Source organism: Prinia subflava, chromosome 3 (genome assembly GCF_021018805.1).
Source record: "Prinia subflava isolate CZ2003 ecotype Zambia chromosome 3, Cam_Psub_1.2, whole genome shotgun sequence".
Classification (NCBI taxonomy): Eukaryota; Metazoa; Chordata; class Aves; order Passeriformes; family Cisticolidae; genus Prinia; species Prinia subflava.
In genome coordinates, this window is record NC_086249.1 from 41,793,896 (window position 1) to 42,078,727 (window position 284,832).

The 284,832-nt window shown below is 38.1% G+C and overlaps 2 protein-coding genes across 18 annotated transcripts; both read right to left on the bottom strand.

Moving 5' to 3' along the window:
• Positions 1-8,476: 8,476 nt before the first annotated feature.
• POSTN (periostin) lies at positions 8,477-40,291 on the bottom strand. 13 transcript variants are annotated; one of them, XM_063391959.1, is made up of 24 exons: positions 39,939-40,291; positions 38,374-38,472; positions 34,335-34,399; positions 32,914-33,071; positions 32,109-32,273; positions 31,141-31,287; positions 30,134-30,275; positions 29,283-29,495; positions 28,990-29,124; positions 27,255-27,403; positions 26,646-26,782; positions 25,745-25,875; positions 23,929-24,059; positions 23,659-23,761; positions 23,215-23,282; positions 22,609-22,654; positions 20,463-20,510; positions 17,354-17,449; positions 16,682-16,771; positions 15,059-15,136; positions 14,590-14,670; positions 12,308-12,394; positions 10,236-10,277; positions 8,477-9,716 (listed from the first exon to the last, which is right to left on the bottom strand). In XM_063391959.1, the coding sequence occupies exons 1-24, from the start codon at positions 40,058-40,060 to the stop codon at positions 9,676-9,678; spliced, it is 2,574 nt and encodes an 857-aa protein (XP_063248029.1). In that variant the 5' UTR covers positions 40,061-40,291; the 3' UTR covers positions 8,477-9,675. The 13 variants fall into 13 exon arrangements, with proteins under 13 accessions (XP_063248029.1, XP_063248030.1, XP_063248034.1 ...); XM_063391960.1 differs by lacking the exon at positions 20,463-20,510; XM_063391964.1 differs by lacking the exon at positions 17,354-17,449.
• Positions 40,292-61,529: 21,238 nt separating this feature from the next.
• TRPC4 (transient receptor potential cation channel subfamily C member 4) lies at positions 61,530-193,055 on the bottom strand. Of its 5 annotated transcripts, XM_063391975.1 has the most exons (12): positions 191,057-193,050; positions 190,300-190,587; positions 140,744-141,148; positions 120,212-120,730; positions 96,928-97,264; positions 84,600-84,739; positions 76,520-76,833; positions 74,653-74,848; positions 72,807-73,001; positions 64,767-64,808; positions 62,911-63,000; positions 61,530-62,616 (listed from the first exon to the last, which is right to left on the bottom strand). In XM_063391975.1, the coding sequence occupies exons 3-12, from the start codon at positions 141,119-141,121 to the stop codon at positions 61,900-61,902; spliced, it is 2,928 nt and encodes a 975-aa protein (XP_063248045.1). In that variant the 5' UTR covers positions 141,122-141,148; positions 190,300-190,587; positions 191,057-193,050; the 3' UTR covers positions 61,530-61,899. The 5 variants fall into 5 exon arrangements, with proteins under 5 accessions (XP_063248045.1, XP_063248047.1, XP_063248044.1 ...); XM_063391977.1 differs by lacking the exon at positions 190,300-190,587 and having other exon boundaries at positions 191,057-193,055; XM_063391974.1 differs by lacking the exon at positions 191,057-193,050 and having other exon boundaries at positions 190,300-190,848.
• Positions 193,056-284,832: the final 91,777 nt, after the last annotated feature.

Below are 284,832 nucleotides of genomic sequence, written 5' to 3' on the forward strand. Positions count from 1 at the left end.
AAGGTCTAGTATAAGTGAAAAATGCTAAAAAAGCCTGGACAAACATCTATTGTGTTGAAAGCTGTAATAGAGAGAAATGTTTAACCAGGCAGATCTCCACAGGGAGGTTTTATTGCCTTGTGTAGTTGCTAGAAAAGCCTTGTGGCTGCTCTTTTTTCAAGGGTGAACACTGGTGTTTTCTGAGCCTGTAGGTTTCTGACTCTGCTGATAGCTGGTAGCTATGCATAAGTGAATGGATCTGCTTCAGGGACACCATGCTGTCTGAAGACAGTGATTGTATCCATGCTTCCTTTACAGTGGATTGGCTCATCCACACAGGTGCATGGATCCAAGCCTTCTCTCACCCCTGCAATTCTTTGGCTGTGCCTATCCAGAGTGTCAGAAGAAATGTGAAATCTGTGTTGCAGCCTGGCAGAACAATGCACCATGATCTTCCATAGAGAGATTGCATCAAGTATTTACAAACAGGTAAACTCTCACCTGTGTCCTGTGATGTAAATATCTGTGTTCACTTTAACTTGCTAAAAATATGTTTTAAAACTTGTAAGTGATGTACGGCCAAACTGCTGTGGATATCTGATGTGAAGAAAAGAATGATGGGTTAGGTGGAAAAATAATTCTCTGAGTGAATTAGTTGGGCTTGCTTCAGGGAGCTCCAGAATGCCATTATCCAAAACATCTTAGATGCAACATCAGTAAACCAGATTCCCCGGTTACACTTCTGTTTCAGTCATTCCCTTGAAAAAACGCCTGAATATCAATACTTTACATCAAGATATGTTTTAACTAAGAGCATCTTAGACCATAACCCAGGTGTCCCATTTTGCACACTGGTATTTGAAGGCCAGTGACATCTGCAGCTTCATCTAGGCGGTAGTCATAACTACACACTTTCCTTTCCCTGCATACTGAGACACCAAGAGACGTAATCTGTCTATTTACTGTGGAGAAGATGACAGGCTTAGGTACCTACCTTAGTTTCAAGGTCCAAGAGGAGAGTGATGTCGACCCAAACCCCCCACCCTTCAGGACCTCCCACTCACAACTCCCTTTGTTGTACTTAGCAAGCTCTGGAGGCAAAACCATCTCCTATACCAAGCCACCATGTGTTTAAAAGTTTTATTCAGATTCAGAGACATGAATACTTCTTGTTAGGTAATTTAATAAATTATGAGTGGAAAGACAGTACCAAAAGAAAGGAAAAAGATTATGATGTAATCCTGCCTCCACTAAGACTGACAAAACTCCCACTAGTGTCTGCAGGATGTAGGATGTCTCCTCCCGGATTATATCCACCTATTGTCTCTGATGAAACAGATTTTAAAATCTGTGTCCCAGTGATATATTTTGCATACCTCAAATTATTCTTGCAAAGTGACCTTTACATCTGGTACTGGATCAACTAATGAATCCTTCCATTTCATACTCATTGAAAAGCTTGTGTAGCTGAAAGATTATTGCAGGTATAGCCATTGCCCCCCAAAACCTCTTATTTTCCTGTAGATTGTTGAAGTGGCAAGGAGAATAAAAAGAAATAGTGCTATCATAGAAGGAAAATAAAACAATTAAATTGTAGAAGTAAAAGTTTACCACATTAAATACTGAAGAGAAATGAACATAGGCATATATCTAACCAGGGAAGAGCTTTATTAACTTGATGATGATGTTTTTTGTGACTTGAGAGTACTTCTAAAGTGCAGGGCTTGTGCATGACCTGCTGTCACCCTCATGTTCAGGTGAGCCTGGGTCATACAAGGATTTCCTCTCCACACTGTGGTTTCCCTGAGGGGAAGACATGGTGACCAGAGCCGAGAGTGAAGCCAGACTGGCTTCTAATAGTGCCTCATCATCCATGAAAGAATAAAAGAGAGTCCAGGAATGGACATACAAAAAGTCTGGTTTTTATCTTGAACATTCATTACTACTTATGTGGTAATTTTTCACTGCAAAAATATTTTTAATAGCATTCACACAGAAACCACAAAGAGTTAGATCATAACCTCACAATTTGATCATACGGCAGTGTGGAATTTTGGACAAGGAGAAAGCAACTTATCCATAAGAGCTAAGATCTAGGATCTTAGAGCTGAAAGTCTCAGTGTAGGATATTTTAACGATTAAAATGATTTAATGATTTAATTTAATGATTAAAACAGAATTTACCATTGAACTACCCTTTGAGGAGTAGGAAAGTCCATGATTGATGGCATGGTTAGCACTGCTAAGCCACAGGCTCATAGGTAGCATCTGACTCTGCTTACTATTATAAAATTTAGAGGAGCAGCTTCTTTTTTTTTTCACATGGCAGTTCAAGAGTGGCTGGTTGCTGTACTAAGCTAACTTAAATCATACTATATAACTGGGCTGCAAGTTTTGACATTTCCAGTTGAGTACCCAATCAAAAAATGTGCAAAACTATAGACATGGTAATATCACAGTGACTGTGTACATGGCTTATATGGACAGACAAGACAGGCACATTCTGCAGATGCCCACTGAACAAACTGAAGATGCACACATAGATTATTTTCTGTCTATGATCAGCTAATACAGCCTGATTTCCTCTTGTTATGTCAGTTATCTGTGCTCCTGCTCACAGGTCATTCTGGCTGTGGAGCCATGAGCCTAGGGGCTTTCTGAACTCAGGATCAATATGCCAAGAGCCAAATGAATTGAAATGGTTTCCTGATTCATGGGTACAGCCCTGGTATCATGGCTGCCAGTAGATTCAGACTTTCAGACCAGTAAGATTTTCAGTGATGAAACTGAAAAGAGTGCTGAATTTTATCATCATCTGCTGACATTACTTGATTCATGAGGAGCGTCAACAACTACACAAAACAGTTTTTCACTGCATGGTGTTGAAAAAATAATTGATTTTCAGACAAGAAGTGAAATGCATAGAGGCATTTCCAGATCATAAGAAATCATTCACAAATACAACTGAGTCTCTAAAAATTTTTAGAGCTCTAGTTGGCCTTACTGGAGTAGTGGGTTTGGACCAGATGACCTCCAGAAGTCCCTTCCAGTCTTAAACATGTAGTTCTGTGGTTTCATGAACTACACATCCTGAACTTATATGGCATCATATGATGGCAATAAAAGAAGAAAGTTGCAGACCTATGAGACCATCCACAAACTAAGTCAAAGTCAGTAGTTTCTTCAAAACCAAAATAGTTTTTCAATTGTACAGATGTTTCAGGAAAATATGAGTGAGTGGATAACTAAAACAGTTGTCATTTCTGCTGAAGGACTACTTGGTGGAATACATTTGCCTTATTTGATGTCAGGTAAGCCAGAAAGGGGAACAAAATATAGGAAAGTGTCTCTGAAGACAGTATGAGAGAATGACTGTGGGAAGGTACCACTCATCTGGGTAAAGCATTATGGACTGTAATAGTGGGAAACAATCCAGGCTTGGCAAGTAAACTGATAACATGATCTATTGAGACTTTTCCATCTGCAATGTCTCTGATCTCTAGCTGGAGAAATAACAAATACACACTTGATATGCAACTGTTTTGTTCCAGACTTGCTTCTGTTTGGACTGTGGCATGACATATCCTTGGCTCATGTTTTTAGAGTCCTTTCTGAGGACTGGAGGTGAAGGAGAGTACACATTCAGGTATTGTTCCAAAAAAGTTGGATTTTTTACACACAAGATGATCCATTATCTTGGCAATGCTCCTGGGCTTCTTCAGGCTTCTACAGGAGGCAAGGGTATTGCAGTAGTCACATGCAATATTCCTGGGTTCTTGGCACTATGGGATAAGCTTTTCCAAAGTCAACCTCATCCATATGCAATTTCATATGAAAAGTCAAAATAAAAACTCAAAACAAGAGCAATATATTTCTTGTTTTAAAAAGTTCTCTGCCAGCACTCCTCTTTAAAAATTGTACTTACTGTATTTCCTGTCTCTGTCCAGCTGGGATCCAGAAATGAGTTTTCCTTCTGCCCTCCCTGTAAAGAACAGACTTTCCCTGTTATATCTCAACTGCTTTTTTTCTAGAGATGGAACAAGAGGGTTCAGCAGTTTCCTCAGCACTCCATCTATATCTTCAACCTGCATACAGGCACTCTGTAATCATGGTCTTCATAGAAGACAGAAATAAATCCTACTAAGTCCTCCAGACAAATGGACCTAGGTGTCTGTACACATGAATGTGGATCTGGATTTACTGTGGACCATGATGACAGAGTGACAGGCAGGCACCTGAGCTTTGGAGGACTGCAGGTACCCTAACAATATTAGTAGGTCATTTTCTCTAAAGTCAGCAAGCTGAAGAGGGTAAACTTCTGCAAATCACCCCCCAAATCACTCCTGCCTATGCCCCTGAAAACATCCCTGTCTTGTGCAAGTACTTTTTGCAATGATGGGTTGTTCTCAATTAATAAACATTTAATTCCGTTCAGCATTACAATCATATCACATGGCTTCAATGTGCTCCTGACTCAGGCCACATGTTCCACTGGTGAGAAATACAGCTGTTGGAAAAACTAAGTATTTCACTAAGAAAAACATTAAAATACAATTGGACCAGCAATTAGAAGTATAAATGCCTGTGATTCAACCCAGACATGATTTAAACAGCCCTAAAATGGATCAGCAGGAGTTATCCTGAAATGAATTAATATAAAACAGGCATGCAGAAAGCAGTGCTCCTTCTATCTTAAACATCTGACACACCATGACCAGGGGCACCTTCTGTTTCTTAGTGGTACATCCCTCAGCAAGTTTTCAGATGACACAAAGCTGCACAGTGCAGGTGACACAACAGAAGGATGGGATGCTATCCAGGGCAACCTGGACAAACCTGAGAACTGGTCCCGTGAGAACCTCATGAGGTTCAACAAATTTGAGCTCAAGGGCAGCACCTGCATTGGGCACTAGATGGTAAAAGAAGCTGAAGACAAAGTGATGGTATTGTGGATGAAGGTTGCATGTGCCACTGGATCTAAGTACACAAGCAAAACCTCTAGTTATGCTTTTACTTAGATGAAAGTATGTCGCGGTGCCAAAACTGAAGCCCCTCGGCTTCACCCCGAGCCAGCCCAGGCACCGGAGCAAGCGTGAGTCTGAGCTGCCCCTCAGCACTCAGTGAGGAGTCAGCCCTTGTGGATCCTTTTCCCTGGGAGAAGGCTAACGGCGATAAGATGTAACAGGCGACAACGCAGAGAGGAAGAAAGGAGGGCCCAGTCAGCCAGACAGTTAAACAGTAACTTTAATCTTCACCAACACTGTCGGGGCCAGGTCGGACTGGACCCAGAACAAAGGAATACAAGGGCTTATAAACTCTCGGGGAAGGGGAGGAGAAATGGGAGTTCCTCTTTGTGGCCACCAATCAGAACTTATCACTAGGGAGACAAGGGGAGGGGTTGCAATCCTTGGGCCAATTGGGGAGCAGGGGAGGGATAACACAGTGGCGGGGGGGGGGGGGGGGGGGGGAAGGGGAAGAGTAACATGTAACTGAAGTGGGCTAAAAATAGGGGCTTGTAGGGAGGATGTATCAACTTATGAATTTCAGTTGGGGGGGGTACTTAGAACATACAATGGTATACAGAACATACAGTATTGGACCCACCAACCTTTTAACTTTTTCCAATCATTTCATGCCTAAATCCATTCTACTTGGTAATCCACCCACATGTCCTTCAACTCTTCCCTATCTCCACAACCCTTTCTTTATTATCCTTCTTTCAGCTCCCTCTCTCTCTTCCTTAAGTCTCTCTTCAAATCTTCTCCCTCATCTGTCCTTCTTTTCCTTGTCACAGTCCTTCAAAGCACCTGCTTTTGCCTGCTTACACTGTCCAGCTTTCTCTGGAGGGTCCAACCAGGGTTCAACATAATAAATGGGGAAAATTCAACCATCCACACCACCACAAAAGTAGATGAAACAAAAAATCATAAGTCAAGAAATCACAGCAGACAGGAGCACATCAGATCAGAGAGTGAAGCAAGAATGCAACCTGACACATGAGGATTGATGAACATTATGATCCAAAGTTTAAGTGCTGATGTCATTCCTCTGACTTGCCTCCTCTTTATGACATTCTGTCATAAAGGGTACTTTTGTTTAGTAAGGAAGAAATCCAATAAAGAAAGCTTAATGTCTGTGGTATTTAAAAGATACTAGTTAAAACAGCAGGGAAGGAAGAATTTTAATCTTGTACAACATTAGAAATAAATTAGTATGGCTGTAAAGGAGACTGAAAATTTCCTGAATAGAAACTGCTTCTATTTTTGAGTCAATACCATACTGGGCTCCTAATGAGATATTGTAATTTTGATTCTAATTACTTGTACCACACAAAATTACTCTCCCCATATAGAATCTGTAGCTAATTTTCTTCTTTTGTGTCAGCTGTTAAACACACATCTCGTCTACCACTGAATATTTTAATTAGTCTTGGTTAAAAAAAAATACTGAAGCTATTTCTTTCCATATATTAAAATATATTGTATAAAAATGTCAATGCTATACTGAAAAACAACTGTTGACAATATTGAGAGGCTTGCAATTTTCTTGAGATGCTATAAAAAACATACTCTTGGAGGAAGGGGCACAAAGGAGAAGGTAAACCTTTGAAATCTTCACACTGGGGTTTGTGCAGAAGAGAAGTGGAGGTAAATCTTCCTTTAATAATAGAATATGAAGCCCTGTGCCACTATAAATATTAGAAAATCCTGAATGCTCCAATTGCACATCGTATGCTAGCACTGGGCACTCTGGAGCTCAATACTCAAAAGAATCAGCTCTTCTTTCACTTGAGTTGTGCTTAGGCTTTGGTATTCCTACTTAGACCTTCCATCTGGGATTGGTGTTTATCAGTTCTGAGCTTTGGACAGCAAAAGAATTAATTACAATACAACCAATCTATAAGAACTACTGCCTCCACCCACTATTTTATTGGAATACTTTGTGGACAAACAGTGGAATTCTTTAATTTAGTTTAGCTATTCCAGGTCTTTTGAGAGATGAATGACATGAAAGGGCATACTAGATTTACACTGGAGATGGTCACTTGTGCAATTTCTGCTGGCAAAACTGAAAGATTTGGGAACACTGACAGTTCAAAATTCTTCTACATCAGTCTTCATGCAAGATATCAAATGAAGCGGAAGAAATACCAACTCAACTAGACATTCCTGTTTATAAATACCTGAGAGACTTTAGGGAAACACAAAATAAAGTAAGTGCTCTATTGCTAATGAGAATTCTAACTTGGTAGTATGCTAACCCCCTGTTTAATCACCTTACATTAATTTACATTGCTCTGAGGTGAGGGGAAATAAATAGGAGGGCAGGAGAAGTTGTAAGTTCTCCAAATTTGCTCTTTGGTAAAAGACTGTCTGTGTTGACACAGAAATGGCTAAGCATATGAAAAACAAATAAAAGAACATGTTGATTTTCTTTCTACATTGGATTGTGTAAAGATTCTTGCTCAGATAGCTAGAAAAGCCAAACCACCAAAAGAAATTTCACTGTTCAATGTAGCTGGGCATACATCTACTGTGGTCTAAGAAGGACTGAGAGGGACAATGTATCAGAGAAACAAATTTTCATGGAGGAGTGCCCTTTATATACTGTTGTATTTACTTGTATTGTATTATATATTACTATTATATTATATATTGCATATTATTAATTGATTATATTGAAGCGTGAAGTACAAAATTTATTTTAATGATTACTTAATGCTTTAAAATGTTATCAAAGCAGAAAACATACCAAAGTTATGGTATGTCACGAATTCACAGATCTATTCCTAACTGAAAAAGTAAAATTATCCTACCACACAATAGGTTTTAATAATTTTTATTGCTAGCTTTTACCTTCTTCTCATTTTCTGTCCATTCTTTATCTGTCATTACTGTTCTATTTTCTTCCTTATCTCCTAATCTTTTTTGAGGCGAGAACACAGACCCAATCTTCCTCTAAAATAATTCCTATCATCTAAAATCTTACTTGACTGATAGCTCAAGGTAGCACAGCAGTGAAGGAAGAAGTTTAAACCCAATGATTTAATGACAATCAAATGTCCCAGGGAAAGGTAACAGCTTCAGTTCACCTTTTTGATAGTCCTAAGAATTCTGATGTTGACCTAAAACCCACCTAGCCCTTGCCAGGGTTAAAAGCTGTCCTTCCATTAAAGCACTACCATAGTAGATACTGAGGTTACCTTAGTGACTTGTCATATAGACCAATAAGGCTGCACAATTTATCAATCCCATTCTCAGATAGCTGTACTGTTCTAGGAGCAGTGTTTAGAGTACTTCATGGTGGAATTAGGGAAGGTTTTGAATTGTTTAAGGAGAGTGATACAGTTTAATTCACCCCATCAGCATGTGCTAGAGTAAGGGAAGCATCAGTTTGCTTCTGTGAAATCATATTTCGCAATTACAAGTTAGATTAAAAATTTTAAGAATATTTAGAATTTACTTTGCTATTAAAAATATTTACAAGTGAAATCAAGCACAGTTCAGCCAAATTCTTTATTGAGTATTTGTTTCAAAACAGAAGTAGAAAAGCATGTTAGACAGTGCCTCTGATACTTTGGTCTGCAAAATTAAGGAACTTTGGACAGGTTTTTTCTACTCCACGTATAATTGTCTCTCACGTATTGTTGATAAAGGCAGACAACTTCTATGAGTACAAAATTAGAGTATAAAATTGACAAAATTTACAGAAAACTCCACATTAGTACCAGACATTAGCAAAGCATGTTTTGATAAAAAAGCTTTCAGACCTGGCCTCATTTTTGTAAGACCTTTTCCATGCTGAGTTAACTGTTTGCATGCATTTTATTTATCACTTTTATAATCCACTTTAATAATCAAAAGACACATTTAGAGAAAAATGGGAAAACACTTAAGAATCTCAGTATATGTATTGTTGTAGGATTCCTTTAATGGGAATGTGATTTCTTATAAATAAAGAAGTCAACATGATCTCTAATACATTGCAAGAAGCTCATAATGTTCGCATTTTTTTCTTTTCAGGAGCTTCCATTAGCCAAGTTACTATAAGGTACTTGGATATGCAATGTAGGACAAAAAAAAAAAAGATACATTTAATATAAGGCATATTTGTTTGCTTAGAAAAGGAAATGTTACTGGTATTATGAATTTAAACACATGACAAATTTTGACTTATAATAAGCATACAATTCTACTGAACCAAAAGTGCTATGTTAACATCTCATATTTCCTTAGATTACTATTAAAGTCACCTGAGGTGATTTTTTTTCTAGAAATTATCTAATTTCACTTATATTTCTTATTTAGTGGAAATAATAATAATAAAAAAATACACTCTGTATTGTTCCCTGCTCATTTTTAATGCAATCCTGCAAACACTTACTAACCAGTGGAAGAAGGAATCCTGGTTCCACAGAAGTTTTTGGGCTTCCAGGATCCCACCCTGCACAGTGCTTACTATCAAGAGCAGTAAAAGCACCTCCAATGGACTACTCCTAGTGAGCACTGTGCTGGCAGTGAATATCTGCAGCTTCACATCTTTTTTTGGATTCATGGTTCAGTTTACATTATGTCATCAAAGCAATGTCATTTTCTAATGTTCTCCTTTAAAAACAAACAAACAAACAACCCCAACAATTTCTCTCAAAGATCACGTGGTTATTTTTAATTCTGTGAATTCTGTTTTGGCAAGCTTTTAGGAACGATCTAGTCTTGTCCTCCTTCTTGCTGCTCCTCCTGCAAAATATGGAAAAAGAATTTTAATTGCTACCTATAACTATATATGGCACAGGAACACTGTATACTATATTTACTTGTGAAACAGACATGAAAAAGAAAGATGAAGCCTGGTGCTAAACATTTCTCTCTTGTTCTGGCAGCTGTGATCTTTCAGCTTTTTCATTAATCAAAATAACAGAGAACATGAGAGTTATAAATCCTGCGGTGGAGGATCCCAGAGTGCCATTTCCCCATTGTTAATATGCCAAAGTCAGACTTCACTTTGATGGCTTTATTCTCATCTGAAACACTCTTTAACTAAAGCACATAATCTAGGTTGTTTTCAGATATCAGAAAAAAATAATTAGCAACTCCAGATTTTGGGTTTTTCTTTAAACAGAAATACAACTTTTTGTTTTGAAATCTGTATCTTTAAGAGTTTTTTTTCCTCCCCCTCCTGACTCTTAAGATAACTGAGAACAATATTTGGTATGCGTTATAATGTTTAATGTATGGATTTTTTTTTTTTTTTTTTACCTTGTGCCCTCCTGGTTGGTTGTGCTCTCCGTGCAGGTGCTTCTAGAAAACAGAAATGTTGCAGTCAGAATTTGTTTGCTGAAGCCTTTGAATTAAAGCTCATTAGAAATATTGGAAACTCATTGCTGACTTTTGAAGTTTGTTCTTTAAATTTTTCAGTAAACTAAGAATTTTGTTCCAGAAGCATGTTGGCTTGATCACCTGAAATGTGAATTCTTGTAACACAATTCCCACATTTCTTTCACGTGCAGTCATCCATTAAATCTTAGTAACATCTAAAAACTATTTTTGCATTTTAAATATTTGAATTAATCCATTATCCGCATTGATCTTCTACAGAGGGTTACATGACGTAGGCAGGTGTCAGGGCATTTTGTCTATGCTCTTCATTCACCAAGCACCATCTGACGCTGCCAGTGAAGGACAAGCTCAGGTTGAGGCACAGGACTCGGTCTCAGCCTTCAGCAGAGGACATCCAGGTCTGTTGCACGGAGATTACTTCAGGAGTTACTCAAAAGTAAAATGCTCGAAACCATTACAAGATGTTGGCCACATTTCCAGCTGTGTTTGAGGCTTGATTTATAACTGCATTGTGAGCCCACAGTACGATTCCACATTTAGGGTTCAGTTAATTTTCTCAGGCTTCTTCTTTAAAAGGTGGAGCAGAGCAAGGGTTATTGTATAGGTACCACCCCTATTAGCTATATCCTTTTTGTTTCACTTTATCAGTGAAACTATAGATGTGTTTTCCATTTTTTTTTATCAAACCTTCAGATTTTTTTTAAACCAGTGCCTCCTCACTGGGAGGAAAAACACTTCACAAGCTTAAGAAATGGTTCTTCTGTTACCATCACATAAATGCCACTGCAGTAATTTTTCCTTCTTTACAATCATGAAGTACTTGTGCAATCACTTAACAAGCTGCAGCCAGTTCTCTTTTCATCCTGATGTACAGGGCATATGAATGCATAGCCCTGAGATACAGGCTTGACCTCATTCCAGACTAAACACTGGGTATCTGTACCACCATGGCAGAAAATTCCAAGCTCTACACTGCCTTGGCAAAGACAGAATATGGTCCATGCAAAGTATGCTTTCCATACCTAGTTGCTGTCTGTACAGTTTTGCTTTCAGATAAGCCTTTTGTTTGAAGGTCACACCCATCTGTCGTTTTCAGGCAACTGGAGACTCCCCAGCACACCTTGTACTACTCTGTACTGAAGCTGTACAAACCCTGTGTATAAACCTTCACTAGTTGGCAGAGACTTGAAAATTAAAAAGACCAAAATACATTTATTTAGTTTCATTCTCCAGAAGCCATATTTTTTTCTGATATATTTTGTTCAAAGGATGACAGAATAACCTTTTCTGCATTATTAGAATTAGAAAAAGACATAAATACAAAAGAAACCCTAAGCAAATTACTTCTTAATTTTAATGAAGATTATTAAACCATGGTTGTTAAACTCAAAGAACAAATTGCTGCTATAAAGGCAGAGTGAATTCTATTTGGCACTTTTTGGACCTTTATTCCATTCTGGTTTTTCAAATCAAGAGCTTCCCTCATTTAACAACAGGAGAAAGGTAGAGAAATTCCAAGATCCTGTGAGATATTTACTCAGCCCCAGAGGTTATATTCCCTGCACCCCGCCCACTCCTTCACAACCCTGAGAAACCCTGGCAGCAACAGATTGATTTACACTGACAAGAAATAACTCAAGTTAAAAGCAACTCACGTGGTCCTCTTCTGTGTGTGCTGCTTAAAGAAAAGTAAATTCTTTATGGTACACGTTCCTTCAAATGTATTACCTAAGCTTTGTGGTAAGGCATTTCCTCTTGTCTACTATGCTTGCCAAATCTTTTAGTTACTTTTAGCCATAAGATAAGAATCAACATTTTTCTTTGCAACATCAGTGAAAGAATTCTTTTCCAAGACAATTATAAAACTGTTCTTGCTAAAATGCTGTCTTCAGACCTAATAATTTTTATGAATAGATACTATAAAACCTCACCTGGAATGATCACTTTGGGCAAAGCAGGTCTTAGTGATACTGAAATTTTGACAAACTAACCTTCCAGATGAACTTTCTTGATTTCTCTCTCGATAATCTGTGGCTCTCCCTCAATTATTTTAGTAACCTTGGTGTACTCAGTTCCGGCTATGGTAGGCATCAAAAACAAATGAGTTAAAGCTGGCACAGCATTTTTCCATATGCAAGGAGCCCTCCGTGGAAACAATGTCATTTTTGGGTGTAGGTGTTGCAGGCTACTATGATATTCATGCCGTAAGGTATGTTATCTCTAGGGATGAGTCATTCATTGCAATCTTGGTTTAAAGCTTTGCATCAGCAAAGACTAAAAATTGTTTTTAAGCAGTTCTGGATACTTTATGAGCAGAATTAAAGCCCATATGAACTTGTTCCTTTATTTAGACTGTGATAATACATTTGTTTTGACTGTACTCAAATTTAAATAATTAGGAAATTTTCAGTAAAACATTTTATGTAGACAAGAGGGTCATAAAGCATTATCATCGTGATCACCAACAACCCTAAAGCAGCATGTGTATATGCTTTTACTGGCTATATGTATAGCAAGGTATTATCATGGCAGCCAAGGGTAGTTGACTGGATAAACCAAGGAAAAGATAGAGAAAAATCAAATTAAAGCAAAAGAAAAATCTACCTATTTGGTCCATTCTATAAAGCAGGATGCTTATACAAACTAACATATAATAGCAAGGAAAACAGAAAGAATTCAAGAGATGATATTGTCTTCATCAAATTTCCTAGAGAGAAACTATCTCTTTTCCATACACCTATTGTAAATGTAAAATGTAAAATTTAAAATGTAATCTCTACAGATTATACCTATTTAATTGTATATCTCTGTATCTGAAGGTGATTACAAGTGCAGATATAATTGTTAGATTCTGGCATCAGACCTATCAGTTTTCAACAGTTCTACAGATAAAGTTTGTTCCTGCTCCTTGTTGACTGGTTTAAACCAGTAAAACATAATGTAGTATGTAGAGGAATTTTCTTGCTGCAATTTTTAAATTTCCAGCTTTTCTTTTAAATTGTCAATCCAGAATTAGGCATCTCCAGAGAGCAATTTTTTTCACATAGCTGGGATACTTAGGATAAAGTGAAAAACCCTCTAGAAGTTTCTGTTTCTGTCCAATATTATAGGTGAATTCTGGCTTAGATCTGTAAAACTAAGATTCAGATGTTAGAAACAGAACAAAGAATTATGGTCAGAGTTCAGGAGTCAGAGCCATATCTTGGCTTTTCTCTAAGACTAGCTGTGTTATCAACTAACATATTTAAGTTTAGTGGTCAGCTGTTCAGCCATCAGGAAATCTTTTACTTGACAGTTGAAGTTGACAAACTTGAAGTTCAAGTCACATCCATATAATAGTGCTTTTGAGAAACCTTGAGATTTAATTCCGTGAACTAAATGTGGCTTTAAGTTACTTTACTGGTATACAACTTGATAACTTACTGAAAAGTAAACATAAAAGTAAGTGCATGCATTTTATTTAGTTTAATATTTAATTTAATATTTCATTTAATTTAATATACGTAGAGAAGCATCTATCCATATTTTTGATATTCTGACTCAGGTTTAAACTAACATTTACAAAATCCATATCACTTAAATTCTTTTTTTATTCTCCATTGCTATTATAGATAGTTCTTCTAATCTACATTAAGCAGAGGACATTCCAAATTCATAGATAAAGATTAATCTCATAAGCAAAAGTTCTTTTACTAGTTTTCTACAGCTACTAGTTATATACTGCCAAAACTGTTAGAATTAAGAGAGCAAGAAGGAAAGAAAACCATTCCTTGGAATGCTGTATTTGAGGAGAATTAAAGTTAATGTCTGGATATCCATCACCTGTAAGCATTTAAAGATGTTATACATGCCTTTAATTATTAACTTGAGGGCAATGAACATTCATTTCTGAAGAACTGATAAGTAAGATGAATTTGGCCTGTTACAGTATGTTCCATTTCATGAATGTTTTTTACAGATTTAAATTTGATTAAAAATATTCAAATAAATCTTCATTGCTCCCCTGAGTTTTAATAAGTTAACCTTTTAAAGACTGAAAAACCCAAATAAATATTTTGTCTGTGATCAATGGCATTAAGAAATTGATTACTCAAATTTTGGTGCTTACTTCCATTTCACAGATATCTGGCACTGGAATACAGTGTTCTTTTTTTTCCATTAAAATCCCACTTTTACTATGTCAGTCTTTAAAATGTTGAGTTCAACATATCTGAGAGGGGTTTCAGTTATCATAACTTGTTGCAAAAATGTTAGTTATAATACACTGAATTACCTCCCTGCAGAAGTCTTTTGATTTCTTCATCTTCCAGTAAATGACCATCACCTTCAATAAATTTGGTCACTTTGGTAACCTCTGATAGGATACAGGTAATGGCAAAAAAATTGATTTACAGAAAACATTTGGCAATCCCACAAGAGCATATATAATCCTGTCATAGCATTGTTCTGAATTTAAAATTCATGTTATGTTATCAAATTCCACATAAACACTGGAAACACCATATCTTATGACAAACATAGCATGCTGTATATTAGACCCACGTAGCCTCAGCTCTAGAGCTGACAGAAATATGAAGATCAAAAACTCAAACTGGAATGTTACATTTGGAGGGTTATGAGGTTTAATCTTTAGCTAAGATTTTGCAGTATGAACATCATTTTTTAAAACCTGAAAAATCCATTCAGTAATTACTTGAGTTATATAGAGAGTTATATATGTATTAAAGAAATTAAATACTAACCTTCCTCAAGGATTTTCTTTAACTTCTCTTCATTGTCTGAACCCCCTGCAGTAATTCTGGTGTATTTTATTTCAGGACCTGGAAAAAAATTGTAAGGTAGTGGCTTTTATCAGATATAACAGGTTTTTCCTTTAGATTATTTTTTCCTATTTAATACATATGGTGGTTCCACGGTTAACATGCTGCAATGTGTTTATAGGATAACTTTATTTTTTTACCATTTCCAAAATTAAACTGAAAGAGCATTAAAAACATTGGTTAGAACTAGTCGAGAAAGTAATTAGGCAAATTTATCATAATTAGAGTAATTACCTGCTTACATCCTTAGATTGAGACACAATTTTAAACCCTGTTGTATTAGGTTGTTGATCAGATATTTCTGAAGTCTATGATTAGTCTGAATTTGCTGTTGCAAATAGACATTTTTTGCTTTTATTATTGCTATGACTCATTTGAAGACAACATTTGAGATTCTTTATCAGTTTCTACAGGTTGAAAATGAGGAGACAAAGGTCTGAAATGCTGGCATTTTACATTATAGTTATCATTTCATGTGGGATATTAGGGAAACTTGAATCTGAGAACTGAGAAAATTGTATTTTATTTGTCTCCCCTAAAGTTTTTGCCAGAAAATAGTCCCAGGTTTATTCAGAAACAACTAGTGCCTTTCATTCAGTTATTTTCATTGTAGTAAAAAGTTGTATGATAATGACTGAAGCACGATGTTTTACTTCTGTTTTTTGAATTCAACTTAGGTTGAATTTCAATCTTTTCTAAATAAACTGAATATTAGGACTTACAGCTAAGTCAATATGTTGTTATAACAGTGTCTTTTTCTTATAAGCTGCCTAGCAGATAAAATTTTAATGGCAGCATTCAAACAGATATTTAAGCAAGGTGATCAAAAAGTGTCAACAGAGAACTCCACATACTATGATCAAATATGCCTCACTCCACTTATCAAATTCTAGGATGCTTAAAGAAAGTAATAGGTCAAATACAATTGAAATTGGTCAAGGAATTTAGGAGATTTTGTGTGAGAAAATCAAGGGATGCAGATGTATACTGATTCTATCTTAATTAGCTGTCTCCAAGTGTCTAATTTATGACTGTCACATCAAGTCCCCACCTTACAGAGAAATCAAGATCTTTTCCTGAAATGGTTGTCAAGAGAGCCTGGGGTGATGTGCAAAAGTAGGCATCTATACATTAAACATCTATGTTTGGTAAAATGAAACCTTTCTGGAGATATATAATCCAGAAGTTCAGGAAAAAAAGGTTTCCTTCTAAAGTAAGACAGAGTATGAAAATGCAAACAAAGTAGTATCATTGTGAAATGATAGCAAGAAGGTTACAAAAGTAGACACTTGGCAAATATATGAAAATAAAAACTAAAAAAAGAAGACAATTTTTCACAGTTTTGCATGCTGTTAAAATATTGTTGCCATTTTTGTGTATGTGTGTGTAGGACACATGGTCAGCCTTACAGAGACAGTGGGAAGTATTAGGGAAAATTAATCTGTCAAGGAAATGCAGTTTAGGCACTAGGACAGAACTTAAGATATGCTACTTTTGTATGCAGAGGTGGACTTTACTAAGAATGAATATCTCAACTTAATTTACCTTGAATAATTCTTTCTTCTGTCACTTTTTTCTCTGTCACTTCCACAGGTCGTCCATCAATGATTTTAGTGTATGTTTTAATAACTGGTTCTACAAGGATTTTTAAATTCAAGGCATTAATCAAGTAATGACCATTCAAGTGTTCTTTTGAGATGTGGAAACTGACTGAAGCACATAAGGATAAACCATCAAATATTTTATGAAAACTAAAAATGTTCAGAGACCGGGAAATAGATCTACTCAAAATTTAGGATGATCACATGATTTTTCCTTTAAAACCATCCTAGATGTGAACATCTCAATGCCCTTAGCAAAGATAAGGCAAGGTTTACCTCTCTTTCTGACAAAATTTCCTTTTAATCACAGAATCACATACTACACACTGGATTGCAGGACAGCAATGAACAAATAATTCTTGACTGACACATATGTCAGCATGCAGAGTATTTCTAAACTGTCCTGGCTGCAGCTATGGAACACAACTAGTGAAAAAACCCCAATTTTTTTAAATGCATGAGAATTAAAAGATATATAATGCAATAGAATTGCAGCACTCCACAAAGGTCTTGTTAAAAACAGAACAGCTGTCTAACATGAATCATCTTGATAAAGTATAAACTCCTGGTGAATAGCGACTGGTGACAGAAATTGAGTTTCTGAAAGCATACCAACCTCCATGAATCACTTTAGTTATTGTCTCCCCTTCCCTGACTATTTTGAAATCAGGTTCCCCTTCAATTAATTTAGTGAGCTGTGTGATAGATGGGTCTGTGACACAGGAAAAAAAAACACAACATGTTACAAATAGTCATAAAATACTTATAGTATTTCATGGGGATGAGCTGAAGCTTGCATTTCCTCCCCCTACTCTAGATAAACCAGATGATTGTAATAGAGGGTTGTTGAAGTCTGAGAGGTTATTTGTGGCAACATTGTACAGTCTTGTGTTTCCTCACAAAAGGTCTTCAATATAGATCCCATCATACACTTATTCTCTATAATTTATTCATTTATGTATTTTGTGTATATGATATTTTTAATATTTGTTGATGAGTTCCAGGCAATAAACCAGATCCTCAGTAGTGGAAAGGAAGCATTTTTCCATATATATTGGTAAGAAGGTTACTCTGCATCTTTGCATATCTTATAGATATTGCTTCACCAGTGATCAGTGTGCAATATTCATAGTGAGAGCTTTTCTTTTTTTAATTATTTTTATTTTTTGTTGCTTTCGATGTTCTTTCATTGTTGTTTTGGAGTTTATTTTTTGCTCTGAGGTTTTTTTATGTGGCTTTTTTTTTCTCCTTTTGTATTTAAGACTTGGCCAGTGGTTACACAGCTTAGAAAGAAAAACCAAAAAGCAAACTTCTGCGATCAGCTGGAATGGCTGTAAGGATATTTATCATCATTTCTGGCTATCATTATCATGGGTGAGGTCATCTTGATTATGCTGATCCAAATGTATCTCTGCCTGACATGCTAAAGCAGGAGATACTGGATAAATTAGGAACATACCATCAATTGGCAGTAATAATATGGTTTTTCTCTAATGAGTGCTGTGGGACTCCTTTCACTTAAGAAGCTGATGTAAAACAAACTTTCTTTATTTCTTATTCAGATACAGAAACTTAGCATAATCCCTCTTTTTTACTTTCCTTAAAAATTCCTTAAATATCTTTAAATTATTTTTTGTAGAAGTTGATTGTGCATTGATTTTTTTCCATAATTACTGATCAGAATTTAACAACAGCTTTTAAATATGTGTGCCTCCTGTTAATTATTGAAAACAGTCAGTTTAGGCTACCTTCAAGAATGAAAAACAAAAACAATTTGGGTTTTTTTTTTCAGTAGCAAAAGATTGCATAAATTAGAATTTAGTGGTAAATAATTAATTTATTTACTTCAGATGAGATGATATGATAGAATCATAAAGATTCCCTGTTATTATAGACTTCCAGTAATCTATTCTGAGTTCTAACCAGCTGAACAAGCCATCATTTCTTTTACTTTCTAACAGGTCTGAATGAAAAACTTTTATAAATATTTTAAAGAAACTGTCTTAGAAGACTTATTCCCTTGCTTTTTTAAAAAAACTTAGAGGAAGTTTTTTGCATGTTGATAATCCATTAAATACCAATTTACATTGAAACAAGAGATGATTATAAATGAAATCAGGTAAAAGTTATATCTATGAATGCTTATAAATGCTTTTTTTTACAGTTCTCAAAAACTGTACCTTTTCATGTGATTGATACAGTAGATGTGTGCAAACCAAAAGTGAGGGCATAGCCAGCTATATAGCCTAGCCTAGGATCAATCCTTTGAATATTTTATCTGTTAAGACTTGAGTTTCAGTCAGATTTAACTCTTTAGCACTGTTCAATCTTTTAGATCCCATACATGCCCAGGGACAAGAAATGGAAGCACAATACAAGAAGAAAACATTGAGACAGGAAAAGGCACATATCCCCCTCTAAACCTGGTGGGGAGAGATGTCATTTTTTAAAGTGGAAATCACCTTTGCATCATGATCTAGTAGAACTTCCTGACAAAAATTAACATTTAAATTTGCCAGCTTTTATCTACAGACTTTTGTGGATTTAGGTGGTTCTGACAGCACCTGCTGCTTCCTACTTTTAATGAGAAAGCTCAGAAGTGACAGAATTGGTTTTATTTGGTCAATATCTGAATCAGTTATCAGCAGAAAGGCTGCACTGGCCAGAGATCATTCCCTGGAGTGTGTCCCAAAGTAGAAATACTGTACTGGAAATGGGAAAGAGTAGCCCTTCAATACTCACTGACTTTTTTTTCCTCTATTTGGTGAATAAAATTTAGTTCTACATTTGACTATACAAGTGCTTAGACATTTCATTTTTTCTTTAAAAGACAATTTTATTTCAGTTAATTTTCAACTTCTAAACATCCTGTAAATCACCTAAACTATGTACTCTGTCTCTGGGTTTAACAGAGCAGAAGAGGTAGTTTCAGAGAATGATTCACCCTCAGCATAGGAAGATTTCTAAAATAGCTTGGATGAATTACCATATGAAATAAACTATCCATAAATATTGCACTGTGGATCTGATTTAATGATGGAGACTAGGCAACGAAGATCAAGCATACTTCCTTTAACTTCCTTTCTCGGTTGAGATTAAAAAAATCCCTTTCAGCATTTTTATTTCAATGGAAACCTGGATCTCATCAGCTTTACCTAAGTTATAAATCACAAGTGATTTTAGCAGTCCCATCCCTCATTTTTTTCTCTTCAGTCCCACCACTAATCTTAGAGTCATGCTTCTGCATGGAGAAATAAACAAAGCCAAAGATTGGGTAGATATCATTTTCAGGCATCCAACAGATATTGGTAGTTAGAACTGATTGAAAATTATAAAAAAATGAACCATTTTTTTCCTCAAAGTATAAGAAACACATCTACTTTAAAATATCTGTTTTAATTTAAAAAAAGGGGAAAGTTCTTAATTGAAAAACAAAGATGATAAAATAAATGACTTGAAAAAAGATTATTTAAGATATTTTTAAATGCCCATAGAATAAGGAGAAAAGTCATTCAGGAAGAAAAAATGTGGGCAACCTTTTCATGCAAAATATTTCAGTCAGTTCTAATTGCAATATTTGTATCTTTGCTTTTCCAGCAAAGTGTTCAGCACCCTGGAGTTGCTAGGTATAAAATGCATCCTGTTAAATAAATATATTCAATATATATATTCTGAATATGTATATGAACATAGGCAGAAATATATATACTACAGGCCTCATTTACCTTCCTTTGTGATGATAGGCTGGACGTTGCTTTCAATTATGTTAATTTCTGAAAATATAGAAAATGGAATATACAGTGCATTCCATTCTTACGATTGCGTCGAGGCAACGATCAGTTAGATTTGATCTGCTCATAAGGATGTGGATAAAATCACAGACATTAATGGCTGGAATAATGACTCAGAAGGATCTAGAGTATGAGTCTTGGTTTTAGTTACGAAATGGTGATCCACTCAGGTCACCTGCAGACAGAATCTAGAGATATGGTGTTTCCTTCGAGCCTCATGAAACCCATGGGTCATGGTACCAGTGATGATGTATGTATAATAGAGAGGGCTTGTACTATTACCCACACACAGTTTTGCACAATTCCCTGACATGCCTTATGCCTGAGTATTGCCCTTTTCACTAGGGAGCTGATCAGGCATACACAGGAACCCTTCTGGCATTCAGAACTACAGATACAACACCACAGAAAATACATCCTTGGGAGATCAAGTTGTCCCTCTACACCCAGGACAGACTCAAGTATTCATTGAACATCTCTGACAGTGATTTGCCTCATACTCATTCAGTAGAGAAGCTCACCCTGAGACAAGTTCCAGCCTTCCTGGTCTTTCATTCAACTAAATCTACAGCTACAGCTTTCTAGATGTCCACATTGACCTCTCTAGCTTAATTTTTACAGGCATTGCTTCCTGTGCTGCTCTCACTGGCAGTGGGGAGTAGAATTATAGAATAGCTCAAGTTGGAAGACATGCATAGGGATCATCAAGTCCCACTTCCTTCTTCTTAAAGGACTACCTAAGACTACGCCATATGACCAAAGGTGTTGTCCAGAAGCTCCTTGAACTCTGTCACTCTTGGTGCTGTGACCACTTTTCTGAGGAGCTTAAAACTATCTGTGAAGCACCCTTTTGTGCTGTGGTGAAGCACCCTTTTGTAAGGTCCTGTCGGAACTTTTCCCAAAGCAGCTTCATTCCATTTCCTTGTGTCCTGTCACTGGTCACCATGAAGCAGACCAGCCCACCCTCCACTGCCCTTCTTGGGGAAGGCATGGGATGCAATGGGGTCACTGCTCAGCAATGAGGTCACCCCTCAGCCTTGCCTTATCCAAAATGAACAATCCAAGTGACCTCAATAGCTCCTGGTAAGTCTTGACCTCAAGACCTTTCCCCATCCTGGTCATCCTTCTCTGGACACTGGGAACAAAACAGCAGCCAGCACTGGAGGTGAGGCCACCCCAGTGCAGAGCAGAGAGGGACAATCCCCTCCCTTGCCCAGCTGGCTGAGCTCTGCCTGGTGCACCCCAGGACCCAACCCCCAGGTTGGCTATTTTGTCTGCTGCGGCTCTGTTGACTCGTATTCAACTTGTCACCAAGGTGAATGACTCAGTCTTTCGTTCCAAGGGCTTTTTAACTTTAGTATGTCCATTGCCAGTTTTCAAAGTCTGATGTGATGGTTTCACTTTCTACTGTGAAATATGGGTAGAATTCCACTGAAATTTAATAATTTGTCTAAATTCATATTGCCTCATGAAGTTACAGCAGGCTCTTTGTCTTTTAATAACTTGTTTCAACATATACCCTATATTCAGAAATTAAGTGCAAGGCCTGAGAAAGGCTGCAAGAGAGCTAAAAGAGTTATTTTTTTACATTTTCTCCCTAAAGAGAAGATATTCTGAACGACTGTCTCCCATTCAAGCCTCATATTTGCTTATTTGGGAAACAGGGATAAAAGAGACACTGTCCCTCTGAAAATATTTATGAAAAAAGAAAGTTTCTCAGTGCACAGTCAATACTGCATCTTGGAGAGAGATACAACTCTGTTATGCACCATGCATTGAACTTTGGCTATAAACTGAAAAACAATCTTTTCCATATGTATCTTGTCTACCCCAAGAGTTTGAACAGCTTACTTCAGGGTTACTTTCCAGTCATACATCTGGAAAGGGAAAAATACAGTAGCGCAGAAGCCAGTAACATTCTACTTTGAATCCTACTCTTCCTTTTCTTCATTGGCACATCTTACTTTCCCAGAAATTGCTTTCTTCTTTATTGAAAAAGAGATATACAATTCCAAATTGGAATTGGCACCACTTAAAAAGCAACATTCAACCCATCTGGAAATATTTAAAATGAACTTACTGTAAAATGTCAGTGGAATCTCTTTGAAGGTACTGTCACGAACAAACTATAAAAACAGAAAAACAATTTATTTAAAATTTAAAAAAAACAGCACTTGCCTTATAGTTTCCTTGTGAGTGTGGGTAGGATTCACTGCTTCATTGACCTAAAATTTAGGTGATGCTATTTGTCTAGGTTGTCTCATTCATTGTTGAGGGAGAATGTAGTCTCAAGAGGATAACTGACCTAGATAAGGATGCTTACTTTTCTTCACAGGTTATCGATGCTGCTGGCTTTAATGGAATAAGAATTTAGTCTAATGGTATTTTTTTCAAACAAGTGATTTGTTTTCCAAGAGTGATAAAATGAACTAAAGAGCAGATTTGGGCCAATTCACACTGAAGTTATCTAAATGCAAACATACTACAATTATTTGGCATTAAAAACATAAATTATAACTGGTTTTGAGTACAGGGTATCATTCATGATTATATTTTGGTAACTGGGAGACATTGAATGTGTTGTCTGCTGAAGAAAGAATGGACCAGAGAATCACTTATGATTTATAATGTGCTTGGTTTCACAGATCCTGCCAGATAGACAAAGGGATAATTACTGAAAGAATACCTTTATTTGAATGTATTTAATCAATTTCTTCAGTATTGTGAGCAGCTGATCATTTCCAACAGGCAGTTCTGACAAAAGAAAGAGGCATGTAAGAGGAATATACAACTGTGCTCATTTTACTTTGATTTACAGTGGTCAGGAGATGCAATCATTCTCAAACACTCACAGAAGAGTGTACACCATATATATTATTCTATATCAGCAGAAAAGATAGTCTTTGGCTAGTCTTTTCTTTCATATACTTTATTTTAATAAAATATCAAAATCTTGCCAAGGTTTCAAGCAAGGTTCTTCCATGAAATGAGCATTGAGGTAAATTTTCTGTTTCAAATTCCACATAGAAATCGTGCCTTTAAATTAATTAACTTTTTAAAGTTATTGCAGTTATACAGCATGTAAATAGATTTAAAAGAGTGGGTAAAAATTAAATGAAATAATACTCACCTGCTGGATATAGGAGTTTGTCAATGACATGAATGACACCATTTGTTGCCATAAGATCAGATTCTCTTGATTTCAGTTCATTAACCAGAAGAGTATCATTCACCTGGTAAAGGATCAAAAGAGAACCCAAATTATCAGGGACATTAGAAAACAACCCCAAACCATATTATAACATTGGGAGAAATGCATGGCATGCTATAATGTGGATAGGCATGGAATATCAAATCTCTGTTACAAGGCTGTAGCAGGGAGATATTTTCTATACTTAACTGTTTTCAAGTACAGTTTTCCTCCTTGGATGGTTTTAAGAATATTTGTTACACCAGGCTCAAAGCCACTGCCAATGAAAACTCCTTGTGTCAAGTGGTAAAGAAGAATATTCCTGAGAGCATTTTTGTCTCCTATGTACAAATAAAAAAGTAAGAACAAAAATTAAATGGTAGTAGTAATGTAGTTCTTTGTGGGAATTCTAAGGTTTCACATAGACTTGCACTAGGATGAAACACAATATGTGTGAAAATACCATGAAAACACCTTGAAAATATACAATTTGAATTTGTTAAAATGATAACAAAGGGAAAAAGTCCAACTATATGACAAAAAAGGTACAGAACATAATCACAAAATCCTATGAGAAATCTACAAAAGAACATAAAAGGGGTCAACGGAGCCATTATAGGTGCTGGGTTTATCTGTTCTTACAAAGGGCAGATGCAGCTTGGAGAAGCTGGGAATGAGGGAAACTTCTTTATTTTAGGGATGATTTCCATATGCCAAAATTGACATTCCTCTGTAGGATGAAAAGAAAAACAAATGCAATATTTTCATGTCTTAAAAAGAAATGTATCCTCTAGCCAAAATTAATATCCTGATGCGACTCTCTGGGTCTGTAGAGCTTGAGAGTCAGGATGGGCTGCAGGAAAACTATAACATCCCCAGCAGACAGAGTACCAAGCAGAAAAGCTTTAAAACACATCTGTTTGCCATTACATGGAATATTGACCATTCTTAGTTTAATACTAGAATTACATGCTGATGCTAGTTGTTTTTAGGAGTTCCAGCCTTGATGAAACTGCATAGGAATCTTGTCTGCTCATATTCTTTTCCTGATGTTTCTTTAAGCAAATATTTTCCTTTTTTTTCCCCTGTGTTTTGCTCTTATAATTGATAGCAATGCTTAGTTACTTCCCTATTGAAATCCAATAAAATGATCTTTTTCTTCCTAGTAAAATTAGTGCTGATATTTTGTGACTGGACCATTCAAAAGTTACATTAAGTTACATAAAAAGCCCAAGCCTGTCCACTCCAAAGATTTTGCATGAACTATCAGATTACCTTTGAGCCTGTCCACTCCAAAGATTTTGCATGAACTATCAGATTACCTTTGTAATTATACCACTATAGTTACTGGCTAAAATAATCCTTGGTTTGTATCTTTCTTACAGATAAACAAAGTATTTCTTTAGATTTGTTAAAAGTTATACACTGTAAGATATAGTATTAATGGAGAAAGCAACATAGTAACTTAGAAAAAAACCAAGACAGAATTCTAGAATGTAAACTGGCACAAAACAAAACAAAAAAAACCCAACCAAACAAAAACAAAAAAACCCCAAACTCAACAAAAACAAATACAAAAAGAAACCCCCCAAAAAAAAAAAAAAAAAAAAAAAAAAAAAAGAGGGCTAAGGAAAGCACTAAGTAACTGAGCTACAATGATAATAAAAATGGTGCATAAAGCATCTTGAAAGAAGTGCAAATAAAATTGTCTTGTTAACTACAGAATTAGTCCAATATGGCATTGACATTGGACAGCTTCAAGTCCTGAATTGAAGACAAAAATAACAGAAGGAAGCAACACTACAGAATAAGATATTGAGGAATGAAATTTAAATTTAAAAATCAGGTTGGAGTTTTTTTCCAAACAGGTATTTTCTCTATGCCTAAGAAGGAAACAATTTAGGGGATTCCTATATTCCTGCTCTATGTGAAAGGTAAACAGACAGCTTTTATGTGAGAGGTGCATTAGTCTCCTTGCCAATCAATTTTACTTTCCTTATAATTCAGGGATTTTTATGTTACTTACTTATCAGTATGTCCTTGTCATCATCAGTCAAATCTTTAAAGGCATCATTAGTTGGGACAAAGAGAGTCCACTGTCCAGGCCGTGACAGAACATCATCCAAATCTGCAGCTTTCACCAGACTGAGGAAAATGCTGTTTACAGCAAACAGACAAACCACAAATACATTTTGTTGAAATGTGGTGACTGTAATTGGATCCAGGTACTTAGTTCCCCCATTTTTATTTCTGATAGTGTTTCAATTTTCAAACACTTTCATTGTTTCCCAGAAATAAAAATAGTGGAAGAGGAAAATGGGAAAAGGCAGTCTTAAAAGCAGCAGACAGAGGAAAAACTATTCCAAAAAAATACACTGGCAGCCTGGATCAGAGCGGGAGCTGTCAAATAAAACCCCCTGCAGATCAAACAGATAAAAAGAGGATGAAAAGGATAGTTCTTGCTCTAGGAGAATTGAGATACTTGCAGGAAAGGGACAGAAATAAGTACTGGAAAGGTTTGCAATCCTTCTGCACCCATATGGAATTGTACTGCTCATTAATTAAAATTACAGAGACCATTGCATTTATAGCTCTGGATGTATCATTCAATTCCTTCTGTCCTCTCACTCCTCTTATTCTAGTAAGTCTGGTCTAGTAAGTCTTACAAGCCTTTGTGCCATGAAAAACCATTCTAGCATACAGCGTGGAAGCCTTTTCAGCATACAGCTGGAGAATACTTTTTCTTATCCCTTTTTTTTTTTTTTCCTTTTGTTATTTGTGTAGGTAATAAACCTTTCTCTGCCATCTCTGCTTTCAAAAACCCAACAACTCACATGCTCACAGGCCAGAATTTTTCTCAGATCAGCTGTGCTGTATATGGTTACCCTCTGCAGGAAAATATCAGTTCTGTCAATATGGCTACTCACCTAAAACGCTTATCATTTCTCAGCATTTCATGCAATGTCTTTTCTGCTGGATTGATGATCTGTCTGAAGACGTGGATAAAACCATTTCTTCCTTCTTTGCTTCCTCTGACCATGCATGAATTTTCAATGCATACAGCCTTATTGAAAGAGAAACAAGTGTAGCTGTTTTACACAATGTTAAAAATAACAACCGTATGTGTTTCCTACAGTTACATTGTGTGTTTTTGCCAGGAAATTTGGCATTGGTTGAGAAAGCCGAAATAGTAAAATCTAGAACAAAATAACATGGTGAAAATATTTTAAAACTTTATTTTTTCTGTGTGTTTTTCTCTTGAGAATGCTCCTAATTAGTTATAAAAAGGAGCTTTAAAAATTTGCAATCAACTGAGCACTCAATTTGAACTTCTGTTGCATTTACCCAAAGAGTTCTGCATGCAAAGCTCAGTTTGAGAAAGATCGAATTTTCGTATCTTGCTATCTTAAAAGCTTAAGGATTTTTGGCTAGATACTCATCATGGTAAATGTTGGGGAGTTCATTCAGCTTTGCCTTTTTTTGACTCCCCGTTTTCACAGTTGGATGCATATTTTTAGAAAGACTCATTCACTTACTGTGCGGTACACAAAGACTCTAAGTAGTTTTCCTCCAATTGTTTCCAGCTCTTGTCCATTGTACAGTTCATTGAGCCCAATTTTCACTTTTATAATGTGATTCTGCAGGATTGTTTTAAGAAGACGTTGATCCAGCCTTAAGGTGTCATCTACAAAGCCATTTAGATAATAATGATAATAGTAATTTATATAGTGAATTTTTATTCAAATAAAGTTAAACGACTCTGGAAATACTGAATCTTTCCTTGAAACATTTGAGTTAAAGCATGGACAGGTCTGTGTATACCGAAGGCAAATTGTTTTGACCATTCCTCAAATTCCGCCAAGAGCTTTTGACACAGCCATGATTAATTTCTGTAACTAATATGTCTGATGATTGATATGTGGACCTGCTCCATCTTTTGAATTACTGCTATAGTTTGTATTAAAACTAGTCCTTTCTACATGTGCACCTAAATCTATCCAAATTTGCTTCCATGGTAGCGAGACAACACTCTAGTTCCTTGAGAAAAGGCAAGATGTCCGTGAGGTCACCTCTGCAAGTATACTAACATCTGTTTTACAGTATATTTATATCAGTTTCTCTCTGCTTTAATGTACTGGGAAATGCTAACTTCCTTGAATTTCCTGGATTTAACTGGGATAGAGTCAATTTTCCCCCTAGCAGGTCCTACAGTGCTGAGTTTGGGGTTTAGTATGAGTGTAATGTTGGTAACACGCTGATGCTTTGGTTGTTGCTGAGCAGTGCTCACCCTCAGCCAAGGATATCTTGTGTCTCGTGCTCTGCCAGCGGGCAGGTGCACGAGGGGCTGGGAGGGAGCATGGCCAGGACAGGTGACCCAAACTGGCCAAAGGAGTGTTCCATACCCTAGAATGCCATACCATGTATATAAACCAGGGGAAGTTGGCTGGGAGGTGCCAGTCACTGGCTGGGCATAGGTCAGTTGGTAGTGGGTAATTGTATCGTGCATCACCTGTTTATTTAAGGTTTTAATTATCTTATATTTATATCATTTATATCTATATTTGTATTTATATCTATATTTGTATTTATATCTATATTTGTATTTATATCTATATCTATATATCTATATCTATATCCATATCTATATCCATATCTATATCCATATCTATATTCATGCTCCAATAATATTCATATTTGTTTATATTTATTTTATTGCTATTCTTATTATTAATATTAGTACTATTAATATTATTGTTTTACTTTGTTACACTTAGCAAATTGTTCTTATCTAAACCTATGAGTTTTTTAAACTTTTTTTTTCCCCAATTCTCCTCCCCAACCCAGAGTGGGGGAAAGAGGGGAGTGATCAAGTAGATGTGTGGTACTTAGCTGCTGGCTGGAATGAAACAACTGCATACATTTTTTGAGAATAAATAAGTTTTGAATTTAATGGAAGTAATGTAAAGATTAAGGAAATTGGCTCTTCATTAATATCTTTCCATTACTACAATCTTTCTGTGCATATTTTGTGTCTTATTTTAGCACTACTATTTCCATTAGCAAGTGATATGACTGAAAACAAGCTGTGCAGTCTGGTAGTTAGGCTTGTTTTGTCTTTCTACAAGGAATGTAATTTGAAAGGATGAAGTCATTCTATTTGTCTATGATGCTCTTCCAGAAAGACTTAGAACAAATACTGGGGGTTACCTGGAAGACTGTCAGGGTAGCATACATTCTTGTTTATTTTGGTAGTCTTTTAAGGCTACTAACCTGAGAAAGCACCATTCAGAGGCGCCAGGAGAGTGTATTGTCCTTCTGGCCTTAGAGAAGATGCCAGGCCTAGCTGTGCCACCAGGTCCGTAAATGTAGTCTGCTGAGCACCCCCAAGCTCAATGACTTGTTTGGCTGCAAATAAAGAATTGAGAAAAGGTATTAACACACAATAGCTTCCTATTCCTGATTTGGATTCTCCATGCTTATCCAGAACTGTATATCTGAGGCAATCTGGGTGAGGTTATTGAAAATGTCTTCATTGCAACAAGTTTTTCATACACATCACTGACCAGAATCAGGAATTAGCACTTGATCAATGAGGTGGATAACGCCATTGCTTGTCACAATATCTTTGCGTTTGACCATTTTCACTCCATTCACAGTCAGACTTTCACCATCACAACCAACTTCAACAGTGTTTCCTTCCAAGGTTTCAAAGACAGCTCCACCTGTGATGGCTTCTGAGCACTGGAGAGTATTCAATATATGGAACTTCACAAGAGCTGCAGAGAGAAGAGCAGGAATTTAATAGATGTAGGTGTTTGGATATATATTCATATATGCATAATTCACATATTGGTGTGGAATAAATTATTCCATCTACACTATTTTCAATTAATTTCACTCACAGATACTTTATTTAAATTTAATGATACCGTAGGCCTCTAAAAAACATTTATGGTCAAAACTATTTGGCATCCTTTGTATTATTAAAACTATATTGGTTATCTGCTGGTAACTACATATGATATTCTCCAAAAGGACCTATGAGTACAAAACTGTACTCATAGCTTTATATGAGAGAACATAATATATTCTGTCATATAAATATATGAGATAATTTCATATTCAGATAGCCGTGAATTTCTAGGGACAGGAATGTCTATCAGAGCTACACAGCTGAACTATTAGAAAGTCAATGGGCCTATATTTTCACAGTTCCCTTTAAACTGTTTCGGGGACTAAGTTTTCAGTTACTTTCTATCCACTTTAGGCAAATGGAAAAATTAGAGACAGAAGAGGTAACTCCTCCTACACACATGGAAGTAGAGGTGCTTAATTCCAAAGCTATAAGGATAATGTATTTTCTGCCTGCTGATCCACTCATACATATTTCTCATTAGCAAAAAAGTTTAAATACCTTCAGAAGCCACCTTGTCACCCATGATTCTTTCTAAAACTCCCCTTGGAAGTCTCTCAAAAGCTTCATTAGTAGGAGCAAAGAGTGTGTAATGACCAGGTCTTCCAAGAATATCCATGACACCTGATGTAATGGCAGGAGCCTAAAACATAATTTTTTGTTTTAATGCTGATTATTTGAAATATTACCAAAACACATTATCTGTCTAGTTTCACCTCATGCCTATACTTGAATACTAGACTGAGATCATAATTTTTTAAAAATATAGATCATGAATGTTATAGAAAGATGAAAAAAATTAATTGACAGAGGATTTTTTTTAACTGAAAACTAGAAAGCATTGTTTTTTATATTAAGTTTTTTTAAAGAGATTAAATGTTGTGGTTGCCTGTAACTGTCATAAACTGGATTTGAGTGATTCAGAGATCTTCTCCACTTTTATGTCTCTGCATTAAAAATACCTTTTTGAATTTATTAAGGAGGTGGAAAATGAAAAAGATCAACAGTTATTTGCAAACCAAAGGTATATTTTTTAAATATGCAGCATGAAATCCCATGATACTGTGCAGACACATTTTTCAGAAGATGGAAAAATTAGAAACTTGGAAAATTTCTAATCATACTTCCTCTGTGCAAGAAAAATCATTCTTATGTACATCTGCTGGTGCTCTAAAACTTGCTATGAGTCAGATTCTGAAATTTATTTGGTGTCTTTACCAATTTTTATTATCTATTTTGAAATTGTTATTATTTATCTAATGCCAGACACTGCAATTTCATGCTCACATTTCATTTTCTCAGTGCTTGAAGAGAAGACACATTTTATGTACAAGGACACATTCTGTCCTGTTGATGTTACCTTTTTTGTATAGCTAATTTGCAATATTACCTGGAGCTCTTAGTTTATTTCTCTCTCTTACTGAGCTAACCCTTCTTATTTCCAGGTATCAAACAAATAAAGGAGGAATAAAAAACCAGTTAAGAGTGGGGTTTTTTTGTCCACTTACTCTAAATGATGAAAGATCATCCTCAACTTCAATGAAATCCTGAATGGTGTTTCCAACAGCAGTCAGGACCCGATCAACGACATGGACAACGCCATTGGTAGCGATCTGGTTGCCATGGATGATCCTGGCACAGTTAACAGTAACAACCTATATTTGAAGAATCAAGTAGTAGAAGATTAGGCATTAATCTGATCACAAGCTTGGAACCTGACTCTCAAGGACTGGCAATGTAGGTACTATACATTGTGCATTCACTGTTATTTCAGGTTTGTTTTCAAAATTTGAAGTAAAGCCTTGTATGATTTGGAAGTTTGACTAAGCTTCTAGAAGGATAGCAGCAGATTTATTCAGGTTATGTTGATTTCATATTCATATTTAATTTCTTACTGTAATTATTCTGATTTAATTTTCTTATCTGGCTAATATGGTGATTGCATTGTTTTTTAGTGATGCAACTTGTAGACAAACAGACATTTTGATGCATTTAAGACAACAAAGATGAGTGACTTAACTGGGAGGTTTCTAGAATTTATAAAAAATATTTTTTTCTAGACAAATAATGGATGTATGTTTCCTACAATCTCCAGTGTTTCTACCATGCACTCAAATTCAAATAAAATATCTGATTTATATTATTTAGCAAAACTATGAAAATTAATAGAAGGTTTGGCATAAATTTATTATGATCATATATTTTGACCACAAAAGGCTTTGTCTTTTATGAAGAAGGTGCATTTCATTTGAATTTTGATTTCTAACAGCCCTATGTTTATTTATTCTTTCTTAGTGATTATTCTACACAGGAGTCAAAAGTTCTTCAAGAGAATATTCATTTTTTTTCAGTGGTAACTGACTTGGTAGATGGTAACCTTTTGATAATATATTCTCTTAGTTATATAATGAAATGAAGGAAATAAAGGCTACAATTAAACACATATCTTAGGGGGGAAAAAAGAGAATAGACTTACCCCATTAGGATAATGGTTAATAAGCAATTTCTGGCCATCATACATAGACACCAGGGTCATGCCATCCTTAAGATCTTTTGTCAACATTCGCTTGTTTAACATGTGGTGGTGGAGAGCATTATACAGTTCGATATTTACATTGTCAACCAAATTCCTGTGAATTTCCTGAAGAAAAAAAAAAAAAAAAAAGAAATTTAATTAATTGGAAGCTTCAAAACATTCTATTCTTCCACTCAGAAAAAGGTATGTATTGTTTTATCTCAGTATATGCTTTCAACATATTCAGCATCTGTGAGGGAAGACAACTGTGATGCCTATAAATCTGGCTCTACTTAAATGATCATTAAGTCTGATTTGGTCACAAATGGAAGATGAGGCTGCATCACAGACAAGTCCACACTGGAGGAGCTTTAGCTCAATATTTATTGAATTACTAAAAAATTTAGTAAAATCATTACTAAAAGAAGGACACCTGAGTTACAGCCATACACCATGCAGCTTCTGGAATTCCTGGGCGTTTACCCAAAACCATGTCAATAAAATTAACAATACTAATATGTGTCTAGCAAGTGCTTAAATAAGAAGCAATTACAGTTTCTTAGTACTCCTGAAAGTAAACCCAGCCTCTCTAGCTCCAGAAATGTGTGTTAAACATGTAGATTATTTCATTATTACTTTTATTATGTCCTTCTATGTCTAAAATCTTGACATTGTTTCCAGCCTAATTTATCCCACACTAGGTGCTTCAGCTAAAAGGTTTAACTCATTCACATGCACACAGAAACACATGTACACACACACTTACTGAATCTAATTGGTCCCAGGCTTCATTGCTTGGTGCAAAGAAAGTGAACGATCCTCGTCCCTCAATCTCTTCTCTCAGCTTTGATATGTCAGAGTATCGCTGTGTGGAGGTGGCTCCCACAATACCAAGTGTGCCGTACACATGATCGATAGGGGCAACTAAAATAAACATGAGGTAAGAACACTGTAAACTCCTCAGTCCCCCAGTTTATCACAATCAAATTTTCTTTGTGTCTTTTGGATGCATAATGGTTCTGAAACTCTTTAAGTCAGTATTAAACAACATGTTTAGACGAAAAAATTTCATTGTCAATATACTCAAAAATCATCTAAGCACATCTGCTTACTATTGCTTTTTTGTGTTTTTCCAAACGAAAAATTAAATCAAACAATACTGAGTATTTACTAAACTGTAAAGTTTCCTTTAGAAGAGCTGTTGTATTTTGTGTCTACCCAACATGAAATGGGACACTATCAATTTATAATCACAAAAATTTCAATGGAGTGCATCTCATTTGGTCACAATGGACCAGAATTCTTTCTATGAGGCCTCTTATTCTTCTTCCAGTGTCTGGTTTATGAATATACTGATTCATCCAAAGAGTAAGAATGGCCATAGTCTCACAGTTAAAATATGGCTACATGAGAACAGCATTCATCTCTCCTAATTTTAGGCATCTACAAGTGAGACATTTGCATGCAATCTAATGGTTCTTGGCTCTTTTTATGGCTATGGAGAAGAAGAGGCAATTCTAATGTATGACTGATCTCATCCTCATGTCAGTGTCTGAAGGGAGATTAATTTATCTACACAAACTTAACTCTGCATTATTGAACATAAAAGGATAATTTCAGATATAGGGATCAAAAACTATGGAATGTACTCCTTCTCATACTACGCTTTCCTGCTGCAATTAGTTTTATTTTTACAAAGCAGAGCACCATAAATAGGAGAGATGAAGAATTTCTGTCTTTATTTGCACTCTTTCTTTGATAAAGGCCATAAGACTCTTTAGGCAAATTAGATTCAAGTTTTTTCAGCAAAAGGAAAATACAAAACTTAGATATGCTCCATCTTGTGTCCTGGCTTTCTGACCACACCAGTGTGCTGTAGACTAGTCTCGGATTTGATGGGAATAGGAATTAGGGTTCTTCGTTGGCAGCTTTGGGAACCGAAGACGCTATCAATTCTCACCAGTTCAGAATCTGGAAGGAGCTGGAAAATTCAACCTAAACTCTATGATCAAATTGAGTGCTAGCTGATTTTTGACTGTGTTTGCTGTATCCAAATGAAGCTGTGAGTTCTTAGGCAGCACTTCTTAAAAAGAGGCAATCATTTGTCGTGATGACCACCTTTGAAACTCTGCTCTAATTGTAATACTTTCCATATGCTGACTTATCAATAAGAAAATAACCTTGTACCTGCAGGACATCCTCTTGTACCATCCATCTTCATATAGCCAGGACAGCACTCATATAAGACAGTTCTGTGGGATGTAGACAAAAGCACAATTAAATAATATACAGGATAAATAAACTAATATCAGCTAAGTCTAATTTACTTTTTATTATCAAATTTTAATTGCTAGCGCATACTCTCCAAACATTCAGCCTTTTTTTTTTTTTTTTGTCATTCAGCCTTTTTTGTATTGATTAAAAATTGGTCATATTTTACTAAATATAAAGTTTTTGAACTTAAAAAATTAACGCCATCATTAAATTTAAGCATTGGGAGAGAACATGGGTGGGCTTATGGTACTCATAAAGAGTTACCAAAAGATGATGTGACTAGAACAGCAGCTGAAGAACATTTATCTATTGTGTGTTGAACAGATTATGACATTGAATAAAGAGGAAAAGAAGATGAGGATATTAAAATAATATCCTGGCTGCGTTGTAAAGGGTTGTAAAGGAAAACAACAAATTTAAATGAGCAGAATAGAAATTAAAGTGACAGAACTACATGAGGTCACCTACATACTGGTTTTGGGAATTAAAAAAATATTTCAGAGAAGGTCCTGTGCATTGTACAGAGTTAAAAAGTGGGATAAGAGAGCCTCTGTTTTTCAAGGAGGAATTTGAAGAAGGTCAGGAATGAGGGACAGAACTGAAACTGAAATTAGGAACAGACATGAAACTGGTTATAAAGAAGGAAGTCACTAAAAACTGGATGGATGGACACAAGGGAAAGTTCACAGGTAAATGTAATGATGATGAAAGCCAGAATACAAGAAATCAAATCAGAGTTTAAAAAGCATGTCATCACAGCATACAAGGACTTCAGCATTGCCAGGGGCCAGGAAATGTTATATAATTATAAATAGTCTCATATAAGATAGTCTATAACATACTCATTCTCAAACACATGTAAGCTACATATAACAGCAAACCAGGGCTGAATGATGATTCTATAATGTAATGTTTATGTAATGTTTTAACATTGTGTTTCTTATAAGATCTGATGTCTTCTTAATTAATAAACAGAAATAAGAGTTCTACCATTGCTCTGTTTGAAAAATTCTCCTCTTTTACAGGGAAGTGCAAATTCACTGATGTTACCACAGAGGTAACTTTGGCTCCTTGGAAGAAATTTCATACACTGAACTCTAGATATTATTTTTCAAAATATGGTACAGTGTACAGTGTATGGTATACCACAATGACATCACTTTTTACATAATAGATATACATTTTTATAGGTGTGGCTGATGTTGGCAGTTCAAAAGTTCTGAACACTAATTCCTTTAAGGTTTTTGCTGGGTCTTTAACCACTGCAGTCCAGATTTTGGTTTACAGAATCTTTGGTGGCAGCTGAGTACATTTCTCTCGTGTTATATAGTTTAAAGCTGACAAAAAGTTAACCACAACCACATTAAAATGAACAGCTTATTCAAATGAAAAGTTGGACTTAATATCTTCAATATCCAAACTGCTTCAAGAGATTTCAAAATAAAGTAGACTGGAAGAAAAATAAACTAATAAACAGCATGATTGAAAAAGCGAGGATTATTATTCCATAAAAGAGAGCAATCTGATAGAGGTGGTGATGATGATTATTTTTTTAAACACAGTCTTTTATTTCTCCATACTACAAAAATATTTTTTCTCCATTCCCTGACATGCATATACATACATGACATATTCACCCTTTTGCCATGTGCATGTCTTCAACTGAAAAGCCTTATATTGAAAGTATTTGTATAGTTCTTTTAGTACATCTCTTTCTTTAAAGCAATTCACTCAAGACTTGTTCTTGGGAATGCATGGATAGCGTACACTTTAGATTTTTATACTAATGATAAACCTTTTACTCTTAGTCGTTACTGCATCCTTGCCAGAAGCTAATAATAAAAACATAATAATCTGATTATCTGATTAAAAAATTGTGTTGCAGACTAGGAATCAAAATGCTCTCCTAACTGTGTGAACTGCTTTGTCATGAGAAAATATTTTTTCCTCCCCTGAAATAGAAAATCTTTCCCCCTCATCCCATGGGAAGCTATGAAAAATTGCAGTTTAATTAGCTTTTGGAAAAAGGAAAGAGGCAGCTGAGTTATAAGCATAGAGTAAGATATGGCAAGTTTAATCCTCATACCACATCCAACAGTGATACAATTAATGAAAGACAGAAAATTGGCTGAAGAACATAGTTAAGAAGAAAATGCTTCTTCAGCCAAGCATTACAAGGTCAGTGCCTTTCTTACCACGTATCTTGTTATGCACAGCCCAGGCCTCTTTTCAGTTATCAAGTTCCTACTTATATTATTCATGTTCCCATACAGTTTTCTGCAGTTAGAAAGTTCTTTAGCTGTGCCCAAAAGGTAAGAAAGATGGGATGGGAGAAAAGAGATTTGTATGGAGTATCATCCCACAATAAGTCAAGAACCAGATAAAACTCGGTGCAAGGTGCAGTTCCTCAGTACCACCTGTGTGTAGGCACAGCATACAGGGGAAGTACCACCTCAGACCAGACCAGAAATTATCCTCATATGCATCCCTACTAGTTCAGTATAAGCCTGTGGCCAAAAGAAGAAAGAAAGAATGCAATTATACAGATAAGAAACCAATGTTGCATTCTTGAGGTTTTGGCGGGCTTTGCATCCTTGTTCATCTTGGTGTTATTTAGGTTTTGGTTTTGGTTTTGGTTTTTTTAGTACAACACTGTCCTGACCTCATCCAAAGAAGTATATTCCAAAGGAAAAAGACAGAACAGCACTACCTTAATCCTTGTTATTCTTGGCTAATAGAGCCAGTTTTCAGTTTATTCAAATCAGCTCTGTGACTCATCTGTTTCTACTTCTTGCTGGCATGGAGATAAAATACTGCTGAGGAACAGTGGAAAGACTTTTGGTCCAACAAATGCTGATTTTAAGAAATTTGTATGTTACACTCCCATTGTAAATGGGAATTGCATGTAATAAAAACTTTCAGCGTTTTGTAGAAATAAGTTAGGGAGGACTTGTTAATGTGGAGATATTGACATGAGAATAGCTGTTGTCATTTACATTAGCATTCTTATTGGAGTAACCTCTTAAGTCTTGTCTGTATTTCTGGTTTTAGTATGCAGAGTATAAAACTCAGTGATGGCTAAGACTAATTCATAACAGATTCTTTATTATAACCACAAAAACCCCTCAAACAACCCTCAGGAGTTCTATGACTCAAGTTATTCTCACACACATCCTTTTCCTCATCTAACCTTGCTCTGTGAGTCCTTGTACAATGGTAAAGAGTTTAAAATGCAAGGGGAAGGGCAGGTCATAATTTTGTGCAGACTGTCATGACCAAATCCACCCAGTCCCACTGCTCAATGTCATCCTCTGTTTGGCTGTCTTAGACTTCTTGGGGCCTTGCACAGGATTTGTAAAATGTTTTACAACTAACATTCCTCTGAATTCTAGTCATGAGGAGAACTAAGTCTCCATGTGACTTCAGTTTGATGAGTCTAAACTGCCTATTACTTCAAACTATTTTTCCTAACACATGAATTTATCTATCACTGCTCAACACATTTTGCTTCTGGAGCTTGGCAAAATAATGAACTCCCTCAGATTCATTCTGAGAGCAGACTTTCTTCCATGGGAAGACATGACATCTATCTAGGAATAAAACCACAGAAGTAGTTTGCTTTCCAAAACTGCCTGTGAGAATATTCAAGTTCCACTCTAAGCATTTTCAGGAAATACCCCTCTTCCTAATGTGTCTGCGATGGAATAAAATTTAGTGCCAAAGTTGTCAGTAGTATGGCAGACTTTACTGAGAAGGTGATATATTTTGGATGAGTTGCAGTGTGCCCAGAGAAGGAAAGGGGAAGTCAGTATTGCAATGCCACCTGGAGGAGAAGTAAAGATTCTAATATAAATTTTAAGCAATTAGTTTGTCTGTGAGAAAAGGAGTTTTCTAATGGTACATTTTATTATCTCAGTCAATGGAGAATAGTTTGGAAGCAGAGCATACTTACGCTTTCTTTCCACAGATGGCTTGCTGGTACCAGTTTCTGCAAGTGCTGAAGTATTTCTTTTTTGTTCCCATAACTTGCTGAAGAGCACAGACATTTGGGCTGTGGGTACAGAGAGAAACATTTTAAAAAGAGATTTTTGTACGAGAAAAATTCTACACGAAATAAAAGCAAATACTCTTCCTGTCGAGTAAGGAAATAACATCTGGGTTCAGTTTCCAGGACAGGTGTGTTTTGAAGTAGCCACAGTGCAAGCTCTTGGGACTACCCAGCTGGATTCCTTGGCGAGTCCACCCTCCCCGCAGCGACAGAAGCTTCCCCTTCATTCTGTTTGACCCTGTGCCTCTGGTGGGCACTGATCACCAGCTGTGCCTAGGCAAGCCTTGATGTGCATTTCTCCCTTCCCTCTGTGAAGCGAATTACCAGCCACCAGGGACCAGTGGATACCATGAGGCTCTTTTCATTAAAGTTTTTGTCTTTTACACATCTGTGCAGCTGAAGGTCGTGGGGAGATGGGGTAGAAAAGTGCCTTGTTCTTTATAGAGAAAGAAGCCCTGTCTTCTGTAAATCAATCAGCTATTTTGATTACCAACCATTTTGAGTACCGCAGGCACCTAAATAAACATTCTGGGAATTACTGGAGACCAAAGGGTAAATTCGCATGTAAATAAAAGGAGTCACAGACTTTAGAGGAGGAATTCCTTAGCATGGTGGTGTAAAAAGATGAATTTTTTATGGTCAAATTCCATGGAGCAAGGGCATTTCATCCCTAATTTGTAAGCTTCTTCATTAAAAAGAAGCATAAATTTAAAAAAATGCATCTGTTCAGAAGTTAGAATGTATACTTTACATCACTGGGAAGCCAGGGAGCTTTTTTACTTGAAAAGTGTTTATGTGTAGCAGGCAGTGAGAAAATAGGATGGTAAACAACTCTTATTCACAGAATGTTTTTTGCTTAAGAAGACTAGAGGAAAATATCTTTAGGCACATGTGTTTCCCTGACACCAGCTGTTCAAATTATTTCCATGTCTCCAAGCAGCCTGGCTTGTAAGCATTGCCTTTTGGAAGCCCTGCTGAGCAGCTTGTTGCATTGCTCTATTGGGAACAGAAGTTTCACAAAAGATTCCCAGTATATATTCCCCTATTAGAAAATATTTAAAGAGTTCATGATTTTCATCAGGATGGAATAAAGAGAGAAAATACTGTGGATAGCTATCAGCTCTGCAAAAGTTTGAAAACAAACATTAAACATTTCTGATATTCCATTACAATACCTATGAACTAAAATTAATTTTGGTGATTCTGAATCACATTTTACCCATTGACAAGTGTTGATTTCAGATTTCTTTCCATCTTTTGAAGTTTAACAGTATTTGGTCTCCTTTTAAAACTCTGTGAAAAGCCTTTTATTCAGCAACAATTCTTGAAAAATGAATTTAAAAGAAAATTCTACTTGAATGACAGTAAAAATTCAGTGAAACATTACATATAATGTAATGCTAGAAGAAAAGGAAGAATAAAGATTAACAAGCTTCCTTTTAAATTAGAAATAAAAGACAGTTACTTACCCCTGGTCCCGTGCCCTTATTCTACTATGAGTTAAAATCTTGTCATAGTGAGCATAAGCAGCTGCTTGTTCAAAAACAGACAACAAAAAAGCTGAAAAGGTGAATAAGAAAAAAATCTTCATCTTTAGTCCTCTGCTGCTTCTGTCAAGTCTAGAAGAGAGAACTGGCAAACGGTCTGGAGAGCTGACAATTTATATACATGTTAGAAGGTGGTGGGAGGGAACCACAGGATCAACCTGAAACTTTGTACCACCCCCCTTAGCACAGCAGCTTTTGCTGCCAGCTTCGGTAACCTAAATCAGCACCATACATTAACCATGTAAATGGTTTCTTTTAATCCCCAATTGATTAATTTCTTCCTTATTACAGAAGGCTTAACATTTTATTCTGCTGACACAACAACAGAGAGAGTTTGAGAAGTTTCGACTTTGAGTTATGGTTTAGTATTTATAGCGCTGAGGCATCCAGAGGTCATGATCATTGCGTGTGGTTTTATTCAAACCCAGAGGAAGCTGTTGTCTGTTCCCATAAGAACTGCATTGCTCTCCTTTGTTTTCCATGTGCTCACAGTTAGCAACTATGAGCTGTGTAACTAGTGAAGTTGATGAAAGTTTCAAATACAGTTGCCTATGACCTGGAATAGAATTTTTGTCTTAAGAAAAAAAAAAAGCTCTATTAATACACATTCTGATTATGAAGTAGTCACTCAATCAAATGCAGTATTAGTTTAAATATTCATTTTAATTCTAATGATAACAAATACTGTTACATAACACTTTATGTAACATACGATTACATATCATATCAAGATCACAGAGTATCTGAAAATTTGAATGTGTACCTTTCTGTACTTATTAGTCAGTCCTCAAAGCCTCTTTGAAGTAAATGGAAAATGTAATTCTGAGCTGTAACTGAGGAAACTGAGGCAGAAGTGACAGGATCAAGCCTCCTATAAAGGGATAGTCTTAAGGCTCCAGGGACAGTTGGTGTTTGGACTGCAGTCCAGGAGTTTGAAATTTTCATGTCAAGGAAAAAAATCTGCCATTTATATAGATGCGTTTGCATAACACTTCATAGTTTCTAAGATTGAGAGTAGTGACATTCAGTTAAATGGTGTGTGGGCTTCTGCTCTGTTGTGACCTCTATATACCCAACTTGCAAAAACCTCAAGATAACTCATGGAAGTGTCAGTACCTCTTGATGGATGAACTCCATGCCTTAAACTTCACTGACAGATCCACTGATGGAGGTGATGGGTCAATTCTGTGATTTCATATAACAAGCTTTAGGAGAATATCAGTGCTGTGCTCTTATTCTCAGAGCTTTTTATTTCTTTCTGGTCTTTGCAGCAAGAACTACTCTGAGAAATATCACCTCTTAAGTGCCTAGCTGTGATATTTCAAGCTGCTAATTGGCCTTAGTTGAATAGTCTTTGCAGTTCTCAATTTAAAGGTGAAAAAATCAGAAGATACACTCTAAAATTAACTTGGAAAACTTCAGAGAGTCCCAGGACTGTCCCAGTAACCTGTCTTCTCACGAGTCCCTCCCTCATCTCTGAGATCTCAGCATAGCTCAGGTTGTTCTTTTCCACACTTACCATGTAGCACCAAAAGGAAAAGTAGCAATTAATGCTGCTGCATGCATTGAGTTTTGTTTACAGAGCTATCCACCACAGTTAATGGTGGAGCAATCTGAGCAGGGCAACCATTTTTCTTTCCATAGTTTTCCTTTTCTGATTAGTGACCCTACCTCAAATCTCAGAGAATGGTGTTTGTTCTCTGCATTGAGTACGATGGGCTATAATCCAACTTAATAATAATAATAATAATCCAATTAAATAATAAGCCTGGTGACATCATTATACTATATTTAATGAGGCAAGTGTTAGCAAAAAATAGTAAATGCAGAGGTTAAATTCATCAAAATAAAGTAGCATAAGGAAATAAAATAATGAACAAAGGCTTCATTTTCTGGAAAATTATTTATATTCCTGAATGAGTTATTCTGGTGAGTGCTGTATAAATGCACAGATCCTAAAATGGATAAAGCTCATCTTTTAGTGGAGATTACTTTCTTGAAAATACCAACCCAAGAAAAATGGCACACTTTCAATGTAAAAACTTTTAGTAATTACAAAGCGAAACAAAAAGCGTAAAGAAGAAAAACAAACTACATGAATTTTATTCCTCATTTATGTTTGTATTTAACTAGATATAAAAACCAATATTGGAATCAAGTTATATTTTGCTTGTGATATAATGGCATGCTGAACTGCATGCCAGAGTAATCATGTTATAATTTGTCAACGCAAGTACTGCTCTAGTTAGCCAATGCTTTTTTCACCTGTGCCTGTTGATACTTTATTTATTTTGATTTGTTGTTTATTTAGCAGGTGGACTACCCACCAAGCTGCCAAGTTAGTTTTTTTTCTTCCTTCAGCTAAATGCTTTGTGCTATTATATTTCCTAAGTGATGTGATGTTTAAGTTTTAATTATGAATGCTAAATATCTATTTATAAAATAGATTTAAACACCTCATTAATTTGAATTATTATTGTAGCAATAGGAATCTATTATCCACAACAGAAGGAGTATATCCAAAGAAATACCTGGAATAAGAATAGAACACATGTTGATTTTCATCTTTCCGGACATGCAAATAATGTCAAGAAGCAAAGTCTAAGCTATCTGTTATTCTAAACAGTTTATTATATTTCTCTAGAGACCTCTAGTGGAGAGAAATCTGTAAAGTCTTTTTCTGAAATTTGTGTTAAGTGTGTACACTAAGAATTTATTATATGATAAGCAATTCCTTTTATTGTTTCTAAAGAGGATTAGTTTAACTACATAATACAAATTCTTTTAATTCCAATATTTAGAGTTGTGAATAATTTCTTTTACCTCAAATCGAAGCAACAGAAACATTTGTTTATTAGTAATTTGTAGCCAATCCATAAAAATCTCAACATGAGAGCAATATGATTCGGAAGAAGCCAGTACTAATTCTGGACTTAATTCTCTCAGGTCATTTACTTCAGGACTTAATAAAAGGGATTATGTTCCTGAAAAGAAATTATTTTTGTATTAAAGTTAAAATTTCATTTGTCACACATTGTCAAACATTTTTTCTCCACATATTTCTACCTTTTTTCAGTAACTAAACTTATTCTATTCATTACATTCTCTTTCCAAGTTTTAGCAACACTAGGGGTTATATCAAAAAAGCTGCATATTATTTTCCTCATGACATCACCCAGTGAGTGTGTGACATAGCATGTATATATAAACATGCATGGGAATTAAATCACAGAAAGCATTGCTAGATGTAGAAACATAAAGATAGCACATAGCCATCTGAATTTAGAAGAGAAGAAATGGAAAAAGAAAGAAATGAGCACTCAAAGTTCTGGTGATTCAGAGCTGTAGATACTAATCAATATTTTGGTTCCTTTTACACTGTAAGGAAACATTCATCTTTGGATATCCTCAGAAGCTGTAGGTGTCTGGTTTTAAGCAAGTCAACAGGAGCTGTCAAATCTACCCAATCTCTTAGAAAGTGCTATTTTATAGCTAAATTTTGATGAAAGAAGAAATATTTCTGAATTTTAAAATATCATGTACATACTCCATGTTTTTGTATATTATGAATTTATTCTATCATTTTAATGCATAATGATTAAATTTAAATTGTAAGGTTCCTAGATGTTATTCTAAAAGAAGACCTTATTTATATTTATAATATTTAATGTTGATTTTAAAACCCAGGGAAAGATGGTTTCTAATAAATCTCTCCGAAGTTTTTCATTGTATGGACTGATTCTTCTTATGTGCTTTGGGAAAAGCCTATGTCCTAAAACATCAAAATATTCTGCTTTCTCTGCATCAAAGTGACACTAGAAATCCCAACATATGAATTGTAATGTGCACACGGTAAAATTTTAAAAAATAGAGCAGTAAACATGAATTATTTGGCCTGATTCCTCATCTGCATATTCAGTTCAGTTACCTTTGAAAAATTAAGTAATTGCTCAGGAAAAAGGAATGTTGATTTCTCATCCAACAGCAGGTGATGCTGTTGCCATTGGCAAACAGTTGTTTTCCTCCTTAGAGGATGAGCACATCCTCTGACAAGGCAGCCTGCGATAAAATTCGACACACTCTGGACTTCTTGTGCTTGTAAAGCACTTGGCAAGTGTCAGTGCAACAGCGAGATGAGAGCTGAGGGAGCCAATCAACAGGATTGATATCTAATAAACAGCATTGATATCTAATAAACTAATATAAAGAGGTCATTCAGGCAGCAGGAGAATGTAGTAGAGGGTCCCAAAGACATGGTTGAAGCTTCAAGGGTATTTGTGTTGGGCACCACTAATTTTTTAAGGCTGCCCTGGAATTAGATGGTAAGATAATGAACTACACTGTGTGTCTACACTCTCCATTTTTCAGTGCTTAAAGGAAAAATCACAGACAAGCAAATAAAGAAAAATCCTATGAGTTTGCCAGTGCCATCCAGTTTATTTAGTTAGTGAACATGCCTCACAAACAACATATTTTTGGTTGACATTGAAATGACAGCAAATTGTCAGTAATATGCACCCTAAATGGCCCAATTAAATGCTTATTTACTCTGCTGGAAAGCTTTTAGAGATTTCAAAGCTCATTTAAACTATTCTAGTACAGGTAATATTTACCACACTTCTAGTTAATCAAAAGGTCATTTATTGCAGTGTCTGTATTTTCATGAACATTAAGGAGTGGTAGGATATGTATACTACACAAATGGTAGCTGTTTAATCTGGTTTGAATTTTGGGATGGCTGCTGTCAAGTTAAGGCAAAATTCTAAGCTTCTTGCTATTTACAGTCTCTATAATCCTGAATCCACGAGTCTTTCCTGTAGCTGCCAGACTTCAAAACCTAGAACATACAAGGGCATGAATCAAAATTGCAAGAAAGATGCTGGAATTTATGGATGTGGTGGTATGGTGGGTGTGTGGTGTGAAAAACATGGGAATAATCATTATTTATGATGAAAGAGATCTTTTAAGTTAGGCCTTGGATCAATAGCACTATAAGAATAAAACAGCTACTTTTGCTTTACACTAAGTGTAATATAAAAACACTTAGGAGTGGCTCAAAGATAAGCAAATACTTTCAGGTTTTATAAGCTTAAACACAAGAAAGACAGCATTCTGGAAGATCTGAAAATAAGAATTACCAAAATTGAGGTATAGTGAAACTTTAAAGCTTAACTTGCTCAGTTTGATCTTGTGTATGTCTGCATGGAATGGAAATGGATTTGACATTAAAATTATTTTTAAATATTGATTTTTTTTCCCTCTAGTTTCAAGTGCACATGACATACCAAGATAGAGCTTTTGTTAAGTAAATAATGTAGTAGTGTCAGCTGAATGTGGGAAAAGAGAAGCAGTCTAGGCAACTACGTGAAGTTTTTTGAGAATTATCTGTCAGATTCTCAGAGATTTCAGGAAACAGAATCATTAGTATTGTTAGCAAAATCTAAAATTACTTCTTGTTCAGATTTTTTTTAATAGAAACAATGTGAAACTGAATGCAAATTGATAAAATAATGATAAATATTAAAATCAATAAAAGCATTAATAATTGAAAAATATATCTCAACAATTAATATAACTCTATTTACAGGGTTGACTATAGAACACAGCTTAAAATCTTGGTTTTCAACATCTACTGGAAAGCCACAGCTTCCCCTCAAACTGAGCAGGGAGGGATTTGACCCTGGCTTCCCACATGGTGTAAAATATCAGGCTCTCTGTGTGTCTGACATTCAAATTTTTGTTTATTGCCCAGAGCTGAAATGAAAGTCAAGGAACCAATTTTAGACATGACAAGACATATTGCCTTCCTTCTTGAATCTACATTCCTATATATCCTGTCTGGAGACAGGGCAATTATCTGGTGTCTCTTTCCTACAAACAGCTATAGTACATGGCACAAATTTTAAGAACTTCTTAGTATGTGATTAGGCTACAGTATGGTAAATATGGGGAAAAAAACCCAGTATGGAGTCTAAATCAAGGATACTCCATAGAAATATTCACCACAAAAAGTTGTTCCTTTGAGTTGGACAAGCTTAAAATATGTTAACTTTTCTAGGAAACAAAACACCTCTTCCAGGAATTAAGTATTTAAGGTTTTAACGTTTAAATAATTATGAGTTCATTTAATAAGATCAATAAATAGCTCTACTAATAAGAACTTGATGTTGAGGTATTGTTTTATACCAGGGAGACCCTGCAGTGTGCATAAAACAAAGAACAATGAATAAGACCTCAAAAGTGACTGGATTTTAGTTTTCACATACAATGTGATAAAGTCAAAACTTAAATGTTTTTATGACAAAAAATATTTGACTGTCTTCACCATGAATATTTCAAAATACAGAGGTTGTCTTCTGAAGGGCTAAGACGGCATAATAATATGAGTAATGTCACCTTTCTAAAGCAGATCATACAAACCAGCTTGAAGAAAATCAAACCTGTTTTTAACTGGATTTCATATAGATTTACAATTACAGAAAAAAGAGTGTTGTCCTAGTAGATGGATATGACTTTCAAGTTCAGATTTCAATTCATCAAGTCATGTGTGCACATTCATTGCATTTTAGAATTTTCAAAGCATGCACAGTCAGATTTGGTCTGTACTATGTGTATCTGGATACAGCTTTTTGCACATTTGCACATCAGCTTTATTTTCAGTCCTTTCTAGAATAAGTGACTTTTCATAAGAAGTGACACCTATGTATCTTTTGTTATTAAATTGAAACTTTGTTGAGTTTAAAATCATGACTTGCAAGACAAAATTACTCAAACAAAATCATGCAGAATATAATCTCCCTTGATGAATCAGTAGATCTAATGCTGCAAGGTTAGAGAAAATCGATTTTCTCCTTGACATGGGTAGAGATTTGAGAAAAAGATTAAGGATATCAGTATTGTATTTTGGAGAGAAAATTAAACATTTATGTTTAATGTCAGGCACACAATAATTATTTCACTGCTTCAGTGAGTTACCATAGCAATACAATCCACTGCCTTTTGAAACACCTTATTTATCTTCGTCACTGAGGGGAGGAGTTACTGTATTCAGAATCAAGCCGTATCAAAATGAGAGAATAATTATTTTTTACCAGAATTACAAAGAACAGCCCCTACCTTCACAAAACCAGCTTATAGATTCCAGATCCGTCCTTTGAAATCAGCCTCACTTCTACAGTTAAAGCACGAATGTATTGTGAGGAACCAAGAGTAAATCACTTGAGCGATCACTTTCTATGTTGTAAGGACCATGACTTTGGGCGAGTCTTACTTATTTTGTGGTGTTTGTGGGACACTAGAAATTATAGTTAAATGATACAGCTCATTGGTATGGGCTGGCATCCACACTTGTGTCAAAGTAGTGAGAAAAAGTGCAATAGGTAAATTCAGACCTTGCCTGATACACCTTTCAGTAACACAGCTTACTTGTTTAGCAGGCAGCATTTATTACAAGCAAGCATTTCACTATCAGATGAGCTCTTGCAGCATTAAAGATCAATTAATAGAAACTGGACTGTAATATTGGCTTTTAGAAGTAAAAAACGTGGAATAAAGCAAGCATCCATGTCCTCAGAAGATCAGAGATTTAGAAAAATAAAAATAGGGTTAATAAAAGCTCATGGAAAGATTTGTGTATAAAATGACTGAATTTGTTATGCTGATGAACGGAATTACTGTTTGATTATTCTGTATCTAGAAAAAGAGAAGTTTTATGATTTCTCATATCACCTAAAATAGAGAAGTGTAAGCCCAAATACTGTATTATAAATCTTGAATGCCATATCTTCCCTGAAGATAATTATTACAAAAGGAGATCTATTTTTTGAGGCATTGATTTTTCTTTTCAGTCATACATAAAAATTTACACCAGATTGTTTGAGTGATTTGTTGAATCTATACATTTTGCTGTACAGACTCTACTGATAAATTACATGCTACAGATACCAATCTGTCAGATCATTAAATAAATTTTATCTTCACTGAATATGCTGATTTTTAGTGAAATGATATCTAATAAACTATTAGACACATGGCAGCCAGCTCCTTGAACACTTATACTGCAATTTTTTTCACTTCATAGCTGTAGGAGAAGGGATTACAGGCGACCTCATGCCTGATGAGTCACGCCTGTGTTAATTACCCCAAACAACCTCACCCGTGATGAGTCACAGCTCCATCCAATAAGGAGTGTGGTAAAAGGGTGGGTTGGCCCATCAGGGAGGATCCTGAGGAAAGAGAAAATGGAAGAGAGAGTTAGGAGGACTGTGGGACTAGCCAAGCGAGAGGTAATTGCTGCTGTGAAAGATCTGCTGAGAGGTTATTCTGGGTCTGCTGTTGGAGCCTGCAGTCAGTCTAGCAGGAAAAGTCTGCAGCTGCAGTCTGCAAGGGAAGCCTACACTGGGAGCTTGCTGTAGTCAGAATCAATGAGTAGCTGGAGTCAGGTGAAGAAGAATAAATCGGGACTCTTTTCATGTTGATGAACTAGAGTGTGTGTCTCAGCTCATTTCTATCCCTGATGTGAGGTCTGCTGGCTGTGCTATCTGCTGCAACACATAGCTAATAATTACTGTAGAGTGTCAATATCAGGAAATTAAAATATGATGTGTCTGAATGATCCCGAGGCAATCCAAGCAAATAACCAGTGCCTACAGTTCTTATAAAACTCAGACTGCTAACATTGCTTAGTGTTTATGATGTGAAGAGATTAGATTCTTAGACTCTACTAATACAAAGAGATATCAGTTTAAGGATCTAGTTGTAACTCATAAGGGACAAAATAAAAATTTACATATTCCACTAACTTTCAATGGACACCCCATTTATAAATCACTGAGAGACAAATTTGATAAAATTCTTTAACAAATTAGAGGATGCATTCTCACTCATGGGGAGAATTCCACCTACAATTCTGTGCATCTTTAAATTATTTTGAGAGCCTGTTCCCAGAATTCCTCTGAAAAAGTGATCTATTTCAAAGTAAGGACTAGGGCACCTGACAATATGTATGGCCAAAGTTTCACTTTGAGAGAGAGAAAGAGAACTTACGGAGTATAGGCTGCCCCAATACGGGGTTAAATGTTTGTCCCAGTGGTATAATGGTAGCCAAGTATACTATGCAGAGAAAATGTCTGATTTAGGGAGAGGTTATCTCCGACTGAATATCTGGTAGGGGGGGAGGGGGTTGCCTTTTTTTTTTTTTCCCATTTTTGAGGAAAATTCTCTTCTGAGCTATATGATCTTCATAAAGCCTGAGAAATGTAAGAATTACTTTAATGGAAGAGAACATGTGATATGTATTACATGCCCCTCTGCCCCTGGGAATGAGTTTTGTTGCTTTTTTTCAGACATATATTTGACACAATCATTCCTTGATGTGAACATGTCATCAAAGATGTATGGAGCAATACTTGGTCAATATTATGTCTTATGTTATATCAAAGTGAATAATAATCCCCAGTTCTAGTTTGAGTAACACTAGCTAATTCTAGCATGAGTAATCATCAGTACCAAGGTTTCTTTTTTCGTACAAGATTGTGTCTAAACTAATTTAGAGTTTCTTCCTGTGTTCTGCTAACACATGCCTTAATTTGGATATGATAATTCTCCTATCTGTAATTAAACCCTGGAGTTAAAGAGCGTAACAAGCAAAAATGGGAGAACAGCCCTGGGGATATTGAGATTGATCTTTCTTTATAACAGATGGTGTAGGCATGGAGCTTAATACTGAAAAACATAATGCTTTACTCTGCCATTTTTAGCAGTGCTTCCAAATGCTTTGACCTTTGTCACACCACTGCTTAAAGGCACTTAGGTCCTCCTTCTGTTTCATAGCTCCCACTGGTAGAATAAGGATGGCTGAAGTGGCAAGGAAATAAACCTACATGCCCTTCAGGGAAGACTGTAAGACTTCCAGAGTAAAGTAAAAAGAGAGACACACAATTGAGAATAAAACTATCAGAATAAATTATAACCAGTCCATGCTGTATTTAAAGTTGATAGACTTTTAAATATACCGCTAACATTTAATGAGAACTGTGACTACATGTGGGGTTTTTTGCTATTGCGGAGCAACTGTTCCTTCACTGTGATGCCTTACCCAGAATTGCCTTTAAGTTCTGGCTGATAATATCAAGGCTGGAGAAAAAAGAACCCTTGAAGTCTTGAAGTGGATATGGACATAAGATAGTGACAGAGGGCACAACCCAGCATCTGAAACCCTGTGTATACTGTGTTTCAGAAACTGCTCATTGCTGAAGGTGCCACCAGAAATAGCTTCTGACTTTGGTCTGGTCCTTGGAAATACACCCTGAATGGTCCTTCCAATGTCTAATATCTGTCTGCAGAACCCCCTCCACAGCTAATAGTTCAGACAGAGGTTTAAAAGAACTAGGTGCTGGATAACTAAGCTCGTATACAACCCATTGCTGCCCTTCATCTCCAGAAGGAACATGCTTGAGCAGAAGTGCCTAAATAACAGCGGACATCTGACGATGGGCCTGCAGGCTGGGCAATGCCATAGTAGCCAGGGGCTGTCCTCTGCCAATCCCAGCTAGTATCAGCTGGCTCCAAACAGTTTGGCAGCAGACAAACTCCAGGCCTTAAATACCTGCTCAGCAAGGTAAAGGTTGGGCTATGTTGCAGATCCCTTTTTCTTCTTGAACGTTCATGGTGGAGTGTCAAAATTTGTATAGTATTACTTGTCTAAAAAATTAGACGAGTTTTGTCTAAAAAATTAGACGAGTTTTGTCTAAAAAATTAGACGAGTTTTGTCTAACACCATAAGAAAAATCTGGTTATTCTGATAGAAGTTTTAGTCTTTCTTTTAATGATTTTTATTTGACGGCAAGAGTGGTTTTGTTTGGATGAGTGGCAACATGTCTTAAGGGTTTTTCTTCTCCATAAGATTTTGATTAATTTTACTTTCTCAGTACAGAGCTTCTCAAGAGGTATCTTTTATGCAGCTGCCCTTGAGCTGTGTGGTTTATGAAATGAAATATAAACAGGTCCATGTATTTCAGTAAATATATCAAATAATATGAAATAAGTAAATATTCAGTAAATATATCAAATATATGAAGATATGATGCATATTTAGTTCCGAAATACTGCTTCATTTATTTTCCTATTGAAAGATTTCCTTTCCTTTCATGAAATGAAGAATTTCCTTTCATGAAAGGAAATGTAATCATGAAAACTGAGAAGAAAGTGTCACAGACACTCTGGAAGGAAGAGATGAAAAAAAAAAAATTGGAAAGGGAGTGACTACAAGCAATGGATGAAATGAGGTGCATTGAAAAATAACCGAAACTTACCAAAATTAACTTCACTGAAATTCCCAAATGAGGGAATGAAGTCAGATGAAAAGACAGGAGAAGAAATTGGTGAAATGAAATGCTTCAAGAAAAAAGATTCTGCACCAAAGGGAACACAATGAAATGACATGGGATTACAAGAAGTGCAAGGAAATGGATCAAATGTTGCCAAATTGATCCTCATTGAAATCACAAGATTTCACTTCCTTTCATGAAATGAAGAATTCTGTTTAAAAATAAAATCTCAAAGTCAGAGACCAAAGTGAAATAAACAGACTGGGGTGGACATATGAAACGAAAAAAGGAAAACTCTGAAACGTAGTCAGAGGTAATGAGATAACAGGAAGCATTCCTCTTTGCATGCATTTTGTAGTTTTAGTGTGCTGGAGCTGTAGCCTTTGTGGTTTTCTGAACCTTGACTTTAACCCTAGGTGGAGCTCTCAAAACACCATTCGGCTGAGGCTGGTGCCAAACAGGAAGACAAGGACATAGCAAGGTTGGGGCAGTGCCATGCACCTCTAGAAGCTGCAGTGTCCCTGGAGAACTGGGCTTTGTAGTTTCCTGAACCCTAACCCTAGGTGGAACAACAGGAACAGCATTCAGTGGAAGCTGGTGCCAAGCAGAAAGGTGTACATGAAGAAACCTTGGGGCACTGCAATGGCCCTCATGGTATGGCCTTTGAAGTTGCAGTGTCCCTGGAGCTCTGGGATTTGTAATATTTTTCAGCTGTAATCTTAGTGTAACCATAACCTAGGTGAAGTAGTAAAAGCAGCGTTGGGCTCAGGAAGATGCCAAGCAGAAAAGTGTGGAGGGAGAAATGTTAGGGCAGGGCCATGCTCCACATGGCATTCATTTTGCTGCTGCAGCCTGTGTGGAGATCTGGGCTTTGTGGTTTGCTTAACCCTAAATCCAAACCTAACACAAGCTCTAAGGGTATAGTAAAAGAAACTACCAGATGCTGGAGCATAGCAAAAAGAAGGCAGTAAAATAGACTGAAACTTGCCAAAATTGATCCCAGTGAAATCCCTAAATCAAAGAAAACAAAGTTAAGAAAAAGGCAGGAGAAGAAATAGAAGAAATGAGAACCTAAAAAAGAAAAGAAATGAAAACAAAGAATGTGAATGGAAGAAAAAAAGTCTTGAAATTGGAGAACAAAATGCAGAAAAAAGTCTAGAAAGACATCATGAAATAAAACCCAATTGCAAAAAAACCCAGTAATGTGGAAAAGGAGTGACTGATCTCAAATGAACTGAGATGAAATGAGGTACAGTGAAAATAAACAAAGCTTGCCACAATTAAGTCCACTAGAAGAAAAGGAAGAGAAGAAATGAAATTTATTTTTACCAAAATGAACCTGATATGAAATGAAAACAAGAAAAGTGAATATGATGAAAAGGAATTCAGGAACATGAATGAAACTGCAAAATTGATCCTCATTGAAATCGCAAGATTTTATGTCATTGTAAGAGAAAGAATACGCATTCAGGAAAGGGAATGAAATCCTGAAATCAGAGAACAAAATCTAAAAAACGCTCTGGAGAGGAGATATGATCCAAAAGAGTGCAAGCAAAAAAACTGAGAAAATTTGGCAATGGAGTGATGACAAGCAAATGGACTGAGATGAAATGAGGGGCAGTGAAAAAGACCAAAACTTGCTAAATTCCACGAATTCCAATCCTGAAATCAGGAGAGAAATGTAAATGAAGACACAGAAAAGAATCTGAATAAATGAAATGTAAAAAAAAATGTAAGGAAAAATTCCAAAACCCAGAGAAAACAATATAAGTGAAGGGGATGACCAAAAGTGCAGGGAAAGACAATGAAGCTGGAGTTGTCATTTAGCAAGTTTTGGTCCTTTTCACTGCCGCTCATTTCATCTCAGTCCATTTGCTTGTCATCAATCCATTGCCAAATTTTGTCAGTTTTTTTGCTTGCACTCTTTTGGATCATATCTCCTCTCCAGAGCATTTGTTCCACTTGGTTCTCTGATTTCAAGATTTCATTGCCTTTCCTGAAAGAAAGACTTCCTTTCAGGAATGGCAATGAAATCTTGTGATTTCAATGAGCATTAGTTGGGCAAGCTTTGGTGCCTTTCCCTGCACTTTTGGTCATCCCCTTTTATAGTTTTCTCTGGGTTTTAAACTTTTTACTTACTTTTATGTTTACATTGCAATTCTTCAGATTTTTTTCTGTCTCTTGATTTACGTTTCTTTCCTGATAGCAGAATTGGAATTGGTGGAATTCAGAAAGTTTTGGTCTTTTTCACTGCCCCTCTTCTGAAAGGAAAACTTTAAAACCTAGAAAAAACAGTGAAAGTGAAGGGGATGAAATGAGAGGCAGTGAAAAGGACCAAAACTTGCTAAATTACACCAAATCTAAAACTTATCAGGGAAAAAATGTCAATCAAGCAACAGGAAAAAAGTCTGTAGAAATGAAATTAAAAAATATAAAAATAAGGAAATGTTCTGAAACCCAGTGAAAAGAGTAAAAGTGAAGTGGATGACAAGAAGTGCAGGGAATGGGACCAAAGCTTGCCCAATTAATGCTCATTGAAATCATAAGATTTCATTTCCAGAATGAGAGGATGCAGTCTTAAGCTGTGCCATAGGAAGTTTTGTTTAGACCTCAGAAAATAATTCTTCAAAGATTGTTTGGGCAATGGAATCATCTGCCCATATTGGTGGTGGAGTCTCTGTCCCTTGACATGCTTAAAAAATACTTGATGTAGCCCTTAGAGCCATGTTTTTGTTGATGAGTAGGTCTTAAGTCCTGGGCTGAACTTGATGATCTCAAACCTAGTTGATTCTGTGATTTTTACAGAATCAGCAGGCAATAAAGTGTTATGCTCCTTTGGCCATTGTGATAATGTCACAGAATGTCAATAAGAAAATCCCAGGTGAGATCGCAGAAGCTGACTAATGAAAATACTTTAAGTTGTATTTTAATACTGTCTTAATGTGGGAAATAGATTTCCCATGGAAATTGTTGCTTTTCTAGTTTATTGCAAAGACTTCTGTCTTTTGCAGTACTAGCAGCTCGTTTCAGGTTTGTATTTGCTTTTATTTGGTCTTGCATCTCTTACTTCTCTTGAACATGCTGGGTAAGTCTTGGCTCAGTATCATACATCTGGTTCTCTCTTCATCAGCTCCAGTGTGTGTGTGGGAATATTTAAGTTTTCAGAAGCTGTTCATGTTCCACAGAAATAGAAAACAAACAAACAAGCAAATGAAGTGCTCTTTATCCACCATACATGGTCCTTAATGAATAAACTTTCTCAGTATTCATTTCTCTGGGGAAGTATGAGCTAGATCTGGGTTGGAGTTTGACTTCCTGAAACTCTGTGTGTTTGGCCTAATGATTTGGGTTGCATGTTTTAGACAGGCTTAAACACTGGAATATTTCCTCATATATATTGTGCTTTTATATTTTTTCTGTTATTGTTATTGTTTAGACATGGCTGTCCAAGGCTCTAAATTGTTCCCTATGATGCTGTAAACAAATAGTTTTTACAGATTCTTAAAATCAGCAGAGCACATTTGTCTGTGCCTGGAATCCTGATGCTTCCTCCATGTGAATCTGATTTCAGATCAGAGCTGCACAATTCAAGAACAATAAACTCACTCGGGAAATGGTCAGAGAGTTTTAGATCTTGGGAAGTTACAATCCTGTAAAAATAAAATCAGTAGAATCTCTCCTTAGATGCGATCTCATAATCTCTCTTGATTTACAGTATCTCAGTTAACAAACTTCTTAATAATTGACAGATTTCTATTTGTCTTGCAAAGCAACCCACAGAAGCAACTGTATAATTCTAAAAAAAATGCTGACAAAAGGTCCCTCTAATTTTACTTAATAAAAGTGAAGGGAACTAAGAATGTTGATAGTCAGTACTCTAACTCTATTTTCATAAAAATAGATCACTTTCAATTTTCTTTTCTCTGCTTCTTTTTCTTGATGGAGAACTGGATTCTGTTAAATTAGTCAGAGAGAAAGATTATGTCCATATTTTCTAGTTGCATTTATGCTTCTGATATGGCTGATCAATATGTCTGAGTACCCCATGTAATTAATCCAAATAAAACTATTTCTAGTATTCCTTAGTAAACTACCTTTTAATCTTATGGACCCAAGGGTCAAAGGCAACATAAAATCTTGCATTAATTGGTCTTATTGTCTACTCTTAGAAACAGGTAGCAGAAAATGTGAGCTATTTATTTTTATTAGTAGAGTTACACATTCTCTGTAAAAACAAAGCATTAAATAGGGAAGATAAGCAGAGGAAAAAGCAATAAAAAATATTGCACAAATGAACATCTGTATAGGATGTTCTCTGAATGTGTTTGAATGCTTATTGTATTTGAGACAAGTTGACACTTTCAGAAAATGATGAGATATGCATCATATATCTTGTAAGCTCCATTTATGCTAAAAGCATAAATTACTAACCAGAATAGGTTATTTTCCAGGTAACATTTTCACTTGGACACATTTATGGAGCAGTCTATTCTGGACATTGAAATTATGAAAGGTTAGCTCAATCCTTTCAGATGTTCTTAGGGTACTGATTATACTACAAAGCCTCAGGAATCTCTAAAAACTGAAAAATCTCTGGGCTTTTTTGTTTGGGGTTGTCGATTTTGTTTTGTTCTTTTTTTAATGGAGGCAGGAGTTCAGAAATCCATTATTTCAGTCTGCATAGATTTGTTATTACAGGAGAAAAAAAGTCTTTTTACTGACCTGTTAAACTGAAACACAGAGATTCCTAGGCCATTATTTTATCTTGCTCACGAACCATGGACTTTTATTGCCTGTTTAAACATTTATGGAATAATTTAATTGTGAATTTAAAAGCTGAGCATACAAAGAAAATATAGATGGGGCTATTCCTGCTTTTTCAGTTCCATTGAATCAAATATGCCAGCTCTTATGAATTAACTCTTGATTCCATGCAGTGGAAGAGTTTACCGTGAGTTCTGCCTGTGTGAAGTTCTCTTAGTAATCTCAAGACTAGAACTAGGCTTTCTGGACACAGCTGTTTTTGTATCTTGAACATTTCCTCTGTCTACACTGCAAACACGGCTCTCATGCTCACTGTATGTGCAACACTGATTATGTTGCCATAAAGAGGCTTCTTTTTTAACAAGGACATCCTCAATTGCATTGTCAAAGAGGAAAAGTGAGAGAAAAGATACTTGAAGCAGCATCATGCTGAACTGGTATTCATTTCAACTATCAGCTACTGGAAACCAATTTCAAGTCATAGATAATTATATTAACTCCCTCTTAAATATATAAAAGGGGCAAGGATCTCTATCAAGGACAACTATTTTGATGCTGAGTTTCTGAATTTGGAAGTTGCACTGGACCTTGAGTGTACTGATGTGGTACCATGGTAGAAAGGCACTAGGTTACAAAGAACTGAAGGCCAGAATGAAAAGGCCACAGCAGCAGTGAGCAGTGCAACACCTACTGCTGCACGGCACTTGACTGTGATAGTCAGCTAAAGAGAGCAGAAAGTTTATTTGAAATGAAAATAGCATAACTGGTTTATACTACACCCAAAGAAACCCAAGGCTGAAGGGGGATGAGTACAGTCAGAACAAGCAGTAGTCAGAAAAAAATTATACAGTTTAAAGATAGTGGCTTCCCAAAAGTACAAATATAAACAGTTGAAATGATTCATGTGTATAAACATTTCATAGCTATATTTAGCAACAGCAGAGGATTTGATTAATTTAGGAAGAGAGTTACATACTAGAGGGATCTGTGATAAAATTGTATGACTAAGTTCCCTTACAGTTCTAAATTCATGATGCTTGAAGGTTGCAAGCTTTTTTGTTGTTTTGATGCTAATGAGAAACAACCTCTGCCTCATTCCTTATGCTTATACCAATAAGGCAACTTCTCAAGTACTAAAGCAGTGGTTACTGAACTTGATGTGGTATAGTTCAATGAGTTCAACTCCTTTTCATATCTGGAGGATTGAAATTCATCCTTAACTGCAGCAATTTATTTTGGAGTATATCCAGCTACTTAGGCATAAACTGTCTCAAAGGATCTCTAATCTGCTCATGCTGCAGTGAATGTAGGGTCCATAATTAAAACTTCAGCTAGGGAAAGAGTTTAAACACAGAGAAGTAAGATCTTCCCAACACAGAGTGCCTGTGTTGAAAGTCAGATGTGCCCAAGCTTACAGGTGTTAACAAATGGTTGCTTGACATGGAAAATAGGCAAACTTTGAGCAGGGTTTAGAGCTGGGGAATTCCCCTTTCCCAGGGTAAATACAAAGTATTGCTATGCACATTTACTAGTACTAGTAAGTATTCACAAAATATTACAAGCACATTTACTAGTACTACTGCATTCACCACTATCATTACCAGCACTATTATTTACTATTTCTATTTACCAGTACTATTGTTTTTGTGAAGTTACTCCACTCACTAAAGCTTTTGATATCTCTTAAGAAACTTTAAAATGAAGACGGATTATGTTGTCCAACGTGTACCTCTGTATTCCCAGAAGAATACTTGATACCAAATATTTTGAACTGTATTCAGAAGTTCATTGCCTCCTCACAATATTTAAGCATAATTTGCTTTTCTCTTTCATGCTGCTTCTCAGAATGTGATGAAATATTCATCTGAAGTTTTGAGAGTAAACTGAGTGTTATAGCTTGCAATATACATATAAGATTTAAGAAGAACATACAATAATTTTTGTGTCTTTTTCCTATGCTTTATTCCTGTAAGGAAGCTAAGCAAAATCTTTCCTCCTCAAAGATCAGTCAAAGGATGCCATTAAGGAAGACATTCTTGTATCAAATATACTTTTGAAGAATTTTGAGTGGCCAGATACCAGAAATTTCATCTTTTACAGCACCCAACAGCTATAACTATGTTGCATTCCCCTGGAACTAGGTACTACTTATTTACAAAAAAAAAAAAACTCCAATAGGGAAAGTCATAGGATTCTTATTAAATCCTGATCCATCAAAAAGAAAGTGCTCTGTGATGTGTTTAATTCACACTAGTCAATGTAATGGTCTCTAACTATGAACCAAGAAAATGAGATTAAAACCAGCTGTAGAGCTGTGGTTACCCCCAGAAGAGGCGTTCTACCTGGCTTGGTCTCTGGTAATATTGTACCATATACAAATATAGCTGTGGCCTGCAGCTGGCTCATGGGATCTGAGCCTCTGGTGTTCTCACCTCTACAGTGCCCTTGAGGGCCACTGAAGCATGCAGAGTCAGAAGGAACTTTTGCCAATTTTGTCTTGAAGGTAAACATGCAGTACTTGCATCCCTGACCTCTGACTGTGAATCAGTGTGAAGCACTGTCTTGCATGAATTCAAGATGCCTCCTGCCCAGCTATGCCAAGGTAGCAAAGTCCTGCTGGGCTGTCTGCACTCTATTGCTCCAGGAGCTGGAGAAAATACAAAGGGCAGTCAGGTCTTGTCCTTACAAAAATTAAAAGATAAAAACTGTTTTCTCAAAAAACAAAAAGATAAAAAAAGTTTTCTCAACATTCTAAACAACCTAATATTGGTATTAAGCCCCTTTGCACTTAGTTTTCTAGCTCCATGAAACATTTTACAATTTTAAGCTCCGCTTCAAAAGACTGTCTTTTGTAGGGGTTCATATCCTGGCTGGTTTGTATTCCTATTATATTGATGCTAATGGAAGCTGCAGGAAGGGATGAGTAGGTTTGAACTTTTTAATTTCTTTTGAGGAGAAAGTATGCTCAGCTTTGCAAAACTTAATAATGCCCCTGCTGTGGCATTACAAACTGCTATGTGTATATCTTGATCTTTCTTGGCACAGGTGTCCTTTCAGAGGCAATGAGAAAGGGTTTTTTTGGCTCCCTGCAAAGCAATAAAAGTCCATCACCGTTTCAATTCTGGATATATTTTGGGCTCATCTCCTGTAACAGAATGAGGTGCTTATTTGGCATCACTTTTAAATGGCACGACATCAGGTCCTTATTAGTGTCAAGTTTTGATGCCTAAGAATAACAAATATAGAGCAAATATTGATTTAAAGTATGCTTTATTTAATAGACCTATGTTTCAGTATTTGGATTTAAGAAAAAAAAAAAAAGGCACCAAAAGACTGACCACCTGTGTCCCTATGGTTAAGTATCCTGCCCACCTGCACCGTCTTTGCTTTTCTGTCCTGTATCCACTCCATGACTCAGACTGATGCCCAGCACGGTGGGGTCATGGTGTGATGGTGTGGCTGATATTTCACATTAACTCAGCTGTGTTGGGAGCTTTATGCACAAGAGAAACAGGCTCTTATGCTGACAGAATGCTATGCAGAACTATTAGACCTGGTGCAGTTGTTCTGATAATGGTGATGTTTGCAATACAAATGTCCTGCTCAGGCACTTTCTGTCTGGAGTGAACCATGTGACTGGAATGTGTTGAAAACTCTTTTGAGCTAGCACTGTCTGTTTTGAATTTGGGTAGTGTAAAGGGAGTAAGCTTAGAACCCGAAGGCATTACAAACCATGGTGAAGAATGAGAAACTGAAGCAGAAGTGGAGAAGGACTGTTAACTGGGGTATAGAAAATTTTGTGACAACAAGACACATTTGCTTTATGGCATTTTTAGCAAAAATGTTACAGTACAGAAAATAACTCTCTAAAAGAGTTGACCTAATACAAATGATATGAGGTTATTCCACCATTATTATTATTTTTTTTTTTTTTTTACTTGTGATTATTCAGGTGCTTTCCAGACAGAAAAGCTGCAGGTCCTGCCCCAAGGAGCTTACAATCTAAAGGTGGACAAGGAGAGAGATGTGAAGGAGGGAGGGTCTACAGAGCAGTCAAGAGGCCAAGATGGAAACTAACCAATCCAATATGATTTGAACACATTGTTGCAAAGCTATACAAACTATTTTCGAATTAGGACTTGTGTTTTCTATTTTGATTTTACTGTATCTGCCATGACACAAACAGATGTCAAGGGAGAAAGGCAGCTTTCAATATGTGTGATCAGAGAGAGCAGCAAATGTGTAAAGTAGAGCTGAAAAACTCACCTTAAAGTATAGAGATGATAGGGGTTTGCCTGGATTTCCAAGACACAGTTCAGTACCAGGACAATTTAAATCCATGACATGGATTTAATCCGTGAATGACATGGCTTTAGGTTAGGTCCTAAAGGTTTACATGAGATAGATTCCATCAGAAATGTAAATGTACTCTATGCATCTGGAAGTTCCTGAATACGTCCTAATACGAACTACAAAAACTATCATGGCAGGAAGTTATAGAAGTTATGTGGAAGTTATGAATGAAATAACAGCACTTTGGTGGTATATTCAGGGCGGGAAAGAATGGTGTTGAAAACTGGGGGTGGTTATTCTTATGCCTGTGGTAAAATTACATTTTTAGTAATGTAGGACACCAGCCAATGATTAAAAAAACCCACAATGTTTAATTTTAAAAATACTGTTCTTTAACTAAGACAGTAAGTCACTCATCAGCTATGAAAAATACTATTAGGTTTTCTTTATACATTTAGGTATCTATTATAAAACATCCCATCAGGTTCCTCCAAACTGTAAAATTGTCAAAGAAACTCACTTAAGGCGTGCCCTTTTAAAACTTCTCAACAACTTGCCGTATTTATTCAAGTACTCAGGGGAATCATTGTATGCTTGTTTATTCCTGAAGCATCTTTCCCTTAGCAAATGCAGGTGTATTGTGAAGGCAGAAGCTAGTAAGCAGCTGAATACTAAAGTGCATAGGTTGTCCACATGAGGAAAAATGATTGGTTGAAGAAGCAGTATCTGTGGTGATAAAGGATTCTTGGGGAGTAATCCATCATCAATTTTTAGTAAGCCACAGATATTTCTTTTCCAAGAAGAAGCATTTCTACAGTCTTCAGAACTTGCAAATGCATTTCTAACTATGGTATCAGGATAGCCATACCCCTCTTGCTGTAACGGAAAAGTTGTAATTAAATAATCAAATAGACCTATTTTTCATAATTTACAGGTATTCATATTCCTTCAATAAATAAAAGAATACAATTTATCTTCTGATTCTGTATAGATTTTGACACAAGTTTCTAGCAATTTAAATAAATGATTCTAATAACGTGACATGAATTATGCTGGCAGAAGCCACATATGATTATTATGGTGCACAGAATCTTCTAAGAACCTACAAAGTTAAATAAAAGCTTACAAGTCTCTTAAGCTACTTTTTATTTGCATAGAAAAATATTTATCATAGGAGTCAACTATCATATGAGAGAAATTCCATTTGTTGTAATTGAAAAAGATAGCTAAAAAGTTTCTGTGGGTTATTGCAACAGTACAAGAATACAAGATGCTTCCATTTATTAAAAAATGTAAAACAAATCGTGAAAGCTAAAGCAGGCTACAAAACAGAAGGTCCTCATATTTTCTTTCTCTTGACTACTATGTTACAAGATCATGTGCCACAGTTGAGTATTCTAAAGAGTAATTCTGAATTAGCTAGTATAATTCTTAAAACATTCCCCCCCAAAAGCGCTATGCAAAATATATATATTTGTAAATGCTTCCTCCTGTAAGCGTCACAACCTTGTTATCACATAGTCACCCTGAACAATTGTTTCCTGTTTCCCATAAGAGTCAATGTTGATGTCCAAAGCCTTGTCCAGTGGATCCTGTGGAGCGGCAGGTTCTGAGTTCTGCAACTCCATTTTCTCTGTTTCTGAAGCACAAATACCTCCCTCTTCCTGTGAATCCAAAGACTCACTGGTATTTTGTGACTCGGCTAACATGCATTTTTTGCCAGGAGTTTGGAAGTTTAATTCACAGTTCATGATCAATTCTCCCTCTTCCAGTTCATCAGTTTTCTCACATTTTTCTTCTGCCTGTTGACGGGAAACTTCTTCAGAAACGGTGTATATTTTATTTGTGCTCTGCTCCACAGGGTTTGTTTTTGACTGTCTGTGAAACAACCCAAAATTTTTTATGTCTGTTACAAAATTCACACGCTTTTGTTTCTCCTGAGTGGACTCTGACACCATCATTGCTGAGCCATTGCTCACATTATGTCCTTCAGAGGCAATATTGGCCGATCGTGGGTGAATCATCGTTGTTATATCAAAAAGGCTGAAGGGTTTCTTCTTTCCTTTCTTGTTTCCTTCACTCTCACTATTTTCTTCGTTTTCTGACAGAGAGGCAGTGTCTTTGCTCATCTTTGCAGTCTGCAAATTAGACAGCTTGCTTCCTTTTAACAAACCCAGAACTTCAAAGCGAAAGCTGGAAATATCTTGTTTTAACTCCTTAAAATTAGGAAGGAAGATGAAACATCAGAACATCAAAGCCAATTTGACTTTCCTTTTGAAATAAAAAAGAAAATATAAAGAAAAGGGAAAAAAAAAGGGCTTATGCTGGTGTCAGTAATAAACTTTACTGTCTGGATGTTGGCATACCTGGCACCTTCAAGGTTGAAGACCTTGCTCTAGGAAGCAATTTATGTGCTACCTGAATAACTGAGTGTAAGAAATACGCTTCACGGTCTTAAAATATCTTACTAAATTACTAAAACACCTATAAACATAAAAATAAACACATACCTTAAAATTTTCTTCTGTCAATCCTTCCTCAGTTTTGGCATCTCTTATCATTGCTGCAACATACCTTTTAACCAGATTTCTCATAACTTCCTAAAAATATAAAGTATTGTGTTAGCTTTCTTGGTATTAGTTAGTAAACCTACACTCCACAGGCTCTGCTTGGGCTTTTTCATGCTTTAGGAGCATGACAAAAACTATACAAAGCTTAGGTCTGTTTGAAAATTTGTCTTGCCTTTTAATGGAAACTACTAATACATCTCTTATCCTGAGAAGGGATATGTTGGGTTAGACCCCAGGGTATGTCTCCTGCCAGTAATATCCAGCCTGGCAGCGAGCAGTTGCTGATGTCTCATGAGGAGACCAAGTCTGGTGTGGTGGTACAACTTTATTTCCAGCTATTCCCTCTCAAGCCTCCTGTGCTGTGAGATGCAGTGACTCTCTGAACAAAAATGACAGTTCGAGGTTTAATTGGCTGTGACAGGTTTTCTTATGCATTTGGAACTAATGTAAACTTTCAGCATTCAGAAATCCTCTGCCAATGAATTCTACAGTATGGTTGGGGTTTTATTTTTAACCTTCAGTCTGGTAGTTTCCATTGTTGTCTTCTAAGAATCCTAGAAATTATTTAGATAGAAAGAGATACCTGGAGGCTGTCTGAGTCATCTCAGGGCAATGCCTAGTCAAGTGCTAAATATCTCCAAGGGTGAAGATACTGCAGCCTCCCTGAGCAACATTTTCCAATTCTTTATTACCCTTATTGTGAAGATAATTCTCCTTACCTTACAGAATTTCCCTTCCTTCAGCTTGTGTCCATTTTGTCTTTTGTGCTGTACCTCGAAGAAAAATCTGGCTCCTTCTCTCTAGCCATCCACTATGTGATTTAGGGCAGCAGTTATATTTCCCCCACCCTACTCCAGGCTGAAATCTGAGCTTCTTGTATGACAGTTCTCTAACCATCTTGGTGGGCCCTTGCTGGATCCCTTCCAGTTTGTTAACATCTCTCCTGTAGTGGGGCCCAGACATGACACACTGCCCCAGATACGGTCTCACAGGTGAGGGCTGGAGGAGAATAATCACTTCCCCCATAGGCTGCCTGAACAGCCTCACTAAAGCAGTACATGTGTGGTATTCAGTTTGCAGATAAATGGCAAACTACTGCTCTGTGTTCACCTTCCTCACGATTTTATAGATCCCGGTTGTCCTTCCCACAGCTGCCTCTTCTTCAGGTTGGAAAAGTCCCAGCTTACCTAGTTATTTCCCATATGGGATTCATTAACTACCAAGCCTACAGCTCACACCTTGTTTAACTTGCAGCCCTTTTAATATGACAAAAATTCAAAATAAAGCTGAGAATCATTCATTGTGAAATAATAATCTAAAAAAAAGTAGAAGCTGAAGAAGGAAGGATGAAAAAGAATTGCTTACAGGGGTTCTAGCCAGAGGGGTTATTAAGAAAGTTGTCTATGAGGGCTAAAGCTGGAGAGATAAAGACCAGGTTCTGATGGAGCATGTCAGTTTGCTGCACATATGGTCCTGATGATTCCTGGCAGATGGGAATTTGCTTTTTCAAAAGGCAATCTATGTTACAATGGGAAAAATACTGGATATTGTGTTATTGCTCTATAAAATGTCCTTTTGCTCCAAAAAGAAGACAAAGATAGTCTCAAATTCTTTTGTTTGAGCACCAAAAATACTAAGCTTGTTTGCTGAAGAGGAAATAAGTACAGATTTTATGGTTTTTCACTTTTATTTTCCTTTTCCATTTTCTCAGGAAATTCTTTCATTTCATTTTTCTTTTAAAGACATTCCAAAGGCATAGAAAAACAATTGCCCAAAGAATAAACATAGACCTGTACCTGGTACTGATGATGTCTCCTCAAATTGTCAGCTGCACGTCTCTGAAAAATAGAAAGAAATTAAAAAAAAATTAATCCCTGTCTGGAAGTAAAATACTTAACCATAGAAAACAGCAGGCCTGTGCATTTTATGGTACCTAGCAAGCTGAGAGAAAAGGTTCAGAATCTGTTGAAAAATGACAGTGTTTGAAAAAAGCCTATCATTTACTTTACAGAAAGGAGAAGGCTGCTGTGGGGAAGGCAAAGTGGATTTGCGACATTCTGGTCAAAATGCTTTTGTTCCTGCATCAGGATGGACGTGGTGGGGCAGCCAGGTCACAGGTTGCAGAGCCCCACGGTCAGTGAACTGAGATAGGAGTGGAACAATGGATCGTGTCACTCACTTGCACAGACTGAAGCGTGTTTTACTGAATTGACAAAAGCTGGACCCATGCCAAGTTAGATTTCTCTTGAAGGTACACAGAGAAAGAAAAGGAGTCAATGGACATGAGTTACAGGAAGGGAAATTCTGTATGGAAAATCATCAGCACAGTGGGGTTCATAAAGCCACTTGCTATGGCTCCTAATGTCTCATTTAAGATAAAGCTAACCAAAACCTGCACTATAAAACTGTATTAATCAGAAAGAACCCCCTCAGTTCTCTGTAAAAACACTTAGTCATAGAGAAGTATATGGAAGAAAGAAACAGCTTTCAACACAGTTTGGTGCTGATAGGGAGGGAGGGTAAAAGGGACAGTAACTCTGAAGAGAAGCAGCAAAAGAAAGTGTAGTAGGATAAAAGAATAGCCCGGGTTTCAAGCAGGTGCTGTTTTAGACTATACTGCCATATCTAAGGGCTGCCCAGAAAAAGATGGGAAAAGAAGGCCTAAATTATTTTTTCCCTTGAATTTATTTTGTCCTCAATTGCTTAATGAGAAAACATATCCCCATCCTCTAGCTTAATTACCCCTAACTGGTGAAAGAAACATAGATTTTACTTGGTTCTCATATCTGCTGCTGACAAGAAAATAATGTGTCTGACCACTGATTGTATTTCTACAAAACAGAAAACTTAATAGCAGCTTAAAACAAAGTGAAAGAACATCCAAGGGACTTGTTAAAATTGACCTCAGTTGTATAGTAAGGCAGGAACATCAAGTTGGTGTTTTTTGGTGGTTTTTTTTGGTTTTTTTTTTTTTTTCTTTTTTAATGTGAAAAAAGGGATGAACCTTTTCCTTGTACTTGGAATCAGATTACACTTCTGGGTTGATTTCTTGTTTGCAACTAATTTGACTCATGCAATTTATCAGGTTGGGCTAGCAAAAAATAATAGAAAGGGGGAAAAATTTATTTCCTATTCTGTCTGAACAGACACTGTGGGGTTGGGATTTGTACATGAGAATGCTTTCTTCAGTATTTTTCCAGACTGTGTTTCTCCATCTATGCCTTGTCACAGAGAAAATGGATATTTCTTGTGTTTAAGGATGGAGGGATGGGCAAGCTTGCTCATCACCAAGGCTGGAGGGGACAATGCAGCTGTGGGAAGGCTCATACCCGCACAACACCCGAACTTTTAGCTGCTTTTTAGAAAAAAATCTCAGCTTTCTTGCAGCTGACCACACGGTGGAGATGTTTCATTCTGCTGAGAGAGCATCAAGGGAGTCCGTGGCTAAGAGAGCTCTCAACAATAGATCTGACTCACAGGTGAAGGGTGAGTATTTAGGGTATAATTGAAACACACTTCAGGTAAAGTGAAAAACTCCTAAGCAAAAAAAGCTGATTCTTGCCTTGCACAATACTCCCTGCAGCTGCTGTCTGCTCTGCTTTCTTTTACAGTGAAATGTGAAATAAATGCATAGGTTTAATACTGTACCTGTAACAAGAACCACCTAGATAACACTTATCAGAGGCTGTGGCTTTTCCACTTAATGTAATGCCAACAGGTACAGTTTGGGATAACTATGAAAAGATTTGTGTAATAATGTGTCAGAGCAGTTCTACTGCACTGAATTGTTTTCAATCCATACCACCAAGAAACTGAAAGGAGATTATTTAATTATATCTTTTCATGCACAGTTACATACTTACTCCACTGGAAATTACACATACATGTAACCTTTCAAATTTATTATCACCAAACATTTCTCTATCTCCCATTTAAATGTTCCGGTTGCATCTCCAGTTCCTAATCATCTTTTGCTTCCTTTTGAAAGCAGAATGAATCTTTGCCCAAACACATCTGAAAACCAGGCTATTCACTAGAAATAAAATGTCATTAACATTCATATTGTCCTTATTTAGTTCTCAGCTGGCCTGCTTTTCTCTACTCAGTTATAGTCTAATTTATGGTTCAAAATTTGTTTCAAGTAACCATTGTTCTATGTGCCTGAAGAAGGCAAAGGGATGAGAGTTTAATATGACTAAAAATAGCAACAGGGTGGGAAACAGGGTTATGCATGTTGAATACAATAATGAAGTTGAGGGGGATGTTGTTGTCACTTTCCAAAAGAGGGCACTAATATCCTTTAGGAAGCTTTAACAGTAGCTCCACTAGTAGTGATAACTATTTTAATCTTCCTGTTTATGTCATTCCTAGTAATTTTCACTGTTTGGAAAAAAGATCTCTTTAGCTGTCAAAAATGTAATAAAATTTTATTACTTATTTTGATATGTTTTATTAAAAAATATATCTTTTATAATGGAGGAATACAAATTCAATGCCTGCATTTGACCTTAAACTGCTTAGTGATAAAGGTCCAGAAAATGGAACTATTGTCTGGAGTTGTGATTTATAGTCCTCATCTTGAATAGAAGCATCACCTTTAAAGGTTTAAAACTCAGCTGTGTTGGCAGAGAGGCTTCTCCATGAAATGATTCTTGGCTATACAAGGAACACTCCAGAATATTGATTTCCATGCCAGATGGAAAGTGTTATTTCTTTACTCAACTTTCAATAACATATATTACAGAGAAAATACAAAATGCTTATACTGACTTAAAAATTGCATCATTTTCCACTGAGTGAAAAAAGAATAGGAGTAGGGAAGAGGAGATTTTCTGTGACAAATGATAATAAAATCATGTAGGTTGCTTGGAAAATGGCATAAAAATCTGGATAGTTAGAAAAGAGGTAACTGTTTATCTAAACATCAGATACAAAAATAAAAAACAAATCTGAAGTTATCTTTTCCATTTTCACTTCTGAAATACTTAGAATTATAGGTAAAACACTTTTTGTTGACTGATCAGGCATAAAATAGAATGTAATTTGATGAAAACAGTACCATTTGTTCTGTTGGGACTAGGATTTCTTTCCCCATATATCTTCTTTTTTTTCTGAAATAGCAATGGATTTCAGATGGTCAGTAGGATTAGCCTTGACACACTCATAAGCTTTATGCAGTCAGAAAAACCTCAGCCTAATTAATAGAATTATATTACTAATCTGGCTTTTGCAAACGTGAGCTAACAAAATTAATAGAGCTGATAGATATAGATTTAGATATAGGTATATATGATGTAGATATATGTAAAGAGCAGCACACAAGCGTGCATTTATTTCAGAACTTTAAGTGCAGGAGACAGCTGATAATAGCTGAAGAAAATGCTGCATACCTGGGATGTGTCAAAATGACAGAATATAAAAATGTGTTGAATTCTGAATGGTAGGAGAGCTCTGTCTGATTCATAGCAGAGCTGAAATATTGGTAAATCACATGTACCATCCAGGCCTTCCTTCAGCTGAAGCTGTGGCTAGAGAAGCTGCCATCAGCAAAGCTGGGCACTGTGTTGATTTGGAGAAAAAGCCTCTCCCTTGAAAAACCTCCCCTTAACTTCACCACGCACTGCTTCAGCTCTCCCACTACAACAAAGGACAGAAGAAGCACAGAACTGACATCCAAAGAGAAGCAAATTAACTGGCTTTTTTTCAGAGGCACCTCACACCGCTACAGACTGTGTTCTTGCCATGATAGTTTTGTTGTAAACAGCAGTGTAGATGATTCTCCCAAGCAACCGTGTCACACTTATTTTTACTGGCATTTCTCTTCTTCCCATGGGCCAGATAAATTGTTTCACTAGAATGTGTGCTGTAAACTATCCTGACCCTGAACTCATTTTTTACGCATTCTGACTGCATATACTGAACTCTCAAGTGCACACATACATAAATTTTACAGTGGATTATTGACACACTCGATTTGATCCTTGACTCAGTCCTAGCTCATGATTTCTGGCTTTTTTGTTACTGAGAACTTTTTGCAGAGATCATGCATAATCCTTGCCAGCTCCTTTCTGTCTGTCATCTATTTTGTATCCTCTAGCACTGACTCACTCTTTGGATGCACACGATTGCTTTTTCTACTGGAAAACACCATGGAACGTCACTACTGATTAGTGCTTCCTAATAGGAAAGTTAACATTTAGAGATTTCAGAACAGAATGTTTTGAAATCTGAGTTCTGCCTTACAGACAAGGATGGCATCCATCCATCCATGCATATAGCCAATATAAGAAAATCCTGTTATAGTATTTTTTTCTCCCCCAGTCCTGGCTGTAGGGAAGGAGACAGAGTTTATAACACAGGCTTCAGTGAGAAGAAGTAGATCCCAACAAAGCTCAGAGGCCAAAGTTATTACAGGGGATATACAAGTGTGCTGAAGTAATCTGAGATCCTTGAACAAAAGGCAGAGAAAACTCTTCATTAACTTTTGGTTGAAAGGGCATAGAGGTTCTAAATTTAATTTTGTGATGTAGCTTGTTGGGACAATTGAAAAAGTGCTGGGAAATCAAGGCTGAGCTGTGGGTGATGGGAAGTTTATCAAAACCAGAAAGAAGTGCACTCCCTCAGAACAAACTGTGAGATCACCGTGGTGTGCCATTTGTTGACTGATGATTTAACCTCTTGGAGGATGTCCAGTTAACAGCACCTATCTGGTGGTTTACATCTATCCAATGTGGAAATCAGAGCACAGAGTACATATGCACATCTTACTCCATTTAGAGCTTGGTTGAATAACTGGGTCTGGAATCTGCAAAATGTTCCAAATTCACATAACTAATGGGACTTATGTTATGCTGAGGAATTAGCTGAAGAACTTTGTAGTTTATAAGATACCTATGTGGTGGGCTGAATCTGCCTGGTCAGCCACAGCCTTTCACTTTTTGCAAGCAGCTGGTACTGTGGTTGCTGTGATGGCTCTGCTGATAAGCTCTCTGCTTCAGAGGGGTTTTGGCTCTAATTCCAACTAAGAATCTATTCTGCAGGGGAAACCAGTGATGGATATGGCCCTACTGTCCCACAGGCTTTAGGGATTCCACTTTCAAATAATAATAAAAAAATTACAGAAATCAATTAAAAATGTTCCACATCTCTCCCTCACTGATGTCCTCCACTCCCAAACAGTTCAGTAACTAGTGGTTCACACTCAAATCATAAGGAAGGTTCAGCTCCTTCTCTTCTGTTCTCCCAAGAAAGCACTTTAGACCCTGCTGTATCTTAAAGATCTTGTGAAGGACATTTCTGTTGTCATAGCTTTTATGCTTGGGGTAAATAATTACATATCCACTGGAGAACAGAAGTAAATCTGGGTCTTCTCAGCCCAAGATGTTTGCTTTAAATGGCACCTGCTCCTTTCTTGAAAGAGAAATTTCATCCTGAAGCTGAAAAGTCTTTCCCAACAAAAGCTTATTTGAAACTGAAATATAACAATTAAAAAGTTTGGTGCTTAGAGATTTTTGGGGATTTTAACTTAAAAAGAAAAAGGAAATTCTATTGAGAAAAATTCTCAAGCAGCTTGGTGCATAGACTCCCTACCCTTTGACCCTTTGCTGCACCAGTTTTCCCATACTTAAGATGTGGGTTTCTTGGAGGTGGTATTTATGTACCCTAGCAGAAGGCAGGTGAAGGAAGTAGAGATGATCTTTCTGAATCCCCTTCCTCATCATGCCCTTCAGCATAGGACTGGGAGCACTCCGTATCTTTCTTTATTATTTCACTCGTCCACGAAGGAGTTTATTGCAAATCTGCAGTTTGAGAGGGTAAGAAAAAGGAAAAAATGTTTCCTTATGCCAGATGGAAGGTCTGACAAGAAATTTTGTCCTGAAGTTTTAGCTGGGATGTATAAGGGTATTCTGTATCTGTCTTAGTCAAAAAGGAATATTGTGTTAATCAACACTCTGCTATACACTGGCATCATACCATTAATTTTAATATCATTCTCTCAGTTTACACTAGCTAATCATCCCTACCAAATGTTTAACAAATGCCTAGAAGCATTGCCCACTCTCCCACACACAAGTACATCACTCTCTCTCTTGACTGTTTCTTTCTAACATCTCATACTTTCTCCTTCTGTTGGTCTTTGCATTTACTTTTTTCACTTCCTATATTACAGAGATGTTTGACTCTTATTCACTATTCATGCTAGTTCATGTTCTTTTTAAAATTTCTATATGAATCAATGTTAGTCTTTCTTAAATTTTTTTCAGTGTATGTTTCTTGTAGTCCATTACTGGTTTGTTCCAATGTCACTGCCACATTTGTTATCTTCTTTTCCTGGCTGTTTCTTTCCTATATGTACAAATATGACAGCTAAGTGAAACAATTTTGCTTTCACAATTTAGATACTGGACAACAATATCAGTATATTACAATAAGCCTGATCTGAAGCTTTCTACAAAGAGGACAAAATCCATTTATCAACATAGTCATTGTGAATTAGTTTCATATGTCACTTTTCCTCTTTACCATATATCTGTACATGCCTGTGAACTTGTTCCTCCAAGTACATCTAGAGATAAAGCTGCATTCCAGGATATGACAGCAGAATATGTAGGAAAGACTTATTTCTCACTTCTCAAGAAATGGGGAAGAAATACAAAGAAAAGGTTGCTATAGTAATGGTCATCAAAGAATTGTATCATACCCCCTGACTTCTTTGAAATGGATGGAAGGGTTTTTTATAAGAATCAATGGCACAAGAGCTATACCTCTGTCTTTTCCCCCTTACCCACATTTGACTCTCATACTTTCACTTTATGCTTGGCTATCTGAGTTCCTAACAGACTTGAAACATTTATTTTCATCAAATCCCTATGGTATAGAGAAAATGTCATTGTCCACATCTTATCCCAAATAGCTCTGCATGCTAGTGCTGGCTAAATTAAGTTTAGTTATTGAGATACTGACTTGCTCATGGGAAATGAAGAAAATATAATGAGAGAGTTAGTTGTTGGTGGGTTAGGATGTTGCCTGATTATTTACACTGACAGGATAGAAAAATTGTGTTGCTGACTGAGGTATCTCAAGCAGATGAAGTAGGAGGGAAAAATTCAAATCTGCTTAACCCACTGCAGCTACCAGAGAAAGTAAGTGGCTGAGATATTACACAGGCTGAATCCAGATGCAGGACTATTCTTGCTTGCCTTTTGTGTCTTTTCCCTTCATTTTTTTCCTAGAAATGTCACTGCTAATCAACAGTATCAAAATATGGTATAATTTCAGAATCTGATTCTTAAATAACTCTACCTTTAAATTCAAGAAAACAAGTCCAAGTAAATGCTGTTAGCTTTCAAAATATTTTTTTAATGGGAACAGCTTTTGGTAAGGATGCTTTTATGGTAAACTCATTTCATTACATGTAGAGAGACAAAGACAAAGAGAATATCCCATGATGAATCCTTCATACATGAGTCTCTGGTTCATGGTGTTCAATTAAACCTGAACTGTGACACTTGAGCTAGGGATTAGCAACCAGCAATTCTGACACTGGCAGACAAGTATACACATTTGATCTCTTGTATTTTTTATTGCTCTTAATCTTTCTTGTACTATCTGTAGATGAAGCACAGTCATGGTTCATACCATCATTGTACAGGGATATGATGATGCTTTCTCTTCAAGTACATTGACATGAACGTAAAAAGTAAACATTCTTTGCTGGAATTATTCTCTAACTAATATGCCTATTATTTGACAGTTCAGACACTCCATAAGGCTGAGAAAAAGTTATCCATGTAGCAAAGAGGAGGACTACAGGCAGAGTAAACCACATAACTTACCCCTATTGTTCCAAAACTTTCAGGCTTTCTTCTAATTTTTTTCTTGCAAAGGTGTCTCCATAACCATCTGATCAGATACCACAAAGACTTTGGGCTTGGTATGACATTAAAAGGAGTGGGTAGAGTTCCTCCTTCTTCAAAGTAACTCATCCAGAGCTTTGTTCGAGCAAACTTCCACTCAATGTCTGCATGATCCTGCACACAAGAAGCACATCATCAGCATGGATGTTGCTGTAATTAAGGAGGCAAAATAAACCTCTGAAAAAATCTGAAAAAACTAAAACTAGAACAACCTTGAAATACTAATGAATTGTCTTGTTAAAATACTGCCATCTTTTGACAGAAAGTCTTTAACAGAAAGGAAAGCTAAGCTGCTTTACCTCAGTAAGGAGATGTAAAGTATATCTCTACTTACAAGCACTCTTTTCACTGTTACAAGCTGTTAGATTATGGAAAATCTCTCAAAAAAACCAGAAAAGGTAATTACAAGCAAAGCAGTAGTACATTTCTGGAAGAAACATTTTATTATAATAGCAGCTCACCATTATTCTGCTAGATATGTTGCTCTGCAGCAGCTTCAACTAGTCAGTAAGGCTCATGCATTTTCTTAGGAATTACCAGTCCCCAAAATTCACAAATAGTTTATCCAACAAATCATGAGGCTACTAAAACTATTTAGTCAAGTATATGTTTTCCTCTGCTACTTCAGAATTCTATATTTGTGATAGCTTGTGGGGTGGATTTTTTTATTTTTATTAGCAATTTTATTTCTTTTGGAACCTATATAGTATTGCATAATTCTTAAAATTTTGGGAAAATTAAAGCTAAAGGCCATGGAAAGATATCTAAATCCTAGCAGCTGAACAAGAGGTTTAAATCACTAATGTTAGATTTGGATAGACAAGAACTTCAGCTACAGGTCTAGCCCTGGCCATACAGTAACAAAAGCAACAATTTAGAAGTTGTAGCAGTACAAGTATACTATCTACAGCCCAAGTTTTGGTGAGTGGTACTATGTTGTGATATGATTCACTAGACTCTGACAATTAGACTTATACAAACACAGGTGTTTGTATAACTTTTTGTACAACTTTTGTTTCTACAAAAGTTTTTCTTTTATAGAAACTCTTGTAATTTCCAAAATGGAAAAAAACGCCACATTTTAAAATCTTAAGACTGTGAAGCTTTCTTTTGTTTGCTTTCTGCATGATCATATTTGAATTATCATATGATCAATAAATTTTCTTAGTCTCAATAGACAGTTTAGAAATAAAACTATGCCAATAGCTCTGGTAAGGGTAAAGACAGTTTTTATTAAAGGAGGAAACAGGAAACTGTTGAATGAGAAGACATGACCTTTTGTTGGAACAGCTACTGTCCTTGTAACATGGGTCCCCAATTCTGTTAACTGTATATCCATGTCAGATTAAAAAAATAAATAGCAGCCTTTCAAATGCTAATAAAGATAATGTGTTAAAAATGAAGCAGTGACAGAACAATCCTGGGCAGTCTTTTTCTAAGAATAGGTCCTGCACAGTGCAGCTTGGGCAGGGCTGCAGCCCACATCACTTGCCAGAAGCATCAGGACACCCTTCTCAACCCACGAGCTGGCTTCTTCATCAGGGTCACCTCTTCCTCATTTGGTGCTGTGGGGCAATTTCTCTCTACCCAGTCCAGCTTGGGTCTGGTTTCTTTGTCCTTCCAGAGCAGCGCAAAAGAATTAGAGTAAATTGCTATATTTGACCCAATGTCCTGTTGGTGAAATGTTTTACTGACAGAAAAATTGAATGTAGGAACAGAGAGAGGGTATATATTATAAATGATCTAAAAATAAGGAAAAACTTACAGCAATGAGTTGGTAAGAATTATTCATCATGGCTATTAACATGTTGAGTAGAACAACCAGAGATATTACATTATAGGTACCAAACATGGTGGCCCCAACAAATTCAGTGAATTCATGCCTTGCTTTCACATTGGTCACATAAAGATTGATGAGTCCAAATATAGACCAGAATAATGACTGCAGCGTTTCAAATAACCTGAAAAACAAAACCCACAAGGAATAGCTGTATAACAACACAGTTTTAGATTGTTCAGTTTCTCCCCACACACACAAAAGTTCTTCACCTGACTGAGACGAATGACACTTATCACAGTACAGCCAACACAGAAATATCTTTCTAGTGATAAAATGGCCTAGTGTTTCAAATCTGGGCCTCTAGATATACAATACAGAATCTATAAAAATGCCTGCAAGCAAAAGGCAGATTTTGCTTGAAAGTTTTGTTCAAACTTCAGAGGGATAAATATAGTTTCAGAGATCTTATGTTGGACACCTTCTTTTGAACTGTTTTGACCCTTTGCTTTAACCATAAGGGGTAGACTGTGTTTTGCCAGGATGTTGAAAGAAGTATGGTATCCTCATATTATGCAATTCTGGTTTGTTGAGAGCCACTGAGCTAAAAGGAGTTGAATAATTAGAAAGACATTATTATCATTAGCATAGTTTTTATAAAGAAGGGAGACACAAAAAAGACAAACATGCTGCTCTCAAAAGAAATTTGTGTTTTTATACCTAAAGCATATGATATTCCCTTAGATAAGTTTTTACAACAGCTAGAAAGCTAGTAACAATGGTGAACTTTAAAAAACAATCCTCTACAGCTTGATAGATTGAAAAATTTTCCCTTTTGTTCTGTGTTCAGCTACACTGTGATGGCATAAGAATGGTCCTGGTCAGGCTTTTTTCCTTGAAAGTATGGAGCACATAAAGCATCACAGTTTGCCATGACACCTTCTGACACTAGTTCCAGTACTCCCCACTGTTTCCCAGATGAAGATTCCTTCCCTCAGTGCTGAGCTCTGAAAAATTTCTGTGTGCTTTTCTGTTCAGATCACACAAAGTTTAGACCTGCATAGGTGTTATTAATATACAACATAAATATGCTGTGCCTGAGAAAAGTTGCTTGATTAAGATGATATAAAGGCTGCTATTTTTATAAAATCATTTCCTCTAAGAAGGAAGCCATTGATAATAAATATATTTTTAAAAACTGCCTAGATACACAGAAGTTAACAGGGAATGGACATTTATAGCAGTAGCTTGATTCAGGTTGGAAGGTAAAAGACAAGAGAACTAGTGTTCATTTGGTAGTGTTTTGGTACTATAGATGAACTAAAAACTATAAAGAAGCAAAAATGATTTTAAATTGAAAGAAAAAGAAACAGTTTACAACAGAAATTAGAAATTTGATTGTATGCAGTAGAATCAGTAGAATCTTGGACTGCATGTTTGTTTACAGCCTATCACATTTGCAAGGAATCCTCATGTTTTAGAACATCAGACTTATTTAATGCCAACAGGTAGACCTGGAAGAAATGCAGAGTGACAGCTGCCTGGATGAGCAAGGTCTGAACTGGTGACCTTATGCAACTTCTAATTCCATTTATCTTCCTCTTATGTCTATTTTACCTTTTATCTTTTGAGATATCTTGAGTTTTACAAACTTCACTGTGGTATGAGGTGAACATTATTAGAGTGACGAAAATTTAGGGGTTTTTTTTATTATTATCATTATTAGAGTAATATTAGATGTATTTGTCAGGACACCACTGTAATACTAACAGAAAACAGAGGTTTTCTGTAAACAGCATCTAAGTGGTTAAAATATTTAGGGATAGGGGGAGGATAGAAATAAATTGCTACTTACGTTGAAAATGCATTATTCTGCTTTTCACATCGTATTCCTTTGCAGTTGCCAGGTTCATTTGTCTCATAGTAGAAGTACAGCTGGTTCAACCCATTTGCAAAAGCGAGCAGCACAAGGCAGTATATGAAGAGAAACTTCAAAATGTCCAGCAACATTCTTCCTAGAGATATCTGCAGAGGTCCCAGGTGAGAATTTGCAGTGAATAATGAGATCAAGCGCAGGGAGCTAAAGATGTTTGCGATTGCAAACAGGGCCTCGGCCACCAGGGTTGGATGCCACATGTCCCAGCTCTCCCGTGGAACTAACCCACTATACTGAAAACAAGCAGAAGGGAAGAAATTACTCCTCTGTTTCATAGTGCATAAATAAGCATGTCAGTTTCTTTAGACACTGGTCAATTAATTTGCAGATATCACAATAAATTTTAACCACAGCAAAAAATTTCACAGTTTAAAAATTCTGACACTGCAAAAGGAACAATTTTGAGGACCTTGATTTTTAGAATTATAGAAGATTCCAGCTGTACAAGGAGGTAAATTATTTCTTTGAACAAATGTGCAGGGCTGACAATTATGGATAGAAACTCACAAAAACTCTGGCAAGTAGGAAGAAAAAATTCAATTACTGAGTAAGTATATCACTTAATCACTGATACTGGACCAATGATGAAAAATATCTTTATTAATGAATCATAGCAAAGTGCTTATGTGTCTCATTATCAAAGAGTCTGACCCCTGAAACTGTGACTTCTGTTCCAGATCTAAAAAAAAAAAAAAAAAAAAAAAAAAAAATTAAAAAAAAAAATCATGAAGATGAAAGATATTTGAACTGAGGCTTAACTACTGTGGCAGACTCATTATTATTTATTTGGTCTCATTAATTTGTTTTATAGAATATATCAGAGGAGAGAATCTATGCTAGGAAGCCCTCTAAAAAGGCGATTCAAATAAAAAATAAAATAAAATAAAATAAAATAAAATAAAATAAAATAAAATAAAATAAAATAAAATAAAATAAAATAAAATAAAATAAAATAAAATAAAATAAAATAAAATAAAATAAGTAGAATAGAATAGAAAAGAATAGAATAGAGTAGAATAGAATAGAATAGAATGGAATGCAGATTTCAAAGAGGAACTATGGTTTTATCTGTATTTACCTACTCTAGACCACACAGATGCACCTTCAGAGCTGCTGGCCATGCCCTGAGCAGTAAGGGAAGTCACTCCATGTATCACTGGGGCCACATGACACAACATAAACATTCATCACAGCCCTACAAAGATGGTGATCAGTCTCAGAGTGGTTCAGGAACACCTGAGTAACTTGAACACACATTAAGTCTGTAGGACCTGATCAGGTGCATCCCAGGTGATGCATCTTGGCTGATGTAGTTTCCAAGACACTCTCCATCATAAAAAGTCCTGTCAGTCAGGTGAAGTCCCCAGTGACTGGAAAGAGGGAAACATAGCATCCATTTTTAAGAAGGGGAGAAATGAAAACCTTGGGAACAACCAGCCTGTTAGCCTCCAATCAGCCTCCCTTCTGTGCCTGAGAAGGCTGTGGAACAGATCCTCCTAGAAGCTGTGCTAAGGCACAGGGAGGACAGGGAGGTGATCTGAAGCACCAGCACGATTTCACCAAGGGAAATTCCTTCCTGACCAACCAAGTGGCCTCCTATGATGGGGTGACTGCATCAGTGGACAAGGAAAGGGTTGCAGGTGTCATCTGTCTGGAGTTGTGTAAGGCTTTTGACACGGTCCCTTGCAACATCCTTCTCTCTAGACTGGAGGATTTGATAGGTGGACTGTTCAGTGGATAAAGAACTGGCTGGATGAGTGCATCCACAGAGAAATGATCAACAGCTTGATGTCCAAATGGGCGTCAGTGACAAGTAGCATCCCTCAGGGATGTGTACTGAGACTGGGACTGTGTAACACCATCATTAATGACACAGATAAAGGGATTGAGTACACTCTCAGCATGCTGAGAGTGACACCACGCTCAGTGGTGTAGTTGACATGCTGTAGCCAGCTCTGGCATCCTGGGTACAGGAAAGGTATGGACTGTTGGAGCTGGTCCAGAGATGTACAGTGAAAATGGTCACAAAGCTGGAACACCTCTCTTCTGAGGAAAGGCTGAGAGAGCTGGGGCTGTTCAGTGTGGAGAAAAGGTGACTTTGGGAAGATCTTGTGGCCTTCCAGTACCTGAAAGGGCCTCACAGCACAGATGGATATAGACTTTTTACCAGGGCCTGTAGCAATAGCAATGAGCTAATGGTTGTAAATTGAAAAGGGGTAGATTCAGACTAGATATAAAGAATAAATTTTTTATGATAAGGGTGGTGAAACACTGGAACAGGTTGTCCAGAGAGGTGGTAGATAACCCATTGCTGGAGCTATTGAAGGTCAGGCTGGATGAGGCTCTGAGCAGCCTGATCTAGTTGAAGATGTCTGTGCTTATTGCACCGGGCTCCATGACCTTTAAAGGTCCTTTCCAACCCATACCATCCTATCATTCTGTAATTCTATGATCCAAACTGTGAAAGGGAACTGGGCATTGTTTTGGACACTGATAGTCAGCACATGCCCCACACCAGGGTTTCTCTAACCTGCTGGCAGTGCACATGAAACTGTCCTAGTGCCTGACAGCAATCCCTGGCACAATGCCTTTTACTCACATACAAGCAGCCTCAGCAGCTGACAGGTTTGTGGATTTGAGGATGAAAACTGCAAAACTGAAAAATAGCCCATTAAAGAATTAAGAATTACTCAGCCTTGCATTTTGTTCACCTGTGATATTTGTCCTCTACAGAGCAGTGAATTAAATCTAGATCTGCTGGAATCATAGATCAGTAGTCTTTTCATTATACTATCCTCTCCCAAATGATTATGCTTATCTGCCCCATCCACTATGGCTCTTCAATCCAGTTCTGATTGATTCAAGATCAGTGATGAAAAACAGGCAGTAGAAAACATAATTTAGTTACTGGAGAAATACCTAAGAGATAAAACAAGAATAAAAAGCAGAAGAAAATATTTTCAGTGTTTTTGAGAAGAGAGAGCTGAGACTCCTCAGCATGATTCCTATAATGTCTTTCTTTGAATAATATTTTACAGCACATTACTGCAAATTCTCATGGCACTTTACAACCCTCACAGCTGAAAACTTGCACCTATTAAATAACTAGGAATAATTGTGTCTACAAGCAAGGATTGGTACTGAACAGAGCAGTAGATACTCAAATTAGGGAAAAGTACACAAGGTGTTTTGGGGCAATACAGTAAAATACAGTCATGGAGAAATGTAAAGAACTTATATGAAACTGGGAAGAGATGAAGGTTTTGGTAGAGAATCAAAAGCATCAAACTGCAGACATATTTTAGGTGAGGGCAAGTAGTGGCAGATTCCAGGGAAGTTACAGATGTGGGGGAGTTGGGAGAAATCTAAGGAAATACCCTTCTGAGAAATACATGGAACTGCAGGGCACTGAATAAGTATAGCACATGATATACCGAGACAACAAGAATCAAGTTTAACAAGTCAGGTGTGGATAGCCATATTTGCACTCTGCTGCCTACTTTTACAGTCAGCAAAGAGAAATGAGAGTTTCTAGATTAGTGGGAAAGCAAATATCCCACATAGGAGAGCTGCTCTTAAAGTTTCTCATTGATTATTGGGGAAGGGGATAGACTGTCTTATAGCTGTAGTCTGGCAAGATGCATCCAATATCACTTTTTCTAGAAGAAATGATGTTAAGCAGAAAGGTGAGGAAAAAAGAACTTTGTCTCTGATGTCCTAGATAAAGACACAAAACTGATTGTTCAAACAATCAGAAAAGATCAAATGACCTTTTATTTGTAAAAGAGAAATCAAAGGCACAACTGTGATATTTCAGCATAACTGACTCTTCCTTTTTTGGGCTCAAGTGCTTCCTGCATGTTTGGATAGAATTCAAGAAGTGTCATGGTTGTAAGCAGAGAATGATGGCTGTTTAAGTGTTGAAGAAACATGATTTAGGAGACTGGAAATACTTGGCAGAAAAAACTGAGAAAGGTGAAAGCCCAAGAGATAAGTTTGGAAATTGTCTGTGAAATATACTAACTGCAAGAAGACAGCAAATAATATAAAGAAGAATATGAGTATAAGAGGTCCCTAACAACAAACCCCTATTTATTCCACTAACTAGAGCATACAATGCTGAAAGGGAGTCTAGAATTATTAAAAAAAACCCCTAGAGAACAAAGCAGCTTTCATGTGAAAAAGATAATACAGAAGAGTAGCGACAAGACTAGGCATACTAAAACCAGGAACAGAGAAAAAGAATAGAAAATGTATCTTAGAGCCAAACAATGGATAATTGAAATATTTTTATATTTTTTCTCTCACTTATGTTTGTTGAAGTCCTTCTGTTCTACACAGGATAAGTAAATTAATATTGTTCCAGGGAGTGGAAAATTGTAAGAGAAAACATAGCAACACTGAGTTTGCTGTAAATCATGATATTGATGGTCTGCAGTCCTCTATTTGTTGACCCTGGTGAATTTCTGTCCCCCCTTGAAATGCAAACGCAACCTTTTGACATGTAACAACGCCAACCACCACTTAATTGGATTAAATAACACCTATTATTGGCTCAGTGGTTGAAGGAAATTTACATGGCACATAAATGAAAAATTAAGAAGAGAAGAGAACAAATTGAGCAGCATATACACAGTGGAGTTTCAAGGCAAATATATGATGCTTTTGTGATGTCAGCCAGGGAATACAAGATGATAATTCTTGATCCTTACTTGAAGGAAATAAAATGCAAATTCAATATCTGAACCATTTGAGAGGGAAAAAAAAGCTATTGATCACAGTTTTCCCATTAAAAGACATGAACTCTTGATATTTTGGAAGCACCACAAGAGATTAGACAGACATGTAGATCAAGCTACCTGAATGTTTAATGGGCTCTTGGACCTCAGTCTAAGGTGACCCCATTGTTTCTGGTCACAAAGAGACAAGTTAAATAATATCCATTTCAGGAAAAGTACTTTAAACCCTTTCCTGAAAAGTCATATGTAAATGTGAACTCTTCCTGTTTTAAAATGTATGTACCAATCTTTGCATTCATTATGTTGAATTTCAAAACAACGGTAGGAAGGGGGCAGAGGAACAGCCTAGCAGAGAGCTTTAAAATGGTAATTACACTGAGGAATTGAGTCCATAATTTTTCAGGGGTGGAGAGGTGTTAATCCTCCTATGTAAATGAACATTTAGCCTGTGGATTTGGTAAAATATCAGTCAAAACCATTTTACAATGCAAACATGGAAGAAGATGTTAGCTTCTGCAGAACTGGTGGCAGCAGAGATGTATAATCTTATTTACTACTGAACAAAGTAGACTTGACACAGTGATCATTAAGCTAGTAAATGTTGAGACAAATAATGTACTTTAGCTACTTTTCAGAGTTTTCACCCTGAATAGGATTTTGTTTCCTTACTAGATTGTCATGTTAGTGGCTGGAGGCACATTATCAGCAACAGGAAATTTTATGTGATTTCTAGCAGAATTGAAAACAAGCAGCACTAGGTTCAATGATCAGGTTTAACAAGTATTTAGGACAAAGTAAACATATTCTGCACACATGTTGGCACTCCACTTAACTTTACACATCAGAACAAAATAATTTATAATCAAAAAACATAAAAAGAACCATTTTTTCTTAATGTAGAATGATTTCTACCTAAAACCCTCCATAAAAAGAAATGTGTTTTTAAAATCTGTCATCTTGTACTTTAAAAAATTGTGACAATGTACTATATATTGTGATTTTTTTTATGGAGGAGAGAGCATTTTCAATGGATGTACTGGATAATTTAGGAAGACCTAACATGTTGATACAGAGAGAAAGAAAACATAGGCCAATAAGAGGTCCTTATTTTATTTGAATACTGGCAATGAAACCAGTAACTTTGAGTGTCTTAGCAGTTCTCTCCCCTGAAATTATACACTTTGGTGAATTTTGCACTACCCCATCAGCTACTCCAGATAATACCCATCTACTTAACTACTGCATCAGTCAGAGAGCCTTAAACAGGCAATAAACACTATATTTTAATCTGGGAATATTTATCACACAGGACAGTTGCATGGGGACACTCATCATTTGATTCAAGGGAGTTTGTTAAAACGTTTTCTTAGGTGGCTGGAACTGATCCATAGAAGGTAGAATAAATCTAAGAGCTGACCTTATATATTTGGTTCAATAAAGGCAGAATATCTGTAAATACTTAGAATACTTAGGAAAAGTTGACTCAAAATGCTTAGGAAAAGAAAATTAAAGTTTTATATTTAAACACACTGGTTACATTTGGCATCCTCTCAATCTCATCTGGCATAGTGGCAAGGAGCTCTGTTGTAGGCATATGAAGGAATGTGGCAGGGTACTAAATCACACTTGTATTCCTGTGTTCATTACTTCATCATGTGTTTCAGTTGACTACCACAGCTTTTTTAAGCACTGTATTCATTATGATTAAAATGTAAGCACTAATTTGGAGAGTAATGGATGCACGTTATCCCAGATCCTGTCACCTTGGAATCTGATTACTGTAAACAGAAGCCATTTGGGAGATGAAAGGATTATAATATCTTCTAATTAGTATTATTTTGAAGTGAATAATTGGCCATCTTCAATGCTTTGGAAATGCCTATTTTAAATGAACTGCGTGCTTTGTTACAAGGAACAGTGAAATGACTATTTATTTGCTAGTCACTTTATGATAAGGCACCTTTGTGTGTAAAAAGGCATTTCATTAGCTTTTAAATGACAGTTCACCACTCTTTGGAGCACCTTCCTCTTTCAGGCTCCATTATTTCTTTGAGTAAGAAGACTTCCAAAGGTTTGCAGCCAGAGATCCAGCATGTCAGAAACCTTTTGTCAAAGAAGGCTGATGTGTCAGCGCATCCCAGGTCTTTGTTCATCCCTGCTCCTGACTGGCTGACACATGGACCTTTGTGAGCAGACACAAGATGATGGAAATTAGAGTTCCTAAGCTCCTCTAGGCTTGTGGCAGGGCTGCAGCAAGAACAGCTGCTGTTTGAGTTTGAGGAGCTACTTGATGGCCCTCTCCTTGTCTCACTCAAAAGTATCTTGGCAGAGGGGGAACTCTCCTTCTATGCCCACAGAGTAGCACTTTGCGACTATAAATTATTGCTGGCAGCAGCGGACTTGGAAAAGCTGAAGTACAATGCTGATCTCAGTGGCCAGTAAAAATGGGCTTGTCTTTACTTGGATGTGATAAGAACTCTACAGCAAATGCCAAAAAATGCTTTAATTTCCTTTCATATGTGGTTTCCTTGTTCTTGAGACCATTTTTGACTCAAAATATCCCATTTTACAAGGAATTTCTATTATACTATCCTACTATTCATACGCTCTGTCATACTATTCATGTGGAATACATACAAAATATTCACACGTTCTATGCCTTTGGAAAGAAGGGCTGTTCTGCTGGGAGATACTTAAAGCAGTGGAAATACAAGACTATTCACAACAAGTCCACGAAAAGAATGTAAAAAAGAACATACCCAGCCTCAAGTGACCCTTTTATTGCCTTCAGTTTTACTTTTTTCATGTTGCACTTATAAAAAATTTTCAAAAGAAATTAAAATCTTGCTCTTTAGTTTGCCCCACCAATTTTCACTATCTATTTTGCCAGTAGACCTGTCTGAAAGTTGTGTAAAATCGTCTTAGGGGCAATCATTTCTCACTTAAAAAATCAAACATTAAAATAAAATGCAAACATTATAAAATATTACAGGCCATTTTCATTTCTCAAGAAATTAACGGTATGACAGATCAGGGAAAAAATAAGATTGCATGGGCCAAGAAGAAAAAAGCATAAACCCCAATATTTTGTTTGCTCTTTTACTTTTCTAGTTTCTTGTCATTGCTGCAGAAGATTCACAGAGCACCTCATATATCTCTTGCAGTGCTAAGCCTCAGGGCCTCCAAACACAGAAGGAAGATTGAAGAAGCCTGATATAATTTATCTTAAAAATGTTGCTTTTTTTTTTTTAACAGTTTACCTTTGAAAATGCAACAATTTTCAAGGAGATTGTTGCCAAGTACAAGGAGTTCATTACAAAATCCATGAGGTTCCACCAATCGTGAATGTAGTCCTGTAGTCCACCATCCCACATCTGTTTAATTTCACCCCAGATAAAACCTGTAAATAGAACATAGTTCATTAGGCATCAATGTTAAGTTAAAAAAAGCTGTGACTATTCTAAACACTTAACTCATGATAGATTGATTCTCCTTACATCAAGTGTAAAGGGAAGGTGGATGAGTGCTCTAAATTACACATCTAGTAAGGTGAAATTTCATCTTTCTCCTGTTTCCAGAATTAATTTGTCACACAAAATCCCCCCCCAAAAAAACTGCTTATACAAGGACAATTTCTTTAGTTTTCTTCAATCTCTTTCTCATTGTATACTAAAAAGTATTAAAAGGGTCTTAAAATAAGTTACCAGTGTCAACTCAGTCCTTGGCAACTGATGCAATGTATTTCAGACTGGAAAATTTATGACTGCAGAAGTCAATCCAACACAATTTTGATTGGAATCCACACAATAATGAAGAGAATTTCTACTGTTATTGTCAATGCTGAACTAAAGTCCCCCTTTTCCATATGAAAGAGTAGTGTCTCCAGAAAAAACTCTTTTGTTGACAGCTTCCTTTGGGACTGAAGGAATTGAAACTGTATTCAGGTGTGCAGAGCACACATTGTGCTAGACACAGTGAAACAGAAATATTAAATGCAACTGGGAAATCTTGCAAGTTGTCTGATATGAACTTGGTTTAATAGTTTCAGAGACAACAGTGTGGAGACTCTTTAATGTTATAAAAATTAAAACCACTCTGAAAAAGATACTTCACATTACCATATAATATGCTAATAAGTCAACACGTTACATTTAGATGCATATTTCACATTATTATCTACAGAGAGTTTCTGATAACAATACCATTACAGCTTTTAATTTTTCCCAGGCAATTATTTTCTCGTAGGAATTTCTTACTTTGTGCTCATTAGAGGGGCAAAATTTACCAGAAATAAGGCCAATCTCTCACATATTGGTGTTGAGATACAGTTAATTCAACATGGCTTTTTTTCACCTGCTCTTTTAGAAAATGATAAACAGGGGCCTATAGAGCTCTGCATTTTCTTAGTATGAGCTTAATTCTCCTTAAACATTTTGTCTAAATGGGTCTTCCTGGTTGACTGGTTGGAAAACTTGTGATTTTTCTCAAACATGATCCCTAAGAAGTAATGTCTGACCTTCTCTTGTTTGTGCCAGGTGAGGTTTTGAGTTACTACAATTTAATTTTGTAGTGTATTGGCTTGGTTTTTCTGTCTCCTGATTGCTTTCAAAAGGGAAAGTTCTCTTCCTCATTAACTTTACTCTCAAACCTCAGACACATGGTCCCATCTTGTTTCTGTGTGTCATCACCAATAATGACAAGCCTGAGCAGTATCTGAATCATCTGATTGATTCAGCAATTTTTATTTTCATAGGATTGATTTTCAGCCATGATGCCATCACCATTTCAGCATTCTGCAGACCTCAGGTAACAGACTCTGAGGAAGGACCTCGCTGGGAACACGTAGACAGGAAAGTGGGATAGGCCCATTTTACTGCCTACAACAACCTAGACAGGCTGATAGCAACTCTATCCGTAGTGTATCAGGTAAAGCTAACCCAGAAAATACAGTGCTGTTATGAAGTGAACATTTACTTTAAAGGTGCAATCAATTGTGCTGAGTAACAGAGAGAGAACAGCTGCACGTGACTGCGTGGCAGCGGTCAACATCCTCCAACAGCACAGCTGCCACACTGCTGCTGGCTGCCCAAGCGCCATCACAAAGGCAGCACACCTTCCCAAGGCTGCTAGGGCAGGCTCCCACATGCCTGCCCATTTCAGCCAGTGAAATCACTCAACCTCTTACTCTTCAAAGACCTGGCCACTCATGACATGCAGTACGAACATGGTGCCAGCAGATCTGCCTCCCCCTTCTCTTCACAGTCCTCTCCAACCTTCACCACACAGCCCATGAACTTGCAAATGTCCCTGCTTGCTCTTCCACTACCTTTGGCGCATAATTTATTAAGACTTAACCATCATCAGGTCTAATTTTGTGTGCCCCTTCACATTTCAGACACTGCTCTGAATCACTGCTGCTCCACCTGCATTGTAGCACACGAAAATCACCACTGTACTGCAGGAGAAGACCTAGCTCCAGGCTCCAAGCCAAAGTCTGCATAATACAGATATAGCCCCTAAGTCTCAGTGTCACAGAACAGTGCCTTGCTCTTTTTCATTTACAAAATTTTCACTAAAAAGTCACAGGATATGGACATTGGCAAGACTCCTATGGCACAGAAAGCAAACAGCCGCATTGACAGGAGAATCACAAATAAAAAGGCTTTGCAGAAATCAATACACATGTTCACAGAATTAAATTACCTTTTTTGCAACTCATCAGAGTTAAGGATTCTCTTTAAAATACGTTTTGAAAAGACAGCAGTTATAGGTTGGGATGAAACGTAAGATGAATGCTTTAGCAAGAGGCTTTAAGTTAATAGAAGTCTTTTGCCAAGATATTCTATGGTCCACAACCAGCCAAAGATGTGAACTGACACAGACTGCAACGGGGCTGTTCTCTGTAAGACTGTTGCACAGTATTGCATGCTTTGACAGCACTGCCTAAAATATAATGGGATTATGTACAGATTGAAAAAGAAATGCTGACTAATGCTGCTGCACTTGATCTGCTTTGTGAGTGAAAAGCCAGACTGTTTTTCCAAGCATTTCCTGGGCTTCAGAAAATAAAATGTAATTTTAAAGTTGGCATTAACAGAGAAATACTGACCTATTATAGAACAGTGGAAGAGAGTATATGGTTGTTGTAAATTTGATCATTTCGAATTAGAAACACAATTAATCCAAGCTACCAGCAATTTGGAAGTCATTTGGCAGCTGAAAGTTCTGAGTATACTTTGACATTGTAAAGGTGGTGGTTCTAATTATTTTCTTGGTTCAAGAAAACTTTTATGTTCATCCTGATGCATGTTCTTTTCAAGCAAATAGTAATGGAAAACTGGAAATCTCATATTTTTGCCGGCTGTAATGGAGATGTGACAGTTTGCTCTTCTTGCCAGCCAGAGCACCTAGGTACAAACTCAGTATATAAATACGGTTACTGAGATCCTACGTGAGTCCAGAGAACTTGAAGCTATGCTGATGGATAGATGGATACTATGTTTGTGAAAGACACACAGCCCACCTATGCACATGCCCACACATGGAATTTTGAAAGCAGATCTTGGCACCAAGTCCTAGGGTTGATTGCTCGAATTCACAATTCCAGGGCAACCTCACGATGACGGCTGTGATCAGAGTCTTCCCAGCCCAGGTCTCCATGGGTAGGGATTCTTAGCAGGGCTCATCTGGAGCAATGACTGCTGGCAGAAAGGGACTCTCTAGAGTTTTGTAAATCCTCCTAAGTGTGCCTGAAGAGCTAGCCTAGAAAAGTGTACTCTGAAATCCCAGAACCTTTACACAAGGCTGAAGATGTCTCTAAGGCCTGGTGAACTTACATGATTAAAGTATTTTGAACAACAAACCTCAGGGATTCTCAGCTGTGCTGTTTAGGTTTAATTTACAGCAGCCAGAGGCCTTGAAATCTTATTGTAGATCAGAGTTGTATCTTTGTACAAGAAGGAAGTGTCTGGAGGAAAGAAGTCAGACCACTCTTACCTGCACAGGCTCTGACACAACATGCCAATTTTCTTCTGTTAGATTCACTGGGAGAATCAGGAAAAGACTTGGAAAATCTATGTTGTATTTTTTTTTTTAAGAAAAAAAAGAGATCAGAGATCAGAGCAGAATTATCTCTGTGACCTTGTACATTTTTGTGCTTGGAAGATTTATGGATAGCTGGATACTACCTGCTTTTATTATGCAAGGAGGCTTTAGGGCATTTCCAAACACGACCTGACATGACAGAAGAGAAGACATGCAGCGACAAGACTGTCTGATAGAGCCACTGCCACAGGTAGGAAAGACATACAGAGTCCAGGCACTGCCTGATCATTAATGTGCCAAGGCTGCAACATTACTGCAAACAGACAGAGCTCATGTCAGAGCTACACATTCAGCAGCAAGAAAGCTGACATCTCAACAAAACAGAGGGGACACTGCCAACCTGCACACTGGTATTGGGGAAAAACTGCTAAGTGAAACCTGCCAGAGACAGGGAGTAGATCAAAAAGCAAGAGCCTTTTAGACAGTCAGGTTGGGGACAAGTTGCTTGCCTAAAGCCCTCTTTAGCTCCTAGGGAGGAAACAAGAATCTCCAAGGCAATAATTCTGTCATCTGCAGGTGGGTCAGTCTTCCCACTGGCTGAAAAGGGCGCCATGGAGGATCAGGCTGAATTATAACAGGTGTCTAATTTTCAGATGCCTGTATTTAGCTGAAATATCTCCCCTCAGAGCAGATTTCACTATTTTAGCTGGATATTCTTTGCTATATTCTGTCTCTTTGCTCCAACTGTGTCTTTCCTATCTCTTCACACCAGCCAGATTTCACACCTGCCTCTTAGACCCTGACCTATCCATTCCATGTTATTATCATTTATTGCCACTTACAAGGAAATTATCAACATTATGAAACTCTTCCACCTCATTAATCAAGGACTTTAATTAAAAAGTTGAGGGTAAGACTTTCAAATACTTGCTGCATTGTTTATACCCACATACTGGAGCAGTAAAAGAGAAATAACAGCATGCATATTTTGAAACAGCCTGAGATGACAAATTTCATTAAGTGCCCATGGTTTTAATGGGATGAAATAGATAAATTCATGGCAGGAATCCCACAGACCACATGGGGCCCTGGGCATGACCGACACCATAGAGAGGTTTTGGAAAGCATTATGAATTATTATACATGCAAGCTGATCAGTTGCAACAATTTGACTGAAGTCCAGTTTGCCTAAAGCACGAAAGGAACTGAAATTGATCAGATAAAATGAATTTGGAGAAATAAAATTAATTTGTGAGTGAACTGGTGTTTTTGCAGCATAATTTTCTGAATATTAATGAAAAAAAGGCTTATTCTAAAATAAACCCTACATATCGTAAAATAAGTTTTATTCAAAGCAATAAAACGAGAATACATCTTAGAAAAACAAAAAGCACTGAAATAAAAATCTTCTTAGAAAAAGAACATCTTTCAATAAAATTCTCATAGCACTTTTAAAAAATCGTTAAGAATTTAGTTATAGATATCACATACTGCATATGATTAATGTGTACATGCATAAATAAATATACACTGGTAAGATTAGCTTTTATTTTAAATATTTATCTATACATTTTGATTTTGAAGCTGTATTTCCAGTCTTGAAATCTTTGGTATTAGATACTGAAATGTCTTTTCAAAAAAGTGGACCTGCTTTTCATAAATTAAGACTCTGATGGCAAACCTTGTGAGTTTGAGCAGGGCAGCAGCTCAATACTATTACAAAAATTCTGTTCCTTTGGATAAAGTCTTGGGTTAAACACAGTATATTTTAATGCTGGCAGACAACTTTTGGTTAGAAAACATTTTGGATCGATCCTGTTTGATCCTTTATAGCTACCTAGAGCTTTAATTTTATTCTAAGGAACACATCTCTCAGTCTCACGCAAAATAATCAAATAACGAAGAAATAACTTTCCTCTGAAATCCATTCAACTGTGTTTTAGGTTCTAGGAAAAAAACCCTTAAACACAGCCTGTCTAAATTCCTATGTTATACTGAAACTTGAGCATTTGCAAAGACAATTTTCCAGCAACTGTGGAAATTTGCAAAGATTTATGCCATCTCTACAACACTGCCTCTTGTTTATAATTATGGCTAAAGTCTCACTGTGAACAATAACATCAAAATTTGTCAGAGAGAGCTATGAAAGGCATCCTGAACTATGGTCTCAAAAAGTTTTGTGGATCCTTTGCTATTTTGGCCTTACCTTTCCCACAAAAGGTTGGTTGCTCTGAGCTATTTTTGTTTTTTACCATTAAGTGGTGGGAAGCAAGAGTTTTCTTGGGGTCAGTCTCTGCATGCCAAGATCAACAACAGCTTTTTAGCGCGTTTCTTGGAAAACGTACTTTTGCTGGGTGAAACCATTTAACTGACAAACTCAACTTTGCTCTGCTATGTGATGTAGAGTTTTTCAGATACAAGAAGAAGTTAGACAAGCTGTTAATGATCTAAAGCTCAGTGAAGGAAAGTCCTTCCAGAGAATTCAGTGATTATTGATGAGGCTTGATAAAGCTCTTCTGTTTTACACCTGGGCTGATGAACTGATCTCTGCTGAAGGTATATGAAGGTAACAAGAGACATCCTGGCATAATTCAGTGGCTTCCATTCTCTGGGGCATATTTTGCTGACAGAGTACAACAACTTTGAGAGAACATCCACAAAATCAAACACACACTTCTGGATTTCCCATAGGTAAACACCCGTTTGTGAGAGGAACAAATGTGCACAGTGCCTGAGTCCTGTGTCAGGTAAGGCAAAATAGTAGGAATGACATGGCCAGAGACACCATTAAAAAAAAGTCACCTGCTTCTTTTTTTTTTTTTTTTTTTTTTTTTTTTTTTTTTTTTTTTTTTTTTTTTTTTTTTTTTTAATAATAATAGAAGCAAAATATTTTCCTTTGGCCTCCATTTTGGAAATAAAAAGACCATTCTAGATCAAATCTTAAAGTTTGAAAATGTCAGCCAACATCACCAAGAACCAAATAATAAAATGAAATAATCCGTATAGATAATATTTGCCTTAAATACTTACAACTTGAGTTAAAGTAATTGAGTAAAAGGTCCTATTATGGCAATATACAGGCAGTCTGGAGAAGAAGTGGCTCTCCTGATGTTCAAATAAATAATTTCATTACTGAGTCCAGTTTTGGAATACTTAGCAAAGAAGAGGTGTTAACTGGCTGAAGTGAACCTAATGGAAGGCAATCAAGTTAAACGGGGTCTGGATCTCAGGATGTTCAAGAAGGGGTTGAGGGAAATTATTTTATTCAGGCTAAAGAAGAGAATAATGGGAGGTAAGTAGTCTCAAAGTTTAGTTGGCTAGAGCATGATACTAATACTGGCAAGGTTGTAAGTTTGATCCCTGTATGGACCATTCACTAAAGAGATGACCTTTGTGGGTTGCTTCCAACTCAGAATGTTCTGTGATTCTGGACTGCTGTTGCCATCCACTAATGAAACTGCTGGTTCTGAAGAGCTGGAGCCAGACTTGTTCTAGAGGTGCACACTGAAAGGATGAGAGATGATGGTTGCATGTGGTGGCATGGGATATTGCTACAAGTATCAGGAAAAAGGTTTATCAATTTCTAAACACAGGCACTGTGAAAGAGAGGCTGTGAAATATTCATCTCTGGGGAAATGAAAGATCTGACTTCACAGGAACCAGAACAATAAGACCTGTCTTTGCAGTTAGCCTGTGTTTGAGCAGCAGTTTGGACTTAATGGCCTTTTGTGGCCATTATGTGCATGATCCTTCCTTAAACAAAGTTGTGTTCCTGCCTTGTCTGGGGTTGTTTTTCTCCTCTGTGCTATATATGTCACTATGGGTTATGTACTGTTTCATCTTGCCAGCCATATTACCCTCTATATCTGCTCCCTGAAACATGTCAGTTCATACTAAATGTTTAATTTTTTACACAACACTTTCTTGACCTAATTTAGAACATGGTGCACACTGTACTTGCCCCCTCTATGATCAATTATTCTGAAGTGTCTTGCTGTGCCATCAGTTTGAATGTACATTGTGCTAAGGACTGACAAGACCTTACTTTCCCATACATCCCAACAGCAGTTTGCTAACCACAAATATTTGCAATTTTGCACAGTTCCCAAACATCCATATTCTCTATAGATTCATGTACTCTAATAGTATAAACCATTCTGACAGAAAGGGTGGGGAACACATTGTTCAAGAGATCCAGTAAGGCTGTATTCCTGCTCCAGGCAGGCTTTTGAACAATCCAATTAAAATGAACATTTAAATATGACCATAAAAGAGAAAAAGCTCATGAAAACAAATTGCCTAAAAAAAATTTTCTTTGCTGCAGCAACCCTGAAAAGCTGGCAAGGAGCTTTTTAACCACAACTACATACTCAATTTCATAGCATTTGCTGGTGAAGCAAATGCCCACTGTGAAGGCACTTAGTCCAGTCACAGCTAGATTTGAGGCCATGGTTTAGGGCCAAAGAACACCTATGACAAACATACAAGGATCGATATGATCCTTACAGGAGCTGCAGTCAAGGCACACAGAGGGTGAAGCTGGGTTTTATTTGGTTTCCCCTCAGAAGCACTGCTATCATTCACAAAGGACACCTAGCAACTGCATGGAGAATGTGATAGAATTCTTCCTTGTTTTTTTCCCCAAGATGATATTCTTGATTTCCCTGTTCATTTTTCAATGGTGATGGATTCTCAAGTATAGTAAACAGGCCTATGTTTCTGTAATGTGAAGCAACAGCTAATAATAAGATGACAATTAATTTTCCTTATGAGCCAAAGCTTGTTTCTTATTTAAGTGCAAGGACCGGAGATTCTGACTGTTCTTACGGAGAAATTTCTCCACAACTATTTCTTAAGGTTGTGACAGCCCTGTAACACTGACTTACTGTTCCACAGATAATCACCACATAGTGGAGCACGACTTGTGTAATCATCTAATCATGGAAAAGACAAAATTAATGCAGAAGTTTCCTCAAGAGACTTTAAAACTGTAAAGTTGATAGTCTCCATGGAAATGTAGCCCCATACAAATTTTTTCTCTGAGCGTCCTACTCTAGTGACACTTTTAATAGGTGCTAATTATGCACATTTATCCTTCTATTACATGGTAGTTGGCAAATGTTAATTACTATTTGCCCACTGGAGAGCTTAGGTCACTATGGACAGTCTTGAAACTTAAGTTGCATAAAATATTTGTGTCCTGAAGTTCATGTTGATGAGAAACCTGCAACAGTGAGCTCTTCCTCCTCTCTGGATTTTAAGAGAGATAGTATTAAAATGCAAACTACATCCAGAGCTATTTGAATTAGGAAAAAACAACAAAAATTCTATTGTTTAAAATAATAATAGTTCTGACATGTAGTTGCTGCTCCAGGATATACTTTTCCAAGAAAGTATTTGCTTTGTCATGTTGCAGGTTTCAGAGAAGAACTATAACCACAGAGCCACACTAGTTTTGACTCAAATGACAAAATTTTTTGTTTACATCCAGAAAATACAAAAGTATTTCTATGTACCTCAGATATAGTCTCCCTTGAAGAGTGCTTCATTTACTCTTCTTAAGGATAATGCATAATTTTATGGTTTGAAGAGATGAGACAACAAACTACATTGCAGCCTGGAAACAAACCTTAGCTTATTGATAAAGACCTAAGAAAAATATTAAGTTTATTAAAAAATGACTAGACTACACTTTGTATGTATGTGGATGGGAAAAGAGCAGTGTTTGGCTGAGATTCATTCCTTTAGAAAAACAACCACCACCACTGAAAAAACCAACCAAAAATCCATCAGAACAAAATGAACAAAACAAACCCCCTCAACCAAAAGCCACCAAACAGAAAAACACAAAATGAAAAAGACCTAAATACACAAACAAAAAGCTGAAATGGACATGTTCATCACATGCTGTGAGCTGGAATGTCCTGTGGAGATGTGTGTCTCCTTCAGTGGTACAGGGAAATCAGGTACCAAATGAATTGCCTTAAATTATGATGGGTGAATCTGAGGCCTCATTATTTGGCTGGGCTAAGGCACTACAGCAACCAGAACCTGAAAGCTGAACACAGAAAATGTGAAACTGGAACAGGAAACTGCTGGTTAGGAAACACTAGAGATCAGTGAGCAAAATGCATCATTTTGGATGCAAGAGATTTTGGAAGGCATGTTTTTTCTAAACAGCACAGTCTAGATTGACTACAAGCTATTTAACAAATGGTATCAAATTACTGATCTTCATCCATGCTCATGAACTTTTGTTTATGAAAGTGGCTCCCTTGACTTGACCTGTACTGCTTGCAGATGATGGGTTTGGCCAGCACAGGCATAATCCAGACATATGAGTCTATACTGAAAATATTAATGTTTCTTTTAGAAAAGATAGTCATCTTAAACAACATAATTCTCAGAGTTAACGGTGTCTTCAAAAACGTGCTTTGGGATGCTGAGTTACTTAAACATCTTCCAGAGTAAACAGCTATGTCAGAGGTTGAGGGTAATAGAGGTTCTTCTTCTTCCCACTGAGTTTTTTCTGGAGAGGAGCGAGTCACTAAAATTTTTGAATTGCTTTTACTAGAAACTAGCTTGTGCCCTTCTCAAATTGTGCCTCCTTCTTTCAGCTCTATTAAAAGACAGGTTAACGACAAAATCCACTTTGTCATGTCAAGGTCTATGTGCCAGCTATGCATTTGTTCTTATTATCCTTTAACCTCAGGATACTGTGAAATCTGACTAGATACTTGCTATTTTGGAAGACCAGACAGAAAAGATACTAATATCTTCTCTGGCCATGGCACAGCACACAAGGGCCTCTTGCTCCACTTAAGCACTGTATTTCTGAGGCAATGTATAAAGACAATAGTTTTTATATTAGTTTCTCCTTTCTTGATGATACAAAACTGGGAAAATTAACTGGAGGAATTTTTTGTTTTAATACTGAAATGTGAAACTTGTTTACAGAACTTAGTCTGACTTGTCTGTAAGAAATGCCCATCTAGAGAAGCTCCCAGATTGAGTAATTTCTTTGCAATATTATTCTTTGCAATAATCTTAGATTCTGGCTTTTTTAATGTATTAGAAATATTTACGCAGCCAAGGAAAACCCACCTCACGGTGAAGGCTGATGGTGAGGACTGCTGTGCTGCCATGGGGGAAATCCCAAAAAGCAGTTCACCTGTGGAAGGCAGGCCCTTCTGACAGGTGCCTGACAAATAGGCGTAGACACGCACACTTGTTTTTCTAAGCGAAAAGCAGACGTACACCTGCCTCCTGCTTCCCACAGTGATCTACCAAGGTACATACAGAGGAAAAGCCACTGAATTGTTGTTCTTCAGAATACCAGGCACAGCCAACCAGTGTATTACAAATTCAAAAGTGTAGTAAATTACATGGGATCAATGGGGCCAAAAGTTACACTGCCCTAAAGAAACACACATGTTTAGGAAAAAATGGAAGATACACAGTATCTTAATGAAAAGGTCTAGGAGAAGTCATGGTATCAAAATCCCTCCAAAATTTCAGAAATTTTTCTGCTGGTACCTGTCTATGTGATAACCATTTTAATGAATATATCAAAACTAAATTCTTGCAGTCAAGACTACTAAGTCCTTCTATAATTTTATTTTTGACAAATAGATTTGCCCTGACCTGGTCCAACTTGTGTTGATTCTTAAAGTAAGAAAAAGGGGAGAGACCACAGTACACTGAGAGAAATTACCATCCTGCAGAGTAGACAGGCAGTTAGGGGGCATCTAGGATAACACTAGAATCATAGGAAGGAAGAATCATGTAAAGAATGACATGGCCCATACAAAGTAGGCTTTCAATAATCCCAGGCCAAAATTTTTATTTTACACTATAAGGATAGAGAGGTAAGGGGTTTTTTTCTTCCATTTTAAAAATGCTAGGGAATTTTCTTATTCCTTCTGATATAGGGTATCTGGTTTGAATTGAGTGACAAGTTCTTGAACCAAAAAAAATTCCTCTGTGTGCATATTTTAATGAAAATACTCACTGAAGAATGCTGATCATCATTATTTGCAATAGGTGCATCTGTCATTTAGAAAGAAGCATACTGTAGGTAACTAAGGTTAGTAATAACACTACAGAAATTACATTATACCTCATTTCCCTACATGAAAAATAATTCTTGTAGCAATGGGATTCTTTTTAAAAGTAGATTAGCAAATTTTAAAAATGGATGCTTACAAGAACCAGAATGATTTCTGGTCTGGAGAAAATAGATATTAAAAAGAAAAGACAGTATGTATGTTTTGGGGCACTGTATAATCATAGGAAGGAATCCTTGATATCTTTTGTTTTTCCTCACTGTAATCTACCAGATGGTGACACTCTGGATTTTCAAACTCTGCTGTTTGTCTACGTTGTGAACTACTCCTGCTAAGCACTGGAGGAGATGGACCATTTGTCTGCTTTGTTAGGTCAATATTTCATGACAGAACTCTCTGTATCCTGCCTCAGGAACGCTTGGCAAAAACGCAGTGGTCAAAATACTTTTCACTGTATTTTCTTTAGTAATACATTTACCCAGGACCCACGGTAATATCATCCACTCGACGATGGTTGGAGGGGGTCCCTGCATGCTGAGGTCTGACCTGTCGATGTGCTGAGAGGCAAGCAACAGCAGGAACAGAAAAGTCAAGTACGATGCAGTATGGCAGATAAACTTGATAAATGGCTTTCTGATGAACAGCCCCAGTGGGCTTTTGGGAGCTATCAGGTAGCACACAGAGAAGACTGGGAAAAGGAGTCCTATCACAACACATGTCAGCATCTTCACTGCCCAGTGTCGCCTCCGCCATCCGGGGAATTCGTCGTACCAGCGGGATGCAAGCAGCTGCTGGCAATTGGGCTGAGCAACAAACTACAGAGAGAACAAAGGAAGAGAGTTAGTGTCTTGCTGCCTCTGTAAAGCTTTTTTTTCCTTCTATGTATCTTTAGTAGATAGAGATTAAAAAAATTAAAATAAATCCACAGCCTGTCCAAACCCACTCATACTGTTTATATCAGTAAGACAGGGCTGGGTCAGCCTGCCTTTCCATCAATGCCAAAAGTACAGTACAGAGAAACAAACATTTACTTTTCACAATAGAGCTTCACTTCTGCATTGGTTGAGTACACAAGGAATCAACAGAGTGTGAAACATGTGGACTTCAAAACCTAACTGGAAACTGAAAAGCAAGTTCACAAATATTTCTATTATTTAATCAGCAACATTTGTGGAGAATTCACAGAATATGAGGTAGAAGTTGATATGAAACCAAGGAGCACAACTGAGGTCTGCAAATGATGAAACTGGATTCCACAGCCATGAACAAACTGTTCTCAGTATGTTCCCTGCTAGTTTTCTAAAATTCATGTTTACATGCTTTATTACTGACAAAACAGATGCATTACAGAATACTTACATAATGTGAACTAAGCACTAGCATTCCCCAGTGTTTCACTAACCCTTGTTAGGATACACACCTATCCTGTGCAATGCTTTATGGTCTATCTGTTACCTGTTATGACAGGGTTTTATTTTTTAGAATATGATCCTTAAAACTGAATTTCACCCAAACCCCCCAAAACCAAGTAAATATTTAATATTTTTCAGATAGCTTTTCAAAGAAGTATATATCAAGGTTGTATGTCATACTTTCCTTTGATTACAAGTTCCTATTCACCCATTGTTTTCTTTGATAAAGGTGACAGAGTAGCAGTACAGAGGAATTGACATAAAAGGCAGAATAGAAGCAACATATGTATCAAAGAGGGCCAGGGTTGCATTAAAAAAAAAAAAAAAAAAGAAAGGAATGAAAACAGGCATTTTCCTTCTGCTATTCTGGTGGTTTAATGCTGGCTGGATGCCTGGTGCCAAACAAAACTACTCTACCACTCCAGTCCTCAGCTGGAGAGGGGAAAGAAAGAAGATACGAGGAAAGGCACATGGTCAAGATAAGGACAGTGAGAGATCACTCACCAATTACCATCATGAGCAAAATAGACTTGGGCCAATTAATTCATTACCCATCAAACCAGAGGAGAATAATCAGAAATAAAATCAAATCTTAAAATCAGCTTTCTCTCACCCCTTCCTTTTTCCCAGGCTCAACTTCACTCCTGACCCCCACGTGGCATAGGAAGACGGGAATGAGGGCTGTGGTCAGTTCCTCATGTTGTCTCTGCCCCTACGTTCCCCTCGGGGGGAGGACTTCTCACACTCTTACCCTGCTCCATCATGGGCTTCCTCCCATGGGAGACAGTTCTCCACAACTTTCTACAATAGGACTCCTTCCCACAGGCTGCAGTTCTTCAAGAGGAGCTGCTCCAGCTCGGGTCCCTTCTGTGGGGTGCAGTTCCTCAGGAGCAGACTTCTCCAGCATGGGTCCTCCATGGATTTATTAGTCCTGCCAGAAAACCTGCTCCATCTTGGACTCCTCTCTGCACAGGACTACAGGTCTTGCCAGGAGCTTGGTCCAGTGCAGAGTTCCCAGCAGGCCACAGTCTCCTTCACACAACTACACACTCCAGTGTAGAGTTACTCAGGGGTGCAGGTGGATCTCTGCTCTACCATGGACCTCCATGGGGAGCAGGGTGACAGCCTGCCATACCATGGTCTTCCTCACCAGCTGCAGAGGAGTCTCTGCTCTGGAACCTGGAACACCTCCTCCCTCTCCTTCTCCATTGGCCTGGGTGCAGAGCCGTGTTGCTCACATCTTCTCACTCTCTTGTACCCTGTCTGAAATTGTTCCTGTGCACTAACTTCGTTCCTCTCCTTAAATTTGCTATCCCAGAGGCACCACCATCACCAGTGACGGGCTCAACTTTGGTCAGAAGCATGTCCATCTTGGAGTATATGGCATTGAACATGGGAGAAAGGGGGCAATCTTCTGGCAGCATCTCACTTAAGCAGCCCAGCTACCAAAATCTTACCATGCAAACTCATACACGTTTGAGCATAATACATACATACTATGGATTGAGTCATTAGCTGAATACCTAGTAAAGCTACGCAGAAACCTTTTTCTGTTATTACAAAATTATGCTTTTTCACTAAAATAATTTCAGACTTGAACTCGAATCAAATGCACCTATTTTGGGATCTTACATTATTTTGATAATACTTATAACCACAGGAGCCAAGTTCCTTTGGGGGTGAATAACAGGTAACTTCTCAAACTGTTTCCAAAATCACTGGGATTACTACTGCTAAAAAAATGTTCTTTAGATTGGAATGAAATAAGAGTCAGCATGCATCTTTCTATATATGTCTGGATCTTGTCAGAATTGATTACCTCAGACAAATTCAAACCTGGTGTACATTGAAGAAATGTCAGAGTCTTTAGTAGAGACAAATTTGCCTACCAGACACCAACAGTGAAGCTGCCTCTGACTTTTGAGAAAGATAAGAAAATGTACTCCTACTGTAAAGATCTTGAAAATAGCCTTAAAATAGAGCAACAGAGTGTACTCCTCCATTAGGAGAAACACATTCTAAAGGTTTCAGGTTGTTTCTTTCAAGGTACAAATGTCTGGAATAATAGTGTGTGCATTCAGAGCAGATGGTTTCAAAGTTATGTTTTTGCCAAGTTTATTTTCCCTAAAACATTTTTCAACTTAATTAGACTGAGTAGGTACAGATTAGTGCTTTGCTTGACTAGTGAAAAAGTGTGACTCACGGAATAATTCCTCAATAAAATATTTCTCTCTTTTTGCCCTGGAGAATGCCAGGTCGATGTTTGCTTCCTCCTCTTCATAATATCTTCCCATTATGTATCCTCTCACCTAAAGTAATCAGTTCCTAAGTCTTGTCTGTGCCTCCTTTCTAAACACCCTTGGCCACCCTCACAGTGTTGAGGACCTATGTGTAGGAATAGCTGCCAGTGCCCAGAAAGGTCTGGTGACAGATGTGGGGGACCTACTCCTTGCCAAGCATGGCTAAAAGGGAATTGATTTTCTTGTTTGCAATGTAGAGGAAATTAAATAAAAGGCAGGAGTTTTTCCAGTGTCCAAATACTGGGCTGCCCTGGGACTGGGCAGACCAGAACTGATGCAGAGGTACCTCATGCCATGAGGAGATCCTTGCTGAATGCATCATCTGGAGGATGCTCCATGATGGGGTGGGCACTGCATTGCTTAGTTCCAATCTTTAAAAAGATTAATATGCAAAACTGTTATTGTTAATAGAGAAAGCATTTCTGAGAAGGCTTAAAAAATGCTTCTTGTCTTCTAATACCCATATTATGGTGTTGGGATTGTGTGGCTGAGGTACAATGTATGAAAGATGGTCTTCTGGTTTTTCGGAAAGTGCAGAAAATTTTCAGATCCCAGACACTGAAGAGAGAATTTCTAAAGTAGTAATTTCCTAAGAAATTAGCAATCATTTTTCTTCAGAATATGACTGACAAGAGATTCTAGCACTGGTTGGATCCTCTGATTACAGAACAAAATTTACACAGACTATACATTTGATATGGCTGGTGTCAGAGGAGAAGCCTTGGTAATGTGCTATAAATTACTTGCTTGACATAAAACACATAAGAAACAAATAATAGTATGGTATGGAGCAAGCATATGAAATACTGTGTCTGCATTTAAAGAGCTGTATGTGAAGGGGAGCAGTTCTAGTGCCGCAGGCAAAGGTCTGTAACAGAAAACACAACACGGTGTGTTTATCTACAGATGATATAATGCATTTCTGAGAGGCCCAAATATCCAGTTTCATGCTGGTGTATTTTTAATGTAACAACACATTGGCAAGGTTGGTTAGCAATGTCCTGAAGCAACAAAAATATCTGGCTCTTCACTGAAGACTTTCCTTCATGCTTCTGAGCCTCATTTGTCATGTAACATTAACTACAAACCAATCCAAAGTATTCTTTAGATATTTGGAAAATTATCCTAAATGTCCTGATGAAACTTCTTTTAAAGTTTAATTTATCAATGAATGTCCAAAGTAATTCTCATAGATTCGACTGCTTTCATTTTTCTTGTCAAGAGATTGTCATCATATGCTGTGAAATATGGTCAGTAGTTACAGCTACATTTATTACATTAGCTAAAAAATGAAGTAAGGTTTCAAACAGGGAAAAGTTATACCCTGATGGAAGAAAAGAGTGCACAGTGGGGAACCCTACAGTTTAGTTCTTCAGCCGCACAGAAAAGGCAACTTTGTCCCTTCTGGTCCTTGGGGAGGACCAAAAGAAATGAGGGGAAGATGTTTTCATGCTTCACAAGTAAATATTTGAGAGCATACAGGAACTGGTGGCAGGGAAACCTTCCTGGGACTCGCAGTATAAATGCTGCCCATGTAGACTGTCTCACAGACATTACTCACACATAAAAAACAGTTAAATAGATCAAGTAATTTAATCTGTGTTTAATATGTTTTATTACTGATTCCACTTTTTCTTATTAAAAGTAAATTCTTAGTAAATTCTTATTACACTTTTAATTTATCCACTGAAAAGCCCTTCTCTACAGAAAAAATAAGGAAAAAGTCTTAATGACAAAATTCTGTGGTCAATTCATATTTATACTATAGAAACCTTTGTATTAGAAAGGAAGAGTAAAAGTGGGTGGAAGAAGACGTGCTCCAGCATAGGAAAAATCCTGTTATAAAGGATGGCATTATGTCTAGGATGATCACATATTAAAGCTAAGTAGACATGTAAGTCCCCTAATGAATTTGGAGATTAAGAAAAAAAAAACCAACCTATTTTACACAAGTATTTTGTGACTAGCAGAAATAGAAATACTCTGTGACATTAATTTTCCAGTTCTGCAATACCTATGCCAAAATATTTTCACTTCTTAATTGGAGAGATTGGAGGTATTCTTTCACTATTCATGAGTATCTTTTGTACTGACAGTATTATGTTATTTGACTTTGACATTGTCTCCACAAAATTAGCAATCAGCAAGTTTATATTTTCACATTATGATGGCTTCCAATAGCTTCCAGCAGTTTGTAATTACACAAGGGATTTTGCTATATGATTATTCCTGATTTCACATCTTTAGCTCCTTCATAGAGTCTGCCATCTGAAAATGTCCTGGTATTCATTCTCTTAGTTGCCATGCTGGGAATTGGCTCTTCCCTAAGACCATTGAAAAACAGAAATTATTCACAGTGCCAGCAAAAATAATCTGGTTTAAATAACAACAGAGCCTGATTCTAGTGTTATCTAAGCACATATATAACACAGAATGCATCTCTCAGTCAATGAAATGATGAGGAAATAACACAACTGATACTATTAACTATAAACAAATAATACTTTTATAAATAAAATACCATCAGAATAAGTTGTGAGCTCTTTACCGTGCCACAATATTATCTTCAAGTACTTATTTCACTGTATTATGAAATAAAAAAGATATTAAAAACCTCCACTTGTATCAAGATGCTCATTTTTACATTTATAATAGCAGTCTCACAAAATCTGAGGTCCAAATTAAATTCTCATTTTGACATCAATAGGTGGTTGAGTATGTTATATAAAAAAGGATGTAATTTGCCATCTAGAAATGAAAGCTGTCAAAGAAAGTTTATTTCCTTTCTGGCATATACAAGTGAGTTATGCTGTAGCCCAAAGAATTATCTCTAATAGCATTCTCTAGCAGCTTAATGTTAAAGAGGAGGAAACAGATGAAAACACTTATCATAACATTTCTTATTAATACTTTTTTGAAGTCATGGCCAGATTCTCTGTTGTGCTGTACTGCCATTAGAGACACACGGGTAGGAAAGGTTTGCTCTGAGGTCTGCTGCTTTGTTACACACAATTCTCAGTGATTGTGCTCCCATTTGACAAGACTCAAGCTCAATTGCTTTTTCTTTCTCTAGAATACTTTACTTTCCATATTTTACAAATTTTCACGGATATTTAATGAAAACCTATTAAACTAAATAGTTTAACTTCAAATTCACATGTCAGTATTTTCTATCTATTGTTTGTGAAAAGCATTGGCACTAATGACAGATTCAAGTCCCAATCTCACTAAGAAGACTCCTAAATTTGGTAGGTTGTTACTCCCTTTAGAGATGTCGCTGCATGTTCTTTTCTGTATCTTCCCCCAAAGGCTGTATTTGACAATTTCAGCACTTACTCCGTGAGGACTGCTTCATTAAGACAAACAACATTTAATTGCAATTTAAACTCTTTAATGTTATTGACTAGATCAGCTCTACATTTTCCCTTCCAAAAGCTAAGAACTGTGTTCTGGATTCCTTTGGGTACAGTTATACTGAATGTTTTCTGCCTCAGGCCAGAAACCCTGATTCGTGCACCATATCCTATGAATCTTCTCAGGTCCACCCCTTCTAAATCTTGTGCCAACTGGAGCAGACCATCGCAATAATCACGATTCCTGCTGGATGCAAACCACTGGTCTACTTTTACTCAGCTCTATCTGCAGCTGTGTCCTTAAGGGGCCCAGTGAGCTCCCTCACTGTCATGGTTTAACCCCCAGCTGGCAACAAAATACCACAGAGCTGCTCACTCACCACCCCACTCCTCTCAGTGCAGTGGGGGGGAAAATTGGAAAAACGTTAAAAAAAGTAGGTAGAAATAAGAAGCACTGAGCGATTGAATTAAAGTAATATCAAAAAACAGCAATAATAATGATAAATAAGAAGAGGGAGAGGAACGAGCCCCAAGAAACAGGTGACGCACAATGCGATTGCCCACCCACAGCTGGGTGCTGCCCAGCCCATCCCCGAGAAGAGACTGCCCCCACCTAACCATCCTCCCCCGGTTTATATACATGGTATGGCATTCCAGGGTATGGAACACTCCTTTGGCCAGTTTGGGTCACCTGTCCTGGCCATGCTCCCTCCCAGCCCCTCGTGCACCTGCCCGCTGGCAGAGCACGGGACACAAGATGTCCTTGGCTGAGGGTGAGCACTGCTCAGCAACAACCAAAACATCAGCGTGTTACCAACATTACATTCATACTAAACCCAAAACTCAGCACTGTACCAGCTGCTAAGAAGAACATTAACTCTATCCCAGCTATAAACAGGACAGTTGGGATCAGAGCACCAGACCACACCACCTTGTACACTGTAGGGGCAGCCTGAGTCACATCAGATCCCTTCAGCAGAGCAAATTCACAGCACAGGTACCTTCATCATAAAATCCAGGGTTTACATTCCTCTCACCAAGAACAGAATATAATTCCAGGTTTTTTTTATTTTAACTATTCTGTTGTGTAACTTCAAATATGAGGAGGAAGGAAACAAAATAAAAGGAAAATAGAAAAGTAAAAACTGAAATGCTTTGTTAAAAGGATTAATGATATTGCAGCTTTGAGCATTTTAAATTTCTCATTTGCTACATCAACACAAGCAGAAGCTCTTACTTTGATTCATTACTCCTTCTCAGTAAAATGAATCAGCACAGAAAAAAACTATTAAATATCTATTAAATAAGTCAAGATGTATCTATAATTGCAGTTATTCTGATTAATTGCTTAGGAAAGGCAATGGCAACTGAAACTAGAATGCAGTTGTTAGGAACCAGCTGTGCATGAATAGCTTTGTTAGACTTCCCAGTGGTAAAGAAAAATGAATCACTTATTGGGCTTTGCAATGATTGTGAAAATGGCCCAAAACTTCAGAATTGTGATGTTGGTATAATACTTCAAGCTCCCACTCTGGGCAAGTGTTAGAAGCACCATAATTCAAGACATTTTTGTAGGGAAAAAAAATTACTGAATCCCTGTAAGCATCTGAAGAGAAAATAAAATACAAACTTGGTTCTGTTATACTGCATTCTCGTTAATACACCTGCTAGCTGGTTATTTTCATGCATAGCAAACAAAAAATAAAATTGATACTTCTATGTAAAGTCCTGAATTTGGGACAGAATAACCCTGTGCAAGAGTGCAAGCTAGAATTCATGGTCTAGGGAGTAACTTTGCAGAAAACACCTGGGGACACCAGCAAGCAAGAAGATAAATATGACTGGGCACATATTTGCTTAAGTCTCTGTCATTTCAATCTTATTACTCCCAAGGCACTCTTCATATACCTCTGACACCAAATTTCCTGTCTGTACCAATAATTTCTACAAAATACACTACTTCACAAGAGAAAAGAAATAGTGGCTGATCATTCTCTCACCATTCATTCTAACACTGAATAAATCGAGACAATAAACACATTTTGTTTATAATCTCAGAAGTTCAAGTTCATTTTACAAGACCAAAATCAACATGTATTCTAAAAAAAACTTCACATACCAACACAGGGAATGTAAAATGTAAAAACCATAGCTCTGGATCAACGGGCAATAAGCAATTAAAGCTCCTTTCCAACCCAAATTGTTCTATGACTCTATTTTTCTTACATTTAAGTTGGTTTTGTGTCCTAGATCGGTGAGGCCTCCAAGCATTAGCTGGTCAGCCAGAAGGGGTTAGGATCCAAGTTAGTTATAGTTCCACTACATGACAGAACCAGTGACTGCCTTCACACCCAGAACATTCTGCCACTTTGTCTACTTCTGTAGCTGCCACATCGCCAGAAGGAAAAAAGTTACGAATTAATCGACCAACCATTTCAAAATTCACAAGGGAGCTGCAAATATGTTGAAAGCCGCTAAAGCACAGAACACAGTGAGAGTTTAACTGGAGAAAAATTAGCTAAGAAAAGCTTTGAGTGAGGGATGGGTAGGAAAGCAACTAGAACAGCTAGATTCTTCCTCTGGGCATTGCCTGCTAGTGTGAGAATTTCTGTGGGCATCACTGGAGGGCATCACCCTGTTCCTCATTTGCTCAGCTTGTTGCAGAGGCCAAAACAAGGTAGAGAGTAATCATTAGTTCCACTTTCTTTTTCTGACTGACCTTTCAAATTGGAGCAGGGTATTGAGTTATTTGAAAGAAACGTGAATGCAAAAATTTTAATGCTTTCTTTTGTTCATTTTCAGGCTCTTTTACTGTTTCTGTGAGGAGAAACCTTGGATCAGTGATATTTTGTTGCACTGTTTAATATTTTCTGTAAAAACAATGCTAATCACCTCCCATTAGCACCAGGCAAATATAGATTTCACTCTGTTAGCTTAACTTTATGAGGTGCCATCCTGCATCCTTATAGGAAAAATGGATATTAAGCATAACTGTTCTTGACTCCATGCTTATACTGTTCTAGCCAAGAGATAAGAAAGTTGAACTCCAAGGTTTCCCAGTCTCTTTAGAAGTGACTGTTTATGATGTGAAGCTTGTGGGGAACTGAAGAGGCTAAAATTCCCCAAAATCATTTGGAACACAGTTCCTGGAAAGCATAACCACATATGAAGGCTGACTGAATACAGAATTAGAGGGATAAGGGGAAAACAAAAATACAGACTGATTTCAAAGGCATTCAAGATAAATAAAGCAATAAACAGCATATTTTTCTGTTGAAAGTTCTCTATTAATGTGTAGATTTGGCTTTGCAGTTTCATAAATACTTAGGAACAGAATGTATACAGTCAATCTGCTTTTCTTTCTTTTCAAATACTTTAATGCATTTTTATCTTTAGGTTCCTCTTGTTTAACTTGGCTGTGTTTTTTTGCAAGAGTTTTGAGGGCTGAGAAATCAGATTAATCACCCAGTTCCTGCAGAAAGACTAAACTGAAATGGTAACTCTTTGGCAGGGATGCTCAGTGAGCATTGTTCTAACTCCATTTTCAGAAGAAATGCATGTGGGTCTCTAGAAGATGCATCAGTTTTATCAGTCAAGTGCAGCCATGTGCAGCTTCTGCAGTTTAAACACAAAATATTGATCTTGGAAAGTATTTCAGGGGGGTATAAATGCCTGCTCCAAAGTCTTGCTTTTCAAAAGCTCTTTCACACCTAAGAATAGGTTATGGTTGAAGAAAATTACTCTTGTGAACAGACCTAAGAAATACTGTGCTTTCATGTAATGGGAAGATACCTACTACAGATGTTAATGAAAATCTGTCTATCCAGCACCTGCCAGCCTGGATAAATCATTACAGTCCTTGGATAGTTCTTTCCTCTTATGAAGCTCTGGAATTTGTGGCAAAACATTAGAGTTTGGTTTACCTCAAATAAAAACCTGGAGTTACTCTCACTGTTGTTATAAAGATGTCTGGACACTGCTGCTTTCTTTCATGGTGAAGAACCAGAGTGACAAAAGAATCAATAAAGAGTCAATTTTAATTGACAATTACATAAGAATGACTATTAAGGATGTTCAGGCCTCATCTAAACTGAAGAAATCAGTGACTGAGTCTGAGCATTTGATCCCAGTCATCCCCCCTACCTACTGTCTCTTGCCTGGTTCCATTTTTTATTTCTCCAGACAGGTCTGTGCAAGGCAAATCTGCAAATCTTTTTGCAGTCTGCATACAAATCCCTTAGCACCACTCAGTCATATGGTCAGGCTATGGTCTGCTTGCATCCAGCAGTATGGACAACCTTTCAGACCAGTTCCTTGCTCAGTATTTTACTGATTTACATTATACATTTCCATGTTTGACTGGTGTTTATAAAATCTACTGCATGTTTCTAGTAACTGGATAACTCAGGAGATGTTTTTGTTTGGCCAGATTCCACAGCATTCTCTTATGGAGATATGGCATAATACATCGGCTTGTACTACCAGGTAAAGGAACATATTTTCTTTTAAAGTTTGGAAAAAAAAAATTACCACTCTTTAAAAGCTAGAGAGGGAAGAAGCATATGTGAAAGGATATAAACAAAGGTTTCAGTCCCTGAAGGTTTGAGGCTACATTCTTCCTTGACAAATCAAAGGCCATTTGTTCACTGTCAGAGAAATATACTTCACAGGCTGTTGTCACTGCCTGTATGACATACATGCCCTGGTGTCTGCTCCAGCAAGTCATAAAGGGTACATTTATAAGAAGGAGATGATCTTTAATCCTTGTGAAAGATACTCTGAAGAAATATTTGCTTTTGCTGTTTTTTTGCTCTTCTGTGATGTTTCCTGATCATATTCATTCTTTAAACTGAAATTTATTTGAGAATCAGTGATACATTACAATTAAGAATAAAGAAACTAACTGTATAATAAGACATAAGTGAATACAGAGACGAAAAAGCCCAAGTAAACATACAAAATCCCCTGAAGCTCCTATGTGACAAGCAATTTAAATTTAGACCACATGTAAATCTTTATCATCCTATATTCAAGATACAGGCTTTAACAAAATCAGCTGGGTCGAAGACTTGCTTGGACTCTTGGACTCTTGGACTTGTAGTCCACAGAGGCCATTCTGGTGATGCCTCTTGAGCTAATGTCATCTTCAGCCATCTTTTTTTTCCACAAAATCACCCTGCATCTGTAAAGACCTCATACTAATACCATCAAACACTGTAGTCAGGATGCAAGACCTCTTTACCACACAACTCTTTTAAATTTACACCCAAAATACCTACTTGATGAGGTCATGGTGGTGAGACTCCAGTTTCTCTTTATTGCTTACTGCTGCCCACTCTGTGCCATTTAGTACCAACCCTAACAGAATCTACAGCTCTCCCAAATCCAGTCCCTATCAGCACAAAAAAAGGGTGACCTCTTCAGCATCCAAATTCTTCAGTGAGAGGTTGGAGGAATGGCAGCCAAAAACCCCATACTTCATAACTAAACTATATAGTCAACTAAACTATATTGTAATTGTGCAGGGAAACATCTCCAGCTCTCTCTCAGATTTAACTATGAGCTCCTTTAGTGCTTCATACTACAACTTCAAAGATAATCCAACATCAGTTTTTTTTCTCTGGGGAATTTTAGAAATTCTGCCAAGGGATCTGACACCTAACCTCTTTAATTCTCTAACCTTGATAGCTCACAAAGGTAAAAACTCACCTCCTCTTTGGAAAAGAAGACTTGATGGCAGATGTATTACCACTACTGCTTTGGGAAAGTATTTTTCTTTCTCTGAAGTACTGAGCTTGCTAAACTTGTTACAAACCCCAGCTTTTCCACAAAAACTAAGGGAGGATAGAAGCCAAAGGACCCAAGGCTGAAAGAATAATATTTATGTTTTTATTGGCACAGTATTTATATTAGCAGTGTCATGTTGGGTCAATTTACATTGATTGCATTTGTGAAGGAAGGAAAGCAGTAAGGAAGGGAACTTCTTTTCCTTCATTTTCTTTTTGAAAATTATAAGATAATAATTTTCACCTAAATGTTTTGAAGTGAATCATCATATCTGTTGAAAAGTTTGTATAAGAAGAATAGGATAAATTTGTTTAATAGTTCATTGTTTAATTGTGTTGTTGGTTTCACTAATTTTTTTCTAATATAAGTATTTGTGTTTTGTTCCTGCGACAAGAATATCTGTACGCTGAACACTATGACATTCTATTTTTTGATGTAATAAATAATTTTATAGTGATCCACCCTTTTCCTTCCTCAATCACTTGAAAATTCATATCTCTTGATTACTTCAAGCTCATTTAGCTATTTGGAAAGTTAAATATCCCTAGAGTACTGCTGCAATATTAATAAGAACAAAAATACTATTCCTGTACCCTTAAAATTTATTTAGGGTCTTTTTTTTATGCTTTCAGCAAAGATGTCAGATTATATACTGGCAAAAACATATGAGAAAAGCTAAAGTGGCCAGATTCCTTAATACCACAGGAGAAAAGAGGCAATTATGTGTCCTCCTCTGTGCACTTGATGACAGAGACTTCCAACCTTAATTTTCTATGAAAATGATTATTTCTCCTCATTTAAGTGTTATTATGCTACTTACCTTTAATGTGATTCGACTAATAATTATTTTTTTGAGAACAGGGCCACATGCAGTGAAAGAAAGTATTTTTTCAGCTTATATAAAAGCTTTATTCTTTATTTCAGGATTTTGACTGATTCTGAATAAATTCACTAGAGGTTTCAGCTTTGGCAATAATGATGAAGTGTCTCAACACAAGTGCAATCTTGCAGGTTGTCACAGCTCTAACAGTTCTCTCTTGCAAAACTTTCCATCTGATCTTCAGAATCTCTATGTAAAATTGAGGATTTTTCCCTCAGACCAAAACTCTGAAATGCAGATTTGCATCATGTTTACTTCTCCAGGCAGACCCTTAGGTCACATAGAATGCATGGGAAGGGATTCCTGTAAACAGGTTCATCATTTCAGCATAAGGGCCTTTTCTGGGTCTCAGAGAAACAGAATATCAAGACTTAAAAAAACAGCCACTGTTAGTTACCTTCCAGAAACTATATGCTATTCTTTTTTAGCCTGTACAACACATCTAGTTGTCCCCTGTCACCTTTACAATAATTGTAAGCAACACAGATAGTGACAAAAATGATTTTGTTCTTGGATGTCCTGAGTTGCTTGGAAATGTCTGTCTCTTCCCATCAATGAAGAAGGAACCCAAGGCTGGGCTGCTGACATGGTAGTCAAATACCTGAGGTTATGTGGAATGAGTCAGGAACTCACAGCACAAGCACACTACAAGAAATGGCTACTTCTAGATTCCTGCGTGCTATTAAGAAGGCAGAAAATAATACTTGAACTAATTTTACGATATGTTTTTCACATGATGTTACACTTTCAGCTTGTCTTACTGTTAAAAGGCATGTAACAGAGTCATGTCTTTTTGTGGACCCTAACAGGGTTGCTAATAAAGCCCTCAAGGTCAGCTATTTAGAACAACCTCTAACTTAGACAATTGCATTAGCCTGATAATTAAACATTATTGTCTTTTATGCACAGCAGGCAGAGTAAAACGTGTCCTCTTCATCCACCTAAAAAACCTAACAAGCCAGACCTTGTACTTGACCAACACAGCATAGGCATGTTGCACTCTGTAGACCTTCCGCAATTTCTACTTTCTGAAGATCTGCATTGGTCTTTCTCTCCCAGATTTTTTCCTTAAAATGTCTTATTTTTGTAAAATATCTCAAGAACCAACATATTTCAACCCAGATGAATATCATCCTACTATTTATAGAAGAAAGACAAGTGTCTCTGCAAAGAGGACTTGTTGATCGTTTTGTGTAAACATTTTCCTTCCTCTTTGAAAAATACCCTAGAAGTTCAAATGCCAGCACTCAAAACTGAACCCTATATGACTTTCAAAATGCAAGATCTACTTTGTCAAACCACTGCCAAATTGAATATCTCTCCTAATTTTTCTACTTCCTGGAGCTGGAAAGTTTAGAAAGCTTTATTCTTTGTTCAACTGAATATATATAGATCTGATCTCTTTGGAGGCACAACAGTGAGTTCATCTAACAAGCATTTGTTTTTCTCATAAATCTTTTGTTTGACAATGGGTGCACTTATTGATGGAGGCAATGGATGAAGATATTCTTTGCTATTTTAATCTTGATAGCTAAGCTTACACTAAACCAAGGAAGGGATAAGGAAGGAAGTGAAGAATTCTTTGCGGACATCTGGTGGAACAAAGAGAAGACAGATCAAAAGAAAAAGCAGACAGGCCTAAAACAAGTTTGCTTTGGCTATCTTGTTCAATAAACACTCAATGGAGAGAGCCAGGCAGTGGAAAAAATTGCACTGCAACAGCATGTAGAAACTACAGTGTCAGCAAGTCCAAATGTGCCTCAGTTGCTCTTATTTTAGGCGAGTTAAATCTAGCACAGTCAAGGATTAGTTAGTTTTTGACACTTTGTAACATGGTGTGCTAGGGTGATTTTATGATGCTTGTATCGCCAATTGTCTGTTCTGTTTATGCTGGATATTAAGTTCTACACCTTTAAGACTGGTTCTTAGAGCAAAGAGGAGGGAAGAAGCACAGAGTTTGTTTGCAGAAATTGATAGGTTTTGTCACAGCTTTTCTTAGAAAAATCACTTCCGTGGGTGGCTTCTCTCCCCACCAAATGTCAATCAATGCAAAACCAGCACATACGGTCCTAAATCTACCCCAGGTTTGTAGGCAAGCTTGTAGGTGCATCAGCAGAGACTCCTTCGAACGAACTTGTGCTGCTGACAGTCCCAGCAGGAGAGTTGTGCACTGCTGATAGGGGTTTGCACTACTGGTTTTTCCTGTTTGAGGCAGATATCCCAGCAACATTTCTTATAATGGTGATGCAGAAAAGAAATCGAAATGAGAGATTTACATTGTACTTCATTGACAGAAAGTTTCCTCTCTGAGTTAATTACTACCATCAAGTGGTTGTAATAAAAAAGACGCTGATCTTAGTTCATGAATAGTTTAACTAGAACTGTGATGAGAGGGTTGCAACCTGTGTGCAGCATATAGGATTTAAAGGTTATTGATGCCTTCTGAGACATCATTAATTACTTATTGCCCAAATCAATTCCCCTTACGTGGGCTCTGAGGCTCCAAAATTCAAAGTCTCTGTTACCACGGGGTAGAAATTGCAGTTGATGCAGTAAATTGTCTAACTTGCCTGCTTCCACATTTTCAATGCCTAGTGAAGTAATTCTTCTAAATGAAGCACACTGGTTCCTTTCCCAGCCACAGAAGCAGAGAGAGATATCTCTGGAATGAACTTAGATGTCTTATCTTGAACAGACAGGATCTCCCTCTGTGCATACCTCTGTCTATTGACTGTATAAGGAATTTGTTCACATATTCTAGGAAAATTGCTTCATCACAACTTAATGCTGTAATAAGCTGACATGCCTTATGTTTTAAGAACATTTTTTCCTAGCAGCAATAAGTACACCTTCCACAGGGACACCTATACCTCATTTAGTCCTGCTTGAATAATTGATTTTCTTCTATAACAAGGTGACCTGAATGAGGGAAGGCTCTTGATATCAGCCACCTGGACTTTAGTAAAACCTTTGACACCATTTCCCACAGCATTCCTCCTGGAGAAACTGGAAGCTCATGGCCTGGATAGGAATACCCTTCATGGCTTAAAAAACTGTTTGGTTGACTGTTCTCATCCCAGAGAATGGTAGTGAACTGAATTACAACTACCAGTTGGTAGCTGGTCACTAGTGGTGACCCCATGCTCGGTGTTGGGGCCAGTCCTGTTTCATACATTCATCAGTGATCTGGATGAGGGTATTAACAGCACCCTCAGTCAGTTTGCAGAGGATACCAAGCCAGGAAAGAGTGTTGTTCTGCGAGAGAATAGGAAGGTTCTACAGAGGGATCTGTAAAGGCTGGATTGATGGGTTGAAGCCAACAGCATGAGGTTCAGCATGGCCAAGTGCCAGGTCTCACACGTGTCATAACCACCCCAGGTGGCGCTACAGGGCACAGAGGCTGGGAAACTGCCCAGTGGAAAAGGACCTGGGGCTCCTGGTGAAGAGCAGCTGAGCATGAGCCAGACATGCCCAGGTGGCCAAGAAAGCCAATGCACCCTGGCCTGTATCAGCAATAGTGTGGCCAGCAGGACCAGGGCAGGGATTGTGCCCCTGTACTTGGCACTGGTGACGCCTCGAATCTCATGTTCAGTTCTGGGCCCCTCATTACAACAAGGACATTGAGGTACTGGAGTGTGTCCAGAGAAGGGCAATGGAGCATGAGAAGGCTCTGGAGCACAAGTCTGATGAGGAGTGGCTGAGGGAACTGGGATTGTTTAGCCTGGAGAGTAGGAGGTTGTGGTGAGGTGAGGGTCAGTCTCTTCCTCCAAGTAATGAGTGATAGAATGAGAGGGAACTATCTCAAGTCGCATTGGGGAGGTTTAGATTGGATGTTGGGAAAAACTTCTTCACTGAAAGGGTAGTCAAGAACAGGAACAAGATGCCCAGGGAAATGGTTGAGTCACCATCCCTGGAATTTAGAAGATGTTTATTTAAAAGATGTATATGTGACACTGAGGGACATGGTTTAGTGGTGGACTCAGCAGTGCTGGGTTAACCATTGGAATTAAGGTTTTTTTCCAACTGAAAGGATTCTATAACCAATTAGAAGAAGACTTTATATTTGTAGCAGATAATCTACTCACCTAATTCATACTATTTAACAATCTGTGGACTTCTTATCTATAAACATGGAGACTTTTACATGATTTACAAAGCAAACATATGACCTGGTTTAGAGTACCTGACTCTTGCATGGAAAAATATTTATCAAATTTTTTGAGTACTATAGCTGAGAGTCTGCAGAAATGGGTCTTCTGGAGACGTGGATGCAAACGTGTATATATCACTCCTCTCAGTTTTGCAATTCTTAGACTAAACATATCTTCCTTTGGTGGCAAAAATGTCCAAATATTATCAGAGTCTGGTTTTTGTGAGCTTTTGTTATTTTTTACATGGAGACTTCTGAGTGCACCTTTGCAGGCTTTTGACAAATATCCATATACACAGTGACTTGCTACACACGGCCTCTGTGTTTCTGCTTATGTTTCAGGTGTGGATTAATTTTAAACACAGAATAATTCTTAAGATACTGTTTTTCCGAAGTCATTCCTGCTTATAGAGTCAGTAATTCATGGTTTTGCATCTGAAGGACTTTTAGTGAGAAATTCATTATAATGAAACACTAAAAACATTACTAAGAACATAGCAACTTTTCATTTCAGTAGTTTAAAATTATTTTCTGTAGGAATTGTTTTCCTAAAATAGTTTTGAAAACCATTAATTCTTGCTTTCTATCATGCCTATACTGGTTTCTGTAATAGTATGGATGATATTGGCTGTAAGAATTTAATTGGCAAGTATATTCACGTCCAAGTATTTGGATTTAGAAGCAACTGCAGACTAACAAAATCCTCTATTTCATTGAAATGAAGTGTTTAGATACTGACATGAAATAACAGATTTGAAATTATTAGGCATGTTTTCATTGAAAATTTCACTGAGTTTTTGACATTATTGTGAAACATTTTCATTTCACTGAGGCTGTATTTTGCATAGAAAACTAGGAAGAACTGATTCCCTTTTAAAAAGTCCTCTTTTGAGCAGAAGCAAACAGATGGTTTTTATTATCAAAACCAAACAATTCCTTTTTTTATCCTGCAACATCACTTTCCTAGAAAACATGAATTTATCCATGAAATCTGAATATCATAATATTTAATTTAGTTTGAAACTTATTACCGTGAGACATTTTCCCTCAAATTCTTCATTCTGAATAAGGCCCGAACTCTTGTTAATTCATTAACTATATCAAATTGTTAAACCCACACCCTTTCTCACTCTTTGTACGCTGCTAGCACATGTTCCACAGCTGCTCACAACTCAGAAAAACAGGTCCTGCCCCTGGGATGAGAGAGCATCTAGACGTCCAACTAGAGGTATTTGGGAGAGTTTTAGTAGTTAAGCAGCTGCATGCCTACTAAACAGGGAGAGAAATTAAAATTTAGAATTTTTTTAATCAAACCTTTTAAAAAGTTAATTTAAGATCAGAAAAACTTTAGAAAACTTTGTTCTGGCTTCTTTAGATAGGTTTCAACATGACACATAACACTGGATGGAGGCTAGATGAACTACACATTTACTTTAGGTTTTTAATTACAAAAGTAGAAAAAAGCTTATTAAAATCTTTCAGAATTAAATTTCTAGACTGCTAATTTGAAACGTGCAGAATTTAACCTATTTATATCCTATTTACAACATAAGGTATTCCAAATTTATCAGAGATTTTGTATTTGTTGAGGAAGAGAAAGATGATCAGCATAACCTAAGAATGGAAAAGATAAAAAAAGAAGAAAAAAATGAACCCAAACCAGCCAGTGTTCACTCATTTGAGAAGTGAGAGAGAAAAGCTCAACGATTACATACTTAAAAATTCCTGTTTCTTCTCTGTTGATATGAGAATGTCTAATAACAAAGCAAAATGAGACAGTTCTACCAATAATTATAACCTCATCCTGTTATACAGCTATAGCTTAAATGAAATGGGACATTTAACATGAGGCAAAAATGAAACAGAGAGATAAATGACCAGTATAAGTATTTAAATAGCACTAATTAAACTTACTGTGAAACCAGATGATATTGATTCAGCCTATTAATTTCCCCTTCCTTATTTCACATGTAAGGGAAAATTAGTAAGCAAATAAGTAAGAAATTTTTTTCACATTTTTGTAGTTATATGCTTTAATACCTAAAAAGAACCAAAGATAAAACTAATTCAACTGAACAATGAGAGAGACTGGGTTTTTGCTGTGCTATCTCTGTTAAAAACTCTGAATATATATGACAAGAAAACACACATTTTGCAATGAGTAGAAAAGACGACAATCTACTAATCAATAAACAGATCTACTATTCTCTTCTACTTAATTGCATTGCCACACCAGAGGTTTGTAATTAACTTGAACTCAGATTTGCTTGTGAACCACATACAGAGTTTGAGATTTGCCTTCTACATCCTTACGTGGAGCTGCAGTCAACTCAGATAACATTCTCATTTGGTTCAGGAACCAGGGAAACTTATTTCTCACTGCTCATTGTGTGCTCAAAATCTACCACAATGGACTTGCAGCAGCAAGTTAAAACTCCCAAATAAAACCAAACTCCCCTTTACTTGAGACAATACTGAACAGCATGTAATTGGACAACAAAATGTGTGTGCCCCGTGCAGGGTGGCTGTATGGCTTCAGGAAACCTCTCGTTTGCTGCAGGCTGCAGCCCAGGTAACAGCATGTGTCAGAACCTGGCACCACATGCTTCAGCAACGTGTCTATGCTTACAGCCAAATTTTGCACCAGCAGTGCAAAATTAACACAGAAAGAAAATGGCACTTTGGATGTTCTGTCCCATGGGCTGTGCTACAAAACCTCACATATTGTGGCAGATACTCTCCTGGTTCTGCCCCATAACTGACCAGATATTACCCACTGTCTCACCAGACATGCTCCTACAAGGTAAACTTTAGACCATAAATCTTTCAACCTCATTACTCATTAATAAAGAAGATTGATGATTTTATCAGGGAGGTTTCTTTGTTGATAACTGTAGGCTACCTCTGACCTGGCTCCATGAACTGATATCACTGAGATGCCTTCCAACAGCACATGAACGAGAATCACAGTATTATGGCAAATGTGAAAGGAATGGAAATGCAGAGATGAGCAACTTCCACTGTGAAGAATCTCAAATCCAATTGGCATAGAGTTCTTGGTTTGTGGAAGGCCCACTTCAGCAGTAAAGTGGAGAACATGAAGAGCTCTAAAAATGAATATACTTTCTCAATTTCCACAAACACAGGGTGATATCAGGGGTTTGCAGACCACTAAACAAAGCACTGCTTAATCATCTGATTTTCAAGGGATTTTCTCTGTTCAATACAAGGCATTTCTAGATCAGCATTTCAAACATTATGTCATTTATAAAGTCCTCAAAAACTCTGAGCTTGGTAATTTTCTTAACTCATGTTTATCAATTTTCATTTCCTTACACAATGAATATTCTTCACCATCCACATGTTTGCTTCTACAAGTACCCTCAATCTGCTGTTCTACACCATCCTGTGTCTTAAGATTAAACCAAGTTATATTATCCAAAGCCTACTTCACCCTTTACGAGACTTAGTTCTAATATCTTTCATGTCTGCTTGCTTAAAATGCCAAAATGAATTACTGGTAATAATTGTTTGGTATTATTTTCAACTTGAAAGGAAAAAAGCAATATCTAACTCTCGCACACTTAATCATAAAAAACAATGTAAAAGGACACACGTGTCATTATTTTGTAACTTTTAGCTGAAATTTTTGGACTGAGATAGGACATTCTGGACAACTAGACTTGATTGCTTACTTGTGGAGCTCTGACCTCAGCCCCAAATGGTGTTAGAATGTCCTTTGGTAATAGCATGAATAAAGGTTTAGATGTTAGGGATGGTTGTAAGACAAGAGCAGGGGGACGGTGCATTCTTATCTGTTTTGCTGTTTTGTTGCAGGGGGGCATTTAAAGAAACAGAAATAGTAGTTGTTAAGTCTGGAGCAGTACCATCTGAAAATAATTTATGAAGGCAGTTAATATATTGCCTAAAATACTGTACTATCAAGAGCTCCTGGCTGGGTTCCAGTGCCCAACCTGAAAGAATTCTCTGGCCCTGGAGGCTGCTGGATTCAGCCGGAGGCTGTGTCTCCTGCAAAATCCTAAATAGAAAGACCCTGATGATGTATTTTTATCATGATCTGTATGGACCAGGGCAGCCAGAATCCAGGCATTGTTATGCCTGAGGTAAGTTTCTTGATCTTAGAGCTGTACCTACCAGAATACTGTAGTAATAACCAGAAATAAAATAACTGAACAGTTACAGGGGCTACTGTTTGCTTCAGCAACTGGCATGAAATACATTTTGGAACACATTTAGTAAAACTTGATTTTAATTCAATGAGAATCAAATTATAGGGATAGTGGGAAATATTTATAGAAATGGAAAATGTGTGTAAAATATAAAAGATTCATCAATTTGGAATTGTTTCACTAAATAAGTATGGCCTAATGTTTTCTATTATGAAGAAGCAATTATGTAATCAGCTGTATTACTGCAACTTAATTAGGAACAGCAATCAGATGCAACTATAAAAAACATTTCACCCTACATGTGCCTATCATTGTCTCTATCTCAAATTAAGAAAATTCAAGCTTTGTGTTAAGGTTTATAAAAACCCAACCAAACAATAAGAGGTCAGAATTTTATTTCAATGCACGAATCCTTGTAAAAACAGAAGTCCAAGCTTCAGTTTCTTAAATAACTGTAAGACAGGATTGGCATTTCAAGAAATAGAAATAGTGGTTGTTAAATCCAGCAAAGTACAATCTGAAAATAATTTATGAAGGCAGTTGCCTGAAACATTATACTATAAAATATACAATTTTGCAATACATTTCCCAAAGGAAAAAAAAATTAGAAGACTTATAAAGTCAGAGACCAGTTGAGGTTTTTTTCCATCAGCACTTCAGTAGTTCCCTACCTCCATGGTAGCATCTTGATTACTAAACTGTATTTCAAATGAACAAAAGAATCATTAAATGTTTGGTTATTATTTCTTCAAACCTTTCTAACATATTTAATAACTTAACACACTTACTATTATATTTTGCAGAAAGAGATTTAGCAGTGATAGACTAGCTCAATTTAACACAGAAGTTTCTTAAGTATTTGCTGTAATGAGTATGAACAAATACTATACACATTTGTCTTGCATATAAACTTCCATAGTTTAGCTGACTTGGTACATTTCCTAATAAGATAATACAACATATTCTGACATGATGACGTGCAGGGATTAGGTGAAGGTTTGGAAATATCATGGGAACTGCCTTCCTAACTCATTTTTGTGTCTTGCTTCTTTTGCTTTTGCATGCCCATAAGAACCAGAGTACTTTTAAAAAGATATACAGAAATCCCCTGATTCCAACTGAATGTACACATTGGTGAGGCAAATGCATGAATTTTTAACTGCCATGGACACCAATACCCAGGTATTTCCATTTTGAATTCGTTGTGAAAGAGAATCTGAATGTCAACATTTTTGGGAGTCACGTACGGCTGTTAAACTTCAGTTTCAGTATCTGTAACAGCTACTTTTTGAAGAAACCTGTTTACAGAGGTACCTCTAGTATGTGTCTAAACACATAGCTGCCTTTTTCCATCAGACATGATCCAAGTTAATTTAAAGTTTGCTCTATACATTTCTCACCCTATTACTGAAGAGCACACCAGAGCACAACTACTGAAGATCATGTCTATACAGGTGTAAGAGAAAAAAGTTTCACAGAATCTGTGCTAGAAGAGAACATTTTAAATTCTGATACTATCAACCTGTAACAACTATTCAAATTCATCTAATTAAAACTATAAAAAGAGCAGAAATCTAGTAGAACAAAAAAAGATAAGCAGAAATTTGTCTCAGTTAAAAGGATGTATTTCAGGCTCTTATCTATCACATTACTACTACTGAATACGCTTAAATATTCTCAGCACACTCACCTCCTTTTGACGGTACTTAATTGCCAGTTTCAATCTTGCAAGATCATTACCACTTTGTTCTTCTATCAAGCTATTATCATCTCTGTAATTAAGAATAATTTCCAATTCCCTGGAACTCCGTGTCTGATCCAGGAGGTCTTTTGCAAATTGCTTGCATTGCCGTGACAGTTCCTCATACTCTGACTTAAACTCATTTTCAACTTTACTCAGCTCCTGCAGCTCCCAGCTCAGTTGAAAAGCGGTAAGGAAAGGATCCTCACTGGACAAAGCAATCAGTGATGGGCTCGCCAGAGCCTTGTAGATGTTGAGCCTGGACCGAGAGTGGCGGAGGCTGTCCACGTCTGAACTTGAGACACATTCGACACAGTTACAGCGCACCTCGTGCGGCCTGGGCACAGACACCCCCTTCTGCACCAGGAGCTTTATGATTTCGTAATTGTTGGTGTGGGCAGCCAGAATAATAGGTGTGATATCCGGCGTAAACTCTGAAAACTGCTTGTCCAGAAGCACTGGTGGCACCTGTGAAAGAAGGCAAAAACCCTTACAGGCTTCCTCATTGAACAAGAGTTAGAGAAAATTAAGCTAAAAATGGCTTACCAGGTAATACACTTACTGATGGATCTTTATTTCTGTCCAGAGTTGCAGGAAACTCTTTAAATATAACAATCCCATTAGCTAAGATAGTGTCTTTCCAATTAATGAATTGCTATAAACAGGGTGTGATTTTTCATAGAGCCTGTTTATATGTAAACAACCCATGGACAATGATTTATTAGAGCAAATTATTAGATAAACAAGGATGAGTTAGACACAAATGCTCCTCCTCCATCCCTTGAAGTGAACAAGATGGAATTTTTTTCTTGTCTCTCACTGGTTTATCTCAGTTTCACAGGGAAGAAAGAATCATGGGGGGTGTAATTGTGAATCTCTGAAGAACGCAATGACCAGGACAAAGGCAAGTTAGATTTAGAAAATCAAATGACCAAGTAAATGAGAAGAAAATATGTGTTTTCTTAAAGAGAATGTTTAAAATAGGGCTTTTTAGAGAAACAAAGGCACTTGCTGCAAAGAGCAATGTCTTAAGGCTCAGTTCAACATTCACCTGCACAAGGAAACATATCCTGTTTATAGGGAAACAGGGGAGTTAGCAGAAAAAAGGTCCCCAGACACCATTTTGAAAGCCTCTTCTGATATGAATTTCTGTTTTGTCAGTCATCTTTATCAGAAGACCGTAAGGTTTTAAATTTTAAGCTTGTTTCTTTGTTTTACCCAACCAGGCTCTAAAGTCTTTCCCAGGTCAAGACAATATTTTTGATTAGTATGATTAAGAATGTAAGTGTAATTAACCAATGTCAATCAAAAAATGATATTGGCATCATCACTTACAGCTTAATAACCAAGTACAAAACTCAATCCACAGGGCACCACAGAGAGGTGGGTGCTCTGAGTGATGCTTTTTCAGGAGGAAGAAAAAAGAAAACATTTGACTCAAAGTTATCTGAAAGCTAGAAAAATAGATGGCCATTGCAGGGAGGAAAACATTTTTGATGCAAGTCTCATGACAGCACTATGGCCTCATTGCCAGATGGAAAAAACACAAGTGGAGTGGGAGTGGTGAAAGGGGGGTGGAAAGTCAAGACTGGAGATCCGGCACTCAGGACTGTAATCACATCCCTAGGGAAGCAAAGCCTGCCTGGCCATAGTGTATTGCTGACCTTAAGTAGCTGTGCCAGATTCTGAGAAGGTATGTAGAGTCAACAGGCTTTTCTCCCCTCTCATGCACTCAGACACGCATGCTTGGCACTGAGTCAGGCTGGCACTGAATTTGTTTTAGCACAGGACTGTGGGCTGATAGAGCTGGCACACCCACCCTCATGATCCCCTGCAGAGGGTGCAGCTATCCTCCCAGGTGGATGTTCACAACCAGTGGCTCTGAGCCAAGCAGCTTCTGTGCAACTTCACTACTGCTTTCTTTAGTCTGAGGTACAAACATGATGGTGTAGTGTGTGCAGAGAAACATGGGTTCAGTATTACTCATGAGGTAAGGAGGCCAGCTGAGAATATCCTGAAGGTACATATGGATGGAGAGGACATGTGGGAACAAGAACAAACAGAAGCTCTGTGTGCTGTGCCTGGTCTCAGACCAAAAACCATAATTCTGGACATATGACTTCCCAGAAGACTCTGTGGCTCTGCCCACACTGCTCTGTCAGGTCTCTTCCAGGGTACCTCTGGGACATCTGTCACCTCCTGGCTGGACACTGCACAGAGCACTCCTGGGGATGCCCAGGTGCCCAGATCACATCATTATTCCTGTCCAGCGTGAACTGGGCTTGAAATCCACGTATGTTTTCTCTCCTGTCTTTGGGGGAAGTGAGACCTGTTTCCAACCCCACTTCTCATAAGGTTATTTCAGTCTTAGATTTGCCATCTCTTTTACTTACATGTTATATAGGAAAGAAGAGAACACTGGGTGCATATACTCACACTTTTCATGCTCTCTAAATTGCAAATGTGGCCACTGCTTTTGAGACTAGAATGGCATTGAAAATGGTGGTAGAGATTCAAACTTTGCATTAGTAGATATGAGATTTTTGGTTATTGTAGAACTGAAAAATATTCACAGAGGAGTGTGTGTTGTGTTGTGTTCTGACAGCATCTGCTACAAGCAGTGAGACTCGGCCTCAGGTTCAGGGTACTGGAGAGTGAAGGAGAGAGCTGCAAGGGTAGAAGGCGCAAGGTCAGAAAGCCGTAACTTCAAACTCATTGACTGCTCAGAGTATAACTCTGTCACTTCACATGTCGCTAGCATTGTACTTTCTGACAGTACTAAGGTAACATTTGCTTCAAGCCCTGCCAGAACTGAAGGCTATCTTAAACATATCATCAGCTGCAAGCTTTGAAAAATCAAGACACAGCTTCAAACAACACAGCCTTACAGTGACTGACTTGTACATGGGGTACACTTCCCCCCAAGCTGCTTGCTTTTTCTCATAGCTTATCAAAACCTTTCATCTTAAACTAACTCAGTCTAACTAGACTCAAGGCTACTGCACACATTTTGGAATTCATCACATCAGAATTTACCCAAACTTTTCAGCCTTAACTTACAGAAACATTTAAACTTAAAGGGCAAACTAAGACTTCAACTTTAATTACATCATGACTTTAATCCCTGATCCTTTACCTCCATTTTTAATATTTTGTAGTAATTTAAATGAGAGAGAGAATATCAAAGTAACAAGGTCAAATTATTCCCTCATCTGAAGCAAAATTAAGTACTTATCTTTGAAGTACTGAGCGCTCTCATGGCATTCAGAAAATTTCAACATCTAACAATTGACCCAGAGTACTTGCTCTTAAGTTATCAGACTTACAATGAATTTTACTTTAAAACTACTATAAATAATTCTCTTTAAAGAGAACCAAACAAAATAACCAGTACACACTGGTATTAGCCACACATTTGGAAGCTTTGACAGAACACTCACAGGAAACATTCGAGTCTTCCTTAAGTCCTGGAGTATGGAAAGATGCTAAGTTTTAGAGTCACTGACTGTGACCATGACTTCACAAGGCTCAGCAGCAGTGTAACTATATTATACATTTTTGAGTTATTGTGCTAAGTTTGAGGCTGCTTAAACTTGGCAAAATCAAATAATTTTTGCCTTCTTACACTTTGTGAAGAATTTCTATTTCAACACTATTTACAGGGCTGAACAAAGAGGTTTGGAGACTATATTTGTTTTGAATGTCTATGTGATTAGTAGACAAAAAGAAAACAAAACAGAAAATAAAGGGTAGCTCAAAGTCTGAACACTTCACTGCTCAAGGGCACGAAGCTTTTTTTGTCACATTTTTTTTCCCTGCACTCACTGTAAGTGGGAATGAGTCAGTCTGGTTTGGATATCTAACAATTCTTTTAGATATCAAATGGAACAGGCCTCTTCAATGTGTTTATATTCCCTGTATGCTCTGGGTGAAGACAGCTCCTTTGCTATGACAGGAAGAGAAATCTAGGTTAAATTAATGCCAGTTAGGTCTGAGACATTTTCCTGTCCCCAGGAAATCAAAGGAGAGACCAATTATTGATCATCTCTTTGAGAGCCAGGAAGCCAAAAAATATAACAGTCAGTTTGGACAAGGAAGAACATAAACCCCATGTGTGTCCTTCTCTCCACCTAGATTGCTCATAATAGCTCTCATTACTGTAATATCTCAACAGGGAGACTGAAAACTGAGTCCATTTACCTGATGTTTAAGTGCAAGAGCTCAGAACCTATGGAAATCTATCTCCTTGGGCAAACATAGGTTCCCTGGCTTTTTTCCTTATTTATTTATTTGCAGTTATTTTGTCTTTCGTTTGTAAATGAAAGCAAATCCCACTTGGTTTTGCGCAGTTAGGGGAATAAATTTCTGAGTCATGTCCATCATGACAGCATGATTAGAGGAAAAACCTAAAGCAAAGGCAAAAAAATATATGACAGATAAGATAAATACATATGTCATGCAGTACCAGGTTATATAAGGAAATTATTATTATTATAAAAGTGTGTCACCAAAGTCTCAGCTGCTTTATCACTATTTTTCTATAGCTGCCATCAGTCAAATACCTTGAAAATGCTTCACTTTACATTTCTGTACAGCCCACAGTACATGAGTTATCCCTATGCATACACAGTTCCATGCTTTGCATACTGGCTTGTTGAGTTCTTCTCTGGTTTGCTTTTATTGAATCATTATTGTATCACCTGAAATACATCCTGATTAAGACAATGGAAGTAGTTCCCCTGGGAAGGGTTCAAAAATTCCTCCTGCCACAACTCCTTTACTATGGACTAAATCACCAATAAACATCCAGATATATTGAATAACTTAAAGATATCATGCCAAGACAACTTGAAATCCATTATCACAGCACTGGAGGGATCCTGGCACGCTGAAACTGTCCTCACAAGACCATGCAACAAGCAGGACTGCAGTGACAGCTCCTGATTGTCCCAAAGAGCTTTTCCCCATCCCAGGGTGCTCACAGTGCGTTGTACAGCTGGCAGGCTGTGTGGCATCACAGAGGTAAGGCAGGCAGGTGGATGGCAGTGGCCAAGCTGAGCTCAGGGACAGCACCATTTCCGAGCAGTGTGTGTGACACCAGCCATGCAACACCCATCGGGTACACCGTCATTGTCCGCTTTCCAGAGGCAGCCTCCCTGCCTCCCTGCCAAGGGTTCCACTTATTTATTGTCCTTCAACTCCCTACATTTCCTAAAGGTCAACACCACGCTCTTAATCTGCTACTGAACTATCATCTTTCATTGGATAATGTTCTACCTCCGTGTCTATTTTTTTCTTCTTTTTTGTAGGAAACAGACACATAACAGATTAGAAAACAGGTGCCTTAGGCACTGTGAGATGACTAATAATGGTCTGAGGACTAAATATAAATGTTTTAGTAATATCGTAACTTCTTAAGAATGCATACTTTCATAAGATTTAATTACCAATTGTATCCTTTAACATTTTCATAACCACATTTTACCTCAGTGCTGGCAAGGTGTTTAATGCTTGTCTTCCAGATTTCTTTTCTCTGAAGTCTAATGTAATTCCAGTTATGAATTAAAGCCAGATAGGTATAGCAAAAAATAATAATTAAAAATTAGATATTTTGGATTGTTTGGACACTTTTTAACAAAGTATCTGAGATTTTTTTTTTCTTGTTTATCTTGAAAAGTTCCTTTATTCCAATATTTCCCTATAATCTAACAATAAAAAGGGCCAATCCCAGATTAAATTATTGTGACTAAACTATACGGTTATGACAATTCTAACTATTAATTTTAAAAAATGTCCCTCCTATTTTCTTGTGAAAATATTGTATTTCATGTCATGCACGAAAGATGTCTAGCAGAGAAGAGCTCTGATAAGCAACCCAAGATATATATCTAATTTTATATAGAAATTGGGTAAGGTAAACACTCCCCTTAGTATAGAGTTCAACATAATTTATTATTCAGACACAAGCCATGTGCTAACTAGCTTAAAACTTAGTTACTGTGCTATCTCATGCTGGCATTGACCCACAGCTAGCTATGGCTTGTGTCTCCTAACCTGCACTGCTGGGATACAAGACAGGTATTTTTCAAAAGCACTGCATCCATCATTTTGGCCAGTTCTCCAGGATGTGTGAAAAGAGGGTACGAAAGTTTTATGCTGAATGTGTTACCTTAGGAGCTTGCTTTTAATCTGTCTCCAACTGGTAAGGGGGTAAAGGCCATATTCTTGCCTCTGTGTAAACCCTTCTCAATGTGCATCACATGTCATAATATATTTCCAAGGCTCAAGCCTAAATGCCCTCATTTGGCGGTAATATGAACCACTGCTAGCAAAGGACATCTTCCCCTCACTTAGAATAGTGTCATATGTAATATCATGCCCATTTATTTTGCTGAAAATTTACTTTCAGCTTTGCTTGGACACGAATAGAACAGGGATGTTTGTAGTAATGCAGAATCCCTGCCACATTCAAGGCGGCTTCAGTGCTTGCCTTCTTACAAGACTGTGGATTTTGAAAAGTTAAATTTACAAGTTATTTTCATCCTTTTTTTTTCCAAGCACAAGCTGAGTTTTCAAAACCTTGAATGTTTGGGGGTTTGCTTGTTTGTTTGTTTTAAACAGCTACAGTTAACCTACCCCAAGACGTGAGCTTTCTAATGCTTGCTCATGCTCATCTTATTACAGCTGAACCAATTTGCATGTCACAAAAGTCACATCATGGACTGATCACTTCCAGTCTCCATGACAGCCACATTGCACAAAAAGCATTAATGTAACACATTAAGGAAATGAATTTGACCAATCTGTTCCTAAAGCTCTACAGTGGTGGGTGGATATGTCATACCATTTCCTCACAATGTTTCTGATACTTCATATGCTTTACCTTTGTGCAGTTAAAGCCCATTAATTCTTGTTCTATGAAATGTGAATACAGAGAATACTTTATTTCTTTGCTTAGCTTCTGTTTTCTAATTATTCATTCAGACTTTCCTAATGGGGGCTAGAACAAGATAGCCTTTAAGGTCCCTTCCAGCCCAGGCCATTCTGTGATTCTACAACTCTATGTTCTGTGCTCATTCTGACGTCATCAGATGCGATCCTGACTTTTGAACAGAAACGTGGTATTGTCCAGTCTTTTTATGTTAGTCCTGTTTTAAGATTCCCTGCAGAACTGTTACCTTGATTGGTTTCATTTCCAATACATACTTGGTTAGTTCTGCTCCACTTAGAACCTTACTTTTTTTCTTACTGAACTTTTATTTTTCACAGAAATAATTTCTTGCTTGCCAAAACCTGAATTATAATTGTGTCCTGCAACAGCCTTGAGATGATTCCCTCCACACTGTTGGTTGTCTACAGAATTAACACAACCTCTAATTCATCTGAAATGTCATGAATAATTGCACTGATGGGGATAGACCCCTGCAAGACTGCTCATTTCATCCCTCTGTTGAATTCATATGTCCTGTTTCACCAAGTACTGATGGCAACTCCCATGAGTGTGGTTTTCTCAGACTGTATTTTGAGTGACAGTTTATGAAATCTTACAAATCTTGAGCTATATGGTATGTACTGCTTTTCCCCAACATACAGAGCTTGCTATCTGGTGATGAATGATAATTATATTGTTATGACAAGCTTTGTTCCTGACAAATCTTAGTAGACTGCTATTCATGTCTATATTTACTCCTAGGTGCTTACAAGCAGAATGTTTGACTATTTTCTTTAGTATAGTCCCTGCTGTAAAAAGCTATATATTTCTTTTATTTGAAAAAAGAGAATATGGAATGGAAGGAAATGCTGTAAAATTAATTTATAACAGTTATCAAACAGAAGCAAAGGAAAAGATATTGGCTTTGATAGGTTTAGAACAAGAATTTGTTGGGTGGGACTGATGTCAAAGGACTTCAGTGCTTTAATTCTCTCTCTTTTTTTTTATTTTTTTTTTTTAATTTCTCCTACCTGTATCTCTGAAAGAACTCTGATCCAAAATACTTCCTGTACACAAAACTGCTCATTTCCAATTTATTTTTTTCTGTGAGCATTATGAGTGAAAGGGTGTGCTGTTTCACTAGTCAATGCCAGTAGCTTGAACAAGGGTGGGAAATTGCTTAAAAGTAGACACTCAATAGAAGACTGCCAGGATATTTAGGATTTGTTTTCAGCTATGGAACTTATATTTGCTCTCTCCACACAAAGTTTTTAAGGAGGTAAAGCAATGTTTCTAGTAGGAGTTCTGGGCATTGCTTGACTGTTCATAATGAGGAGTAACAAAAAAAAAATTGTTTTCACTCAAGGGACAGTGAGAGAAGAAAAGGAATACGGTTTGGAAAAAAACATGAGAGCTGAGAAAGAAGAAAGATATTATGGAAAGGATTAAAGAGGAACTTGAATTATTTATTTCCATCATGATAAAGCTCATATATACCTCTCTTAGAATTTGCATGATGAGTAAAGTCAATACTGAAATGTCCTGAATGTTCAAAGTAGATCTGGGGGGAGGGGCTTCCCATCTGAATTTTTTAAACAGATGCATGGATAATTTTCCCAAATACAGAATGGTTCATAAAGACAAAGTAATTTTAAGGAAGCTCTGGTCTGATATTCCATTTCCTGAGAAACTGTGTCTCTGGTCTGATTAGTAAAATGTGGAAAAAGCTCTTGCTTTTCCCTGCTCATCATTTTCTCTCAAAATGGCTCCAACAGTCAGCTAGAGAGCTGGAAAGAAATTGGATTGCTTCGACAATGAGGTTTTCAGAGAAATGTAAGAACAAAGGAGTTCTTAGAATCTAAGCAGGATCCTTTGTTTATCCCTGAGCTTCCTAGGTCTAGAAACAAGAAAAGCCATCCCACTAGCTACAGAATTAAAAAGACTGTTTCTTAAAAGGAGCTTTTGCAGAAAAGACAATAACAGATTGGTGGCCTCCCCTGGTATCAACAAACTGTTTAGGAGATACAAGTGTCTCAGAGGGTGGGAATTAGCTGAACTTCCTTGCAGTTGATTGCAACTATTTAACATTGAAAAGTAATTTGTGATATCTTCATGGCTGGGAAGTAAATTTAATGTTTGAGAAAATTAAAAGGGTTATACTCACAAAGAACAAAGTGGGAAACAGGCAAATTTGCAAAACACAGAAAAATGGTTTCTCTATTTTAAAAATATTAAGAGAAAAGAATACAGAAGATTATGGCAGAGACAAAGGATGAAGAGGAACTTCACAGTTTCATAAGGATATTATTCCCAGTATGTTATTCCGTGGCTGGTTATTTAGCAGCAGCTCTACATTTTGAACCATACTGTAAATTTCCCATATTTCACAGATACAAACCAGAACATTTATACTGAAGTATACAGAGGAGATCAAGGCTCACACAACTATGCTAGGATATGCTGGGAATGAAAGATGTATTTGAGAGGCAAAGGATTGAAAACTGCATTTTATTACAGGCTGATGACATTCTCGGCTGAATTCAGTTCCATAACAATAGACACGTTAAGATCCTCCTTTCATACAAGAATCAATTGACCAATCCTTCTGCATATGAGGTTTTGGAAACATGTAAGTAAACAAGAGAAATTGCTAGAAATAAAAATATTCTGTTTGAATTCCCACTGCAAAGAGATCAGAGGAGGAATGGAAGAGACGTGTGTTAATATAATGTGCCCTACACAGTGAGAGAGCAGGGGCAGAAGAGTTAGTTAGAGGTAATTAGGGGTACATTGCTAGAAGGAAGCCTTTGAAACTAAAGCCAAGGGGAATGGATTGGTTTAAACCCTTTAATACTCCTTGTTTCAAGGTAGGCTTATCTTAGTATTGTATTCCTCTTGAGTTCAGAAATTGATTGGCTCTTGCTCTGTACAGATCTTACACACATGGTGCACCCATGCATGAAGAGGTATTCCCAATGTGCTTTAGGATATGGAAATGTTTATTTTTTCTTTGAGCATATATAAGTATATTTTTACTAAATTCAGGGCATGGTAGTAAGCAAAGACTTAATAAACAAAGGTCTAAATGAGCAAGGAGTGGGGAAGATAAATTTAATCTTATCAGCCAGATTGCTTGTACTTACAGTAAATGTCATAAAACAAGTTGGTAGCAAATAAAATGGTGGGAGACTTTTTTGCATTTTCTGCAAATATTCAGCTGTGTCTCAGCAGTACATAATATGAAATGTTACACTCTGAGGGTAGCTATTTCAGTTTTCTCTTTTTTTTTTTTTTTTTTTTTTCCCTTGCCAGAAGGCCTTACACACTGTGACAAGCCTGCAAACTTAGATAATATTTTATTACCAACCTTCGGTAGTGTTTTAGTAGCTGAGTTGAAAGGGGGAACTAATTTTGCCTCCTGCCAATCTGGAGTAAAGACATGGAAGATATGGATCCCGGTACAGGCACGAAGTACAATTAAAACATTTCTGTTAGTGCAGCATGTGACATACATGTCCTCTACCCAGAAAACAGTCGGTAAATTGACAAGCTGAATTGGTAGCCTCTCAAGACAAGTAAGCCCCTGTTATCACATTAATGGGCTTTGTCAGTCTGTCCCTTGTGACTTTTGAATTTGTTGGATTGCTCCAGCTGGGTGTTAACATGAAGGAATGTTAGAAATACTAAATTCCTGCAAGTTTCCCAAAAGATGTGGATGTTTGAGACCTGAAGAAAATTCTGGAGTGTGAGCACAGCTATGTTACTAGACACCAGAGAATTCATACAAAAACAGGATATTATGACTGTATCACCCTCTTCAAAAGCTTTGATGAATACCCATAACATCAAAAAGAGGAAATTCAATCATGATGCATATAATTCAGTGGAAATCAGATTTCATAAATTTCACTGCTCACAGATAAATTTGACAAGAGATGCCCTGACACAAGGAAAGATAATGGTGGGATGTGGAAGACCATATATGAACAAGCTTCTTGACAGTGGTGTGTTTCTGATTTTTAAATTTTCCTAGGATTTTCCCATGGCTGAAGGTTTGAAAAGTAATTTGTTTTATAGATTATTATGTATGATTGCATGTTTGACTCTCAAAGACTAATGGTCACTGGGGAAAAGTCTGTCAAGTTCTACTCTTGCATTATTTAAGAACTATCTCCACAGGCAAGTTCAAGGGAACTGCATTTGAGCGCAGTGGCTCCTCATGGATAGAATTCTAAAATTGTGGCTCTGAAAATAATTTTCAGTGGACGACCGTTCAGCGTTGGATTGCCTGGAGGTTTGTGTCCATCAGAAACTGCTGTGCCTTGTGCTTCTTTTAACAGTAGGTGGTCCTGTTCCTAAAATATTTCCTGGGTTTCTGCTCTGCGCACTGTCAGAGAAAGGTTAAGTTGCAGAAGAATGCACAGGAGGGTATTTATCTTCAGATTTAAACACCTAATGATAGCTTTGTATCTGAATTATGTTTGTACTGAGCTGGGCCTCTGGTTGATGCAGTGAGTGGAGTCCAGAGAAGTCTTTTTCTTAGCTTACAGTAGACACTTGTATTTGGTCAGCAAATCATCTTGCTCATCACTGACCTTACTGGGAGCTGAGCTATCCAGCTTACATATGAGCAGTAAATGGACTGACTCAAACAGCATTTTCCTGCTTAAGGTGCACTAGAGAATGATAGAGATCTACACAGACATGACATGAGACCTACTGGAAGGTCTCCCTCCTTTGCAGCGCAGGCAGGGACAGGGCAGACACATCTCTGCACAGACCCTGAACTCCGCTGCTGCCTTGCCTTCAGCTCCAGGCATCTGAAAGGGGGTTGATTTCCACCCCCTTACACACATGTATCTGCATACATATATTTATAGAGAACATAGATCTCAATCTGCTATTTCAAGGGCCAAAATATTAACTGTTTCCTGAGAGGCTGCTCTAAGCAGTAAGGATGCTGGTTTGTTTATGTTGCTCCTTTAATGCTCATTAATTTGTTAACTTCCTAAGTTAAACTTCATCGCCAAATGTACAAATAATTGGCAATGGGATTTCTGGATCTTAGAAGACAAGAATACCTCAGTCAAAAAAGGTTCTGTTTATTGAACCTCTCACTCTTAACAAATTTATACTACTGGCCTCACAGCTGATTCTTAACCTGTTTTCAGGCACTGAAAGACTGTTAAAATCTTTAGATGAAACTATCTTTGCAGTTGACAACTTGTCAGGAAGTGAAGGCAGGCAAGTTTGGCAGAAAGGATGACAGGCATGGAGGCTTGTGAAGACAACAGTACAGGACCACTGACTGTACAAGGCAGAAATTTTGTACATCTTCTTTTTTAATTTGCATGCTGTCCCTGTTCTGATTGTAAGTTTGGCTGAGTGCTGTGAAGAGGGGCTCAAAAAACATGAAAAGAAGGGAAAAGAAATCAGCACAGAAAATGTGACTTCTTGAAGAGAAATCTGACTTTTACACAGACCTTATTTTAAAATTAACTTTCTAAGGATTTGGAGGTTTGTTTATTTTCTTTTTCCCTAAAAGGTTTGATTTATTCTAGACTTTCAAATATTTTTGGTAATCTGCACTCATTTCCTCATGGTAGAAAAGTACTTTCACTTCTAGCATGATCTTAAAACAAGAAATATGAAAATGTCAGCAAATAATTACAGAAAAAGTACTGAATATTTCTAAATCTGTATCACTTCAAGTTTAGGTGGAAGTTTGGTTCACCAGCCATCTTTAAAATAAATCTGTATTTGTCATCACCAAAATTTTCTGGATTTCTGCAAACTGCTAAAACAGAGGATTAGATTCATAGCTGGAAAAAGTAATCTTCAATAACACTACCTTCTGGGAATCTATCTGTAAGGATCCTGATAGTCAGAATTTTTCTTTATGTTGCCAATAAAAAAAAATGGCTCATCATTTTGTACAGGTCAAGAAACTGTCATGTTTCTCCACATTTTGGCATTTGTCTTTTGCTGTTTCTTCAACCGTGGAATATTATGATTTAGCACTTGCTGCAAGGTGATGGATGCATATTGTAGAACACATTTCCTACCTCAATATTGAAATTGCTAGCAGCTCTGTTTGATGGCACAGGCATACCAGCTTCTGGAGTATTTCTTTAGTAATTGTCACAGGTTTTTCTACTCATCCACCCACCTTAGCTCTGATGGATATAAACACAGACAGTTTGGGTTTATTGCCAAGACATAATGACATTTATGTACAGCTTTTTGTGAACTTGAAAACAGCCAGCAACCTTCTAAAAACCCAAGAACAATACTTCTGTAAATTCTTATCTCCATCCCATATGTAATTAGTCAGCTCTACCTCTATAGTGCACCTGTGCTACAAGCTGTTAACATGTGCCCAAATGGTTACATGAAAGACTGAATATGTGGATAGGCTACTACATCAATTTCATCCATAAAATCAAATATCCCCTACACAGCCTCGCACGTTGCCTCGTCTATCAATGTGTCAGAAAATTCTAACTAATCAGACACCAATGGGAAAAAAACCCTCAGCTACCCACTCAGGCAGCTAGCAGTGGAAAGAAACAACTTTTGGCCCTCACGTTCCACTTCAAGAATGTGTACTTCAAGCCCGACAAAGAATCTCTGCAACACCTCCTCCATACTCATTACTAGCTAGACTGTCATTAATCACAACATTCAAAAAAGACATTTAGTTCATAAACTTCTGTGGGAGACATTTTCAAAATGATGCTTGAATCAGATGCTTCAAGCAAAAATGATGCTTGAATCTCAACAGACAAAGAATATCCCACAAGAGATTGTGACTGGTATTTTGCAAAGTTACTGGAGAAAGAAGTTTAGATTAGCTAACTACCAGGCATCATGCAGTGCTCATTAAGTCTTTCCTTCTGCCTCCTCTTGAACAATATAACTCCTAGTTCAGTTACTAGGGGAAAATTTTAAAGTCCATTAAAAAACCATCAGGTTTAACACTTATGTAAAGTCCATTGCAGGCATGCTGGGCCTACAACCTGTGTACATTCCCTGGTCTTCTGCATCTGTCACCAGGTGCAAGTAAAACCCTGACACAGAAGCTTTCCCACATACACCATTGGGCTGTGTGGCGATGCAGGACTGCAAAAATGATATTCCATGAAGCTTGGAAAGGAAACAATGGGCCAAAGCTGCCTAAATGCTCTGCACACATTAAGGGAGACTGAGACTAAAGCTGGGTTACAAGTGCAGCTCCACAGAAGAGCACTGGCTTCATCTCAGGGCCCTGGGACTCCTCAAAGGACAATTTCAAGAAGTCCAAAGATACCAAAAGAGCAGAGTGGGTGATGTGGCCGTATGTAGGTAATCTCCTAGGAGACAGGAGCTCTGTCAGGCCTGATAAGAGCTGTGTCAGAAGAGCAGCATCTATGCTGCCAGTGTTTCAGGAATGGAAAATGACTCTTCAGGCTCTGTGCTGCTTTCATGCTGTTTCCTGACTTTTCACTTTTAGACTTTTTCTGTTTCTGGGAGTGCTGCCAGACTGAGGGCACTTTGCCTGCAAAACTCTCTAGCCTTGTTGTCCGTATTCCTTCCCAGTCAGCTTAGGTGAGTGCCTGAACAGCCACAGAGAAGTCTGTTCCACTGGCCTAGAAAATATACTGTACAACATCCTTGACACTTCCTCACACAGGACCATTCCCTCATCCTGGCTGTTCTTACAGTACTTCGTTCTCACCAAAACTACATAGCAACACTGATTAAAAAAAAAAAAAAGGTAAATCAGATGTTGAGACACGTTTTGGCATAAGATCAGTCACTGTTTTTTTTTTCTGATGAGAATTGCATTAGTAGATTCAAGCGAAAGACCACTTGTATTGTTGTAATCTTCTTTTCTACCTTCCCACACTCCAAATAATTATCAATCAGATACAAGTGTCAAGATTTATAAAATATAACTTTAGCCTTTGACAGTAAAACAATGCCCTTTCTCTCCCCACCCCCCAAAAAGCCCCACAATACCAAGCTTTTCTAGCAATCACCTGATAACTCTTGCTGTCCAAGAGTTCACAATGGCTGCAAGCACACTAAAAAGCACATAAATACCACAGCATTATTCCTGAATGCACATCTGGTGTTCGAGATGTCAGAGCTGCCATCTTCTCACAAATGAATTCTCACCTGGCCCATCTCTTCCAGATGCTGTTCCTTACAACAGCACAAAACCGCAGATTGCTGTGGTTACCCCCACCACAGAACGTCTGTCTCCTTCCTTTCAGTTCTTTCCCTACAGATAAAGGCTAGAATATACCACACCTAAAGTCTACCACGACCAGAGAGAATACTAAAGAGGCCCCTAAATACTGATGAGGAAGGGTTGCTCACAGTCTGTCTGAAGAGAAAATGGTGACCTAAAAGCTGAATCTTCCAGTCCTTCAGAAATGTCTCTATTTAAAGCTTCAGAGGATTGGGGTTTGTCTCTTCAAATAAATATTTTTACCAAATATTCAGACAACAGATTGAACTCACCCTTTCTTGTGCCTTTGAGAAATTGGTGGGAAAATCCATGAAACACAAAAAAAGTTGTATATGCCATGGACTTGCATTTTTAGAGGCCAACACATTGACAAGCTGAAGTCTGGCTTCCTGGCTTGACTTTGGCAGAGTAAGTAGAGGTAGGGCTTTTACATAAAGTAGTTAATGATGTGACTTTACTGCTTGTCCTGGGAGAGCAAAAGGTCTCTGAGTGTTACAGCATGTGGATAAAGTTCATTTTCAGCTTTCTACTTCCAGCACTATGCCAGCAATTTCTACTTTTCTCTGCATGTGAGCCAGGCACGTATCACAGTGATCACATCCCTCCCTGTCCCAAAGTTCTCCTTCCTCTAGTAATTCCCTTGTATTTGCAAATGCCAGTCTGGCATTTGCTCAGTATTTCTTTCACACATCTGCACATCTATCCTTAAGGTGTCCACCCATTAAAAATACCCTCAAGTATCACAAGACTGACATATAATAGTGAATAGAAGGCATAAAAGCACTTTTTTCTGCTAGTCAGACAATGCTGTAAACACTGCAGTCAGGTTTCCAAGCCCTAAAGCAAGTCTGTCAGCTAATACAATGCTACATGGATTCAAGTCTAGTATCTGAGTTTTCAGCTTCACTTATGTGATTTGCACCCTCCTCCTCTGCTTCAGTCTTTCCTGAATATACACGAATATCCAGATGGTCAATCCAGCTAATGGTCAACGCTTGCCTGGGTTCCTTAAGCAGTAGAGCACACTATGATTTAGATAAAGGTATTAGTTTTTTTATGCTGCCTAACCCCCAGCCCATCTGTGGATGCTGCATGCAATTTAACAAGACAAAAATGTTCTCTGCAGATACTAAATTTAAAAGAACAACTTTTTTTCCCCCCTGTTAATTTGGCATTCAGCTATCCATCAGAGTAAGCAACAAGTGACTTGGCAGATAATTCAGGACATATGGCTTTGAAGAATGGTAATTTAAAAGTACTTGGACAAGTTTCCTCAACTCATTCACAGTAATTTGTGCTATTCTCTTTTACTTGTGCTCTAGCAGCTGGTACAGCTAAAAAAGTATCGAAAATATAATGAATATGATGCAAGTGGAAAAAACCCCTCTTTGCCTGACTTGGATTAATGTATAGTGCAAAAACCTCACTCAAAAATTGAGAAACAGAAGGGTTCAAAGACAATTCAGACCCGTTAAACCTACATGCCTCATCTGCAGTCACCAGGTGGCACCAGATGTACCCACATATTGGTAATTAGGTTAAAACCATTGTAACCATTGTCTTCGAAATGCTGAGCACATCACATATTGCTATCAGGTAGAGCCCTGCAGCTGAATGATCAATGGACCAGAGAGTTTACATCTAACTTTAACAAGAGCTGAACATTTTTTTATGATTTGCAGGTTTGGGGGGAATGGGAAAGGGGTTTGTTTGTTTGTTATACTGGGGTTTTGTTAGGGTTTTTCATTATTGGAGGAGTGGTTTTTTTGCTTTGTTTTTGTGGGTTTTATTTGTTTATTTTTTCTTTTGTGTCTTTTTTTGTTTCTTTTAGGAGGAAGTGGAAATTAAGGTTCAGTGGCATCTCCTAAATTGGAGATGTTGGTTATAAAAGTTTTCAAAAATTGCAAAAAACTATATGCATTGATTCTTGGTCAGAATTAACACATTGTTACATTTGTCCCCTTTTCTTTTGCAACACTTCAAATGTTTAAAGAATTAAATTTTAGAAGATAAACAGTTCTTTTAAAAGATACATTTCAGCAGTCCTGAAGAATCATAGCTTTCTGTTGATACAAGAGGACATTTTCTTCTAGCTTTCTGACATCGACAATGAGAACTTGAATTATATAAGAAATTTTATGCTTAAAAATTATTTCATTTTACAAATATAGCTACATTATTGTATGAGGTGAAGCTGAAATTAGCTATGCATCATATTTAGGATGTTCTCTCATGAATATAAAAAATAGTGAGTCCTAATTCATTTACTTGTGAATTGTATCAGGTTTTTCCAAATTTCAATGTTCATAACTTTTATCACTAATTAAATATTTGGGAAACCGTTTCTTGTGCTTGGAAGTATTTAGCAAGGTGTTTTTCCTTCTATTATTATCTGTCTTCTGTAGAAATACAGCTTTTCATCAGGGACAAAAAACACAAAAAAAACCCCAAAAACACAAAACGAACAAACAAACCAAACCAACCAACCAACCAAAACCAAACCAAAACAACCCTCCCCCCCCCCAAAAAAAAAAAAAAAACACCTATGAAAAACACAGCAAAAAGGAGAAACCCTGACCTCACTGAATTGCTGGCAAAAGTCCCACTATCTTCAAGGGGCCAGGATTTTACCACACACGACCACACTTATGGAAAAAAGGAAAACCAAACAGCCAAAGAAATCATGTTATTAAAAGCACAGAGTCTGAAAATTAATCATTGTCTAAACAAGATGTCAAATATTTATAAATACCAGTAATCAAAAAGTAGAGTAGTAGTTTGAAATATTTTCAAAAGAAACTTGAAGGGGAAAACAAACTTGAAGGAAGAAAAAAGAAATAATAAAAGTATATAAAAGTGTATAACTGAGTATTCAGATTTTTTTATCTTTAGCCCATTGGAATGATTTTTCAGCCAGAAGGTACTTTTTTGTTATATTAAATTCATTGTGGCATTACTGCAAAATTGCCTTTAGCGTTTACATTCTCTCCAGCATGCCATGTTCCTAAAAATGAACCAGTGTGATTATCAGTGTATCATTACACACGTGACACTCACAGAAGCTTAATTGTTTTTGGGATCTCCAGTGCACACAACAGAAAACGTGTCAGCAACCCGTTCATTAAAAAGCTGTTTCTGTAAGCACTGGGTCGCAAGCAGTGCTTGCACTGGCAATGGGCAAACCTAGCCTTGTACACACACAAAAGGAGATGTCTCTGTACCAATGATTCATGATTATTCTTCACACTTTACAGTAAGACCCTCAGCAAGTGCAACCAGGGAAAACAAGAAAGCGTAGTAGGAGCAGCACTCTTCACACCAGCCAGCAGTGGACTCTGGAACTGAAAGAACATGCTTCAGCTTCAGCACAGAGAACAATCCTCTCGATTGGAGCAAAGCAGTTTGTGGATACTTTAACCTGGTAGTATTCACACAAAAAGCAAGCCTATCTTTTGTCTGCTATAGCATGAAGCCCGCCTAGTACAAGTTCTACTGTTTGTATTCAAGCATTTTCATTACAGCAGCTGTGACACAAATGAAATAGTCCTTGAAGTCTGAAGAACAGTCTGCAATTTAGACAGCTATTGTAAAGTGAATTTGTAGACTCCCAAAGCCAAAAAGTGGTTTATGCTGTCCTAAAACAATTAACTGATAAAGACAGTAGGAGGAGCTCTCCAGGGATCTCAATTTTTCTCCATTGCTAAGGGGAGCCCAGGGAGCCAGACCAGAGATGAGACACACCTTTGGATGGCTACTATCAAATGCCATGAACTCTGCCCTGCAATTAGCAACTTCCACTGTAGAGGCTGGATAATGGAGATACAGGTGTTTTAACTGGTTTGGGATGGGGCTCTGCACTGATCCTTGAGGGTCCTGGTACACTGCATCGAGAAATTCCTTTGCATACTATTCTCATCTGCACTGTCAGTTGAGGAATAATGAAATGAGGCAAACATAATGTGAATATAGTTTTCTTCACTTTCTCTGACATAAATCTGTTGTCATTTTACAGGAGCTCTGCTTTTGCTATCTAGAAGAGAAGACAGGCACACACTTGTGCAGAAAGACCTAGTATATTTTTTTCTTTCTTTAACAAAGAAGCATAGAATTCATCTTATTTTATCAGCAAAAATTATACTTTTTACCTATTATCTGCAATTCTATCCATGGCAAGTACATTATACTGTAATTAAAGTGTATTGTATGCATTATCTGTAAAAGGGCTGTAATCATTACAACATACTATTCATTGAAATACATTAATAGAGTACCTATAACACACAAAAGTTGAAATTGATGAAAATAGAATACAATAGTATAACTACTATTCAGGTTTTTCTTCCTTGCAGAGTCCTAGGAATATCAGAATTTATGATCTTGTCTTCACTGTTTTGTTAAAATGAGAAAGACTTGCAAGAGGCTAGACACTTCCCAAAGAAGTAGATAGAGATGTCTCAAAGCAGTTCAAGGCAAAGCAGAGTAGGGATCAGATCATGAATGAAACTATATGTAATGATTTTTTCCTTTGAGAGAAGACAGGGAGAAAGGGAGGGGAGTTTGCACCTTTTAGTTGTACTTCGTAGGAGGATGACTACTTGACACAGGATTGAAGTTCTGATCAACTGGGTCATGTCTACCATTTTTGCCTTTCTGAGCTGGGATATGATGACCTCTACATGGAAGGGTTGAAAGAGTCATTGAATTTTTCATAATAAATTCAACTGGGCTACGAATTAGCACTACTTTTCTCTTTTGAATTATTTGTTTGTTTGAATGATTCAAGATTTTCCCACATTATCTGCAACAATAATGTTATCATTGTACAGAGGGGAGTTATGGGAAAGACAAAGAGAGACTTTTAACCAAGGCCTGTAGTGACAGGAAAAGAGGCAACAGTTTTAAACTGGAAGAGGATAGGTTTGAAATGGACAGAAGGAAGACATTTTTTATTATTTGGGTGGTGAGACACAGGGTCAGGTTGCCAGAGAAGTTCTGGATGTCCTATCCCTGGAAGTGTTCAAGCTCAGGTTGGATGGGGCTTTGAGCAACCTTTTTTAAGGAAAGATATCTCTGCCCATGGCAGGATGTTGGAACTAGACTTAAAGGTCCTTCTGACTCAAAACAATTTCTGAGTCTATGATGTATGATGTATAAACATAGATGAATACAATGCATACAGCATTGAAGTAATCGATTTTCTGGTTTTAAGTACTGTGTGCAAGGATGATGGTCGGTTTTGTTTTTCTTACCCCCTTTGCACAATTCCTCTCTTTACATTAGACCAGATTACAAACTCAGGAAATCCTGCACGTACCTGCTTTTCTCCACTGGGCTTCTTGTGATTTAACAGCAGCTCCACGGCCCCAACCACCTCCTTCCGTATGGCGTGCAACAGAGCATCTCCCACATACACGTTAAAACTCAAGAGCAGCTCAATGAGCTCAAGGTTCTCATTTTCAATGGCAATAAGGAGTGCAGTCCTTCCCAGGGGATCAATGCAGTTAATATTGATCTTGAAATAAATTTCTGCCTCCTCCAAGGCCTTCTTTACACTGGCATAATCTCCTTTCTCCACGGCATTCAGATAGGCTTTCTCTGAATGAGACAGTTCGGATTCCGCCCGTACAATGCGAAGGGGGATACGATCTCTGTAGGGAGCATTGACACTTCTCTTGTAGTAGAACTGGGCCATATTTTATGCCATTCTAGTACTTTGTCTCTGCAAGATGAAAATAAAGATAAAATCAATAAGTGAGCTTGGGTGCACCACATTAATATTTGCAAGATATAAGTTTTAAAAACTCATACAAAAAAGTGATGTTGAAATATGTACAAAATGTTGTTTACCAATAGAACATGTAAGCAAAAGTGGAAGCCAAAACACTGCTTATTTGTAACTTACCAAGTCAAAGCGTATCTGTCATAATATCATGTGTATATATGCTTTTTTTTTAATCTGTGGCAAAAAAGAAATTATAGGATACAACATAATTACCACCAGAAGCATAGCTCCACTTCATCCTTAATTTCTTCACTGAGTTCTGCAAGGACTTAAAGAGCACAATCGCCAGTCTCAAACACTGTAAAGTCCACAGACAGACTTTGCCACGGGAAAAGCACAGAAGGGAGCCACAGGATGGTGACCACCCCAGGTCTGACAGAGGTGAGATCTCGTTAGCATATCCTGGTCAGTGCATCCAGACACAAAATTCCCACTGCAGCAAACTGTGTAGAGAAACAACTGCTCATACATGTATCACTGGTCAAATGAAAATCATCACCCCAAGTTATGGGAAAGATGGCATCCGTGACCACCAAAGACTCCCTCTACCCCTCAAATACACCTCTGTGGATATCTTGAACTTGGACTGTGATAAACCACTACTGCAGGGACTTGAGATAAGTTAAAGGTGGCACTATTGTCCAAGTGTTGTCTCAGACCTAGGAGGAGGTTTACAAAGCCTGGGGAGAAGAAATGATCGCTCATAATCAACATGAAGAATGTCGAATTTATGGGCCACAAGGAAAGGCAATTAAAAAGCTGTGCTGAAACCAACTTGGATAAAAGGTAATTCTGATGGAGAGTTCATCTCTGACATCCTACAACAATCCATGTATTGCTTGAGGATTGTGCGTGGACAGCTAAATACAGCTTTTACATCTTCCCTGACTTATCTGTGACAGGCACAGACTGCACAGCTCACTGGTGAGTTTCACTACTAAGATTTTGATTCAATTTCATATGCTATTAGAAAAACATTCACATAACATGTTTTTCCAACCAGAGCTTACTAACTTATAAATTAAGACTTAGAACCTAAAAGGAGAAACAAAATCCATAGGAGATAAATTTCCAAGGTCCAGTAGATAATAGTCACGGTTTTGATTCTGAACTACTCAGTTCTAAACTAGAACTAATACTGAAACATAGCGGCTATAAAACATCTCTAAAGTCTTACATATAGTAAAGAATATAGTGTCTGTGCTTTTGTTCTGTATACTTTATTCAAGGACTTTGCAAAAAAAAAATCCTTCTAACAAAATTATTTTCTCCCACTTCTGTCTTCCACCTGGTGAAAAAAATAAGAAGAGAAATAAAGGGGAAAGAGGGAAGAGAAAAAACATTGACCTCAAAGAACAAGGCCCACAAAAAAAAATTCCCTCTGCTGTTCAGTTGGGGGTTAAACACCTTATTAGAGAAAGAACTGTAGCTTCTTGTAATTTTCTCAGCTGATAATGCAAGCTGCATTAACCCAGTGCTTTTCACTCCATTTTCTTCAGTCATTAAAACAAAATCTCTGTTGAGATTCTATAGCAAACTATAATATATATTTTTATTATTGTGAGGTTTTCATCCATCAAAAAAAAAGTCATTAAACACTAGGAGGAAATAGTAATTAATTTGCTCCCTCTTTGCTTAAGCAGTGCAATGAGAAATATGTAGAAAGGCTGTTACTGAGTTGTTTTCTTTGTTTCCAGAGCAGATCAACACGGCTTGACACAGGCAGGAAAAGGTAAAGAAGACATATGAGAAAGAACTCTCCTCCATATCCATATAGAGGAGCTGAGAAATCACAATCCTTTGCAAGATGTTTTCCATTTCTCCTGATGGGATGGTACCAGTCTACAGTCTTGGCTAATAGAGGTAGCGCAGTCTGTGGATTATGTTCTGTTAATCTCACTTTAAGTAAAATAAATTTCATATCCATTGCACAGTTTTATACCTCTGGAACAGATATCACGTTCTTAATGCACTGTTCTTTACCACTTTGTATTTCATTCTTTCATTTCAAAACTGAGTTTTCAGTTCAAGGAGGTGAAACTTTTTATGTTCGGATCTAAATTAACAGACGTAAACGTAGTTCACAAGGACACATCTACAGGAAAGACGGACTGCCATGTTCCATGGGCAGCCACAGACACTTCGAGTTTTATTCCCCTGTTCCCAAACTCAAGCAGATCGGGTGCTGGATGTGGAAGTGTGTCCTGCCTGACTCCAGCTGCCACCCAACAGACTTAGGTCTCAACAGAGGCTCTACTTCATGTCTGTCAGGCAGACGTCAAGTTAATCTATAACAATGTACACACATTATTCAGTTTCTTACTACCTACAGAGTTCCCCAAGACCCCTGAGGAAAACTGAGGGACTGCATCTGGGGGGTTAATACTAAAGGCTCCTCCCTCTTGAAAGCACATGGATAAACAGATCATTGTATCCCCATTTATTGTGAGACAAACCATGATTTAACTTGTATCAATAAAACTGGGCATCAGAGATGTTTACTGTAGAAGAAGAGTGCAATCACCTACAGATGGGATCTATCATGATTTCATGAGGATGATTTGGGGGTTTCTTGTTTCTCCTATTGCTTCAGTGTAAGCCATAAGGAAAATACTTGTTGGAACCTTTGTTGTGTGAAGTCGATCTAGGTTTAGTTTGTCTCTTTTAAAAGTGACATATTAAATACACATTTTCGTTCTTCTAAATAGTTGTCCCCTGCTAATCTCTATTTCTTGCCTACACCAATTCCTGAAAATAATTATCCATAAAAACAGTTTTGTCATAAGTAAAAGTCTATGTTTACATGCAATTACATACTAGAGATTGATTTGCTGATAGAGTACAGTTCTGGAAGGTGATATAAACAGCAAAGATAATGGCTCCATGTGTGTTTACAAAAATAAAATATTTATCTTTATTTTATCTAGAGGTACATAGTGTTGTGTAATAACTGTTACTATGCTGTCACATGTAAATATATGCATATGACATTTACATGGAGCCATAAGACCCAGAAACAGCCAGCAGCAACACAAAAATCTCCAATTGCTTTGAGTGTCTCTGCAGGAAGAAGATTAAAGAAACGAGAGGTCAAATACATTGGGCCAGTATGATGAGAACGAAAGAAAAAAGAAATTATGGTACAAACTAATAGAAAGTATAATTATAGTTTTTACAGAGTCCATATACCTGACATACAATAGAAACACTTCAGAGCAGAAATAAAGACAAAATAACTCTATATAGTGCTTCCTCCTGTGTCATGGAAATATCAGCAGCACCTGAGAAGGAGAAATAGATAAAAAAAGGAAATCAAAATACTTTGACAGAAAAGTGATTCTTATGAGAAAACTTTTTTTTAAGCAGGCAGTTTTGTTTGCATCTGCTACAGACCACTATTTCAAATTATATGGGACTGTTTCTTTCATATATTTTTTTCAGGGAGGAATGCTGTCTTCTTTGCAGACCTTTACCATTTCCATTCTATCATTATTTAATAATTTCATATGTCTTAAGAAAAGCTGATGTTATTAGTTTTAATAATCCTAAATAATTGGACTTTTTTCTGCTGTTGTATCATTGTGTGTATGTACAAATATGTAATGCATATTATACTCATAGACACACAGATATTTCCCCTTCAAAGCTCAAGAAAAACTGCAATCTGATTTCCTTGCATTTATTCAACCACATTTGCTTCCTATTTTTCCAGGGGCCCCTGACTTGCATTTCCCTTGCTTGCTGTCCCCCTGCCCCAAAACAGTCATAGCCAGGTGTGAGGGGAAAATTGGAGTGAGCCACCAGGAGGCACCAAGGGCCTCTGTGACAAGCCACTTGTATTACTGCTCACAGAGGTACTGCAAACCTTTCAGAGACAGAAAGAGACTCCAGTGACAACACTTCTCCTCCAGCAGATGGGCAGCAGGAGGGATATGGATGTGCTTCTTTGTGTCCACATGCACAACTTCTGAAATCCCAACCGACACAACCCTTCTAAAGATACTTTATTTCCAACACTGACCAATTTTAGACTTGCTGTACCATTCTAGTATATATAGATAGATAAATACAGCATTATACTATATAGGTGCTTCTACATCATCAAAAGCACACTTCTGACTTTGCTCATGAGTTTGTTTTTCAGACTATTTGAAGGGAAAAAAAAAAAAAAGTGAAACTTCACAAGTGACTATGGCATCACCCTGCTCAGGAAACCAGAACACTTATGACAAGTGAATAACGTGCTGATTTCTCTGTGATCTTATGAAGCTATTTTATATGCACTTCTCATGGCAAAGGAAAGTTTCTGACATTTTCTAGGTTCATGAAAATATGAAATTTTCTTTCTAAAATAGATCTGTGACATACCAGCTTTAATCTGACACAGAACCCTATTTGATACACAGTAAAAATAATGTTCAAAGAGAATTTTGGAAAGCAAGACTAGCTCTGATAAATCCCAGTCCAAATGAAACATAAAGTTCCCTCTGTGTAAATCACCAGAACATACTGGTTCATTTCAACAGGAACAAAAGAAATGTAGATAAGCCTTTGATCTCTGAACCCAGCATCATTCCAGATACTGCCTTATAACCAAATGTCCAGACAGCAACTTTAACATGCTCTAGCACTGGATAGGCTGTGCCCATACTGTTAAACATAGTTCACCCAAAAACAGGACAGCTGAATGAGAACTGTCTTCTGGGAATAATTTGGAGTCCATGCTAACTCCTACACTGTGCCTAGAAAGTGTGTAGGAAGATGTTCATTGTATTGAGCCAGCAATTGGGTTGATTCCAGGGACTGCTCGAACAACTCTGGCTGCAGGTGATGGAGTTTCACTGATCATGCCTGCTTTCTAGCACTGTTTATTTTACAATTGTTACAGCTGGCAATGCAGTATGTGGGGTCCTCACCTGAAAGTAATTTTTCATTGTTAGAACTAAGTCAGTTTCAGATTTGAAAGGTAACAATAGCAAACACAGCAATTTGGATTATAACACTGATTTGCACACACAGGATATAAACGGAATAACTCAGTATGGAATATGCTCCCTATAAGGCTGTTAATTTGGAAAAGAGCTAAACCTCTTGATTTTGCTCTGTTTAAAATGCCCTATAATCAAGGTTCCAGTAAAATAAAGAACATGACCAAGTATACAGATGTAGTGGGTGATGGGAAGCAGGCTGTCATGTGGTCTGCTTACATGTCCTAGCCTCACAGTCAGGAAGGCAGGACATAACTACAAAGGTAACTTCTAGAGTCCAAGGTACAATGGCTTTATGGTGGATTAAACTCCACTGGCATTTTATACCAGCATCTTAAGAGATCAAGACCTATGAAAATCTGAGTCTGAGACACTGAATGTGGTAAACCTTTGATGAAGTGACACAGATTACTTACTTTGATTTTTTTTTTGTAAAACACAGGATGCAATTTCATAGTATTTTGGGGGGGTTTAAAGCATGGTGCTTCATATATATCATAAACATGGTCTGTAAGTTTACTTAATGCCAAATGGGGGAAAACTTTCACCTTCTAGAGCTGATGTGACACCAAATCTTAGTTGAGGATGACAGATTCTTGTAACGGTGACCTTCAAAGTCTACAAGACTACTATCAGACTGAAGTTTGAGAAATATCAAAATACAAATAAAAGACCATTGAGAGACATAAAAAATTATTAACAGATCTGAGGGGGGTAGAATGATTTGAGGTCAAGCATAGAGTATTACAAATCTACATATTTCTTAAAATAAGAGATATTCAAGAACTCAGTTCTTCAAATACACCTAAAACTGAGCCAAATTTCATTTACTCTATGGGCAAAAATCTGATAGTTCACCCAAGAGAAAAGAAAAAGAGCATCACTAGGTCCCAGAAGTATCATTAGATGACAATATTAAATTAGTTCATCTTCTCAGTTTATTTAAACTAGAAAAAGGCACTCCAGAAAAATACAAGATGCATGGTTACCTCTTGCTGATGGGTAGCAGTATGCAAATGTCCCCAGGAATCTGTGCGAAAGGCCTTGAAGCTTTTGCTCTTGCTCAGAGGGAAATAGTGACGTGTTTAAACCTGCTACCAGAGCAAAGGAGAGAAAGACTGCTTTCCACTGACTGACATGAACTTGTTCTTTGAAATGATGGAGCATGGATGACGTGAGTCCAGCCTACACGCAGTAGGCAGCCAGTTTAGGGTGGGAAGGACAGGGAAGGCACAACACAGATAATGATCTTAATGAGTGACTGCAACATCCAGCTGAGCCGACCTTCCTGTCTCCTTGGCTGGTGTTATTCTCCTGGGTAAATTCAAGGAGCTCTCCAAAATAATTTTCAAGATAAAAGTACTTGAGTGTCATCTGGCTACACAGAAGGCTGCCTTCCAGCATTTCCAACAGTAGCACTGACCTAATGCTCTGTGGATGTGATCCTGCAGCAGCCACACGGCATGGCAACACTTCTCAGGGGACATGGGGAGTGGGCTGTCCCTGCTCATGGAGAGGGTGGGTGGTCTTTCTCCAAATGAGAAGAGGATGAGACAAGAAACCTGTACACAATCTGTTCAAAAAAGGGTTGGGCAGAAAGGGTCTGACTGTGCAAGCTCACTTGAGGAGGAAAGGAGAGAGGATGCAGATTAGGTTGGGAAATACAGGACAGGAGCATTACTTGTGGGAACTATGCTACAAGTAGCAGTGGCTTTTCTAAGTTTCAGGGTATGTTTTCACACAGAACCATATCTTCCCATGCTTCCTGTGATGAAGTACAAGGCAGCATGCAGTTTGGCCAGAAAAGGGAGAGTTTGGGCAGACTGCCCAAATACTTTTAGTGAAGACGTGCTAATAAAAACACTCCACTGTGGGTCCATTTTCAGATGTATAAACTAAGCCAGCCCAAGGATAAGTTAAAACAGCTTTCAAGTATTTAGGGCCAATAGGGAGCTAGCTGTGAAGAGATCTGTGTCCCTACATATATTCTCACATAAGCATTTTAGTACTGGCTGCTGCCCTCAGAGTGGTATGTGTATTTTGTGGGGAGCCTTGGAAGAGGTGGAACTTAAAAAAAACAAACAAACAAACCCAAAAGCTATCAATAAATAAAGGCTACTTAGGGAAAACTGTTCAAATTTTGGAATTTACTGGCACTTTTCCACCCACATCCTTAGTGGTTCTGCTCTCACACTGCTTAGAGACACTTGAATTGGTGTATTTTAATAATTTTACTAAAAGACTTCATGAAAATAAAATCAGGAAAAAAATATTATCTAAGGTCACCCGCCATAATAATCCAAAAACTCAAGTAAAAAGAATTATAACGATCAATCAAATTAAAATCAAATTGACATAAAAGCAAACCATTTAACCTCGATAGCAAAAAATGTTCCACAATTTAGTTAGTTAGATAACACAAAATGTAGTTATACAAGCCTGTAAGAAGATGATCACCCATTGGTAATATACCCCAACAAAAGGATTTGATTGATATCAGTCAAAGGTATGATTTGGTTGGTTAACTTGTCTAACAGTGAAACCTATTTACTGTCTGGACCAAAGCCTTTTTTTCCTCTAGAAATTGTACACTTATGTGATGACTAACCCCTTCCTGCCCTTGTAGCAATAAAGACTTCAAAGTGACAGGCCCTACTTGCCAGAAGGCATGAAGTGACAGTTTCATGTCACTCAGGACCTTTAAATGTACAGCACAGAACATGCCCTAATGAATAGCTTGACAAGAAATTATATAAGGCTTCTTAAATCCAGAAGAACAGTTCTTTCCAGAAATCTTCCTGCATGGCCAAAATGTCATTTATACATATGTCCAAATTACAATTCAGGATTAAAAGTCTCCTGCTAAATTACAACAGGAGTGAAAAATATAAATAGTAACAAAAAGAGAATTCTGATTGCTAGGGAGTGATGGCACCAGAAAGCTGTCATGTGGATTCCCTGGGTGACAAAGACATGTCTATTACAGTGCTCTATAGATCTGTGACCCAGCAGCAATTATGTGAGATTGCTAATAGCTCAAATACTTCGAGCACCCTTCAGGAGGTTTGTATATTCTTGTGTGGGAGAATGTCAGAAGAAGGTACATCGCTGCATTACAACACAAAAACTTTAAAAATAGATCACCTGAAAATCTGAACAACAAATCTATCTCCTCTATGCTTCCTTATGAACTGCTTTCTGATTTATTATATAATGTCTCTTCTCCTCAATAATGAATCCTCTCCCAAGTATATAATTATTTCACCATCTTATTCACAGAAAAAATACATTTGACTGATAAAAAAATAGGAAATGATTGATACAGAAAACTTTCACTGTGAAAAATGCACCTTGACAATATTTCCAAATGGCAGAAGATTAATTCTGCACTATTTTAGTCAAAGTTTTACTCATCTATTTTAAAAAGTAATCAACCAAATTTATGTCTGGAAATAGTGAGTAAACAACTTCATTTTGAAGCACCTGTGTTATGGTTTCTTCATCTTAGGTAGAGGGTACAAGTTCCTCTAAACACAAGCCAGCCTAACTTGGATTCTCATTGTAGGAATACCTCCTTGGCAAGACAACCAAATAAAAGCTGAGGAGAGCAGCAAGTGACATTAACAATTCAGGAAAATGACAGCTGATTATCAGAAACTCTTTGAAACAATATTTAAACTATCAAGAAGCTCAGATGTTATAAGAGATTCACAAATTTAAGGATTACTATAAATACCTCATCTGAACTCTGGCAACTCTAAGGGAGGTTGAGGACAAATCGGCATGGCTTCCTGGTTCTTCCATGAACTGGAAAAGGCTTCCTGAGCCACCAAATCCAGCCTCTCACACAGGAAACTTCCACCAACAATCTGACTCTGTAAAGATCAGACTCCCTTTCAGAAGAAGCTGGGATCCCCTGCTTGATCCACTGCTTCTGTCAGTGGTGGTGGACAGAGATTCATTCCTCCAGCACGACAACTTCCTAAGTCCTAAATAATGTTCAGCTGTTAAGGATTACTGACAGGATTATCTTTCTTCCAGCATAGTTGGAGAAAAAGCTATCCCTCTTTAGATTTCATTTGGCCAGGCTGCACAAATACGTCTCCTTTATAGCTCCAGCTTACTCCTTGCACATTGGTGCCACCTGAAACACCACAGGATGGTGTCCCCAGTTGCTCTCCCAAAAAGCCACAGGTCTCCTCTAGCTCTTATGTCACACCCCAAACCCGTGATACCCTCAGGCATTCAACTACTAATAGATATCTACAAGTGGTCAGCTGAGTTGAACCTTCAGACTCCTTCTGTGTTTGCGCTACTCCTCTACCACACCACTTTTTCTGAGGGACTGAAGTGTAATTGTTATTCCAAGACACATTTCCCTGCTTTATATGATTCAGCAATTCTCTGTCTCATGCTTGGATATTGTACTTGATTAAGTTCCAGACCTACAATCAATTTCTTCAAGACTACATCATAATCATCAGCCTTTAATCTGCTGGTAACCCGTGGTTTTTTCCTCCTCAGCTGTTTTCAGTCAATAAAATTCTGATAAAAGGAAAAAAAATAATTTTAAAAATTATTCTATGAATGCCCATGTAATTTGCACTTTTAGATAGATTAGAATAACCTTTTTTACTCTGCTTCCCGCAATAGTGGAATAACTGGTCTCAAGGGCAAAGCAAAAGAAAGCTCATAATGCATGTACCTAATTCAGCAATGATGCATATATATAAGAACTTCTTTTCTTCCAGTAATCATCTCCCTCCCTAGAGCTAAAGCTTTAGTCAGTTTTCTCCACTTAGATGTATCATACAGGTCTCTGCTTCTGTTTGTTAGTAGTCAGTAAATCTTTGACTCCATGACCTCTTGTAGTTAAGAATGTCAAATGTTCCCTGTGAACATCATGAACTTTGTATCTGAAGATTTTGTTCTAAATATACCCACCACCATGTTATTTTATTAAGACAGGTGGAATATAAATATGACCCTTTCTTTCCCTTCCTTCCTTCCTTCCTTCCTTCCTTCCTTCCTTCCTTCCTTCCTTCCTTCCTTCCTTCCTTCCTTCCTTCCTTCCTTCCTTCCTTCCTTCCTTCCTTCCTTCCTTCCTTCCTTCCTTCCTTCCTTCCTTCCTTCCTTCCTTCCTTCCTTCCTTCCTTCCTTCCTTCCTTCCTTCCTTCCTTTCCTTCCTTCCTTCCTTCCTTCTTTCTATTTTATTGCTCATAATTGCCAATAAGGCAAAACAAAGTCAATTATCAAGTGGCTAAAAACAAAGGAGCTTTTACTGTTTACTCTTTTTTTTTTCCAAGTGAGTTGAATCACACCCACCCTTGCCTCTTACTAGTGAATATAAGAGGCAAACATTTTAGATATTAACCACATTCAGTAGTGCTGTACCTTGATGCAACCGACCTAAATTTAGACAGCCTACTAAGGTTTCTAAGTTGTTAGGTATTTATGTTGGTCTCCTTCTAGAGCTAGCAGAAAGCAGAAAAAGAGAAGGAAAATCCTGCTGCAAGTAATTCAATCAAATCTCCATTTCTTTCTTTTGACTGGCACAACTAGGTATGGATCTAGGTCTGACAACCTGCACTTGAAGAATTCTCTGAACCAAAGATCAGAGTTCTCTGAACCAAAGTTCAGAAAGTTCATTTTGAAAAGGAAAAACCTGAAAATAAGAAATTGCATTTGGTCAAAACCAAATGAATAGATACATACAAAGGGAGACAGACCCTACCTTGATCAGATCTATCAGGAACATCTGATATGCAGGTATCTGTCACTATTGTAAGCCAGATACAGAAATAATGCCAGTTATGCCTGTAATAATATGCAGATTATGAGCCAAATTTATTTTAGAAAGATTTCCCTTTGCAGGAAATTTATAAGGGACATATGAGAGTGCACCATGAGTTGTGGCATGTTTCTTTTCCAGTGCTGTGCTATAACAACATATCAAACCATTGCTGGCAACTAGAAATCTCATTAAATGTGCTGAAATTTTAAAGAAGATCACAGATATTCTAAGGGTATATAGGAACAATTCACTATACCTGGCAAGGGACGTAATACCTACTTTTTCTTGAAACTGGTTTTCTGAGAGGTGAAACTGACCCCAAGCTACACAAAGAAATTGAGCTTCAAATAGGTATGTGGAAGCTGTTAACATTATTCTTCATTGTGCAGGTGTATCCTACACTCTCTGCAATGTCCAGCATGCTGACATTGCAGTTACATTCTGAGTGTAGGAATATCTTTCAAATTCGGCTGCTAGTGATGGAGCTTCCATTTGCAATGTTGGTTTTCTTCTAAAGATGAAAGTATGTACAAAGCTGAGCATAACACAAAGATAAAACCAGCTGTTAGTAACAAGGCCATATACTTCTACTAAATAATGTTGGTGCTCTGTTTTGAAAGTAATTATTTTATTGGCTCCATGCATCTGCCAGAGTATCACTGCAAAACACACTGTTTAAAATACTAATTTGCAGTCTAAAATTACTCATAGTTGACACTCTAGCAGATGCATGAAATCAAAAACAATGGTGGAAATCTAACAATGACTCTGTTAGGAATTCCATGCACAGGAGATGCATTAACTAAAAAAGCAACAGGTTATTCTGGCCTGACAGTAACATGTTCCCTGAAAGCCCAGCCTAACTTTCACACATTCTTAGAACAACACTCCCTCCAGGCATTGCTTCCCTGCCACTGAAGTGGTGCCCTCAGCAGGGACCTCCACAGGCGCCTGTGGGCTGTGCTGCCTCCCAGGGCTCACACCACCTGCCAGGCCACCCACAGCCAGCTGTGCTGGACACTGCTCACTGCTCAAGTGGGTAGTGCCCTGATGTTCTGGGCACTACAAACACCAGCAGTTTCTATTCAAGGACATCTAAAATTATGTCATTCTTTCCATTGAGAGTTACAGCTTCAGACATGCAATAACCCTTAAGAAATAATCAGGAACTGTTAACATAATACTATCCATCATAAAAAGAGTTGATACTATTTTACCAGTGCTCTAAGGAACTGAAAATAATTCCACTTAAATTTAATGTTTGCAAATAGAAAGAAGAGTCGTTTTAGGAATGATTACGGATCAAAATATTCAAAGTGATTTTTTTTCTTACAGCAGGAACAACTTCAGACTGTCTGATAGCAGCGATAGCATATTACTGAAACATGGATCCCTCAGTTCTTTACACTCACTACTTGAAACAAGGGGGAAAATTAAATTGCCATTGGTACATACTGTGCTTGAGTGCTCACTTACCACTGGTTGTGTAGGCAGATGCTGACTGAGGTTTTAATATTGTTCACAGTAACAATTCTCATGGTAAAACCAGCAATTTGTTTTCCAGAGGTAGAACCATTTCTAGACTAATCACACTCATTTGCTTAAATAGTAAGACAAATGGGAGTAATTCAAGGGTAGTATAATTTAGACATTGCCTTTAGAGAGTTGTTTCAAAGCTCATTGCACAGTAGCATGTCAGTGAGAACTTAATCAAGCTAATTGTCTCAAAACATAGGGTCAACATCAAGGTAGAAATACCAGCTGTTAATAAAAGTCTTCTTCTCAGAAAAAAATTATTCAGTTTGACTGGACAAGAGCATCTGGATCCTGTATTTTACAGATATGAGTAAGAGTGAAAAATGTCCACCACTTTTCGCAGTGGCTTAGCAACTGACGGGACCTGGCCAGATAACATAAAATTGTAACATTTTATGTAACATAAATACAACAAGAGATGGGCAGTGGACCATGCAACAGAATGTGTTCATTGGAATATGGTAAATAACATAGAATTGAGAATTATACCCAGTGGCAGTGGACCCTAAAAGTATACTCTCGTTTATTTCTGAAAAACTGTTTATTTCATCCAAACTGTTTGGATGAGAGCTGTGTCAAAGTGCTGCATATATTTGACAATCATTTACTGGCAAGTTTTTGGCAAGTTTTTGCTTCAGGCAGTCTCATGTCCTTAGACTACTTCTTTTGGGAGAATAAAACTGTGGGTGGGATTCAGTTCAGGGTTAAGACACCTACGTTAAATGTCTAAATGCAGACACCGATATTTGAGATAAGTCCTCAAACTCCCTCTGTTGTCAGTGGATAACCAGGATGGCATTAGTTTTCTTAACAGAGAATGACCTTTAAGATATCCTACATGCCTGAGACATCCTTGGGAAGCGGCCAAATAGAAAATACCCTTCTTTGTCCACAGGTAGAATCCAAGAAGGATGCCATATCAGATGTCACTAGACACATACATTTTAGCCATTTATCACAGCTTTAGTCAGTAAAACTATCAGCACTTGCAAAGTGATTTGACTTGCCTTAGGGATGGACATGCCAGTCAGCTCCAAGAGGTCACAGACTGTTTTCTCACCTAGCACACTCATAGACATCTGCATGAACACCCTGTGCAAGCATGGATGCAAATCCCACGAGGTGAGCAGAATTCAGTTGCTTGAATTATGTGTGTAGGGCCACGATACATGGATGTTTCAGAAATGATCTGGGTCAGGTCAAAGTCATGACAGGCAGGGAACGGGTTGCCTCTAGGGCAGGTATCATCTGCCAGGTTGTGCACCAGGAGGAGCCCAGGAGCACACTGAATTTAGATGTCTGCTGGGGAAGAAAGAATGCAGACCATCTGCTTTAAGGCAGCTGCAGCACCAGGGGGGTTGCTGTCAAACTGCTCCCTGTCTGTGCAGTCTGTAGAAAAGCCATGCACAGGGGCAGAGAGATGGAAAGGAGCACGTCTTTTCTCCCCATGGTGCCAGAGGGTCAGCAAAAACTTCAAGGCTGCTGGCAACATCTGGCAATGGATGGGAGATGCCTGTGCAGTTTCACCTCATTGCATGGGTGGAGTTTACCATGCACTTGTTGCTACTTATAGTAAAATCAAGAATATCTCCCATTAAATCAGTATCTGATGAGAAAATGAAGATATAATACATTAGCAGCCATCATTTGGCACAGACGAAGCTGTTGCAGGCACTGCTCCACTTTTGGGACAAAGTTTTGCCTTGACACGAAGTGCTAACAGGCAACCAGGTGTTACCATCCCACAGCTTGATACCCTGTTACTCCACATTTGAGCAAACGTCAGAGCCCTTCTGGGCTGCCATCTGGTTATTTCTAATCTATGATATTTGGCTCACTACTTGCCCCAGCAGAGATATATATTGCTAGGGTTAAATCAGAGTTGCTAAGATTTCCCAATAACTTTCATAGATACATGATTATCATATCACATTAGAAAGGCAAAACAGCACAGAATATAAATGATGGACACATATGCATGTATTTCAACACTAAGAGAGAATGTTTCACAGTCCAACACACTTCACTATTCAAAATGCTTTCCAGATATTTCACTGGTATTTCACTTCGCTATCTCACACCCCATTACTTCTAATTATACTCAACCCTGGCCTATTTAAGTAAATTTTGCTAACAGCTTGCTTATTGACAACCACTTGTCCAAGTTGTTTTCATCTACGGCATCTATCAGCTAGAAAGATTTGGGGTGAACTGGCTCTACATTTCCCTTTTGACATGGGACAAGGGGTAAAGCTTTCTACTGCAGCCACAACTTCTTGCTGTCACATTTTCAGGGGTGACAGCATCAGATGGCTTCAATATCATGTCTCATCCCTGAAGCAAGTCTTTATCCTTACCTTTTCTTTCACATTCTTCAAACAACTTATTTTATCTACATCTCTCCTGCAAGAAACTCCAACCGAAAAACTGAACTCCCTTACCCCCAAAAACCTGCCCAACCAAACCCAAACCAGACTAAACCAAAAAGAGGATGTATAAAGGAAATTAAGCCAGCTCTCTTGAGAACACTGCTAGTAGGCTATCTGCAAAGCTTCAGTTTGTGTCAGGTGAGAAGGTAGAAGTGAGGAATTGAATTGGCTGGTGACCAGCTCTACTTCTACAAGTCCAGTCTGATTTGATGAGAGCAGATGAGTGACCGCCAAAATAGCTAATCTTTGCCACATTACTTTTAAGTGTGCAAAGCAAGGCTGATCAAGAGCAACCATCAAAGAGGAAGCAGGAGCAGGTGTACCTGTGCCTGCATGACATGAGCCCTGCTGTCTCAGCTATATTCGGAAAACCACCTGCTACCACACAGATCTGCATGTGACAGAACCAAGGCATAAGGAAGGCACCAGTCTGCTTATTGAGACTTGCTTTGTGCTCCTCAAAAGCATGTGCAAAACTTGAGTGGGTAATGACACTGCACTGGAGCTTGAGCATTATTATTTCATGCTGTTATGCCTAGAGGAACAGATACCCTAAGACTGCATCTGCCTCAGCAAATATCACAGTGCAGTAGGAGCAGCGCTCCTTGCTGAGAATGCTGTATTTCAGGTGATTTACCTCAGATGAGCTCTATCCTGGTCCTGCAAGCTGAGCATTAGCAGCTGGAGTGTGGCAGGAACACACCTGGAGTAAATGATCTGTCTGGATCCTGTAGAGGAATCTACCCCACAGGCTCTAGGCCTTTCTGCAGTGTCAAAGAAAGCATGGTAGGAAGGGGAAAAGTAAAAGGGAAAAATCACTTAAGAGAGTACTTTGATTTTATGATACCAGACTAATGTAGATGCATCTACAATCACTCAATCTCTTGTTTTAGAACTGACATAAATTGCTCTAATCATTCAATATCTAAGAAAGTTCCCCCTAGCCCATTGGTATTTGGCAGTATTGCAGTTACTTCCACGGATCCTGGTGGCTGGTACACGAGGTTAATTGTTTTTAAGATTCACCTAACTTAATCAAGGGAAGGGTTCAGTTACCTATAGGACAGCATGATCTTTAGTGTGTGATTAAGTTCTTACCTTTTGTGTTGAGACCCTCCCAACCCAAACGGTTCAATGACTCTACAATTTAAACTCCACTTCTTTGTTGCCCCCAACCCACACCCCCAACCTTCTTCACAGATCTAGAGGAAATTGCTCTCCTTCAAGTAAATACTCAATCTGTCTCTTGAAAGTAAAAATATTATAATCCATTTTTCAGGAAAATTATCTTGGCTCACTGATTTCAAACCAGAAAGACATGTTACTCTTGATGTTCATAAAATGGTTCAGTGTTCAGAAAACTTGGTCAAATCTTGAACAAAGTGTTCTGAGATTGCTTACAGACAGTCTAATCCAAATGTTGTTCTGAAACATAATACTTTTTAGTATTCCTTCTGACTTTTGCCATTGAAAAAGAAATTAAAAATTGACTACAATAGGGAGATGGAACATGCCAAAGACTAGTGCTTAGACCACTTACCTGCAAGAGCCAGTGCTCAGTTCTGCATTCAGGACTGGCTAGAATAAAAGCTTAAGAGATAAAACAGAAACTTTCTGGTAGGCTTTTTACTAAACATAAAGTTAGAATCGTAACAGAGGACTGTAATGAGAATATGTTCAAATTCATTACATTTATTACAAACTGAGAGTATGAACTGAAAATTACAATGTAATTTTTACCCTATAAACTTTGTGATTATCATTTGCCATAGAAAAATGTTGTTCTGCCAGTGTGTAATGTTAATTTTGAACATGCATTGGAAAGAATTTAGAATTATGCTTTCTATGTATTCTATAGTACAGATCAAGTATGTAGAATATGATAATTTAAAAAAAAGTCATTCTATTTTGGATGCCACTACACACTTTAAAAATTACAGGTCTTAAACTCTATCCATGACTTGCACTGACCTCAACAAGTCAAGAATGATTTGTCTCCAGCTACTTCTTTTTTTTTTCTTTCTTGATTGAAAACAAACCCCTGTGGCTGTTTTGTGTGTGTTCTAATTTTGTAACAGTTATATATAATGGACCAACAAGAGTAGAGTACTTCGGGCTTTTTAACTATTCTTCAGAAATTCTGCAAGTCAGCCTCGATAGTGAAATATTGCTTCCTATGACAGGAGAAACAAAATTATTTTATACTTATATCTGGAGAAGACTCCTAGGAACAATAATTGAGGGGTTTCCAATTGCTTATGTTCATCTGCAAGTCAGAATCACCTCTGTCATCTAGGAAACGGTGAGAGTTCCTGAATTAATTACCATGTGGCCTTTTTAGAAGCAGATCTGCTTAACTGTTACCTCCATGCTGAGTGTGAATAAAGAAGCTTTGTATATTCTTTTTCTTAAGACAAAGTTCTCCACACACCACCTACAAATGCCTAAATAGAGCTACATTGTATTTTGATATTATTTCTGATTATTACTAAAAGAAATCTTAAAAAAGCTCTTCACATGAGAGAGAGCTTTGTTCTTCTTAAATCTTTGTTTCAGGAGACGTGGCAATACTCTAAATTGCAGAGATCATTCGGACCAAACACATCTTCATCATGGATGCTTCCTCTGAAAATACATTCATATCACTTGAATTTTCTACTTGCATATTTTAAAAAATGCAGGTGGAGGATAGAGATAAGGATGTCAGATAAAGGGGATCTGAGATACTTCCTGCTGCTTAAACAACCTTCAAAGTGAATCCAGTTATGACTTTTTAAAATAGTTAGATTTTTGCGGAATAATCAAACTCCAAGGACTATTTCATCACGCTTGCAATATAAAGGGGAAAGGCTGTCAAGTTGCATCAAGTTAATGCACTACAAATAATTACCATTCCTATAACACAACCACTCTGTCTCAAACAAAGCAGTTGCCAAGTGCAAAGTTCTAAGCTTTTGTCAGCCAACTGGTAAATAGTTCCAACTACTCAAATCCAAGCTTATAAATCAAGAAAAAATGTAGCTAAAATAAAATGTTCTGAATTGCAACTTCCACCACGGTCTAGCCAACAAATAAAACATACCTCCCTACCTAAATAATTGATTTTGATGGAATACCTAGAAGATAACAGCTGAAACACAAACCAACTACGGGGGCTGTTGTACAAGTTACTTTGGAATGTAACAGAAGATGTAAGGAAGAGCAAACAAAACTACAAGTGCCCTGGACCCCACCCTATGCAAGAAACATACTTGGAAAAAAGCTGAGACTTTTTTCTGTACTTTTCCTGCTCTCTGGCCATTAATTCACACTCCAAGTGTACCCAGGGCCACCCAGTTTAAGAACATAACCAACTTTCTAGTTAACATATCTCAACTTGAGTGGGAGGATACAGGCAAAGAAAAGAATCTAATCATGAAAAGATGACAATGCAATGAGTATCAGTAAGTTTGGAAGTGAAATGCATGAGGAACATATTGGAGTGAATAATGCCAGTAACTTCTCAAGACAGACACAAAATTGGGCAATTGTGAAAGCTTCCCATGTTCTGATACTATTTCTTCACTTGCACCAAGACAAACAGTCAGTTTCTTCTTTGCCCACGACAGTGAGATCATCCTTTCTAACTGGCATGTAAACTGTTGTGGAGGAATTCCTCCCACCTAAGTTTGGTTGCCTAAATTTAGTTGTCCACAGTAGTCTTAGTTAAATTTAGTTGATTAACCAAGGGGAGTCCTCCTTCATAGTCAGTTTAGTGAAACAGGCTGCTATAGATTCCTCATATGCGTATCTTTAGGTACGTTCTCTAGGATCAGATTAATTCCTCCTAGAGACCTTGTGGGCTACAAGGGAGGCTGACACTGATTTGTTTGGATTTAGACATGCGTAAATGAATTAGAAAGACTTTTAGTATGTCATCCAGAAAATGGATTTAGCCTACAAATTCTTTCCATGTGGGACACACGAGTAATGAAAGGCAGCAGGAGACAGTTTAATCATGCATTAAACTGTGTTTGGATAGATGGTAATTTAGGTCTGTAGTACACATATTCATAGATTTAGAGTTGTTTTGCACAGTGGAATTAATATTAACCTTTATAACAACTTCAACAATTATATTTGTAAAATAAAAATTGTGACATGCCCAGTTTTTACCCTTGATAAATTATTTGTAACTTAAAACTTAATTATAATAGGTTTTAGTTTAATTCATCTTTTATTTACTCTGAAGCTTGACACATTTTGTCAGTTTTGTGAGACTGTAATATAGTTTCTTCAAGGAAACTTTTTATTTTCATCTATTATAAAATGAATTTTTATTAACAACTTTGAGTGAAAACCCCGTAGCCATTTACATACTCTTTATACAAAAGAGTATAAAACTTATTTTTCCCTTTCTTGTTAGGTGAACATAATGTCCTTGGTACAACATGTAACTTAAAATTACAGCATCACCACGTGACAATGTCAGACTCATTGGAAAACTCAGATCTAAAACAGTACAATTCTTGGATTTTAAATCTTTCATTCATGCCACTGTGAAGGTCAGATGTTGATGTTTTGAGTTGGTTAAGGACCGTGGAATGTTTTGCTTCTCAGCTTAGAATATTCTTCCCAAGCAGCCGCAGGGTTTGTTCCTGGGCCTAAATCAAGACTCAAAACATTCCACAACCCTTTGCTTTGTAAACTGAAACATCAACGTCTGCCCCACATACCTCCAGAAAGAGGACACTTTGGATGAAACATCATCACAAGTATTCTTACATGTTATTTAGGAAGAGCCACCTTCAAACACCACAGGACTTGTAAATAATTAATTAGATTAAAACCCCCATACTTTTATTAATAGGGTTTTCAGCTGGTATAGCTTAGAAAGAGCAAATTCCAGATGTCAAGTTCTGCAAATTTTGCTTTTATTTTTGCAAATAATTTGGTTATGAGAGCAGACAGAAAACAGGATTCTCCAGAATTTCTACTGCAATGGAGTGTACACTACAGCTTTTAAAACCTGGTAGAGGGAAACTTGAATTTACAACCTTTAATGTCACATTATTTCATGCAGTTTCTCCAGGACACTTATCTTACTGGAAACAGAAGAAATAAGTTGTTACTAGAAACAAATACTTCACTAGTATTTCTACCACCATTTCCTATTTTTAACAATTATATTTATGATCAAGCTTTGTACTTCAGAACGTTGCTTATGTTCTGAACTACTTCTTTTCTATTTTTGGATCTGATCCTTCAGCACTAAACATTTCATTCCCACACAACTGCCTTAAAGAGACAGTAAGAACACATAGGAAACTACAAAAATAAATGTTTAGAAACAGCTAACCTTGCAGCATGTACACAAAGCGTAGCTGCCACATAACAGAACCTCAACACCTCAAATATATCACAGCTTCTTCCTTGTGGATCCAAAAAAAGATCATGGTTGACCACATGACATATGTACCCTTGACAATAAGCTGTGAAAACAGCTACTTAGTCCACTGTGTATTTCCTGTTTTGTTTTAAGCATAAAAAGCTCTTCCACAGACAGCCAATTCACCGTGAGAAGCATCTACCTCTATTAAAGCAGGACACAGCATCACCATTGATTTTATGATGAAATTCTACTGAACAGCTAGTTTAAATTACAAGACAGTCCGTAATGGATTGAGGTCATTGATCAACAATACAGGTGAGACCAGACTGAGACAAAGGAAATGTGCTCATGTGGGAAGATGTCACTAATTCAGGACTGCAAGGGGTCAGAGAGAGATCCAGACCTTCAGAGAGGGGAACCACGTGATCCCCTACAATAGCTCGGGAAGTTCAGATGCCAGCACCCAGGAAGACCAGCTGCAGAAAGCTGGTAGAAAAAAAGGTGCAATCTACTGCAGACTAGAGCAAGCATGGAGAAAGAAAGCCTTCACTACCAGGAAGGAAGAATACAACGGTTTCCGAGGAGAGCACCAGAACCATGATCAATTCCCTTCAGAAGATTGCACCCTGGAGAAAATATGCTTCATAAAGAATGGGATGGGTGATAAGATTCATGTATCAGGGTACTCTCCAAAATAATTCCAGTATCCCCACACAATGATGTAATCTGCACCAACAAAAGCACTCGTCTGTTGCCACAGCATTTTTAAAAGTATACTGTGTTTACTGGTGAGTATGGCCTCTCTCATACAGCTAAATGACCTAAATATTTGAGGAAAATATTTAAAATACATCTCTCCAAGGCTACACAAGAAGCATGTGGAATGACCAAAGGCTTCTAATTAATTATAGGTTTTTTTCCCTCTCTGGATCATATCAAAATTCTTTACTCCTCATCTTTATTTGAGATGGTTGTGGGGCTTTTTAAAATGAAACAGTGACATTTACTCACTGACTGCACACTGTACATCATCTCCAAATGCTCCAGTTCTTTTTACCACCTCTACTTCAACAGAAGAGCAGAGGTTGGTACAGTTATGGGAAAACAATAACCTGAAAGCTAGATGGTGTGGAAACACCTAATTAAAGCTGGAGCAATAATCTCTGCTTTGCTGATTTCCTTTGTATGAAAGAAGAGAAACCCAGCAATTATAATCTAAAATAAATACCACTCCCTGTGCTACCTTTCTGAATAAAGATACCGAAGCTGTGCTGGTAGGCTAAGAGTGGGTTCAGTCCTTCACTAATGTCATTAAGCATCTATTGTCCTTGTGTTGTGTGGTGGGAATGCCAGCACAGGGCTGCACAGCTCTTTCCCAGGGATCCTACCAGTGCCTGTGTAGTATGTCTTGATGTCACGTGAACAGTGTGTAGACACACATCTTCTTATCTCCTCTGTATTTTGGACAGACCTACGTTTGCTGCTGGATTTATTTGCTGTTGTTGAATCAAACGTGACCTTCAGCTTGTGAAATGAATATGTAGCTCCTCATGGTGTGGTACAGGAACCAGCTGAGCTTGAAAAGAAATGGTGAAAATAAAGGCTGTTATCAACACAATTCCAGCTTGTGGAAACCATAGCTGAGACACAGTGTTGTCAAATCTGCAAATAAAAACAAACTTATTTCTTGGTATTTTTTCCTCTCTTTTTCCTTCTTGGGCTTTGAAGACAGTGAAGGGCCTTGAGGGGAAGCTGAATGAGGAATTGCTGAGGTCACTTGGTCTGTTCAGCCTGGAGAACATTGTGGGGAGAGCCCATTGCAGTTACAACTTCCTCGTGAGGGGAAGAGGAGACGCAGGCACCAATTTCTTGTCTGTTGTGACAGAACTCAAGAGAATGGCCTGAAGCTGTGTCAAGAGAGGTTTAGGTTGGACATTAGAAAAAGGTTTTTCACCCAGAGGGTGCCTGGGCACTGGCACAGGCTCTCCAGGGAAGTGATCACAGCAGCAGCCTGACGGAGTTAAGAAGTGTTTGGACAATGCTCTTGGGCATATGAGGGCACAGGACTCTTGGGGATGGTCCTGTGCAGGGCCAGGACTTTGGTGATCCCAGTCGGACCCTTCCAACTCAGAATATTCTGTGATTCTATGATTCTTCATATTATTTCAAAGTTAAAGTTTCATTAGATAATTTGTTCTTACATTTCCCAGTGTAGCTACTTGCTCCACCTTGGTGTAGCTCCAGGCATGGAATATTGCTGCAGACAGAGCTGTGGGAACTATTTAATTTAACCTCTCTAAGGGAAGAGAGGGTGTATAACAGATAAATTGTACTAGCTAATCTCTGCTATCTTACCCACCACAGAAACAACCCAAAGAAATGATCTTTGCTAAGATCATAAAGCTAATGGGAACAGACTGCTGCCTAGGTACATTTCTTTCTCTCCTCCTCTTGATGCAGAAAACCTTTAACTCTGAGGCACAGAGCCCTGGGTATTCCATTTCTTTAAAAACTCATGCAAATTTAGAGAAATTTGCATTCAGTTTGACTCACACTACTCTGTTTATCTATTCTCCTACTTATCACAAAGTAATTTTTCAGGAAAATTTAATAACGTGGAAAGACTGTGCCAGAGGTAGCAAATTTGCTCTAGCTGCCCAGAAAGCCAGCCTGAAATACGCAATACTTGTAATAGCTGGTTAGCCTGGGTGTACTACTTGGCCCACCTCATCTTTGCAGACTTCACTACTTAACATGTTTTATGTCAATAATTCTTAACTCAGATTACATTAAAAATCTGTCATCATACAAAATCTTCAAACAGCTAATAAATGTGCTAATCATCCCTTACTAGATAACGACTACTAAACAATGTGCTGCCAAAAAAGAAAAAGGGTGGAACATTCTGAAATACTAACAATACTAACAAAGTCTTTTATTTTGGGGTCATTATTTAATGACAGACTGAGGCTTTGTGAAGGATCAAAATGCCATTTTACTATGGATTTCAAAGTTTCGATATTGAACTATGTTCCAAATGAGACAATTTCAGTATTATTCAAGAAGATAAAATGCTGAGAGATGGAAGTGTGGGAAGAGAATACATTGATGAATCAATAAATTTAACAAGTGTTACAATTTTGACATTAATTGTGCATTTAAATAATTTTAAAATGAAACAAAAAAATCCAGTATCTAAAACTTTCTGAGATATTGTTCCAAAGTTATCTAAACTTTTGATTTTTTCGACATTCTGGAATAATAATCTCTCCCTGAAGCTTTCATCCAAAATAAAATTCTGATATCAACTTTTTTGTTAAATGCTGGATGCAATTTTGTCTTATTTTTACTGTCTCTTGGTTTTACTGACTTTTATTTACACTGAATGAAAACTCAAGAATCTCATTAGCAGAAATAATTATGTTCACTATTTTTTTACTTCAGATTTCAGATGCAGTGAGGTAAACCTTTTTAACTCTTCAGTTCTAAGCACCCAATATCAAATCTGTGGACACAGAACAAACTATAATATGAAATACCAGAGAAAATTTGATCACTGAAGATGCTTCTACTATATAATAGGTCTGCATTCCTACTGGAGTGTTTATACTTTCTATAATTATATTTGAATACTTATCAATATATTTTTATATATTATGCAAAGCGATGGCATTTCTGTTATAGATGACATATTTAAAGAAAAAAATGAATTTTAATTATGTTTAAAACATTGGAACAGAGACACTAAACAGATTTTGGATCAGAACATAAAGTTACAAATGCAGTGTACATGATTTCATTAAAAGCACTCACATAGTCATTAAGTCCCACACATACCAAATTACATTAAAAGAAATTTCTGTCCCTCATATATTTCCACAGCAGGTCTTGCAAGGAAGAACTTCATATTTCTTTGGTAAAGTCAGAGAAATGCTACATAGAGATTCAGGGTTCTTTACATGAAATATGCAAATGGCAGCTATAAAAGATTCAGGTGATCTGCATAAAGCACCCTCGGGCAAGGTTCATTACACCTTAATGGAAGCAGAATTTTTTTTAAAGTCCCACGTGCCCATGTTTAACTGCCTGAAGTAAACCAAGAGCCAAACCATGCAACACTGATTCATTCCCTCAATATGTGTTTTGCTCATGTAAAGACCCTCACACAGAAGAGAGAATCAGCAAGAACCCAGATGCACTGCAAAGGACACCACAGCAGCATCACTAAATGATCTCTGTAGCACAAGAAATGTTGGTTCAGGCCTTATTTCAGAGTTCACTGATTCTTACTACGCCCTAACTGTGCAGGTCTGCCACCATCCTTGCTGCCTGTCAACACCTGCCAACCATCCCATGCTGCTCACTGCAAAATGCTTTCACAGGTGATGCTGCCCCCTCTTACAGCAAGTGAGACCCTCTGACCCACTGAGGCCAGAGGATGCCCTCAGGCTTTGAGAGAATTTAGCCAGTGCTGGGCTGTCCCACTCATACACGCTGAGAGGCTGGAGTGAAACCATTTGCAATCTCCTCCCGAGTCCTGAGCTCCAGGACAGAAACAAAGACAGAGGTGGGGACCACACTGCCCACGTTTGGCCAGACACAGCTTGTGTCCAACTGCATTTCTGCTTGCCCAGTAGCTCTATACAGAAGTGCATGACTTATCCTCCCTGGGTACCTCGACCTCTACAATACCAATGAGGCTTTGATCTTCCTTGGTGTCCTGTTTCTTTTCTACAGAGGTGGGTAAAAAAATATGCTTCAGCTGTATTCAACCTTGCACTGAGGTAAGACAGCCATAAGATTTATGTATTATTTTCTCTATCTTTGCTTTTGGGCAAAGAGATGCAACCACTGGGACAGATCTAGAACAGAACAGAACAGAATAGAACAGGAGTATTTAAGTTTAAAGGGATCTACAACAATCATCTAATCCAACTATCTGAACACTACAGGGCTGATCCAACATTAAACTGTGTTAGTAAGGGCTTTGTGGAAATGCCTCTAAACATTCCCCACCTGCAGGAATGCACACCACAAATTGCCAAGCATATTGGACTGAGAATGTTTTCACACAGTTTTTGCTGACAGCCAGGTGTGAAGATTACTTTTTGTCTGGCTGTGTGGTTTTGGTTTGCTTGGTAAAAAAATTTACCTCAATTGTACTTTGGTTTTCATTGCCTGAAGGATAGATGAGGCTGCAGGATGATGTGAACTAATCAGCTAAATGGAAGCAGGAATAATAAACAATCTCTGTAAATTAATTTCTTTTTACAGAGTATATGTCATCAAAAGACAGAAGTTTTCTCTCACAGTTCTGTGAAGAATGTAGCAGTTAAACATCTAACTGTAAAAGTTAATTAGCAATAACACAGTTTTACATTACATATTGAGGATTAATCACAAAGAGAGAGAAGAGCAAATCAAGGAATATTGAATAAAGCTTGCTACATTTTCCTTATTTTTCCTAATTTGCTTCAATATTGCAGCTCAAATAAAGGCAAGATTCCAATATTTTGAACTGCACGATACACTTATTGGAACAATGTTCTCTAAAAAATGACATTAGAAGAGGCACAAGCTAGATGCTTGAAAGGAAAAACCTGTAGCATTCATTTTAATTTCATTCCTATTCTTTTGATTGATAGGAAATTATTTTCCTGTTTGTGATATAAGGCAGTGACACATATACACACTGAAGTAATGTGACAGTGATGAGTTCAAAGTACAGTTATTGCAAGATATATATTCAGGGAGGTTCTCCAGTCTGCTGTTACTACTCACAAAAGCATTATAAATAATGAAAGAATTATAGTACTTTGTTTTCTAGCAAGTACAGTTCTGGACTTCACAGCCCCTGTGAGAAGCCTTAAAACAGCTGTAAATAGAAACAACAAACTTGCTCAGTTTCAGGTCTGTCTTCAAGTGTATGGCACTGTGTCTCTGCTGCCACAGTGCCAGTGGGACATCACACCCTCCCCAGAGGGGCTCAGTGCTGACAGCAAACCTCACCTGAAATTGTTCCCTGAATGAGAGATTATCTCTCTTTTACAGATGAAGTCTGAGGCTGAATTTTTATTGACTTGCACAGAGGCACCAAGGCAGCTGATAGTTCAGGGAGTGGGACTGAAGTCCTGTCTCTGCTGTCTTAGTGCACATGTGACAGGGAAGATTAGCTTTTATTTGACTGAAAGTGTCGGTTGTTATTCAGATGAAGAGTCACTCATGGATTTGCTGTGTGGAGAAGGGGAGGACAAGAAAAGCTGTCAGAGTCACGGAGCTGCCCATCAGCAGCACTGAGACCCCACGCTTCTTGTTACACCATGGAAGGGGCCATGTCCTTCCCTTCTCTTCCTCCCTCACCCCTGTGGAATCTTACAGATGACATCTCCACAAGGAATCACGGCCATTTTGGCTCCCCTCACCCTCAAAGCCTGCAAGATGAGGCTATTTTGCTGTATGTGGTTGCATTTAAGATCTACAGACACCTTTGGGCATGCAGTGACGGGAAAAACAATTTAGTACTAGCAGCAACAGCAAAGGAAAGTAACTATTACCTGGGAAGATCTGTTTCTCCAATTGTGAAGACCAAATTACATTTTATTGCAGGACTGCACCTGCCACATTAGATGAAATTTGCCAACACACCATCACCTTACAAGATGCAACAATTCTACAGCTATCACTAAACAAGGTTATGTAGTCCAGACAGTGCTAAAGCAGCTTCAGAAAGAGAACATAAAAGCAGAATTCTCCAGATTTACCAGTTATAGAAGAATTTGAAAGACCTGTGCTTAGAATCAATATCCACCTCTCTGGGATTTTAGATGGAACAGACTTTATGAATTTTCATTATGTCTGTGCTGACGTGTCAGAATGAACTTGGGAACCATCCCAGGCTGGCTCGGAGGGGTCACACTAACTGTGGTGGACAGGGGGAAATGGTTCTCATGGCTGTGTGGGCTGCAGAGAGGAGCAGATTGGGAGACAATGTCTGTGTGGAATGACAGGAATGATGGGCCAGAGTGTATTTTTTTTTCTGATAAAGGAACATGGAAGACTACCAACTCAGATGGTAAAAGCTTTTACTCCTCATACTCAGTCAGGCTCGCATCTCTTCAAGATTCCACGACCACAGTGCCAATGACAATTTAGCAAACAGCCACAGCACTGTCCAGAGACAAATTCAGCCAAAGATCTGTAGTGAAGGAGCTGGGTTTTAGATTGCTGGATCACAATGCAGGGGACCAGTGAAAGAGTGAACAAGTCATGAAAAGCTCTCCAATCATGGAACTCCCTAGGACTCCTCAAAAGTAGTTATGATGCTATGACAACAGCATTTGATCCTACCCTAACTAGAATTTCATCCATAAAAGCCAAATGGCACCCTAGGAGACTGTCCTACCAAGCATGATTTCTTCAGCTGCAAAGAACACTGGAGAAGGCAACAAAAGGAAATCCCCTCCCAGCAGGGAAACATTCCTTCCTCCACTTCTCCCAATAAGGAAAAAAACACACGTCTTTTTTCATGCCAGTAAGCCAAATGTTTGCCTGAATGTTTCCATGTTTCCTATTTTATCTAAATTATGTCTGTCAAAGTGAAGGACAGGTTTTGAACAGGAGCATGGCATGAAGAGCCAGAGCCTTCATCTGTCTGTATCCCCGAGGTAAGAATGGCACACAGATACCAGTTGCCTTTCTGAGATTCACACACCAGCAGGAGATCTTTGGCCCAAGCAAGTTACCCCAGTGCAATCCTGTGGGGCAGTGTATGAGACTTTGGGGAGAAATGCCAAAGGACAGTGGAACTGAAACATTGCTGGCAACACTGCAGAAAACACACTCTCTGTTCTTCTCTGCCATCTCCTCATTTGCTCACACATGGCTGCTATGAGTAGGGCCAGTGATTTTTTTTGTCTAAAATGGCACCTGTGATGAATTAAATTTAGAGGAGGAACACCAGTATGACTATAAATAGTAAATGTATTTTCACAAAAAACGGCTCTACAGACAGAGCTAGAAGACTACCCTTGATTCAGCAAGCACTCCAGCACTTACTTAAATCTCTGTGAGTTTTAATGGGGTTTAACAGTACTCTGAAGACTTTGCCTTACACAGCATTCTAAGTGATGCTGTGAATGCACAGGGCATATAAAAGATTGAATGTATTTGTCTTATGAAAGGCTTATCATCTTTCCTGGAGTTGTACCAATTTACATGAAGCAAACCTCTATAGAGATCATTATTTCAGGTCATTTTGTTGGCTACATCTACTTACAAACTTTCTGTTTCCCTTCTGCATCATACCCTGCCCTACACAAGGATCTCAGTTAGACTGAATAATAAATTCCAGAATTTAAGTAGAAAATTATGTATAAGATGTCAAGAAATGTGCCACATTTTCAGATCATTGAATGCTAAGTGATACAAAGTATTCAAGGAGAATTTCTTCCTGCGCATGGGGAGATCTATATTTTTGTAAGCCACCATATAAAAGCAACTTCTAATATAAATAAAAGCTAATTTCATCTGAAATGCAAGCAGTGAGGGCAATTAAAAGGAAATAAATGCGTAGTAAGCAAATCTAACTTTGGCCTCTCTGAAAAAGCTTTTGGTGGAATTGTTGAACTTAAAGATCACATTACATCTTATTTTATTCCTCCTCCTTAGGACATTCATCCTGAACTATTAAAAGTAAAGTAGTCTCTGAGATCACTGTGTACATAAACTATCTCCCAAGCACCTGTTTAGGAATGAAAAATATTCTTTATTTCCAGAAGAATGGCTCATACCCCCTTCACCACCATTCAAAGGGCCAAAAAGCCACAGATATTGCAAAACTGAGTAAGAGAACTCCTGTAAGCAGCTGCACATAACGGAACTATATATATATTCATATATAGGCACAGTTGTTCTTGTGATGGTGAGAACATGCTTATATAACATGCTTAGGTGGGACTCTTAGAAAGGGGAACAAAAGATTTCAGAATAGCTGTACTTCTGTTCAGTTACCTGGTGAGCAAAGCATTGGGCTGGAACTCAAGATACCACTGGGTGATACTGGGTGAGTCACATTGCCCAGTGACTCACAGAATTAGGATTGTGAAACTGATTTTACCTGGGACAAGAGCTGCATACAGAAGAGATGTTACTCTCATTCCAGCGGGTGGAAAATATGCCAATACTGCCCTTGCTGAACTTCATGAAGAACCTGCATACTGACCCAATTCTGAACTCAAATGGAAGTCAATATTCACAAATTAGAAATCTCTTGGGATGAAGCAATTGGACCTACTCATATATGCATCCAAAATGCACACAAATATACCAGTCTGGATCAAAAATACTTGTGCTATCTATTAAAAAAAAAAAAAAAAAAAAAAAAAAAAAAAGTGAGCTGTACAAATATCTACCGTTATTTATCAAAGTTTGAAGCTTCTGTTCAACTTTGAATGTTTGTGGTCATATAAGACCACCCACTGTGGCCACATTATAAGGCAGTATTTTACTTTGAAACATTGCATACATTGTATGGCATTTACATATGCCTCACTAATTTGGGTTAATCCTGGACTTTATTAAAAGAGGCATGACCAGCAGATGAGGGTTCTGCCCCTTTACTCTGCTCCCCTGAAACCCCACCCTGACCTCTGCATCCAGCTCTGGAATCCCCAGCACAGCAAAGGCATGGATCTGCCAGAGCAGGTCCAGAGCAGAGCTATCAACATGATCAGAGGGGTGGAACTATCTTCTATGAAAACAGGCTGAGAGAACTGGGGTTGTTCAGCCTGGAGAAGAGGAGGCTTGGGGTTGACCTCTTTGGAGCATTTCAGTTCTTAAAGGGAACTTATAAAAAAGTTGGTGAGTGATCTTTTTTAGATGGGCAGAGAACCACAGGACAAGAAATAATGGCTTTAAACTGCAGGAGATTGGGTATGACCACTTAGATTGGGTATTAGGAAGAAATTCTTCACTATGAGGTGGTGAAGCACTGGAACCGGTTGCTCAGAGAAGCCATTGATGCCCCACCCCTGGGTGTCTTAAAGACCAGGCTTCGATCAACCTGGTCTAATGGAAGGTGTGTGGGTTTGGAACTAGGTGGTCTTTAAGGTTCCTTCCAACTCAAACCATTCTGTGATTCTGTCATTATATGAATCAAACAAAAAAAAAAAAAACCCAGAGATTTTCAAAATTACAGACCAGATGCTCTTATGAAATGTTTGAAACAAATTTGAATATTAAACGAAAACACTCAGTTTTTGGAGCAGTTCTGGTCTTCTGTAACAATTGTTAATGAAATAAAGCTCTACATAAAATTAATGTCTTCTCCCAGACTACTTGGAAGGTATCAATTTCACAAGCCAACACTTCCCTTAGGAAAAGAATGTCAATTAAAAAAGGATTTTTTTTTTTAGGGAAAAATAGGAGTTGTGTTCTGGTACTTGATATCACTTGTGTGAGCAGCACAGATGTGATTATTTTCAAATAAAGCTGTGTAAATTTTTAAACATTTTCTAATTGCAAGCAATCCTTTTCCTGCATTTTTAAATATCCCTTGGGATAAAAGATCTAAAAATTTTATACATAAAAAGTAATTGTTTAATGTTAGATTCTTTAGCTATAAAAAACAAACAGTGCAGTACAATTTCTAAAAGTTGGCTTCTTGGTTACACTATGACAACCATTGTGCAACTTTATGTATTTTTGCTTAAGCAAAAGTGAATCGTATTTATTGCCTATAAATGGCAGAAGTAGCACCACCCACATACTACAGTGCTTATTATACAGTTCACTGCTGTAAGTCTGGTACAGTCTCTGTTTTGGAAGAAACTCCTGGCAGTATTTTTTATATATATGGTCTTTCAGTTCTTAACTTTTCTGACCACATACCAAAAGCACTACAAAAAATTCAAATTACAGACTCATGGAAGATGAGATCACTGAGTCCCACCATTAACTCAGCATGGGTTATGACTCTTCCTTTTGGTATTTTCTCTTGTTACTGTCAGCTACATGAAATGTGCAGTCCAACCATACTGAACTGCAGTTTTTATGTCCCTTTATAAAGTATGATAATTTTTTTCAAGGCAGTAGTTATTATTTACACCTTGCAAATGCATAGGCTGATAATGAGATACAGGCTCATCTCCAGTAACATAAGCAGTCCATTTCAGGAAGAATGACTTATTCCACATTCTGCCACTGTTATGACTCCTGCTCATTTTCCTGCCCTCTTCTTCCCTCTTCTCTTCCGGTCATAGCATTAACATTTATGATGAGTTTAAACAGACCATACTTGGCAATTGCAAGACCTAAATGTCTTGCTTGGAAATATATTTCCAATGTGTGCCTTTGTGCTTTGTTCCTTCATTAGATACATTTCTAGCAGAGAGGTCTGTTTAGTCTGGCTGATAGGAATTCTCTCTTCCCTTGTTTCTTTATGACTTACTCTTGATTCTCATGCACAAGCTCATAATTTCTACTGATAATACAAAATATATGTGTAAATACCTTTTCAACCCAAACAGCCTTAAAATGCAAAAATGCTTACTTTTAATTTTACAACAATGAATAACTAAAATTTTGGATGTCTATTTCTTTATTCATGATCATAAAACTAGATAAGATGTAACTAATCACTGACTGATCCCTCTGTTATAATGTGCTTTTATTAATAATGACTATGCCATTAGGAAATATGATTCCTCAGGATAAACAACATGTGCTTTGGACCACTGCAGGTAAACACAATGAAATCAAGAAGAAAAGGAAGAAACTGGTTAATCAGAACTGAAACTTTTTACTTGGAGGGACATTAAGATGCAATGTAAGAAATGCTGATTTTGAAGCAGCATAATGCGTTTAGGAGAATTAAGCCTTGGGCTGTAGTGGGTTTTCATGACAAGATTTTCATGGGGGTGGGGGGAAACTACTGGGATTGCTTCTGTGAGAGGCTTCCAGAAGCTTCCCTCATGTCCAACAGAGCCAGTGCCAGCCAGTCCCAGGACAGACCCACTGCTGGCCAAGGCCAAGCCCATCAGTGACAGTGGTAACATCTCTGTGAGAACATATTTAGGAAGGGGAAGAATGGCTGCACCACAGCAGCTGGACAGAGGAGTGAGAGGCACAGCCCTTGCAGACACCAAGGTCAGGGGAGGGGAGGGGGAGGAGGTGCTCCAGGAGCTGGATCAGAGATGCTCCTGCAGCCAGTGGTGCAGCCCATGGTGAAGCAGCTGTGCTTCACGGCCCTGGGAAGTCCATCAGGGCGCAAGAAACCCACCTGCAGTCTGTGGAATAGACCCACTCTGGGGCAGGTGGATGTGTCCAAAGGAGGCTGTGACCCTGGGGGAAGCCTGCACTGGAGCAGGCTCCTGGCAGGACCTGTGGTCCCATGAAGAGAGGAGCCCACACTGGAGCAGATTCCTGGCAGGACTTGTGACCCTGTGAGGAATCCACCCTGGAAAAGCTTTTTCCTGTAGGACTGCATGCCATGGAAGGACCCATGCCGGGGTAGTACACGAAGGACTGCAGCCTGGGTAAGGACCCAAATGAATCAATGCAGACTGAGTCTTTTTCTTTCTGAAAGAGTAATGCAAATGTGTGACATCCCAAGGGTTTACGAAGTTGTCAAAGGGTGTGATCTATGTCAGTAAGATCAAGATGCTGAGCACTGCTGGAATCAAGGGAATATGTCAATCCCATATCAAAACATACCAAGAGCAGAATAAGCTCTGCAGTGCAGTTGCTGAGCAAAGAACCCAGCAAGATGACAAAATAAAAAACACAAAGTGGTGCTGTATTCAGATTACATAGTGACATGAGATACAGACTTTGTGACATTTCTGAACTACCAGACTATCATCTCTAATGCTCTGTCACAGAGAAGCATGACAGAATCAAATTATTTTTATATTGCTTGTAATTAAAAATCCATTATAATACAGTGAAACAACTTCAAGTTTAACAGTTCCTCAAAGTTTGGAAATGTATTGACCATGGGCTTTCTGCCTACTCAGGCTTCTCTCCACTTTGGCTGTTCATATACAATGACAAAGATGACACTTTTCAGTGCTATGGAATTGACATCTTCTTTTAGCATGTGTGGAGCTTTCAAACATTACTCTGGTGAAAATCAGAATTGTTTGAGCCCATGGCTGGGTTACGTTTCTGTCACTGCCAGCTGAGGGGAACTTTATTATAAATGCATCTCAACAGTCCTACAATATAAATTTTAAATTTTTCAGGTAGATGTGAGAGAAATGAGATTAAATGATGACTCCTTTTTCCAACAGACAAACTGGAAAAAAACTTGAACAGTTAACTCTTTACTAAAGGATCTCTGATTTATTTTCTTTGGAAGTCTTTAAGAGAAACAGAAATTATAAACTTCAAGTCTGAAGAAAAAGAGGGATTTTTACTTTGTGATATGTGTAATTAGACTGCGAAATACAGAAAAGAACAGTCGATTCTGTATGGATCAGTGAGTAGTCTCCCAACTCTTATTTTCAGTATTAAATGACTCAGTAAATTCCTATTCTCTTAAATTCTGCAGTTCCACAGCCTGAAATACATTTTTAACAAACTCAAAACAACAAGTTCAGCTGGGCAAAGACTTTGAAAATTCAAGTGAATAACAAAAGTTTGTCTATGATTTCTGTTAAGTCCATATGCTACAGTGAGTAATAAGCAGAAATTTAACACATTTACAGGAACTAAAGGACTGATTACTAGCACTAAGCAAGCATTTCTACAAGATAATGATTCAGGTTTTGCAGCACTGTTTGGTCTTTATTTCAATTAGCAGAATAAAAGTTATGCTCCCAGCATTGAAAGAATGGCATAAACAAAACACAAGACATTTTATAAATCTTCCTTTCTTGTCTAGGCATAAATGAGTTATGACCAGTTACATGCCTCAGCTACTTCTGCCAAGTTCACTTCAGGAAAAGAAGTACTCTGTAACTCTTCTTTTATAAAAAGGGACAAGGAAAACAATTTGGAGTCATGGTTTCCAAAAGCTGAGATGAATTTTCTCTAATTACCATGCCCATTTCCTGTTAAACAGAATTTGCTTCACTCATACTAATGTAAATGTGTATGTGCCTATAGTTTCAGAGTGGCATGCAGGATTGCACATGCATGTCTAAGCTCCCTATCTCAAAAAATGGAGTAGTACTGGGAAACCTTCAGACAAGAGCAGCAGAATGATTATATCTCCAGAAGACCTTCCAGAATGACTAAATATGGTACAAATCTTCACTCTGTGAAAGGAGGACAGATGGAAGGTGTAATGCAGGTCTGTGTAATTATGGGTGTCAAGAAAAGGACAGACATAGATTAATTGTTCATTGGCTTTTCAGGTATGAGATCCAGAGGCAATCAAACAGACAGTAGGAATCAGGTTCAAGAAAAAAAGAGAGCTGATGACACTTCAAGCAATTACTTGAGGAATTCATTGCTGAAGGATTGTGGAGATGCTAAAATTTTCCGTGTGCCACACAGAAGACTGGATGACTTGATGAAACAGAAACCCACAGAGGATTGCAAACACAGAGAAACTACATCTGGCAAAGAAAGGTCCTGCCAAGTATTATAGCAATTGAAGGTACTCTGGGACTGTACTCCTGTACACATTTTTGCCACTGTTAAAACACATGCTACTAGGTTTAAAAAATCTAGATGCAGGCAGTAAGACTGTGACTGTATTCAAATAAGCTGAAAATTTTCCTGTAACGTCAACACAGTTTATTTTCTTCATTTAAGTTATTATCCTCCAGATTGTAATCCCACTACAGTTTACAAATTCATTGTGTTACCTCACTCAAGTAATGAGACTTACATATCCAATACTCAGAAAATCAAGACTTTCTTCTAGAGGAAGTACCAACACAATTTTTACAGAAACAGAGATAAATTATCAAAATCACTTGACACTTCAAATGGTAGTCTTTCAATTGACTGAAAAAAAGAAGATTGTTTTCATTGGCTAGCTTCATCTATCTGTTCCAGTACAGTATATTCATTTTCAGGGATCTATTCCAACTCTTTCTTTGGAGTCTCTCCTACTTGACGGCCAAGACACCGTGTAGCTCTTGGTCTGTGTTGCTTCTTATTCAACAGCTAGAGAAAATTAAATGCGCTTAAGAATTTTATACCACCCAAATACATGATTCATTTGATTCTCAAAAGCTGCCAGGACTGCTACAGTTCAGCAATTACATCCACAATACTACATAGCTGACTTCTGGTGTCACTCAGATAGCGTTATTTAAAGCTCCAGTGGTATTATCATATTTTGTTTTCTCTGTGCTTTCCCAGGAAATTTTAAGCACATTCTCATGTCCCCTTTGATTTCTTTCATGTGAAGTCTCCAAAATGGTATATGGTAAAATGTTCCATCCTCTACTGCCAACACCCCAGCAAGCCAGTTTGTCCCACCACTCACAGTGCCTCAATCTTGACTGGTGCTAAAATATCAAAGGCATTACAACCACTCAGTAGTTAAAGTAATATCACAGCTGGAGTCAATGGCAAAGCAAACTTTGACATAGCTAGGTAGGCTGGAGTTAAGGAAATGACAAATAAATTAATTACCATAGTATTTCTGTTTAAATGTGTCAGATACTACAGGTCAGAAAGCAATGAAGAGTTAACACACGTGGAAGTACAAAAGTAATGCTACACTACAGGTGCAGCTCAATAGCTCTACTTACTGTACGGCCTAAAAACTCTTTTTTCTCAAATTACTAGTACCTCTTTCACTAACTGGCACTAGGAAATGACAGATGAAGTGATTTTTTTATATTTTTGATTCACTGTGATATAGCTTTACTGTACTATTCAATCTTAAATCTTCTACTTGTAGTGATCCCTTTCCCCTTCAGCAAACCATGGTTTTAGCTAAAACCTCTTGGAAATCTTTCCAGTATTTGTCTATTCCCCGGTGTGCTTCCTCCTAGTCTGTGTGTTTCACTTGAACAGTTTCTTAATCTTTTGGAATTAAACAGCTGTTAAACCTTCTTCCCAACAGGTGTTAATTACTATTGCTTTCTGATCGCATCTCTAATCCAGTTCATATCTTTAATCCTGTAGCATCTTCTTTCCTTTTTTTTTTTAATATTTTTTTAAATAAAACTTGACATAGATATTTTGGCTATGTTCTCTCCTTGGTTTTACCATCATAGCAAAATTGCAGTCACGTTTCTGACCACTACAGAGACCCCATAAGGCAGCAGAGGAAAATGGGAAAGATGAGGGTTTCAATTGCTACACTTTTTGAAACTTCAGCCCTTTGATTAGGAACTGATCCATTGTCAGCAGTCCAGAGATAATAAGGTATGATGAATTAGGACCTTTCGCTTAATAAAGGACTTTCAGAGGTTGTTACAGCCTCTTGTATACTTGAATAAAGTTATTTATCTGAAGAGGACCATTCAGTCAATTTGTATTGGCATTCACAGTTTAGACATCTGGAGGAGGAACCTCAATACTCTCAGGTTTGTCTATCATCCAGCACTAGGACAGACCTTGTACAGTTCTAGGGGTTTTGTACAACACAGAAAATACTTATGATTATTAAAAATTGAATATATTATTATAAAACAACAAGGAGATAAGCACTAGGAGAAGGAAAGAACCGTGAAAACATGTCTGTGAAAATCTAATACCTGAGCAATGAAGAAATGGACCTCAGCAAACATGAGTGTGGACTTTATCTGTTCTTCAGAACAGCTGCTACTGGCTTCACTTAAGCTGGTACATCTACTTTTTGTGCAGCTTTTGGCCATTTTCATTTCTGATCTGGCAGCCCAAGTCAAATCCTTGCATTTCATTAATTTTGGTAGCACTTAGCACTGATCCTTGTTCGATCGAGGAATTTGCCAGTTCCAATGCACAAGTTACCAGCCAGCATTGAAAGAAACTGCATAAATTATCTGCAGATGACAGATATTAAGAAATTTAACTTTTTTGTGTGACAATTCTGAAAACTTTAAAAAATTCTTTTAGACATATGAGATCAAGAACTGAAAAGTAATTTCTATGGACCAGTTTGTGACTAACTCAAACATGGTAACCTAAAGAAGTCAAACAGATTGGCTGGCTTTGATCTCTCCAGTTCTTTTACACTCAGCCACCCTGTGCAGCTACTTCACAGGTCCAGGAAAAGAAAGGGGGCAACTCACTCAGTGTTTTGTAGACAGGTGAGTGCGGAGATGATGAAGAGATTTAACACAAAAAGATGGAATCTTGGTTATTTGTTTCCTGTTTTTACCAACAAAGGAGATTTATCAGGGATTTCAAGTTGCTATTTTTCTGAATCAATCAACAAGGACCATATCTAGGTGCATGTCCCAGGACAACTGGAACTGTCAGGCCAGGATGACGTTTTCTCCACTGGCTTAGATGGCATACTCTGAAACCCCCTTTTTCACTGTGATGGTGTCCCCCTGCTCTATTCTCACAACGGTTCTTACACTCAGATGGAGATCACATAACACAGTTGGGTCCCAGCCTTCTGCCACTGCAGTGACTCCTTGTGAAATGTCCAGCAGGATCCTGAGGGATCACATCACAGAATCATAAAAAGATTTGGGTTGGAAGGGACATCAAAGATGATCTAGTTCCAACCCCTCTGCCATGGACAGAGGATGACACTCACTGGATCAGGTCACTCAAAGCCCCATCCAACCTGAACACTTCCAGGGATGGGGCATACACAGCTTCTCTGGGCTACATTTCCTTTTTCTTTTACATACTCTCTGGTCTTTACCTTCAAAAGCAGGTTTCTGAGGAGGCTTTGAAACCATGTAGCACAAGAGTATTCTGCCTCCTGTCAGATGCTTTCCCTGACAGCTGCCATGTGCAGTTCACTGAAGGATCAGTTAAAAATGTTATTGTTAGACACGAATCTGATTAATAGACTGCTGTGCTTTTAATTGCGTGAGTTATAACTTCTACATTAAAGCCTACAAAAAAAAAATCCTTCTGGATAATAAACAAAGTGAAAGATAATAGATTAGTCCTAGTCAAGCTGTATTTGCTACTGGACTTGAGAAAAAAATTCCTTTATAGGAGCTGTGTCTAAGTTTGCACAATGTCAGAGCTGTCAGCTCCACAGACAGAAGTTTCTGGCTCTTAAGAGGCCTCCACTTCCTGGGAGTCTCTAAATTCACAAGAAAAGTAACTGCCTCTAAATTTTCCATGTGCTGGCAGGTTGCCATTAAGTTCACAGCTCTTCTCTGTTTGGGGTGGCAAAGAAGCCATACTTGGCCAAGAGCTGGACTCAGTCACTTGGTTTTAAAATCTTATAAACAAGTGCAGAGAGACAAATACTCCCAGGCAACGAGATACTGATGTAACTCCGTGGGTGCTCACACAAGATAGGCACTTCAAGAGGCTGTATTCCTGAACTCTGGGGAGCTCTTCTCTTTCACTCGCCAGAGCAAATGTTAACTTTTCACGTGTGTCAGTTACACAGCACACATAAATATTTCTCTCTACATGTAAATAGACATATGTTCTGCTCTTGCTTGTGTGTATAAAACCCTATATGCATATAAACACAAAACTGTAAGGATCTATAAATGTGAATATTTTGGCACAGAATACAATTGGATATTATACAATAAATACAATTTACATCCATAAACCCAGAAATCATTCCATCATAATACAAAGCCTGGTTTCACAGTTGACATAAGTAGAAAAAAAGTTAAACCCATGTTACCTTATGGTCAGTGAAATTTATGGAAGTATCAATAACGGCTTGCACATACTGGATGTGTAACAGTACACTAGAGTTCTGCTTATAGTCGAAACTTCCAAGACTGACTTTTTTTTCATTTGATGTGCTATAACCTTGAAATGGAAATTGGGTTTTGGCAATTCTATAAAATCCTGTTCAGAATGGCTCCTGCATTTTACGAATGATTAAAAAATAAGTTTGGTTTACAAACTGTACATGTCATTCCCTACTTGATTTTCATTCTTAAAGTCAACTTGCCAGCAATGGAAAAATGCAGGAATTCTTATAATCAGATGCAGTGAGATTTTAGACCTTGTCAACTATAGCGGTATACTTAAAACAAAGATTCACTGCTTCCCTCCATGAATATTCCATATATATGCATCTGTAAACTGCAACAGAAAAAGGTCTTTAGACACAGAATGGAGAAAATTTTATATTGCACAGGACAGATGCTGGCTGTAATGATGGCAATAATTGCAAACAGATGAATGTTTCAGAAGTACATATTTTTCTAAAATACTCAACAATGAAAAGATTTTGGATTACATTTTCCTCAACTTGTAATTGCATCGACTGCATCAAAGTGGAAAAGTAAACACAATATATTTTTCATAAACTTTTAAATTATTGAGAAGAAACGAGAAGCTGCCAGAGCACTATAATTCTCTTGAAACTAAGGGGACAAATTTTCTAAAATTACATCATCTTTACATATGTAGGATTGATGAGAAGGCACAATTGTTTTATTTTGTATTTTGTAAAATTTCACATAAGAGTGATGTAATTTCAAATTATTTTGACCATTATCACCATCTTAAATTCACTTGTGATCTTAATATTTCCCTAAGACCAAAGAGCGCCCATAGTTGCAATGTACGACAAATAAATACACAAATAAATGAAAAAGCACAAAGCCTTTGGGATTTTAGGAACCTTTATGATATGCAAAAGTGGCTGAAGGAATTTTTGAACATGGCATCTTGGACTACAAATGGCCTTCTTAAATGACAGCTATTTATATAACAAAAGCATGTCATAAAAGGAGTTTTCTCGGGGAGTTATGGTAAAGAAATGGGAGAAATTTTGAACGAGTTGAATATCTGAACCAAAGTCATACTTACGAGGGAGAATGCAAACATGCAAAGCACAAACATCTTTAATATATCTCTAACATCTGAGAAATTGCTAAAGAGATGTTGGTTTGTGCATTATTAATATTTTTGTTTGTTGTCATATATAAAGTTGTCACGCAAACTTTCAAATTATGCTCAAACCTGGATCAAGGAAAATGTCTCATACTAAGAATAGGAATGAAGCCATTGCTTAACAAGGAAGCACCTTCTGAAGCTGCTTACAGTAGAACACCAGAACTTCTTTATGCTTGAATACTTTCTTGAATTAAGGTTAAATTAGAAGGAAGCATCTTATTTCTTAAAATGAATTCCATCACATGCTGGCCATAAAGCTTTGCTATCATGAGTAGTGCATTGCTTTCGGTAATTTTTATTCTAGGCTTTGTTTTTCAGCAATGGGTTTAAGTAAAGAGTGTTAAAATAACAGTAAGCAAGCAATTAGACAAGAAAACACTAATGGAGTAAGATGACTCAAGTGTCATGTTGCCCCAGTACACATGTCAACCAATCCATTATGTTTCCAAAAGAAAATCAAGCCCTTAAAGATGTCTATTTTCCAGCTGTCACTGGGAGTATCATGGGGAAGATGAGCATGAGCTGACCTCCTTAAATGTGCTAATGTCTCTCAAGAGTCATGGTCTTTATTGTCCTTTATTTCTTTGAGTGCTCTGAAATTACAACATAACTATTTTGTCCACTTTGGTTTTGAAATGCCAGCTTATTTCTATCCTCTTCAAAGTCCCACTCTTGCCCTTGCTGTCTTGCCCAAATTCAGTAAACCTTGGTTTTAACAGAAGCCTGGTTGTAGACTATCACTGAGAAGAATCACTAACCAGCAATGATTCTTTCTGAAAATAAGGACCCTAATGTATGGAATTTAGGTAGTGCAAAGATACTATGTCCTAAATTACTTGTTTCTTGGGTGTTAGTAGCAATGCCCTGAAGAACTTCAAAGGCTCAGAGGACTAACCAGAAAATGAGTTCCTTGAACATATCACACAGACCTACAGACCCACACACAGGCACTGCTGGCCCAAATCTCTCCTCAGTGATAGCTGATTGCTTCCTTCCCGCAGGCCTTGGTGCCATTAAAGCAAAAAGAAATCCTCTTAAGTCTCAACAAGACCTCACCTCAACTTCTGGACTCAATGTACTAAGCAAGTGAGAGGGAAATCCGAAGCTGATAAGGGACCTGGGTGAATGCACAGGAGCACATCAATTAAGGAGACATTGGTATAACCCCTCACTAAGGGTGCCAAGCAAGGAAATACCCTGCTATGAGAGTAATGTTTCTTTAACAAAATAAAATGACAGAACATCCAGATGACACACATACAGATCCTAGGCACTGGAGAATCTTATTAATTATAAAAACCCATAAAGCTAAATCCTGTCTTCACTTAATCCAAAGGAATTCTTCAAATAGAAAAAGGTCCCCACTTGTCTTAAAAGCAGCACAAGCAGTAGCAAAATGAGGGTGGTTTCTAAGAAGTGAGTGCACAGGAAGTACAGTGGGGTTGAATGAGAAATGCTTCTTCAGTCCTAACCCATCATTATAAAATTCAGCTTGTGCAGTCAAGCTAGTTCAGTCAGTCAGTGCAGCTCTGAAGATGAACTAGTGGCCAAGAACTGAAATTCAACCCAGCTCACTAAGCATCCCCTGCTTTCCTCCTCTGTGGGCAAAATCACACGGGAAAAAAGATTCTTTCCAACCCCTATTCAGTCTGCTTGGTTTAAGTATTTTGAAAAAAGCAAATTTTAAATTACAAAGAAAAAGAAAAACAGAAAGAGTTGTGTGTAAGTTTAGTTCTGCATAAAGACACTTTAGCAAAATAAATGTAATCATCTTAAATCGTATCTGTATTTGGTACAACTGGCCTCAATGCATAAACAAATACGCTCAAAGTTAATATCACTAAGTTAAACAATCATGAATAAAATATTTTTATGTAAGTGGACAGACCAAAATATAACTTTGCAATTGCTCTGTACAAAGCATGATGTCTCCTATGAGAAAGAGCAATTGTAGTTACAGACTAGGAGTTAGTGCAAATACCTGCCTATGTCATCAAGCTGAAATACGTGATCTCTGTGTCATAGGTACCAAGTTCCTTAACAGATTAAAAAAAATAGTGCAGCACGTTCTTCATATCAGACTTAGGAAACTTTATTAATCATTATTTGACACAAAAAGTACTTCAATTTAAAACATGCAAAAAACAAAACCGAGACACATATTCACTAAACCAGAAATCCAAAACACTGACATCCAAGGATGGTTTGTCATCCCAATTTTCCTTCATTATAAATGGGAAGAAATGCACTCCCTGCAGAGGACAATTAATTTCCTTCAAGATATGTCATATGAATCACCCTATGAAGTTACCAAGTTCTTTCTAAAGGCTGTACAGACTCAGAGGTCTGATGCTACAGTGTCTAGATGAATTCAAAGACAAACAGTTAGTTACTGCCTTTGGAATGACAGTTTTGTATCTAAGAGGCTTAAGGCAAATTAGGCAACTGTTCCATGGGCAGTTTGGGTTTGGTTTTATTCATGGCCAAAACTCCTGCTTCTATGCTGGTGTTGCAGTGGTGTTGCAGGTATATATGTGCTATGGAGCACACCAAATTTAAAAAACAAACTCACTGTGCCAGCATAAACAACTCCAAAGGATTGACTGCAGCTCTCAATTTTAAATCATTACCATCAGAAATGAATTGCCAGTACCTCTTCCAACCTAAAAAACAAAAAGTTGTCAGTATAAATAAAACACAAATGGGATATCTTAGCTGTTTTTCCATGGAAGACAGGCAGGATCCATTCATCAATCAGTGTTGAAGAGCAGCAGAAGGATTGCTTTTGAAGCAATATCATTTTAATAATAACGAGCATTTCCACATGAAAATCAGTTTCACCAATGAGAGATAAGTTCTGTATTTAGTGGACTAAGGCACACTGTAGCACTGGCAATGCCGAGAAAATCTGAAGAGAGAATCTGTGCTTGCTTTCCCTTACTCCACAGATACAATGTGTTCTCTCTGGAAAAGAGACACCTTGCTCTTGGAGGAGGCAGGATGTGAGCACCCAGAACTGTGTGTTCTTCTTTTGCAAGAGCCCAGCTGACACTCCCATTTCCCTTGGCACAACTACAAGCTGTATTTCAGCTGCCCAACCCATTCACAAACTCCTAAAAACTTTGAGAACAGACAACAGGATATTTAAATTATGTTGCAGACATCTGTTATTGTTATGATGTCCGCATCAATAACAGGAACATCAACAGGATCTTAAGACGCCTTAGAAGAAAATCAATGTCTATTAATTGTCTCCCCTGAAATCACTGTTTTGTTTTGTTTGTTTGGGTTTTTTGACACTACTAGGGTAAGGTTCACCTTGCCTTCCTTCAGATATGTAAAATCAAACAACAACCAGCAACAATAAATATCTGGTTTCTTTCCATTCTGTGTCAGGTATAAATTGGATGGATTAGTTTGTTCACAGGAGGTTTCTGTCTCTCTCCAGTGACTATACAAAGAATGTAGGTGGTTGGTGTTTACAACTACAATCAAATTTGTGGGACCTAGGCAAAAAAAACCACAGGCCTTCACTGCAAAAATCCCTTTTCAAAATTTGCCATTTTTTAAAAATTGAAATTAGTATATAGAAATGTACTAGGGGTAATCTTAAGCCAGACACAATATGACCTTTCATCTTCTGCTATAATCAATTGTTCATTCCTTTACTCAAAGGAACGAAATTGGTTCCTAAATGAAATTGGCTTACTTTTTATAATGGGAATGAAAGTAGCAATTCAATGCACAGAATACAATATTTATTGTCAAAATAAATTTTAAATATATGAATTTTTAGAAGAAAAAATATAGAAGAAAATATCATTTTCACTGAATGTAAATGTGGTGCTCTGTCTTCTTGGTCCAGTATTGTCTGGCCTGACATCAAACTGCTAATCTGTTAAAAACATCTGTATACTAGGGAACAGTACAGATTTCATCTTCAAATCTTTGAAATTCTTCCCCTGATTTAGGGCACTACAGAAGGGTCACTGGTGAAAGTTTATCCATTAATTTAACAAGCACAGGACAGCACTGATTCTAGAACTGCTAACCTAGTACCCTGATGTGAGTGGGTACTTTAATTAAATGATGGTTAGAAGAAGAAATTTGAATTCTCAGTGAATCTCACAGAGAATTTACTGCAGGAAGTCCTTACTGGCAGAATGCCTACATCTCTCTAGGAGATGTGAGATGGAAGGAGTAATGAGGCTCTCAGGCCAGGCCAACTTCTCACCATACATTTTGGGCTGGATACAGAGCTGCATTAATGCTCCTCTCATGCTTTATGACCTGGGTTAATAATCACCCCCACGACTTAACCATCACGGAGAAAGCTGCTGGGTTCTTTGGCAGCAGCTGCTTCTCTCTGACAGACAGGAGAACTAGACACCTGAGCTGGAAAGTGACAAAAATTTAAGTAGCTATTGAGAGTTTGCATAAGACTATGTTTTGAAGAATTCTGTGAAAGGAAACTGGATTGCAGAGGTGGCAGCTGGCAAACTTCCAGAAGTTCTGAGTCCATGCTATTTACAGATTTTTTAGAAGTTAACACAGCAGCTTGGAGCATGTGCATGTGTATGCATGTGTTTTTTTTGCTTTTTAAAATGTACATTTTAGGCTGATTATATCAACCATTTATCCTGTATCCACTGACCTCTGTGCTTATTCAACCTTTATGATGTACTACCACAGCCTGCTCTGCACAGCTGGGATTCAGCAAACCTATCTTAAGAAGGAAGGTTCCTTGTCTTGTCGTTTGCTGTATGGTTAACAAAGAGAGACAGTCACCTGTGGAGGATGCTTGTTCTGCTATAAAAGAGATGACAAAATACAGAGGATGGTTCACTCTCTGCTTCAGCCCTTCTCTTTCCAGGAAAGGGAGAGAGACACTCCAGGTTCACCCTGACAGCTGGCAAACAGGTATTGCATGTCAGTTCAGGGTTATTGAATGCAGCCACAAAAGGTTAGCCTGCTGCAAGATCCACAGAGACTGGAGTCCTCCTTACGTGCCAGCTCTCAATCAACTGATCTGTGCTTTGCCTGACTAGCTGGCACAATGACATGAGGAGCCCAGGGCTTCTTTTGCCAGTAGGGTCTTGGGTGTGAACACAGGCAGTATAAGCTTTCTGACTCTCTGAGCCAAGGAACGATGTACTTGTGGTCCTTAACACTGGTCTAAAAAACCAAAACCAAACAAAAAGATCTTGTTTATCCTGGAAAACCAGCATATGCTGAGCTAGGACTGGAAGAGCTTAAGGGCACCACCACATGGTTTGACTGCTCAGGGGCTGTCCATGTACCAGGGGTGGAATGGAGGCCTTTGACTCCTGAGGAAAGGCTGCTTGATCCTCAGAAGTTTTCAATGATATGTCAAAAGCATCTGCAGAAGAATCCCATAATCTCTTTCCTTGAAAAGCCCAGTGAAAAATCTTTCTCCATTTACTGTTTCCCTTTCTACCCACTGCATACTATACCAGATAATATGATTATAATATTCAAATGGTTCATCTGACATGCACAAGTATGTCAGAAGCTTTTGAGATGAATGTATCAAGCACAGACTCAGTGACCAAGAAACTGCAGAAACTGTCATGGAGTTTAGAGATTAGATTTCACTGGTTCGTAATCTTAGACAAATGTACAATTCACTCAGATTTAAGGAAGGTTTTCTATCCCTCTTCAGCCCACATTTGCTGAGAAATACCTTAGCTGTGAAAAAAAGTGATTTTTATCCAAGGTTCTTTTTTCAGTTTTTGTCTCACACCAGTCAATATCTAAACTAGAAGTGTGGTTGAAAAAGAGTGGAAGAAGTAATTTAAGAATTTAAACCAAAGCCAACATTTGAAAGAAGAAGAAAAACCTCAAATGAAACCAAAACAGCCCACAAGTCCAAGAAGAACATGATACAAGAGCAAAGTAATTTATCTGTTACTTTAGTCTTTTTGGCACACTAGAAACCTTTTAATTCCTTTGAAAACTTCACTGTACAAAGAAATTGTCTTATTGTAATTGCTCCTCTTTTGACAGTCTCAAATTCTATTTGACTGAAAGGTAATACCCCTTTGAAGGACTTCTGCATGCATATCTGTTACAGAAAGATTTCATATGCTCAACCTTTCCTTGTATTCACTTCACAAAACTATATTAATTAATATGTATTAAGTCAGGAGATTTTTTTTCCAGCAACAAATCACAGTGGACATGAGCATCCTGGCACCATTGTTCATGGTGTTACACTAACACTATGCTAGACTACTTAAAGAAGTGTCAGTGTAATAAAGCAAGGGCAAGTTTGGCTTATCTTTCTCAATGATTCAAGACTCCTAAAACAGATGATTTCTGGAATTTTATTTTGTCACAAAACCTGGTGATGGAAGATTGATTTACACACAGAGTTTTACCTTCAACCTTCCTTCAATAATTAAGAACATTGTATTTGAGAAAGTTACAAGAACAAAATCCAACAAAATTTAAAACTGAATAGAAAAAGTAATGATAAATCTGACACTCATAAAGCCATTAAATGTCTGAATAGAACAATGCTCCATCTATTTTTATCTGCTTTTTCTTTAAACAGGTTATAACAGAGTCTTTTCTTCCTGCTTCTATTCTGCCTTTCCGTAAGATAAGTTATGGTGACTTAGTCATCATTTTCAAAATTAATTTGGTCCCTTTTAATACCGACTACCAGCACCACCAGAGGCAAGCAGAGACGCCACACAAGATGTTCCTTGTTGGTTTTGTAACCTCACTCCAGTGAATCAAATCCCAGAAAAAGCTGACAGATTAAACAGTGTACTGCTATGGAGGCAGATCTCAGGTCTTGGGAGGTGCAGTCATGCACATTTTTCCTTGTCCTTTAAGTCAGGCAATAAACACACACACACACAAAGGTGAAAGCTAATCCCTTAACTGTTTTCTCTATATGTACATTTCAATAACCACTTGGTGGTCTCTCCACACTGAAGGAATGCGAGTCCACCAAGAGAAGAGCCACATTGGTCAGGACCCATCATTTTCAGTAGACAAGCAAAGATATCTCAAAAAGATAATCAAAATCATAGTGACCTCAATTTCACTCAAATTTCAGCTAGCAGTACTTGGCTTTAAATAGCATGAGATAAGAAGAAATGGAATTTTTTTCTGGAGTTATTTTAAGGGCAATGACTGCTATACATAGAGTCAGAGTAAGTGGCTGAAGTTAAATTTAAAAGACAGACATATTTTTGTTTTCCTGATTCCAAATAAAGTCTCATCTGTTCCTAAGTCTGAATAACAGAAGAAAAAGGAGGAAAAAAAATACAGTAAAGAATGCCATCTTCCTGCAAAGAAAACCAAGGCCTTTCAGTGTAGAAGGCAACACCAAAGGAAAACCATGTTTGGTTTCAGCTATTTTGATACTGAAGGATAAAGCTCATTTGAGTCTTGCATAAAAAATTAGCATAAACTCAGGTCTTCCAGAATTTCTGCTATTCTAAAACAGGTCTAAAGCACTCTCACTGGTGCCTGGCTTCTCTAAATGTACACAAACCTATTGCTTAAATGAATGAGGTTAGTTGATGGAAAATTCAGTAGGCTTGCACAGAAAACCTTGCTGAGCTATCCGGGTGTGGGCTTTGAAGCAAGTAAAATAAACACTGAAACGTTCCATGTCACTGCAATACAATTAAATTTGAAATTTCAGGCAAACTGGATTTAAAGGTACTGTAAGGTTGATATTTAGTGTGTAGAACTTAAACTATTTCCCATTCTGTCTATCCTGCATTCTATAGAAAATCTCTGTGTGCACTGTTTCTTAGAAATACTTACTCCTCAGATGAAGCCAACATGTACAACATGTATCTCTGTTACCTACTGTTTCTCTCTCTCTCTTTTTTTTTTTTTTTTTTTAATGTGGACGACCCATTCCCTGTAACAAAAACACTTAATAGAAGGTGGTTTTGTTTACTTCCACCTGAAAGGTGTTGTATGTTGGAAGAGCCATTTCACAAGTCGTGTAGAGAACTAAAATTTGGTTGCCATGCTAACAGGAAGTCACTCAACTAAGTCCAGGAAAATAAAGTGCATAAATGATGCTTCTGGTAAAAACAGGGAAACATTAGATTCACAAGTCTGTAAGTTTTGGCAACCGTAGCCACACTTACAGTTGCGTGCCTCGGTAGAGTGCTGAATTTCTGTCGGCATTTAAACCTCCAGAGCATCACCTGCTTCTTCCCAACAGGACCATAGCTTCTCCCCCATCACCTCAGGTGTCAGGGCCTTGCCCGTGAAAACCCCACATGGGGATGAACCCAGCAGCTCCCTCCTCTGCTTCAGCAGCCGTCCCGCAGCCCACTTGACCCTGTTCTGCTCCTGCCACCTGCACCTCGCTGTCCTCCAGGTCCCTCCTGAGGCTTCCTAACAGGACCGCCGCCCTTCCCCGGAGGGTTCCTGCGGACTGCGGCGGCGGCGAGCCAGGTCCCCTCGGGGAGAGAGCCTGCGAGGAGCCCGCAGCTGCTGCCGCCCGTACCGCGGGGAGCGGGCCCGGCCGGGGCGCGGCTCCGCACCCACCCGTGAGCGCGACCCGCGGACTCCCGTGCGGCCGGGCCGCAGCAGCGCGGGGCGAGCGCGGCCGGCGGGGCTCCCACTCGCCCCGCGGGTGGAGGGTGCGGAGCCTCCTCCTGCCCCCGGGACCGCCCTGCCCGGGCCCCCGGCCCCTGGGCGCTCCGCTGGGCTGCAGGTGTCACCCGGCGACCGAAGGATGCCGCTTCCCACGGCAGCGGATGCCGGGGAAAAACACGTTTAATACATACAAGAGGAAGAGAGGAAGGAAGAGATCTCAATGCTCCTCTGGACTATCACCAAGGGCGTGCACGATGTTCCTTTATGCTGCTTGCCTCGGCGCAAAAAGTTACCTTAGACAGTCATAGGGAATTCCTTTTTTCCTTTTCCTTTTTTTTTTTTTTTTTTTTTTCAATGGGTCAAAAAGGTAATCAAAGGCTCAGAAAGAGAACAGATCAAAGTTGATGGGAACTTACTTGGTTTAGGTGCTTGCGTTGACAGCCGGCATCTTCCGACAGCAGCTTTAACAAGTCACATTTTCCCATGGAAGTTGTACCCTTTTCAATCCCGTTTGTAAATTAAATCCCTTCAGAAGGTGTTTGTTTTATTTCACTGCCTGCCGTCCATCTCAGGGACTATCCACATTTTTTTTACTTTATTTTCTCCATGTTTGCCACACTTGCAGGCACTCTCGGACGCACGCCACGAGTCAGCGGGTGCCCATCACCTCCGGCCGGGAGGACCGCGCCTGCCGCCGGGTTCCGCTGCAACAGATGAGAGGCAGGTTCTTCCCCGGTTGCTTAGCGCGGCGTCTCCTTGTTCCCTCGGCAAGCCTCATGCCGGCTGCAAAAAGTACCAGCTCCTCCCGACGCGGCGGTCCCCTCCGCAGCGCGGGGAAGGAGGAAAGACACCCCGATACGGGCGGCAGGAGCGCGCACGGGCACACGCCGGGATTCTCCGTCCTCGCCGCTGCGCTCCCTCCCGAGCCGGCCGCACGCCCAGCCCGTCCCGCCGCCCCCCGCCCGGCCCCGCCGCCCCCGCCGCCTGCGCCCCCCCGCGGCCGCGCCGCGCTCCGCGGGGCTCCGCGCTGAGCCCGCCCCGGGCGCTCCGGGGCTCACCCGCTGCCGCCCCGGGCACCGGGAGGAGCGAGAGGGCGCCCGCCCAGCGCTGGAGCGGGGCTGGTCGGCGAGCAGAGAACGCGCACCGCCCGGGACCGCTCGGAGGCAGACGCACCAAGGAGCAGCCTCGACTCCGCGGAAAGTTCGCTGTTACATCGCTCCGCATTTGGGAAAGCGCCGGCCCGCTCCATGCAGCCGCGGTGGCGCTCTGTGAGTCCGCCTCCGCGGGGGCCTCGCCCGGAGCGCTTCGAGCCCGCAGCCGAGGTTTGCTCCAGGTGGCTCGCCCGGCGCTCCTTGCCGAGGCGCAGCGAAGGCTCTGCCCCGGTTGCGCCACCCGGCGCAGCCTCCAGCCGGGTGGTCCCTGCCCCTGCGCCGCCCCAGCCTCGCCCGGGGCCCCTGGGTCAGCCCGGCCTGGACGTTAACGGGAGCGAGCCGCAGCCAAGATTGGTAATAGAGGAGCAGAGGGAATGAGGCTGCTCAACATCCAGTTCCTCGCTTTACTTTTCCTTTCCCTAGAAAATCGTGACAGAACTTAAATGCACGAGCTTAGAAATTGTAGGAATAAGATACAACGTGCAGAGACAGAGATGCATAACAGAACATCCGTGTCTTTGCTGAGTTTTGGTTGGTTGGGGGGTAATGTAGTAATAATAACAATAATAACATTAATAATGTAACAACAACAATGATAATGATGATGATGATGATTTGAGGTCTGTTTGGACTCATCCCCCTGTTGGGATCTGGTCGCGATGCGCGCAGGGGGCCGGCTGCCACCATGTGCACACCGTGCCGCGCCCGGGCGAACATCCCTCAATTCCGAGCCACTCCCGCCCCCCGGGAGGCCGGCCCCCGCCTGGCACCGCCGGGCAGCATGCCTCCGGTTTCGCTCTTTGTCCGCCTCTTTGGATGAAAAGCTTCCACCTGGGGGCTTCGAGAGACAAGCGGGGTGAAGTAAGCGCAGGGCAGCAGCGGGCAGGCCCGGGTCCCAGCGGGGCGCGCAGGTCGCGCAGGCAGCCCGGCTGCCGGCAGCCCCTTTGCTTCCTGCAGCGCCGGGACGGGAGCGTCCCTCCGGCTGGGCTTCAGCTGCCTCGCTGCGGCAACCGAGGAGTGAAGCGCTCGCCAGAGCAGGCGAGCCTGAGAGTGTCACTCAGCAAACGCGAAGGAACCGCCAGCCCTGCACACTCGAAGGCAACCGTGAGAACAGGCACCAGACCACCAGACCTCCACGGGCAGCAGAGGTGATGCCATTAATCTGCATTAAGCTGTGCAGTGAAAATGCCAGATGGATTCTGCTCTGAGACTTCCACGGTTGCAGCAGCAAATCTCTGCATCAGACTGCTGTGTGAACCACTGGCATAGTATCTTAGATGTGCCCCAAGTTAGGCACTGCTGGGATTTCTGCAGAAGTGTGCTGCCTTTGGAGACCTGCTCAGAAAGCAGCCTCATCCCACTGAGCAGTGTGCAGGCAGGCAGGTCTCTGCGGGTCTCTTGCTGAGAGATGTCAATGGAACAGGTGAGATCAACTCGTGTCAGTTCAAATACAGATCAAATACCAAAAGCAGCTGCTTGGAAAGCTGAGTCAGTCATTCTAGTGAGCACACATACATGTGTGCTAATGTTTGTGTAGACCCATACATGCATATCCGCACAAAGGAGAGAGAGCTGGGTAAATAGAGGCACACTAGAGGGCCAGAGAGCCTACCATGAAGGCTATGGCTACTTCATCAGATTTCACTGGAATTGGCAATGTAAGCACATCAAAATATTATTGGAGCATTTGTACCTCTCGTGCAGGCTACTGACAGCACTGATTGCTACAGCTCTGTGTTGCTGCAGATTGGAAGTGTAATCACAGCTTACTTTCAGAGGCATTTTGCAGAGCAGAGTGCTTTTTTCCCCCCATATATTTCCTTACTAGATCATGAGAAGCCAACTTCTGTTTTGAGTGCAATATTTAATCTTTCACAAGCAAATACCTCTATAATTAACAGTATTTCCCATGCCTTTTTATGCATATTGTGACATTTCTACTCTGCAGGGGTGAGCGCAACATGGCACTATCGATGTGTTTTATGTTTTCTGGCATTTTACGTATCATAACCCTTTAGCAGTCTCCCCTGGGTCTTCCCAAACTTATAATTCCTTATTAAATTAATGTTCAGATAAAATCTCTGTGGTATTACTCAGATGAGAATTAAGTAAACAGAATTTCATCTCTGTTTCAGGACAGTGGAGTCGGGATCCTTGCAACATTTTGAGTGTATGCTAGTATGTTTTATTTCTGACATGTAGCTAGCTGCCAAATGTTTCACAGTAAATACTGTGGTCAGGAGAGAGAAGTAAAGGGGAAAAGTTAAACATTCTGTGAAGCCTGTATCACATATTAAGGTTTTAGGGATGATAAACAGCATGGTTGGGCCCTCATGGTGTCACACCAAAATCAGTTCTCCTTAGGACCTTCTCCATTTCTACCTCCCACGTTACATCCTCCTTCTCAGAACACCTACTGACACGTGCCCAGGTGCTGACCATTCTCAGCTCAGCCAAATCTTATATATCCAGAAAACCAAGCAGGCTGCGATTTTCCCTTCTCTCTGCAGTTTGTGCAAATATCTTATATAAACTCCTGGTTTTCTTTCATGAACAGAAAAACACAAGATTAAAGACAGCTTGAAAAATAAGATAGAGTTGGACCATTTAGGAAATACTTATTGATTTCACTTTCTAATATTAGTGAGTATAGGTAAGAACAACTGCAGCAGCTGTGATTCAGTATAACTTTACCCAAGTCAAGTAAGCTGACTTGCCTTAAAGAAAAAAGGAAAAAGCAATGCAGAAATTTTAACCATATTTACTCATTCAGTACCAAGTAAAAAGTGCTGTGATATTTTTATGTCTCAGCTCCTTTTTCTTATGTGTTAATGAAAATTTTTCTCACTAGCATGGACATTTAAGAGATTATGAATTTTTCTCCAAGATGGAAATTTATATGCATAAGAAAGAAGCTTATACTAATTATTTTAAATAATTTTATTCAATTTATTAAAAATATTTGTATTTTTTATTAATTTGGCATAATGGAGGAAGATTTCCTCAGACTTATTATTATTCTTATTTAGTTTTATATATACTTCTACCAATCTATTGCTCATTATCAATGATGTAAAGTCACACAGTACAACAGTATCTCTTGTTGCAGTTTATATTTTTTTCTGTATTTGTTTTGGAGACTACACTTGTACACAGAATAAGGCTTATAATTTTTTTCTCTGTATTAATCTAATTCATGAAATCTGTAACAAGTTGATTTCATTAATTCTATTGTTACAGACCATGCAGTTCTCCCAGACAGAACTCTGCAAGCAGCAAATGGTTCTTGCCAGCCCACACCAAGCATTCCATACTATTAAATCTTTCCTTCCACATAACTCAGTGTATTACCATTTATGTACTTAAAACCATTAGGCAAAACTCAAGTTTCTGAGACTCGAGAAAAAGTGATTCTATTTATTGACTGACTGAAGAATGTAGATTCTGTGAAAGAAGGTGGGGAATCCCAGCCAAAATCTTTCATTTTCTATGAAAGATTTATTGGCAGAGATATCATCCTTGTGAAGGTTTAGTGGGGCAAAAATGTTGTGAGTGGAGAGAGAGGAACATGCAAGGGAAAGGAGAAGTAAAGGAAAAGATTGATCCAGAGATGTGAATAAATAGTAACACTTTATTTTAAACAAATACTGACCTCAGCTGTAGGACTCTTTCACTCAGGTTGTTCTTCTATGCCAGACTAGAATCTTGAACTATATTTCTTTTGTGTTTGTCTTTGGTTGGGTTTTTTTTGTGTTGTTTTCTTTTTTTTTTTTTTTTCATTAAAAAGTAAAAAATTAAAGCAACCAAAAAAGGTCAAACACAAGTGAAATACTAGAAAAAAATATACAATACTTTTATTTGGTATTTGCTCAACTCATGACAAGCAGGTTCTTGTCTGACTTTTTCTCAAGGCTTCCAAGTTATTCAGGTAAGAAGACATTTAGAGTTTGTATTTTAATACAGGGAAGAAAGTTGCTTAGATTTATTGACAGTTAAATTGCTATTTAATTTAATATTGCAGTTTACATTGGAAGTATGCAGAATTCTATGTAGATTCCCATTTTACTACTACTTAAATCTCAACAATTCATATTTTTGGTGGACAGCAAGCAATTAAACTTCTTTTACCTGCCTACATTTGTCAGTTTCACAGAATTCACATCTGTTATTTTTACTGACATGCTACAAGCTCTTTCTTCTTTTCTTCTCCTAACCAGAGTTTTTGAATGATTTAAGCGTTTTTTTCTTACATCAGAGAGTGGAACTTGGTGCAAAAGGGTTCTCTGCCTTCTTTTGCAAATTTTTAATCAGTAGTAGAGCAATATCAATAAAGTTTTTTGTGTTTTTCAAAGTAATTTAATTTTTGTCCTCTATGATTATTTTCATGTTTGTGTTTACGAGTAAGCACTTACTTTCTGTCAGAATACTCAGCTGTTACATTTTTGAGGTTTTTCTGGCACAGTCTTTCAGAATAGGGGGTTTAGGAAGGAAAGGTCTAATGAATCAAACCCTGTGCTGGAGTGGGATGTGCCTCCAGACTAGAGACATCTAAATTTAAGTGTACACATTTGAACTCCTAAGTGTCCTTAACTCCCTGTAGAACCAATGAAAATTTATTCAATACAGTAATGAGGTTGTAGTTGAGCTTTGAATGTGCATTTTGACTTTTAGGTGAGCTACATCCTGTCTAAGCATTCTACTGAAGCAAACCCCAAAGCAGGGGTGCCTTGTTTGAGGTTCCTAAAACTATCCAAGATGCCTGCAAAAGGTGAACAGGTGGTTTTTGACTTGTCTTGCATTGCCTTGCCAAGGAAATTGCCTTATAGGTGACCTGTATGTTTCTGTATGTTATACCAAATATTGTGTGAAATTTTATGGGCTTTGGACACCTATGCACAGCACCATGAGTCCACACTACATCCCTTTTAGCTCTAATAGGAGATCAGATCTCACATGTAAACACCGGCATGAGAGAGACACAGAATCAGATGTTTGAATCTTCATCCTTAGAATAACACAGCAAAAACCTGAGACAGCAAAGTTTGTTGAAAAAGAGTAGAAAATACACCTAAGGAATGGTAGCTTTCTCATTTTTCTGAAAGAGCTGAAACCTCTACCTGTGTTTATAGGATGCTATCCTGGTAAAGGACCTGAAATCTTAGAAACAAGTGGCATGTTTGACTCAGGAGATGGAAGAAAACAAGAGGCAGGATTCCAGGGCAACTAGCCAGACATTTTAGGTATCTTTAAGTATGTGGAATAATCAGAAAGAACGAAATGTCTTGCTACACAAACAAAGCTGTAACTAAATCAGCAAGACAGAGACTTTGTAGGATAAATCAAAGGATTGGAGTGCTGATAGAGAGTGGTACAGGCTGTTCAAGAAAGAAAGGCTGGGAAAAGGGGAAGGCAACACTGCGTTACCAAGAATGTGTTTATGATTTGTTAAAAGAGAAGGCAGATACATCAAACGTCTCTAAGGGAACTAAAAACAAGGTTTCAAAAGATTGGTCTACCTCAAATCAGTGTGGAGAAAAGGTGATTGAACATCTTACACACACACAAAAAGGAGATATTTCTTGGAATTATGGAGCTGTTATTTTACATCCTTAAGTGGTAGAGTGTATAACTAGATTTTATTTGCTCTTAATGGTGTGAAACAGCTGAGAAATATAAGATGAAGGCCTCTAAATCTGGTAAAAGTGAGTTTGAAATAATAGGATAAAGAACAGCAGAGAACAGCACTTAAAAAAAAGAAGGCGATGACACACTTAGATGACTGGTAGGAAAAGTCTGAAGATTTTATTGGAACATACTCTGAGACAGAGAGCCATGAGAAGCTGTTTACAAAAAAAAAAATTAAACAACAAAAACCACAAAACAAAACAAAACCACAAAAACCCCCCAAAACCTCAACAACAACACCACCACCAATATTGGCAAGAAAGCTAGTAGACATTCAGAATGTATTACCAGAAGCGTAACATGTGAGAAACTGTTGTTTTGCTCTAGGTGAGCAGAAATTTACATCAACTCCAAACCTCATGTTTGACAGAGGTGTAAGAATAACCTCCTACAGGGAGCCTGGAGATCAGCATCATGGATAATGAAGTAATGTGATTTTTCAGGAATATTTCAGGTGGGATTGTTCTGCCTAAGAAAAGATACCCTTAAGTTATGTCATGTAGTTTATAGTTGTGAAAAAGAGAGTACTACAGAGACAGCTAATGAATTCATCAGAAGTAGGAGTAATAATCAATTTTTCATCTTAGCAAGGAAGACCTAAACTACACATAAGTAGGATGTTTCTAACTATAGAAAGAGTTAAATACTGAGAGATTTCACATCTCCCAGTTATGGAATTCATATCTTTGAAACATATGAACCTTTTTCTACGAGTAGGGATTTTTCCGACTTTAGGATTCTCTAAGTGTCTCTAATGAGATATTTTTTTCCAAAACTTAGTGTGTCCCTTTTTATCAATGATATTTTGAGAAGCTGAGTTTTTGTGCTGTTAAGAAAGACATGCAGCCAATCTGTTTGCACTCTCAGATGCCATTTGAACAGCGTGATTCAACTTTGGAAGCATATGTAGCTTAAGAGACCAAATACAGTTTCTGTCCTGGCCTTTACATCTGAAAAGGGTGAATTCTTCCCTTTGGACAGAGTCCTATAAAAGCCAGGAGGATACCTGCGCATTCAAGTGCAGGAATTTGCCTTATGTACATTGTGGTTTGAAACAGTGGACTTTAAATGAGGAATTCAACTGCCTAACCACAGACAATCTTTTAGATTCCTTAGGGTACCTCAAAGGTCCAAGGAGGTGTAACCCCAGCCTAACAGCAGGTCTGCACCCACCCAAAGAGCAGGAGGGATATTCCACTGTCCAGAAGCTCTACCTAAAATGGCACAAGGAAAACAACTCTTGTCCTGAAGGTGCTTTTTGGTAGTTTTATTGCTTCCAGGTTTTCTTTCAGCTAGCATTGTGATAAAGCATGCATATTTTTTCCTTAACCTCTGCTTGGAGCTCTGTTTTAAATTCAAATCACAGATTAATTACCCAAGATTTCAAAAAAACATAATTAGTCTTCTCTCTCCACCAGACAAATACATCAGTAATGCTTTTAACATCTGAGAAAGGGAGAAGGTTTTTTTTTAAATTGTGTGGCTTTTACAGTATATTAGTGATCTGGCTCATAAAATGGCAGACTGACAACAGTTCAGCTTGGTGGTGGGTTGTGTTGAAAGTGTGTAGAACCTGAGAGCATATAGAATTCACTTATTTTGCAGACAGGCTCTAGAACAAGTAGGGGATGGCAGATATTCAGGCTTGAGTCATCACTTCTCTTCCTGCCTTGTAAATACTTCTTTTGTGCCATTCCTGAGACTCAGTTTTCTTACTTACGGATGGCAACCCTCTTTCTTTATCACTCCATTATGGTTGTGCACTCAGGATCCAGGAAGGATAAATACTTGTAAAACCATTAAAGACCCTGTAAGTAGGAACAACAGTTATCATGAGAGGTTTGCTTAGAATGGATGCTGCACTGATTTCTGAATTTTGGATAAAAATAGTTAATCTCTTTTTTAAAAATACTTTTCATTAATGTAAAGTGCTGGGAGCGAATTATTTATATATATAAAATATTGCTTGTAGTAAGACTTCCTGTGCATATTGAGACTCACTGATAAAAATAATGGTTATGTGTATTTGTTATGGCATATTGGTGACATTGAGAGAAGCAAAGGGTATCAAGAAGATATCAAAGGATATTTCAGGATTGAAGTTGCTTTCCTTTAACTGTTGAAAACAATTTTGCCATACCTTTGATGTTTTTATATAGCTAGGCAAAAATAAAGAGAGTCATATTTTTATTGTTACCATTTCAGAGAGCTCTGGTAGGTTTCTGATTTTTTTTTCTTTTGTCTGTGTGACAGCAGAGTATGAAATTGGCTTCATGGATTTCAAAGTGCTTAATGCAATCCTTAGCTCCATTTTTGTTATTACATTCTCCAAGTGATGTTAAACTATGACAGACTTCGTGTTTGATTATGTGTAACAGAAGTGCAAGATAATTTTTTGCGTAGATTTCCAGAACGTTGCTTAATGGTTTATTCTGAGAGACCGAGCTTCTCCTTATCCTAAAATAAATAGATGCCATTATATTCCCCCATTATTCCAGTGCATTGTGCCCATAGCTCTTAGCTAAAGAGAAGTGGCAGACGCTGGGCAGGGCAGAGGGAAGAGCAAGCATGCTGAGGATATGGCTGTGTTGCTGTACACTTCACCCTGAGGTGCGGAGTTTTGGGGCGCAGGTTTTCTGCGGTGTTTTCCAGCCAAGAAAAAGCCACTGGATGGTGCTGTGGAGACAATTTGCAGTCATGGCACAGACCTGCAAGGTGCACAGCCTTGTAGGCTTCTGTGTGAGGCGTGAGAGAGGCTCACACAAAGAATTAAATCTAACCTTCCCTTTCTTTTATTTCTTTTCTCACACACTTTTTGGTAAATTCTAAGTCAACGAATAACAGTCAATTGCAATCTTATTACAAAACATGCATCCTGTTTTTGTGTGTGTGTGTGCATATGAACTTTTTATTGAAGGAAACTGGTCAAGGTTTTATGTCGATTCAGTATCTTTTTCTGCCACTGCCATAAATAATGTAGCCATAAAGCTGTTTGATTTATTTGGTGGGAGTTTAGTAGAGCATGTCATCTCTCTGGGCATCTTTTGCAGGTATGTATTTGTGCAGAGAGCTTTAGCCTCTTACCACTTAATAACTGACTCCATGGGAGGGAAGGGAAACAGCTTTGCTCTGTCTGTGCCCTGCCCCGGGTCACTGCTGCCCTTGCTGTGGGCAGGTGGTTGATCTACACAGGAAGAATTTCCTTTCCATCAGTACGGTGGGATCAAGAAAGTAGAGATCTATTACAGTCATACCCCAAGGCCTTTGTTCCTCAGGATAATTCAGCACTTGGTGCTCAGATCCTGCTTTCATGGGTGCCTTCTCTGCAGGTCCTAAGAGCTCCAGAGAGATCCACACCAGCAGGTGTTGAACACTACAGTGCAAGTGCCTGTATAAGATACCTTCTTACATACTCCACACTGCGGGTGATGTAGATAAAATGATTAGTCAAACTCTGATCATAGATGAGATTCATCTTGCTGTAGGAATGCCATTTTCTCCTCAGTCACTACCAAGAGCGAACATGGCACTTTGCCTTCTGTAAACATCTGCAGAGAATCTCATCCTCATAGCCCCTAGAGACACAACTGGGTGTGGCCTTCAGGGAAAGGACATGTAAGCAACATTGCAATTTGGAAGGAGGAATTTACAAACATTATGTCCCTGAGTGTATGAAACAGAGTTATATCATCTCAGCTGCATCCTTGAATTCAAGTTTGCTTGATAAGCTAATTTCTTTCATTTTCCAAGTGTCACAATCACTATTGCTCAAATATCAGAGGAAGAACTGAGAAAAATATTGAAATCGCTATTTCTTTTCTTTGAAATTAATTGCTTGTCCAAGATAAGTTCCTCAATCTTTCTCTACAAGAACTGCAGTTCATTCCAGATTACTCTTGAGTATTTACATTTTGCAAATACTCTGTTGCATTCTCTTAATCAAATCTCTGAAAATGTATGAATATGTATACAATAAGTGGAATGATCATGCAGAAAAATGCACAATAGGAGAATACATTTTTATTATCAGAAGAGAGATAATGAGGATATATTTCTAATAGTTATTCAACTTTACTCGTGATGTTTCTCTAGAGGAGAGAATATTTGGAACAGCTGGCCAGATAATATAAAGTAGAGCTTAAAGTTTATTAGCAATGCCACTGAAGTTATACACGTTTTTGGTGCAAAAGAATGGTAATAAATAAGTGTGTTTAGGGATATCAAGATATTTAGTGCAATAGAACACTGTGTGTTTGTGTAAACAAGCACAAAACTCTTGACAATAACAGCTTTCAAAATGTAGCAATGTTTTTCCCCAGTAGAAGTTAACGGAAAAGAACTTACAGGCATAGGAAAACATGAATATGAAAATCCATAAGCTTTATCAATAATTGCCTGCTGCAGTTTGGTTGACAACATATTCATTTTAAAATACAATATAATGCTGGCATTTTCACTGAGATTATACACTTTTCACCACTGCTACCCAATGACTTTGCCTAAATACAAAATGCAGTATTTAATGACTTGCTAGAAATCTTTTTGCCCCCCACTCTCTTAGATAATTTTGTGGGTGGAAATACTTCCCTGTGTAATTGTATTATTTGTGCAAGTAACTGTCAAGGTTTTCCAGAATTTTTAGGGTTTTTATACATGTTAAAATTTGTGAATAGTTTTTCAAAACTAACAAGATTGGTTGAAAAAATCAGATTTTTTAATCACTGAGATCTGGTGACTGTTAGATCATTTTCTTCCATGTTATAATTTTATGTTTATAGAGACCTTTGTCTCTGCTAAAATATTTGTATTTGTCATAATTTAATTTTAATGTGAAATCACTTTATAATTTAAGGGCCATTTCATCTGTCATTCCTATGCCTTCTTACTTCACATATGAATAAAGTACATTTTTCATGTTTTGTCTCCTGAACAGTGGTTGCCAAACCAGTCAATATCAACAATCTAAAATGTTAAACTTGAAAGTAATTTTTAAAAAATTAATTATAATGATGCTTTAACATCTTGTTTCAAGCTGGAAAAAATGCCGAGGTCTGATGGCTCATTAAATTAATATATTTAATTTAGAGGAAGTAAATCTTGAAAAAGTAGCCTGCGGCATGATTAGTCTTAATAAATAGTGAAAGAAATAATTTGTGTAGAGTAAAAGGGAAAACACAACACCATTATCTTTAAATAAACAGATATAGTGAAGAATGTATGCTTAGATTATTTTTGGCTTTTGGAGAGATCCTACAGGATGGGAATGGTGTAGCAATTCCCTTATGGAACACAGCTGTACATCTCCCACTTGTACTTGCCACCTTCTCTGCCCCACGAGAAGACGGCGCTGGTGCCAGGTAGCACCGATTTTGATCTGTGGTATTAGACAGGAAACAGGACCACACTGCTGATGAGAAAGTGTGCTTCGTTATTTTCCTGATGTGGCAGACATCACTGGCTTCATTACTGTTTTTCAGCCGTGAACAAGGGCTGCTGGAGCCGGGAGGAGTGTGCCAGCCCCGAGCAGCATGGCCACAGATGTTCTTCATTGGTATCTGACCAGTTAGACACTTCCATTATTATAAGTCAGTTCAAGTATCACCTGTATCTTCATAAGGGCGGGGTTTTTCTGGTAACAAACATCACTTGCATTGATATGCAGGCAGTCCGAGATATTCAAGAGAGTTCTCCTTTGTCTCCTCTTTATCCCATGTTCAGTTACATCAGCTCAGTGGCACAGATAGTTGTAGCTCTGCTCCATTGAAGCATGCTAAAACATTGCCAGTCATCATCCAAGCACCAGGAGGTGACAGCCAAACAGCTGAATGGGTCTGCAGTATTTCCTGGGTCCCTTAGGACTCCTGTATGGCAGCCCATACCCACGGGGCCGTGCCAGCATGGCAGGGTAGGCTTCTCCATCCACAACGCCCAGCCTAGCTGGCAGCAGGAGCCTGTCACTGCGGGGGCCCTGGGGACAGGCATGGGCACAAGGACCTGCTGCTTGGGTCACTCCCTTGCTCTCCAGCATTCCCAGACAGCTCTCAGCTGCCTGCCAGCGTGGGGCTCCCACACAGACCACCATCCAAGCTACACCCTCCTACCAACTATAGCAGAGAAAATGTCTTCTATGTATAGAATTCATCCAAATTTCCCTCTATTTCTCTCTTCTAATTCTAAAAAAACCTCATTCACTGTAAGCAGTGTATACCACACTGTAGTTGGTTTTCTACCAAAAGATGATAGAATGAAACTATTTTAGAAGCCAAAAATGTTTTATTAATAACGCTGTTAGGCACATTAAATCATGTGACATGCCTGAACTTCGCTGGATTTTTAATTCTGGATTCAAACATTATATGGAGAACTACTTTTTTAAAGTAATTATTCATTTTTTCTTTGCAGTGATATCCTCTCTCACAATTCATCTGGCTAGTACTAAAAGTTTAAAAGCTGATTAGATAAAGAATTTTTTCAGCAGAAGCAGAACCAGTAATTCTGAAAGTCAAACTTAGCTGACCTTTCCCAGGTATGCTCCAAAAATACTCTTTAATTTTGCTTTGTTCGACATGTTGCTTTGAAGTATTTTTTCAGTTGTATTTTCAGAAATGTTTTTCAAAGCTACTGAAGCTCACATGAAGGTTTGGAGGAAATTTGCTTGATACAGAATTGCCTCCCATAGGAAGTTAACCCTATATTGTGCATGGGTTTTTAAAATTTTTATTTCTTGGCAAAAAACAGTCTCAGATGCCATCTGCTGCACCTTGCCAGATTCATGAAAGAAATAAATCTTCTGTGATAGCAGGACATGATTGGCAATTTTCTGTCTATTGCCTGTAAAATCACGTGGCTAATAAAATAGAAATCCATCTCAGAAAATGACGGAAGCTGAAGAAAAAAATAGATGGTCTTCCTTCCTGTGATTAATGACTCAACATAATAATGAGCTAATGTTTCAATTGTAGCATTTTCTCTAATGTCTTGGTGTCTCATATGAAATATTCCAGTTAAAAGCAATAAATGAATACGCTTTCCCCCTCCTACTTTCTACCTTTTTCTCATTAATCTTCATTAGGGAACCTCCAACCCTAGCAGAGACCCAGACACTAAAAAATGTATTTCCGAGTCTAGTGCCCAATCTGCTTGAACACATGGGTGACATCAAACTGTTTACAATGATCTTGCTCACAAATAGCCTTGTCTTTACAATGGAGTTTGGTAAGGTTTCATCTTATGTCAATAATGTTACACAGAGTGCATATGCATTTAAAACAGAGGGCACAATCACAGAACCTGTGCGTATACTGGCAAACCTAAACTATGGTGTTATGAACGGAAAAAAAAAAAAAGAAACAAAAAAACAAAAAAAACAAAACAAAACAACAAAACAACCACCCCACAACTGACCCTCTCCTGGCTAGAGTAACACCCCCCCACACCCCAGACAATCTGAAGCAGGGAGAGCTGCCCTGAAGGAAAGTTGCCTGGCAACTTTTCCCTACCTAATTGAAATGTGAAAAGAAGCTGCCCACACCTAGATAGCCCTATTGTCCTTTGTAACTACCTCATTTAGCAAGAGTAACTTCGGCTATGACCAGGACAAATGCATATGCATTTGGATATGCAGATAGGGCAGGGCCGCCCCCGTGGATCCTGGGAGGTTTTTTTAGGGGATACTGCACCCCGGGACAGGAAGCTGGATTCGTCAGAAGAGAATGGGATAGTGCCCTGGCTGAGCGGGGAGTGGATGCACCTCCTGGCCTGGTTTGAAGATTAGCCATGACCTGTGAGGAGCCTGAATGGAATGGGAACCGGCCAGCTGAGCTGACTGATGTAGAGAATGGGAAACTCTTGAAACTTTTCCCTGAGGGCAAAGAGCTGACTGCCAGTGCTCTGCCTTCTGATGGTTGACCAGAGAGAACTGCCAGCTGTTTCTATGGGAACAAGGACTCAACATCCACTGGGACAGCACCTGCTCCTTCAGATGGCTGCAGTAGTGTGGAAAACTCCGATCGGACTTTGCAATCCTGCTGATGATTTTAATAATGAGCTGATCACTTTAATAAAGAGCTGAATATTAATAAAGGCATATGCCCTGTTCTTTTCAATTGGGGACTCGTCCGGGATAGCCACGCCCACAAAGGCCCACCCCCGAAGAAGACGATCATCTGCTTCGAGGGATCCTTGGGAATCGCTGGCTACCCCCGGACCTTGGCATCAGCATGGGACCAAGCAGCACAGAAGAACGCAGGATCGGCCCTGGGATCAGCGCTGGATCGGCCCTGGGATCATCGTGAGACCAAGCAAAGCAGAAGAACGCCAGATGGGTGAGATAAATCCGTGGCGGAAATGGGAGGCGAGTGAATGAGTGCTTGAGTGAGATGGGGGCCGGCAGCTCGGACCCCCAGAGCGAGAGTGGACCCCCTAGTATCGCGTTTCCGGTCTCCCGAGAGGGTGCCGGCCGAGAACGGGCGGGAAGCGAATGGCATAGAAGAGTGACTGAGGCGCCTCCTTGGGGGAGGGCCCCATCGAGCGTGCAAAGGCTCTTGAGGTGTGAGGTAAGATCCTCGGCAGGGCAGGTGAGAGGTCCCTGGCAGGGCTGCCCCAGAAGGCAGATGAGAGGAGATCCCCAACAGGGAAGGTAATGTCCCTGGCAGGGCTGCCCCAGAAGGCAGATGAGAGATCCCCAACAGGGAAGGTAATGTCCCTGGCAGGGCTGCCCCAGAAGGCAGGTGAGAGGAGACCCCAGCAGGGCAGGTGAGAGGTCTCTGGCAGGGCTGCTCCAGAAAGCAAGTGAAAGAAGATCCCTGGCACAGCAGGATGCCCCATCAGGCAGGCGAGGGATGATCCCCGGCAGAGCAGGTGCAAGGTAATGTCCCTGGCATAACAAGACAAGATGCTCCAGTAGGCAGGCGAGAGAAGATCCCCAGCAGGGCAAGTGAGAGGCCCCTGGCAGGGTTACTCCAGAAGGCAGATGAGAGAAGATCCCCAGCAGGGCAGGTGAGAGGTCTCTGGCAGGGCTGCTCCAGAAAGCAAGTGAAAGAAGATCCCTGGCACAGCAGGATGCCCCATCAGGCAGGCGAGGGATGATCCCCGGCAGAGCAGGTGCAAGGTAATGTCCCTGGCATAACAAGACAAGATGCTCCAGTAGGCAGGCGAGAGAAGATCCCCAGCAGGGCAAGTGAGAGGCCCCTGGCAGGGTTACTCCAGAAGGCAGATGAGAGAAGATCCTCAGCAGGGCAGGTGAGAGGTCCCTGGCAGGGCTGCTCCAGAAGGGAATTGAAAGAGGATCCCTGGCACGGCAAGATGCCCCATCAGGCAGATGAGGAAAGATCCCCGGCAGAGCAGGTGCAAGGTAATTTCCCCGGCATGGCAAAACAAGATGCCCCAGTAGGCAGGTGAGAAAAAGTCCCTGGCAGGGCAGGTAGAAAGTCTCGGGCAGGGCAGGATGCCCTGACAGGCAGGCAAGGAAGATCCCTAATAGGGCAAGTGGGAAGTCCCTGGCAGGATAGGGCATGATGTGCCAGGAGGCAGGTGGGCTGTCCCCAAGAGAGTTTAAGCATATCTGGGCAAGCAAGTAAGATATCATTAGCAAGCAGGAAAGCAGGCATAAAGGTGAGGAAACAGACAAGAAAGCAGACAGGCAAGCAAGAAAGCAAGCAAGATTTATGAAAAAAAAAAAAAAGGCAAACAAAAAGAGCAGCCAGATAAACAAAAAGGGAGGCGAAGGGGACTCGGCCGGAGTTCGGGAGTGAGGCTCGGCAGGACATTCGACCTCACCCCGGCAGGGAGTTCGAGTCTCCTAAGCCTAGGGGGCAAGGGGGGCTTGGCCGGAGTTCAGGTGTGAGGCTCGGCAGGACGTTCGACCTCAGCCTGGCAGGGAGTTCAAGCCTCCTAAGCCTTGTAGGAAAGGGAGGCGAAGGGGACTCGGCTGGAGTTCGGGAGTGAGGCTCGGCAGGACGTTCGACCTCACCCCGGCAGGGAGTTCGAGTCTCCTAAGCCTAGGGGGCAAGGGGGGCTTGGCCGGAGTTCAGGTGTGAGGCTCGGCAGGACGTTCGACCTCAGCCTGGCAGGGAGTTCAAGCCTCCTAAGCCTTGTAGGAAAGGGAGGCGAAGGGGACTCGGCCGGAGTTCGGGAGTGAGGCTCGGCAGGACGTTCGACCTCACCCCGGCAGGGAGTTCGAGTCTCCTAAGCCTAGGGGGCAAGGGGGGCTTGGCCGGAGTTCAGGTGTGAGGCTCGGCAGGACGTTCGACCTCAGCCTGGCAGGGAGTTCAAGCCTCCTAAGCCTTGTAGGAAAGGGAGGCGAAGGGGACTCGGCCGGAGTTCGGGTGTGAGGCTCGGCAGGACGTTCGACCTCACCTCGGCAGGGAGTTCGAGTCTCCTAAGCCTAGGGGGCAAGGGGGGCTTGGCCGGAGTTCAGGTGTGAGGCTCGGCAGGACGTTCGACCTCAGCCTGGCAGGGAGTTCAAGCCTCCTAAGCCTTGTAGGAAAGGGAGGCGAAGGGGACTCGGCCGGAGTTCGGGTGTGAGGCTCGGCAGGACGTTCGACCTCACCCCGGCAGGGAGTTCGAGTCTCCTAAGCCTAGGGGGCAAGGGGGGCTTGGCCGGAGTTCAGGTGTGAGGCTCGGCAGGACGTTCGACCTCAGCCTGGCAGGGAGTTCAAGCCTCCTAAGCCTTGTAGGAAAGGGAGGCGAAGGGGACTCGGCCGGAGTTCGGGTGTGAGGCTCGGCAGGACGTTCGACCTCACCCCGGCAGGGAGTTCGAGTCTCCTAAGCCTAGTGGGCAAGGGGGGCTTGGCCGGAGTTCAGGTGTGAGGCTCGGCAGGACGTTCGACCTCAGCCTGGCAGGGAGTTCAAGCCTCCTAAGCCTTGTAGGAAAGGGAGGCGAAGGGGACTCGGCCGGAGTTCGGGTGTGAGGCTCGGCAGGACGTTCGACCTCACCCCGGCAGGGAGTTCGAGTCTCCTAAGCCTAGGGGGCAAGGGGGGCTTGGCCGGAGTTCAGGTGTGAGGCTCAGCAGGACGTTCGACCTCAGCCTGGCAGGGAGTTCAAGCCTCCTAAGCCTTGTAGGAAAGGGAGGCGAAGGGGACTCGGCCGGAGTTCGGGTGTGAGGCTCGGCAGGACGTTCGACCTCACCCCGGCAGGGAGTTCGAGTCTCCTAAGCCTAGGGGGCAAGGGGGGCTTGGCCGGAGTTCAGGTGTGAGGCTCGGCAGGACGTTCGACCTCAGCCTGGCAGGGAGTTCAAGCCTCCTAAGCCTTGTAGGAAAGGGAGGCGAAGGGGACTCGGCCGGAGTTCGGGTGTGAGGCTCGGCAGGACGTTCGACCTCACCCCGGCAGGGAGTTCGAGTCTCCTAAGCCTAGGGGGCAAGGGGGGCTTGGCCGGAGTTCAGGTGTGAGGCTCAGCAGGACGTTCGACCTCAGCCTGGCAGGGAGTTCAAGCCTCCTAAGCCTTGTAGGAAAGGGAGGCGAAGGGGACTCGGCCGGAGTTCGGGTGTGAGGCTCGGCAGGACGTTCGACCTCACCCCGGCAGGGAGTTCGAGTCTCCTAAGCCTAGGGGGCAAGGGGGGCTTGGCCGGAGTTCAGGTGTGAGGCTCGGCAGGACGTTCGACCTCAGCCTGGCAGGGAGTTCAAGCCTCCTAAGCCTTGTAGGAAAGGGAGGCGAAGGGGACTCGGCCGGAGTTCGGGTGTGAGGCTCGGCAGGACGTTCGACCTCACCCCGGCAGGGAGTTCGAGTCTCCTAAGCCTAGGGGGCAAGGGGGGCTTGGCCGGAGTTCAGGTGTGAGGCTCGGCAGGACGTTCGACCTCAGCCTGGCAGGGAGTTCAAGCCTCCTAAGCCTTGTGAAGTTAGAGAGTTCAAACAAGACTCAGCAGGGGTCCAAGCCTAGAAAGCCTAGAAAGAAGTTCAGACTTAAGTCGAAAAGTTAAGAGAGATACCCTTAGCAGAAAACAATGGGTGTGATTCATAGTAGTACGTGTCATAGCCAAGAGAGAGTTTTAAAAAGAGACAGACGAAAAAGTGTCAAAAGTGGGTTGCCAAGAAATTATATTCTGACCCTTTAAAGTTCAGCAAAGAGATTCAGAATGTTTAGTTGTGAGAGATCAGACAACCTTTAGTTATCTTAAAGTTTAGATTGCCAATCAGAATATTCCAGTTTAGATTGAAGCATTGTTAAAGTACTTCGTTTTTCCTTTTATTTTAAGGCCTAAAAACTGAGATGATGTTATAGTAAACAAGCAGACCCTTCCAAAAGGACAGTAAAGAAGATTCTCCCTAACATCCCCCTGGAACAATTGTCAGACCAATAATATCCTTAAAAGACCACAAAGAGTAAAATTACAAAGAGAGTAGTCATAGTGTAAGACCTGAATTCAGTAAATGTGTAACCACTTAAACCAACATCTCTAAGCCCAAGAAGACCCTGATGTAAAACCACTATCTTATGCAGCCTGCTGGCTAGAAAACTATAAGTAATGAAAATGTGAAAAGATGCAAACTCCCTCCTACCCCAGCTGTACCTCCAGTCTCTTCCTTAACCTCTCCAACAGTTCCCCTTCACCAATTGTGATACCCTCACTTCCCCACTTGGGAGTGGGAACCACCCCTGCCCAGTGTTTCTCTTGGCCTGTCTCCACTACTGCTCCCTCTACCTGGTGTTTTAGAGGAAGAGACAGATTACAACACCAAATCCAAAGCACCAAGAACAGAGGAGGTCTTTCCCCTTAGAAAAGTTCCTATAGATTAATTAAAAAGATTAAAATTTATAAATGCACCTTTGACAACCCCTGAAGCCCAAGACTCTAAGAAAGAGAGAGGGTTTAGTAGAAGCCCCCATTGGAATGTCTAACCAGCTAGACCAGCTTCTGAGGCCAAATAGTTATTTCTAGAGAGAGTTAAACTCTATTCTAATAGTTCTGTTCACTCCAGAAGAAGCCCGGATAGTCCAGATAGCAAAAATAAAAAAATAGACTGTGACACCCAAGAGACCATAAGATGCCCTTAATAGACACCAGCTAAAATTCAGACCAAGAAAAAAAAAAAAAAAAAAAAAAGCATGAGAGACTATAGATCCCTGATAGTGAGAATCAAACTCTACGGTCTATCTCTCAAAACTACTAGACCCAGTAGTTAAGAGATAACCAACTTGCCTGCAAACAGTTGCAGTAACAGCTACCCTAATAAAAGAAGTCTAAAAGGTTGATCCTGCAAAAGAAAAATTGCTAAGCCAGAAGACTTTACACTAGTTGACTGACTCTAAAATAATGAACACAAGTGACTTAGAATTAATCACCCTATGCAGTTTCTCGCTAGAGAACCCCTAGCCAATCTAGAACATGATTCAAAGTAAGAAGAAAATTAGTAATTGCAGACAAAGAGAAAGCAGAAGTACTTTATGCTTTGTTTTGCTGCTGTCTTTAGTGAGAAGACAGCTTGTCTTCAAGACAGTGGTCATACTGAGTCAGTAGATATTTTTAAAGAACAGAATAGTCCTCCTGTTATCAAAAACAAAGTAGTCAGAGAAGTAGTAATTTGCTTGAATGCCCACTCACATGAAATCCATCCCAAAGAGATAAGAGAGCTAACTGATAAGTTTGCAAAGCCACTCTATCATCTACCAACAGTCTCAACTCACTAGTGAAGTTCTAGATGACTGAGAGCTAGCCAATGTAATTCCCATTCATAAAGAGTAGAGAAGAGCCTAGTAATTATATGCCAGTTAGCCTGACCAAAGTACCGAGTAGGATGATAAAGCAGTTTATACTGAGAGCTATTGTGCAGCACTGATGAGATAAACAGAGTATCAGACCCAGCCAGCATGAGCTTAAGAGAAGTAAGTAGTGTTCGACCCCACTAGCCTCCTTCTCTGACCAGGTGACCTGCCTGGTAGATACATGAAAAGTTGTTTATGTTGTCTATTTAGACTTCAGCAAAGTCTTTGACACTGTTTCCCACAGCTTATACAAGAACACTCTTTGCTAAGTTAAGAACTGGCTAGATACCCAAGCCCAGAGGGCAGTAATGAATAGTGCTGCATCCAGCAGGCAACCAGCCACCAGTGGTGTCCCTCAAAAGTCTGTGCTGAAGCCAGTTCTATTTATTATATTTATTAATAACACAGATGAAAGTATTAAGTCCTTCATTAGTAAATTTACAGATGACACTAAGCTGAGAGCACGTGTCCATCTGTTAGAGTGTAAGAAGACTCTGTAGAGAAACCTAAAATGATTAGATAGATAAGCAAAATCCAAGAAGATAACGTTTAATAAGTCCAAATCCCAGGTGTTGCATTTTAGCCACAATAACCCCCTGCAACCTTACAAGTTGAAAGTAGTGTAGCTAGACAGTACCCAAGCAGAAAAAGACCTGAAAGTGCTAAGTGATAACCAACTAAATATGAGCCAGCAGTATGCCCTGATAGCCAAAGCTAACAATATCGTAGGCTGTATTGAGAATAATGTGGCCAGCAGAAGCAGAAAGGTCATCCTTTCCTTACACATAGCATTGGTGAGACCACTTAGCATTGGTGAGGCCACTCCTTGAGTACTGTGCCCAGTTCTGAGCCCCTCAGTTTAAAAAAGACATTAAGATGCTTGAGCGTGTCAAAAGAAAGCAACAAAGCTAGTGAGAAGCTTAGAACACTAGCCCTATAAATACTAGCTGGAAGAGCTGAAGTTGTTTAGCCTAGAGAAAAAGAGATTCAGAAGTAACATTATCACTACAACTCCCTGAAAAGTAGTTATAGTAAAGTGAGAGTCTTGTTCTTCAAGCAACAACTGATAGAAGAAGAAGACACAGTCTTCAGCGGTGCCAAAAAAAAAAAAAAAAAAAAAAAAAAAAAAAAAAAAAAAAAAAAAAAAAAAATTCTGCCTTGAGAAGTAGTAAAGTCACCATTCCTAGACGTGTGTAAGAAGAGAATAGATGTAGCACTTAGTGACATCGTGTAATTAGAGTTAGACTTAATCCTAGAAGTCTCTTCCAGCCTAGTGATTCTGTAATTCTGTAACTAAAAAGAGGAAAATTATGAAAGTCTCTTCCAGGTGCTGCTCACCACACATACCGCAGTGCGAACTCCAGAGAGAAGTCAGACCCACGTTACCGGAGTCACAGGACCAGTACCGCCCCTGATGCCGAACCAGACCCAACAGGACCACCTGCCACCTCTTCTACGTAGATAACAATTGAGAGACCAAGAGACCTATCCCTAGTTAAATTGTTATCGAGTGTGTCTTAATTCCTGATAAAAAACCCAAGTTTAAAGGCACCCCTCCCACATCTGCTCAGTCTCCCGCTGGGCAATTCCCCTAGAAAACTCCTAAATTTCTTTGAGCAGTGTCTACTGAGAAGATACACAGTAGGAAGCTGCAAGTTGATGCGGGCTACAGCCCGATCAAAGAAATAGAGGAGGGATTTGTTATGAACGGAAAAAAAAAAAAAGAAACAAAAAAACAAAAAAAACAAAACAAAACAACAAAACAACCACCCCACAACTGACCCTCTCCTGGCTAGAGTAACACCCCCCCACACCCCAGACAATCTGAAGCAGGGAGAGCTGCCCTGAAGGAAAGTTGCCTGGCAACTTTTCCCTACCTAATTGAAATGTGAAAAGAAGCTGCCCACACCTAGATAGCCCTATTGTCCTTTGTAACTACCTCATTTAGCAAGAGTAACTTCGGCTATGACCAGGACAAATGCATATGCATTTGGATATGCAGATAGGGCAGGGCCGCCCCCGTGGATCCTGGGAGGTTTTTTTAGGGGATACTGCACCCCGGGACAGGAAGCTGGATTCGTCAGAAGAGAATGGGATAGTGCCCTGGCTGAGCGGGGAGTGGATGCACCTCCTGGCCTGGTTTGAAGATTAGCCATGACCTGTGAGGAGCCTGAATGGAATGGGAACCGGCCAGCTGAGCTGACTGATGTAGAGAATGGGAAACTCTTGAAACTTTTCCCTGAGGGCAAAGAGCTGACTGCCAGTGCTCTGCCTTCTGATGGTTGACCAGAGAGAACTGCCAGCTGTTTCTATGGGAACAAGGACTCAACATCCACTGGGACAGCACCTGCTCCTTCAGATGGCTGCAGTAGTGTGGAAAACTCCGATCGGACTTTGCAATCCTGCTGATGATTTTAATAATGAGCTGATCACTTTAATAAAGAGCTGAATATTAATAAAGGCATATGCCCTGTTCTTTTCAATGGTAATTGAGTTTTTACTTGCTTAGGGTTTGGTTTAGTTCTGAGGTTTGGGATTTTTTTTTTTTTTCTTATTTGTCATTCTTCCCCTCTGTCTTCCATACAAAGCATCCAAAACATTCAGAGGACTGTGCCACAGTACTATTTCTTATGGCAAGAAACAGAGGTGTAAGATGAATCCCCAGGGGCGTGACGTGAAGTGGTGGGTGGGTGTTTGCAGACCAATCTCCCAGACCTTGCTGGGACAGTGTCAGTGAGGGGGCGAGGGAGCCAGGGCAGGTGTCACCACACCTGCCCTGCCATGCTGGGTTTGTTAGGGAAAAGATACAGGAAAGAAACTCCAACATAAAACAACTTTAATGGTAGATGTAAAATATATGGATAAAGACCCAGGAGTGCAATAAATAGCTAAAATTTTTGACTCTGAAAAAATAGCCAGAGCTTTACACCTGCTATGTAAAAGCTGCTATGTCTTTTCCTTCTATTATTTTTAAAGCCATATAACCATGGTGCAAAATATACTAAATTAAGAAAGTAAAGGAATGAGCTTGAACACTGGACATCAAGTCTTCATACAGTTTGGGGTTTTTTTCCAGACCCCTCTAATTAGATATGAAACAAACCAAATGCCAGTGAGTTTTTACTGATCCTCTCACTTGCACATTTAATTTTGTACTCTTTGCAGGGAAGTGCCTATTGTAAGAAAGCTATACATATTTTGATCTATTACATCAATATGAGATGAATAAATGAATTTTCTTGGTGGAAATGAGCCTAGTTTGGCTCTAATAACAATGTTTATATGCTCTACAGTGTATATTTGATGATATTCATTTTCTTACAATCATTTGCTCTTGTTCTTTTTTGGACTTGATTATTGCTGGAATTTCTTGATTCAGAGTATATTTTAGTTGTCTATTGTGCTCATTTATTGAAATTCAGAACAACTATGTTGGTTGTTTATTTCTTAATAGATTTTTTTTTTCCGGAGGGATAATTCTACTAGCCACTTGACAAATATGCTCAAAAATAAAGTCATGGAAATGCCTCATTTTCCTGAAAATAGATGTTATAATACTTTAGAGAGCCAACAGTAAAGTTCATTTATTTCATGTTGGAGTCAACAATATCCACTGCGAGATATTTGTATAGATCTATTTTTGCATAAGTAATCTTTATCCACATGAAAGTAATTACAAGCATTTTAAAGCACATTTTGGTCTATGATTAACTGTTCTTTTATGTCCTACTTTGTGTAGCTTAATGTTCAAATTTTATACATTTAAAATCCTTGATTTATTTTTTAAATTATGTTAAGGTTAAAGTAATTCAGATCAGACTTTACATGTCATGTTCAAACATTATTCAGTGGTGATTGCAAGTATTTACACAAAATCATGTTAAATTATTAATTATTTATAAAACTATCTATTATATTCATTATACCTTTGTAAGAGGTTCATCATCTTGTAAGAGGTGAATTTGGGGAGTAATGCCAGTTTAAAATACCAGTGAGAGACAGGAGGATAAAATAAACTGGGAAAACTGTGCAGCAGTCAGCATGTCAACAACTGGGTGAAATTAAAGCCTTACTGAAGACAGTGAGGAGGTTGATGCAGTATCCCCGAACTACAAATACTATTATTTGCTCTACATAGAGGGAAGTGAGGCCTTTCACTCCAATGTGGTAGAGAACGTAATCCAGTAGCTCTTAATAATTTATTTAGCTCAGCACAATCAGAGAACAAACATTATGACAGAAACTTGGAAAGAGTTAGTGATCATCATCTAGCCCCAGGCAAATTGTATAGAACACAACAGGGCTGTCTGGCAGACAATATCAGCCCCAAGGCTGTTTCAGGGAAACAGTGAAAGCTAAATCAAATAACATATTGAGAAAGAGAAAAAGAAAAGAAGACACCAGTGATACCATACAAAACTGATAAAATTTTACATATCGTTTCTGGTCAATGTTTGTTTAAACAGAACTACATACTGAAATAATGACACTTTTCAAAGGTATTTCTTAAATGATGAAGATTTCTAATAAAAGAGAAATAAGATCTTTCTCAGATATACAGGCAGGCAGCTTGCTCAAGGATGAAACGGTAATCAGCACTATGAGAAAGACTAAATGTTACAGCTGAGATGTGCTCAGGAATAAAATTTATTTTGTTCTCTAGTCAATTTTTTTGACATGAAATACTTTGTAGTTTTGTAGAATTGCAGAATAGAGTTCTATTTCCTTCTAACACTCAGCTTTTCAAAAATTCCTAGAGTGTAAAATTTGGAGCACTGATAGCAGTAATAAGAGGGGCCTTGTCTCCATTTGTGAAGGATTGTTAACTAAAGGGGCTGAGGTAAGATCTGGGTGCTGGGTTTTTTTAAGAAACAGAAAGGAGTCCTCTTGTTCAAAACTTTTTACCTACAACTGGTCATCGCCCATAAATTTAAGCCTGGGTGCAGTTGTGAGAGCATCTCAATACATATTTAGAATGAACCTTTTGAAGGCAATCAACCAAACCTGAAAGGGACATCACAGTGAACATGGTTTCTCTCTAGGTAACCTATGCCCAGAGTTTAGTGTTCTCTCCAGTCCCTAGTGCAAGACCAGACACGTGGGACTGGCCTGCTCTCATGGCACTGGCCCTTTGTGGATCAGGTTGTTTCCTAATGAACATATTTTTGCAATTGACCCAGGCATGGGTTACTGCAGGATGTCAACTCTGCTTCTAGTCTGCTGACTGGTGAAGCACAGTGCTTTTCATTCTGGTGCAGGCAGGGTGCTGCAATGACCTATAGCCCTGAAGACTTCTGCTGAAGGTCATATTCAAATAGTCTCCATGGCCATTCTTCTAAAGATTTCTGGAAATGCGTTGTATCTTTCAAAATATTTGGGCTACATGTTTTGCTGTTACCATGGGCAAGGATCTCTGCAGAAGATAATCTCTGGTTCAGCACCTCTTTGAAGAAAAAAAAAAAAAAAAAAGATCTTCTTAACACATCTATAACTGTAGCTGTTTGTTGGCCTTCTTCTGCTTTAGTCTAAAAGAAATATGACAATAATGAATTAAGGAAAATACATTCATTTATTAACCATGGTTTCCATCCTTCCTTTTAAAAGCATTTGCTTATCACCTCTCTGCTTATTTAAAGTAGAGGCATTACTGAACACTGTTTTTTTAAAAATTACATTTATTTTATATTTGGTGAAAAATTCCAGAACTAAATATAACAATCCTTCGTTTACAAGGGGTGAGGAGGGAAGCAAAACAAAGCAACAAAATACTTTGGTTTATCTTTCATAAAATTTTACTGCTTTCACATGTTAATGTAATTCATGCTTCTGGACAAGAATTCACTGAGAAAAAAGCATTTCATACCAATATAATAGAAATGTCTGTATTAAAAACAGGAGCTAGAAGCAGTCATTAAACAGAACGTAAACAATAATATGCCACTGAGCAAGGCAAGAAGAATCTCACACTCAACTGAACCTCAAAGACATTTATGGTATGCAGAATGCAATTATCCAACACAATTTCCCACCGAGAATCAGGTCCATCATCCCACTGCTATGAACAGTTCCACTGATGGGAGTTTTTACAGCAGGGCATCCTACATGAGGGTGTTTTTTGAACAATGGTGCTTTCTCCCCATAAACCAGCAGGAATCGATCTTCACATTTGCATGGTGTGAGGGTCCTTTCCCCATCTCTGATACTCCAAAGTATTCTATGAGCTGTGGAGGAGCCTGTTGCAAGATGAAATAAATTGCATGGCCATGGTAGAAAAACCTAAATCTCTTCTTGTGAAGGTAGTTACGGGTCATCCAAAAAAACCCCCAAAATGCAATAATCCTGGATCCACTGCTGGTGCTCCTCCAAGAAAATGGTGCTGCTTTATTCATGTCACCTGAACGTTTTCCTAAATCATGGTAATGTTACATATTTCCAAAGATAAAGGGAATTCAAATGATGGTTAGAAATTAGGGTATTCAAATTTTCACAAAGTGGGTTCTTTGCTAGTGACAGAAGACTCAGGAATCAATGAATTAAGATTCACTTTCAACAAAAATCATCTCCAAATTTGCTCATCTGAGTTTCTGTAGGAAAAGTAGGACCATATCCAAGGGAAAAAAGTCAGATCACACATGCAGCGTCAAAATACTGGAATATAACTGGAATTCCAAGCTCCTCTTTCCAGCACTAATGGTACCAATGGAAAATACATGTGAACTGGCAGAAATTGGTTCCCATCCAAGGTCTTGAAAACTTCAGTACTCATTAACAGAATTGTGTGACAATCATCAAATGGCTTCCTAAACTTCATGTAAGATTTTTCTTTTGCTCCGCAGACTCACTCTGGGAGTTTTTGCTTTATAAAACTCTTTACACTCAAAGGAAAACATAGGGTAATATTTAATGTTCCCATGTATAACTACAGAGCTTTGTAAGGTTTCCAGTGGAAACCACAATGCCTCCCCAGCATATCCTCCCCTGGTATCAGCAGGTGTCATGTTTTGTGGATTATTTAAATCATATTGGAAGGTTATAGTTAGGAGCCAGCATGAGCACAGAGAAAAGGAACAAAAGAGTTTCAATAACTTATCAAAACTGCTATTTCAACTTATACACAGAAAACAAAAAAAAACCCCAAAAATACCTCCTGAAGTCTCTCAGTAACTATTGGCACGATGCAGTTTAATAGAGATCAACAAAGCACACCTTGTTATATCCTGTCACTTACTGACAGAGAAGTTTGTACTATTCTCGTAATAATTATTATGACTTCATCTTACTGACTGTTGTGGGTAACATTGAATATTCTATTCCTGAATTCGCAGTTAAATGACAAGAGCACATATTTGAATTGGTGATAGAAGTATATCACAATATCACAGATAGTGACTTAGAAATATAATTATTTCCTAAGATCATTATTAAAAAAACCAAAAACAAAAACAAAAAACAAAACCAAAAACAAAACAATGACTCACGACTTCTCTGTCACTCAGTCTTGATTTTGTTTGATCTATGAATGGCTGAAGTGTCAGATTCTTCCCTGCTCCTGTGTTCCCCTCTGCTGTTGACAAAACATCAGGGGAGGAAAAGACTAATGACAGAACAAATCCTAAATCATTGCAATCATTATTTTCTTCCTTATTATGAAATTGGGTGTGGTCCTCATTTCATTCTGAGTACTGTGAATAAGGAATACAAATGTTCTTCAGATCTCCAAGATGATTGTTTACCTGCTAAGAGACAGAGAATAAATAACCATAATACTGAGAAGTTTATATATTTTGCATTTATTTAGTATCAAACCCAAGTCAAAATTATGTTCTTTTCCCTGCCCATGTTATGTCTTATCAGGAGCAACAGCAGTATCTAGCTGTGATTACTTTAACATGAACCAATGCAAGTAATTTGACACTTAGGTCATTGTTTTGTAGCTTGGAAAAGCAGTTTGATGTTGAAGCTCAATATATATATAGCAATAAAAACGGAGGACTAGGGAGATCTGCAATAGGCACTGCAATTAATCTTAGACTGTAAGAGAGAATTAAGTATATACTACGATGATGCCCTTCAAAATATTTGCTTAATCAGTTCTTGAAAACCCGGGTTTATTTGAATTTGCTGACCTTGTGATGCAATTTGCTTAAGGGCTTTAGCTAGCATCAAATTAGAAAGATTTTTTACTAATTTTAATAATATTTCTTCTAAATCAGATTTTCTGTGAAGTAAGTTGGTACAGCTCATCGTGACCATAAGGAACACAACAGATGGAATAACTCATCATAATTTTCTTTTCAAAGAGGTATTCACATCTTCTGGTTGTTTTTCCAAGTCACAAAAAATTACAACCCATCCATGCTTTTTTCTTGCTTTCTTACCTATTATACTTTTCTCTTTCTGTCTCTTGTTTGTCTTCCTTACTAAGAGAAACATTTCCTAATGTACTTTTGTTCATTTTTTAATTTTATATGATTCTTTGTATATTTCCCTAAGTACTTCATTTTCCTTGATTTTCTCACAACAGCCTTTTCTGTGCAACTTTAGGACAATAGACAGACACCAAACTTGACAAAACTGGTAATACATCAACAAAGTGTGAGGATGCTGCTGGTGTGTGACCCTGATGAGATTTAGTCAAACCACCCTGGGATTCACTGGGCTGTTCAGCGGGGTCTCCATAACAGGGTACTGGTTAGGTGTAAGGATCTTGACTGCCCTGGAGGCACCTATAGATTGATCAAATATCAAATATAAAGAGTTCAGAGAAAATCTCCCCTTTCACGTGACACTTCCCTTCAAAATCTGCTTGTTCACCTGAACCATGTTGTCCTTTGGAACACCATCTCAGGAGCTCTCACCATTTTCTTGAACTTTTGGAAAATTGCTGTTCGGGGGTTTCTATCTCCTCGTTTACAATCACAAACAGTTCTGTTGGAACTTCTTTCATATGGATCACTTTCTGTCTTCATATTCTTAATCACTTCCTCAGAATCAGATCTAGACCAGTAAAAGCCCAATACATTTTTCCAGCTTCTGTTTGAAGTGTTTTGTCCAACTCTTTTGAGAAGGTTTTGGCTCATTCTGTTGCAGTGTTGATGGCCATGAGTATTTTAATCCCCTCATATTCAGATCCAATCAACTACCATCCTATCCTGAAGTAAAAATAATGTATTTGCAAAGGTGTTGAGTACAAGAGTTTTATTAAAATAAGCTTTGTGGTAAGAGCTGCAGTTCGAAAAGCTGGAGAATAATACTTTTTGTGAACTCATTACTTGAATAAATGTGAATTCCATAATATTGTCTTATAACTAGTGTTCTGATATTTTCAAATTCATGACAAAACAATGTGAAAATGTGTTCCTAATTGTTTCCTTAAATCAATAAAACAATGAAAATCATACCATTTGAGGCTAAAATACTTTCCTTATATTGATTCACAGTTAATTTGTTTTTGTTTGGTTTGGTGGTTGTTTTTTTTTTTCTGTTGTTGTTGTTGGGTTTCTTTGGTTGTTTTTTTTTATTATTATTTATTTATTTGGTTGGTTGGGGTTTTTTTTGTTTGTTTGTTTTTGTTTGTTTGTTTGTGGGGGGTTTTTTGTGGAAAGAGGAAGCATTGATGTGGAACATCTCTTGCAGGTCTTTTGAAATAAGTCTTGGGTTTTTTTAAAATTGCTTGAAAGTTATGACCATAAAAACTTGCAAGGTTCTATCTCTCTTAGAACACTGAAGAAGCTAAAGAAGGGATTTCAGGCCCTGTAGGATTTGTGGAAGCGCAGCTGAGGATGTAGAATGTATTGGAAATAAATTGCCATGGAAAGGGGATTCAGGTAAGTGTTGAAAAGAATGGTTTATGCTTGTTCTGCCTCTACAAAAGTATTCTGTAGAGTTCAGCAGATTTTAAAACAATTCTACCCTGTTTTCTCATTGAATTTTAGATCTACATTTTGTAGTTGAAAAACAAACCTGAACAACCAAACTGTACATCTTCCTAGTGGAAACTGAGCTTTGATTAAATGTGTTTTTCTTAAAACCAGACACTCTTCCGTGAAAATTTTTAATTAAAAATTGGAGTTCTGCATATAGGAATCTGGTGTAAACCCACAGAAAATGTATATTTCCATTTAGAAATGCTTCTGTCCTAGAAGTTATAGTGTGATTTCCTGGTATCACTCCTTTCTCCTTCTGGTTGCATTCTTCAGTCAGACTCAGTCTTCAATGATTCACTAAAGATAGAAGTCCTAGGAGCAGGAGGCAATAGTGCATTACAGAAAATGTATTCTAGCCAGGGAATCTGTCATACAGAGGATGGCAATAACAGAAAGCATTTGAACTGCTTTTACTATCAGTCTGGGGTAAAAGCTGTCACAGTCTTTCTGTATAAAAAAAGTCTGTTTTCAAATTTTTAAGTATTTTCATCACTTGATTTTCTAATTAAATGTAAACAATTGTTATGAGGGGGAACAACAGCTGTCATCAATATCTGCTGAAACAAAATATCTACATTTGAATGTTTTATCCCTACAGGAACCAATGAAGCCCAAATATATAGCAGCTATGGTAAGCCTGCTCTAATTATACTTTTTAGAAGGCATGAGAATAGTTTTTATATAGCATGTCATTGTCATCTAAGGTGAAATCCAGGCATTACAAAGAAGAATGTTGAAGCAGACATTTCTGTAAGTAGCTGAGAGGTGATTTCTCCATTTGAATTAGTTCTTCATATTGATAGCCATGAGATTTAGAAGTCAGAAGGAGAAGTATAATATTTAACTTTCAAAACTGTGCAACAGCTCCCATAAACCAAAATTACAGCCAAAGAACCAATGCTGAGAGGTTTTTAATGACCCTATGAAGTAAATATGTTTGCCTATTTATAATAACACAGTGAAATATGCACCTAAAATGTGTGTGATTAAACTGTGTTGAAAACACGGTAAAATTCCATTAGAGGGATCTGTGAAAATACCCTAACTGAGGAACTTTGTCTAAGCCTGATTTTAGAAACCTTATAAAACACAGGCCATAGCAAAATTATTGATGGAAAACAATTGGCAGAAAAGGATAGCCAACACAAAAAGTCCCTCTTGGACTTAGAATGTGAAATAGGAGTGTCATTTCCCTGCTCTGATGGGGAATACTCTAAATACATTTCTAGTACATTAAGTATCACTTCAGTACTTCAGTTACAAACCTGAATTTATTTGTTTTATTTGTTGACCTCCACAGAAGAGAGTAATAATGATGAAGAACAGCTCCTAACAAAGAAAGAGCTTTGTAACTTAAAATTGGTGGCACAGGATCATTAACTACAAAGTTAAATGACTGCAAAGTTAAATGTCTGCAAAGGATAAGCAGCAAGGAAGCAGACAAAGGACAGATGTGTCTATATCTGCTTTGCTTTTTTAGGTCTACAAACTGTAATTTACATGTTTTCAAGGCCATTGTTAGAAGAGCAGTAAAACAAATAATGTGTTTTATTTCCAATATTGCTTAAACAGATGCCATCTAGAAACTTCCCTGTCAGAGACAACTCCAGGGGTTTCTGAAACTGCAGTCAAGAGACTACAATAAAATGAAAAGCTGTATAATTTCCTTCCAGTCTGACAGCATTACCCTGCTGCCCTTGGAGTGGATTTACATTGCTGCCTTTCTTGATTCCTTGTTAGATTGTGGGTTTGACATTTTAAACATCTTCAGGTACTTCTTAGTAGTAGCAGTGACACTCATAGTAGTATTGTGATTCCTGGAGGTCAAAACTAGATTCTCTGCTGATGTCTAAGGAATTGATTACCTCTGTCTTGAAGATGTACTCGGAGGTTTTATTCACAGTGGAGCAAAACACACAATTATGTTTCATGTTGTCATAACAATGTCCACCTCAGTACAGCTAGGGCTCAAAACAATAGCAATAATCATGTTCACTATTGATTTCAGCACATACTAGCAGTGTGGACGTGGATTTAGTATTCTTGCTATGCTTCTAGAGATTTCACTGATGTCTATCCCATCATGCCTGTATTAAAGTTGACTGGAGTACTTTATCTTCCTGAACACAGGTAGATAAATCAAATTAATATGGAGAATACAAGAATGAATAAATAATTACTCATCAACATGATGAAAGTGATTATAGAAAACCTGTTAACTAGATTTTCTCATTTTGGCAGACATACTGGCACAGAGTATTTTGGGGAGGGATCTAGGAAGGATAATATAGCAGTGTGATTGCATGCAGCTGGATTTGTTATTCAGACTGTCTTTTTTTTTTTTTTTTTTTTGGGCTATGACACTATGTAGGAGCTCTGTATACAACAATACGTAATAAAAAAAACCCCCCAAAACTACAGAAAAGCTTAAATAATCGAGTATGGAAAAATAATTTCTTTAACAGCGATGTTTCAAACTGTATCTAAAGCAAAATATGAGGGGTTTGACTGTTATTGACACAGGAAGTCAGTCCTCTCAGTGAGACATTCACTCTTGCAAGGAGAAAAAAAGGAGAACATACACAATACTTTAAAATCTTATTCTGGGTATGTAATAGGAGTAAATGTACATTTCATTGGCAGAACACAAATGTAATGATTCATTATGCTTGCCATTTCTGAGAAGTACAAATAAAAGTCTGATCTCATCAGCTATGTCTCTGGATCCAACATATTGCTATAGCCTCTTGATTTTTCTTTCTCTACATTCAGTTTCTTCTGAAGCAGATTTATGCTCTTTATTGCTACAATTTAATCAGGCTGTGTAGAAAGAAATTCCTTCTCAAAATGCTTTCAAATTTAGACTGACCTTCAGCAATAATCCGTTGAAAGAATTACTCTTTCCATATCATGATATTGTGTTCTCCTAATATTGTTGCTTATCTGTGTTTTCCCTTTGAAACAGCTGAGCAGCCTATTGGAGGTTTTTCACATCTCCCATATGCAGTGAAAAATAAATTTGGAGCATGAAGTTGAGCCTCTCTTTTATTTGTAGCAGGTGTTGGCTCACTAGCACTTTTAAATTTAGTCCCTCCTGACTATGAGAACAAAATGTTTCAAATTGGCCTGGCTCTGACTTTAAAAGCACTGTTTACATCTGAGTTGGAAGATAAAACCAAGAGGTTTTACAACTTTAAAATTAAAGAAATGGCCTTAAAAGATTTCAGGAAGATAGCTTCACAGGCAATACTCATATGTCAATGGACCTGTGCTGGGCAAACTATTGAACACAGACTGTTGTATTTCTCAGCCCATTAAAACTTTCAAGACTTCAAAAACATTCCCACTTCTCATCCTGTTAAAAAAAAAAAAAGAAAAAAAAAAAGATTTTTCCACAAAGAATTAGCTATGAACTGAGTCCTAAGTGATCAAACCTCTGTGGTTCTGGAATTCTCCATCCTACGTAATTGCCTTTATCGTTACATTTGTTGGTGTTCATGGCTTGGTTTTCCTTCCTTCCTTTCCTCTGTCTCTTCCTCCCCTACAGCTTTAAACTGGCAACCCAAATCTGATGGATACAGCTTTTGTTTAATCACTATTTTATCACTAGAAGTCTTAGAACAGAAAACAGCGCAAGAAATTCCTGCGTGTATGTCCATCACAAAGCAAGCAGGGCCAGAGGGTGGGTTTGCACCTTGTCTATCGCTCACCTTGCCGGGGCAGGAGTCAGCCTGCCCCCTGCTCTCAGGGCATCCAATTCCAGTTGGCACTGTCTCAGTCTCAACTAATTTTTCTTGGCAACCCTGGACAGTAAAGATTTAGTCAGGACAGTCTCCTGCAGGCAGAATCCACACAGGACATAGCCAATCAGTAAAGTTGAAAGCCTTAGCAAAACAGGTTGGAGGGAAATGTTGTAGGGAAATGTCATGTAAAAGCAGGACAGCTGCTCCACATGGATGCACTTGAACATCAACAGAGATTAAGTTATGTCACACAGCCAGTCATAATTTTTTTACAACACACAGGCTCATCTTTTTAAGTGTCAATCCAATTAAAACCATGTCCCATTAAGTTTAGTTCAGTCTCCTGGTTGCCTACCTCTCTGTTGGCAGATGGGGAAGGAAGGGGAAGGAAGATTCAGTGATGCACTTACCCAGCACGTGTGTATTGGTACCACCTGTTTCAAGGAGAAGCCTATGAGAGAAATTCCTCTCAGAGGAGGAGTCTGAGAATATAGTAATAAAATGGTGTCTCATTTCATCCTCTGGTTGGTAAACTTCCTAAGAAAGTTGACCTAATGAAGAATATCTGTTGAAAGAAGCACTTTGACGATGACATGGGTGCAGTACCAGGTACAACTACCACTAATTGTTAACAGGAATGGGCCGAATTTGAGCCTTCCTCTCTCTGCCTCTGCACATCCCCACTTCTTACTCTGCCACCATCTGATAAAAAAGGGCAACCACTCTCCTACAAATGAGGAGAAAGGTTTTACTTAGATCTCAGAAGGGCAAAAGCTCAACAGCTGGTGTGTAGGCTGGAATGGTGCTTGTAAGAGACAAGCTGCGATGTGGGCAAAGCACTCTAGTCTTTTCTTAATTCTTTAGACTTTTTTTTCAGAGCTATAAAGAAATGTATAGCTTTGTTTAGATCGATTCTCCAGCATGCTGTGTTGTCACAGTGTTGTCACAGTGCAATAGACTATTACTACAGTGCTATTCTATACTATGAACTACGGTAAACAGCATGATAGCTCTGAATTCAGTGTATTCAGTAGCCTTAGTTCTGAATTTCACTGATTCATAAGCTTTCCTATCTGTGGGAAGTTTGTGTCATTCAGATCCAGTGCTGAATTTGCCTTGAAAGCTGTTTTTATGATAGAACATTAATTTCTGCTGCAAGGAAATTGAGTATGTGCTGCTAGTCACATAGATTGTGATTGCTCTTGTACTTACTGACTGATGGATATGGCAACATGCCCTGGACCTGTGGTCTGTGACTACAGTAAAAAATGGGATGGCTCTGCCTCGGAGCCTGAGATGTGAGATGTTATCAGAGCATGCACATCGAAACCAGCAAAGGCTCTCACTTCTATTACACAGCCATGATTTAAAACCCCCCAGTATTTGCAATCTCTTGCATAGCTTGAACATAGCTTCTAGCTGGATTTATCTGAATTCCCATTTGTACTAAATTCCCAAATTTACTTTTCAGATAGCTATAATAGTCTCATTTTAAGTGTTAATATAAACCATCAAAATTATGAGTAAAAATATAATACACAGTACAAAATGTCAAAAAAATGGATGGAAAAATGCATTGTTTTCATGTTAAAGAGAAATATAGACAAAATGAGATAATAATGCTCTGAAAAATGCAAACTAATGCTTTCAGCCAGGCTGAAAGGTTCAGTCTTGGAAAAGTCCCTTATAATAAATAGATTAACATTAGGAAGGTTAGCAGAATGGAGCCCTTAACCAAATTAGACAATGCTAGACATAATAATGTTTAAAAAAACCTTCTGAACACATATACTTCTCCTTTATAGGCATTTGAAGGAAGTCAGTATTTTAACACTGAAATTACAGCATGTAACTATTTTGTTTCCAAATGTAATTATTAACCCTTCAAACTCATTTTCATGCATTCATAATCTCATGCAATTTGATTTCAGAAGTTGACCTATTTTTGTACCACAGTTATATCTAAGTTTAGATAAAACAAGATGACTTCCTACATTTTACAATACAGAAACTTTAGAAATACTTTTCTCTCAAAGTTTTTTCAATAACTTTTTAGTGCTAATTTTAATGGCAAACTTTTATGTTTTGGAATAAAAATGATCCATGTTTCTAAAAAGAATATAAATATTTCCTTTCAGTGTGCAAATAAATCAATTTCTCTAAGTTTAATAGTTTTCCAAACATGCAAATAATTCAAATTATTCATGGGTAGATCAGATTTATTTTCTCACTTCCTGGTAGAACAGATGAAGAAGCAGAACAGTTATTTATCATTGTGAATAAATTAAACATCAGAAGATTATTTATCAGATTTTTTGATCTTCAGTTATATATGAAGGATTAAAAAAGACTGATTCAGATAACAGTTTATTCTTACACAGTGTAAAATCAAAGATTATAGTTTAGACATATGGCAGATTGTCTTCATGTCTGAAAATGAGTAATATGGGAACAATTATTTTCTGGAAAATGATAATTCATATCAGATTCAGTTATTAATTAACATTTCTGAGTCCATTGTAGTACTGAATATTTAAAATTAGAGGTAAAAAATGGTAAATAGTACCATATCAGCTTATCTCAGCCAATATATTGATTATTTATTGAGTCGCATAACTATAGTTTTGATGTATGTATCAGTAACCTTCAGTATTTATATCCACCAAATTTTTCACCACAGAGATTTTTTTAATTAGACTAACTGAGATAGTTGCAAAAACCTCAAAATTTTTTGGCACAAAGTCACATCTTAGAATTCAAAATGAAAAAAAAAAAATCATTACAAAACAAACAAATGACAACAACAAAAAAGGAGAAAAAATAGGAACCTATGCCAGAAAAGGAACCAACCAAAACAACCCATCCCAAACTCCTTAAACCAATGAAATATTCGCTCTTCTTTAGAACAGGTGTACTGCAATCAGAAAGCCTTCATGTCAGTCACAGCTTTCTACAATGTACAAAGTCTTTGAAGTTAGACAAGGTGTTCTGTGAGCTTTATTCACAGGATAATGTCCATAATGCTACATGATTTCCAACTGTATTTATCAAAAGAAAAACCATTTCTATCAATATGATACTCCTCTGCTTCACCTCACAGTGTCCTTTTTCTATAGTGTTAATCCTGAAAAAGAGAAGGAGAAAACCAGAGGTGTTTTCATTCACTCTTTTCATACAAGTGTGTCCCCTTTTATGACACTTTCACCTTAAAAAAAAAATCTTTCCTGATGGCTCTACAGCAGCTCAAATGATTTTAATATTTGATTTTCTTCTCCTTCCAGGAAATTCATCTAGATGACAGAATAAATTTACAGCCAAGCTAAACCATTATATTTAGGAAAAAAAACCCTTTCCAGACTAAAAAGAAACCCTTTATCACACTATGGAGAATTTATTTGGCTCCTGGGGAGGTCTAGAGAAGATGAGATATGAGGTAATGAACGGAAGATGATTACCTCCTATAAAATATGCCAAGTTAGAGCCATAATAGGCCTTGCAATAGTCATGTATGCTAATGGCCATTCATCAGCTTAGCCAAACTGTGAGCCTATGAACAAAACAATGTGGGAACATCAGTAGACCTGAAAAAGCAGGTTAGCTATTTAAGCAAAACAGAATGAACTTCTTTAAAATTTTATTTTAAAGACCCAGAGGTTGAGGTTTATTTTGAGAAATACGAGGAGTAACATTCTCCTCAGTGCAAAAAAAAAGATGGTGGTTTCCTTCCACCATCAACCTTCAAGTGGACAGCCCCTCTTGTTTGCTTTCTGAAAGATTATCCTCCTCCAACTCAAGGAATGACATAGGAAACAGAACAAATTATTGCCTTTACTCACATGTCCTCACATGTATTCTGACAAATAGGTTGCCAAAATGCGTAAACTTTCCCCAACTTTTATTGAATAACATTTACTTAAAAATCAAAGACTTGATTTAGTTTTTACCTTTCTGTGAGAGGAAAAGAGAGGAGTTGCAATTACTCATAGGAACTTGTAGAAGTTATGAGTATGGATTGGAGTCTTCTGTGAAAATCATATCTTCTGAGACTGGGTTTGTTTTTTTCTCAAGGGAAATGTGTTTGTCCTTTACACCTGTAAGATTTAGGTTTAACCAGAGGCAGAATACCCAAAAAGGAATGGAGGTAAGAAAATTAGCCGTGTGTAGAACATTTTCAAAGAGGGAGCATAGTGAGGATCACTTGGTCACTTTGCAGTATGAATTTTCAGTGTCATAATGGCATCTAAAGTAAGGGTCCTGCAGCAATCCAGACTCAAAACACAAGGCTCAGAGAATCAGCAAGTGTAGCTCATTTGAAACTGGACCAGTTGTCCTTAATTTCTGTCCTTAATTTTTATCTCTTAAATCAATAGAATAAATGCTGCATGCCACTTTTGACATCCACTGGTGTGCCATGTCCCTTGCAGACCTACATTAACATTATGTAGCCTTTTTGTTTCTCCTTAGCTAGTGACCAAGGAAAGAAACATTGGCTTTTTTTTCCTTTGTTTACTACTGTTTGTTGCTTAGGGAAGTATGATTACTTTTACAAAAGATATGTCAGGTTTTTTCTGACATTAAAAATTGCCACTGGTTGTAGTAGATGATGACTCTAAGGGGTAATGGATTATAGCCTGTAAATATAATTGTTTGATATATTTAACCATTTCATCTGAGTCTACACATACTCAAGAAACACTAACATTTTAAATTATAGCCTTGGTGTTAACTTTAAACCCTGAAAATTTTAAGAGTAACAAAACCCAAAATATATTGTGAAAGCCAGTGATAAGATCAGTGTACTAATGCATGTAAAATGTAACTAGGAAAAGAAAAAACAGGCAGATGTTGAGCCTAGGTTTTAGGGAAGAGGTCACCATCATTCACATTACCTGCTAGACTTCTTGTCCAAGTATTCGAGTTTGTAACATCTGTTGTCCCCTTGGAAACTTTTTTAATACTCTCATGTACAAAAATTTTTTTTTTCTTTTTTTTTACTTTTTATTTTTCCTTTTTTTTTTCCCCAAGAAATGACTTATTTTGTACATGAAAATAATATGCAATAATAAAGCAGCTTAAGGTTACTTTGATAATTTGAGCCTGTTCTAAGACATGACTGTATACACTTTTGGCTTCTAAAAAATCTAGAGATTCCACTTTTCTGAGTACATTTCTTAAACTTGTATTTTTTCACAAGGAATTGAGTTAATAATTTAGGCAGAATTTCAGGTGGGCTAGGTAAAAATTATAACTAATAAATCTCTGCTGGATATGCCATTTCCAGACCAAATAAAAAATCTCAAGAGCTGTCGTAAAAATGGTCACTGAGACATAGGAGGATGTAAGTCAGTAGAAAAGTGACCATTAGCAGGCACAGCATTTGTCAACTTAAAATAAAAAGAAAATCCACGTCTTAACTGCATCACTTTGCAATTGGTGATTGTACTGAGGCAAATGACACTCTCAGAGCACTGTTAAAATTCTCTGGAAATAAAAATCTGCTCTGAATACTGTAGATGTTAAGATAACCAGGGAACAAAAACCTGCTCTGTAACAATATAAACATTGGGAAGAGATCCAATGAGACTATGGAATCTAAATATGCCAGTAGGGAAGTGTGGTGATCATGCTAAGACCACTCCTGGGCTGGCTTTTGAAGAGCAGAGGTTGCCGACAGTGGGGCAGCTGAACAACTTTGCTTCTTAAGGTTCCCTTGCTGTTTTAACTATGCATATTGACTCTTTAAATGCCACAGTTTGTAGGGTGTAGTTTCAAAATTCATGCTGTTTCACTTTAAAAATGTACTGTACAATTTCACATCAGGGAGGAGCTTCAGTGACAATTCCTCTGTCTTCACTGGGGTGGCAGAAAGGTCAGATTACAAACCCAGAGTAAGTCATCCTTGCTGCTGTGTCAGAACTATTCACATGTATCTTATGAGTGTGGGGTTTGTCATTTTGCACTGCTATTTTTATCCACAGCACATGATATGGCTGACTCTCTTCTAATCTTCTGGAAGTGCATTCAGGGCTTTGGATCATGTACAGTATACAGTAACATGAAAGATTGTCTTCATTGGGAGATTTGGCACACAGAGAGGCTGCTTTGAAGTCTGGTTCTGTAACAAATCTTGCATAAACTCTGTTGTTCAGATGTTGAATACTTATTAGTGATCCTTTTGCTGTAATAGAGATCCATATTATCCCAGTTTGGATAATGTGTTACTCTAAGGAAGATATTTAAATCACAAGTACTGTTAGCTGCATGTCACAGACTTCTCAGACATAGCAGAACAAAACAAAACAAAAAAACCCCCACAACATTTCAAGATAAACAGATGCAATTGACAAAAATACAAGAATTTTAAAAACTGCTGGAGCTTTATTGCCTCAGCTATTCAAATCTTATTACAAATATTTACTTACAAGTTATATGTTGTCCACAGAAACAGATACCCTAAGAAATTGATTGCCCTGCAGAAATGCTCGTGACATATGTGTTGTGAACTTATTCAATGTTTATGACTTAAAAGGTTAGAGACAGTAGGAAAAAAAAATAGAATAAATCTGTTTTGACAGAAAATTCTAGTCCTTTGAGCCTGAAATATTTACTTTCTAGCATGTCAGGTTGGAATTATTTTTATCTGGATCCCTAATGAACTTCCTCACAAAAAAAAAAAAAAAAATATTTTCAGTGTTTCTAGACTGTGTTAAGCAATTTGGCACATTTGCTTAGGAAAATAAAATTAATTGCTTTAAAACTGTGGAATCAGTATGTTCCTACACCTATATTAGTCTGATGGAATGACAGGGTTTTGACACTGGGATAACTACAGATTATTCCAGGACTGACAGCCTTAAAATACTGAGATATAAAGACAAACATGAGTGAGGGGCTAAGCTCCAGCCTCATATAACATCAGGTCCTCCAAGTGCAAGAGGTCCTGGAACTGCTTCAAACTTGGCTTCCCAGAGAAAACAACACTTTTTTTCCCCCCCTAATTCTTTCAGTGCTGCTGCTCTCAGTTATTAAAGTTGTATTAAAGTGGATATGAGCCCGCAAGTAGCTGTGCATTAGGAGCGAATGCAAAGGTACACACACTATACAATACTTCTGTCATCCTCTCTCTTATCTGGTAGAATAAGACAACACCAAACCCATCTTCCCCAAAACATCTTTCATGATAGAAATGTTCAATCTCCTTCCCCAGTGCTACTTGTCAAGATAGAAATGTCTGTAAAAGGACAAAATAGTTGCTATTTCACATACCATGCTGTGCTTCTGAAGATATGGTTACAAAGAGGTCCTCTTGGGAAAACAAGAGGTAACTCTTCAGGTAACACAACTCACAGAATGTTAAAGGTGAGCATTCTGGATGCAAAGTCTTGACCCCTGGTTGAGCTGAGTATTTTTGGAACATTTGGAGACATTGCTTTGACTAATACACTTGAGAAGAAACATCACTGACAAGCAACATGGACTGATATGAACTCTCCTGTGGGATTTTCATAGACAGTCTCCTGCACTGCGAACAGTGCTCCCAGATCCCAAAGAGTTTTATATCTCTGTAATGGTTTTGCAATGTAATAACTTAGATTGAAGATAAAATAAATGAAGCCAGTAGGTTTTGATTGTGCTGTGCTAGTCTGAAATACCAAAAAACAAGCCCTAAATTATGAAAGTCCTCCTGACCATAATAAAAAACTGCTCAGTGGATTGGGTCTGGGATAGAGAAAAACAAGGACTTTTTTTTTTTTTTGTTAATGTATGACCCATCCTAATGAGCCAGATTTGTTTTGCAGTCTGGCTAACACATGGATTCTCATGTCTTCAGCCTCCTTGTCAGGAAGCCCGTGGATGAATGGTTCTGATTTGAACCCACTTTCATGGGGAAGGAAACACCCACACTAACAAATATTTGGAAAGTTTGAGGTAATGTTTTAAAGTGCTGAGCAATTACATTTGCACCACACGAAGAGAGACACTGAGTAACCCTTTCTTGCTAGGTTACTACATACTTAACAGATTTCAGCCACCTAAACCTTTACCAGTGCACCAGATGAGCATTTTATATATGCCTGAAAAACATGTTGCTGTTCCACTCTTTTACCACTGTCTTTTCTTTCTTAAGCACCACTTGTTAGCAAGTCAGGAAAAAACCCTCAAGATCTACAATAGATGACCTAAATTTTCTTTCAAGTGTTCATTCAGGTTAAATTGGGAAAAATGGGTCATTTTTAAATCAAAAGAGTAATGCTGAGGTTAAAAAAATTGCCAAAAAGATCCTGTGAAATGGATGTTTGTATCTGGGCAAATAGATAATTAGGTTGTATGAGACCTTATTTTTTGAGCATCTGAAGTGTAGGTGGACTTGAGGAAACAAAGCATAAAAGCTCAATTTTACTTTTATTTTATTGTCTTTGCACACTTGTCTCAGTTTCCATCTGTCCAAGCCAATGTGTTTGATAAGGCATGTCATGGTATGCCACAAGGACCTTGGGTACCATCCTGTTTACTCCAAATCTCAAGCTCTGGGTTCTACATCCAATTCTCTTTTATTTTTTATTTGTCATATGCCTGGGTGTGAGTCCAAGTCAAATATAAAACATGAAGGCATGCTGTCCTTCAAGAGATGACAATCCCTTATATTTAAAATAAAGAGATAGTGCCAAGAACACAGCTAAAAAAAAAGTATATAAGATAAAGAGTGCTGATCTGGGCCTGGGTTCATGGGCCATTTTGGAGATTGAGGTGTTGTCTGTTGCTATGGCAGGGAAATTTTGCCACAACAAAATTTAGGTAGACTCTGTACTGCAGAAAGTAGGATAGCCTGCATGGCAAGATGTCTTAGCAAGTCTATAACAAAAATTAGAGCCATAAAGCATGCAAACTAAAGGTTTTGAAGTTAGGTGTAACTAATTAATTTTCAAGTAATAACTTCCACAACTCCACCTCAATTTAGTTAACCATATCATGCATAGCAGCCAATCTGGACTGAAGTCTGTTTTATCAGCTTAAAAGTGATTTGACAATAAATGAGAAACAAAAGGTTTTGCTACTGCATTTGTATTTCTGTTGCTTATTTTCAAAATACTTAATTTTGCAGAACAGGGACTGTTCTTAATTTTGCTGAATTAGAATGATCCCCAAATTGTGAGAAACAAGAGTATATTGAGAGCCCTGCAGATCACAGGTCAGTCTCTGATTCCTCTTCCCACATTCTGTGTGACCTTGGGTAAGTGACTGAATGTTGGATGCTAAGATTTTAAAACATTTTCAAGAATAAATGTACCTGCATCCATTGTCCAACTTCATTGATTCACTGCTGTTTATAAAACTGAACTAAGAGTTTCTAGAATAAAACACTGGCTGTGTGTAGCATCTTATGGGACATTTCAGAAGATTTTTATTGACTTTATCTTTTAAAAATGAGTATCACATTCTACTTTTAAGCATTCAGTAAAGCTATTGTAAAGTCTCAGTGAGTAACAAGGCTGAAAGCTGTAGAGCTACACCTTTATTTCACCCTTCATCTTTCTAATCCAATTTTTAGTATGGGATGGGTGTAGTTGTAACTTTGGCAATTGGATTGAGGTACCCATTATCCATGTTTTACTCTCAGTATAGGTACTTAAGGAAAGTCTTTATCACTCTAGAGTTTTTGATGTTCTAAATAGCTTCAGCTTCCAGGATGCCATTACAAGGCATGACTTTTGATTTCTCAGTTTCCAGATTGTCAAACAGACCTCATAAATTGTGACCAGTATATGTGGATATGGTGAAGTCACAGCTCTGTCAGTACAAAAGGAATGTAGTCACAAAAATCCAACGTGGTACTGTACATTGGTCTCATAGATATCCTGCAAGAGGCTCAGCTGTTGCTCCTTCATCTCTCCAGAGCCCTCTCAAGGGACAATAGTCCTCTCCATTGCCAACCAGCAGAAGTTCTCCTGTTCTCTCAATAACACCTATTTTCCAGATATTTGACTTCCGCCAATTGAATAAAAGAGCTTGTTGTCTGCTTCCACTCACCAGATGAAGCAATCTTTTTTTTTTTTTTTTTTTTTTTTTTTTTTTTTTTTTTTTTTTTGGGGAACTTATCCTCTCCTTCAAATTATTATTATTCAAAAATACCTGTCATCAGCATACTTTATCAATTTGCTTTGTTTAGCTTTATTCTAAGTTGTTCAAAAGAACTGCATGTTTCATAAAACTAAGAATCAACTTCTGTGGATCCTTGTGGTCCCTAAGAAATACACGGGCTGATTCTCACTAGTTTTGAGATATGCCATGTCTATTTTTAATACAATCTTGGTGCCTCATATTAATACCATATCGCTTTAGTTCTTAATCAAAATGTCAAGCAATATTGAGTCATGATCATTACAGAAGTGACGGTTTGTTACACCACCATCCATTACTTTTATTAACCAAACTGGGATCATTAACAGAACAAACTACTTGGAAAAGATCTAATGGGTTTTCCTAAAGCATTAATCATTTTCTTAATTGTTCATTAACAGACTGTCAGCCATTCCTGTATTTACTGATGCTGCTCAAATTGGTCTATTTTTAATAACTTTGTTTGAGCAGCACTGTGAGTGTATCATTACCCCATTTCTCCGCTCTCCACTTAGACAAGTGAACACCCCTGTCTCTGGTGGACTGATTGGCCAGCATCAGGTCTGTCTTGGACACCTCTGTCACTCGCTCTGTGGACATAAAGGAAGTTTCTAGTAGCTTCTCTCAGAAGTCACCCATGGGAAACTCCACACTATCAAAATCTTGTCAGGCAAACCCAATACAAATATGAATGAAATTACGAAATTGGAGTGCTACAAAGAACTGAGTCACATTGAGACACAGACTGGGGTTCCCACAGTATAACTTCAGTTATGTAAAGTTTAAACATATCTTCTAAAATAGCCATTTAAGCCTTGTTTATAATTACTCACAAGACATGATTGGAATACAATTCATCACAGAGATGCTGAACAGTTGAGGCTGGTACAACTGTCTTTTGTGGGTGCCCATCTCTCTCCTAACAATCCAAGGAAATTAGGTTAAACTAGGTGACTAACACTTATCTGGCTAAAGACAGTTGAAATAAACTCCATACAACATGGCTGATCCAAGGAAATCTGCAGTACAAAACAAATTTTTCAACATTCCTCACATCCTGTAGAAAAATATAATCATTATCCAATTCTTTTCAATTGAGATCAGTCTACTAAAATAGAATAAACGTGTCAGTTTAAATGTAACCTGCATTCCGCATTTAGGGTTTTTTAATGTTTTTTCATAAAAAGCAACCCTTAAAGAAATGCCAATTATTCTAATAGCAACAAATCATCCCTCCTAAATATAATCAGTATATATTTATAATATGTATCTTATTTGATTGAATGACTGTGTGTCAGGGTTTTTATTAAAAGGAAGGTAGTATGCATTTGAAATTACTTACTGAACATATTAGTTTACATTCAAGTCTGCATTTGCTTAGTGGGAGATTGAGCCTCAGGAAAAAGGCCCCCATACTTCAGAAGGAGAATCTTGACTCTGTTTCTCCACATTCTATGAAAGTGCAGCCCTGCTTCCCAAAAGAAAACAAGTTCCCTTGCTTTCTGAATTCCTCTCTCATCAAACCGAGCACACTGTCTAGCACTCCGAGACAGAAGAAAACATCGAGACTGAGCCCAATTCACTCCCAGCAAAGAGAAGAGGGGACTGACATACTTGATTAGTCATTGCCATCTCCCTGCTGCTATCAACAAAATGCAGCACCTGTGGCAAGGAGCCGAGAACCCCTTTATGCTTCTCACTTGATGCACACATTCATTGCAGTCGCACATTCAGAATGTGATCTTCTTTGATGAGTAAGAAACCGTGTTCAGCAATGAGACATGTCCAGTAATGAGGAGTGAATTTTCCCGTAGCGAAATATTATCTGTTAAAAAAAAAAAAAAAAAAAAGCAGCTTTCTGGCAGAGAAGAAGTTTCAGATCTTTAAATACTCCAGTGCTATTAAAAATCTTAGACCTTAGCAAATGATTGACAATATTTCAACAACAGGGAAGTGGTGACTGGGAACTTGTCTCTGAAAACAGATGGTGCTTGAGACTTCTCTGGAAGAACCTGTCAGCCCCTTTAGAACACCAGGTCATCTAGACTGAAGTATGAAAAGAGAACATTCTTGTTCTAAAATGATTACTATGTTCCTTTAAAAAAGCCTTTGTGTATTAATTGCCATGGGAAGGCTCCAGACTTACAGCAGGTGTGAGTGGTGCAGCAGTCTGGAGAGAGCCTTGCTCTGGACTCCGCTGGCACTTTGCTGCATATGTACTTATTTGTGTGCATGTATACACAGGGAAACACATCAATATAGATGCTTCATCAAAGAAGGTAAGGAAAGAAGGTAAGGACTAGCCTGATTTGTCCTATAGGCATTTGGTGCTGGTTTGGATGTCCTCTTTGATTTAAGATACCGTGAAGATGACAAGTATTTACAGGTAGCCTGAAACTTTCTCCAGCTTCAGGTGGAAGTTGCTACTCTCCTCCCCACCAGTGCCTAAATGACAGTGACACATGTGTTTGTGTGCCTGAATCCTACCCCCACATACTTCAGTATGGAATGTAAACTTCTGCTTTATGTGTTCACTTTGTGACATATGTCATGATGACCAAAAACCAGAGAATGAAGGGTTTTATCTGTTCGGAACAGTTTTACTTCATTACTGAGATGAGCTTCTCTCTCATTAATTTCATCTGGTCAAAGTGTGCTTCAGTTTGCTTCTTTCACTAATGAGTCACCCTGTTTCTGCTGTGGCTTGTTCACTCACTGAAGTGTGGGAAGAGATGTGCTACATGCAATAAATCCAGCTGGCTTCATACACCAGCTTTGGTGTCCAAGACTGTGAATGAAAGAACTTCAAGTTTATTTTTGCTTTTGCTTTGCACTTTTACAAAGGGAAGTGATTGAAAATGGGACTTGATTAACAAGTTCTTAATTAAAGACCACTGTAAAACCAGACCTGACACCCCTAAGGAAAAAAACCCCTTAATCTATATAGAAAATGTATACACTTAACTAAAGAAACGCAGAAACTAACTGCCCAGTGACTGATTTTCCCCAACAATTCACTCTAAAGTGTCCTTGTAAGCATGTTCTTTGCACTTTGAAAAGAAGTTATTTTTATATTGGGATCCATGCTATCACTTTGATTTACAAAGGCAAGTATGCATTTTATCCCTATCTATTTTTCTAATTTTTCCTTTTCCTTTTCCTTTTCCTTTTCCTTTTCCCTTTCCTTTTCCTTTTCCTTTTCCTTTTCCTTTTCCTTTTCCTTTTCCTTTTCCTTTTCCTTTTCCTTTTCCTTTTTCTTTTTCTTTTTCTTTTTCTTTTTCTTTTTCTTTTTCTTTTTCTTTTTCTTTTTTTCTTTTTCTTTTCCACTATAATTGCATTGTTGACAAACTTGCTATGGGATTTTTTTCTTGGATCATATTGTAAGTCTACATTTCTTGGAGTGACTCTCTGTTCAGGAATAACCCTGCCAGTCTACAGCTAAGCAATGAAAGATTAGAGCATGGGTATGTTCCTAGAATTCAGGGATAGGCTTGATCTATTTTGTGGCTTAAGATCTGGGATAAGAACCTGGCTTGTACTGTTTGTTTCTTATGTCTTGCTTTCTGTAAGTTCTCAGTTCTGACCATTTTATTTGAAGTTTCCTTTGATGCACTTCAACAGCAGATCAAACTTTTATCTTGATTTTATCTTGAGAGAAGCATTTCTACATTAATCCCTGAATACTCTCCGACCAGGAGGAGGGTTCAGTGTTGATTATCAAATATACTAATTTGGTGTATTTGTGATTTTAACAGAGTGCTGCAGCAATGTACTGAATTCATAATAGAAAAATAACACAGCCCTTGCATACTGGCTGAATCAGAGAACAAACCTGCTTCTCATTACCGGTCTCTGTGTGCTCACTGTCAGGATGCTGAGTATCCCCAGCCCCTAGGAAAGCATGCATGGATTAAAGCCAGATCGAACTCTCTTCCAATTTTGCTCTAGTAGTTAACCACATTTCATACTTTATGTTGGGCTGAGGCATGTGCATGTCCTCTCATCCCTGGCAAACTGGTCTGGGTAGCTCAGGATGGCATAATTGTGTGTTAATTGTCTCAGGGAACCTGATGATTCAACGGTGCAGCTGTCTTGTCTAAAAACATTACTCTTCATTCTCCCTGGTGTTGAGATAAGCTTATCTTTCTTTATGATGCTTTCTTTTTCTGAGCTCACTGGAGGTATTGCCTCATCTCTCAACATTCCTCCACTGTGGAGGTGTGCTGGTCAATCATATGCAACAGCTGCTTTCTTCCATGTCTGAAATAGCAATACATTTAAATAAAAAAGCATTGCATACAGTATAAATATTACACCTCAGGTTTTTTTCTTTTGAAATAACACCATGCAAATTGCAGAACACAGCAGCTACTTTTACCTGCTGACCCATTTTAATTATGTCTATAGCAAATTGTTAGTCTTCACCAAAATCTTCTGTAAAGTTGTTTTTTCTTTTTTAATCTTTTGGGGATTTTCTTCTGATTTAAAATAGAAAAACTGAAATATTGTGAAAAAGTAGGTAACTGAGAATCCATAATTAGCACTGAAGGAAGACAGGGAATCAATACAGATAGCTGGCTTGGCAATCTCCTGCAGGAACTGCTGCTTTTCTATAGCTGAGTCATACAGTACAGAAAATCATACAGAGGTCATTTCTCATGTGAACTAAGAGTATGAAAATTACAACTCCTCTCTTTTATCCCTCAGATCAGAATTGTTACTCTTCCTTTTTTTTAAGCAGTGGATGCAGAGTATACAGAAAGTGTTATTTTTCTAGTCCCTTCTTCCTCCAAAAAAATCCTTTCTGAGGAAAACATGCACTGTTTGTACATGCATGTGTGGTATTTTACATTTTACAAGTTAGAGCAGTGTTGTTCCAAATAGGCCATTTCTGCCTTTTTTTAAGTTATTCACATAATAATGTATAGATTCTGAAATAATTTACAAATTTATTTCAGCGGTCATTATATTTATCCAAAGTATGTGTCCAGGTTTGTCTTTGTGTAAAGAAATACATATGAGGAGACATCTCTACAGTTTCTGAGTAAGGCATCCAAAAAAATAAAGTAGAGAGAATGAAGGGACTCACCTCATACAGGCAAAGGTTATGTCCACAGGAGTAAATTAAATATGCTTAGGAATATTTTAATGCAAACCAGTATTTATTAAAGTTGACTCAACTACAGATGGACAGTAGAGTTAGATGAATAACAAGAGTTTTCTGTAGAAGTTGGGTCTTATTCTGGAACTGTACATCATGTTGCTGAGTCTCTGTTTTGACTCTAGGTCTAAACATGTTGGCTGTCCACCTTCTCCAACTCTTGGAATGCCTTTCCAGAAGTCACTTCATGGATGAGTAAGGTGGTAGCTTGCAAGTTTCTATCCTCCCTAATCTCTTTCCAAACACTTCTACAGGCCATTTTTGGACAGTTCAGAGAAAATTAGGGATCATTTTATAGGATCTGAGTCTGAATCATAAAATCACCTTACACCTGCATGTTGTCTGCTGAATGACTGCTAATGGTATGATGCTTAGTTTGGTTCTGGGTCATTACTGGTGAATGTTTCAAAGCCATGAAACTGACCTTCTGTTGCCATTAGAAAGGCAAGCAGAACTGGACTGATAAGAGTAAGGAAGAGTATTTTGTGAAGACTTTCCTTTTCTTAGCTGGAGAAATAGGATTATTCGTCACACTAGTTTCATTTATTCAAAATTCATGTTTCTATATTCATTTTCTTAATTTGCAGCCCAAAAGGGGGACAGTGTTATACTTGTACGTGAGAAATGACAATGATTGATACATCCTGGAGAGAGCTCTAATTTTTTAGTGATTCTCTGGTCTTCCCTAATTTCCAGAATTTATGAAACTGTAAGGAAAATCAGGCTACTCTAGTTGGCTGGTCTCATTATGTTTTGTTTTCTCCTTTTAATTTAGGGAATACATTGACCTACTTCTTTGGTTAGATAACCTAAGTTCTTTTCCTCTCCTTTAATTTTGGATAACTAATGAATACCTTAGATTTATTTTTCAACAAGCTAAACTAAGGAGGTAGAGTCTTCTATGTATCTGATGTGCTGATGATATGGAAGTGTCTTCAGACAGTATTTTATAGGTATATTATGTATAAAATGCCAACTTGTACTGTTAGGCTTTAGAGAAACATCAATAATTCCTACATCATACTGTGAGTATGATATACAATAGTGTGTCAAAACAGTGATCTATTTCTCCTATTTTAGTTGCAGAGAGCTACACATGGGCTAATTCTCTCATCAATATCCCATACTTGGGAAAAATGGGCACTCCTTAGAAGTGATTCACCTGGCCTATTTCAAATGTCAGCTTTAGGAAGAGGTTAATAATGCCCTGCTAGGACATACTTCTCTCTACTGCCAACATGACCATGTTGCTTCAAAGACAGAACCCAGCACGGTAAACATCAGCATTATATCAGACTTCTACTTCATTATTTCTTATCTGGAACTGTAGCATCCATAAGTGTTGTATAAACCTGGGGTACCATTTGTTTCCAAAATTGGGGCTTTGTGCCCACAGCTTTGTGCTGTGGCTATGCCAGCAAGGAAGAGCAAGAATATGAGTGACTGAATATAGTCCCAATTCCCAGATTGCATGTGGGCCTTGTGCCTATTTTGCAGTCTTTTGTCTGTCTTTGTTGCTACAGGCCTTCTTAGATGCACTCTAAACTTGAATGTTTCTAAACTCCCTATTCTCAGTTTCAAAGGGGCTAATAATGAGCCTTGTGAGATTTTGTGCAAAAAATTAGTTTACATATTCTTCAAGACATATAAAAGTTTTAATTGTAGCTTTTTGATTCAGCCTACATAAACTATGCTTCAAGCACAGGATAACACAAGGTGCAGATTTGTTGCATTAAGCAACACTGTTTACAGATTTTTTTGACCAATGAATAAACAGTCTGAGATTGACTTTTTTGAATGAACAGTTTGTCACATTCTCATATGCTGTGACCTGAAGCCCACATTATTTTACCTTGGCTAAGCATATAACCATATCATTAACACCATAGTTATCTACACTATTTTTTAAATCCAGATATTTATTTTTAGCCATATAATTAATGCCATAGTTATCGTCACTATTTTTTAAATCCAAATATATATTTTTTTAAGATGTAATCAAGATGGTGTAAATATAAATTACAATAAGACAGAATTCCCTCTTTCTTTCAACTGCCCCAGGAATTGTAAGTTTTTTGCTACGAAAAGCTATAGATCAGGAGTTTAATACTTAAGACCAACCTCATCATGTCAGTACTTTCTAAATAGTGATTTGATGAAGAAAATAAATACCAATTATCTTTTTGAGAAATAAAAGAAGACAGAAAAACAAAAACAAAGGTTCCATTCAATGAACAGTCACTTGAAAGTACTGGATTAACTGTTGGACTTGATGTTTTTAAAGGCTTTTTCCAACCTAAAGGATGCTATGATGCTATAGTATTTAATGTTCAGTGCATCATCTTCCTTTTTGTTTCTCTTCCTTTTATTTTTTTTAAATGAGCATTTCTGTTCAAAACCTTCTTTATTCCAAAGTGTAATTATTCTCACTCACAGTTTCAGCAAAATTAGGTTCTATCAAAGGTAGTAAGAGTGAATATTTTATCAGAGAAGATCCTTTGGACCCTAGGATTTTTCTTAGTGTGCAAATTACTTGAGTTTATGCAATATATTTTTATTCTGAGGAAAAGCAAGACATTTTTTGTGTTGAAAATAATAGTAGAAGATGCCAGAGTCATGGGAGATGGCCATATCATAAACTTTTCTGGTGAGTGTGATCAGCCTTAGGAAATGATAGAAAGAGGCGTGAACATGGCTCATGATCCAAAAGAAAAACTTATAAATAAATTTCATCATCATCTTTCTTAATATGATGGATTAGTCAAAAGGGAATAAACAGCATCTTGACACCTCAAATGCATCTTGGAAGAAATTTCTTCTTCTCCAGTACTACATACAAATGTATACTTGGAAATTTCTTATTCTTTCTGTTAAGAACCATTTAAATTTCCAACGGTATTTAAATGGTAAAAATGTCTGGATGATAGATAGCAACCTCTTTCTTTTGTAAATCAGGCTCCCTTGTGAGCACTGAGATGATGTGGGTGCTGAAATTTAATTAAAATGCCTATTAAGAAGAAATCTCTAGAAATATCTTGTCTTCAGTAGGTAGATTTATTTTTAAAATGTTGGTTTAGCTGCGCAAAGCAGAGCTTTCTTCTGCAGAAAGATGAATATGAATGAAATCCTCTCCTTTTTTTTCCCAGTGAAAGCATACTGCTGATAATGCTTTTAACTCAGATTTTGTCATTAGCCTATTGCCATCGGCAGATATAAAAGCACAGATATTTCACAGCAAGTTCTGAGTCACCAAGTTCAACCCTGTGTCATAGACAGACCAAACAGACTGTTATAAATGTATGATGTTCTGTTTAAAACAAGCTGCATTCCCTTTAGGACTCTTTAAAAGTCTCCTTTTTCTAAATTCATATGTAAATTCACTAATGGCCCCCAGACAAGTGGCATATTTACAAGCTATTCCTCACCTTGATTTACCTTGCCCCTGGATGTGCAAGCACTGATGTGGCTGAACTGCCCTGACGTGGCAAGGTTTTGGTGGGTGGTGCTGCAGGGGTGGCTCCAGCAGGAAGACACCAGAGGCTCCAAGACAGACCTGATGCTGGCCAGGGCCCAGGCTGTCAGCAATGGTTCTGTTGGCAGAACCTTGGATGTGATAACCTATTTAAGAAAGGATTAAAAATTCTGCAAGAGAGGAGTTAGAAACCGTGAAAAAAGCAACTCCACAGAGGGAGAAGGAGGACATGCATCAGGCGCCAGTGCAGAGACTCCCCTGCAGACCATGGTGGAGACCATGGTGAGGCACTGCAGTCCATGGAAGATCTCTTACCAGTGCATGTAGATCTGTCCTAAAAGAAACTGCAGCTTGTGAGAGCCTGCACTAGAGAAGGCTCCTGGCAGGACCTGTTGACCAGTGGGGATGGAGAGTCCATGCTGCAGCAGCTGCTCCTGAAGGACTGCGCCCTGTGGAAGGGATCCATGCTGGAGCGGTTCATGAAGAACTGCATCCTGTGGGAAAGACTCACACTTGATGAGTTCATAGGATTGTCTCCCATGAAATGAGGGGAAAAGTAAGAGGAGGAAAAAGAGAAGACACAAGGTGTTACAAACTGACCACAATCCCCATTCTCTGTCGCCCTGCACTTCTCACATGGAGAAGGTAGAAGAATTGGGAACGAAGTTGAGGCTGGGAAAAAGCAAGAGGAGGAAGGAACATGTTTTACAATTATTCTTGTTTCTCATTATCCTGTTCTGTTTGATTGGCAATCAACTAAATTAATTTCACCAAGTTGTTTTGTCCATGATGGTAATTACTGAGTGACCTCCCTGTCCCTATCTTGACCCATGAGTTTTTGGGTCTTATTTTTCCCTCCATCTTTTTGATGGAAGGTGAGTGACAGAGCAGCTTGATGAGCCCTTGCCAAGGTCAACCCACCACAGTTCTTTGTGTTGCACAATAGGGAACTCTTTGGAATAGAATATAAGAATATTAATTGGGAAAGGTAACAGGCAAAAGATGGACTGAACAATGCTAGAGGACAAAATCATTGTTAGGAATTTTATTTGCAGCTGTAGTGAAGGGATTAGGGGTTGAGTGTGTGTGAGTTATCTGTATTTGTCAGTGTTGAAATGGTGCTTTATTTTTTTGGTTGCATTTTTAAGAAACCGAGGTTTTTAAAGAATGTATGATTTTATCTAAATTTAATTAATTGTTAGTAGTGGATGGCCAGCAGGCAACAAGTGCTGAAATACCTTTGCCAGTCCATGAAGAAGGTTAAGCACTTCCAAAGTGCCCTCCTGTTTTAAGCATTTTTTAGGCACCTAGACCTGTGTAATTTTCTTTGCAGGTCCTTTGTTCCAATCCTTTTAGACTTTTATTTACCTGAGATACTGCCTTTAACAGGATCTGGTCTGTGACATAGATATACATTTTTCCTTTTAAGTTCTCAGGATTTTCTTTCAGCTGGAAGCAGCATAATAGAAACTATATTGTTGTATGCAAGTTATCTTTTGTTATAAATAAAAACTTGATTTTATAGCTTAAAACCCCATAATTTCTAGATCCACAGGTAACCACAGTGTTGATCTTTATTATTGAATATCTATGTTTCTTTTTCTTGAGTAGTTTTGGAGGTTTGACTGTAAAAGGAGATTTTTTTACTTTTGTAAAAAAGATTTTTACTAAATCTAATTTATTTAAATGTAATAAATTAGTTTCAACAGTTTCTGATCAGCCCTAATTAATGATCACTTCAAAATGAAGGTCAAAGTATAGGCTCAAAATGTAATTTAAAATGTAGTGTCCTCTTTGAAAAATCATTTCTTTTCTAAGGTGTACTTGCATCCTGTTTTTTTTTAATCACTATCATAAATTACTAGATTTATCACCACCATAGGTTGTGTAACATTTTAAGAATTTTTTCTTCAGCAAAAGCTGGCAGTTTTGAAAGCAGATTTGTTATTTTTCCAACTCATCTATTTTCATCCCATTGATTAGTGATTAATTGAAGAGATGATATGGAAAACATAGTGCATTAAGAAAATTTAACCTCTAGGTCCCAATATATAAGGGGACCTATATATAAATATATAAAGTTCAAGACAAATTCTATGCAACACTGCATACATATTGCAGAACAACAAAAGACTTTAAACATCCATGAAGTATTCTCCCATGATCAAGTTAAAGGACTGTATGTGATTTTTGACTTCTTATTTCCTTAAAAAAAACCCCAAAAAAAACCCCAAAAAAATAAACTACCAAAGTTACAGATGTTGATTGGAATTTTGGCCACACCAAAAGTCCTGCTGGAACCATTTTTTCCCAGGTGCCTTTAATGGGGCATTTTATTTTATTTTATTTTATTTTATTTTATTTTATTTTATTTTATTTTATTTTATTTTATTTTATTTTATTTTATTTTATTTTATTTTATTTTATTTTATTTTATTTTATTTTATTTTATTTTTATTTTTCATTTTCCTCATTGGCAATAGCTCTCTTTTCATCTCAGCTTGGTCGCAACACTTTCAGTGCACCTAGACAATACCTGGAAATAGTCAAGAGTTAGAGCAGACAAGGAACAACTTCTAGGAGGCAATTGACTATTTTTTTTAGTACTAGAATCTCTTTTGACCCTGTTTAATTTGTTGTGTACAACAAATCTTTAATAAGATATCCTCAATACCTCGTGGCACGGTCCCCACTTGTGAATTACCTAAAAGTTAGGGGCTGCCTTGGCATCAGTAGTAATCCAGGGGCTTCAGGAGTGGTGTGACACAAACGTCATGGTTGCATTGGCACTGAGCAAGGGTGTGGGTGGGATTTGTGCTAACTGGGGGCTGCTGTCTGGTCTTGGCTGCTTGGTCTCTGCAGTGTATTGCCACTGATAGCTGCAGGTGACTTATCTTACAGAAACATTCACATCACAGCACTCGAGATACACAGCACAGAAATAGTTCAGTGCTTCTGGCCCAGCAAGCTCCTTAGGTACTGAGATAAGCAAAGAGGAGGTGATGTCTTCCTATTGCAAAAGCAGTAGCAACAATAAAGAAAGCCTTCTTTTTCTCACAAAGGTGTGAACCCAGTAATGCAAAAACCTTTCACAGTACATTACCTGAATTAAAATCTGCATATTTATCCATGCTCCAGGTCATGTCCATCATCCTTCCTTTCTACTCTGTGTGTCTCCTAACAGCATCAGCTCCCATTTCATCAGCTCCTGCTGTCACCTGTTCCTGATCCACTTTCTAGTTCTCCTGAACAGAGACAGAGCTGTCCTCTGCCTTGATTTCCCTGTAACATGGTGTGGTAACTTCACCAGAAAGTAAAATATGGATTATTCCAACCAGCCTGTAAAGACTGTCTTAGATGATGAAAAAGTGCATCAGGAAACTGTAAAAATCTTTATGAGCTTATGCCATATATGTAAAATGAGGAGAACAAAAGTGTCAGAATAGAGCCCCAAAGAAAAAGCAGTGCTATACCTGGCTGTGCTGTACTTGCAAAAGCATTTTACTCACTGTGACAGCAGAAAATGCAAGTTTCCCTTCTTAATGTGTTTAGATAAATTACATTGTGATGATGAAAATCTAAACAAAGATAAATACAGATGTTTTATATCAACTACTAGCCTGGCTATTAGTGGAATTTTCAGCTGAAAAATGAGGACACTGATTTTTCAGCATAGCATATTTTAGCAGGTATCCAGCACTAGAAACAGAAAGGAAAATCTGTAAAAACATGTTTTCAGGGTCTAGTTTCACCAATTAGGAACGGTATTTAGTTCTGTAGCTATGATTTTACAGGTGAGATTTACTGCATCTATTTACACTTCCAACATAAATGCTGACAGACTGTATGAGTAGATAATTTCTCTGACTTGTTTATTCTTCATGGAGAGTTTCTTCCTAAGTTTTGTGTAAGGATGAACTGATGTTAAAAGAAGAAAAACAAATTTCAGAAATTATTTAAACAAAGACTTCAAAATAAAACTACTCAATGAAACCTTACGTTTTGAGTGAGATCATTATGTGAAATCTTGTTTTCTTCATAAAAAGACAAGACTAGGATTTTTATCATCTTACTTTATCATTTAAGTAAAGTATTCAGGTTCTACATACTGGGTTTTTTAGGTACCTAAAGCAATTAATTCATTTAAGTTTTCACAATCCTGAATACACAAATTCATTCAGAAAGTTTTTAAAAAGAAGAAAAGTTAGAAAAGAAACGAAGTTTGACATGCTCATCTTCTATTTCCATACTTGTAAGGTGTTGATAGCAAGGCTATGGTGGCAGGTAGGGAAAACACATGTGCAAGGAATGGCTAGGGGCTGCCACTTGATGGATTCGGCCAAGAGCAGATGTATCCTAAAAAGACCCACTTCACAACACAGAACCTGTCAGCCAAGCTGGTGGTGTTTCTGGAAAACCATCTTTTAGAAAGGGTGAAACGTCACACATCACTTATTTTGTAACAATGCCTCTGTGTCATTTTATCTCATGGATTGTCCTACCTAACAAATTCCTGATGCTGATAATGCAATGCAAATCTTTTTAAAAGGCTGTAAAACATACCAAAAAAGAAATTAAATTATCTCCTAGGAGTGCTTTGGAAAGTTGAATATGAACTGGGGACACGGATGTCTTCCTTGCAATCTTCCTCCAGAGACAGTAGCAGTTCCTTACTTAAACCCTGTGTTCATGGGTGTGGGGAAAGGTCAGACTAAAACACACCATTGTTATGCAGGCTGCCACTGCCCCAAAGATGAAAAAGTCTTTGAGGTAAATTGAGTTATAAAAAGTGAAAACTTGTTCCCTTTGGCCTCTACACCTCTCTCACACCTTGATGTGAGTGTGTGTGTGTGTTTGTGTCTCTCTGTGTCACCAAGTGGGCACAGCAGTAGTGTTTTTTCCGCAGAACACTGTACATTTCATGGGTTTCATTTGTATCCCATTTGCAAATGGTGCTATGAGACTCAGCTCCAAAGAAGCCCAGTTTCATAGAAAATTGTTATGCAGAGATGAGCTTTTCTGCCTGTGTGACCCCTGATTTTGGGCTTGCACAACTTTTCTGCAATGGGACACCAGCAGAAACTCCCTTGTTTTGCTAGCCTGTTGCCAAAAGACTGATATTCTTGGGAACATTTTCTGCCATTCTTGGTTGAAATATATTTCTTATTTCTTTAAATTTAGATAGCCTTTGATTATAAAGGATCTGCTTTCTGGAATAAAGAAGAATGTGAAACTTAGAATTACAGAATCCACACCAGAGAGAAGAACAGGTAGCTTTATAGCCACTGGAACTAACAGAGCTGCTCTGGCAGGTTTGTAACTTAGAGTTTAAATACCTTATATCAGCAAAGGTGTGAACTAGATCAAAGCCTTCTCTGCACCTGGAGTCATCATGACTTTTCTATTTCAAGAATAACACTGGGGTTTTCACCCTGCTGCTCTTAGAGTTCCACAGATAATATGTAATAGAAAAAAATAAACTCTTCCTTCTAGTTCTGAGTCTTTAAATTTGAAGGTTTTTTATTTATTTCATAACTTAATGTCACTTGCCAATCTTCCATCACCTGCCTCCTTATCCAAACTGTGGATGATAAACAGGCAGAATTCTCACATTGTGACAGGCATGGGTTTTGATTCTCCTCTGTCAGCCAAATTTCTCATATCAAGTATATCATTTTTCATTGCTGCAACTGAGAACACTTCAAAAATATGGATGATGTAAGCAGTTCACAAAAAGATGCTGGAGAAGTTCCTGAAACTATATGTAACCATCTAAAAGAATTTCATAAAGGTATTAATAAAATTACTATATGGGTTAAATATGCTTCACTGTAGTGCAGAAGCTTCCAGTAAGATGTTTTTGACTCTGTGTGCATTCCCATGTTGGTGAAAATGGGGGGAGAAGGGAGGGCTTAAATCAGGTGACATGAAGAGTGAACCTGTCTGTAATAGCAGAGAGACTGTCCCAGAGCATTTGGCTTACATGGCAAGGTTTTGTTAGCTTAGTATTGCAGGGGTGGGCCTCTGTCAGTCACAGCCAGTACCAGCCCATTCCATCTGACCCACCACAGACACAGCTGAGCCTGTCAGTGAGGCTGGTGGCACTGCTGCAAGAACATATTTAAGAAAGGGTAAAAACCCTGCACAGCAGCTATGAGGCAGGAGTGAGAAAAACATGAGAAAGAACCCTGCAGATGCCAAAGTCGGAGGAGGAGGAGGTGCTCCATGCACCAGAGCAGAGATTACCCTGCAGCCTTTGGAGGAGGTAATCTCAACACTCCAATCCATAGAGGAGCCCATGCTGTAGCAGGTGTATATGCCCTGAAAAAGGCACAAACATAGAGAGGAGCCCACAAAGAAAGAGGTTTTCTGCTATGAACTGTGGCCCATGGGAAACCCATGAACACTAGAGCAACTTGTGAAAGACTTCTCCAGTGGGAAGGACTTCACACTGCAGCAGGGAAAAATACGAGAAGAAAAAAAAATAGCAGAGAAAAGGTGCTGGGACCACAACTCCCCTTCCTCATCCCACTATGCCAGTCCCACTTCCAGTGCGTGGAAGAGCTAAGGAACAAAGGAGCAAATTTGAGCCTGGGAAAAAGTGGGGGTTAGGGGGAAGATTTTGAGGTTTGTGTTTGCTTTTCACTATCCTACACTGTTTCTAACTGGCAATAAATTAAATTAATCCTCCCCAAGTTGAGTCTGTTTTGCCCATTATGGTAATTCTTAAGTGATCTCTCTGTCTTTATCTCAACCCACAAGATTTTTTAATTTTATTTTCTCCCCTTCATCCTGTTGAGCAGGGAGAGGGATATAGTAACTGGATGGGTGTCTGGCAGCAAGTCAAGGCCAAGTCCAGTACACAGAGACAGTCATGAGTTTATGAACTAAATAAGTTTTGATCACATCCTCCTCTCCAGGAAACGTTACCATAATTTGTTTGTTGTCATCTCACTGTTCACACCTCTGCATCTACAAAGACAGACTGTAGCATAGTTAGGAAATGCTGACAATTTCCAAAAAGAGAGGAAGTTTCCTGGCACTGTGATCCTTTGAAAATAGGTGTCTAAACTGTGACCTCTGTCAAGGATGCTTGGATTGGTACTTAAGGATAACTTATAGTGGTACAGAAAATAGGGTAGCTACATAGCCATTATATCTGAATTGCTGGTTATATGTCAGTGGGAGGGAAGTCAAATCATCCGAGTAAAACCAGCTGGGTGCAGTTTTGAAATGTGTTCTCAAACAGAAGTGCTGACATAAGGCAAATTTCACAAGTAGAACTAACTGTAGGACTAACTCTCACTCATAGTGGATAAAATCCCAAAGTAAAAAATTTTAACAAATAGATATAAATGGAGCTAAAAGTCAAGACAACATATTGTCTTTATTCTGTACCTCTTATCATTATTGTCCCTGAAGAGATGTGAGAAACTTTATATCTTACATGTACAAACACTGATACACTTTTAGGAATCTTGACAGGAAGATCTGTCTGCACTTTTCTATACATAACCAAAGTTTGTATTCTTAGCTTTTCTCTTCTTATCACCTAATTCCCAGTTGGTTTTTTCTACTGTCTGCTCTGACTGCTGCAGTCCTTACAGTTTCAGCACCAGAAGAGTCATACTTTCCTCTGCTTTATATGAGTGGACAAAAGCTTGTCAACAGCGCATAAAAACTAAATAAAAATGAATCAAAAAATTAAACCCACATTTCCACAGATTTTGTACACATTTAAATGTTTCCAAATGCAAAAGTATTTGAGAATGCAAAAATCTAACTGAAATATGCCTCACTTGGGTTTTCTGTTGGTTTGCAGTGAAATTGAGTCCTTGCAGTAGAAAGGACATAATTATTTTGATTCAAGCTTCTGCAAGGATCCCCAGGTCTTTGTCTGCAAAGTTGCTTCTCTTCAGATGGACCCCAGTCTGCTTTGTTGCATGGAGTTATTATACAAGGTACTTAAGTAACAAAGCTCTGTCTGTTACTTTTTTACTGTGAGGTCGATCAAATGCTGGCACAGCTTACCCAGAGATGCTTTGGAGTCTGCCCCTTGGAGATGTTTAGAAACCACCTAGACATGGCCCTGTTTGAGCAGGTGCCTTGGACCAGATGACCTCCAGAGTTTCCTTCCAACCTCATCCATTCCAAGATTCCGTGAACTGATGAGATTTGATCTGCTGGAGAGGTACTATTTCTGTATCAGTGGTGATTGCTGAAAAAAATGTAAGTAACCTCGAATTTGTGTGGCAAGATTATTCTTTTTTAAGAGAGGCATCCTTGATCACCAGTCTCTAAGACACGCTTCTCTCTGTAACTTTGCTAATGTGTGTTTCATCTGCACTTTCAAGACATTTTTCAAGATGAGTAAATTGATTTTTGTATAAAAGGAGCTTCACATTTACCAGTGCTTCAATGTGAATGCTCTTTAGGTCCCTGAAAATTCAAATACTAAATTAATTGAAAATCAAGGGAAGAAAATGATCATGAGCTAGTGAAACATTTTTCTCATTTTTGTTTCCACTTCAACCACAGCAACATCTCCTTCTTTCCCAGTCAGAATTGTAGTTTGGCTTTGTCAGAGAAAAACAATTCCCCATTGCCATTACAGGCTCTGTTTTTACTGCTTGTTAATCATGTTCTAACATAAGCTTTGCATAACTGAACATAATTGTAGATAAATATCATTTACTTTTAACCAGAAAGTTCTGAAACACCTGTTTTAATATTCCCAAGTTGTAATTTTGTTTTTCTCGACAGCTGTTGAAGCAACACATCCTAGTCTTAGAGTGGAAATTTTATTTTGGGTGCATGCATGAAAACTAAAAATCAGTTTTTGTAGATAAGTAAAATGACAATTTGTGTTCGTTAGTGAAAATAAGAAATTTTGGGATAAACCACTAAAGAAACACGGGGAAATTTATCCATGTGTTAGAAATCATTGTACTATAGCAAAAAGAGTATTTAATTTTCATTGTTTATAAATTCCAGCCAGATTCTAAACCTATGAATTCACAGCTGTGGGAAACTGCATATTTGGGACCTCTCAGGTCACCAGGGGTTAGAAAGAGTGGCACTGCTATGATTTCACAATGCTGACTAATTAGAAATCAATGACTAACTGAATAAAAGTCTCCCCCATCAGACTCAGACTCAGTCAGCGAGCAATTTTTGAAGGCAGAGATGACAACAGCTTTCCCAGGAGTCTTTCTGGCCTTTATGGCAGGTGTGTGGCCCCTAAACCTGGCTGACAAGTGTCATTTTGCTGTCATTTTTCCACAGGTTTGCTCTGAGTACACTGATACATGATATCTTTCTCTGGAAAGCATCCTTCAGTAGGACAAGAGAGTTCTTTTTACAGATGGAGTGGGATTTAACACTGAAGTGAGTGGAGAAGTTTGAAATAGTGGAAAACAACAACAAAAAATATTTAAGCAGAGCTGTCTATCTTTTTCATTACACCTAACTTTATTCTGGTATTTAACCTTTGGTCACCCTGTATCCATCATACTGTCAGATAGAGAGCACCACCAGGAGCATAATTAAGTTCCTAATGCCATCCTAAATCTCAATATTTCCTTTCTTTTTATTGTGTTAGTCACATGCTTTGTTATTTAGTATTGCACATCTAAATCTATGGAGTGATAGTTACATTTGATATAAAGGGAAGTACTAATGGAAATACAAGGGGAAAACCACAGATATCTCTTACTTAAACTGCATCTAGCACCTTCTTTCCTAAAGGGAATATCTCACCCAATATCTCAATGCAATGTGAGTCAGGATTCTCTGCTTACAAATCTTCGAGAAACTGGGCTTTGCTTTCAACAAACCTTTTTTTTTTCTTACTTCTTTGAACTTTTGTACTTTTGTGACATGTTTTTACTAGATTGTTACAGTTTTTGATAAAATTTAATCATGAGAACTTTATAGTTTAGGGTGGTACAACAGAAAATTGAGTGAGATCCTGCCCTGTGGTGAATTCATTTGTGCAGGTCATGGAACCTCAAGAGTTCTTCTGGGCAGGCAGAGAAATGCTGAACATGTAGATGAAATTAATTATTCTCATCATTCATGATGTGGTTAGTATTTTGATATCTAGAAGTGTACTAAAGAATAACAACATTCTACTATTGCAACCTTAACTACATTTAACTACATTTAATTCTTTTTAATAAGAAAGGTAAAAGTTGGTCTTTCAGTTCATTTCCTGCTGCTGCTTCCTGTTTTGCTGTCAATGGGACAGCTCATAAAACTCTCCACATGAGTCATTAATTTACGCATCTCCTTTTTGTTTGACCAGATCCACAAGATGTGGAGCATGGTGTCTTGTGTACCTGTCAGCACTTTTACTGAAAGTTTTAAAGACTGAGGCAGAGAGGGAAGTACAACAGTGTATACACCCAGAATTCATATATTGCAAATAATGTACAGGAATGGCTTAAGAATCTGTGTACCTGTTACACTCAATGTGTGTACAGAACACACTGAATTGACTTATAAAATGTTGTCAGTGTCACACAGGAAATCGCTTCTTGCCTTCCATGTTTGATTTATTTTTGATAAATTCCCTCTTCTCAGAGTTCTGAGTAACTTAAAATTGGATGGCTTCAGAGTCTACTAATTTGAATAGGCAAATTTAAGGCTTTGAGAAATGTTTTATGTGTTTTAAAGTTTTCCCAAAGTTGTCTGATTTTCTGAAGTTTCCAGTAAAATTTCTTGTTGTTTTGACCTCTTCAGAATATCTTGTCGGTATTTCTCCCTTGCATCTCACTCAGAGTACATGAACAACCCCAAGCCATTTTTAAGAGTCTCATTGAGCAAGTTTTCTGAGACCTTAAAAATGCACCCACGTATATCTGATGAGAAGCCCATGAAGGTCAAATAATGAACAGATAAGTGTCAGTCCTTGTGGGAGACTGGAAATGTCATCAGATTAGTGATGTGATTTTTGCATATATAAGCTCAGCTCAAAATAGATGCATTTGAAATATCAGTGGGACTCTTGAGAATTACTCAAGTATCCTTCCTGCATGCGGTTTTTACAATACATATAATTTTCACTGTTCTTAGGAAGTTTTAGTATACTAGCCAGACAAATGTGCAAAAACCTTTTGAAGAGTCATCATTTGCATTTCCAAACAGATCACATCTCTTTATTTCTCCTTCATATGTATCTCTTCAGAATACCTGAGCATGAGAATGAGGGAATTGGATATGGCAGTTCCAGGAGTGAGTTGGTTATTTGCTTTGTGAACAAATTATTACAGGCACAGGCAGGCAGCAGTGCTAAAAGAATACAGGAGATTGCTCTTAATGCTATGATTTTGAAAAATCAATCTTAGACACTAAATGCTTAGGACCTTCATGATATCAAACTAAATGAAAAGCAGCAATTCTGATTTCTCCATAGTCACTTCACCCATGTGGATCTCAGTCTTCCAAGTGCACACCTGCACTTAGGAGCTCTGCACAGAGGTCTACAGGCATCATCAGGCGTTTCCTTAGCAACAGGAGCCATATGTGGGCTATCCAAACTGCTTTTCCTGCACCAGGTTTCCTTGGCAGCAAGGATAATGCTTAGAAAGGAAAAAAACAGGGACAGACCAATTCCAATACAGTAGTGAATTTCAGGAGTTTGCCTGTGCAGCCCAGGCTACAAAAAGAAATGTTATGCTTCTAGAAATAATATTTTTTTCTAAACCTCTATATGGACCCGAGGTTTTCTCTGCTAGGACTGACAAAGAAGGTTCAGGGATGGTAGTGTGTGCCTGGCCCAGAAGAGTGTCACACTGTGACAGTTGTCTGTGCACCACAGCATGGTCCCAAGAGGTTTACATACCTGCAAATGCACATTTTCCTCTGCAGGTCCCGTGGACATGGTGGCCCTGGTGAAGAAGCTTGCACAAGTTGTGTACTGCCAGTAAGCTCAGGAGGAGTCCAGCAATTTATGAAGGGTAATGCTTAAATCAGTGAAGTTTCTCTGAGGAGCAGAGGTTGACCTTCACCAGCAACATCACAAACCATTTAGTCACAAACCAACCTGTGCTCACCACTGCTTGTAAGATTAGGGAGGGAACAGTACAGGGCTGCTGTTGCTGTCACTGGCTATAAGCTTACTCACAGTGCAGGTTGCTGGGGTATATCCATCCATCACATAAATAAAAAAGTATGTCCAGCTCCTTGACAAGGCAGATTAACCCCTGGATTGTTGTATGGTACAGAGAATCAGTAATAAATTTACCAAGCCAACTAGCCTGAAACATGTGGATATTTAGCCAGAAGACTCCATCTGAATTGTAAATTGTTTCAGAGGTATTTGAATTTAATTAAAATCTAAAAGACACATATTGTTTCATCTATCTATCAGGTAATGAGATTTTAGAATATATTTCTCAAGTAAAACATAAAAAATATAAAATGCATACTTTGTATTACTTGTATATTTGTATTTGACTTCAGGCAACAACACTGTCTGAAATGTCAAGTAATGAGACACCCTAGAAGAAAATAATGGAAGAAAGCTTGATGATTAATGATACAAAGGACTTCTCTGGAAGCAATTTCTTGCATTTTACAGAAACTCAGTGGCTTAAGGGGCAGATTTTCATTTTTATAAATGAAAGAAAATTGATTAGATATATATATTTATACATATAGATAAACACAAAATGCTCAAATCATCATTTATATTAGAAACACAATTTTAACTTAAAGAAAGATCAGAAAACTATGTAAACCAATGCATATATTCCAAAAAGGATAAGATCATTCATACTGTGTTTTTTTAGAAATTCCAAAAGTTTAGTAGGAGTTTTTACCGATTTTTTTTTATGAACTTGGATCTGCTCCCACTGAATTCACTGGACATAGATGAGAAAATTAATTCCTTCAGAAGTACACAAAGTCTTCTTTGGTTCTAAATTTTCTATTTGCCCATTAATAATGAATTTCTGTCCCAGACTATTACTATCCTCTTCCTAATCACTAAAGCTTGGTCAGACCTCCAGGAATACTTTTAATGTTTGAACAGGTGCCTAAACCATGCAGCTGCTGAGCCACATTGTTAACCAGGGATGACAGCACGTATCTGTTACAACTGAGGTCCTAGTTCAGTCAATCAGTACAACTGCCTGAACAAGATAAGCACCACAGTCCCCAAAAAATTCATGGTCCTCATTAGATCCACTCAATAATTTGCTCTTTAAAACAGTTTCTTGTAAGTGCATGCACTGTCTCTGGAAATACACCCTTTTGTCTCCATTTTTGTTGATCTGAATGGCTGAACAATTTCATTAATGGTTTCTGTATGCATCTGTGGGGGTTGATGCATTTTGGGTCCTGTCAAAATCCTGATTTTATCAGATAGCTGTATTAGGACACATGTTCAAAGCAAAGCTTTTAAAATCCTTTCACAGTCTCTCATAAAAATGTACTAGGGTGAAAAACAAATGCATTTACTTACTATAATAAATGTCTCTTAGATGTCTCTAGCATTATTTATTTTAATGTTTTGTCTTTTTGAAAACTAATATGAAGGCAGCATAAGGGAACTGTATAGCTGTTTGTCTTCAGGGTTCCATGATCCTAAGAACATATTTTATATGCAACCTCATGTATAAGGATTATTTAAACCATCAGGAGAACTAATGAGTAGGTCTTTGAATGTCCTGTCACTCAGCCTAAACGTTAAAATTGGAAATTAGTGACATAATTTCTGTGGCACATAAGAATGGTAAAGAGAAACTAAGGCCAAGACTTATTTCATTTCTAACTGTAGCAGAATTATGATCTCTGAAAACATCCCTTTAGTCCAGAACATCCTTGATTACAACGCAGAGCCAGCAGGCTGTTTACATCTTTTGGGCTATTTACTTCCTTTGGGCTATTTTACAGTACCACAAAAACTATTTTTACAGCCTTAGACTAATTTTGGAAGAGGTATGAGATAATGCCTAAGCCCACAGAGTGCAATTTTTAAATATATGTTAATGTTCCAAAGTGTGAAATGGCATTATGGAAATAAGTATGAATAAAGAATAAAATCCTTTAGACATTGCCTATTGTTAAAATAACCATTCAGACTGATGCACTCAACAGTCAAAATCTAACCATTTTTTGAATATAAAAATTTTATTGCAGTGCTGTACTTTTTTTATTTGTTTGTTTTAATTTACAATGTTTTGGGTGAAACTGATAGTACCATCACGAGGAACAACTGGCAGACATGACCAGCCACACCCCTTTGGAATCCAAATGTTACAAAACTGACTCTGATCACTGACCATTTCATCTTTCCTGTACATTAAATTAATGACCGTGATGTTTCTTTATCTACCAGCTGAAGCTTGTTGAACAAATTTCCTTTCCTATTGTGGTAAGGTTTTCCCAGGAAACCTCAACATTTTAATGATGACTTTGTTGAAATTTTCTATTCCCTCTAGTACAATGTTACATGCTGGTTTGCAGCTTTGCAATGTGATTTTATTCCAGAGAGTAACAGTAAAATAAACAGAGATTTACTGAAGAACTAAGGTAATAATCCACGGCACTTCAATTTAAGATTGATCACTATTCCTGTAGTCCTACTAAAATGCCCTGCTTGGGAATTTTGGCCAGTACACTGCTACACAAACAGAATCACAATACTGCACTGAGTGCTGTGCTCCTGAACAGTCTTCTTGAGGTTTTCTTGTGTGAAGAACACCCCACTAGCAAGACGGGTTTTTAGAGAAAATGTTTTCTCTCTGAACTCATCACTGAAAGCAATATACAAGGCACCAGGAAACCTTGTGCATATTTTCTCTTTCTGCATCTGTCTGCTGCAGCAGTGGAAAATCTATTTGATTTACTACAGGTCAGGTATCTCTGAAAACCTTTGCTACACACAGACACTCAGGGGTTTTTATCTATTTATCTGTTCTTAACATTGGCTATCTTGCAATCCTCAATACTGAATGCAGGCCCTATACATATAAATAAGGCACATGCTGTGGCACGCCTAGCAGCCTCCTGGGATGCTTCATCAAATTCAAGCTGGGCAGGCATACTCTTAATCAGGCAGAGAACAGCCATTGGCCTCTGCCCTTCTGTGCGGATCAGGATGAGTCTCCCTGGCAGCAACCAGCCACTCTCAAAATTACTGCTTCCCTTTTCTATCAGCTCAACTGCTTGGTCTTCACTATTATGGTAACAGGTTTTTCATAGAATCTCACAGAATCACAGAATCACTAGGTTGGAAGAGATCCTCAAGATCCTCGTGTCCAACCCAGCCCTAACACCTCAACTAAACCATGGCACTGAGTGCCACATCCAGTCTTTTCAAAACACATCCGGGGATGGTGACTCCACTAGTCCCCCAGGCAGATCATTCCAGTACTTTATCACTCAATAAAGAACTTTTTCCTAATATCCAACCTATATTTCCCTTGGCGTGGCTTAAGACTGTGTCTTTTTGTTCTGTCAGTTGTTGCCTGGAGAAAGAGGCCAACCTTCACCTAACTACAGCCACCTTTCAGGGGGTTCTAGAGAGTGATAAGGTCACCTCCGAGTCTCCTTTTCTCCAGGCTGAACAACCCCAGCTGCCTCAGCCGTTCCTCACAGGCCTTGTCTTCCAAGCACCTCACCAGCCTCGTTGCATCCTCTGGAAATGCTCAAGTGCCTCAAGGTCCTTCCTAAACTGAGGGCCCAGACCTGGACACAGCACTCAAGGTGTGGCCTCACCAGTGCCCAGGACAGATGAAGAATGACCTCCCTGCTCCTGCTGGCCACACCATTCCTGATCCAGGCCAGGATGCCCTTGGCCTTCTTGGCCACCAGGGCACTCTGCTGGCTCATGTTCAGCTGCTGTCACCAGCACCCCCAGGTCTTTCTCTGCCTGGGCACTGTCCAGCCACACCATCCCCAGCCTATAACAGTGCAGGGGGTTATTGTGGCCAAAATACAGGACTCGGCACTTGGACTTTTTAGACTTCGTCCTACTGGACTCTGCCCATCCATCCAACCATTCCAGGTCTCCTTGCGGAGCCTACTGACCTTCCAACACATCAATACATGCTCTCAGGCTAGTGTTGCCTGGAAATTTACTAATGAAAACACAGAAGTTTTACTTGTCTTCTATATTTTATGACTGATGAATACATGCTTCTTCCCTTAAAAGATGCTGTTTCTGAAGGTTAGGAGTGAGATAGCAAGGGTAGCTTTAAGCAAGCTAGCCAGAGTGGGTGATAACAAGGATCTTTGAGCACTGGAACAAGCTACCCTGGGAAGTAGACACCTCACCAAGCCTGACAGAGTTCAAAATATTTTTTAGAGTATGCTCTTAGGCTCATGGTGTGATTTTTGAGGCTGTCCTGTGCTGGGCCAAGAGCTGGACTTCGATGATCCTTGTGGGTTCCTTCTAATTCAGAATATTCAATAATTCTATTTCAAGTGTGTCAAAGTCTCAGAAACATTAAACAAAAGATTGCAACCATTTATAGGCATAATGAGAATAAAAAGCAGCCTTTATTGCCTGAACCACACCTAACAATAACAATTCCAGCTGTCCTAGAATATCTTATTGCTAGCTCACAGTCTGGCAGATTTGTGGGGCTTGAGTAGTCTGGAGAAAAGTCATCATAGTGGGGGTGGGAAGACATAGCAAGCATCTTAGTGGATGCACGGTATGTTGTTGTTAGATTGCTATTTGTTTTCAAGCAAACAGATGACTGACAGGAAAAATATGAACTTATCCCTCTGCTCATTTCTGGTAGCTCTGTTGCTGCATTTTAGCTTATTTCAGGTTGTCTGCAGAGAGGCTGCTGCCATCTTTGGTCTGTCCCTGTGGTGAAGTACTGGGTTCTGCTGCACAAGGTGGGCAGAACTGAGAGTGAGCCTGTGGCTCTGACCCTTGGCTAGTATTGCTGGTGTGGGTCTGGCAGCAGAGGAGGGCTCTACAGGGAACAGCCCTCACCCATAGCCTCTGCCATGCCCAGAGCACTGCTGTATGATCTAAAAGCAACAAAAACCTGACGGACATTCCATGGCCCAGCTCCAGAATGGGGAGCCTTCTGGGGCAATAAAAGGATGTTTTAGTAAGACTTAAATGCATCCCAGTGTCTGTTGTCTGTTTCAAAGGGAATAATTACTCTATGGATATCTGCTTTTCAGGGCTCACAAAGGTGTAAATACAGAGAGAGAAGGTGAAGTACAGAATGAGCTGAAGGATCTTCTGGAGACTTTGCATTAATTTAATACAGGCCCTGCAGAGACCCACAAGAAAGAATATGTAACTAAGAAGTTAATTATCTCTTGTGCTGATTAAATCAAACCCTAGATAAAAAAAGCAGAAAATTTGATTTTCAGTACTCAAAGTCTTTCTAGGTGGTGCAGAAGAATGACAAGAGAGTGACAAGAGAGCCACAAAGACTTCAGAGAAGTAGAGAATATTTGTATTTAAAATATTTGTTCTAATTATAGCATGAAATAAGGAATGTGGGAGGCATTCACAGTTCCTGGTAGAAGCAGGTGGGCAGAGAAGGAGGATTTTTTCATTTTCATATGTCTGTGAAATGGTGACTTAAAACAGGAACTGGGGTGGGCAGAAGAACTGCTGGAGATTCAAGAAAAGAGCAGTTTATTGAAGGGCAGCTTTAAAATATGATCACCATCTTCAAGGTATGCTGAAGTAGGGAACTCATCAAAAGAGAACAAATTACTTAACTCAAACTTGCTGGTTTATTTTAAATGCAAAATGCATTTTAAGGTAAAGTAACTGATTAGTGAAGCTGCCTCATGCTGCTGAGCACTCCCTATTAATTTTGCTAATTGAGTACACTCACAATTGTTTTGTGATAGAGTAGCCATTACAGAGAAGTCTTTTTCTAAAGTTTCTTGAGAATTACCATATAATTTGTCTTACAGAAATGTATTCTTTAGGGCTTATGGTATGCCCAGGGGCCACCAAGAAAATGCTAACTGATAACACTTCCAAAATATCTTCCTGAATAATTTTTCTGCTTTTTTTTATAGGTTTAGTTTTGTTATTGAGGGGTGTTTGCTCCTTACAGATTCTCCATCTATTGATTTTCGTAAGAACTCTCATGCAGTAACAGCATACTTGGATATAATAATATGGAACTCAGAGATATGAGAATTTTCAAATGAAAAGATTTCTCATAGAAACCTTAAGAAAAAGGCTTTTGGTTAGTTAAATAAGGATCCCTCTCACAGTGAGCCTTTCACTGCATTGCCTCTTGGTAAGTGGTAACTTTTGAGTGCGTGGAAGGAAGGATTGAAATATGAGAGGCAGAGCTTTGAAGGAAGAATTGGGGAAAACAGCCAGTGCAAGTGCTGGTTACAATTGTTATGATTCTCTCTGTAGTGCTCTTAATCAGCTTTCTTCATAAAGATGTGCTCAGATTTGTAGACTCAGGTCTATAAATATAGACTGTACTTCATGAAAGTCAGTATGTGGTATAACCAAAGAAACCTGGAGTGTGGGAAAATAAAGTACTGAGAAATACTTTGTTCAAAAAATGATGACATCAGGGAAGACGTACAATATCAGGTACGATACGAAGACTCATTAATTCTGATACATTCGATTTCTGTGTGGCTAATTAGCTGCTATTGACTCAAAACTAACACATTTTTATGTAATTTCTCCTGCAGTGTGATCAGGCTTAAAATTGAAATGTTTTTGCATTCTACCTTAGATGTCTAGGAATATTTTTTGCTGGTATAAGGTTAGCTCCAAGAAGAAAAGCAGTGCATAAAATTCCACATAGAAAATGTTAATGAACAGAATCTGCTCAAAGAAATATGCATTACCTCCCCAGCAGAATGTTTCCCTTTAGAGAGAAGTCAGTATTTTTATAATATATCATCAATACCTTTTCCTGAATGTTTAGATTTGACAGGCCCCCTGACAAAATATTAATTTACCTCTGCTGAAGCATACATTCACTATGAATGAGGATAAAATCCTAGGAAAACGCCTCATCTAATTTGTTTATTCAGCAGGCTTGATACTGTGCAGTTTACAGATACTGAGCTCATTCATTCGCATCCATTTTGTGTTTCCTTTTGTTCTGGTTCTATATGCTAAAATAAAGAGAAGTTTTACTCACCTTGATGGTTTCCATCTAACTTTTCTTTTTCTATGCTTCAACAGATCCATTAAGAAACTACGTGCTGTACAATGAAACTTTTCAGAGATGGTGAAAAATTTCTCAGGCCTGAATCCTTGATAGCACTTAGATTTGTCAGAGCTCGCCATGAGTTTTCTACTTATTGCCTTAGACAGTCTGGGTCTCAGTCCCTTCTGTGGTAAAATTTTCCAGTGCTGTAGCAAATAGTAATAATCACTCACAAAAATCTTGATGATGGCAGAACAGAGAGAAAAGTAAACTAGTCAGTAGACAGGCTTTGGTCTTAGCTGTAGCAGTAGCTACTTTTATGTGTTTTCATGCGTATTTAATATAGGCAGTTGTGTGTAGTTGCTTTTCATCTATTTTTGCAAAGACATAAATGAAAATATTGTGGATACAGGTATTTCTAGACCACTTTCACTCCTGTGTTTTCAAGTATTGGCACAACACTTACATATTTCAGAGAAATTTCAGTTTCTCCTCCAGACAGTATTTTTCAGAATGCCAGCAGTTGCAAACCTGGAACATCCATCTGGAAGATGCATATATATTTTTGTCAGATGTACAAACAAAGAAATGTTCAGCTTAGCAAATTCTGTGAAATTAAATTTATATTCCCTGCGTGCTCAAGAAGTATCTCACAATTTTGTGAAATTGTAATGTTGAAAAGCTTTTCATATCTGGAGTTAATTAAAGGAACCTAGCTATAAAGTTACAGAAGCCAATACTCTGCAAATATTTTGTATAATATTTTCAATTATACCCCATTTATGCCATGATTTCAGTCTGCCGTGAATATGAAAACTAAGTCAAAATGGTTTAGAAAACAAACTAAGAACTTGTATGTAATTTTTGGATGTACGCAGTTGAAATATTCTATTTATTGTATGTACCTGTAATGTCCTTATGTAAAGCTTATATTGTCTCTTTATCCTTTCCTCTCAGTGTTTGAATGTCCCAAGCCCTTTTTTCAGATATATCATCATCATCATCACTTAAATTAATGACAATTAACAAATATGTTTTGATCGAGTTTTGATTGGATGTCTCCAGTTGACTGGAAATTAGCAAATGTAACACACAGCTACAAAAAGGCTCAGAGGGAGGACTGGAGGAAGTACAGGCCTGTCAGCCTGACCTCAGAACCAGGGAAAAGTCATGGAACAGGATCATCCTAAGTCCCACCACATGGCATGTGCAGGACAACCAGGGGATCAGCCCAGCCAGCACAGGAGTCACCAAGTCTTGTTTGACCAGCCTGATCTCCTGTGACAGGCTGAGGATGTTGTCCACCCAGACATCAGTGAAGATTTTGACATCATCTCACACAGTGTTTTCCTGGACAAGCTGGTAGCCTGTGGTTTAGACAGGTGCACTCTTCACTGGATAAAAACCAATCCAGAAGGCCAAGCCCAGAGGGTGGTGGAAAGTGGAGTTACTTCCAATGGCAGCTGGTGACCCCAGAGCTCAGTACAGGGGCCAGTTCAGTTTAACAACTTTATTGATGAGGACTTGGTGTTCTCAGTCATTTTGCAGAGGACAGCAAGTTGGTTGGGAAAGTTGTTCTGCTGGAAGTCAGGCTCTACCAAGAGATCTTGACAGACTGCATCACTGGGCTGAAGCAAATTGTATGAAGTTCAACAAGGCCAAGTGCCAGGTCCTGCCCTTGGGCCACAACAACCCCAGGCAGGGCTACAGGCTGAGGGCAGAGTGCCTGGAAAGCTGATCAAAGCACCTGGGGGTGGAAAAGGACTTGGGGGTGCTGGCTGACACAGCTGAACATGAGTTAGAGTGTGCCCAGGTGGCCAGGAAGGCAAACGCACCCTGGCCTGGATCAGCAATGGTGTGGCCAGCAGGACCAGGGTGTTACATTCTCCTGTGGGAATGGTTTCTCCCCCCTCAGGGTCCCCTAGAGCTTGTACCATGTAGTTTGACCCTTCCTTCCCTTTCTGACCCCATTGGCTGTGTTCCAATTGCCCCACCCTCACAAGAGCTGAGAAAAGACCCTGTTCCTCTGTGCGCATCCTCTTTCCCTCTGGACACCACCTGAAATAAAGTTCTTACTGCAGCTAAGGGTTAGAGCCTCTTTTGGATCCCTTTCCCCTGTCTTTTGATATATTCCTCCAGAGCCTGAGAAGGACTGAGCTAGCTTAGACCCTCGGAGGGGTTAGAAGGAGGATTTATTATCACCAGGGCAGGGATTGTCCCCCTGTACTCGGCACTGGTAAGGTCACATCTCATATCCTGTGCTCAGTTTTGTGCCCCTCACTGCAAGAAGGACACTGAGGTGATGGAATGTGTCCAGAGGAGGGCAACGGAGCTGATGAAGGATCTGGAGCACAAGCCTTGTGGGGTGGCTGAGTGAGCCGGGAATGTTTAGTCTGGAGAAAAAAAAAGGCTCAGAAGGGACCTCACTGCTCTGTACCTGAAAGGAAGTAAATATCAGTGTATTACCTTATTTAGATTAGGAGTAAAAACAACTGAAATAATTTCCAGATGTGGCAGTTCTATGTTCTTTCTGAATTCCAGATTTTGTACAGGTTTCTCATTCCCTCTAATGTAGTATTTAAATATTGAGAGCTGCTGACCTGAAAACCTGCATTAAAGTGATTTAAGCATCTGACTGTTATGCATATCCTTCAATATTGCTGTCATGGAACCTGAAATCTTACAGAGTTAGGACAAGTCCCATAGACTTCCTGTGATTTTATTTTTATTTCATGAAATGTAATGAGAATAGCTCAACAGCAAGACAATAGTCTCTGCTGCTTGGCATCTATTTGCATTTAACAACTAGAGCTGGGCTACTTGATCAACAGCTCTCTACTACTACAAATTATTCAGAACTCTCTGCTCTCTGAAAATTGTTTTTTTCACTCTATACAAACAGGAACTGGGGTTTGTGGGATGGTGCATAACCTATACCAAATTTCCAAGACATTATGTAAAAGCTTATTCTTTCACTGCAGGTTGTATGGGCTATAACACCTCTTTGCCCTGTACAGATTCATGGTACTTCAAAGTTGGTTTGAAACTCCTGCAGACAGCTTACTTAAGTATAAATAGGATGAAAAATCTCTCTGCGGGCACATTTTCAGTATGATAGTAGAGGTAATCATTCTGATCCTATTAACATCTAACAGGATTGTTTTTAAAACCATTTCCCTATCACCACTTGCTTTAAAAGTATCTAGAGGGCTGCCCTTAAACATTATGAGACTTAATCCTAGTCCCAGACAAAAGAAGCAGGATCTTAGCCACAGTTTCTAAACAGAACTGAGTGTAGCTCATAGAGGTGAGTTAACTGCAGGCATGGGGAAATATTTTGCTGCATTTTAAGACTAAATCTAAAAGTGTAAATCCTTAATATTCCTATAACCAGAACTCACATGGTGAAATTTGTACCTAATAATGAGAGATGGGATTTAGGATTTTTTTTTTTTTTTTTTTTTTTTTTTTTTTTTTTTTTAGGATTAGTAAATACTTTTTTTTTACTGTGTCTGTGTATTAAGGGTAGGATATACCCACCAAGCTAGGGTGTCACAGTTGAGTGCCCTTGATAGCATTCATTTCAGAGCTTACTGAAGAGTGCCCTCACATTACTCTTCTTCTGTTTCTTCTCATTTTATGTTTGTTTGGATTTTTTGAATTCTTTTGCAATTTACACTCAATAGCTCAAGTTAAAATTTCAGCCAATAGAAGTTTAGACAGCTTTGAAATACAGTAAAATGAGACTCATCTTCCTGTTTCTGTTGCATACTACACCAGCATATTACATTTAATCTTTCAAAGTAATTGTTTTGGAGAGAAGATTTTAGGATGGTTTTTTATCTGGTGTGTTCGGTTGACCATGGCTGGATGGCAGGTCCCCACCAAATTCACTGAATCACTTCTCATCTGCACAGAAGAGAAAAATTATAAGAGAAAACTCAAGGATCAAGATAAGGGCAGGGAGAGATCACTCACAGATCACTGTCACAGGAAAAACAAAATTGACTTGGGGAGATAAGTTTCATTTTTTTGCCAATTAGTGTGGGGTAATGAAAAATAACAGTCTTAAAAAAACCCACCCCACCACCCCTCCTTCCTCCCGAGCTCAACTTACTCTTGAATTCTCTATCTCCTCCCTGTCAGTGACTCAGGAGAACAGGGCATGGGGACTCTGGTCAGTTCTTCACACACTGTCTTTGCAGCTCCTTCCTCCTCAGCGGAAGGCTCCCCTCACTCTTCCCCTGCCCTGGGGTCTGGTCCTTTCCATGGAAAACAGTCCTCCATGAACTCCTCCAATATGAGCCCTTCCCATGGGCTGCAGTTTATTCTGAAATGCTCCAGCTTGGATTCCCCATGAGACCACAAGTCCTGCCTGAAAACCTGCTCCAGAGTGAGTTTCCCATGGGGTCACAGCCTCCTTCAGGCATCCACATGCTCCAGTGTGGGGTCCCCACCATGGACTGCAGGTAGTACTGCTCTACCATGGACCTCCAAGGCGGTAACCATGTCTTCATTGCTTCTGACTACAGCTACCCTCCTAATTATGCAGCATTTTCCAAAAGTGCACAGTGTTTCTGACATTCATTCTGCAACTGTTCTTTGAATGCATCATATGAGATTTTGTCATTCTTGACTCCCTACTGTTAGAAAGCACCAGCAGCTGCTAGGCACCTTCAAAGCTGATCTAATAGAAATTTGTCTTCTTTTGATAAGCTCAAGGATTGTGTAAGCTCCTTGGTTTGTATAGGAGGGACCTTTTTCCAACTTATCACTCAAGCCTATATGACATGAGGAAAGATTCTGTAATCCTTATGCTGTATTTTAGTGATTCATATACAACCACTCTTGTGAATAGTCCCAAATAGTTCAACAGTTGTATGTTTGAGTAAACAGTGTAAGGATTAAATAATCTGGATGAAAATATCTCTTTTTACATACATATTTTTGAAAGTTATTTAATAATAATATCATCTTTTCTGAAAAGTTTATATTCAACTTTTATTCTTTATTAAAAAAATCAGCTAAGAAAGTTTACAAAGTATTTTTCATTTCACTCTAAGATTAGCAGGGTGCCTTTGAAATCATGACATAAGTATTTCCTCCATATCTCAAGATCATGCCTCCACTGACTGTTCTGTGAAGAGAGCTGCTTAGGCATGAGACCAACTTCTTCCTCCAGCCCCAGCTAGAGGTTTGAGTTCAGGCTACTCAGCATTGCTCAGAACTGAGACCACACATAAATGGAATTGCTAATTCCTTTAGTTCAGTGGCAAGCACCTTCTTAAAGACATTTCAAAAATAAGGTGATGAAAACAACAAAATCTGTTGCTCATAAATTTAGATCACTTGGAGTGTTCACAAGTACCCAGAATCCTGTTCAAGGCCTCAAGACACTTTTTCCTTTCTAATACACATAGTCGTTAAGAAATACTGACATCTGCTGTCAATATGGGACTGGAATCAGCCTGGTAGGAGGTTTTGTCTAGTTTACTACATTCTGCACCTCAGATGACCCCAAGTTTCTCTGTGCTTTAGAGTTTATTATTTCTTCTGAAACAAAATATGCCAGCTGTTAATAGAAATGAGCATAACTTGGGGAGTAATTTGAAAACAATTTGGAACAGTTTGCTTTGTTGTCATTGACCTAGGACTACCTGTGAATTGGTAATGATCAGACAGAGTTTTGTGTTGATTTCTAGTTAATGGCTCATATAAGGAGCCATTGGGATTTTGCAGTCTCCTTTTAGACTAAATTAAGTGTTCACCAAATCACATCAGTAACAGGAAGTTTTCCTGAATAAACAAGAAAAGAATCAACATGCAGATTTTTCTAGGTTTTTAGAAGTTAAAATAAATTAATGGATAAATAAAAAAGAAATAAAGACAATAAGTAAAAATAAAAGTTCAGGATATTGTCAGGGCTCTGTTTTGAAAGCCTCCATTTCTGCTGATCAAAGATATATACTTTAAATTACTTACATTTAAGTAAGAATGTTCTTGTGTTGTGTGACCACTCTTCTTTGCTCTCTAAGCTTTGCATGGGATTTAGCTTTGGGCAAGTTGGTTAAGCTTCTAGCCAAAGGTCATCTGCGGTTTCCTGACAGTGGAATAAGATTGACTGCTTCAACAAGATGTCTACAAAAGAGTGCAGAATCTTTTGCTGGATATGCCCAAGATTTTCTGTTTTTCTCTCTGTTGTAATGCCTATAACTAACTGAAATGAGCTTTGAATGAAAACTGTCATTGTAACTTGGCAGTCTGAATATGTAGCACAATCCAGAGGTTGAAATGGGCTTGCTCTTAAGGTCTTGGTGGCTGAGTGTGTCATAAAGTGAAATAATTATGTTTCATTACTGAGTTGCTTATCATAAAGATATTGAACATTGCTTTTAGTAAAAAATATTCATGAAAAGTTTTATTTTTCTAAATGACAAATATTTCCAAGTCATTTGTCAATTGCCTTTATTGCGTGCCTTGACACGTGCCCCAAGTAAAACATATTTCATTCTAGAAGACAATCATGTAAGAGCAGGTCTGGGTGCATTAGCAGTATAACGGCCAGTAATTCCTCTTGTATTATAAATACTTTAAATATTTTAGCAAATCATAGAAAGGCAGCACAGATTTCAAATACATATAGAATAGTTGTTTAGTTTTTTTAAGGATCATGAAATTATGAACATCTGTTTAATTTGCCTTTATTTTTCCTACTGTTTAAAGTATTCCATACCTTATACATTTTTCATGGATTTCAGTAATAGGAAATCTAGGTTCATCTTATGTAAAAAAAAGAAAAAAAAGAAATAAAAGAAAAAATAATGCAAGCTTTGAAAGTACAGGAAAAAAAATTCAGTCACTGAGTTTTATTAATCCCTCATTTCATTCTTCAATCAATAATTACAATGAATCATCTTTTAAATTTTATTTAAATTGTTTTTTATGTTACAGAATTTTTCTTGACAGGACTAACTATACTGAAAAATATGTAAATCAATAAATCAGAGGTGAGTGAAGCATTTTTAACATGTTGAGAGGAATAAAACAAAATTCACACATTCATTTTTAGTTTAAAAAGCCAGCTTGTGATCTACCTTTATTATTCTTGAAATATCACAAAATATTCCCCCAAATGAAATCTTGATTGGTGTTGGCAATGAAAAATCTCCCTCTGATGTTCCATGTTTCCTATTCTCTGCTTATTGCATGCCTCCATGTGCAAAGTTCAGTTCTGTTCCATTATGTTCCACCTGAAGACAAAGATGGCCATGGGTGCTTGAGCCCAGGAGGTCAAGCACATCCTGGCCTGCATCCAAAGCAGCGTGGGCAGCAGAGCAAGGGAAAGGACCCTGCCCCCTTCTCTGCTCTGGTGACACCACACCTGCAGTGGCATCCATACATGGGTTTCCCAGTATGTGGAAGACATGGGAAAGACCTGTTGGAGTGGACCCAAAGGAGGGACACAAAAGTATTCAGAAGGCTGAAACACCTCTCCTATGGGGAAAAAGTTGTGAGAGTTGAGGCTGTTAAACCTGAAGAAGTGAAGGTTCCAGGGATACCATATTGCAGCCTCCCGGTACCCAAAGGGGGCCTGTAAGGAGGGGTAGGAACAAACCTTTTAGCAGACCTGCAACTGACAGGACAAAGGGCAATGGTTTTAAAGTGGAAGAGGCTAGGTTTAGATTGAACACAAAGATTAAATTTTTACAGTGAGGATGGTGCAACACAGAAACAAGTCCCCTGTAGAAGCTGTGGATGCCCCACCCCTGAGAGTGTTAGAAGTGTTAAAAGTAAGGTTGAATGGGGCTTTGAAGCAACCTGATCTAGTGAAAGATGCCTGTATCCACAGCATCACCTAGTTGGGCTAGGTGATCCTTAAAGGTCCCTTACAACCCAAATCATTTCATGCTTCTGTGGATATCTTAATGTGAACATGACAGAGATAATTTTGTCATCATGAAAGGAACCACAGCCATGTTACATGGAATGGTGGGCAGAACCAGTGGTGGGCATTCTACACAGCTGTAGAATGTCTGGCATTACCTTACTGAAGAAAAGGGATAATGTTCCATAAGAGTCTTGTTTCATTGTCTCATAAAGATGTTTTTTATCAGATTTTTCTCCATTCCTTGTGAAGCCTTTATCTGTTGTTATGCAGACAGCTGGAGTAATTCTATAACACATATTCATTTTCTCAATTATGCATCTCAGACACTGCTCACTGAGATAAAGAAATGGCCAGCAATGTCAAAGACAAGTACTGAAAGTGTGAAAATGGAAGAACCACCTCTTCTTTTTAGGCTGAGCAAAAATATGATAGAAGTGAGGAAAAAGATCATACATGTGTGGGAGTACAGTAACACTTGCATATGGCTGAAAAGAGTGGACTGACAAGAAAATGAAGAAACAGAATTATACTAAGAGCAGTGCAGGGAAAAAAGATTAGTATTTGGGAGTAGAGGAGTGAAAGCATTGAGCACTTGTGGAAGAACAGGAAGAAGATGATTGATGTTTATATGAAAAAGTGGAAGATAAAAGAGGAGAATACAGTTTGCAAATGGGTGCTTGTCACAGGTAATCCACAGGTCTTTTATGGTTGCACCTCTAGTAGTAAATTAAACAGTGTCTAGAAACTTTCCTGGGTGCTAGCAATACTATTAGATATGTAAAAATAATTTAAATGGTCCTTGAAATGGCTTTAATGCAATTCCTAGTTCAGTAGCTTACCATACAAGCATTGTTCTCAGTAAGCTGTCCTCATACACACACCCTGTTTTGGAGATAAAAATATTTCACCAGGTCTGTGTGAAGTGCTTTGTTCCAGATTGCAGTCCTGAGCTCATTTCTTTTACCACTATTGATATAACCAATCCATCTTGTTCTGAGGAGTAGCAGTGGCTAAAAGTCACCATTTTTCTTCCAAAACCATGAAAATTTTGGATTTAGACACAGGTAGACACATAGGAAAGGGTTCAGGAGACATGTTCCCTGAGAAAAACCCAAATAGTCATGGCATATACACAGCAACCTGCTTTGCCAAATGGCATAAAAAAAGAGTTGCAGTTTCCCAAATGTCAGAGGGAAATTATGCAACTGCTCTGGTGTAAAGGCTGTGCTGCTGTTTAGGCAGTTGGACTAGATGATTGCTGCAGGTTCCTTCCAAGTAAACCGTTCTATTGTAATGGACACTGAAGAGGCAGCCCTACAGTCATGCAAAGATTTTCTTCCACCCTAAGCAAATAAAATGCTGTTATTTCTCCTCCTTATTATTCCAGAACTTAATTTCTTTCAAACCCTTTAATTTTATCACTGTGGATAGTCTCACATGCTGTGTGTACACTTACAAGGACCTTAGGAATAGGGGAATGTGCATGAAACCACTTTTTGCTTTATTCTTTTCTATATAACTTCATCTGCAGTTTTCAGCAGCTCTTTCACATAGGAATAAAGGAAGGCTGAGTCAAAGAATTAAATGCATTTTATTCTTCACAGCATGTAAAGTATGTGATTAGAAAGAAATAGGCGTATTTGAGGTCACAGATTGCAGAGGAAAACAGCATTTACTTTCAGCCCACAAAAGGTCTTGATTTTGATTGACTTAATTTGAACCCCTAAGGTTCTGGGGGAGAAGGAGAGTTCAGTTTCCTTTGTTTTGTTTTTTGGGGGTTTTTAAAGAGCTAGTTCCCACAGAGTCATTTTGAATATTACAGAGAAAAAGTTAAAAAGCCTTTGAAAAAGGCTATTTGTTCCATAATGAAAACATTTGAGCATTCAAAGCTCAATTAGCTCTACACTTTAAAAGTATTTTCTAAAAGGACTCTTTACAAGAGCTAAAGGAGTACTCTTTTCCTCTTTTTACACCAGGATTATCCTATTCACTTCAAGGAATTTACCAACTATGTAGGTAGAAAAATATCTGAGAAGAGAATTTTAATTTAACTGTTTACCCTAGATCCCAAAATCCTGTGCTGTACAGACTTCTAGGTCACCCAATTTCTTTAGAACAGGATAAGTAGGCACATCCTTAGGATGTTGAGATAGTGCTCAAAAAAAGATAGGCAAGGAACCCCATATCCTCAGAATCATAAAAACATTTAGGTTGCAAAAGACCTTCTAGATCATCAAAGACATCTGTTTACCAAGCACTGCCAAGTCCACCACTAAACCGTGTCCCTCAGTGCCACCTCTTTTAAATACCAGTGCCATCTTTTAAATACCACTGGGGATAGTGACTCTACCACTTCTCTGGGGAGTCCTTTCCAATGCTTGAAAACACTCTCCATGAAAAAACCTTTCCTGATAAAGTCAAAACCATCCCTGTTAGAGCTTGAGGCCATTTCTGAATGTTCTATTACTTGATACTTGGGAGAAGACACAAACACCCCCTTTGCTACAACCTCCTTTCAAGCAGTTGTAGACAGCAATAAGGTCTCCTCTGCAATTCCTTTTCTGCAGACTAAACAGTGCCAGCTCACTCAGCCACTCCTCCCAAGATTTATGCTCCAGACCCTTCACCAGCTCCATTGCGCTCCTCTGGACATACTCCAGCCCCTCAATGTCCTTTCTGTAGTGAGGGGCCCAGAACTGAACACAGGATTCAAGGTTTGGCCTCACAGTACTGAGTACAGAGGGACAATCTCTCCCTGGTCCTGCTGGCCACACCTTTGCTGATACAGGCCACAATGCTAATTGGCCTTCTTGGCCACCTGGGCACACTGTTGGCTCATGTTCAGCTGCTGTTGACCCACAGCTCTGAGTCCTTTTCTGCTGGGCTGCTTTCCAGCACCTCTTCCCCCAGGCTGTAGCACTATCTGGGATTGTTATGGCCAACATACTTGTCACTCTGTATGTGCAGAATTAAATGGATCAGCTCAGAAACTTTTACACTGTAAATGTTGGACAAGGCTGATGGGGAATAAATGAAGAAAAAACAGCTTTGCTTACAAAACTCAAGATTTTTCAGTCATCTTCTCCCTAAGGGTCATATTTCCCATCATTCTGCAACATAGGTTCTTAGAACCTATAAGAATAGGTTCTTATTCAATTTATCAGTTAATTTGAATTATTTAGGTAATATAATGATCAGTAAATGGTGGAAGTTTGCAAATAAGGTTATATATGCACTGAAGCATAGCCTACCCTGAGGACCTCGGTCCCTTTTAATATACAATCACCCTGCACTAATAGCACCACAGTGCCTTCCACAGCTTTGTTGATTTATTCCTCTAATCACTGAAACCTCTCTGTAAGCTCAATGGTTCCTTTACAAATTGGGGTTACATGGTCAGACTGTGCATCTTTCCTCTTCTCCTCTCAAGATGTCCCTAACTTACCTTGGACCTTGAGTCTGCTGGGTTCAGGTGTATACCCCACATGGTGAGACAAATTTCATAGCAAAAATTTCTATTTAATCTGTGAGACTCATGCTAAGCTCTGTACTGAAATGCCTTTTACTATTTGCTTTGTATATCCCTAAAACATATTAAATTTTGAAATGAAACAGATGAAGAAAGGTGTCTTGAAGACATACTTTTTAAAAAGGACCTAAAATAAACAACTTAGGAAATTGAATTGTCTTTTTTAGTATGCCTTAGGAAATTTTCTCTATAAAATTAAGTCCATTTATTTGAATCTGAGGAATAGATATTTTAGGTAGACTTGTCTCATTTTGAACTATTGCATTAATGGAAATCATATTCTGTTGTTTATGCTTCTAGTTCCTGGAACAGCTAAAGACATATTGTAATAAAAGATTTCATGCCACACACCCCTCAACAGGTGTCAGCAGGCAGTTTACAAAGTAAGGAAAGGATAAACAGGGCAAGTGCTTTTATGCCATGACTAAATGAATTTTTAGACAAAGTGTTTTAAAAGCATGAGGGCAGCTGAGTGCTGAGTAAATTTGCATTTGAAAATGTACCCATTTATTCTCTTCCTTCAGTTCTTCAGATACAATGAGTCAGGCCAAATGCTGACGTAAATGAATCCAGGCTACTCAATTCAGAACATCCCACAGGTGAAGGCAGTGCTAAGCCAACAGTGCTGGGAAGTTAATTAGAACCTGGATCCAGCAAATACTTAGTCATAATTTCTCCAGGAAAATCGTGGATTGGAGGGCTCAAAATAATATGGACAGATGCTGTCTTCTGGACTGAGCAGTGTGATTCTGGCCCATTTCAATTGCTCCTTATTTATCACCTTTTAGAGATTTCCTGTTCTGTAATTACTGCTTATGTCTGTTCTGTAGCTTTTCTGATCTCAAGGGCTGCATGGAAGTGGTTTTTAACGTGTACCGGGCATGCCCAAAACAGGAAAGGGATCATTGAAATGGTACTGAAGCCAAGGGTTTGCTTTCCTTTTCGAGGTCTGCCAGGTAACTTCACACATTTTTAAAAATGCTTTTTTTTTTAATATAGTAAATGGTTTTCAATTGTGCAAGGGAACAAAATGATAAGGGCACTCCTGAAGTAGTTTGGCATCATGTCCTTAAAAAGACAACTTTCTCATACACGTGTTCTCATTTGGAAAGTACTGAGAAGGGATTAAGGAAAAGAGCACCCATCAAATGAGTATCTCAAAATTATCATCATTGACAGGACAAGATGTTTGACACTGAAACACACCAAAATGATGACTTGTTTTTATTTTAAAATCTTCCTTTTGGGAAAGATTTTTTTAAAAAAAATCACTTCATTTACTTGAAAGAAATTTCCTTTTTTTAAAGAAATTTAAATTACAAAATTGTAATCACAAATATACATCCTGAAAACAAAAATAGTAATTTAGGTTTAGATTCTTTCTCACTCGAAATACACCATCACTTTTATGTAAAGTTGATAATTAAAAAAGATTCTTTTGAAGAGGCTGGAGCTCAGAAGATTGTCTATTGATGCCCTACAGTCATAAAACTGCTAATATATATTACTAAAAATCAATTTTCACTATATTTTGTCCATATTGTTTTAAAATGCAGACATTAATTTTGGTGTAAAACAATATGGAAATTGTAGTGATATAGTCATGTTATCTCTTAGAAGGAAAGAGTATTCTTATTTATAGTGCAAAATGGCCTATTTAGTAGACATTGGTTATTGAGATAGTTGGAACAAAGCAGTGAGAGAGAAACATTCAATTTCTTTACAAAAGGAATCATTAACAGACGTTGTATGCAATTTTTTGTATAAATACAATATTCCGATATCTTTTGGGGTAGAAGGAGGAGAAAGAAAGATCACCACATTTTTGAGAGGGTTTTAAAGCATAAAACTTTCAGAATATCTACTTATATCTGACTAATAGGAAATATCTGCCATAATAACTTGCCCATCAATTAAATAGTCATAGAATAATTATTTCAGTTTTAGATCAAGGCTTGAAAGGGTATTTGGGTTTTAAACACTTAATTTAGAGGAAAATACTGGGTTTTTTTTCAACTTACACTACTCAAAAGTAATTTCAGGAGTCACAAAATCACAGACATAAGCAGTAATTACAGCTAACATTTACGTGAATTGCCAATACCTCACTGAAAGGGAGTGAGCAACCTCTTCACTGAGCATCCTGTGCTAGGCATTAAGAACTCCTAGGCTAGGGAAGATTCACTAACTTCACAGCTCTAAAGATTGGGGGGGAAAACCCACTTAAATTCTTGTTTCTTAATGGCCTACTGTAAAGCAGAAGACAGAATAGAAAAGGAATGATACAAACATTTTCGACATGCTTGGGATAGAATGTCTTGGGGTTGTTTCCATATGTATAAGGCAAGACTTTCTGAAATTTATACATGGCCTAATGTTTTGAAAAATGATTCTGTGCACAAGTTAGGTGCTGTAGTTATCAACAAGATCCACCAGATTATCTAAATGGAAACACAGAATAAACTGAGACAAAGCATCATAAGTTCTTCTCAGTAAAAAGAACTTTTTTGTCACATGCCCAAAAGTTGATGTTACAATAATGAACATTACTTAACACTGGAGCATATGTAAGTTATTCAAACTCTGCTAATTTATGTTTAAATACTCAACATTTCCACAGAGAGGTTGGGCAATACCCATATCAGATTCCCTAGTTTTCGCCAACATTTCACAATCCAGTAACATCTGAGGAGATAAAAGGCAGCATTAATAAGAATGTACCTTGGCCAAGGCTTCCAAAACTGCATGTGTACAATGGATCTCTTTCAATATTCCACAACCTCATTAGAAATTACTTATAGAAATGTGGAGTGAAAAGTTAGTACTAATTAAATGAAAACTACTTATTTGGTTATTACAGATTGGTAGTGAAATTTGTGTCAGTTTTGAACATGAGATGGACTTATTTTCAGAGACGCTCAGCATCTGATGTTCTTTGGTGCCTACAAGAACTGCATTAATGATAGCTGCCTACTCAAACAAATGTTGGAGGACTGTGAACCATTACTTATATTTAGGTTTTAACTTTTAGCAGAAATGTGTGGGTGATACAAAGAAAAAGAAGTTCTAAAGATACCAGTACAGATTTTCTGATGAGCTTGGAGAGTCTATATCACTTTGTTTTAGATGGATTTCTGTTAGAAATTATTTAGGTATATCCTGATGGGTTGAATGGGATTACCTGTAGTACTTGTATTCCCTGCAGCTTTATTCTACAGATAAGAGAATTTATTATTTATTCTACAGATAAGAGAATAAACATTTGGGGTTGGGATAAGAGTAGCATTGTCCAGTTTCCTCAGCAAGATCAAATTAAGCACGACAGCTAGGATAGTTTTCTGATATTTAATGGTTTAATTTGGAAACAATGACACTTCATCCCAGTATACTGAAAAATCTGGCTGATGCTGTTGAGAGATCTCTCTGTTATTTATCAATAGTCTTGGGAATATGCAGAGATTCCAGATGACTGGAAGCAAGAAAATGTTATCTGAATCTTCAGGAGGGCAAGAAAGACCATGGTAATTATAAACCTGTCAGTCTCACTTCAGTGCCTGGTAAAATTATGGAGAAGATTGTTGGGGGAATTATTGAAAAACACTTGAAAGACAATGCAGTCATCACTCAAATTTAGCATAGGTTCATGAAGGCAAAATCATGCTTCACTAACCTAATTTCCTTTTATGACAGGGTTACCTGACTAATGGATAAAGAGAGGGTAGCAGACATAATTGGTGGGTCTTTTTTTATGTTAAGGCTTTTTATACTCTCTCTTATGGTATCCTTCTATAAAACTATCCAGTCATGCATACAATACAATGGGTGACCAGCTGGCTGAAGAGTTGGACCCAGAAAGTGTTGGGAGGCATGGGTTAAAAACAGAGGTTCGTGAGGAAATTGGAAATTGCTCAAGTGACCATTCAATTGGGAATAACCCTTGATTAGCCTGTGTGAACAGCAGGCCAGGGATCTTCTAGCATAGACCCTGTTTAACAGTGCCTGTGTCTCTGCTTGTACCTCTGCCCAGGTATTGCTTTACCTGGTTCACAACATAACAAAATAAATTTACTCTATCCACTCTAGCCACAGGTTTGTGATTGTCCCAACTGCCTGCTTCTGCTGACTCACACAAAGAGTTATAGCAAGTGGGGCAGCTTTTGGTCAGTGGTCAATCACTAGTGATGTTCTCCAGGGCTTGACTTTATGACAAATTCCCATCAACATTTTAACAGACCTGGATGCTGGAATTAAATGCACACTAATCTTGTCAACTAAGCTAAATTAGGAGGACTTATTGACTTCGTCAAGGCTAGAGAAGCCCTTACATCCCTTCATGGATTAAAGGGCTGGGCAGTCATCAACTACATGAATTTTAACAATTGCAGAAGCCAGATCCTCCATGTGGGATGGTGTAATTCTGGATGCGGGCAAAACACTGGAGTGCAACCCTGCAGATAGAGAAGTTCTGGTAAGTTCTGTACGAGTCAAGGATGTGCCCTGATGGCCAAAGGGCCAACAGTATCCTGTGGTACCTTAGGCCCAGTATAGCTAACCAGCTGGAAGAAGTGATTTTTGCACTGCAATCAGCATTGTTGCAGCCTCACCTCAAAATAAATGATGGATATAAAAGTGTTAGAATCTGCCTAATTTTTTAAGTTGCCCTGTGGGGAGTCAATTATCATTGTGGATCCTTTCAAACTCAGGATATTCTATGATTCTATGAATCCTGGAAACTGGGGTAGGAGAGAAAATATTTGTCAAGGAAACATAAAAGAAGAATTATTGCTTTTAAATGACAGTATATACTTCAATTCTGAAACAAATAGCATGGTTTATTGCCTGAATTTTTCACTATGCATTTTTGAAAGTTTTAAACATATATATGTTCAGAAAAATGTATTTATCAAATGCTTAATTGTACTAATTAGGCATCTCTTTCAGCCTCATGTTGTGAGAATAGTAGGAACTACTTCTATGTTATCTGGAATGGATATTTGATCAAAAATTAAAAGGAACAAAATCCCCACTACTTAAAGCCACACCCAACTTGGTTTCTATGAATAGTAAGTCATATAGCTTTGTCTTAGAATAGATTTCACTTTATCCTTTACTGTTTGAATTTCTTATATAAAGACTTAAAGGAGGTCTTATTCTTCATTTATTTATTTTTTACATTTATTCTCAGAATTCTTTTTATTATATTCACCTAGATACAATTTAGATTTGTGGTTTACTGTCAAATTCATTATTTAGTGTTTTGTGCTTTGCAGTGTAATGGTGTAGAGTTTATATCAAAACCTTTATTGTGTTGACTGCACTGTATTTCCCCCAATATTATGTATTTCAATCTATTTTTAAGTATGCATGTATATATGTAAAACCTTTAGAAATATTCTTTTGTACTTTCTTATTTGACAAGTATTTCTTATGAAATATTCCATGTATTTCTTATGAAATATTCCAGGTTATTGAAAGGGATTTTAAGGAAGAAGTGATTTATTTATACTCAAAAAATAACAATAAACCTTTTTTCTCCATTAATTATATGTTGTATTGCACCCACTTTGAAAATAAGAAAAAAGACTTTTGAGCATTATAATTTTTTTTCTTATTTACTTTCAGGCTATCTAACTGAAATCTGGTTATACTGTAACAGGGGGTTTTTTTAACCCATCTAAATAAATTATATATCAAACTAAAACATCATAGGTGTTTGAAAAAGAACCTATTATGGCTTGCATGCCTAAATGGGCTAGTCAAGCAGCACCATTGTGTTTGCTTTTAACTAAAGATGCAAAATATGCTTTTAATTAAACTCTTTTAGTATAGATTTAGCATTAACAACCTGTTGAGACAGTAACCCTGTGATATATCACAGAAGTGAGTATAGATACTGCCTTACATGAAAAAAGATGTTCTAGAGAACAGTGCAGTGGGAAAGCTTAATGATTAATGCCTACCATTAAGATATACCCATCATCTGCATATAGTCCACCTTTCTTCCAGTAGACCTTGAAGACCTAGTCAACCCACCTGGGCATATTCCCAAACAAATCTGTTTGTGAGATGCAGATAATACATTTCCAGACAACAGCAACAGAACTGATTGCCTTGCAGAGAGTGGGAGATAATTCAGTAGCCTTTTCTTCAGACAAATGAACCATCTTGTCAACTCAGAAATGTTTTATTACTTTATCTCATTGGCAGAGTTTTCAGTTTGTGCCACAGAGTTCATCTGCCCACATAGACCTCAGGTCTGGCTAGGCTAATGAAAGCTCCAAACCCCTGAAAATATACAAAGCCCTTACATTATATCCCAACTGACTTTGTAATGAAAAAAACAATAAAACTAGCAGCATGGATACTTGGATACACTTCTCATCTTATTACTTGTTACCTGGGAGAAGAGACAGACCCCTGCCTCACTACACACTCCTTTAAGGTAGAGAGCAGTAAAGCCTCCCTTCTTTTTCTCTAGGCGTGAGAAAAAGTAACGAGAAACTGCCTAATGAACTCTTTTACTTGAGTGTAATTTTGTTTTATCTGTAAAGAGATCTTCATTCTCTATTTGTGAACTAGTACTCTGAATTAATCAATTTCATTTGTGTGAAAAAGAAATTATTGATTTCAACACAATGCATTATAATTCTGAATTTTTTTGCATAAATTCTCATTGCATGCTCACATACAATATTTATGATTTGTATTATTAGGCACTGTGCAAAGATTTTTATTTAATATTGTTTAAATTTGCAGAAAAACTTTATTAGCAGTCAGAAATAAATTTATCTCATTGACTTCCTTGCATACTTGTCCACCGTCAGGAAAAGGCAGCTACACTTTAGAGGTAAATCAATTATTAAAATTACATTCTTCATACTTATCTGTCATCATCTATTTTCACCTCTGCATCTGTAGGGTTTTATGAAAAGCCCTTTTCCATCCAGATGTTTGCTAGACTGAATGCTTAAATAATGAGCTGCATTGAAAATACTTTTGGAATTGATTTATTGCAATATTCACATAAAGTGGCAACAGAGAAGAGGAAGAAAGGAAATGAAGTGATTAATTGTATACACTTCAGAGGTGAAAGCTCCTATTTTTTCCATCTAATTGTTGCTTCCACAAAATTCAAAAAAGGCTCCTAAACTGGATTTACACAAGGACATATTTCTGACTAAAAAAAGCTTTTTATGGTTCCTCCAACTTTTATATTTTTCTCTCAATGCAAGCAGTCCAGTGTCCATGGGTGTGCCCGGGTTGGAATTCGGGCATGTCTCTTTTACGAGTGCAGAACTGATTTTTTTAAGTATCTAGGATTAAGATATCAAAATCTTGGATAGTCTGTCAAAAATTCCTGAATTTCCAGTATAGCAACAGAAGATGCAGCAATTTCATTTCAAATTAAGAGTTTAAAACTGGTCTTCATGATACTGTTTCTATATCAGAGTCATTACATTGATTGAATTTGGTTACTTTGCTGTAAGTGATATTTTCCAAATCTAGGTAAGTTGTAGAAGCTGGGGAGAGCTCCATCAGTGCACGGACACAGAAGAGTGGGAAAAAACATTTTGAAATCAGGCTGATTTGTTTCTGATATATCTTTTGTTGTGACAAGGGATCATTTTGAAGTTTTCTGGCATACAGTTTTGATTGCCAAGTGCTAAAGAACAAATCTTCAACAAAAATATAATAAAAAGGCTCATTTCTGCATATTTCTGTCTATGTGTATTTCCTCAGGAAACAATTCAGTCATCTTGTACACATTCACTGATACCCCTGAAGATTGTTAGGCACTGGAGGAATTGGCAGCATGAATAAAGGTCCTCAAATTTCTTGTTCTTAATTTATGATTTATTTCAAATATCAAATTTCTTGTTCTTAATTTATGATTAAAATCCAACAGAAACAGAATATTCTTTGAGGTGTCATTGCAACTAAGGGAGAAAAAATGCCTTTGAGAAAAAGGTTATCATGGAACAGCACCCTGCTTTTACAGGTTCTGTTAATGAACTGGCCTGAGGTGAGCCAAGACAAAACTCTAAATCAACAATTGCCATCTGATGGTAGATCAAAATTGAGTAAAAAACTGAAATGTAGAAAAATGAAGGTTTCTAAGCAATAAAGTAGGATCTTGCACCCACATGGGCAATAGGGTCTTCTCTATGGTTAATCATATCTGACTGCCTTGGAACTGGTGGGTGGAGCATCAACTTTTCCACCCAATATGTGATAGTCAGGACTTTGAGGAAACATTTTATTTGCCTAGGTATTCACCCATGGACCTCTCTTGTGGAGCTTAGAGTGCATTCCTTTCCTTCTCAAATGAATCAAATGTTGGTCTTTTAAAACCTTATCTGAAATGTTGCAGCTGCCTTTTTTCACAGTAGCTTGGGTGTTACAGCACTTAGAGAAGATGGACAGAGCCTTTGATTCCCTCTGCTCCCTGAGTTATTTCTAGGTCCCTTTTGTTTCCTCCTCAGTGTCTGATCTCCTCACCAGGCCAGCTAGCCCAGGAGGTTTTCCTTAATTTCCTCTGAAACTGAGACACTTCTTATAAGTATTACTGTGGACAGAGAAGAGATTATGATATAAGAAGGACATGGACCTGCTGGAGTGAGAGCCAAGGAGGGCCACAGAGATTATCAGAGGTATATAACAGCTCTCTTATTTATACAGGCTGAGAGAATTGGGGTTGTTCAGCCTGGAGAAGGCTCTGGGAAGACCTTAAACCATTCTTTGAGCACCTAAAAGGGACCACCAAGAGAGCTGTACAGGAACTTTTTACACGTAGGACATGTAGTGACAGGGCAAGGAGTAATGGCTTTAAATGGAGAGAGGATGAGTTTAGTTTGAATATTAGGAAGAATTTTTTTTACTGTGAGGGTAGGGAGACACTGGCACAGGTTGCCCAGAGAAGGTATGGATGTCCCATCTCTGGAGTGTTTAAGGCCAGGTTGGATGGGGCTTTGAGTGCCCTGGTCAGGTGGAAGGAGTCCCTGGGAGGTTGGAACTAGATGAGCTTTAAGGTCCTTTCCAAGCAAAACCCTTACAGAATTCTATGATTTCATAATCTTAGGAGAGAACATTATGCTCTGATTCAGCTGATTCCAATGAGAGACACAGTTCTTTTCCCATCTTGAAGGGTCTAAAGACATTTTATGATCAAGACACCATCTACTAAGCATGAATTAAACACTCAATGGCACAATCACTATGTCAAATTGAGGCAGATCTAGAACCAGGCCATGGTATCTAATGATATGCAGTGTTCAAAAGTAGATGAAAATATAGTTTTTTAATCATCTCTGGAATTAAACAGATGCAGCTTAGCAGTTCTCAGGATCAGTAAGGCACAAAGTTCTTCCAAGTCTTTCATAAGGTGCATAAATCCTTTTTTGGATCTGACCCTTAGCTTCATCCAGATTTCTTTCAAAATCCATTTATTTATAGCTGCTAATTATGGCATATGACATAGTGCATAAACATCAATTTGCTGAGATGGACATACAATACATATTTTCCCACTTTGACTTGGGGAGGAGAGAAGGACACAAAGTGTTCTAGAAGTTTAGAAATGTTGCAGACAAAGTAAAATTTATGTGATGTGCGGGCAAAACTCCTGGTGGTTTGTTCCTTCCATACACTTCAAGAGTCTATTTTGAAACAATTAATCTATTGCCTGTTTCTTGAAAATTCTTCCCATTAATTAAGTTTTGAAAGTTAAAAAAATATATAAATTTGAAGAATAGTGAGCTGAAAAATAGTCGCAGTTATATACACAGGTTTGTATTGTGGAACCGTAGGCTACTGTTGCTTTTTTACCCTTGGTTACAATAAAGTGTTTTATTTTGCTGCTTCAAATATCCCTTGCGCTATTGGTATCAAGAAACATGCAATAATATAATGGCTCATGGCAGAGCTAATGTTCATAATTGAAAGGGAGTAATTTATTTTTGGAACCAATACTTTAAAAAATGCAAACATATAGATATTATAGATAATTGTGATTATATGGATTTCATATTTTCTGCTTTAATTCATTTTTCTTCCTCAGAATAAATCTAGATACATATTACATCTCTACATTTTTCATGGGACTGGATTCAAGATGAGATTCAAGAGGAATCTCATCCATAACTAAAATCTCCTCCTCACTTCCCCCAAAACCCTGGTCAAGTGCATCCTGTGAGTCAACAATTTTTTAACCTCAGATTTAGAATATGGATTGGAAATCAAGAGTCAAAATTGCAAATTCATTTCACATTTTTCTTCAGGAGATGCTCATTTTAAAATAATTGCCAGACCTTTTTTAAGACTACCTCCATGTATGGTATAATGTTCTTTCCCTTGCACAGTCTTGACCCAGAACCCCTTATTTTCCAGAATATTCGAACAAAACACATTCTGAAGTGATCATAGGCTGAAATATGATTAGGATAATGCCACTACAAAGCTGGAATGCCATTAAACTACACAAAGAAGTTAATTCCACTTTGAAATAAATATTCAGATTAAACAATGGAATGTATGGAAGATAAATTATTTGTATAAAATAAACTACTGAAAATATCACCATGAGCTTGAACAAATGTCAAATATTTGCCATCTAATTTTCTGCCTTACGTATTGTTTATTTGAGCTTCACAATTTCACAGTGATCTCTTTCAACTTCCTTACACATAGTCTTTTCCTCCAGTGATCATTCTTACAGCACAATAGTTTTTTTCAACTTCATACACATTCTGTTCTGTGCTGGTTTTCCACCCACCCTTCCCTGGTAACTAACAGCAGCCCACTCTCAGCAGCTCTTTTCACAGATGAAATATGGATCTTGTAAATGCAATACAGCTTCAATTTCCTTGGCCTTCTCATATATTCATCTGAAAATTTCACTGCAGTAATTATTAAAATCTTTACTTTTACAGCCAAGAAATAAAATATCCATGTTTAGATCATCACAGATTCACAGAATTGTTTAGGTTAGAAGGGACTTTAAAGATCATCTAATTCCAACCCCTCTGACATGGGCAGGAACATCTTCCACTACACCAGGTTTCTCAAAGTACTATCTAACCTGACCATGAATATTTCTAGGGACTGGGCATCCTCAGCTTCTCTGGGTAACCTGTGGCAGTATCTCATCACCCTCATAGTAAACTATTTCTTCCATGTATCTACAACTACCTTGTTGTAGATATGTAGATATCTATAACAGGGTAATTATATAGATTTGTAGGAATTACAGATATAAGGCTCTGTTTAAAGCCATTCTCCCTTGACCTACCTGGGTCACATCAATCTTCTCCTCTATCAACATCCCAAAATCATCAGTTTCTCTTGATTTCACTGACCTATGCTTTTCCTAGATGGACCACACTATTTTATGGGAGTTTTCTGTCTTTTAAGTTGCTTCTAGCACATAACAACTCAGTAACGTTCATTTCTTA

What these genes read in the sequence shown, in the direction of transcription:
- POSTN (XM_063391959.1), bottom strand. Translation starts at nt 40,060, where the DNA reads ATGAAGATTTTTTTCTTATTCACCTTTTCAGCTTTTTTGTTGTCTGTT. An exon ending in AACTAAAGTGATTCATGGAG is followed by an intron (nt 16,772 to 17,353) that starts GTTGGTATGCTT and finishes AAATCCTTGTAG; the next exon opens with AACCAGTTATTAAAACATAC. An exon ending in AAAGAAAATCCTTGAGGAAG is followed by an intron (nt 14,671 to 15,058) that starts GTTAGTATTTAA and finishes GTATCCTATCAG; the next exon opens with AGGTTACCAAAGTGACCAAA.
- TRPC4 (XM_063391977.1), bottom strand. Translation starts at nt 141,121, where the DNA reads ATGGCCCAGTTCTACTACAAGAGAAGTGTCAATGCTCCCTACAGAGAT. An exon ending in AAATTGTTGCATTTTCAAAG is followed by an intron (nt 76,834 to 84,599) that starts GTAAACTGTTAA and finishes GCTTGTTTTCAG; the next exon opens with TATAGTGGGTTAGTTCCACG. An exon ending in AAAGTTTTGGAACAATAGGG is followed by an intron (nt 64,809 to 72,806) that starts GTAAGTTATGTG and finishes TCTATTTTTCAG; the next exon opens with AGACGTGCAGCTGACAATTT.